Below are 288,358 nucleotides of genomic sequence, written 5' to 3'. Positions count from 1 at the left end.
ATACCTATCTGGCACCAGCAGTTAATCAAATTCGGGTCCTGTTCTATCCAGATGTTAGTGTACACAAGGGACCGTGAGCCAGTTAGCGTATCGGCCGGTCTAGGACTGTGAGTCGGTTTAGCATATCGGCCGGTCAGTGACCGTAGAAGGTGGCCACCTTCTCGGCACACAGTTATCATTGCAGATATGGTAGAGTACAAAAGAACATAGTCTGATCAGACGAACTTTAATACAAGTAAATGACTAGTGGGTGCAAATTTTTTACTAAAACCTCTGTACGCCATGAGAAAAGGCATGATAATTTACAGCTTTAGTATGCATGTACGTATCTTTGGCTTGTGTCCACTGAGTATTTTATACTCAGCCCTGTATGTATTTATAAACGTGCAGGTTGAGCAGAGACGATGATGAGATGGTGTCGAGCGGTCTTTTGTTTTGTTTGAATGTATATTTCGAGACGCATGTCTTCAACATGCCTCTCCAGTCAGTCTTCCGCTACGAACACTTATTTTGTGTAAAGATCACAATAGGTCTTCTCTATTGTGATTCTCATATGTAAATTACATCTTTGGCTTGTGAAATCCTTTCGAGTTTAGAAAGAGTGACTTCTTTATACATTAAAATTTTCTTTCGGTTCAGTGTAAACTTTCGATCCGCTTCTACAAATTAATCCCTTTTTTTATTCCCGCTTCTTAATTCCCTCCCTTGGTCATGATTCCCCGGATTAACTATCCTTAGTTAAGCCCGGTCGTGACAAATATAACATAATAGTATTGTTACCCGTTCATGGAAATACTATTAGTAAAATTAAATCACAGAGAAATTTTAATTAGATAAATATATAAAAGTTGCACATGCATCAATGTATAAAGGATAATTGTCATTTAAAATGATTGATCTAATTACTTTGAAAATTTGACTAAGTATTAATGAATTCTTGAATTATTTTATACTGATTTTCTACGGTTTTAATTTAAGTTCTAATTCTTTTAATTTCTTACTAAAATTTTATCTATCATCTACTATTAGATATTATTTGTATGTTATACATTAATATATATTAAAAGTGTCGAATATAGATCACATTAAATTAGTACACAAAAAGAAAATATAATTTACCCATCAAAATAAAGATTTGAATAAGTTAACAAAAGTATAAGCTAATTATCATCGTAATATCATTCCAAACTCAGATAAAATAATACAGTATATATAATGAATTGAATCTTGAATATTAGCACTTTGATATTGTTTTAATATCATATTTTATTTTAATTTATATACTATAGATAATAGATGTTATGATCACCGCTTGCAGTATATCCAATTATTCTAAAAATAAGAAATGGGTCAAATTTGTATTTAAAAATATTTTAGAATTTGGATTAATTTTTTATTTCAATTAATTATCTCAATATTATTTATTGTGTTCCGAATTTTTTTTTAAATTTATGTTGGGAATAAGCTAACCATATAGTTCTTATTATAAAAAAAAATACCATTATCTTTTATACATTAAGAACAAAGGATTAACATCTACATGCATGTCATCCAATCTACTAACTACCATTAAGATATATGAAAATGTGTACGATTTGTATATTTCACTTTGTTAATATTTTGCATCACTAAATTAAGTAATTAAATTTAGATAAAGCTTAATTTCACAAACTTTATTTAATTAGTTAGCTTGATGATTTCATTGAATATTGGGAATAACCTTAAGTTATATCAAAATATTTCAATTCATTCTGATGCCTATGAGATGAACTAAAAAATAAGTATATATGGATTACTATTATGATATACTCAAAACTCAATCGATGATGGCTTTAACTAATAATTGTACATTTCTTATGTAATCATGTATTTTGGTCCTATCTCAAGTCCATTAATATTTTTTTAACTTTCAATTTCCTAAATTAATTCATTGGTTTGAGAAAATCTTTTGTGTGGAGTTATACATTCATTTTTAGCCTTCATACTTCAATATTTCTGAATAATTATAAGCTCTTGGATGATTCGTTTTGAAGATTTATTAATAAATCAATCAACTATTTACAAATCATAGAATCAAAAACATAACTATAATTTATTAAAAAAAAAGTATGATTAAGAACATTATAATTAATTTATGTTTTATAGAAACTTATTATTAAAATAATAGATGTAGTAGTAGGATACTCACACCCATTGTTGGGACACTTGTCACGACCGGACCTAAATAAGGATAATTAAGCCGGGGAAACCGTGACTAATGGAGGGAGATTAGAAGCGGGGTAGAAAGGGGAATAATCAAACAAGAAAGGATCGCATTACCATTTTTTTACAACAGGGATATTTATAAATATAACAGAGCTTTAGTCGTATAGACTTAAATAACTAATAAGTTCGGATAACTCCGACTTATCCAAAATAACATAAAACTTCTGAGTACGCAGCGGAATAAGGTTCTGATTACATGTATGAAGACATGTAACCCTAAAGTTTTTCATAGCATATAATATTGCGACAAAAGAGGATTCCACTCGTCACTTCATCACCATCGTCTACTGCTCAACCTGCACATTTAGAAATACATGCAGGGCTGAGTACAAAGGTACTCAGTGGGCACATATGCCTACTATGAAATATAATATGCTTCGTAAAGATTTAAATTGTCATGCCATCATAAACAGTACAGCAAGGGGTTTTTCGCTAAAAAGGCCCAAGCTTACTAAATTCAGTTGTGATTCTTAAAGTTCGACTGCAGTCTAAGTTCTCTTGTAATCTATCATATCTGGAACTTTGTGCCGGAGAGGTGGCCACCTCTCACGGACACTTGACCGGCCAACCCGCTAGATGACTCACGGTCACTGGTGTACACTAGCCCTGGCAGGATAGCTATCAACTGCTCAGGACCCGAATTCGATTGCATAATAACTGGCAAAGCCACATCAGATAGATATCATACCAAACATTGAAACATTTATGGCAAGACAACAGTTGAAAAAATTTTCAGTTCAATGATTTTGCAATGAAATAACTGTTCAAACATAACATTAAACTCATTTGATATATATGAAAGTAACCCACCTGATAGCAAAGCTTTGCTACAGATTAGTGACTCCTTGACGAGCTCTTATTCTTGCGCTCGACCTTTAATCCGAGAAAATAACATAAGACTTTAAATCGAGGGAAATTCTTAATTAAATGAGAATGTGTAATTTAATTATGCATGAATCTCGTATGCATGAACTATTATTCTGAGATAATAATCAGGGAATTTTTTTATTGCTAATCCAGATTATCGGATTTAAACAAAAGCTAAGTCTCGTCTCATGAAGCCGGATAATTAACAAAAATTAATCCGTTCTCTTCGGGTGTTCTAATCCGTCAATTAAATAAACCCCGTTCCTCGTAGTCAATAGAAAATAAATAAATACTTCAACTTATTCGCTTTATAACCTCATAATTAATCGGGCTTAATAAATAGGAACAAGTAATGTTATAAGATTAAATAATTAAAAGGCTCAACATAAGGTAGCCTAATAATTAATTAAGTAGAAGTGGGCTTGAATAATTAACATGAGAGGCCCAATTGAAATAACTCATCGGCTCAAGTAATTAAATAAATCTTGGCCCAATGAATTAAACTAAAGCCCAATTTGAATAGAATGCAGTTGGGCTTTTATTAGTAAACTCGGCCCAAAGAGAAATAATAAAGGCCCATATAAATAAAATCAGAGGCCCAATCAATAATTAAAATCGGCCCAATCTTACAATAAATACAACAAGGCCCAAAAATAAATAGGAGGTCCAAATTTTCGGCCCAACTCAATTAAATTAGGGAAGGCCCAAATTACAACTAAAAGAAAAAGCCCAAATCAAATAAAAGAGGAAGCCCAACTCATTTCTTTCACATTCTCGGCTGAAAGCCCTTCTCTCTACCTCACGTTTCCTCCCCATCTCTCCCCTCTCTCGTTTACCTCAATCACAGCCGCCCACCTCCCTCACTCCACCGAACCCAGCGAAAACAGTATACAGTCGCCGCACCCTTCTCCGTGAAGAGCCGACGATCGGCCCCTCTCCCTTGCTCCATTTTCTTCTCCCTCGTTTCCCTACAACATAAGTCAGCGGCCGCAGCAGCAAAACCGACCACTGCCGCTCATCCTCCTTCTTCTCTCTTTCGCTGAAAATCCAATCGAGCTCTCTCTCTCGATTCACGGCTCCGACGAGGTTGCCGGCGTCGCCGCCGCGCCTAAGCCCGGCGTTCTCCTCCCTCGATCTGTCCTCCGCCGAGGAGCCTGCCACCGCCGCTCTGGAATTCGGCGAGCGATCGCCTCTTGGGAGCGGTGCCGTTCATCTTCCCTCGTTTCAAACATGGAATCGGGCGGTGCCGGCCGCTCTCTCTCTTTCTCGGCCAAGATCTGATCTTGCCGGCGTCGGCTGTCCCTGCGCCTAGTTCCGACGCCAACGGAAGCTCCTTCGTCGTCGTGTAAGTTCTGCTCCGGTCCCTGAAACCGGTTGGTCTTCTCCCTCAGCCATTCCGCTTCCGCTTTGATGTTCCTGAGTTTCCGGCGGCTAGAGTAAGAAGGCCTACGCCTCTCACCGCGCCGCTGCTGCCCTTGGACCGTTGCTGCTGTTCCTCCTGGCGGCAGGTGAAGGCCCGCCGATCTGCTGCTGTTGTCGGAGTTCGATGGAGCAGCAAGTGTTTGCCGTCGCCATCGTCATCTCAGCTTCGACCGAACGGAGTAGCCGCCCTTCTAAAAGCTAAGTCTTTGTTCTATCTTCCTCTTCTTCTTTGTATAAGTCTTTATATAAACAATGGTGTGTGGTTTGAAGTTAAAGGGGTCTGTTCTGTGTTCCTATTTTGATAAAGTTAGAGATTAAACTAGGAACTGTGGTTTGCTAATGTCATAAGAATTCTCATCGTCTAACTCATGTGAAGAAATGTAATTACATATGAACTGATTTCTGTGTTTGTGACTTTGCTAAGTCCATGACCCATACTCATCTATACATTCAATATTTCTACTTAATCATGCTTGTTGGATGAAATGCAAATGAGATTCGAATGAAGGGAGCTTAGTATATACCTGTAATTGCTTGTTGGTTGGATGCTGTGGTGTTAAATGAATGCAGATGATGGGGACTCTTCAAGTTGGCAGAGCAATAGCTGAATGAATTCTCCTCCCTTTGGTGCTTGAAGGAATTAATAGCCTTAAAGAATTGAAGATGATGGGGAGCAATGAGTGGTGGGAAGTTTGGTGGATTGGATGGTGCTGTCGTAGGGAAAAGTGGGGAACAAAATTAATGGAAAGAAAAAGAAAGAAAAGAAAAGAAAAAAAATGTAGAGAAGAATTTATGATGTATTTTCTATGTCTCGGTGATTCTGTAACTGTAATAAAATACTGGCTTCGATTCTGCTTGATACTGTATTTACATAAATCTGGTTTTCGATATGTGATATCTCTCTAAAATCGATAAGTTATAAAATGAATCTAAATTAAATCCGTAGATTTAATTCGTTCGTTATTCTGATATCTAAATTAAATCCGCAGATTTAATTAACTTCTTGAGTCGGAAATAATTCACGACCTGAGTAAAAATAAAATCAAATTCCATCTCGCTTAAATAAATAACGTGACTTTGCTAAGTCAGTTATAACTCTGAAATAATATCATTGACTGCTTTAACAATATAAATTCAGGATCATAAACTTAATTCATATCAGGACAATAACCGTTTTCATTCACTGATGAACAAAAATAAACACTCATTACTGGATTTAAAATATATAAAAGAGCGGGTCACTACATACTACCCCTCTTAACAAAAATTTCGTCCCGAAATTTGCATATTTATTCTAAAACAGTTCGGGGTATTTCTCCTTCATTTTGTCTTCAAGCTCCCACGTGGTTTCCTCTTATCCGTGGTGTCTCCATAAGACTTTCACTGATGTGATTGCCTTATTCCTGAGTTGTTGTACTTTTCGATCTAGAATGGCCTCTGGTCTCTCTTCATAGCTCAAGTCTGGGCAAATGATCATCTCTTCTTGGTGGATTATGTGCTTTGGATCGAAAACGTATTTTCTGAGTTGTGATACGTGGAAAACATTGTGAACGTTTCCAAAACTTGGCGGTAATGCCAACCTATAGGCTACTGGGCCTATTCTCTCCAAAATCTCATAAGGTCCTACGAATCAGGGCCTAAGTTTTCCCTTGACACCAAACCTAGTTATCCCCTTGGTAGGAGATACCTTTAGGAAGACCTTGTCTCCTATTTCAAAACTCAGTTCGACGTGCATCAGCGTAAGATTTCTGTCTATCTTGTGCCTCTTTTATTTGCCCTCTGATCTGGCGGACTATCTCAACCATCTCATTGACCATGTCTGGTCCTAAAACTTTTCTCTCACCCACTTCATCCCAATAAAGCGGTGATCTACATTTTCTTCCATATAATGCCTTATATGATGCCATATCGATAGTTGCCTGGTAACTGTTATTATAGGCAAATTCAATCAACGACAGCACTGCTTCCTAACTTCCACCTCTGTCTAAGATCACTGTTCTCAACATATCTTCGAGGGTCTAAATTGTCCTTTCAGACTGCCCGTCTGTCTGCGGGTGGAAGGCGGTGCTAAAATTTAGTCTCGTGCCTAACTTTTTCTGTAAGCTCATTCAAAATCTAGATGTGAACTTCGAATCTCGATCTGATGTGATTGACACGGGTACACCGTGTAAGCGTACAATCTCTCGAACATACAACTGAGCTAGCTTGTCTGACCCGTGTGTGATCGGTATTGGTATAAAATGAGCACATTTTGTGAGTCGATCCACTATTACCCAAATGGCAGTGTTTCCTCTCTTTGTTTTGGGCAAACTGTCACAAAATCCATTGCGATGTGCTCCCACTTCCATTCTGGGATTTCCAATGGTTGTAGCTTTCCATATGGCCTTTGGTGTAGGGCCGTCACTTGTTGGCAAGCTAGGCATCTCTCTACAAAGGATGCTATGTCTCTTTTCATGCCTTCCCACCAAAAATGCTTCTTTAGATCTTGATACATCTTAGTGCTCCCCGGGTGGGCAGTATAAGGGGTATCGTGAGCTTCACTCATGATTTTATCCTTAAGTTCATTATCGTGGGGGATGCATATCCTTCCCTCAAAGAGGATAGCATTATCTGATGCTTCTTGATAATCTTTGACGCCTCCTTTCCTTACTGCTTCTCGTAGTTTTTCCATCTTCCCGTCTTTTCTTTGTGCTTCTACGATCGTCTTCCTCAAGTTAGGTACCGTTGCCACAACGCTTGCTATCGTCCCTGGTGGTTTAACCACTTCTATGCTCATTTTGCTAAATTCCCTTATGAACACCGTCTCTCGAGTGATGAGAGCTCCCAATTTAGATTGGGTCTTACGACTCAATGCATCAGCCACTACGTTGGCCTTGCCTGGGTGGTAGTTAATACCACAGTCATAGTCTTTCACTAGTTCGAGCCATCTCCTCTGTCTCATGTTGAGGTCCTTTTGCTCGAAAAATATATTTCAAGCTTTTGTGGTCTGTGAATATCTTGCACCTAACTCCATATAGGTGATGTCTCCAAATCTTTAGTGCATGCACCACTGCAGCTAACTCCAGATCATGAGTCGGGTAATTCAGTTCATGTGGCCTAAGCTGTCGTGACGCATATGCTATCACTATTCCTTCTTGCATCAGCACGCAGCCAAGTCCATTTTTGGACGCGTCTGTGTAGATCACGTATTCCTTATCAGCTGTTGGGTCGGCTAACACTGGTGCCGTAGTCAACTTTTCCTTGAGTTCTTGGAAGCTCTTCTCGCACTCCTCTGTCCAAGAAAATTTTATTCCCTTCCTGAGTAGTTGCGTCATTGGCCTTGCAATTTTAGAAAATCCTTCCATAAACCTCCGATAGTAACCTGCCTATCCTAAGAAACTTCTTATCTCATTAGGGTTAGTAGGCGATCTCCATTCGCGCACTGCTTGCACTTTTTCAGGGTCCACTTTAATCCCTTCTGATGACACAATATGTCCTAAAAACGTGACTTCGCTGAGCCAAAACTCACACTTGCTGAATTTGGCATAAAGGCGCTCCGTTCTCAACGTTTCTAGGACAATTCTCAGATGTTCCTCATGGTCTTTCTCGTTCTTCGAGTAAATCAGGATGTCATCTATAAACACCAAGACAAATTTGTCTAAGTACGGATGAAATACTCGATTCATGAGGTCCATGAACACGGCTGGCGCATTAGTTAGCCCGAATGGCACAACTACAAATTCGTAGTGGCCATACCTAGTTCGAAACGCCGTCTTAGGTACGTCTTCTGGTCGAATCTTCAGCTGGTGATAACCAGATCGCAAATCAATCTTCGAGAACACACTTGCTCCCTTGAGCTGGTCGAAGAGGTCATCTATCCTTGGTAAAGGATATTTGTTTTTGAGTGTCACTTTGTTCAGTTCTCTATAGTCTATACACATTCGCAATGTGCCATCCTTTTTCTTCACAAAAAGTACGGGTGCACCCCAAGGTGATACACTTGGCCTAATGAATCCAAGTTCCAAAAGTTCTTGTAGTTGTATCTTGAGTTCTTCCAACTCTTTAGGAGCCATCCGGTATGGTGCCTTCGAAATGGGAGCTGCCCCGGGCTCCAAATCAATGGTAAACTCAATTGGTCTGTCCGGTGGTGGCCCTGGCAGAATCTCTGGAAATACATCTGAAAAGTCCCGTACAATTGCTACATCTTCTATACTCCTTTCAGTTCCTCGTTCTCCGTGCAAGTATACAAGGTAAGCTGGGTATCCCTTATTCATCATTTTCGTTGCTTGTAGGGCGGAGATGATCATCTTTCTTCTCCCCATACTAATTATGTGGAAATGTGACGGCTCCCTTCCTGGGGGTCGGAATGATATCCGTCTTTCATTACAGAGGATGGTGGCATAGTTCTCGGCTAGCCAGTCCATTCCTAGGATTATGTCCACATCTCCCATCGGTATAACATACGAGTTGTTCACTACAATCTTGTGTGTCCCTATGTTTAGTTCTAGGTTCAAGCACACATGATCTACTGTCGTCATCCCTCCTATAGGTGATGATATACTCAACTCCTGGTCAGCTCTTTCCATTTTAAGTTTTAATGTATCAACACATGTACTTGAAATGAAAGTATGCGATGCGCCCGTATCAAATAGAAGTACAACAGGAGTATTGAGTAGCATGCCCATACCTGCCAGGTTTCCCTGGTTGTTCTCGGGCTGCTTCTGCCTCATAGCATAGGCTCTAGCATGACGAGGTTTTTCATGTTGTTTTTGTTGTCGCTGCTGTTGTTGACGGGCCTGTTGCTGATACGGTTGTTGAGGTTGTGGTTGGTACTGTAACTGTTGGTGCTGCTGTGGCTGCTGATATTGTGGTTGCTGCCTTGGGTATGGTTGGGGCAAAGCTTGGATTGCTCGCAGATGCGGAGCCTGAATAGGTGGGTTTGGTCTTGAACCCGTTCCGTGTTGCTTATTCGGGCACCGGTTTGCATAGTGCCCCTTCTGGTTGCAGATATAGCAACTATCACTGCCGGCCTTACAAATTCCCATATGACTTTTGTTACATTTGGGACAATGTGGGGCCCTCTGTTGGTTATTTCCCATCTGTTTCGGTGCGCCCTGGCTTCCATAACCCTGTGACTGGAAAACCCGTCCCTGCCATGGCCTCTTCTCGCCTTGGTTCGGGTTGCTGTTGTCCCATCTCCTCTTTCCTTTGAAATTCTGATTATGATTTTGATCATGTGGAAGTGCTGGCGCAGGTACAATTGCAAGTCTTTCTCCTGGCATGGCTGCCTCAATGTCTAACGCTCGGCTGAGCGACTCAGTGTAAGATAATCCTCCGTGGCTTGCCAAAGCCATCCTAATCTCGTGCCTCAGACCGGCACAAAACTTTTCAGCCATCTTCTCATCTGTGTCAACTTGTTCCGGCGCATATCTAGACATATCGCAGAACATCCTGTCGTATTGAGTTACCGACATCTTCCCTTGCTTTAGATTATAAAATTCAGCTGCCTTTTTCTTGCGGTAGCTCTTGGGTATATACTTGTCATATATACCGGCGTTGAATTGTTCCCAAGTCAGGTTTTCTATCTGCTCTGCTGTCATCGTTTTCATCCGTGCTTCCCACCAGAAATCAGCTGACCCAGTCAACTGAAAGGACATACAAGTCAGGCGTTCTTGGTCGGCGCAACGCAGGAAATTGAAAATGCGCTCAATAGCACGAACCCAAGTTTCAGCTTCTGCCGGGTCTCCTGTTCCGTTGAAGGTAGGTGGGTTCTGTCGCAAGAATAATTCTTCAATCCGTCGTTCTGGCTGAACAGGTGGTTGAACTAATTCAGGTTCTGGCCCTGCTTCTGGGCCTCTCTCATCATTCCGGGGAATCCTTCCCCCTCCTCTCGGACGCCCTCGTCTTGGTGGCATTCTAATGAGTAAAAACACAAATTATCAGCGCATTAAAATGCAATAAGGACATACTATCATTTCTATAGTTACTCCTTAACTCATCGAGTTCTGTTCCTGCTAAAACTTAAGCGATCATATAATTAAAACATAGCGGGACGACTTGTCGTGAAAGACCAATAAGGTCACTATATATAACATAGGGAAAATTGCCTCAATGAGGACTTTACATCATCATAAAAGTCTAGATTCAAAGGTCTATCTAAGTACCACACATGATGAACTGGCTACCTTGCAAAGTCATCATGAAAAGTACTCAGTCACAGAACGCCCCAAGGTTTCGTGTCTCCGTACTAATACTAGTCAAAATAACTAAGCCAACATAGGGGCATACAAAAGCATCGAAATGATCATCGTTTTCGAAATACACAAATAACGTCCTACTAAATGCACAAGAGATTGTCTGTATGCATTACGTGCTTGACCCTTGGGTTGAAGCATACGTGTTTGACTGATTTAATCTGATGAGTATCTGTTTATCCTTGGGTCACAGAAAATCTACCAACAGCTAGTAGATCGCAATGATTCAAATCACAAATGGCAATTAGGCAAAGTGTTTCAATAATTTGCCAAACAATTGAAAATGAATAACCATAGGGTAGAAATGAATTGACTGAAAGGTCGAAACGAAATGACCTAATAGTCTGAACCCGTTTGGCTTTTCAGATGAAGGTTTAAAATATATAGGTTTAAAGACCCATATATGACGACTACTGAGATTTTGGCCATGTGGACTGGCCAGGTCCGACACAACTACTTCTCAATCACTCGGAAATACTTTTCCGAACTTGGTAACTCTTGTTCATTGGCTGCAAAAGGTATATTTGGTCTAAAATCACCACTTTCTTCTTAACATCTTGAACATGTCCTTGAGAATATTCTAGAGCTTCTCAAACTTGGAGTCTGCCTCCTAATTTAATGCAATCCTTAAACATCTTTTATAGGCGAAATAAGATAGGTTCAACCTTACTCAACAATCTTCCTCTACATGCTCTTAATGTAGTACTTCTAGTACTTAGTGTTCATTCACATAGCGCTTAAAATGCAACCATATAATTCGAAGCACTCTCACGCCTTTACAGGAAATAGATTTTGCATCTCTGAGCATCTTTGCAAGGTATGTGTCACCACACAAAATACTAAGTCATGGAATGACCTTAGTCAATGCTTGCATTTTGGCTACTAAACCGAATGTTTAATCTAAAATGTTCTAACTGGGGAATGTCTCTGATCGACTAAAGTATGCATACTTTACCTGCTTAGTCTCTCATCATAATCTCAATCTCTTAACTTTAACATCGAACCGTTGTCGATATTTTTAGCTCTTGTTAAACTCCAAACGATCTTTAGGAACTCCTCCCGTCTTACGCACTTGTATATATTTTTCTAGTCAATCATAATGGTTGGTAACTTCTAGTTACCCATGGCACCTATCCTCCTTTCGATTTGTAGCAGGTGATCGTAATCAATAGGGATTCTAAATCATGCTCACGTGTAATATAATAGGTAATTGTAATCATAAAGGTTCTGAATATCTGAAACTGTAAGCTGGCAGTTCTAATCGCGATGCTATAACATCATACACAAAGTGTTATAACTGCATGTGAGTCTGACTCTGAAGTTCGAACATAAATCATGAAGGTTCTCTTCATGCCATAACTGGTGATAATCGAGAGTTAGTAATGAGTCTTAGCTCATTATGCGATAGCTAACTGATTACATAAGTCACACCCGTCGCTACGAGCAATGACTCACGTGATCTATCATCAAATAAGGCAATAGTCGATTCGGTGTTCTGTCACGCGTGAACAACCTGAATGAAGAACTATGCATGCTTCAGTGATTCGTGAGTGGCACTCTGCTTGCACTGCTTTCATTGGATTCTCTTCCTCTTTCTTAGCTCTTCACCATGGCTATAGTGAAATATAACTGAGTTTCTAGCTTCTATTGTTCTTCTCGTAATAGTGATCATGCATTCTTAACGCATCTAAGTTCATTGAGATATCTAATCAATCAATAATGCATAAACTTGAATGTAAGCATCAGTACATTCATATAAAACGTGAACTTCTCAATGTTTTAAAATCATTACCACCTTCTTTCTTGCTGAGCATGACGATGTGATGAAGTGATGAGCTTTGGTTGACTGACTCATATATACTAGTGATCATACTAGAAAAATGGGCTAACTCTAGGGTTCAGAGCAAATCATTTGCTCTGATACCACTCTGTCACGACCGGACCTAAATAAGGATAATTAAGCCGGGGAAACCGTGACTAATGGAGGGAGATTAGAAGCGGGGTAGAAAGGGGAATAATCAAACAAGAAAGGATCGCATTACCATTTTTTTACAACAGGGATATTTATAAATATAACAGAGCTTTAGTCGTATAGACTTAAATAACTAATAAGTTCGGATAACTCCGACTTATCCAAAATAACATAAAACTTCTGAGTACGCAGCGGAATAAGGTTCTGATTACATGTATGAAGACATGTAACCCTAAAGTTTTTCATAGCATATAATATTGCGACAAAAGAGGATTCCACTCGTCACTTCATCACCATCGTCTACTGCTCAACCTGCACATTTAGAAATACATGCAGGGCTGAGTACAAAGGTACTCAGTGGGCACATATGCCTACTATGAAATATAATATGCTTCGTAAAGATTTAAATTGTCATGCCATCATAAACAGTACAGCAAGGGGTTTTTCGCTAAAAAGGCCCAAGCTTACTAAATTCAGTTGTGATTCTTAAAGTTCGACTGCAGTCTAAGTTCTCTTGTAATCTATCATATCTGGAACTTTGTGCCGGAGAGGTGGCCACCTCTCACGGACACTTGACCGGCCAACCCGCTAGATGACTCACGGTCACTGGTGTACACTAGCCCTGGCAGGATAGCTATCAACTGCTCAGGACCCGAATTCGATTGCATAATAACTGGCAAAGCCACATCAGATAGATATCATACCAAACATTGAAACATTTATGGCAAGACAACAGTTGAAAAAATTTTCAGTTCAATGATTTTGCAATGAAATAACTGTTCAAACATAACATTAAACTCATTTGATATATATGAAAGTAACCCACCTGATAGCAAAGCTTTGCTACAGATTAGTGACTCCTTGACGAGCTCTTATTCTTGCGCTCGACCTTTAATCCGAGAAAATAACATAAGACTTTAAATCGAGGGAAATTCTTAATTAAATGAGAATGTGTAATTTAATTATGCATGAATCTCGTATGCATGAACTATTATTCTGAGATAATAATCAGGGAATTTTTTTATTGCTAATCCAGATTATCGGATTTAAACAAAAGCTAAGTCTCGTCTCATGAAGCCGGATAATTAACAAAAATTAATCCGTTCTCTTCGGGTGTTCTAATCCGTCAATTAAATAAACCCCGTTCCTCGTAGTCAATAGAAAATAAATAAATACTTCAACTTATTCGCTTTATAACCTCATAATTAATCGGGCTTAATAAATAGGAACAAGTAATGTTATAAGATTAAATAATTAAAAGGCTCAACATAAGGTAGCCTAATAATTAATTAAGTAGAAGTGGGCTTGAATAATTAACATGAGAGGCCCAATTGAAATAACTCATCGGCTCAAGTAATTAAATAAATCTTGGCCCAATGAATTAAACTAAAGCCCAATTTGAATAGAATGCAGTTGGGCTTTTATTAGTAAACTCGGCCCAAAGAGAAATAATAAAGGCCCATATAAATAAAATCAGAGGCCCAATCAATAATTAAAATCGGCCCAATCTTACAATAAATACAACAAGGCCCAAAAATAAATAGGAGGTCCAAATTTTCGGCCCAACTCAATTAAATTAGGGAAGGCCCAAATTACAACTAAAAGAAAAAGCCCAAATCAAATAAAAGAGGAAGCCCAACTCATTTCTTTCACATTCTCGGCTGAAAGCCCTTCTCTCTACCTCACGTTTCCTCCCCATCTCTCCCCTCTCTCGTTTACCTCAATCACAGCCGCCCACCTCCCTCACTCCACCGAACCCAGCGAAAACAGTATACAGTCGCCGCACCCTTCTCCGTGAAGAGCCGACGATCGGCCCCTCTCCCTTGCTCCATTTTCTTCTCCCTCGTTTCCCTACAACATAAGTCAGCGGCCGCAGCAGCAAAACCGACCACTGCCGCTCATCCTCCTTCTTCTCTCTTTCGCTGAAAATCCAATCGAGCTCTCTCTCTCGATTCACGGCTCCGACGAGGTTGCCGGCGTCGCCGCCGCGCCTAAGCCCGGCGTTCTCCTCCCTCGATCTGTCCTCCGCCGAGGAGCCTGCCACCGCCGCTCTGGAATTCGGCGAGCGATCGCCTCTTGGGAGCGGTGCCGTTCATCTTCCCTCGTTTCAAACATGGAATCGGGCGGTGCCGGCCGCTCTCTCTCTTTCTCGGCCAAGATCTGATCTTGCCGGCGTCGGCTGTCCCTGCGCCTAGTTCCGACGCCAACGGAAGCTCCTTCGTCGTCGTGTAAGTTCTGCTCCGGTCCCTGAAACCGGTTGGTCTTCTCCCTCAGCCATTCCGCTTCCGCTTTGATGTTCCTGAGTTTCCGGCGGCTAGAGTAAGAAGGCCTACGCCTCTCACCGCGCCGCTGCTGCCCTTGGACCGTTGCTGCTGTTCCTCCTGGCGGCAGGTGAAGGCCCGCCGATCTGCTGCTGTTGTCGGAGTTCGATGGAGCAGCAAGTGTTTGCCGTCGCCATCGTCATCTCAGCTTCGACCGAACGGAGTAGCCGCCCTTCTAAAAGCTAAGTCTTTGTTCTATCTTCCTCTTCTTCTTTGTATAAGTCTTTATATAAACAATGGTGTGTGGTTTGAAGTTAAAGGGGTCTGTTCTGTGTTCCTATTTTGATAAAGTTAGAGATTAAACTAGGAACTGTGGTTTGCTAATGTCATAAGAATTCTCATCGTCTAACTCATGTGAAGAAATGTAATTACATATGAACTGATTTCTGTGTTTGTGACTTTGCTAAGTCCATGACCCATACTCATCTATACATTCAATATTTCTACTTAATCATGCTTGTTGGATGAAATGCAAATGAGATTCGAATGAAGGGAGCTTAGTATATACCTGTAATTGCTTGTTGGTTGGATGCTGTGGTGTTAAATGAATGCAGATGATGGGGACTCTTCAAGTTGGCAGAGCAATAGCTGAATGAATTCTCCTCCCTTTGGTGCTTGAAGGAATTAATAGCCTTAAAGAATTGAAGATGATGGGGAGCAATGAGTGGTGGGAAGTTTGGTGGATTGGATGGTGCTGTCGTAGGGAAAAGTGGGGAACAAAATTAATGGAAAGAAAAAGAAAGAAAAGAAAAGAAAAAAAATGTAGAGAAGAATTTATGATGTATTTTCTATGTCTCGGTGATTCTGTAACTGTAATAAAATACTGGCTTCGATTCTGCTTGATACTGTATTTACATAAATCTGGTTTTCGATATGTGATATCTCTCTAAAATCGATAAGTTATAAAATGAATCTAAATTAAATCCGTAGATTTAATTCGTTCGTTATTCTGATATCTAAATTAAATCCGCAGATTTAATTAACTTCTTGAGTCGGAAATAATTCACGACCTGAGTAAAAATAAAATCAAATTCCATCTCGCTTAAATAAATAACGTGACTTTGCTAAGTCAGTTATAACTCTGAAATAATATCATTGACTGCTTTAACAATATAAATTCAGGATCATAAACTTAATTCATATCAGGACAATAACCGTTTTCATTCACTGATGAACAAAAATAAACACTCATTACTGGATTTAAAATATATAAAAGAGCGGGTCACTACAACACTGGATCTTATTCGATTCGACATGGAAACATATGCTTCACTGGAAAAAAAAAAAATCAAGATGCATAAACTAACCATTCAGGTAAGATGTCAAATAAAAGAAGAAAAGGGAATGTAGTATTCATTATTTGGAATATGTCCATAAATTTTCATTTCCGTATAAGTTCGTGCAAAAACTATATTTTTTTCTTGTTCAATAAATTTGAAGCGTTTTTGTACAACATAAATAAAGAAAACGTTTATAAATATAATGAATCAAATGTATCTTGGAAATCAGACAAGATCTTTATTCACCATACTTGATTAAATAATTCTATATGCCAATATGAAGATTATAGAATGTAAATTTAACTATAATATATAATTAATGGAATATTAGGATTTCGTATTTGAAACACTATATAAATATGTAGAAAATACTATTCAATATACAATTTCAGTGTAAGCATTCATTCATCATCAAAATATTTAACATGGCTTCTCAAAAGTCGATTTTTGTCACACCCCAATTCTTGAACGAATAAAATATAATCGAGGTGCGACTAAAATCATAGAAATAAATAAGGAAAGAACCTTGTGGGATTCAAATAATGGGATAAAAGTCGGGGAACAACCTTTGAGTGAAGAAAGACAAAAATCAAGTGATATTAATCAATCAACAACATTCTAAGCCTTAGGATCACAAGTTCGGTTTCATGCTTCCGATAACCAATGTTAATAACATAGAGCTAGAAGTTGAGAGTTTAAGCTCGATAAGAAACATAATTCAGAATTTAACATAAAAGTCTTAAGTTGGAGAAACAAAAGACAAATAAGAGCTAGTGCAACAGCGGAAGACAAAATACGGAGTTGAACTCTAGCCTCAGCTCTGCCCCGTCAGCACCGACCAATCAACCTGAAAACATTTGAAAGTAATTTTGGGCTAAGTACTAATGTACTTAGTGGGCTAGCATTTTTATAAACATTTCATAATCATAAGAGCAGTTTATCCAATTATACTTGACATGACTTAGAAGGTTTTAAATTGAAATAACTTCTAAGCATGTTAAAACATTTTATTATATTGCGCGCAATTGTCACACTCCCTTTCCGTTACTCGCTGTGATCCCGGACCTTTTAGCCACCAACGGATCTATTACTCCTGCTTTACTTGAACTGAGGGCGTAACCCAGTCAAGTTCCCATTTGGGACCCAATGCTCCGGAACACATCCCGTCGAGCATCCTTATAACGCCTCATACATGATTAGTGCCCGAATGGAGATCAACCCACCGAGTCAGCTAATAGGTGTACACAATTCTCAAATAACGTGTTAGGTCAAGAGAGAACCTCGATCGATTCATAGTTGCGAGCCTTAAACAGAGCAGAGTGCACAAAATATTTTATCGGATAAACAGTTTTCATTTCATTGAAACATTTAAGCTCAATAGCTAAATCATATATTTAGAAAATAAGCCCACCTGATTAGGCAATGCCTGTCGTTTAATCTTAACTCTGAATCGGTATAGCAGTGCTAATCCTCACGATCCACAAAGCCTACAAGAAATCTATAATCTTAATAGGTCTCATGAATCTAATCTTAAAGTCTTAGTGGGTGCACTTAACTACTATGATTCATCACGCCGGGTTTTCAAAATTTAATAGATTATAATTGAAAACTAAATTGCTGAGCTAAGGACACCAACAATATCCTTACTCAATTTTCTTGGGTAATTGGATTTAATGAAAATCAATTTAAATCATGAGTACTTTTATTTGCAAAAATGCATATGCAAATTTATTTCAGGCTTAATCATATAATAAGTAATCACACTTAACATATGCACATAATAATAATGTAATATTATTATGCAAATTATTCTTTAAAATAATTAATCAAACTAATGATAGTCAAATTAATTAAATTAGTATAGCTCAAATAAATTAATAGAAGGCAGCCCAAAATTTTAAATAAATAAGGGCCCAGCTAAAATTTGAAAATGGCCCAACATTCAAATTAAAATCGGCCCAAGCAAATAAAAAAAATGCAGCCCAAAACTAATTAACACTCGGCCCAAACACTCGGCCCAACCCTAGCCCAGCCCAAATTAAGCAAACCCCTCTTCTTCTTAAACACAACTCACGCACACACACCTCACACACACACGCACGGCGCAGCAGCAGCTGCTGCGCTTCCCTCTTCTTCTCCGGCTTCCATAGCCGCCGCCGGCCACGCCGCTCCCTGACTCCCTTCTCCCTCGTCTCCTACCAACGCCGCACCACCCTCTCACCTTTCTCTCGTCCCTCTCCCACGTAGCACACACACATCCGGAGACGCCTACACACGACGCACCACCTCCGGCCGCCGCCTCCCTCTGAAATCCGACGGCCGCAGCGGCTAGCAAAGCCAACCACCACCGCACGCCCAAAGCCGCCAATTGCCTCCCCCTTTCTCCTAACCTTCCAGCGAACAACCGCGAGAAGCCGTTGCTGCTCTCCCCTCTACTCTCGACCCCTGCCGACTCCACACACTCACCACCCTCTCGCTCCCTCTTCCTCTCTAGCTTCGACGGACAGCAGCTGCCAGGCCGCCGCTGCCGTCGCCGAACTCCGACCCAGCCAACAGAACACACGCACCCTCGGCTTCACTCTCTCTCTCTCTCTCTCTACGCGCTCCGGCCAGACAGCAGCTCGGAGCCACCGCTGACCGCCGCCTGCCCTCTCTCCCCTTACTCGACTCTCCCCACAGCAAGCACACACTCAACATCAAGTCAACACAGCAACACACAAGTCCAGTTCATATAAATTCTTCATTTCTGTATCTTTTAATCTTTTCATCTATGTTACCAAATGTAAGAACAATATTCAGTATCTCTTTGTTTTATCTACAGTTGGTTTTATTCGTACTATGATGTTGAGCATGAATGAATAAGTAGAGGAATTGAAAGGTGAAACCTTTTTGTATGAATTCTGTTCGGTGGTTTCTGTAAAAATGGCAGATATTTGATGGTTTTCTCTGCATATGAAAGAAATCTGCTGATATTAGAAAATGAATGAGAAGATTGAGGCTTGAATAAACAAGAAGAATTCTTTACCGTAGAAGTTGTGTTGTTGTGGTAAGAAGAGAAGATGAATGAGGAGGATATTTTATAGGAGAAATGAAGCATGCGTGAAGGATTGAAGGATTGAAAAGAGGGAGGTGAGCATTGAAAAATTTACCCAAAATCCCTGAGATTAGGGGATTTTGTATGACTTGTAGGAGTGGGCGCATGGGTGAATAGTGTAGCAATTGTAGAGGCATGGTGAAACATACTGTTTATGGCTGTGGTACAAATGAGGAGGTTGGTGTGGGCTTTTGGGCTTTGGTATTTATAGAATATCATTTCAATAAACAAAAAAACTAAGGCCCAAATAAATATTTGTCAAAGCCCAACACATTTAAATAATTAAAGCCTGACATAAATTAAATCATGTAGTATTAAAAATAATATTAGCATATAGAATTAATCACATTCATATAATTCAATTTATGCAATGCACAAAAATTCAAAAGACTAAATTTTATAAAAGCTTTTGAAAATAATTTTGTTGGAATAAACTCATTTTCATTTCTCCGGCATAAATCATCTTAATCTAAGTTCAAAATAATTCTAAATTTAATATAAATAGGCGGGGTGTTACATTCCTCCCTCCTTATAAAAATTTCGTCCTCGAAATTGCATATCTGGGTCATCTAGTTTGGATACTAGACTTTCATTCCACTCAACTCTTGTGCGGCACTAAATCATATACGTACTTAATTCCCTAACAGTGCGATATCGTTTAGTAAACTAGAAAATTTTCCTCAAACTCTGGTACGTCGTTATGTCGTGGAAACTTGTCTCGTCCTCTCCTGAAGATCGAAGAGGGATCTTTCTCTTGTTTAAAAGTATCGTGGCTCTGACTTGAGTAAGTCAACCAATTCGAGGATTGCATCAAATTCTATCATAGGAATAACATGTAAGTATGTCTAAATGTTTCCGCGCCTATATCGAGCTCTGAGTTCGCGGTGACGTCCTTAGTAGCAGTCTTTCATCGTCAGTTGTACTAATTTCTAACGTTGTTATGGACGATTGTGGCGTCAATTCTAATATCTTACAAGCAGCATATGAAATGAAAGAATAGGATACTCCAGTATTGAATAGAGCTATAATTGACATGTCGACAACATTAATCGTACCTGCCACGTTTCCGTGATCTCCTGCTGCTTGGTGTTGGTTAATGGCATAGGCCCTAGCGTATTGTGGTTGCCCCTGATTTCCTCTAGGACCTTGGTTTTGTCGCTGTTGGTTCCCGGGATTTTGTTGTTGGGGTGCTCCACCTCCCTTCTTTGGGAAATTCGAGACATAATGCCCGGCCTCTCCGCAGTTATAGCAGACGTTCATTCCTTTCAGACATTCTCCCGGATGGAGTTTTTGACATTTTGGGCAAGGAGTTTGAACCATTGCTTGAGGTTGTGGATTCTGATGTTGGTTCCGATTTTGATTCGCCACCCATGGTTTCTTCCCATTTCCAATGTTTCCACCAGTCCCTTCATTCCATTTTCTCTTTCCCTTACTACCATCTTGAGATGGTACGAATCCAAACTGTTCGGGGGATTTTCCTTTCTTCCTTGGCAACAATGACTCAATAGTGAGGGCTCTGCTCAATGTTTGCGCGTAGGTGAGACCTCCTTGACTTGCTAGGGAAATCGCTATCTCGTGACGCAGTCCGTTTCTGAACTTCTCTGCGCGTTTCTCATCACTGTCCACCAACGTCGGAGCATATCTTGATAGCTGATTGAAGGCCCTGTCGTACTCAGTCACAGTTCCCGTTTTCTGTCTCAGATTCCAAAACTCGTTCTGTTTCTTTTGTCGGTAACATCCCGGTATATACTTCTCATACAATTCAGCCTTAAATTCTTCCCATGTGAAATTCTCCCACTGTTCGTCAGTCATTGTCCGCCTAACTGACTCCCACCAAAAGTCAGCTTCGTCCACCAACTGATAAGTTGCGCATGCCACTTTATCCTCATCATCACAACGGATGTAGTTGAAGATCCGTTCTATTGCCCTAACCCATTTCTCGGCATCCGCAGGTTCGCCCAATCCATCAAACGTTGGAGGTTTTTCCTTGCGAAACTTTTCCTCGGCTGTGCGATTTGGTGCTACTTGTGGAATAGGCTCTTCGGGTACAAATTCCCTACCGCGCCCACGGCCACGTCCGCGCCCTCTACCACGTCCTCTTGGTGCACCTTCCATTCTGATTGACGGACGAGAATCAGCAGACGAAGAGACTCATTCGGCATACATACATACATACATATATAGATATACACGAGATATATCGCTTCTATAGTGTAACCATGTGAAAGACTAGTTCTATGTGGAAACTAATCTTAACTTAAGTGGAATAACTTAAGTGAAACCTTAATCTCATGACATTTCTTCTACGTTGTAACATATCTATGTTAAACGTTGCTATCTTATCATTCCTTACTTAAATCGATCAAGCGGAGCTTTCACGACTAACATTTCTAAAGTATCCTTGGGTAGTACTCAAACGGTTTGTAAGAGACTCATCATTCATATTGTACAGGCAGTGGACCTAACACGATAACAGAAAACTTTTCATTCATTTAATCATTTGTTTCTTTTGAAACTTTTAAACATATGGACAATAAATGCCCCTTTCATAAAATTTTTTCTTAAGCCGGAAAGATTAATGGAATCTGACTCGACCATAAATTCATTGATTCGTTAAGGGCTCGGGTAGTCCCAAACACGACATACATACATACATTGGTTATATGAGTTAAAGGTTCAAAATAACAATATGAAAGCGATAAGCAATTCATATAACATCATACATTGAAAGCGCGCACTTCTTAAAAACTTTGAAAGCATTTAAAATCATTGAAATTTTTTTTTAAGTCGTACCTTTTGTTGCGGCAGTGTGACGGCGAGCTGAGGGTCAACAAATTTTCTTAGAAGCCTAGAGGAACTATTCTAGACTCGACATTAGAAGCTTACGGTTATCAGAGACATGAAAGAAAACTTATGCTCTGATACCATTCTGTCACACCCCAATTCTTGAACGAATAAAATATAATCGAGGTGCGACTAAAATCATAGAAATAAATAAGGAAAGAACCTTGTGGGATTCAAATAATGGGATAAAAGTCGGGGAACAGCCTTTGAGTGAAGAAAGACAAAAATCAAGTGATCTTAATCAATCAACAACATTCTAAGCCTTAGGATCACAAGTTCGGTTTCATGCTTCCGATAACCAATGTTAATAACATAGAGCTAGAAGTTGAGAGTTTAAGCTCGATAAGAAACATAATTCAGAATTTAACATAAAAGTCTTAAGTTGGAGAAACAAAAGACAAATAAGAGCTAGTGCAACAGCGGAAGACAAAATACGGAGTTGAACTCTAGCCTCAGCTCTGCCCCGTCAGCACCGACCAATCAACCTGAAAATATTTGAAAGTAATTTTGGGCTAAGTACTAATGTACTTAGTGGGCTAGCATTTTTATAAACATTTCATAATCATAAGAGCAGTTTATCCAATTATACTTGACATGACTTAGAAGGTTTTAAATTGAAATAACTTCTAAGCATGTTAAAACATTTTATTATATTGCGCGCAATTGTCACACTCCCTTTCCGTTACTCGCTGTGATCCCGGACCTTTTAGCCACCAACGGATCTATTACTCCTGCTTTACTTGAACTGAGGGCGTAACCCAGTCAAGTTCCCATTTGGGACCCAATGCTCCGGAACACATCCCGTCGAGCATCCTTATAACGCCTCATACATGATTAGTGCCCGAATGGAGATCAACCCACCGAGTCAGCTAATAGGTGTACACAATTCTCAAATAACGTGTTAGGTCAAGAGAGAACCTCGATCGATTCATAGTTGCGAGCCTTAAACAGAGCAGAGTGCACAAAATATTTTATCGGATAAACAGTTTTCATTTCATTGAAACATTTAAGCTCAATAGCTAAATCATATATTTAGAAAATAAGCCCACCTGATTAGGCAATGCCTGTCGTTTAATCTTAACTCTGAATCGGTATAGCAGTGCTAATCCTCACGATCCACAAAGCCTACAAGAAATCTATAATCTTAATAGGTCTCATGAATCTAATCTTAAAGTCTTAGTGGGTGCACTTAACTACTATGATTCATCACGCCGGGTTTTCAAAATTTAATAGATTATAATTGAAAACTAAATTGCTGAGCTAAGGACACCAACAATATCCTTACTCAATTTTCTTGGGTAATTGGATTTAATGAAAATCAATTTAAATCATGAGTACTTTTATTTGCAAAAATGCATATGCAAATTTATTTCAGGCTTAATCATATAATAAGTAATCACACTTAACATATGCACATAATAATAATGTAATATTATTATGCAAATTATTCTTTAAAATAATTAATCAAACTAATGATAGTCAAATTAATTAAATTAGTATAGCTCAAATAAATTAATAGAAGGCAGCCCAAAATTTTAAATAAATAAGGGCCCAGCTAAAATTTGAAAATGGCCCAACATTCAAATTAAAATCGGCCCAAGCAAATAAAAAAAATGCAGCCCAAAACTAATTAACACTCGGCCCAAACACTCGGCCCAACCCTAGCCCAGCCCAAATTAAGCAAACCCCTCTTCTTCTTAAACACAACTCACGCACACACACCTCACACACACACGCACGGCGCAGCAGCAGCTGCTGCGCTTCCCTCTTCTTCTCCGGCTTCCATAGCCGCCGCCGGCCACGCCGCTCCCTGACTCCCTTCTCCCTCGTCTCCTACCAACGCCGCACCACCCTCTCACCTTTCTCTCGTCCCTCTCCCACGTAGCACACACACATCCGGAGACGCCTACACACGACGCACCACCTCCGGCCGCCGCCTCCCTCTGAAATCCGACGGCCGCAGCGGCTAGCAAAGCCAACCACCACCGCACGCCCAAAGCCGCCAATTGCCTCCCCCTTTCTCCTAACCTTCCGGCGAACAACCGCGAGAAGCCGTTGCTGCTCTCCCCTCTACTCTCGACCCCTGCCGACTCCACACACTCACCACCCTCTCGCTCCCTCTTCCTCTCTAGCTTCGACGGACAACAGCTGCCAGGCCGCCGCTGCCGTCGCCGAACTCCGACCCAGCCAACAGAACACACGCACCCTCGGCTTCACTCTCTCTCTCTCTCTACGCGCTCCGGCCAGACAGCAGCTCGGAGCCACCGCTGACCGCCGCCTGCCCTCTCTCCCCTTACTCGACTCTCCCCACAGCAAGCACACACTCAACATCAAGTCAACACAGCAACACACAAGTCCAGTTCATATAAATTCTTCATTTCTGTATCTTTTAATCTTTTCATCTATGTTACCAAATGTAAGAACAATATTCAGTATCTCTTTGTTTTATCTACAGTTGGTTTTATTCGTACTATGATGTTGAGCATGAATGAATAAGTAGAGGAATTGAAAGGTGAAACCTTTTTGTATGAATTCTGTTCGGTGGTTTCTGTAAAAATGGCAGATATTTGATGGTTTTCTCTGCATATGAAAGAAATCTGCTGATATTAGAAAATGAATGAGAAGATTGAGGCTTGAATAAACAAGAAGAATTCTTTACCGTAGAAGTTGTGTTGTTGTGGTAAGAAGAGAAGATGAATGAGGAGGATATTTTATAGGAGAAATGAAGCATGCGTGAAGGATTGAAGGATTGAAAAGAGGGAGGTGAGCATTGAAAAATTTACCCAAAATCCCTGAGATTAGGGGATTTTGTATGACTTGTAGGAGTGGGCGCATGGGTGAATAGTGTAGCAATTGTAGAGGCATGGTGAAACATACTGTTTATGGCTGTGGTACAAATGAGGAGGTTGGTGTGGGCTTTTGGGCTTTGGTATTTATAGAATATCATTTCAATAAAAAAAAAAAACTAAGGCCCAAATAAATATTTGTCAAAGCCCAACACATTTAAATAATTAAAGCCTGACATAAATTAAATCATGTAGTATTAAAAATAATATTAGCATATAGAATTAATCACATTCATATAATTCAATTTATGCAATGCACAAAAATTCAAAAGACTAAATTTTATAAAAGCTTTTGAAAATAATTTTGTTGGAATAAACTCATTTTCATTTCTCCGGCATAAATCATCTTAATCTAAGTTCAAAACAATTCTAAATTTAATATAAATAGGCGGGGTGTTACAATTTTTACGATCATCTTTTTGTTAATGATAGTTGATGGTCAGCATCTCTTCCTCTAGTGTGTTCTAAGCTTGCTTTTTATTCAAGTAAAAAAATTTATTAGACTTTTAAATATAATTGTTTTTATAGATTATTCAAATAACATTTTAGGCTTTAAAGATAAATTTTATATCATTTGTTTTCTATTTTATAATTCTAAACGACTTGAAAGCATGAAGTCATGTATTTATTTCAACTAAAAGTATTGGCTAATTTACCAATTAGTACTCTTATGTGTTTGTTCATGATTCTTTGTTCTCACGAAAAGATGTGATTCTCATAGAGTTATTCCCCATTGATCCTAACCCTATATATATATATATATATATATATATATATATATATATATATATAGGGTGTGGTTCTAGAGAAAACTACATTATTGGTAAGAACGGGAGAACCATCAAATCTAATGCATCCACTGTAAAAATTAATGCATTCGCTGTTAAAATTAATGCACTAAAAAAATTAAAAAAAAATGCTCCCTTCAGGATTCGAACCCAGGATCTGCATTCATCCAACAAGATGATGCATCCACCGTAGATCTTGATGATCGAATGGCTGAAAATGGTTCTCCGGTCTTCTTTTATTTATGGTTCTTTCTTGAACCTCTCCCTATATATATATATATATATATATATAGGGTGTGGTTATAATGAGAACCACACTTATCGTGAGAACATAAGAACCATTAAAATCAATGCATCTGCTATATAAATTAATGCATTCGCTATTAAATTTAATGCATCCGAAAATAATAAAAATTTTGCTCCCTTCAGGATTCGAACCCAGGATCTGCATTCATCCACCAAGATGATGCATCCACCGTAGATCTTGATGATCGAATGGCTTAAAATGGTTCTCCGTTCTAATTTTATTTAGTGGTTCTTATTTGAACCTCTCCCTATATATATATATATATATATATATATATATATATATATATAGGGTTAGGTTCAATGAAAAAGGCCTAAATGTATATAAGAAGAGAGAAGTAATCTCATCCGTTGATCTTATCTAATCTAACGGACATGATTTATTCACGCCATGATCAACGGATTTTTTCGTTGAACATTCGTGAACATATACAATATTTTTGGGGGTTCTGGGTTTCGACCCCCCATATGTTCAACGAAAAAATCCGTTGAACATGGCGTGAATAAATCATGTCCGTTAGATTAGATAAGATCAACGGATTAGATTACTTATCTCTTATCTCTTACATTTAGGCCTTCTTCATTGAACTTTAGCCTATATATATATATATATATATATATAGGAAGGGGTTCTAATAAAAACCTCTTTTAACATGAGAACTAGGAACCACATCTTAGCCTTTAAAAGTTAATATCTAACGGTGAGGATTAATTTCATTAATATCCGCCTAAAATGGGTTTGACTAGCATTAGTGTTCCGTTTTTTTTACTTTTTAATTAGGCTAAGGTTAAAGTTGTCTTTTAGTAATTATTTAATTAAACCTAGATTGCATAGTTAGTCGTGTGTCGCCTAAAATGTTTCTTCTCTTCGTTTTTTATCTTTTATTTTGTGTTATTAATTTTCTCTTTTTCTTTCCCCAAGTCTTCTTTATTCTTTCATACTATTAATATCCTATAATCTTAATATCAATTATTATTGAAGACAGTTGTAGTGTAATTTTTCACGATGAGCACTCAAGGTATTTATTAATTTAGTTTTATTCTAAGTTTTAGTTGATTAATTTCATTGATTTATTTTCGAATTTAAAAAAAAAATGATTTAAATGTTGATTTGATTAAAATGCATAGATTTTTATGCTTAGATGTTTGATTTGGTTTTACTTGATTTGAAATTGAGATATGCCGATTGTGTTATTTTTTGTAAAATTTAGTAGATGAATGATACATGTTGATTTGCATAGATGAAAGATGGTGATGCATTGATTTATTTTCGATTTTTTTGAAAAAAATGATTTAAATGTTGATTTGATTAAAATGCATAGATTTTTATGCTTAGATGTTTGATTTGGTTTTACTTGATTTGAAATTGAGATATGACGATTGTGTTATTTTTTGTAAAATTTAGTAGATGAATGATAAATGTTGATTTGCATAGATGAAAGATGGTGATGCATTGATTTATTTTCGAATTTTTTGAAAAAAATGATTTAAATGTTGATTAGATTAAAATGCATAGATTTTTATGCTTAGATGTTTGATTTGGTTTTACTTGATGTGAAATTGAGATATGCCGATTGTGTTATTTTTTGTAAAATTTAGTAGATGAATGATAAATGTTGATTTGCATAGATGAAAGATGGTGATGCATAGATTTATTTTCGAATTTTTTGCAAAAAATTATTTAAATGTTGATTTGATTAAAATGCATAGATTTTTATGCTTAGATGTTTGATTTGGTTTTAATTGATGTGAAATTGAGATATGCCGATTGTTTTTATTTACGAAAATTTAGTAGTTGAATGATACATGTTGATTTGCATAGATGAAAGATGGTGATGCATAGATGTTGAATTGTGTTTCATAGTTATCATTTTGTTTGATTTGCATAGGTGGTATTGATTATGATGCATAGATTTTTTCACCGTTTTAAACTCTTAATATTATGTATATGCATAGATTGTCATGCATAGATATTTGATTTGCATAGGTGTAAATAAGTATTAATTTTAATTGCATATTTTTTTATTTTAAATGCTCCAATTCGAATTAATAACAAAAATGCCAGGATTTATTTACGAATATTTGATTATTTTATTCAGATTCTGTTCATCTTGATTTGGAGACTACGAATGTTGAATATTTTTATGTGCCTCAATGCGATGATACATTGAAACCTACAATTGGGCAGAAATTTGATACTCTTGAAGATGGTGTGAGTTTTTACCGTGCATACGCAAGTGCATGTGGATTCACTATCCGTAAGAGTATGCAAAAAAAAGCAAAAGATGGTAGTGGTGTTATTGTTTTACGATATATGGTGTGTACGCATGAAGGTTCAAAAGAAGATGTTAAAGTGAAACATGTTGACCAAGGTGCAAAGAAACAAAAGAGAAAGCGTGCGTCTTGTAGGGTGCATTGTATGGCTCGTGTTGGTTATCGATTCGTAGCTGGGATTGGCTATGAGATTTATAAATTCATTGAAGGTCACACGCATAAGTTGGCTTCTGAAGGGTATCAGCATTTATTGAAAGTTCATAGGAATATTGATTATGGGCATCAATTTTTTATGGCTAAATGTTTTAAGGCTAATATAGGTGCAGTTCGTTCCTTCAAGATTTATTCTGAGTTAGTAGGTGGTGTGGATGATGCTGGGTGCAGGAAGATTGACTTTAAAAATCATTCGCGTGATGTGAAGTCATGGGCCAATGGAGTTGATGTCCAAATATTAATTGAAAAGTTTAAGCGAAAGCGTTCTGCAAATAGTGGTTTTTTTTTTTAGTATGATGTTGATGAGTCAAACAAGTTGACTAGACTATTTTGGGCAGATGTTGTATCAATTGAGAACTATAAAATTTTTGGACATGCAATATCATTTGATGCAACGTATAACACGATCAGGTATTATTTTATTTTATTTTTAAAATATATACATTCCATATTAAATTTCATACTATGTTCATTATAGTTTCATTTAAATGTTTCGCAGGTATATTTTGATCTTCACTCCCTTCACAGGTAAAGACGATCACGGAAGGTGTGTTACTTTTGGAGCTGGATTGATTTCACGTGAGGATGAAGAATCATATTCTTGGATTCTGTCAACTTTTGTGAAGTGCATGGGATCGCAGCCTACTATGATAATTACGGATCAAGATCTTGGTATGAGAGCAGCTATTGCGAAGGTTCTTACTTCTTCTCGTCATCGTTTCTGTATGTGGCATATAACTATGAAAATGGTGGAAAAGTTGTCTGTGCCTTTAAGGGATGATCCTGATTTTAAATTGAGATTTGATGAAGTTGTTTGGAGTGATGCATATGAGCCTTGTGAGTTTGAAGATAAATGGAATGCTCTCATTGAGGAATTCAATTTGGTGGGTCATAAGTGGTTTGATGAAATGTTTCGTTTAAGAAGCTTTTGGATTCCTGCATTCTTTCGTGATTTGCACATGAGTGCTTTGTTCAGAACAACATCGTTGTCTGAAAGTGAGAATAGCTTTTTCAAACGTCACTTAAATAAGCATGCAAGTTTAAGTGAGCTGTATGTGTTGTTTGAGACGGCTATTGAAACTCAACGTCATGATCATGATGCATTAACTTTGGCGGATGAGACATGTTTCCCTGAGTTACGTACAATATTGGATATTGAGAAGCATGCTGCTCCTGTGTATACTAATACTATTTTCCTAGAGGTTAAAAAAGAAATCCAATATGCATCTGCATTTTGTACTATACCTAAATGCATAGATGGCACTGAGGGACACATATATGATGTGGATGAAGATGCAAGGTATTTTTAAGGTACATCACAATATTGAGGATGATTACTTGTCGTGCTCATGCAAGTACTTTGTTAGAAATGGCTTGTTGTGTAAACATATGTTTGCAGTTGCACGCAATTTGAAGTTGAAAGAAATACCGGAAAAATACATTGTTTACAGATGGACAAGGAATGCATCGTCAATTTTCAAACAGGTAGGCCAAAATCGGTTTGGTTCAGCAACTAATAATTGTGAAGCAAATACGGATGGTTTGGTTTCTTTGGCTTTGAATTGCATTGGACTTGTGGATGGTAATGTTGAAGCGATTCAATCTTTGAGGAAGATGTTGCAAGATTTTTTAGATGAACAATCCAAAAAATCATGTAATGCATCGTCATCTTCTTTTAAAGAAAGATTGATTGAGAATTTCTATGGTTCATCATTGCCGTCTGTTGTTACTGTGTTCCCTCCGGATGTTGCAAAAACTAAAGGAAGTTGTAGTAGGAAGAAATCACGCTTAGAAGCAGAAGCGAAGCGTGCACAGAAGCCTAAGAGACTATGCAAGAAGTGCAATACATTGGGGTATCATGATTCAAGGAATTGTGATAAAGTTAATGCGAAGAACAAAAATGTCAGTGACAGTGATGCTTGAAATGGTTTTTTAATTAGATTAGATTCATGTTTTGCGTTTAATTTGTTTTGGAGTTTTTGTTTGAATTGTGACTACTAAGATTTTTATTATTCATTTTTTTGAATTGGTTTTTTTTCAATATGCATATCAATTGATTCATGAATATGCACAGATATATGATTGTATTGCATAGATGTTTATTATTTGATGCTTCAAAGCCAAAATTATTACGTTTTTTTGTTTTGGTTTTATTTTGCATCTTATGAGATAATTGGTGCATGGATGTTCAATGTTGATGCATATTTGTTTAAATTATTCATTGTAATTTATAAAGGTAATTATTTAGTTATTGCTGATGCATATTTGTTAAAATTATTCACGTTTTCTGTTATTTTTATTATATTGCATGGATGATGGTGGTCGTTGTATAGATGTTATATAGTACTTTGGTTCTAATAAATTGATGAATATAAAAAATGAAATAAATGAATATGCACTAGATGTTTATTATTTGATGATTCAAAGCCAAAATTATTATGATTTTTTTTTTTGGTATTATTTTGCATCTTAGGTTATAATTGGTGTATGGATGTTGAATGTTGATTCATATTTGTCAAAATTATTCATTTTATATGTTATTTTTATTATATTGCATGGATGATGGTGCTTGTTGCATAGATATTATATAGTACTTTGCTTCTAATAAATTGATGAGTAGAAAGAATGAAATAAATGAATATGCACAAATATATGCGTTTATTGCATAGATGTTTATTATTTGATGATTCAAAGCCAAAATTATTATGATTTTTTTTTTGGTATTATTTTGCATCTTAGGTGATAATTTGTGCATAGATGTTGAATGTTGATGCATATGTGTCAAAATTATTCATTTTATATGTTATTTTTATTATATTGCATGGATGATGGTGATTGTTGCATAGATATTATATAGTACTTTGATTCTAATAAATTAATGAGTAGAAAGAATGAAATAAATGAATGAAACTAGTATTGGACGCTTTGGAAAATGTGCAATTATTAATACTATTTCTAATAAGTGCATACTATTAGTCAATCACTTTGAGTAGGAAAATATAGTGTGTCGATAATGAATTAAAGTACCATTAATTATTTAATCTCTTAGGCTAAAATTCTCCTTGATCTTCTATTCATCATATGCGAATTAATAAATATTTATTGTATGAAATTAAAACCAACAATGCACTACAAACGTCAGAACAATAAGTAAAACAAGTTGTGCTTCATAAACAAATTCAAAAATAGATCTAAATGATAATAAAATTGTTTAACCCCTTGTACATCATATGTAATCATATGATGAAAGAAAATTTGTTTCAACATAGTGTATTATTCAAACCTTAACTCAACCAAATATCTTTTCCATCTTCTCATCTGGAACGGACAAGAAATTTTGATAATATGTACATGCACCCCTCATTACATCATCTTTGACGTAGTTATTTGTCCATCCAATCATAGTTGCACAGTATCTTGTACGAAGCCTAATCAAATGCCTTTCTGGATTTGTGGGAAGTCCACATACCCAATTGCACGGTGTCTCTCCCATATAAGTTTCAATGTGGCGCATGAGATATATACCGTTGGCTTCCATGCAACTTTTGTTACCTCACTTTATATGGACAACAAATTTCTTTGCCTTCAACATCTTCATTTTTTTCATTGGATCTCCATGTAGGTGCAAGTATTCTCCAAGTACATTTGCCTACATAATTAAACAATCAAAATTATATACCATACCAGGTCACCAATAAGTAAATAATTACCTTTATCAATTAAAATTATATAACATACCAGGTGATCGACAATAACGCCATATTTTTCTAGACGACATTCTTCCTTTGACACATTTGTGCTATCAAAAACAAATATTCGCCCTCTCTTCACATCGAATGTTAATGCATAGAATTTCATTCCATCGTACACAGGGAATACAAACTGTATTTACATATTTAAACAAAAACAACCACAACTGTTAATAAAACTTATATATAACATCTACTAAATAGTGATAATGAGTTGATGAAACGTATAAGATCTATTCTCGATATTGAAGTATGGTCATATTGTGACAGCTCCGATGACATTGTCTCAAAGAAAAATTCTGACCTCTTATTTTGTGGATGTGCATGAACAAACAGGGTTTCCTACAATATTATATAAATACATATTTAAATTTGTATTTAATAAGATTCATACTATAAGAAATTTTAAAATCAACTTACATAGAGTTTGGTCGTAGCAAAAAAACGTGCATCAGAGTCAGTTGCACGGAATATCTCCAATTTGTTGAGCATGTAAGTCCATGCATTAACAATACTTGTTGACACCATCTTTCCTTTGCTCAAAGTCATCATGTCAGAACGCGTGAGTTCATGTCCATCACATGCAAACAACACTTCATTACTGTAAACAAAAGCAATACTACATATTAACAAATATTGTTAACAAATATTTAATACCATAAGTAAATACCAAATCATTCAGTCAAATTTATATATGATCATAGTGGGTGCAATTGTATACTAATATGTTATAGGAATCTTATTTATAAATAACTTATTTCATACCCGATGTCTTTGGTGTTATAAAGTGCAAACAACCCTAAACGAATCTCCTCTTTTGAAAGCTTCTTAGTTGTATTCACTTGTCTAATCATGTACGGTGACTTTATAATGCTTGTTGATTTCATGTAACACCCCGCCTATTTATATTAAATTTAGAATTATTTTGAATTTAGATTAAGATGATTCACGCCGGATATAAAGAAAATGAATTTATTTTAATTCCAACAAAAGTGATTTAAAAAAAAAAAACATTTGTAAATTTAGTTATTAAATTTATGTGCGTCGCATATTTATTTAATTTAGCATTCAAAACATTTTCACGTGTTTTTAGTCAGCAAACCCTGAAGAATTATTACAGTTTTCATAGTACAACCCGGAAGATTTTTATTTTATTTTATTTTACTTCCACTACTCCCACCCATTTTTTTTTTTAAGCTTTCATCTTCCATCTTTTCCACCTCCATGATTAACATCACCATCAAAAGCCTTCCTTTACACATCCTTTTCCACCTCCATAATTAACATCACTACACCCACACCCACCTAACATCCCACTCACACTTCACACGATACTTTGCCCCCCACCAAAATAAACTTTAGCCATAATACTCATTCCCTTCCACTCACTATTTCTCCTACATACCAAGGAACTAAGTGCAGAGCTACACCCACAGAAGTTCAGCTATACCACACGGACATCCCTATCACTTCACTCATTCTGAAAATTTTCATTTGCTCACCAAGATCATTTCGACAGAATCCAGCACACAAGTAAGATTTTAAATCAGTTTCTTTACATTCGTCCCTATGAATAAGAGCCTTCATTTAAATGGTATTCATATCTATGAACCTTCTTTTCCAGCAAACAAACAGGATCAACACTCACTGAAATTTCTCACAAGGTAGCCATTTGATTTCTTTTACCTCTGCTCATAAATCGAACTTCAAGCTGCAAGCTTGTTCAAAGCTATATACAATTTGATATACACACAGCAACACATTCAAGCATTTCAATAGTATGACTTTCATTATTACATATACATACATGAAAGCATGATTTATTGAAAAGAAAAGAAAGACAAAGATTTTATTTTCAAGCTTTAACCGTGTGTGTGTGTGTTGGGTTGAGTTGAGCGGTGCCGGGATGGCGGCGTGCTCGCTGTCGGTCATCCGGCCGTGTAAGAGGAAGAGGACGCTGGTGAGAACAGAGGGAGGCCGCGGCACGGCGGTTTTGCCCGCTGCTGTCGGGCCGTCGATCCAGAGAGAGTCGGAGTCGGCGGCGGTAGTGGCTTCTCGCTGCTATTGCCGGAGTTCCAGAGGGAGGATCGGAGTTCGAGAGGGAGGAGCGGTGGTGGCTGGGGCTGCTATCGCCGGAGGTGGAACCGCGGGGGTTGAGCTTTCAGAGGGAGGCTAGAGCTCGGCGGCCTTGGCTGCTGTCGCTCAGCCACTGTCAGAGAAAGAGAGCTGGTGGCGGCAGCTCGTCGCTGCTGCTCCTCCGGCGAGTCTCCGCGGCGGCGGACTTCCGATGTGAAGAGAGAAAGAGAGAGGTCGGTGGGGAGTGAGAGATGAAGGTAGAAGGCGAGAGATGGGAGAGAGGGGAGTCAAGGGACGGCGGAGGCGGCGTTGCTACCGCCGCCGGAAAAGATGGAGAGGAGGGGAGAGGGTGCTGTTACATGTGTGTGTGAGTGTGACCGAGAGAGAGAGAGTGAGATTAGTTGTTTGTGTGTGTGTATTATGCGGCTGGGGGGGAGAAGAAGGGGGGGAGGGAGTGTGGGCTAGGGCTTGGTGAGGGTTGGGCTTTGGGGTTGGGTTTGAGTGATGGGCTTGGTAGTGGGCCGATTTTAATTAGAGTGGGCTCGAGTTGTGGGCCGATTTTAATTAGAGTGGGCTCGAGTCATGGGCCGATTTTTATGAGTATTTGGACCGAGATTTTATTTATTTTTGTTTCAGTTGGGCTATTAATTAATAAATTTGTTGGGCCTTATTTTATTTAAGGATTTTGAATTGCCTTCAATTAATTAAATTGGGCTTTCTTATTTTTAATTAATTGAACTATTATTAGTTTGATTAATTTATTTAAAGGATAATTTTCATAATAATATTATATTATTATTATGTGCATATTTTAAGTAATTACTTATTATATGTTAAGCATGACATGATTTGCATTATATTTTGCAATAAGAATATTTATGATTTAATTGGTTTTATTATAATTTCAATTATTAAAGAAAGATGAGTAAGAATATTGTTGGTGTTCTTAACTCAAGAGAAATATTTTCAATTATTTATTCATTAAATTTTGAAAACCCGGCTAAGTGAATCATAGAATATTAAGCACTTCACTATGACTTAAGATTAGATTCAGGAGACCTATTAAGATTATAGATTTCTTGTAGGCTTTGTGGATCGTGAGGACTAGCACTGCTATACCAATTCAGAGTTAAGAATAAACGACAGGCTTTGCCTATTCAGGTGGGCTTATTTTCCAAATGTATGATTTAGCTATTGAGCTTAAATATTTCAATGAAATGAAAACTGTTTATCCAATAAATATTTTTGTGCACTCTGCTCTGTTTAAGGCTCGCATAAGTTAATCGATCGAGGTTCTCTTATGACCTAACACGTTGTTTGAGAATTGTGTACACCTATTAGCTGACTCGGTGGGTTGATCTCCATCGGGCACTAATCATGTATGAGGCGTTATAAGGGTGCTCGACGGGATGTGTTCCGGAGCATTGGGTCCCAAATGGGAGCTTGGCTGGGTTACGCCCTCAGTCCAAGTAAAGCAGGAGTAATGGATCCGTCGGTGGCTAAAAGGTCCGGGATCACAGCGAGTAACGGAAAGGGAGTGTGACAATTGCGCGCAATATAATAAAATGTTTTAACATGCTTAGAAGTTATTTTTGTTTTAAAACCTTCTAAGTCATGTAAAGTATAATTGGATAAACTGCTCTTATGATTATGAAATATTTATAAAAATGCTAGCCCACTAAGTACATTAGTACTTAGCCCAAAATTTCTTTCAAATGTTTTCAGGTTGATTGGTCGGTGCTGACGGGGCAGAGCTGAGGCTAGGGTTCAACTCCGTATTTTGTCTTCCGCTGTTGCACTAGCTCTTATTTGTCTTTTATTTCTCCAACTTAAGACTTTTATGTTAAATTCTGAATTATGTTTCTTATCGAGCTTAAACTCTCAACTTCTAGCTCTATGTTATTAACGTTGGTTATCGGAAGCATGAAACCGAACTTGTGATCCTAAGGCTTAGAATGTTGTTGATTGACTAATATCACTTGATTTTTGTCTTTCTTCACTCAAAGGGCGTTCCCCGACTTTTTATCCTATTATTTGAATCCCACAAGGTTCTTTCCTTGTTTATTTCTATGATTTTAGTCGCATCTCGATTATAGTTTATTCCTTCAAGAATTGGGGTGTGACAGAATGGTATCAGAGCCTAAGTTTTCTTTCATGTCTCTGATAACCGTAAGCTTCTAATGTCGAGTCTAGAATAGTACCTCTAGGCTTCTAAGAAAATTTGTTGACCCTCAGCTCGCCGTCACACTGCCGCAACAAAAGGTACGACTTAAAAATTTCAATGATTTTAAATGCTTTCAAAGTTTTTAAGAAGTGCGCGTTTTCAATGTATGATGTTATATGAATTGCTTATCGCTTTCATATTGTTATTTTGAGCCTTTAACTCATATAACCAATGTATGTATGTATGTCGTGTTTGGGACTATCCGAGCCCTTAACGAATCAATGAATTTATGGTCGAGTTAGATTTCATTAATGTTTCCGGATTAAGAAAATTTTTATGAAAGGGGCATTTATTGTCCATATGTTTAAAGGTTTCAAAAGAAACAAATGATTAAATGAATGAAAAGTTTTATGTTATCGTGTTAGGTCCACTGCCTGTACGATATGAATGATGAGTCTCTTACAAATCGTTTGAGTACTACCCAAGGATACTTTAGAAATGTTAGTCGTGAAAGCTCCGCTTGATCGATTTAAGTAAGGAATGATAAGATAGCAACGTTTAACATAGATATGTTACAACGTAGAAGAAATGTCATGAGATTAAGGTTTCACTTAAGTTATTCCACTTAAGTTTAGATTAGTTTCCACGTAGAACTAGTCTTTCACATGGTTACACTATAGAAGCGATATATCTCGTGTATATCTATATATGTATGTATGTATGTATGTATGCCGAATGAGTCTCTTCGTCTACTGATTCTCGTCCGTCAATCAGAATGGAAGGTGCACCAAGAGGACGTGGTAGAGGGCGCGGACGTGGCCGTGGGCGCGGTAGGGGATTTGTACCCGAAGAGCCTATTCCACAAGTAGCACCAAATCGCACAGCCGAGGAAAAGTTTCGCAAGGAAAAACCTCCAACGTTTGATGGATTGGGCGAACCTGCGGATGCCGAGAAATGGGTTAGGGCAATAGAACGGATCTTCAACTACATCCGTTGTGACGATGAGGATAAAGTGGCATGCGCAACTTATCAGTTGGTGGACGAAGCTGACTTTTGGTGGGAGTCAGTGAGGCGGACTATGACTGACGAACAGTGGGAGAATTTCACATGGGAAGAATTCAAGGCTGAATTGTATGAGAAGTATATACCAGGATGTTACCGACAAAAGAAACAGAACGAGTTTTGGAATTTGAGACAGAAAACGGGAACTGTGACCGAGTATGATAGAGCCTTCAATCAGCTATCAAGATATGCTCCGACGTTGGTGGACAGCGATGAGAAACGCGCAGAGAAGTTCAGAAACGGACTGCATCACGAGATAGCGATTTCCCTAGCAAGTCAAGGGGGTCTCACCTACGCGCAGACATTGAGTAGAGCCCTCACTATTGAGTCATTGTTGCCAAGGGAGAAAGGAAAATCCCCCGAACAGTTTGGATTTGTACCATCTCAAGATGGTAGTAAGGGAAAGAGAAAATGGAATGAAGGGACTGGTGGAAACATTGGAAATGGGAAGAAACCATGGACGGCAAATCAAAATCAGAATCAACATCAGAACCCACAACCTCAAGCAATAGTTCAAACTCCTTGCCCAAAATGTCAAAAACTCCATCCGGGAGAATGTCTGAAAGGAATGAACGTCTGCTATAACTGCGGAGAGGCCGGGCATTATGTCTCGACATGCCCAAAGAAGGGAGGAGGAGCACCCCAACAACAAAATCCTGGAAACCAACAACGACAAAACCAAGGTCCTAGAGGAAATCAGAACCAACCACGATACGCTAGGGCCTATGCCCTTAACCAACACCGAGCAGCAGGAGATCACGGAAACCTGGCAGGTACGATTAATGTTTTCGACATGTCGATTATAGCTCTATTCAATATTGGAGTATCCTATTCTTCCATTTCATATGTTGCTTGTAAGAAATTAGAATTTACGTTATAATCGTCCGTAACAACGTTAGAAGTTAGTACAACTGACGATGAAAGACTGCTACTAAGGACGTCACCGCGAACTCAGAGCTCGATATAGGCGCCGAAACATTTTGACATACTTACATGTTATTCTTATGATAGAAATTGACGCAATCCTCGAATTGGTTGACTTACTCAAGTCAGCGCCACGATACTTTTAACAAGAGAAAGATCCCTCTTCAATCTTCAGGAGAGGACGAGACAAGTTTCCACGACATAACGACGTACCAGAGTTTGAGGAAAATTTTCTAGTTTGCTAAACGATGTCGCGCTGTTAGGGAATTAAGTACGTATATGATTTAGTGCCGCACAAGAGTTGAGTGGAATGAAAGTCTAGTATCCAAACTAGATGACCCAGATATGCCATTTCGAGGACGAAATTTTTATAAGGAGGGAGGAATGTAACACCCCGCCTATTTATATTAAATTTAGAATTATTTTGAATTTAGATTAAGATGATTCACGCCGGATATAAAGAAAATGAATTTATTTTAATTCCAACAAAAGTGATTTAAAAAAAAAAACATTTGTAAATTTAGTTATTAAATTTATGTGCGTCGCATATTTATTTAATTTAGCATTCAAAACATTTTCACGTGTTTTTAGTCAGCAAACCCTGAAGAATTATTACAGTTTTCATAGTACAACCCGGAAGATTTTTATTTTATTTTATTTTACTTCCACTACTCCCACCCATTTTTTTTTTTAAGCTTTCATCTTCCATCTTTTCCACCTCCATGATTAACATCACCATCAAAAGCCTTCCTTTACACATCCTTTTCCACCTCCATAATTAACATCACTACACCCACACCCACCTAACATCCCACTCACACTTCACACGATACTTTGCCCCCCACCAAAATAAACTTTAGCCATAATACTCATTCCCTTCCACTCACTATTTCTCCTACATACCAAGGAACTAAGTGCAGAGCTACACCCACAGAAGTTCAGCTATACCACACGGACATCCCTATCACTTCACTCATTCTGAAAATTTTCATTTGCTCACCAAGATCATTTCGACAGAATCCAGCACACAAGTAAGATTTTAAATCAGTTTCTTTACATTCGTCCCTATGAATAAGAGCCTTCATTTAAATGGTATTCATATCTATGAACCTTCTTTTCCAGCAAACAAACAGGATCAACACTCACTGAAATTTCTCACAAGGTAGCCATTTGATTTCTTTTACCTCTGCTCATAAATCGAACTTCAAGCTGCAAGCTTGTTCAAAGCTATATACAATTTGATATACACACAACAACACATTCAAGCATTTCAATAGTATGACTTTCATTATTACATATACATACATGAAAGCATGATTTATTGAAAAGAAAAGAAAGACAAAGATTTTATTTTCAAGCTTTAACCGTGTGTGTGTGTGTTGGGTTGAGTTGAGCGGTGCCGGGATGGCGGCGTGCTCGCTGTCGGTCATCCGGCCGTGTAAGAGGAAGAGGACGCTGGTGAGAACAGAGGGAGGCCGCGGCACGGCGGTTTTGCCCGCTGCTGTCGGGCCGTCGATCCAGAGAGAGTCGGAGTCGGCGGCGGTAGTGGCTTCTCGCTGCTATTGCCGGAGTTCCAGAGGGAGGATCGGAGTTCGAGAGGGAGGAGCGGTGGTGGCTGGGGCTGCTATCGCCGGAGGTGGAACCGCGGGGGTTGAGCTTTCAGAGGGAGGCTAGAGCTCGGCGGCCTTGGTTGCTGTCGCTCAGCCACTGTCAGAGAAAGAGAGCTGGTGGCGGCAGCTCGTCGCTGCTGCTCCTCCGGCGAGTCTCCGCGGCGGCGGACTTCCGATGTGAAGAGAGAAAGAGAGAGGTCGGTGGGGAGTGAGAGATGAAGGTAGAAGGCGAGAGATGGGAGAGAGGGGAGTCAAGGGACGGCGGAGGCGGCGTTGCTACCGCCGCCGGAAAAGATGGAGATGAGGGGAGAGGGTGCTGTTACATGTGTGTGTGAGTGTGACCGAGAGAGAGAGAGTGAGATTAGTTGTTTGTGTGTGTGTATTATGCGGCTGGGGGGGGAGAAGAAGGGGGGGAGGGAGTGTGGGCTAGGGCTTGGTGAGGGTTGGGCTTTGGGGTTGGGTTTGAGTGATGGGCTTGGTAGTGGGCCGATTTTAATTAGAGTGGGCTCGAGTTGTGGGCCGATTTTAATTAGAGTGGGCTCGAGTCATGGGCCGATTTTTATGAGTATTTGGACCGAGATTTTATTTATTTTTGTTTCAGTTGGGCTATTAATTAATAAATTTGTTGGGCCTTATTTTATTTAAGGATTTTGAATTGCCTTCAATTAATTAAATTGGGCTTTCTTATTTTTAATTAATTGAACTATTATTAGTTTGATTAATTTATTTAAAGGATAATTTTCATAATAATATTATATTATTATTATGTGCATATTTTAAGTAATTACTTATTATATGTTAAGCATGACATGATTTGCATTATATTTTGCAATAAGAATATTTATGATTTAATTGGTTTTATTATAATTTCAATTATTAAAGAAAGATGAGTAAGAATATTGTTGGTGTTCTTAACTCAAGAGAAATATTTTCAATTATTTATTCATTAAATTTTGAAAACCCGGCTAAGTGAATCATAGAATATTAAGCACTTCACTATGACTTAAGATTAGATTCAGGAGACCTATTAAGATTATAGATTTCTTGTAGGCTTTGTGGATCGTGAGGACTAGCACTGCTATACCAATTCAGAGTTAAGAATAAACGACAGGCTTTGCCTATTCAGGTGGGCTTATTTTCCAAATGTATGATTTAGCTATTGAGCTTAAATATTTCAATGAAATGAAAACTGTTTATCCAATAAATATTTTTGTGCACTCTGCTCTGTTTAAGGCTCGCATAAGTTAATCGATCGAGGTTCTCTTATGACCTAACACGTTGTTTGAGAATTGTGTACACCTATTAGCTGACTCGGTGGGTTGATCTCCATCGGGCACTAATCATGTATGAGGCGTTATAAGGGTGCTCGACGGGATGTGTTCCGGAGCATTGGGTCCCAAATGGGAGCTTGGCTGGGTTACGCCCTCAGTCCAAGTAAAGCAGGAGTAATGGATCCGTCGGTGGCTAAAAGGTCCGGGATCACAGCGAGTAACGGAAAGGGAGTGTGACAATTGCGCGCAATATAATAAAATGTTTTAACATGCTTAGAAGTTATTTTTGTTTTAAAACCTTCTAAGTCATGTAAAGTATAATTGGATAAACTGCTCTTATGATTATGAAATATTTATAAAAATGCTAGCCCACTAAGTACATTAGTACTTAGCCCAAAATTTCTTTCAAATGTTTTCAGGTTGATTGGTCGGTGCTGACGGGGCAGAGCTGAGGCTAGGGTTCAACTCCGTATTTTGTCTTCCGCTGTTGCACTAGCTCTTATTTGTCTTTTATTTCTCCAACTTAAGACTTTTATGTTAAATTCTGAATTATGTTTCTTATCGAGCTTAAACTCTCAACTTCTAGCTCTATGTTATTAACGTTGGTTATCGGAAGCATGAAACCGAACTTGTGATCCTAAGGCTTAGAATGTTGTTGATTGACTAATATCACTTGATTTTTGTCTTTCTTCACTCAAAGGGCGTTCCCCGACTTTTTATCCTATTATTTGAATCCCACAAGGTTCTTTCCTTGTTTATTTCTATGATTTTAGTCGCATCTCGATTATAGTTTATTCCTTCACGAATTGGGGTGTGACATTTCAACACTTCTGTGGGTCTACATTGTGGTTTTCCATACGCCACCAATTGTGTTGAGACCTGCATAAAATAAATATATTGTTCCAAAATTATGCCAATAATAAAAATATGCATCTACAAAACAAATATGTATAATAATTTTAATAAATTGTTTTAATTACCAATTCTTTTGTGTTTGCATCGCAATTCTCTTTATCAGTCAGCAACAACGTCGCAGGTGTATTTGGAACCTTCTTTTTTTATCTTTCAAAAGTTGTTGCCGTCTGTAATTGTGAAATAATTATACAACACATTATTATTTCATTGAAAATTCCAAAAAAATTCCAATTACAAACATAATGTTGAATTTTTAAAAATTGAAATCAATAATGTAAATTAATGAGATGAATAGCATTTTATGCATCTATGCAACCTAAACTATTAACATGCAAAAATTACAATTTATTTAAATTTAGTTTTTAAATCGTAAATAAACAAAAAATTTTAAAAATGCATTTATGCATCTATGAAACCACATTAAATAAGTATACAACACATTATGATGTTATTGAAATTGAAACCAACAATGTAAATCCATTTAATAAATTGAATTTAGGAATCTAATAAACTAGAAATATTTACATGTAAAATTTAAAAAAGATTTACTAACCTAAATGATCAAACTTTATTAAATTGCATTTATGCATCTATCAATCTAGACGTATTTACACATAAAATCTTAGAATTAATTAAATGTAGTTTTCCTAAACCAAATTAATTATGTGTTTGATATATAATACCACAAAATGTAAATTACAAGGAGCAAATTATTATAGTTTTTTAAATGGATGCCAACAACAAGTTTCATATCCACATCCAAATTCAAAAATATATAACAATCTCAACACATATATTGATTCTTTTATACAACCATATCGAATATAATAAAATTTGTCATCACTTTTTTTTACCATCTTTCTTTTGCTTCTCCGTGGCAATGCACCAACAACGTTATCTTTTGTTTGAACATGGTCAGAAATCTCAATTTGTCCATCATCTGAATGTCCAACACATTTGTCCTTCTCTATGCCAACCTACAATCACATTAACATAAATTATAAATCATGCGTGAACAAACATATTATGCCGTGCAACAACAATATTTTAATGTGCATATAGGTAAATATGTATTCTATTGAATCAAAAGTACGCCCACTAAAAAAACCAAATACGTCTAATGCAACAAAAAGTAAATAAATGATTAATTCCCAAGTCTATGCATTTATGCACACCAAATATTATAGTAACAGAACAAATGTAATGCATTATTTACTTGCCTCTTCAGTTTGCATCTCCCCATGCTGATCGCCTGTGTCCATGCCCATTTGTGAAATCCCAAGATCAAAAGTTGGACCAGCTGACAAGTCAACCATTCTTTCCCTACGCTTTTCATAAGTGGATTCTACTTCAATGCTGGCATCAATCACTTCATTCCAAAACTGTGTGTTGTCCATTGCATTCGTTGGAGGACTACTCATATCTTGGAGTCCCAATTCCATCATAGCCTCAGTTATTGCTTTCTTCAAGCCATCGTCGACAACATCAACAGTTTTCGTGAGTTCAATCATTGCTTCCATTTCCCGAATCAAAACTAACTTATGTAGTTTCCTCATAAGTTGTTTCCTAAAGTTCTCTTGATCCACTGCTATATCTACAAGCTGTAACAAAAAATGCATTACACACAAACAGAATATCCAACATCTATGCATCACAATGTTTCATCTATGCAAATCAAATAAACATTATCAAAAGAATCTCAATGAATTATATCTATGCAACCCAATCCAACATCTATGCACAAACAGCTTCAAAAAATGCATCCCCAGTAACAAAAACATAACAAAAAACCTTTTCAATCCGTCTATCTATGCATCACGCTCCAACATCTATGCAGCACAGCCATAGAATATCTAACTCCAACAAAAAAAAATGAAAAAACAAACTAATGTTTCCCATTTATGCACACATATTCAACATCTATGCATCATAAACATTCACCTATGCAAATCAAACAAAACCTATCAACTAATCGCAAAAACTGATAACTATGAAACACAATCCAACGTCTATGCATCAAATAATGCATTAAATGCATAAATAAATGATACTTGCCTCCTCAGTATCAACATTTGTTGTATTTTCTGCTTCAACATCATTCATCTTATCACCAAAGTGAAACTCAATGGGCTCTAACAACTCCCCATATCCAAATCCTCTTTCACATTTGCCTTCTACATCTTCTCTAGCTTTCATCGACTTGTAATCCCAATTGGCAATGGATGGTAGCTGTCTGCCATGCATGATGTTTCCAACTTTAGTCCGATCCAAGTAAAGTACCTACAAAATTTGTGCATTGTTACCAATACAAGTTACTATATAAAATGTTTATTAAATAAGTTTAATAAATGATAATATACTTACCAATGGAAATAGCACTGGTCCAACAAACATTTTTAGATGATTAGCATCCCATTTGTCGCGCGCATCTACAAGACTTCTTATAACATACTCGCACCAATTCCATTGACGCAGAGTCAATAAATCTTCTACGCATTTGATAATCAAAGGAACCACATATCCATGGCCTCTATACTCCACTAGTGTGTGTGCAACCAAAATCAAGAAATGCCTCTTGAACCAGTCCCCTCCATCAACGCATTCACGTGCAACTCTTTCTAGGTCACTCGCTGTGATTTGCCCCTTTTTGCAGTTAGGAAAAAATGAAACCCATTGATCTTTTAAAGTATGCTTCTGTTTGGCCTCAACAGACTCGATCAAATTTGGGCCTCGGGGGAAACCAAAAACCCTCTGCACATCCTCTTCCGTCACTTTGATAAATTTGCCATTGCAAAGTTGAATCATCAGCTCTTTTCTGTCAAAACTCTTTATAACCCAGTAGGCTAACTTTGAAGGTAGTTCATTGATTTGTAGATGCAATAAACCCCCAAACCCAATATGTTTTACAGCTTCCTTTTGGGTGTCGTTGAGTGATGATATCAACTTATGCAAGTGTGATGGGCTGTCACGTGAACGAAGCATAGGATGATTATTACCTTCCTTGTGAACAGTATCTTTTGCCCCAACATTTTCAGTATTCTTCTCATTTAAACCTTCTTCAACAAAGTCATCATCATAAGTGCACAACGCTTCATTGATCTTACGAACAACCCCTTTTCTCGCATTTATGACTCGTGCCTCATTAACTGCATATTATAAAGTTTTCACACATAAGTATAAATGAACAATATTATTTACTACTACATGATTTCTCTTTGTGTTTAAGATCTTACGAAGTGTATCTTCAAAAGAAGCGTTTGCCTTTTCCTTTCCTTTCTTTTTGGCCCGTGTAGCTTCCATACACTCAGCAATAATTGTAGATGCATTAACTGAAACACATGAAACATTTATAATAAAATGCACAAAAAAATTAAATACCACATTAAAAATATTTGAAACTTGTATTATACCTTCAGCATCATCAGTTCCATTTTGCTCATTACTTGGACCATCATTTTCTTTACGGCTTGAGTTACTAACATCTGCTGTGCAACCCAATTTGAATGCATATTTTGCTAAGAATAAAATAAAATAATAGAGGTGTACATTATTTAACATTGTTAACATTTTACCTTTCCGCCGATTTTTGATAATACAATCAGCAACTTTATCAACTAAAATATTGTAGAATTCCTCTAGACGTTCACCAGTGTCATCTTGCAAAAATAATAAAAGTAATTAACATATTTCTACATAAGAATATATATAAAATCAAAATATACCATTTGGACGCTCTTTATTAACCATTCTAGCCAATGATTTCTTCCCACGAGGCATATTTAACTGTCAAAAAAATCAACATTGCAACATATTACTTTCACGGATGCAATTAAAAACTCATCTATGCAATTAAACAATTATCTAAAACACAAAAAAAAGGATTTACCTTTAATTATTTGCCTACATGCATATTAATAATTTAATTGCCTAAACGTATTATACTTATTGCATACATGCATATCCAACATTTATGCATCACAATGCTTCATCACAATACATATCAAACTGTAACACCCCGCTTTTTCCTAGCTAAATTTAGAGTAATTTTGAACTTAGAAGTCATGATGATTCACGCCGGATATAAAGAAAATGAATTTATTTTAATTCCAACAAAAATGTTTTAAAAAAAAAAACATTTGTAAATTTAGTTATTAAATTTATATGCATTTCATATTTATTTATATTAAGCATTTAGCATCTACACGAGATATTTATTTAAGCAAACATTGAACGATTATAGTACAACCCGGAAGATATTTTTTATTTTTTTATTTTATATACTCCCACTACACCCACAACATACCTAATTGATCCAACTCAATCACAAGTGGCTCCACGGATCAATTAATCACAAGTGGCTCCACACCAAGCCTCTTAAACAAAGATTCCACCTCAGAAGAGTACCTTTACACCACAACATTCAATAAACACACTTGAAAGCAAAAAGAAAAATTCCACTCGAAATAAACAAATGCAAGTCGATCATTAAAAAGCAGGAGTCGATTTACTCCCTTCTCATCCCCATTCTCGGCCTCCCCTCTCTCTCTCTATACTCTCTTTTCCTCCATTGATGTCCATTGAAGAAAGCTTAGAGAAGCTTCATCAAACACTACTATGAGATAATCCACCATCCAATCCAATCAAATACTATCATATCTCATCAAATTCAAGAAGCTAGAGCTAAGATCAAAGTTGGAGCAAAGTCTTGATCACCTTTTAAATCCTTGAGTAAGTGATCTTAGATTATTTATTTGATCATATTAATGATATGTGAGTGAGTATATGATCATGATTGAGCAAGAAAATCACCCAATTTATTTTTATGAAACTTTCGAAAATTAGGAGCTTGAAACCTTACGAATTTTGTTGTTTATTTTCTTGACTTGGCTTGAGTTATATGATGATGGATTTGAGTTTATGAGATGATCTAGATGATTAATGATGGATGAGATTGAAGCTTGAGGTTGAGAAGTGAAAAATGAAAAATGTTAGTTTGAGGAAGAAGATGATATATATGAGTTTCTATATGTGATTTTGTTATATGATGTTGATTTGAAGATTTGAGTGGGTATATGAGTTCTTGAGCATGCTATGATGTTAAGTGATGGTTTAGATTGATGATTAGAAGTGATGAAATGAGTTTTGGGATGAGTTGTTGTTGAGAATTATGATGTTATATTCAAGTTAGAGATATTATTAAGATATATAAGTTTTAAATACAAATTGGAGAATTTCGTAGGCCTACTGACCTACTGTGATCGATGGTTTGTCGATGTCTAATAGCTTTGAACATTTTATAGAAAGTTTCTACATGAGTCTTGAGTACCCTGGTAAAATTTCAAGCTATTTCAATTTCGTTTGATATTTCTTTAAAATGCAAAACCTAAACTGCACATTACCACCGAGAATTTCAGAGAACAGGGGAAAGAGTTATTCATTTAAGTAGCTTCCTATGTGATCTAGCTTTCCAACTTTTTATGGTATCAACCTTATTGTGTTAGCTAGATATCCACCAAAGTTGAGCCCAGTTTGACAACGTTTACTATTTTTCAAAAATTGTAACCTTCGGTTGCACAAAACTGCCAGAAATGGCAGATCGTGGTAAAAACGTCATATCTCTCAAACCACTTGGAGCTTTCGACTCTATTTTTTTTTAAATGAAACTAGACTCGAAGAAATTTCTTTCAGTATGAGTCTCGAGTCCAGGAGATGTCGGAGTCAGAACAGTTTAAATTTTGAAGTTGAGTCAGTGTGAAAACAGAGCATATTTTAATGATGTTTGATTGTGATTCTTATGTGCCTTATGTGATTGTGTTGCCTATGTGTTTGAATTTTCACTAAATTATTTTAGTGAATTTAAATCTCTTGATTTAAATTTTAATATTTAAGGTTGGGACTATTTATTTTAAATGAGGTCCGTTATTTTATTTAATTTATTGATGGACTTTAAAAATGAAAACAAATTTTGGGATTAAACCCTCATTTTTATAATATTTCAAGGCTTTTTGAGTATGTATTTTAAATGGTTAAAATGTTTTATTTCATCTCAATGGATTTTAAAATGTTTTATTATTTATAAATGAATAATGGAATTTCTTATTTATTTACATGAAAAAAAAAATGAAATGTATAGAATGTTATAAAAATGGTGCATGATTTCTTTTATGTTCATATGAACTTGTGATTTTAATGATACTAAACTTAAGGATTTTATTTCTTTCTGTTTATTGTTTACGTGATTACGTGATATTATGTGGTTAGTCACGAGGTTATGTTGGTTTTCGATTGTCTTTAATGGAACGAATTATGGATGCTAGAACCCTAAAACACTAAAAGAAAATCGAGTAAGGATATTGTTGGTGTCCTTAACTCAAGAAATTTAGTTTTCAAGTATTTATTCATTAAATTTGAAAACCCGGCGTGATGAATCAAGTATGTTTAGTACATCCATAAATACATTAAGATTAGTTTCATGAGACCTATTAAGAATAGAATTTCTTGTAGGCTTTGTGACCAGGGGAATTAGCGCTGCTTTCCCAAGACAGGTTTATATGTGATTATGATCTTCAGGCTTTGCCTAACCAGGTGGGCTTACTTTCCAAATGTACAAAGTATGATTGAGTTATTAAGCTCTAAATGTTTCAATGAAATGCAAACTGTTTATTTAATGTAATGAAAACTGTTTATCCAATAAAATGTTTATGTGCACTCTGCTCTGTTTAAGGCTCGCAATTCATGGATCGATCGAGGTTCTCTTATGGCCTAACACGCTATTTGAGAATTGTGTACACTTGTTAGTTGTTTCGGTGGGTTGATCTCCATCGGGCACTAATTCATGTAAGAGGCGTTATAAGGGTGCTTGGCTGGATGTGTTCCGGAGCATGTATCATGTAAGGCCTGCCTGGGTAGCGTCCCGAGGTCAATTCAACTTGTCTGAGTTACGTCCTCAGGGCAAGTGCAATGGGAGAAATGGATCCGTCGGTGGCTAGAGGTCCGGGATCACAGCGAGTAACAGAAAGGGAGTGTGACATGTGCGCACAAATGAAAGAAAATGTTTTAACATGCTTAGAAGTACTTCTTTCAATTTAAAACCTTCTAAGTCATGTCAAGTATGATTGGATAAACTGCTCTTTACGAAAATATGAAATGTTTCAGAAAATGCATGCCCACTAAGTACATTAGTACTTAGCCCAAAATTACTTTCAAATGTTTTCAGGTTGGCTGGCTGGTGCTGACGGGACGGAGCTGAGGCTAGAGTTAAAATTTCTATGTTAGACTTCCGCTGTAGCAATTACTCATATCAGTCTTTTGTTTTTACAACTTAAGATCTTCATGTTAAATTTCAAATGATATACATGACCGAGCTTAGACTCTTCACTACTAAATTTATGCTAATGAATGTCGGTTGTCAGAAGCATGAAACAAAACTTGTGATCCAAAGGGGCATAGCCCGAATTTCAAATCCTATTTCGGTTTTAACAAGGTTGTTCCTTGTTTATTTCTATGAATTATTCACACCTCGATCATATTTATTCCTTCAAGAATTGGGGTGTGACAGAATGGTATCAGAGCATGAGTTTTCTTTCATGTTTCTGATAACCATAAGCTTTTGATGTCGAGTCTAGAATAGTATCTCTAGACTTCTAAGAATGTCAGTAGCCCTCAGCTCGCCGTCACACTGCCGCAACTAAGGTACGATAATAGTTTAAAAAAAAAATATATGTATATGTATTTCAGATGTTATGAATGTTTCCAAAAAAAAAAAAAAAAAATGTGCGCTTCAATGAATGATGCTATGTGAATTACTTATCGCTTTCCATATGTTATAAGTTATGAATTGCTAATCGCTTTCATATTGTTATCTTGGGTCTCCGACTCATATAACCAAGCTCAGTATCGTGTTTGGGACAACCCGAGCCCTTAACGATAAGATAAGTAAGTATCGTGTTTGGGACAACCCGAGCCCTTAACGATAAGATAAGTAAGTATCGTGTTTGGGACTACCCGAGCCCTTAACGATAAGATGAGTTAAAGTCGTGTTTAGGACTATTGAGCCTTTCACGAATACCAGATGTATGGTCGAGTTAGATTCTTTGAATCTTTCCGGCAATAGAAAAGTTTCATGTGGCATTTAATGTCAACATGTTTCAAGTTTCAAAGAGAATGAACGAATAAGAAAGCTTTATGTTGTCGTTTTAGGCTAGCTGCCTATACGATTAGAATGGTGGATCCTCTTGCAAACTGTTTGAGTACCACCCAAGAATGTTTTGAGAATGTTAATCGTGATAGCACCGCTTGATCGATTTAAGTAAAGACTGGTAAGATAGAAATGTTTAACATAGAGATGTTACAACATAGAGGCACTGCCTTAAGACTAAGGATTCACTTGAGCTATTTCAATAGCGGTGAGATTAAGTTTTTCACATAAGAACTTATGTTGCTTATGATTATGATGTCAGTCGTGATAGCTTTGCTAGAACGGCATAGAATGGACTTTCATGGTATCAATGACTTATGATGAAGTACTTACTAGTAAGTTTTAAATTAGAAGTTTGACCAGAGACTTACATGAATAAGAAGTTGACATGATTGGGGGCGAAGCTCCCATTTGACTGAGTGATTTGTTTTGTTGGGTCTGGCCAGCCCACATGACTAAGATCTCGGTGATTGTCAATTAAGATTTTTGATCTCGAGGTAGAGCATCATCACAATATATAGAGACTCGTACTATATAGTTGTCCCAATAAGATTTTCTTTGATCACGATAAGCATAATATGATTAGAATGAGTTCGTTTGTCACCAGTTCTCGAGACTATAGACATGGTGTTCTCACAATTAGAAAGATGCGATAACAATCAAGCTATGTAGCCGCAATGATAGTGAAGTCTAGTATCCCAAACTAGATTATCCAGATATGCAATTTCGAGGACGAAATTTTTATAAGGAGGGAGGGATGTAACACCCCGCTTTTTCCTAGCTAAATTTAGAGTAATTTTGAACTTAGAAGTCATGATGATTCACGCCGGATATAAAGAAAATGAATTTATTTTAATTCCAACAAAAATGTTTAAAAAAAAAAAACATTTGTAAATTTAGTTATTAAATTTATATGCATTTCATATTTATTTATATTAAGCATTTAGCATCTACACGAGATATTTATTTAAGCAAACATTGAACGATTATAGTACAACCCGGAAGATATTTTTTTATTTTTTTATTTTATATACTCCCACTACACCCACAACATACCTAATTGATCCAACTCAATCACAAGTGGCTCCACGGATCAATTAATCACAAGTGGCTCCACACCAAGCCTCTTAAACAAAGATTCCACCTCAGAAGAGTACCTTTACACCACAACATTCAATAAACACACTTGAAAGCAAAAAGAAAAATTCCACTCGAAATAAACAAATGCAAGTCGATCATTAAAAAGCAGGAGTCGATTTACTCCCTTCTCATCCCCATTCTCGGCCTCCCCTCTCTCTCTCTATACTCTCTTTTCCTCCATTGATGTCCATTGAAGAAAGCTTAGAGAAGCTTCATCAAACACTACTATGAGATAATCCACCATCCAATCCAATCAAATACTATCATATCTCATCAAATTCAAGAAGCTAGAGCTAAGATCAAAGTTGGAGCAAAGTCTTGATCACCTTTTAAATCCTTGAGTAAGTGATCTTAGATTATTTATTTGATCATATTAATGATATGTGAGTGAGTATATGATCATGATTGAGCAAGAAAATCACCCAATTTATTTTTATGAAACTTTCGAAAATTAGGAGCTTGAAACCTTACGAATTTTGTTGTTTATTTTCTTGACTTGGCTTGAGTTATATGATGATGGATTTGAGTTTATGAGATGATCTAGATGATTAATGATGGATGAGATTGAAGCTTGAGGTTGAGAAGTGAAAAATGAAAAATGTTAGTTTGAGGAAGAAGATGATATATATGAGTTTCTATATGTGATTTTGTTATATGATGTTGATTTGAAGATTTGAGTGGGTATATGAGTTCTTGAGCATGCTATGATGTTAAGTGATGGTTTAGATTGATGATTAGAAGTGATGAAATGAGTTTTGGGATGAGTTGTTGTTGAGAATTATGATGTTATATTCAAGTTAGAGATATTATTAAGATATATAAGTTTTAAATACAAATTGGAGAATTTCGTAGGCCTACTGACCTACTGTGATCGATGGTTTGTCGATGTCTAATAGCTTTGAACATTTTATAGAAAGTTTCTACATGAGTCTTGAGTACCCTGGTAAAATTTCAAGCTATTTCAATTTCGTTTGATATTTCTTTAAAATGCAAAACCTAAACTGCACATTACCACCGAGAATTTCAGAGAACAGGGGAAAGAGTTATTCATTTAAGTAGCTTCCTATGTGATCTAGCTTTCCAACTTTTTATGGTATCAACCTTATTGTGTTAGCTAGATATCCACCAAAGTTGAGCCCAGTTTGACAACGTTTACTATTTTTCAAAAATTGTAACCTTCGGTTGCACAAAACTGCCAGAAATGGCAGATCGTGGTAAAAACGTCATATCTCTCAAACCACTTGGAGCTTTCGACTCTATTTTTTTTTAAATGAAACTAGACTCGAAGAAATTTCTTTCAGTATGAGTCTCGAGTCCAGGAGATGTCGGAGTCAGAACAGTTTAAATTTTGAAGTTGAGTCAGTGTGAAAACAGAGCATATTTTAATGATGTTTGATTGTGATTCTTATGTGCCTTATGTGATTGTGTTGCCTATGTGTTTGAATTTTCACTAAATTATTTTAGTGAATTTAAATCTCTTGATTTAAATTTTAATATTTAAGGTTGGGACTATTTATTTTAAATGAGGTCCGTTATTTTATTTAATTTATTGATGGACTTTAAAAATGAAAACAAATTTTGGGATTAAACCCTCATTTTTATAATATTTCAAGGCTTTTTGAGTATGTATTTTAAATGGTTAAAATGTTTTATTTCATCTCAATGGATTTTAAAATGTTTTATTATTTATAAATGAATAATGGAATTTCTTATTTATTTACATGAAAAAAAAAATGAAATGTATAGAATGTTATAAAAATGGTGCATGATTTCTTTTATGTTCATATGAACTTGTGATTTTAATGATACTAAACTTAAGGATTTTATTTCTTTCTGTTTATTGTTTACGTGATTACGTGATATTATGTGGTTAGTCACGAGGTTATGTTGGTTTTCGATTGTCTTTAATGGAACGAATTATGGATGCTAGAACCCTAAAACACTAAAAGAAAATCGAGTAAGGATATTGTTGGTGTCCTTAACTCAAGAAATTTAGTTTTCAAGTATTTATTCATTAAATTTGAAAACCCGGCGTGATGAATCAAGTATGTTTAGTACATCCATAAATACATTAAGATTAGTTTCATGAGACCTATTAAGAATAGAATTTCTTGTAGGCTTTGTGACCAGGGGAATTAGCGCTGCTTTCCCAAGACAGGTTTATATGTGATTATGATCTTCAGGCTTTGCCTAACCAGGTGGGCTTACTTTCCAAATGTACAAAGTATGATTGAGTTATTAAGCTCTAAATGTTTCAATGAAATGCAAACTGTTTATTTAATGTAATGAAAACTGTTTATCCAATAAAATGTTTATGTGCACTCTGCTCTGTTTAAGGCTCGCAATTCATGGATCGATCGAGGTTCTCTTATGGCCTAACACGCTATTTGAGAATTGTGTACACTTGTTAGTTGTTTCGGTGGGTTGATCTCCATCGGGCACTAATTCATGTAAGAGGCGTTATAAGGGTGCTTGGCTGGATGTGTTCCGGAGCATGTATCATGTAAGGCCTGCCTGGGTAGCGTCCCGAGGTCAATTCAACTTGTCTGAGTTACGTCCTCAGGGCAAGTGCAATGGGAGAAATGGATCCGTCGGTGGCTAGAGGTCCGGGATCACAGCGAGTAACAGAAAGGGAGTGTGACATGTGCGCACAAATGAAAGAAAATGTTTTAACATGCTTAGAAGTACTTCTTTCAATTTAAAACCTTCTAAGTCATGTCAAGTATGATTGGATAAACTGCTCTTTACGAAAATATGAAATGTTTCAGAAAATGCATGCCCACTAAGTACATTAGTACTTAGCCCAAAATTACTTTCAAATGTTTTCAGGTTGGCTGGCTGGTGCTGACGGGACGGAGCTGAGGCTAGAGTTAAAATTTCTATGTTAGACTTCCGCTGTAGCAATTACTCATATCAGTCTTTTGTTTTTACAACTTAAGATCTTCATGTTAAATTTCAAATGATATACATGACCGAGCTTAGACTCTTCACTACTAAATTTATGCTAATGAATGTCGGTTGTCAGAAGCATGAAACAAAACTTGTGATCCAAAGGGGCATAGCCCGAATTTCAAATCCTATTTCGGTTTTAACAAGGTTGTTCCTTGTTTATTTCTATGAATTATTCACACCTCGATCATATTTATTCCTTCAAGAATTGGGGTGTGACAGAATGGTATCAGAGCATGAGTTTTCTTTCATGTTTCTGATAACCATAAGCTTTTGATGTCGAGTCTAGAATAGTATCTCTAGACTTCTAAGAATGTCAGTAGCCCTCAGCTCGCCGTCACACTGCCGCAACTAAGGTACGATAATAGTTTAAAAAAAAAATATATGTATATGTATTTCAGATGTTATGAATGTTTCCAAAAAAAAAAAAAAAAATGTGCGCTTCAATGAATGATGCTATGTGAATTACTTATCGCTTTCCATATGTTATAAGTTATGAATTGCTAATCGCTTTCATATTGTTATCTTGGGTCTCCGACTCATATAACCAAGCTCAGTATCGTGTTTGGGACGACCCGAGCCCTTAACGATAAGATAAGTAAGTATCGTGTTTGGGACAACCCGAGCCCTTAACGATAAGATAAGTAAGTATCGTGTTTGGGACTACCCGAGCCCTTAACGATAAGATGAGTTAAAGTCGTGTTTAGGACTATTGAGCCTTTCACGAATACCAGATGTATGGTCGAGTTAGATTCTTTGAATCTTTCCGGCAATAGAAAAGTTTCATGTGGCATTTAATGTCAACATGTTTCAAGTTTCAAAGAGAATGAACGAATAAGAAAGCTTTATGTTGTCGTTTTAGGCTAGCTGCCTATACGATTAGAATGGTGGATCCTCTTGCAAACTGTTTGAGTACCACCCAAGAATGTTTTGAGAATGTTAATCGTGATAGCACCGCTTGATCGATTTAAGTAAAGACTGGTAAGATAGAAATGTTTAACATAGAGATGTTACAACATAGAGGCACTGCCTTAAGACTAAGGATTCACTTGAGCTATTTCAATAGCGGTGAGATTAAGTTTTTCACATAAGAACTTATGTTGCTTATGATTATGATGTCAGTCGTGATAGCTTTGCTAGAACGGCATAGAATGGACTTTCATGGTATCAATGACTTATGATGAAGTACTTACTAGTAAGTTTTAAATTAGAAGTTTGACCAGAGACTTACATGAATAAGAAGTTGACATGATTGGGGGCGAAGCTCCCATTTGACTGAGTGATTTGTTTTGTTGGGTCTGGCCAGCCCACATGACTAAGATCTCGGTGATTGTCAATTAAGATTTTTGATCTCGAGGTAGAGCATCATCACAATATATAGAGACTCGTACTATATAGTTGTCCCAATAAGATTTTCTTTGATCACGATAAGCATAATATGATTAGAATGAGTTCGTTTGTCACCAGTTCTCGAGACTATAGACATGGTGTTCTCACAATTAGAAAGATGCGATAACAATCAAGCTATGTAGCCGCAATGATAGTGAAGTCTAGTATCCCAAACTAGATTATCCAGATATGCAATTTCGAGGACGAAATTTTTATAAGGAGGGAGGGATGTAACACCCCGCTTTTTCCTAGCTAAATTTAGAGTAATTTTGAACTTAGAAGTCATGATGATTCACGCCGGATATAAAGAAAATGAATTTATTTTAATTCCAACAAAAATGTTTAAAAAAAAAAAACATTTGTAAATTTAGTTATTAAATTTATATGCATTTCATATTTATTTATATTAAGCATTTAGCATCTACACGAGATATTTATTTAAGCAAACATTGAACGATTATAGTACAACCCGGAAGATATTTTTTTATTTTTTTATTTTATATACTCCCACTACACCCACAACATACCTAATTGATCCAACTCAATCACAAGTGGCTCCACGGATCAATTAATCACAAGTGGCTCCACACCAAGCCTCTTAAACAAAGATTCCACCTCAGAAGAGTACCTTTACACCACAACATTCAATAAACACACTTGAAAGCAAAAAGAAAAATTCCACTCGAAATAAACAAATGCAAGTCGATCATTAAAAAGCAGGAGTCGATTTACTCCCTTCTCATCCCCATTCTCGGCCTCCCCTCTCTCTCTCTATACTCTCTTTTCCTCCATTGATGTCCATTGAAGAAAGCTTAGAGAAGCTTCATCAAACACTACTATGAGATAATCCACCATCCAATCCAATCAAATACTATCATATCTCATCAAATTCAAGAAGCTAGAGCTAAGATCAAAGTTGGAGCAAAGTCTTGATCACCTTTTAAATCCTTGAGTAAGTGATCTTAGATTATTTATTTGATCATATTAATGATATGTGAGTGAGTATATGATCATGATTGAGCAAGAAAATCACCCAATTTATTTTTATGAAACTTTCGAAAATTAGGAGCTTGAAACCTTACGAATTTTGTTGTTTATTTTCTTGACTTGGCTTGAGTTATATGATGATGGATTTGAGTTTATGAGATGATCTAGATGATTAATGATGGATGAGATTGAAGCTTGAGGTTGAGAAGTGAAAAATGAAAAATGTTAGTTTGAGGAAGAAGATGATATATATGAGTTTCTATATGTGATTTTGTTATATGATGTTGATTTGAAGATTTGAGTGGGTATATGAGTTCTTGAGCATGCTATGATGTTAAGTGATGGTTTAGATTGATGATTAGAAGTGATGAAATGAGTTTTGGGATGAGTTGTTGTTGAGAATTATGATGTTATATTCAAGTTAGAGATATTATTAAGATATATAAGTTTTAAATACAAATTGGAGAATTTCGTAGGCCTACTGACCTACTGTGATCGATGGTTTGTCGATGTCTAATAGCTTTGAACATTTTATAGAAAGTTTCTACATGAGTCTTGAGTACCCTGGTAAAATTTCAAGCTATTTCAATTTCGTTTGATATTTCTTTAAAATGCAAAACCTAAACTGCACATTACCACCGAGAATTTCAGAGAACAGGGGAAAGAGTTATTCATTTAAGTAGCTTCCTATGTGATCTAGCTTTCCAACTTTTTATGGTATCAACCTTATTGTGTTAGCTAGATATCCACCAAAGTTGAGCCCAGTTTGACAACGTTTACTATTTTTCAAAAATTGTAACCTTCGGTTGCACAAAACTGCCAGAAATGGCAGATCGTGGTAAAAACGTCATATCTCTCAAACCACTTGGAGCTTTCGACTCTATTTTTTTTTAAATGAAACTAGACTCGAAGAAATTTCTTTCAGTATGAGTCTCGAGTCCAGGAGATGTCGGAGTCAGAACAGTTTAAATTTTGAAGTTGAGTCAGTGTGAAAACAGAGCATATTTTAATGATGTTTGATTGTGATTCTTATGTGCCTTATGTGATTGTGTTGCCTATGTGTTTGAATTTTCACTAAATTATTTTAGTGAATTTAAATCTCTTGATTTAAATTTTAATATTTAAGGTTGGGACTATTTATTTTAAATGAGGTCCGTTATTTTATTTAATTTATTGATGGACTTTAAAAATGAAAACAAATTTTGGGATTAAACCCTCATTTTTATAATATTTCAAGGCTTTTTGAGTATGTATTTTAAATGGTTAAAATGTTTTATTTCATCTCAATGGATTTTAAAATGTTTTATTATTTATAAATGAATAATGGAATTTCTTATTTATTTACATGAAAAAAAAAATGAAATGTATAGAATGTTATAAAAATGGTGCATGATTTCTTTTATGTTCATATGAACTTGTGATTTTAATGATACTAAACTTAAGGATTTTATTTCTTTCTGTTTATTGTTTACGTGATTACGTGATATTATGTGGTTAGTCACGAGGTTATGTTGGTTTTCGATTGTCTTTAATGGAACGAATTATGGATGCTAGAACCCTAAAACACTAAAAGAAAATCGAGTAAGGATATTGTTGGTGTCCTTAACTCAAGAAATTTAGTTTTCAAGTATTTATTCATTAAATTTGAAAACCCGGCGTGATGAATCAAGTATGTTTAGTACATCCATAAATACATTAAGATTAGTTTCATGAGACCTATTAAGAATAGAATTTCTTGTAGGCTTTGTGACCAGGGGAATTAGCGCTGCTTTCCCAAGACAGGTTTATATGTGATTATGATCTTCAGGCTTTGCCTAACCAGGTGGGCTTACTTTCCAAATGTACAAAGTATGATTGAGTTATTAAGCTCTAAATGTTTCAATGAAATGCAAACTGTTTATTTAATGTAATGAAAACTGTTTATCCAATAAAATGTTTATGTGCACTCTGCTCTGTTTAAGGCTCGCAATTCATGGATCGATCGAGGTTCTCTTATGGCCTAACACGCTATTTGAGAATTGTGTACACTTGTTAGTTGTTTCGGTGGGTTGATCTCCATCGGGCACTAATTCATGTAAGAGGCGTTATAAGGGTGCTTGGCTGGATGTGTTCCGGAGCATGTATCATGTAAGGCCTGCCTGGGTAGCGTCCCGAGGTCAATTCAACTTGTCTGAGTTACGTCCTCAGGGCAAGTGCAATGGGAGAAATGGATCCGTCGGTGGCTAGAGGTCCGGGATCACAGCGAGTAACAGAAAGGGAGTGTGACATGTGCGCACAAATGAAAGAAAATGTTTTAACATGCTTAGAAGTACTTCTTTCAATTTAAAACCTTCTAAGTCATGTCAAGTATGATTGGATAAACTGCTCTTTACGAAAATATGAAATGTTTCAGAAAATGCATGCCCACTAAGTACATTAGTACTTAGCCCAAAATTACTTTCAAATGTTTTCAGGTTGGCTGGCTGGTGCTGACGGGACGGAGCTGAGGCTAGAGTTAAAATTTCTATGTTAGACTTCCGCTGTAGCAATTACTCATATCAGTCTTTTGTTTTTACAACTTAAGATCTTCATGTTAAATTTCAAATGATATACATGACCGAGCTTAGACTCTTCACTACTAAATTTATGCTAATGAATGTCGGTTGTCAGAAGCATGAAACAAAACTTGTGATCCAAAGGGGCATAGCCCGAATTTCAAATCCTATTTCGGTTTTAACAAGGTTGTTCCTTGTTTATTTCTATGAATTATTCACACCTCGATCATATTTATTCCTTCAAGAATTGGGGTGTGACACAAACACAACCTATCAAAGAAGCGTTTCAATTGTCAATCTATGCATCACGCACCAACATCTATGCATCACAACCATATCCAATATCAATGGGATACTAATCATCCACCTATGCAAATCAAACAAAACCTAACAACTAATCGCCAAAAATAATAAATATGAAACACACCAAATATCTCTGCATCACCATCATTCATCTATGCAAATCAAAAACACCCATCATCTACTAAATTCTACAAAAATTAACAATATCGGACAGAATCGATTGAATCCAAATCGTGCATAGCTCAATTTCAAATCAAATAAAACGAAATCAAACAAACATCTATGCAATTACATAAAATATCTATGCACTTAATGGAATGCTAATTGATTCGAATTTATATCCAAGTTGAGATACGAAAAAAGTCTTATACATATGCAATAGTATTCAATGTTAACTTTTTGATATCTAATTAATACTAAATATCTAATTGATACGAAAATAGTGATATGCACTATTCTGACAAACCATTATAATTGATAGCAATTAAATTGACATATCTATGCATCATAATCATTCACCTATGCAAATAAAAAAAAAAAAACCTAACAATTAATCGACAAAAATAATAAATATGAAACACACCAAATATCTATGCATCACCAACTATCATCTATGCAAATCAACAACACCCATCATCTACTAAATTCTACAAACATTAACAAAATCGGACAGAATCGCTTGAAGCGAAATCGTGCATATCTCAATTTCAAATCAAATAAAATGAAATCAAACAAACATCTATGCAATTACATAAAATATCTATGCATGTGAAATACCTAAATTTCTAAACGCCCAAAGGTTCGGCCGCCTCCTCCTTGGAATACTCGGACGCCTCAACCGCCGCCGCCTCCTCAACGCCGCCGCCTCGTGGATTAATCGGAATTCCTCGTGGATTAATCGGAATTTCGAACCTTGCACAGCCCTTGCACAGATCGATGAAACCGCCGTCGGATAACACAGATCGGCGCCGGTGTGCAGATCGTTCCTTCGTCGCCGGCGTGCAGATCGGCTTGAGTTAAGAAAATTTCGCACCTTGCACAGCCCTTGCACAGATCGATGAAACCGCGACCGGAGAACACAGATCGGTGCCGGTGTGCAGATCGGTCCTTCGTCGCCGGCGTGCAGAACGGTCCTTCGCCGGCGTGCAGATTGCTCGTTGGTGGAATGGAGAGATGCCTGCGTTTTTTTTTAATTCTCAAGCCCTAGATGAAAGTGAAAGTGAAAGTGAAAAAATGTAAATCACGATGGGTGTAATTTTTGATTTCATTGTTTACGTTTCTACCCTTTTAATTAAAAATACATTTACAGTATATATTTTAATGTGCATCTCTAATTTAATCTGAACCCTTTATTTTATTAAAATCAGTGGTTCAGATGTGGTTCCTAGTTCTCATCTTAAGGGGGGTTTCTATTATAACCCCACCCTATATATATATATATATATATATATATATATATATATATATATATATATATGGAAGAGTTCAATGGAGACCACTCCCCTATATAGAGAATGAAGACCAAATCAGAGCCATTGATCTCACCAAAATCAATTAATCGGATTCATTCGAATTCTTCAAGTTTAGGAAATCCCGTAAATTCATCATTTTCCAATTCTGGGAACCAACGAACAATATTATGAACTTACAAACATAAGTATGTTTATTTGTATGTTCATTTGTTTTTATACGAACATATCGACAAACATTAGTATGTTCATTTGTTTTTTATACGAACACATCGACGAACATTAGTATGTTCGTAAGTTCATAATAATGTTCGTTGGTTCCCAGAATTGGAAAATGAGGAATTTACGGGATTTCCTAAACTTGAAGAATTCGAATTAATCTGATTCATTGATTTTGGTGAGATCAATGACTCTGATTTGGTTTCTATTATCTATATATATAGGGAAGTGGTCTCCATTGAAGCTGACCCTATATATATATATATATGTATGTAGGGTTGCATTCTACAGAAACAGATCTTATACAAGAACATCAGAAACATCGAACATGCATTGAACATGACAATAAATGTTGTTGAACGTACAAATAATTTGTTGAACTTTTGGGGGCTGAGGGATTCGAACCCTGTTCATGTTCAACACAATTCTGTGTTGAACGTTGAACGAACGAACGCTGACCGTTAGATTAGATAAGATCAACAGCTGAGATTAAGACTCTATACTCTGCCTATATTTGCGTTTCTATTGAACTCTCCCCTATGTATATATATATATATATATATATATATATATATATATATATATTCTATGAAATAGACTTTAATCTTGAAAATATATTCTTCAACTTGTTGTTCTAAGTTTTGTATTATTGATGTTTTTCTTCTTCGGATAAATGCAGTAAAAATGTCATTAGCAAAATGTGTGTTACATGAGGACTGTAAAATTAGATGCAATAAAGGTCGTCCATTATGCTTGGATGGTGTTTGCATTTGTCTCGATGAGCAAAGATATATGTCCAGCGAATATGGTAATTTTAATAAAAAAAAATTGATGTTGTATTTAACTATTTATATACTAATTTTTTATTATTATGAACTATTGTTGAAGGACCTGCGTGTCGGAGCGATGCAGAGTGTGCCTCGCAAAAATGTATCGGTAAAGTGGTGTTGACAGATATTGTGTCATGCGAATGCTACTTCCAATCAGGATCAGAAACTAGTGATAAAGGACGCACAAACGAATGTGTGCCCCACTGTTATGGAAATTGTGTTTGTGAATAAAAAAAAGGGAAAATTGCACCTAAATACATAAACTTTGTCGAAAATCCATATTTGAAATCATCTTAAAATGTTTTTCAACAATATGAATAAACTGAAATCTTGATGGAGATGAAGCGTTACTAATTTTTTGCAATTTTTTTGCACCAATTTTCGAAAATCGGCCATAACCTTTCATTTTTGTCTCAAATTTGTCCAGTGTTCGGTTTTTATCTACATGGACGTCGAAAATTGACACGTGTCATTTCCGGCGGCCACCCTGTCATTTTCGGCCACCTCCGTGTGAATTTCCAAGTCCACATAGATAAAAACAGATCAATGTACAAATTTGAGATGAAAATGAAAGGTTATGGATTGTGGGGTCGATTTTAAAAAATATAGATACGAATCAGTTGTTTATAATTATAAATCAGCCCATGTGTCAGTTTACATTTAAATATAAGCTCAGCCCAACTTTAAAAAGGGGCCTAATTAATAAATACAGCCCATCCCCATCTCTCTAATCTCTCTTTGTCTTGGCTGAAAACTGGTCACACATACAGACCAATTCTCTCTCACATCTCGCCAATCCTTCCCTCTCTCACACCGACGCCAGAACTCACTTACAACCTAAGCTGAGCCCATGCTCATTCGTTTGTATCAACATGGGTCTACACATTCTTGTATTTAAACTAAAATTAAACTAACCATGACAGAATAGATATCAGATTAATTAATACAATAAGGCAAAGGCGGAAGATTATTACAAATGTAGTGGAGACGACAAGACAAGAGTAGATCAATCTCTGTGTAATGAATTCAATCCCAGCATACTGCGACCCCTCCGAGCACATAAAAACTTGAAGATATGGTCACGAAAATTGAAAAGCTTGTCAAAAAGCTTGCATAAAACTAATGATTCTTGAAACATGATACGGAAATAGAGGCGTGAAGCATTTACTGACTTGTCATTTGTTCAAACAAATTGGACATCATTCTTTGTGAGTATATTGTGTATAAGTTTTGTGACAGTTTTGATAAACATAAGCAAAATTCACCGAATATTTTGATAATTGAACATTAACTTTTGGCAGCAATTTTGCGGATTTTCATCACTTTGGTCATCTGATATTTTGATAAACATAAGCAAAATATTTTGAATATTTTGTTAATTGATTGATTAATAAATATAAATGTTAACAGTGATATGTCATTTATAATTATATTTAAGAATTAAGAGAATATAAAATGAAGAATAATTGCAGATAAAAAAAATTTGTGAAAAATTCAAATGGTTAAGTTTTAGATCCCATGTAGTAGAGATAATATTTTCCAAGAGGTGCGCACAAAGCTTGGGATGAATGGCATGAATGACCAATTCGTCTCAAGTCATGGTGTGCCAACGCTTGGGACGAATGGGGCGAATGGACCAATTTGTACCCTTTGTTCCAAGATTGGCACACAACACTTAGAGTGGTAGCAACAATAAACCTAAAAAAATAGTAACTTTTACAGTGCCACATTAAAAGTTTAAATCCACCGCCTTTCATAAATTTATCTATGCAATAATGAATCTAAATAAAGCAACTTCTAAATAAAAAAGGAAAAACAAATGAAATTAAAAATAGAAGAGTGAGGAGAGTGAATTTTTTTGAATTTTAAACTTTAAATTATTATATCTATTACATTTAATTTAAATCCATTTTTTTACTCTCTATGTCCCCAATATTTATGCATAACTTTATTTTTTGGTACGTCCCCCAAATTTATGCATACTCTATTTTTGGACATTATCCACACATAATTTTTATAATTTTACCCTTTGAACTTACATTTTTACCCAAAATCTACTTAACAATACCATCAATATGCGACTCTTTTTCCACTATCAATACTCAAAATAACTTTTTATTAAAACTCGTGCCGTGATCAGCCATGCATATTTATAGGGGACGATGATAAACACTCATTTTGCATAGTTTTTATGGTTTATATTCTGTGGTTTAAGTCGATTTTACACCCGTTTCATTATGGTTTAGAATTTATTGCCTATTATTTCGTGATTTCACGTTTGGGTGTAGTTTTGACTGTTTGGATGCAGAATTGAGTGATTTGGAAGCATGGAGTATAAGGAACATGTTGAAGAGAAGAGTTATGAGAGAATCGAGCCCAAAAATCAAGAAAAGACGAAGATTCTGGAGGCGGGACGGAAAAGGGGCGATCGGCGGTCAAAGGAGCGTTGACCGCCGAATTTTGGAGATTTAAAGGGTGTAAACGGCGACCCAGACGGCGACCGCCGGCCAGGTCGCCGAATTCCCTGTTTCAATTTTGGCCTGGAGCTGCATACTCGGCGATCGCCGAATCCATGAGTAAAACGGCCATTTTTCGGCGACCCATTCGGCGACCGCCGAACGGGCCGCCGAGTGCGGCGCGTGTTTCGTTTCTTCCGCGTTTTTTACGTTTTTCGAGGTGTTTTAGGTTTTGACCTTGGTTTTTCACCCTAAGACTATAAATAGGTCCTCTTTTGACCTATCTAGGGTTCCCAGCTTTAGTTTTTCAGTTTCCAACATTCATAGTTCAGTTTTATAGCTTTAGAATACTTTTGCTTTCCAGTTGTTAAGGCTTGGATCAAGATTGAAGATTCAAGTCGCTACTTTCGTTTTAATTCGGTTTTTATATATTTTGTTTTTAAAATTGTGTTTAATTTAATTATGTTTATGTTTTATTTTATGATGTTTGGCTAGTTCTTTTAATCTGAACCTAGGGTTTGTACATAGCTGATTAATTATGTGTTTTTGATTTATTGATATCAATTTGCCCTCCAACTTGTGATTCATGATTCCTGGTGCTTATTTATCTTGTGAATTATCTGATCAATAGTTTGCTTGTTTAGCTGTTCAGTTTGAGTCTTGAATGCGATAATTGTTCAGCCGATTCAGGAATGCATGATATAGTGTTAGCCTTGAGTCTTGAATGCGATAGGTGAAGCTATAGGAAGCTATTCTTTATGTGCTATTGGGAGTTAGTTTATTCCTTGGAGTCTTGAATGCGAAAAGGGGTAGATTAATCTACGTTTATAGGTGGTCGTTAGAGACGCTTGTGAACAATATAGTGATCTTTCATCAGGGTTGGATTAAAATTGGTAATTGAATCAATAGGTTGAATACATATAGTTGATTAGTGAAAGTACATCCCTAGGGTCAGAGTTTTTCTATTATTTGATTTAGTAATTGTTTTTATATGCTCTTTAGTTTAAGTTGATTTATTTTAGTTTGTGTTTCATCCTTGGTTTTGTTTACCTGTTTACTGTTAGAGTCTGTTTAGTGAATAGCTAGAGTAATTTCGCTATAATAGTCTATGTGGATACGATACTCGGTTACTTTTTACTTGCTACAATTGCCTGTGTTAGTTGCAGTATTTGTTGCTAAGAAATTAGTGATCAACTTTTTGGCGCCGTTGCCGGGGACTATTTAGATTTTACTTTAATATTTGCGATAGGACTTTATAGTATTACAGGCTTTATTTTGTTTTTATTTTTCTTTTCTGATTTTAATAGTTGTGTTTCTGCAGGTTGCATATGAACACACGATCTCAAGGAAATCCTCTATTTGAGTACGACCCTGAAATCGACAGGACTTTGCGCAATCTTAAGAAGCAGAACAACCCAAGTTCGAGCAATTCAGCTGAGTCAGATACGATGGCTACTCCAGAGCAGATTCAAATTCGAGCTTTGCAAGAGCAGTTGAAGAAGCTGCTTGATGCACAGGAGACAAGAGAGAATCAGAAGCAACCAGCCATCAATGAAGCATTCATTCCGCAGTATGTGTACCAGGAGCCTCCACGAGTGAATGTAAACAATTTTGAGCTGAAAACGGGTTTGATCACGATGGTCCAACAGAGCCAATATGGTGGACAAGCGATCGAAGACCCTAATGCGCACCTGGCGCATTTCCTGGAGCTGTGTAGCACGGTGAAGATGAATGGTGTCCCTGATGACATTATCCGTCTTCGTCTTTTTCCCTTCTCACTGCGGGATAAGGCGAAGTCGTGGTATCATACGCTGCAGCTGGGATAGAACATTATGTGGGAGGACTTAGCTCATGCATTCCTGCGAAAATTTCATCCGCCTGGCCTAACGTTGAAATTGAAGATGGACATCGTGCAATTTCAACAGTACGAGGGAGAGAAGCTAGCGGAGACGTGGGAGCGATATCAGGAGAAGCTCAGAAAGTGCCCAGGTCATGGATTTGATGAAGGCACGCTAGTGATAATGTTCTACAATGCCTGCGGGGAGCGTACAAGGATGCACATGGATACAGCTGCAGGTGGCTCTCTACTTCAGAAAAGCAGTTCTGAAGCTTGGAACATTATTGATAGTATGGCTTCTACGAGCTACCAATGGCCATCTGAACGAATACAATTGAAGAAGATTGCAGCTGCGTCCACTTCTGATCCTATGGCAGCAATGGTTACTCAACAGGCAGCGATGGCTACACAGCTGGCAGAGCTGACTGCAAAAATTGGTGAATTGAATGTTGGACGTCATGAGCAAGCCGTGATAGACCCATCAGGCTTGGGAAACGTCAATTATATCAATGACAGAAATTATGGGAATTTTCAGCAAGGACAGCCAGGGATGTATAACAGAGGTCAGCCATATCAGCAGGGTCATCAGCAGTTTCAGCCAGGAGCACGTCCGCACCCAAATCTTTCCTATGGAAACCCAAACAATGCTGTGCAACCTCCACCAGGATTTTCTGTTTCTAGTGGGGGAGTCATCAATGAGCTAAAGAAGGATTCGATGGAGGACATGATGAAGCAGATGCTCATGAAGATGACTGGGATGGAGGTGAATGTTGGAAATAAAATCTCTAACATGGAGAATAATTTCTCAGCATTATCTAAGCAGGTGCAGATGTTAGAGAATCAAGTTGGTCAAATTGCCAACCAAGCGGCTGCGCAGCACCAGCCGGGCCAATTCCCAAGCAACACTACTGTCAATCCGAAGGGCCAATGCAATGCTATTTTCGATGGCACTCTGTCTACAAAAGAGATGAGGATGAGCAAGGAGCATGAATCTCTGATGGAGGAACCATACAATGCTCATATTCCACTTAGGGAATACATCCCAAAGGCTCCATTCCCTCGTAGGCTGATGAAGAGAGAGGTGCTCGAAGAGCAATGTGCTGTGAAGCCGAGTAAAAAGGTGGATGCCAAGGAAATCAAGCTGGAGGTCTCCCATTGCAAGGATGAGAAAAAGATTGCCAATCCCGATGAGATAGAGCATAGATGTATAGTGGATGAGCTAGAGAGACTACTTGAAGAATCAGACCGGCGTGCACAGCCTCAAACTCTCTCAAAATTGCAGGATCCCGAGGATAAAGAAGAAAAGGCAGTTGTTCACACTAAGAACATGGGTGATGAGGATAGGAAAATCTCGCAGGCGAAAGCTGTGAGCACTGAGCTGCCAATGAAGCTACTTTTGAAGAAGAAAGATCTGGGTAGCTTCACCATTGAGTGCGAGATTGGAGGAGAGCTCTTTCCCGAGGCCCTTTGTGATTTAGGGGCTAGTGTCAATGTGATGCCCATCTCTGTTTTCAAGCGGTTGGGAATTGGAGATCTCAAGCCGACCTCGATGGAGATACAGATGGCGGATAGATCAAGAGTGAAGCCGAGAGGAAAGCTTGAAGACATCTTTGTGAAGGTTGACAAGCTCGTCTTCCCTACGGATTTCTTGGTCCTCGATATTCCTGAAGATGCAAATCCGCCATTGATTCTTGGTCGATCATTCTTAGCTACGGGGCGAGCTATGATAGATGTGCCCAATGGAAGCGTCGTTTTTCACGCAGCTGATGCGCATGAGTCTTCTACCTCTGTTCGTGTTAGGTGGTCGGTCACGCCTGCTGCGTTTGATGTTCATTGAGGCTATGAGGTATCGTCGAACTCTAGACGTTAAATTAAGCACTTGTTGGGAGGTAACCCAACTGTTTTTCTTTGTTTTGTTTTTCGTTCTTTTAGTTTTATTTTGTTTCTTTTTGTTTCGTTGTTTTGTTTTGGGGTTTTAGTTCAGCGTTGAGCTTGGAAGATGCGGGAACTCGCGCCTTGTTCATACCACCACCATGGAGCATGTGTTTCTGTGAGTAGTGACACACATATCATCATCCCTCCAAACTTATTTTCAAACTTATGTTCTGTAATAAGTTTGGGGGAGGGGGGTGAGAGTAGATATGTGTATCACTTTTATTTTTTTGTTGGCTTTATTGTTTTATCCTGCTTGGTTGGTGGTGTGTGATTGTTTTTTAGATGATTATTACTCCATTTAGTTGTTTGGTAAGGTGCCTGTGAAGATTTCTGCGAAAAAGAAGGTAATTCTCAATTTTTCTTGATATGGTGACATGATTTGAACCGATGAGTGTGATTGATGAGTAGATTTTGCCTTGACTTTTGACGTTGAACAAGCTAGTGAGGAATTGAGCCTTAACTGCCCATATTTGCAGTTTGTTCTTTGATTTTGAGTGTTGTTATGCATGTAGTGCGCTTCTAGAACTTGCCATGAGTCTTGGTCGAGGTTGCTCGTTGTGTTTAAGAGTTTGAGATGATCTTAGGCCATCTTTTGTAAGCCACGTTATATCCCAAACACTGCCCTTGAAAACATTAATCCCTTGTTAACCGTGTTTGAGCCTTTCTAAGCTTTGATTCATTAACCGGACGATAGGGGGTAATGGAGTTTATGGGGATCGTTGTGTGGTATTTATATGGGTTGATTGAAAATAGGGGGTGAAAGGAAAAAAAGATTCTAGTCATTCTTATAAGCTCTAGAAAAAAAAAAGAAAAAAAAAGGAAGTTTTTGATGAAAGTTGTTTGAGAAAGTCGAGTGATAATTGAAAAATTCATGGAAAATCGACTTTGTTGTTATTAGAAAAGTGAGAGCATAAAGGAATGCCTAGCATGATTTGTGATGACTATAGCCCTTGATTTGTGATGATTATGGAGATGTTGTTAGGTGGAAGATGGAATTTATTCCATGCTTGAATGGTGAAGGCATAAGGTTGGTGCAATCAATTTATTTTGAGTCACTTAGCCAAATTTCCCTACCTAATCCAATGTCCCTACATTAGAACCCAAAATAAAGACCTATTTGATCTTACTCTTGGCACACTTTTAGCGATGGAGATTTTGAGACGAGTGGCAAGCATATGGTAAGTAATCTGCATTGCATGAGTTTCGATGAGTGATACACGTCCTTTATCCATCAATTGAGAGTTGAGTGAAACACTTTTATCTTAAGAGTCAATTGTTGGAATGTCAAGGTTGAATTTGCCATTGATTATGCTTGTTAGTGATTATTGTGTTCCTGTGTTGAGGATTTGAGGGAATTCGAAAAGTTTTATTTTTCTGAGGCATCGATGATCCAATCATCTTACCCATTCGTGTTTATTGTTTTGTTCTTCTCGTTGTTCGAGGACGAGCAACATCTTAAGTTTGGGGGAGTTGATAAACACTCATTTTGCATAGTTTTTATGGTTTATATTATGTGGTTTAAGTCGATTTTACACCCGTTTCATTATGGTTTAGAGTTTATTGCCTATTATTTCGTGATTTCACGTTTGGGTGTAGTTTTGACTGTTTGGATGCAGAATTGAGTGATTTGGAAGCATGGAGTATAAGGAACATGTTGAAGAGAAGAGTTATGAGAGAATCGAGCCCAAAAATCAAGAAAAGACGAAGATTCTGGAGGCGGGACGGAAAAGGGGCGATCGGCGGTCAAAGGAGCGTTGACCGCCGAATTTTGGAGATTTAAAGGGTGTAAACGGCGACCCAGACGGCGACCGCCGGCCAGGTCGCCGAATTCCCTGTTTCAATTTTGGCCTGGAGCTGCATACTCGGCGATCGCCGAATCCATGAGTAAAACGGCCATTTTTCGGCGACCCATTCGGCGACCGCCGAACGGGCCGCCGAGTGCGGCGCGTGTTTCGTTTCTTCCGCGTTTTTTACGTTTTTCGAGGTGTTTTAGGTTTTGACCTTGGTTTTTCACCCTAAGACTATAAATAGGTCCTCTTTTGACCTATCTAGGGTTCCCAGCTTTAGTTTTTCAGTTTCCAACATTCATAGTTCAGTTTTATAGCTTTAGAATACTTTTGATTTCCAGTTGTTAAGGCTTGGATCAAGATTGAAGATTCAAGTCGCTACTTTCGTTTTAATTCGGTTTTTATATATTTTGTTTTTAAAATTGTGTTTAATTTAATTATGTTTATGTTTTATTTTATGATGTTTGGCTAGTTCTTTTAATCTGAACCTAGGGTTTGTACATAGCTGATTAATTATGTGTTTTTGATTTATTGATATCAATTTGCCCTCCAACTTGTGATTCATGATTCCTGGTGCTTATTTATCTTGTGAATTATCTAATCAATAGTTTGCTTGTTTAGCTGTTCAGTTTGAGTCTTGAATGCGATAATTGTTCAGCCGATTCAGGAATGCATGATATAGTGTTAGCCTTGAGTCTTGAATGCGATAGGTGAAGCTATAGGAAGCTATTCTTTATGTGCTATTGGGAGTTAGTTTATTCCTTGGAGTCTTGAATGCGAAAAGGGGTAGATTAATCTACGTTTATAGGTGGTCGTTAGAGACGCTTGTGAACAATATAGTGATCTTTCATCAGGGTTGGATTAAAATTGGTAATTGAATCAATAGGTTGAATACATATAGTTGATTAGTGAAAGTACATCCCTAGGGTCAGAGTTTTTCTATTATTTGATTTAGTAATTGTTTTTATATGCTCTTTAGTTTAAGTTGATTTATTTTAGTTTGTGTTTCATCCTTGGTTTTGTTTACCTGTTTACTGTTAGAGTCTGTTTAGTGAATAGCTAGAGTAATTTCGCTATAATAGTCTCTGTGGATACGATACTCGGTTACTTTTTACTTGCTACAATTGCCTGTGTTAGTTGCAGTATTTGTTGCTAAGAAATTAGTGATCAGACGAAGAGAGTATAATATATATCAAATTAAAGATCTAATCATGATGTTTAATATGATATCCATATCATATATTTTATCATTACAAAATTTTATATGTTTAAGAAAGAATAATAACAGAAATATAAAAAAGCTTGAAACATGAAAACAAAGAAAAAGAAAGCTTAAAAGCTGGCTTCTATTTTTGAGAGATAAGTTAGTGTTTTTCTGCTACATCATCATGACCATGCATTGGTTTAAAGTTAGGGGAGTGAACTTTTTTGTGGGCAAAAAAGTTAGCGTTGCTAGCACCCTTGGTACGAGTCATGACACGCAGTGTTCATAAGTATCTCTTTAATAATTTTAAAGAGTTAAAACTTATTAAAAAGTTAGCGTTGCTAGCACCCAATGCTCTGAAACACATCCCGTCGAGCACCCTTATAACGCCTTATACATTATTAGTGCCCGATGGAGATCAACCCACCAGGTCAGCTAATAGGTGTACACAATTCTCAAATAACGTGTTAGGTGAAGAGAGAACCTCGATCGATTAACTTATGCGAGCCTTAAACGGAGCAGTGTGCACAAAATGTTTTATTGGATAAACAGTTTGCATTTTATTGAATAAACGATTTGCATTTCATTGAAACATTTAGAGCTTAATAACTTAATCATACTTTATACATTTGGAAAGTAAGCCCATCTGAATAGGCAAAGCCTGAAGATCATACACATATAAACCTGTCTTGGGAAAGCAGCGCTAATCCCCTTGGTCACAAAGCCTACAAGAAATTCTATTCTTAATAGGTCTCGTGAAGTTAACTTAATGTCATAGTGAAAGTGTTTAACATTCTATGATTCACTTAGCCGGATTTTCAAAATTTAATGAATAAATAATTGAAAAATAAATTTTTGAGCTAAAGTTACCGACAATATCGTTGCTCGACTTTCTTTGATAATTGGATTTAATGAAAACCAATTTTAAATTATAAATACTTTCATTTGCAAAAATGCTTAACAAATCATTTCATGCTCAACTCATATAACAAGTAATTACACTTAAAATATAATAATAATAATAATAATAATAATAATAATAATAATAATAATAATAATAATAATAATAATAATAATAATAATAATAATAATAATAATAATAATAATCTTATGCAATCAGTTTTTTTTCTCTTTAAAATAATAAATAATCAAACTTAAATATAAAGTCTAATTAATTTAAATAAAATCTGCAATCCAAAAATTTTGAACAATATGTAGAAGCCCAAACTTAAATTAAATCAACCCAAGACATATATAAAATTCGCAGCCCATGCTTTAAAATAAATAATAATGCAGCCCAACAGGATTATAAAAAAATCGGCCCACAACTAAAAGCCCAAATCTATTTCCATTTTTTTAAAACAAACCCACCCCCTTCTTCTTCAACATTTCTCACGCATACACACACTCACAGGTACTGATTGAAGAAAAATAAGCACACACACAAAAGCAAGAGAGATATTAATGGTGGTAAAACCTAACTAGAGCTATTACATATAACTTCGAAGTTGGGGCCTGCCAAGCTCTGCACTGCTTCGTTCTTACGCGAAAGCCCAACTTGAACATGAAATGGAAGATCTTCCCCTTGTAATTCCACTTGTTCCTCTACGATCTCCTTTGCGCACATCACAGCAGATTCGCCACAATCGCTCATCGTTATCTTTTGCAGCGTCGGTATGTCTCCAATTTGAGTCGGGATCTCCTTCAACTCTTTCATATCATAAAGATGAAGCGTCTCAAGGCGTGGAAAGATGGAGTTCGATTCCGCAGTCCAATGCTCCAAACTACGACACGAACCCAATCCCAAGTATTTGAGGGAAGGGAATTGGCCTTCAACCATTTCCCACTTGCCTGTTCCAAAGCATCCCATTTCCAACTTGAACTTCTCGAGAAGGGGCATTGAACCTATCTTTTCCAATATTTTTTCCCATTCAAAGCCACGATTCATGTCAAGAGTCAACTTCTTGAGGCTTTGGGGGAATGTGAGCGCATACAGAGAAGCTCCAAAATTATACCAGCACCATATGTAGAGGGATTCCAATTTACACAGACGTTTGATATTGTTCAGACAATAATAATCATCTTGCTCGACTCCCCCTCTCCCAAGATACTCTATCACCAATTTTTTTATATTTGGAATTCTCTTAACCACCTCTTCACTGCACTTGAAATCTGTTATTGTCTCTAACACCAGTAGATTCTCCATGACGACGACATCATCACTCAAAGGTTCTGGAAGATAAAATCTTCCTGTCATTTCAATATGCCTAAGTTGTGGCATTCTCCAAATCTCAGCAGGTGCAGTGAACTCCTTCCCAGTACAAGAAACAATCAAAATGTGCAGATTCCAGAAGCAAGTAAACGAGGTAAAGATCGAGGACATGCTACCAACTGTAACAACAAGGTGGCGCAAGTTAACATACTGAGACGCAAAGTACTTGATCACGTGGCGATCATCTTCAAAATAAGGAAACTTGTATGCATGTAATGTTCTAAGCAACCCCGAATTCTTAATACGCGGGACTTTCCGATATTCACTGATTATGGAACGAGCACGTGGCATAGACTGCAAGTTGTCAAGAACTTTCTTCTTTGGCGTGTTCCTGGGTATAACAACGCGGCGCTGGCTACTCATGCATCGAGGACTAGATTGCCCTATCACATGATAGAACCCATCTTTCTTGCTCTGGTTCAAGCATAAATCCCTCAACAAATCATGAATTTTGACAAATTTTATGTTTCCTGTAGACTCCACTTTATCAACTAGAATGAGATTTCTATCAACCAAGTCCTTTAAGAACTCTATGGAAATAGTTTCCAAACTTTTGTCATTCATGGGTTTTAAAAATCCTTCAGAAACCCATAGCTTCACGAGTGTTGAGACTCTAACCGAATCATCCTCCTCAAACACTCCCATATACAAAAAACATGGCTTTAAATAAACTGGCAAATGATTATAGCTCATTTTCAAAAGTTCCATGCAAAACTTATCATTATCCAAATTCACTTCTGAAGCTAAGTTCTGACTAATTGATTCCCAAACTCCTAGAGTGTGTTCCCTATTTCTCAAAATACCCCCCACTACAACAATTGATAAAGGAAGTCCTCTGCAATTCTCTACTATTTTCTTTCCAATTTTCTCTAACTCATGAGGGCAACTTCCAACCCCAAACACAATTTTTGAGAACAGTTCCCAGCTTCTAACCTCATCTAAAAATTCCATTTGAAGGCTATAATTGTTGTTCAATTGGGAACTCAAGTGGGAAAGCCTAGTCGTCACTAATATCCGACTACAATTCTCATTTTCGGGAAAGAAACGTTGTATCCTATCCCAAGCATCGATGCTCCACATATCATCCATCACAATTAGAAACCTTCTACCTGACAAATACTGGTGGAGCTCTAATCCTAGTCCATCTTCACTCTTTTCACTAAGTTGTTCCTTGGTTTTTTTAGTGGCTTGAGAAACAAGTTCACAAAGAATTTCCCTTGTGTTGTATTGTTGAGAAATAGTAGCCCAAGCACGAACATCAAAACGCTGCTCAATAATTTTCTTCGAATAAACAGTTTTGGCAAGAGTGGTCTTACCTATCCCGCCCATTCCTGTGATCGGGATGACTTGGCGTTCGCGTTGGTCCGAAACGACCCTTTCCAAGATTCCATTGACGACAACGTCGGACCATACCACCATGCCACTACTGTTGTTCCCAGTGGAAGAAGAAGCAGAGACGAAGCTACGCCTCGTATCATGGAGCACCACCTTCTCTGTATTCCTCTGCATCGCCAAACTCTTGATCTGATCCATTTCTTGTATCATATTTTGCACATCTTGAAACAAGTTCATCTCTTCATCATCATCATGATTTGATGAGACAGTTTTCGGATCCTTTGGAGCTCGAAAGCAGCTGAGGAAGCGGCTGCGAATGGTTTCTCTGGATCTGCTCAGCTGAATCTTGGCCACGATATGAGATTCGATGGCGTCTTCAGCTGCATAAGCTGCATCTGCAATACGCATCTCCAAGGGATCTGCGTCGTCGGAAACAGGAGAGATATAAGCTTCGAGAAACTCCTGCAAGAACGTGACATTTTCAGTGAGGGATTGAACTTGGTGTTTGTTTAGAGAAATTGGAGGGGAATGGTGGCGCTCGAGGTCGTCTATGATATGCATTAGAGAAACCAAGGCTGCGTAGGCCGCCATGATCGATATCAGTAGAAGGGAAACAGAGTATAATTATGAGAATTTTGAACAAGAATTTGATAGAATCTTAATTTAGCATAATGGCTATTGGCTAGCGATTCAATCTTAATTGGTCATCTTTTTGGTGCCAAACTTGCTGGTTTTTGACTCGGTTCAAAACTGTGGGTAGTAAAGTGTAGGGCCAACCGACATATCTTATCTTAGCGTTGGCAATAATGTTAAAGCGAATGTTTGTGATAATAATTGAGGAGAGATATATAAGCATTGACTTGTGACTTACAGATTCTCCTTATTTAAATGGGATGCTCCAATTAAACTCCTAACTGCGAAAATAGTTAGAATTATTTCGTTGAATCTATAAATCAATTCTACTGAAATTATAAATTAATTCTATCGAAATCTATAAATTATTCACGATACTTGTTTAGTGTACAATTCAATGATTAATAAAATTTTGGAGTGAGAAATAAATTACACAACAACTCCACCTTTTTAACTTTTATATCAAAATATCTTAACGAATTTGTTCTTTTATAATGATAAAACATACGCATCACACATTCTCACGCTCTCGCCTATAATGGTATTAGAGTGAGTTTTTATGGATGAATTATATTATATTTAATTTATTTAATTTTATCTTATGTATTTAGTAGAAAGCTACCTAATGAGTAGCTAAACAAGTTTGTCTCCTCCCTAAAGGAGATATTACTTAAATGTATTACATATTATACAATTCCTCAATAAACACTTTGATTTGCTCAACTTTCCAATTGAGTAACTATTTTCTTTTGTTTACCAACTAAGTCTTATATGTCGAGACTGAGAATTCTCAGAGAAAATCATCGCTTAAACATCTTATGCGTTTGCGTGGTTGGATTTTTTTTTTCGTAAAATAAGAGTGATAGACTCTGGGCAATTCATAGTTGCTTCTAAAGGAGGAGTGTTGCATCCATCTCTTGCGAGTGTGTGGTTGGACGTACCCCACAAGGGCGAAGAGTCAGTAAAACGCAACGAAGCAGATCCTAGAAATAGTTCGACTAAAGATATAAAGTTGGTTTATGTTAAAGTTAATATTGAATTGATACGGAAGCATGTTGGGTCTTATTTTATGATTTTATTATAGCTTTATAATTATAGAAAACTCATAAGGTAATTTTGTCTGAATAATATCATGTTGGGGTTTTTTTTATATAATTTTGAACAAATATTGTACAGATGTGGGGCTCCTTCTATAATTTTGTATGAATGTGGTGTAGGTTTGTAATTATCATAAAAGTTGACGTGGGAAGTTGTAATACCCCGCTCATTTCTATTAAGTTTAGAAATTATTTCGAACTTGGATTAAGATGATTTACGCCGGAGTATTTGAAATGAATTGAATTTTAATTCCAACAAAAATGAATTACAAAAACTTTTGTAAATTTGAGTCATTTAAATTCGTGTGCATCTCATATTTATATAAATTGAGTATTTAAATAGTTGCACTAGTATTTCAATTAGCAAACTTTAAAGGATTTTTTACATATCCAAAATTTTCAATATCATAGAGATTTTAATTGAAGTCTTGAGTTATTTATGTGTGCTTGATTTAATTATTCACATTTTGAGCCTTATTCTATGAGCACATGCCACGATCACCACGCTTCCTCCCTCACCCTTACATACACCACCTACTCCTCAAAATAAGCCTCAATTTCAGTCAAGGTACAAGTAGGGATCAATCAGCCTATAAGAAACATCAAGCCATATTGTTAGTACAATTATAGTGAACTCCTACCAACTCCATGCTTCCATCCCATCCAAGTTTTGCCTACCTATATTCATCTCCTCACAATACAGCAAACACATACACAATAACACATCTTGACAACTTCCTCAATGCTCAATCGATGCTGCCATCTAAAAGATACACCAACTCAAAGCCCTTCCTCAAACTAGTAGAACACTCAGGCATAACATCAAGAAAAAGCTCAGCCTTTCCTATCAAGGTTTTTCTTCAATTCATAGCAGTAAACACACACATATACAGCTTTATGTTTGTTCATATGTCCATCTATAACTGAGTTTACATAACAATAAAGACAACGAGATGTAAATGTTTCATACAATGAGAATACAGATAATGAGATATAAGAACTGATAGTTTTGTTGCCTATGTTTTGTTTATTTGTGTACCAATCACTGCTCCATAAGAACATAAGATATGTGCATGAAATGAAAATGCTGATAACTAAAACAAGAATAGAACTCGTGGGGTATCTCTGCTTGGAGAGTGTCTGTCGAGGAAGGGATGTGAGAGTCGGGAGTCAGGGCGGCAATGGCGGTGGCTATTAGCTACTGTCGGACCGAACAAAGGGAAGAGGGAGGCAGTAGCTAGGGCACGGCGGTGGTGGCGTGAAGCTGCTGACCGTCGTCGCCGGATTTTAGAAAGGGAAGGTCGGAATTGGGAACCTTTGGTTCCAGGTGGCTTGTAGCGTTTGTCATCGGCGGCAGCCATGGCTACTGCTATGGTCGCCGAGAATTGGAGCGAGAGGAGACCGGATTTGGGAGCCTAGGGTTCGGCGGCGGCGGCTCTGCCGTCGTTCTGTCCGGAGCAGGGGAGAGGAGAAACGAGGGGAGATGAGGGAGAGACTCGATGGCCTTGTCGATGTCGGAGTTTACAGGGGGAGCGTAGGAGAGGCGGCGCTTCGCCGGGGAAGACGAGAGATCGAGGGAGGCGGCGGCGCCTCGCCGTCGCCAAGGAGGAAGGCGGAGGCGGAATCGCCGCTGCTTCGCTGTTTCTTTCGTGGGTATTGGTGAGCCGAATGGTGTGGTGCGACGAGGGAGATGAAGGCGGGGTGATCGGCGGCGGTCGCCGCCGGAGGAGATTCGAGGGAGAGAGAGAGGCGGATCTGGGTGGTGAGCAGAGAGAGAGAGAGAGAGAAAGCTGAGAGTGTGAGTGTGTGTGCGTGTTTGATTCTGAAAAAAAAAAAGGGAAAAAGAGAGTTTGAGCCGATTTTAATAAGTGTTTGGGCTTGTTTTTATATTTTAATAGGCCACGTCTTATTTATTTGAGGTGGGCTGCGAATTTTTTTACAAAAGGGCTTCTCATTTCAATTGTGGGCTGATTTATATTATTAAGTTGGACCGATTCTTTGATTTAAGCTTGGGCCTGTTCTAATTATTTATAATGGGCTAATATGTTTTTAATTAACTAGACTTTTAATAGTTGATTAATTATTATTTTAATGAATAATTTGCATAATAATATTATATTATTATTATGTGCATATTTTAAGTTATTACTTATCATATGTTTAAAGCATGACATGTATTGCATTTGCGTTTTGCAATAAAAGCATTTGTGATTTAATTGGTTTTATTTATAATTCCAATTATTAAACAAAAATCAAGAAAGGATATTGTTGGTGTCCTTAGCTCAAGAATTTGTTTTCGATCTTCATTAAATTTTGAAAACCCGGCGTGATGAATCATAAAATGTTAAGCACTTCACTATGACTTAAGATTAGATTCGGGAGACCTATTAAGATAATAGATTTCTTGTAGGCTTTGTGGACCAAGGGAATTAGCGCTGCTTTCCCAAGACAGGTTTCCATGTTTATGATCTTCAGGCTTTGCCTAATCAGGTGGGCTTACTTTCCAAATGTATAAAGTATGATTGAGTTATTAAGCTCTAAATGTTTCAATGAATTGCAAACTGTTTATTTAATGAAATGCAAACTGTTTATCCAATAAAATGTTTATGTGCACTCTGCTCTGTTTAAGGCTCGCAAAGTTAATCAATTGAGGTTCTCTTATGACCTAACACGTTGTCTGAGAATCGTGTACACATGCTAGCTGACCTGGTGGGTTGATCTCCATCGGGCACTGGCCAGATGCGTTATAAGGGTGCTCGACGGGATGTGTTCCGGAGCATGTATCATGTAAAGCCTGCTTGGGTAGCGTCCCGATGTCAATTCAACTTGTCTGAGTTACGTCCTCAGGGCAAGTGCAATGGGAGAAATGGATCCGTCGGTAGCTAAAAGGTCTGGGATCACAGCGAGTAACGGAAAGGGAGTGTGACATGTGCGCACAAATGAAAGAAATTATTTGGGTTAATAGCCGGAAAATACACGAACTATTTTCAAATTTGCATATTGCACATCACCTTTAAAATTAGCTCTAGAATACATCACCTTTTAATTTAGTTGTAAATTGCACACGGCGAAAATTTCGGCAACTCTTAAGTTTGACCGACGATGACATGGACAGCCACGTGGCTTTTTTTACAAGCTGGCAAGCCACGTTATCAAAACGACATAGTTTTGATATTTTGAAGAATTAAAAAAAAAAATTCCGACAGGTAGTCCGGCGAGCCATTCCAAAATCCGGCGAGCCATCACCATTTCCAGAATCCGGCGAAATACAACCACAACCACCATTTTCCCTCACCTCCACCATAACCACCACCACAAAAATCTCCAGAATCCGGCGAGCAATCACTGGCCTCCCCTTCCGAAAGGGTTGTCCAGTTGCCGCCTCTGTCAGCAACCCACAACCACCGCCTGGATCTACCGCCTCCCCAGAAACCTCTATTTCACTACGGATCAGCGGCGCCTCCACCGGCGACCGCAGCGTACCACCTCCCGCCGCCTCACCTACTCCGCCTTCCTCGAAGCCCATCGAAGTTGCTGTAGAAATCCATCAAAACATAGATTTGCGCCGCCCCCGGTCCAAAGTCGAAACACATCACATAAAACCAAAAAATAAAGCTCATCGATTTGCGCCGCCTCCTCGTCTACAACAAAAATCAAGCTCATCGAAACCCATCAAAACACAGATTTGCGCCGCCTCCTCTTGGATGAAGGGGGTGAGCAATTGTTTTTGCTTGACCTTGAAAATTGGTGTAGGGACGAGAGATTTGCAGATTTGGGGATTTCCCCTTATGCAAGATGATCTAGGGTTTAATTTGGGGGTGGCGTTGATGTTGTGGTGGCTGGCAACGGCCAGGCGGAGATTCAAGGAAAAGAGCGGAGATGGAAGTTGGAGGATGGCAGGTGAGACAGCGGATGGATCTCGGCGAGTCGGAGATGGAAGATGGAGATTCAGGGAAAAGGGCAGAGAGGGAGGATGGAGGATGGCGGTGAGGCGGTGGATGGATCTCAGCGAGTCGGGGATGGAAGATGGAAGGGAAAGGGGCGGAGATGGAAGATGGAGGATAGCAGGTGAGGCGGCGGTTGGATCTCGATTGGATTCAGAGAAAGTGGCGAAGATGGAGGATGGAGGATGATGTTGAGGCGGCGAAGATCTCTCTGTGCTCGAGCGGAGAAGAAGACCGAGATGTCTCATTTTTTTTTTTTAATTATACTCACTCAAAAAACGACATCGTTTTGGGTGTTGTAATGTAACAACAAAACGACGTCGTATTCCTATATCGGAAAATCGTCCACGTCAACAAAATCCGACAGCCACGTCACCACCGATCAAGGTGGTAGTCAACGCGGGTGCAATTTGCAATTAAATTAAAAGGTGGTGTATTCTGGGGCTATTTTTGAAGGTGATGTGCAATATGCAAATTTGAAAATAGTTCGTGTATTTTCCGGCTATTAACCCAAATTATTTTAACATGCTTTGAAGTTATTTCACTTTAAAACCTTCTAAGTTATGTCAAGTATGATTGGATAAACTGTCTTTACGAAAATATGAAATGTTTATGAAAATGCATGCCCACTGAGTACATTAGTACTTAGCCCAAAAATACTTTCAAATGTTTTCAGGTTGGCTGGCCGATGCTGACGGGACTGAGCTGAGGCTAGGGTTCAATTTCTATATAGACTTCCGCTGTAGTAACAACTCTTATACATCTTTTGTTTTCTCAACTTAAGATGACTTCATGTTGAGCTTCAATTTAAAATTTCTAGTTTTATGTTAATGAACGCCGGTTGTCAGAAATATGAAACAAAACTTGTGATCCAAAGGGGCCTAGCCCGACTCGTTATCTTATTATTCGGGTTTTAACAAGGTTGTTCCTTGTTTATTTCTATGAATTAGTTGCACCTCGATTATATTTATTCATTCAAGAATCGGGGTGTGACAGAATGTGAGTGAGAGATAATGGGGTTAATGAATGGATCATTTAATTTCTAACCTTCATATTAAAGATATTTTCAAAATTGCCATTGAAATTGAGAGCCCCTTTTTTAATATAGTATAGATATGAGTATATATAAACGAAGTTCATAATCTGCAAAATTATACAATTATCAAATTTATACTTAAAATTATTAACAAAACCTATATATAATAAGTAATTTTCGTTGAATTTCGACGGGTAGCGAACTAGTAAGTAATAATAATAGTATACATAAGAGGATGTAAATTTTTTTAGGCCCCCGATAATTATGGGCCCTGGGCAGTCACCCATACTCGTCCGCTCTCAGAGACTATAATATAAGAAAATGTTGTTTGTTATTACTATTATTGTACTTGTCTTTTAATAAAGAATGCCTAAAATGCACGGAATGCTCCAAACAAAATTGTAATGTATTGAAATTGTATAATCTATGAAAATGTTGTTCTTTATTATTATTCTTATGTTTGTCTTTTAAGAAAAAAATGTCTCTAATGTATGGAATGCCCCCCCGCCCCCTCCCCCCCAAAAAAAAAATCGAGCTCCGTCAAAGTTCAGCCCCCCAGAACTAAATTCCTGGCTTCGCCACTGGATATACCTCTCCGTGGGGAATTAGTTAGTAATGCTTAGTTGTTTATATTCTGGCCAACAGAACAATATTTGCATTGACCAAAAGCTCACACTTGAATTGATAAGGTATGCTATATCTGGAATAATTGTGTCTCTGTTTCTTATATGCTTATATCAAGTAGTATTCTATCTTTTCAAGAGCTTTTTTCTTGTGTTTTACTTTCTAGTTATTCCAGAGGCATGTGCAGGTCATATGCTCACTTTGTCACACTGAACATGAGGTTGGTTGGTTTTACTCATTTTACTCTATATATACTCATGCATCTTCATGAACAAGAATTTGGAAACCTCCACACTACCTGCAATGAAGCATGGCTGCTAGAAGTCTCCAACTGTTGTGTCTCAGTTAAGCTGAATATAGTTATTAATGTCAAACATGTATATATATAGAAGTTCAAAACATAATACTAGAAAATGGGGAAGGGAAGTTCAAATATGTCTTGGCCTGCTAACCATTTCTCTATCTTGCGAGCTGTCCAAAGTTTTTAAGCACTACAATTTAAACTTACAACAGGAAGTTTACTATCATAGTGCAAGAAAAGAGGTTAATTCATCAACAAATCAATTGATAGAGAAAATTAATCGAGATCACGTATGTTGTAACAAGCAAGGATTCTTTGTAGATTAAAGCAACAAACGAAATGCAACTCAGAGTTTACGTGGTTCGGGAAGAATTCCCTACGTCCACGGGCCAAGAATCAGAGCTCGATTTTATTCACAACTCACAAACTGAGAATGTACAACAGCAACAATCAACACTCAAACAACCTCACAAACTTTGAAGTGAGAAACCCAGAGATCTAGATTGCTACCCAATACAATTTCACACACCCAAAGAAAAAACTCACGCTGAAGATGACTCTCTGCAAAAAACCCCTTAACTCGATGAAGAAGATGACTGAATTAGTTATAACTAATTCACAGCTCATCTAATCTCAACCATTGAACAGAATCAACGGACAAGATCTAACCACAAAGGAACTAATAAGTATTGCAACTTAGTCCCTCCGTGTTTCTGACTTTTGCAGCTTAGTCCTTCCACAGCAGCGTGTTTCTCCTTACTCAAAGATGAAATGCGATTTAATGAATCACACACAACAATTCTCCACCTTGATTCATAAAATCACTAGCCATCTTTCCTTGAAGAAAAAACCAGCTCAAATTCCTCCTCCGAAAACAGACTTTGACAGACACTAACCACACTCCACCATACAAAAACAAAACTAATCAGAGCAACTCAGGAATCAGCCTGAGCCACCACCTTGATTAACTCCATACAATGAACAAACTTTGAAACAGGAACTGCTTTAGTCAACATATCTGTTGCATTCTCATCAGTAGATACTTTCTTCATAAGAACTATACCTTTCTCAACGATATCTCTGACAAAATGTAACCTTGTATCAATATGCTTTGACCTTTCATGGAATGTCTGATGTTTTACCAGACATAGTGCACTCTGACTATCACAATTTATTTCTACACCATCTTGCTGGATATCAAAGTCTGAAAGCAAACCTTTAAGCCATATGGCCTCCTTCACAGCCTCAGTAATAGCCATATATTCAGCCTCTGTTATAGACAAAGCTACAACATGTTGAAGAGAAGATTTCCAGCTGATAGCTGAACCAAATAGAGTAAACACATAGCCTGACTGAGACCTTCGATTGTCTTCATTTGCTGCATAATCAGAGTCACAATATCCTACTAGAACAGACTTAGAACTTTCTGAGCTTCTTTGGAATAGAATACCCTTATCAGCACTTCCTTTTAGGTATCTTAGAACTTTCTTAAGAGCTTCCCAATGCTCTCTTCCTGGTTTTGACATATATCTACTTGTAACACTAATAGCATGAGAGATATCTGGTCTAGAGCATACCATAGTGTACATTAGACTGCCAACTAAATTTGAGTAAGGCATATCTCTCATATCTCTCAACTCTTCTGCACTTTTAGGGCACTGTTTATTAGACAACTTATCATGAGGAGCTAAAGGAGTAGACAGAACCTTAGCTTCATGTAAGTTGAACTTTCTTAAGACCTTATGGATATAATCTTCCTGACCTAGCCAAATGACCCCAGCTGCTCTGTCTCTTATTATATCCATACCCAGAATTCTCTTAGCAGCCCCCAAATCTTTCATATCAAAACACTTCTTTAAATCAGATTTAACTTCCATAACATCAGATCTCTTCTTTTCAGCAATTAGCATATCATCAACATATAAGAGAAGATAAACTATTGCAACTCCATTCCTTCTTTTCACATACACACAATTGTCATGTTCAGATTTTACAAATCCTATTCTTTTCATATGCTCATCAAACTTAATATGCCACTGCCTAGGACTTTGCTTCAAACCATACAAGGATTTTTGAAGTAGACATACCTTGTTTCTTGCATCTAGTTGAATAAATCCTTCAGGTTGGCACATATGTATTTTTTCTTCCAATTCTCCATGCAAAAATGTTGTCTTAACATCCATTTGCTCTAGCTCCAAATCAAAATGAGCAGTTATAGCCAACAGAACTCTTATAGAAGTATGCTTCACTACAGGTGAGAACACCTCATTGTAGTCAATACCCTCTTTCTGAGTAAACCCTCGAGCTACAAGTCTTGCCTTGTATCTCACCTGCTCCTTCTCAAAACACTCCACCTTCCTCTTGTAAATCCACTTACAAGTGACTAACTTCCTGCCTGTTAGTTTGGTTACCAAGATCCATGTACCATTCATTTCAAGAGATTACATCTCTTCTTTCATAGCTAACAACCACTTCTCCCTTTCAGGTGAATTCATGGCTTCTGCATAGCTTCTAGGCTCCTGATACTCGAGCTCTTCTGCTACACTTAAAGCATAATAAACCATTTCCGCATGAGCATATCTTGCTGGAGGAATTATCTGTCTTCTTTCTCTGTCCCTTGCTAACATATAGTCTCTCAAAGGACTTTCAGAATCAACAGTTTCTTCAACTCTTTGACTACTGATTTCTCCTTCAGTGTAGTTATGCTCTTCATCATCTCCTGTGTGTAATTCCATCTGAAAGACATCAAGACTGTTGGTGTCAGTTGCCTGTTCTCCTGTGCTTTCTTTCTGACTTTGCAAGTAAGGCATGTTTGTTTCATCAAAAGTAACATCTCTACTTTACTTTATTGTTTCCAGTTTCTGTGCACCAAAGCTTATAACCCTTCACTCCCTTAGGATATCCCAACATAATGCATTTTAGAGCTCTAGGCTCTAACTTATCTTGCTTTATGTGGGCATAAGCTCTGCACCCAAACACTCTTAAAGCAGAATAACTGGGTGTCTTCTTGTACCAAACCTCATCTTGTATCTTAAAATCTATAGCAGAAGAAGGAGAACAGTTTATAAGGTGACTAGCTGTAGCAACTGCTTCTGCCCAGAATCTCTTAGGTAAACCAGCTTCACAAAGCATGCACCTCACCTTCTCCAATATAGATCTGTTCATCCTCTCAATCACCCCATTCTATTGAGGATTCCCTGGAACAGTTAGATGTCTTTTAATTCCTTTGCTAGCACAGAAACTTGTAAAATCAGAGGATATGAACTCTAATCCATTGTCAGTCCTCAGACATTTCACCTTAACTCCCTTTTCATTTTCAACCTCATTACACCATATCTTGAATTTTTCAAGAGCCTCAGTTTTGTCCTTAAAGATATAAATCCAAAGTTTTCTAGAGAAGTCATCCATAATTGACATGAAATACTTCCCTTTTCCCAAACTTTCAGTCCTAGATGGTCCCCATAAATCTGAATAAGCATAATCTAAAGGAGCAGTAGATGTATGTTTACCAGTTTGATAGGGTAGCTTTTTGCTCTTTCCCAGAACACACTGCTCACACACTTTTTCTTTGAAAGACTTTGTGCTGTGAATTACAGACTTCTTGATAAGCTCATTTAAACCTCGTTCTCCAATGTGCCCAAGCCTCTTATGCCAAAGTGAGGAGCTATCAGTTCTGACAATTCCTGATTCACCAATCACAGTATCAGCTACAAGGTAGTACAGCCCATTGTCTCTTATTCCTTTCATCACTACTGTAGAGTCTTTAAGAATTTCCATCCCAGCCTTTGATGACTTCCACTCATACCCCTTTTTCTCAAGTAATCCAAGAGATATAAGATTTCTCTTTAGAGATGGAATGTACCTTACTCCTTGTAGAACTCTGACTGTCCCATCATGTAACTTCAGTTTGATGCTCCCCAAGCCCTTTACAGCACAGGCTTGATCATTTCCAAGTAACACAGTACCTCCACTTTCATGCTCCAATTCATTAAACCATGTCTCATGAGGACACATATGGAATGAGCACCCAGAATCCACTACCCATCTTTCCTCAATGGATTTCTCCACCACATTTAGAGCTTCTGCAACATCACACTGTTCAGGAGCTTCTTTTGCTTGAGGTTTTGCCTGATGTTGATTATTCTTCTTCTTCCAACTCGGGCAATCCCTTTTCCAGTGCCCTGGCTTCTTACAGTGGTAGCATTTCTGAGAATCATCATCCTCAGACTTCTTTTCCTCTTTCTGCCATGGTTTCTTTGTATCCTTCTTGGCCTTCTTGTTCTTATTCTTTTGAGAATTTTGCCAAGGTTTCTTCTGTTTTACAGTCAAACCTTCTCCAGTAGGCTCACTTTTAGAAGTGGAGGCCTTATGCAGCTCCTTAGCCTTGAGCGCAGATTGTACTTCTTTTACAGAAATACTCATTTCCCTGCCATAAAGCATGGCTTCCCTCAGATTGTCATGAGAGCTGGGTAAGGCATTCAACAGGATGATTGCCTGGTCTTCATCTTCCACTTTAACACCAACGTTTTCAAGATCATCAATAATCTTGTTGAAGGCTTCAAGTTGATCTTCCATTGATTTTTCATTCATAAGCTTAAATGAATAGAGCTTTTGCTTTATGTACAGCCGATTGGCTAAGGATTTCTCTAGATAGAGCTCCTCCAGTTTGCTCCAAACCTCAGCTGCAGTTCTTTCCTTTGAAACCTCTCTCAAGACTTTATCACTGAGACAAAGGATGATAAGGCAGAGTGCCTGCTTTTGAATTTCAGCCTTCTTTGACTCAATCTCCACATCCCTTTTATCATATTTGACTCCGAACGATGTGGATCCATCAGCCTCCAGTGCAGAGTCGAGTCCTTCTCGAGTTAGCATGGCTTTCATTTTAATCCGCCATAGCCCGAAATCGTTCTTGCTTGTGAACTTCTCGAGATCCATCTTGGTAGTCACCATTGCTTCAATTTCCTTTAGCTTTCTCCTCCAAAGATCCAAGAAATCCAAGAAAGGATCAGAATATCCGATTGTGAGACGATTCCCATAGACGGCGCCACTTGTTGTAACAAGCAAGGATTCTTTGTAGATTAAAGCAACAAACGAAATGCAACTCAGAGTTTACGTGGTTCGGGAAGAATTCCCTACGTCCACGGGCCAAGAATCAGAGCTCGATTTTATTCACAACTCACAAACTGAGAATGTACAACAGCAACAATCAACACTCAAACAACCTCACAAACTTTGAAGAGAGAAACCCAGAGATCTAGATTGCTACCCAATACAATTTCACACACCCAAAGAAAAAACTCACGCTGAAGATGACTCTCTGCAAAAAACCCCTTAGCTCGATGAAGAAGATGACTGAATTAGTTATAACTAATTCACAGCTCATCTAATCTCAACCATTGAACAGAATCAACGGACAAGATCTAACCACAAAGGAACTAATAAGTATTGCAACTTAGTCCCTCCGTGTTTCTGACTTTTGCAGCTTAGTCCTTCCGCAGCAGCGTGTTTCTCCTTACTCAAAGATGAAATGCGATTTAATGAATCACACACAACAACATAAAGCTCAAAGATCAATTCATGAATAATAAAGCTCAAAAAATGAGTCTTATCAAACTTAATTTCTTGAAGAGCTCAATTAAGTGCTTCTCGAAGAGGAGAGGATATCTTCGATAACACGGGTTCATCCGGCAACAAGCCGGAAACTGTGCAATCACTGATTTATGCCTTATTGTTATGATTTTCGGGGATTTATAGTTATATAATGGAATCATATTTTATTGATTTTATTAGTAGTTTGTGATGGTGATGTAATGTTTTGCAGGGAGGTTTTAAAAAGGAAAAAATGTTAAACTCAGACGAATCTGGAGCAAAAAGGTGTCGAGGCGTGCTCACACCCGTCGTTGGGCTGCCCAAGACTCTCGCCCGAGTGCGCATGGCCCGCGCGCCCATCGCCGGGCGCCTGATCCCCCATCGCCAAGGCCATGCACCCAAACGCCTAACACCCCTCGGCAAGGCCTCGCCGAGGCCCTTGCCCCACATCGCCGAGGCAGCCCCCTGGCCTCGCCCAACTGCTCGCCGAGGAACAGCCTCCTCGCCCAACTGCTCGCCGAGGAGCAGCCCCCTCGCCGCACACCCTCGCCCAGCCAGCGCCGAGGAGCTCCAGCCTCGCCCAACTGCTCGCCGAGGAGCAGCCTTCCATCGCCGAGCCGTGCGCTCGAGCGTCATCTCCTCCTCGCCGAGGCCTCCCTTGGCCCTCGCCCAGCCAGCGCCGAGGAGCTGCCCCCCATCGCCGAGCTTCATCTCCTCGCCATCTTCACTCCGCGCCGAGCTGCAGCCTCCCATCGCCGAGCTGCAGCCTCCCCTCGCCGATCCAGCCTCTCAGCGCCGAGGCTTGGCCCTGCCTCGCCGAGGCACCTCATTCCCTCGCCCAAGCGAGCCCTCGCCGCGTGCCAAGGCTCTCGCCCGTGTGTAACCCAAGCTTCACCCTATTTTAGTCTCTTTTGCTCCAGTTAGAGATTGCCACGTGTCCCGGATGCAGTGTTAAAGAAGCTATTGGCGTGTTTTATTTTTGGATATAAAAGGGCGAGACTTCTCAATGCTAGGGTTATCAATCATTCATTCTTCCGCTCTCCAAAAAGCGGCAGTTCCATTTCTAGACGCAGTTCATAGTTAGGGTTTCCTGTTTTCTTAGTTAGGGTTATTTTGCGTTGAGAATTTATCCTTACGCCTAGATAATTAGTAGCTAGAGATTTATTTTCAGGATCGGCTTTACTGTAAGTGATTTTATTCTTGCCTAGATAATTTCTCGCTTATTGATTTCACAGTATTAATTATTTTCATTCACGCTCTAGATAAATTTATTGTGCTTAATCATTTAATTCATTGCCTAGATAATTAATGTTTACTGAAATGGTTTATGTTTGAATTAATGCTCTTAGTTTAAAACCTTAGATAATCTTACGCCGTTTAATCTGTGCCTAGATAATTTACATGCCTTCTATAAATTCTGCATTAGATAATTTTACATGCTTTATTTATTTCATGCCTAGGTAAATTTACAGAGCTTATTTAATTTCTGTTTTAGTTTAAGAGTGTGCCAGCGTGAAACCGATTAGAGTGTTTAGGATTTATTGCTTTTTGTGTGCGACACGATTAGGTGCCCTGTTGAATCTTCCTTGAGAGACGACTTGGGTTAGCTTGCTCACTGCAATTGACCTCGTACGATTGCGAGTCAATTCACTAGTGTTTGAGTTGAGTCAAATTTTGGCGCCGTTGCCGGGGAAGATTTTAGGCGTTTTTAATTGTGTCACTTTGTTTTCTGTGTTTCTTTTCCTTTTAATTGCGTTTTTATTTTTGACTCTGCATTTCTCCCTCCGGTGCGTTTGATCCGTTTGTTAGTGTTGTGGATGCAGGGTCGCCGAAGTCTGAAAAGAAAGTTGGAGCCCTATAACGACAACATTGATCGAACCAGTAACGTGTTCAGAAGTTGCAGTGAAGAGCTGTTTGGAGATCGTTGGGATAAATTAGAGTCCGGTTCTAGAAGTTCTGTGGAAGAAGATCGCGAACAAGCAAACAATTCATTTATCAGTCTGGAGGACACGGAGAATCACTCTTTTCATTCTGAAGAGTCTGAAAGTGAGCGTGAAGAAGAAATGGCAGACAATCCCCAAGTTCTTGGAGATTTCGCCCGGCCTGTTATTGGGGCTACGCGATCGGCTATAGTTCTCCCTACTGCAGTGAGGAACTATAGTTTGAAGCCCCATGATGCAAATCTGCTTCCTAATTTCTACGGGTTGCCAAATGAAGACGCATTACAATTCATTCGGGATTTCTGTACTCAAGTACAGACTTTCCCACTGCTGGAAATAACTGAAGATCAACTGAAGCTCAAGTGCTTCCCCTATGCCCTTAAGGATAGGGCAAGGACATGGCTGTTGTCCTTGCCTCCAAATTCCATCAACACTTGGGGGGAAGCATGTGAGAAGTTTATGATAAAATTCTACCCCAACCATAAGACGCAGGAAATCCGCACACAGATCATGACTTTCATCCAAGGAGCTGACGAGCCTTTTCATGAGGCATGGGAAAGATTCCAAGAATTACTCCGGCAGTGTCCGCAGCATCAGCTGGCTCCTGCAATGCTGAGCCAATTTTTCTATGATGGGTTGATCCACACCTCCCAATTTATGGTGGACAGCACTGCAGGAGGGAACATCGCCAGAAAAACCGCAGCTGAACTTAATCAGATTTTTCAGACACTGGCGGAGAGTTCACAGCAGAAGACCACCCGGGGACGACGGGTGGAGGCAAATGCAGTAGGACCAAATTGCGAGCTGCAAAAGCAGATGGCCACTATGATGAGAGAGTTACAACAGCTCAAGATGAGCAAGGTGGAAAATCCACCCGTCCGAGTGCAGAATGCAGAAGGCTGTGGAATCTGTGGTGATTTTGGCCATGGAGCCAATAATTGTCACAGAATGGGAGAATTTCCACCAGAAGGACAAGCTGAGACTTATGCAGTCCAAGGACACTACAATTCTGGTTGGCGGAATCAAGCTCCTAGCGGGTCAGGGTCAAGCCAAGGAAATCAGTTTCGCAGACCACCGCAGCAGATGGGATATCAGAATCAGCCGCAGTATTTTCCACCTCAACAAAATTTTTCTATGCCATTGCAGCAGCCGTCTCAACCCATGGGACCTTCATTGGAGGACACGATGCAGTCATTTATGCAAGCTAGCAAGCAAGCAATGGAGGCTCAGAATGCTACCATAAAGCGCCTTGAGATTACAGTCGGGCAACTCACAGGAGCTTTGAATCAGTTGCAGCAATCGCAGCAAACTGAAAACCCACAGCTGCATCAAGCTCATGCTATTGAGCTTGTCGAGGAAGATGCCCAAAGAACCGCGGGGAAGTGGAGGAGTAAAACGATGGAAGCTATGAAGATCAATCAACAGCTCAGTCCACCTCTGCCGCAGGTTCAGTCCACCCAACCTTTACCGAAGCAAGGAGATCCCGGTGGCTTCATTTTTGACATAGGCTTGGGACGAGCTGGGGAGGTCTCAGGTATGCTTGATTTGGGTGCGGCAGTCAACTTGATGCCGTTCGATTTCTTCGAGAAGCTGGGAAGAAGAGAAAGTGAGCTGAAGTGCACCAACATGAAGATTCAGCTGGCCGATGGCTCGATTAGCAGTCCTCGTGGACTCTTGGAGGATGTAGAAGTCACGGTGAGAGGACTTAAAGTTCTCACAGATTTTGTGGTGCTGGATGCAGGAAAAGGAATAAAAGGAGAAAATGGTCGTCTTGTTCTGCTTGGCCGACCTTTTATGGCTACTACGCAAACTCGCATTAATGTGGGTTCTGGAACTTTGAGTATGGCCGGGGCAGGTGGATCGGTAACATTTTCTGTCTATGATAAAAAGACTGCTATTTCTTCTCCTTATTTGCATAACTGTTCCTTCGTTGAGATTTGTGATTCTGTAGAAAAAACAGATTCTGTGCAGGAAAATTTTGATAATCTGCAGGAGCAAGAATGTTTAATGCAGAAGGATGAGGAAAAGCTGCAGGAGCCTCCCACTATCTTGCAAGTTGAGGAGGCCCGTGAAGAAGAGGAATTGGATAGACAGCACTGCAACGATGGAGTTGTGCAAGGATTGCAGTGCTTATTGCCTTTGGAAAAGAAAGAAGTGGGGAGCACGCGATTTGGCTCCCCAATAAGAATCTTGAAGAGGAGAAATGTGATGAGTTCGGTAAACTCATTAGGAGAACCCGCAGCTGCAATCAAGGAAGGATTGTGTTCTCAAGGATTAAGGCAGCTGGCTCGTAAATGTGATTTTGGTTAACGGGTTTTTCCAAGTCGGGCTGGCGACTTTAAAACTAGCGCTGCATGGGAGGCAACCCATGTTTTATTGCTTTCTGTTTGCTTTTGGTTTTCTTTCTGTTTAATGTTTTGTTTTGGGTTCTGTGGTCTGATGCAGGAATTGTTCTTTTGAGAGTGATTTTGCGCGGATGAGAAGAAGTGGATCTCGTGCAGAAGTCAGAAGTTTCTCCTCCCCTATTCTTCCAGGGAAGTGTTTCTACACTTATACGCTTTATTTTTAAGTGTGGGGGGAAGAGTTTCTGGTAACTGCGGGAAGTTTTATTTATGAGCTTAATTTTGGGGCAAATGGTCCCCTTGCATAAAGTTAATTGTTTGAAATTGAGCTGGTCAGTTTAAAAATTGTGAAGTGATGGTTTCTAATGTGATTTTCGGGTTTGTGACTGATTGGTGGAATTTTGGTTTTTCCGGTTGACATGTTCTGTGTGATGCAAATGATTTATGAGTTTTCTGTTGTAACACTTTTGCAAACTTTTGAGGCGTGATTTGTCCGGTAGATGATAGAAGGAGTGTTGTCATTGTGGTTGCCTACGATCGTATCTATTTGTGTGAAGTTTGTTTTAATTCTGAAAATATTTGACAGCTCTGAGTCTCTGCTCCTCTAGAAAATCTATGAGCATGGGAAACCACGTGAAACAACTTTGGAAGTGCACCCAAAGGGTTTATTTCACGAATACTGGCTTAACTGTTGAATTTAAAGGAATAACTTCGGTTGAAAACACAAAAGTTATAAAAAGTGAAATGCGCTTAATTGAGATATGGATTATAAAGGCGATCACATTAGGGAATTCACTTCTATCGGAGAACTGGGTCTGATCGAATCTTTTGTTTACATTTGTGTTGCTTCTTCTACTCTGAGTTTTTGCATCATCTAGAATCGTGTGTTGTTGTGAAAAAAAAAACCTTGAATTATCTGTGAAAGTCTAGTTGGAATTGAGCATCGAGATACCATCTTTTCATTAGTTTTATACTGATTTTTGCTTGAGGACAAGCAAAAGGCTAAGTGTGGGGGGGTGATTTATGCCTTATTGTTATGATTTTCGGGGATTTATAGTTATATAATGGAATCATATTTTATTGATTTTATTAGTAGTTTGTGATGGTGATGTAATGTTTTGCAGGGAGGTTTTAAAAAGGAAAAAATGTTAAACTCAGACGAATCTGGAGCAAAAAGGTGTCGAGGCGTGCTCACACCCGTCGTTGGGCTGCCCAAGACTCTCGCCCGAGTGCGCATGGCCCGCGCGCCCATCGCCGGGCGCCTGATCCCCCATCGCCAAGGCCATGCACCCAAACGCCTAACACCCCTCGGCAAGGCCTCGCCGAGGCCCTTGCCCCACATCGCCGAGGCAGCCCCCTGGCCTCGCCCAACTGCTCGCCGAGGAGCAGCCTCCTCGCCCAACTGCTCGCCGAGGAGCAGCCCCCTCGCCGCACACCCTCGCCCAGCCAGCGCCGAGGAGCTCCAGCCTCGCCCAACTGCTCGCCGAGGAGCAGCCTTCCATCGCCGAGCCGTGCGCTCGAGCGTCATCTCCTCCTCGCCGAGGCCTCCCTTGGCCCTCGCCCAGCCAGCGCCGAGGAGCTGCCCCCCATCGCCGAGCTTCATCTCCTCGCCATCTTCACTCCGCGCCGAGCTGCAGCCTCCCATCGCCGAGCTGCAGCCTCCCCTCGCCGATCCAGCCTCTCAGCGCCGAGGCTTGGCCCTGCCTCGCCGAGGCACCTCATTCCCTCGCCCAAGCGAGCCCTCGCCGCGTGCCAAGGCTCTCGCCCGTGTGTAACCCAAGCTTCACCCTATTTTAGTCTCTTTTGCTCCAGTTAGAGATTGCCACGTGTCCCGGATGCAGTGTTAAAGAAGCTATTGGCGTGTTTTATTTTTGGATATAAAAGGGCGAGACTTCTCAATGCTAGGGTTATCAATCATTCATTCTTCCGCTCTCCAAAAAGCGGCAGTTCCATTTCTAGACGCAGTTCATAGTTAGGGTTTCCTGTTTTCTTAGTTAGGGTTATTTTGCGTTGAGAATTTATCCTTACGCCTAGATAATTAGTAGCTAGAGATTTATTTTCAGGATCGGCTTTACTGTAAGTGATTTTATTCTTGCCTAGATAATTTCTCGCTTATTGATTTCACAGTATTAATTATTTTCATTCACGCTCTAGATAAATTTATTGTGCTTAATCATTTAATTCATTGCCTAGATAATTAATGTTTACTGAAATGGTTTATGTTTGAATTAATGCTCTTAGTTTAAAACCTTAGATAATCTTACGTCGTTTAATCTGTGCCTAGATAATTTACATGCCTTCTATAAATTCTGCATTAGATAATTTTACATGCTTTATTTATTTCATGCCTAGGTAAATTTACAGAGCTTATTTAATTTCTGTTTTAGTTTAAGAGTGTGCCAGCGTGAAACCGATTAGAGTGTTTAGGATTTATTGCTTTTTGTGTGTGACACGATTAGGTGCCCTGTTGAATCTTCCTTGAGAGACGACTTGGGTTAGCTTGCTCACTGCAATTGACCTCGTACGATTGCGAGTCAATTCACTAGTGTTTGAGTTGAGTCAATCACCGAAGAATATAAGAGATCGGATGAGCTCAAACTCGCACTCAGATAAAATATGTATATATATAAAATACTGATCACAAGTAAGGAATAAAACAAGTGGAAATTTTTATGACTGAGTTTTGGTGAAATTTTATCTATTATTCATAGTATGGCATTCAAAAATTTACATGGATTTTAAATATAGATGGATGCACAAAAACGAAGGAAGCACTTGCGAAATTGAAGAATTTCATAACAGGAATTGAAGAAATACTTTTGCGAAATTGACGAATTCCAGAGGAAACACTTGCAAAATTGAAGAAATAGATGGATTTTACATAGAATTCCAGAACAACAATAACAGAGGAACAATTGCGGAATTAATACACAGGGGAATGGCGGAATCTGGTGTTGTCTGGGAAGATCGAAGATGACGACTGGTGTTCAAGGGGAATGGCGGAGCGTCCAAGGTCGTTTTTCTCTCTCAATCAGTGACTGATGTTCTATTGGAAAGGTTGAAGACGACGGCTGTGCTGCACTTGCAGTAAGGGGCGGAGCCGGGGGGCTGAAGCCCCCTCCCAAATTTTGAGATTTTTAAAAAATATATATATAGATTTCTCGGGGACGGTGCAAGTTCAGCCCCCTCCCAAATTAATTGCTGGCTGCTTGCAGTGCTCAACCTCAAACTCCCGCCCATCCCAGCAGATAAGATTAGCGCCATGTGGCGCTTCGGTCATGGTGCCAAGAGATACGGCACTGATCCATCCATATGTGGTCGCAAAATGGAAATATAACGGAATATGACATCCAACGGCCCAGATTCAGCGTCCGATGCAAACGGAAAAACAAAAACCGGAAAAACGGAGAAACAAAAAAGATTGGGGCACCTCTCCTTCCTCGTCCGTCTCTGTCTTTGTCTCAACCTCAAGTCTTCGTCTTCGTCTCAGTCTCTATAAGTGATTGGGGCCGACATCTAAGGAGGACTTGACTCAAACGGAGCTAGACAGTCAGCGTACCCTTCTTTGCCATCCATCTTCTTCATCAGCCAAACAAAGCCAACTTACTCATCCAAGACAAAGACAAACGATTTCAAGAGGAACTCAAATGCATATTCTCAAAACAACAACCTTAGCTCATCAACTCATACCAAGCCATCAAGACACTCATCCTCAAGTCTTCGTCTGCGTCTTCGTCTCCGTCTCTGTCTTTGTCTCAACCTCAAGTCTTCCTCTTCGTCTTCGTCTCAGTCTCTATAAGTGATAGGGGCCTACATTTGTATGGACCACGAGAGAGTAGGTGTGGAAATAACATCTAAGGAGGACTTGACTCAAACGCAAAAAACAAAAAAGACATCAAAAGCCACACCCATCAAGACTCTCAAGTCTTGTAATATTTGTGTATATAGCTTGCAGTTATTAGCGACTTAATTATCATAATACAATCACAATCACAGTTATTAGCGACTTATTTTATTTTCTTAATTTTATTTTGGCTTTTTCATAATATGGGTTTTTATTATTGTGAATTTGTCTTTATGTCTTTTTTTTTGTTCTACATTCAACTCAAATATATGCTGTTAAAATTATATGTTTATTATATTTACAAATATGATAATTGAGTTTATATATATATAGGGGTACGTTCCAGTGAGATTGCTATTTTTCGTGAGACCCTGAGTATAATGAATAATACAGTATATAGTGTTGAATAATGCAATATATAGTGTTGAATAACAATATTCAAAAAATTTGTAAAATTTTCGCTCCCTCCAGGATTCGAATCTAGGTAAAAAACTTTCCTCTCAAAATATCATGCTCTAAAATACATTCAATCAACACATATAAATCAATCTAAGATCTTACCATATATGATGGATCTCATTGAAACGCTCCTTATATATATAAATATTTTTCCGTGCATTGCACGAATATAAATACTAGTTAATATGAAATTCAAAATAAATAAATTCATTAACGATTATTGCCACGTTACATGTTTAGCAATTCTCAAGGATTGCATAAATGTTCTAAAGTTTTAATCCCATACTCAGTGTTACAATATTCAGAATTATTTTCTGCAATGGCTTCATCTCGAAATGCATCAAAACTATCTGAACTAAGAGCTTTATATATATGAAATACAACAACCACTTGGCAATGAATCAGCGAGTGGTGGGTCGTTTTACACCAAAAATATCCGGTATGCCCACACTGCGCAGACAGTAGTAAGCAAGATCGTCTCCCAAGGGACTGGCGAGAATTTCTCTAATTAAAGCCTGCAAGTAACCTACGAAATTTTGAGAAGAAAATATAGTAAATACTAAACTTAAAATTAAATAAATAAAAATTCAAATAACCAATTTTTCTAATCAACCAAAAGATGAATAAAAATTCCAACAATTAATAAAAGAATTCCAGCAATCAATTAAGTCCACCCTAGCTCAATTATTCCGATCATGGATGCAAAAATAACTTTAAATCATGCAAACAAATCAGTTATAACCACCGAAGACGCTTCTGACGTGATCTTATTTCTCCTTAATTATTCGGTAACCAGGAAGACGCTTCACTAATTACTACCCTAATCGACTGACAACCGTAAGAGACGCTCTATAGGTTTAATGAGCCGACAGCATTAATATCTAGAGAAACCCGATTCAAAACCAATAAACTCTGACGCAGGATTATTGAATTAAGACTGCTTTTCCCTTGACCCTGATGTGTCAATTTACCACTAATCAAACCTAAACCACAATTACGGATGGCCGGTTCAATTGGCTATATAATTAATTCTAACCCAATAAATATTTGCAACTATCTAATGGATTAAAACAATTAATATCATTAAACATGGAGAATCGCAGATGCAAGCATAAAATAAAGTATAAAAACAATTAGATCTCACAGAATAATTTCGCTAGTGCTTTCTTAATCGTTGCCGGAATAAACGAATTTAGCTAGAAAACATAATTAAATAACACAAGAAATAAATAAATAAATTGCAAGGAAAAGATGAAAGAAATAAAACTTGAATTGAAAACGCCAAGGTTGCGCAAGGTTCTGCTCCAAAGCTCTGCCTCAAAATTGTCGTCTGATATGTGTGATATCTCTCCCTAAAAACTTAACCAATACTAATATATATATATATATATAAGTTGAAAAAGTCTAAACCTAATTCTAATCAATTAAAGTGGCGCAGACCCACTTATTAATAACAAAACTAACCTAATCTGCTAAAGTGGCGTGAAAGGCCAAGGAAATTAACTAAAAGCAAAACTAATCTAACATAGTGGGCCCAAACTAACAAAATAAAGAAACAATAAGTGGCGCATGGCCCATTTAGCAATAAGCTAACAAAATCAAAGTGCAGCCCACTTCAATAATTCCAATCAGTTCGAATTTCAGCTTGTATTCTTCACAGCTCCGAGCTTCAAAATTCTTCTCAAAATCATGTCTTTTCTTCAAAACCTATTAAATACCATCAAAATTCATATAAGGCCAGAATCATATCCTAAAGATGATATTTAACACGAATTAAGCACAAGAATCATACTAAAATCCCCCAAATAAATGCGTATAAATATGCCCAATCAAATCCCCCCACACTTAAACAAAGCTCGCCCTCGAGCACCAAAAAGAACAAAATGACAGGGAAGGAACAAAAGAAGACTCAAAAGAGCAAAAACAAAACTTTGGCAACAATATGATAGATAATACTCAAAGTCTTGATCAAGATACAATCATCCACAAACCACTAACTATGCTCTTGCTCAGAAAATTATGCCATGTTCTTCATTCAAGTCAAAATTGTGCAAATTCAATCCTGCCTCACCAAGTTCACTCAATTTCTCTCAAAAGACAAATATGGACAGAATAGATTCACACAATTCACAACTTCATGCCTTCAAACACAACTTGCCCTTATGTCACTATCTCCACCAAAATATGGAACCAATGCACAAATCAAAAGGTCTTGCATTTTGGTTGTAATGGGGCTTGGGTACGTATAGGTGGGATAAACAAGGAAAAGGGATAAAAAAGGCTCAATATATGACTGAAAACATGCAACACACCAGACCTTCCATCAATAAAACTCTAGAGTAGCTCCTCAAAATATCCACAATCCTCAAAACGGTGTGCTCAACTCCAACATATAACATATAGGGCATAAGCATGAATGAATGTATACACAATAAACCCTTTCTTTTCTTTGAACTTTTTTTTTTTTAATTAATTTTTTTTTATTTTTCTTTTTTTTTTTAATTTTTTTTTTTCAACAGCATATATATCCCCAATAACTCAATGAATCATCACTCAACACACTAAAATGATAGAAATACTCATTTCTCATCTTGTCATAACCTAGTGCATTCACATGTTTTCAAAGGACAAAAGCAGGCTAAAATAGGCTAAGGCTCAATATATGTGAGTTTTAATCAAACAAAACATGAGCAAATTAGGCACAAACGGGCTCACTAAGGGAATCGTGAAGGTTCGGATAATATGTTCAGGCCAAACAATGGTTATTCCTAAATGCCTTAATCATTTTCATGCATTAAGTTCTCAAACTCAGCCTTGATTATGGCAACAGGGCAAACCAGAAATTCAGCATAGAAGTTCGAATCAATCACTCATCAAAGAAACAATTGGAGCTAGTCATGTGTGCTCATTAAGGCTCAATCCTCACAATTTAGTAGGCTTCAAGTATTTTTGATCAAATTTTGCACGTTTTTCTCATACAAGAACACCTACGAACATATGCACAATTCCATCACAAGAGCAACAGTCTATCATACCAAATCCAATATCATAATCTCAACTCTTCACATCATCATCATAACATTGCCAAAGAACTCGAAACTGACAAGAAAACCAACATAGCAACAAAGCAAAGACACACAAAACAAAGACACCCCCCCACACTTGGACAACACAATGTCCTCATTGTGTGAGAGTATGACAGACCAAAACAGAAACAACAGCAGACAACTAAAAGAAATCAAAAGCTTCAAAAACGAAAAGCAAAAAGAAAGAAACTTCCCTGAAATGGAATCATGTAGGTGGATGAGGGGCTGAAGCTTCCGGCGATGAGGAATGGTGGTTGGGCGGTTCGCTGGTGGTCGGGGCAGGGGTGGACGGACGGAGCAGCGGCGGAATGGAGGGGGTGGCGTTGGGGGAAACCAAATTGAGGGAATTTTGACTTTAGTCAAAAACCCTAGTTCTAGAATTTGAACCTTGGCCCCCAACTTTTCAGAAACTGGAGGGCAACCCCCAAACCTGCGAAATTGACCAAAACACACCCCAAGATTTTTTTTTTTTTTTTTTTTGAGAAAAAACGAAAATAAACAAAACAAGGGCAAGAAAAATCGGGTTGCCTCCCGATGAGCGCCTTTATTTAACGTCCTTGGCTGGACAGAAAAGAAGTTCAAAATCCTTAGACAATGGTTGGAGACGTCAGGCTGAGCGCATTGAACGACTCCATCTCGACTCCAGCATAGTATGGCTTGAGTAATTGTCCATTAACCTTAAAACACTTTCGTGTTTCGAGGCTTTGGATTTCCACAGCTCCATGAGGACTTACACTAACAACTTCAAACGGGCCCAACCAACGAGATTTCAATTTTCCTGGCATAATCCTTAAGCGTGCGTTAAACAAGAGAACCTTCTGCCCAACTTCAAAGGATTTCCTTCGAATGTATTTGTCATGTAGAAATTTAGTTCGTTCCTTGTAACGACTTGCATGATCATACGCCTCCAATCGAATCTCCTCTAATTCTTGCAGTTGAAATTTCCGCTCTTTGCCAACAACTTTCTCATCTAAACAGAATTCCTTCACGGCCCAAAAAGCTTTATGCTCCATCTCAACAGGTAGATGACATTGCTTCCCAAAAATCAGCCTGTACGGAGACATACCAATCGGTGACTTGAATGCAGTGCGGTATGCCCATACCGCATCGTCCAGTCTCAAACTCCAATCCTTTCATCTCGGGTTGACTGTTTTCTCAAGGATGCTCTTGATTTCTCGGTTAGAAACTTCAGCCTGACCGTTGGATTGTGGATGATATGCTGTGGCAACTCGATGATGGACTCCATATTTCTTGAAAAGTGCTTCCAAAGTGCGGTTGCAAAAATGAGTTCCTTGATCGCTAATGATGGCACGGGGCACTCCAAATCTGTTAAAAATATTAGCTTTAAGGAACCCTGCAACAACTTTAGAGTCATTAGTGCGGGTGGCCTTCACTTCCACCCACTTCGAAACATAATCAACAGCCAAAAGAATGTAAGAATTTCCAAAAGAACTAGGAAACGGTCCCATAAAATCCATTCCCCAAACGTCAAAGATTTCACAAACCAAAATAGGGACTTGAGGCATTTCATTGCGAGAAGAGATATTACCTGTTCTTTGGCACTTGTCACAATTTTTGCAGAAATTGTAAGAATCCTTAAAAATAGTTTCCCAATAAAAACCACAATCAAGAATCTTACGTGCTGTTCGTTTGGGACCAAAGTGACCTCCACAAGCATGAGCATGGCAAAAATTCAAAATGGAATGAATCTCCTCATCAGGGATGCAACGTCGTATCACTTGATCCGCACAGGTCTTCCACAAATAAGGATCATCCCATATGAAGTATTTTGCTTGGCTCCTCAACTTATTCTTACGGGCTGTCTCCATTCCCTTAGGAAAAACTCCAGCAGTAAGAAAATTAAGCAAATCAGCATACCAAGGAGTGTTACCATCGATGTGCAGCAGCTGTTCGTCTGGAAAGTCGTCTGGTATGGGCATACCATCCGACACAGTCTGCAGTCTGCTTAAATGGTCAGCTACCAAGTTCTCGGCTCCCTTTTTATCTTTAATCTCCAAGTCAAATTCCTGCAAAAGCAGAATCCAACAGATCAAGCGAGGCTTAGATTCTTTTTTAGAGAGCAAATACTTAAGAGCTGCATGGTCAGAATAAACAAAAACTTTAGAGCCAATCAAATAAGATCTAAATTTTTCACAAGCAAAAACGATGGCTAAAAGCTCCTTCTCCGTGGTTGTGTAATTGCATTGAGCCGGGTTGAGAGTTTTGGAAGCATAGTAAATCACATGGCTCTCTTTCCCAACTTTCTGCCCTAGCACTGCTCCAACGGCAAAGTCACTTGCATCGCACATGATTTCAAAAGGCTCTCCCCAAATTGGTGGTTGAATGATGGGGGCAGAAGTGAGTCTATTCTTCAATAAATCAAAGGCCTCATTGCACTTGTCATCGAACACAAAAGACACATCTTGATGAAGCAACCTAGTGAGAGGTTGAGCAGTCTTTGCAAAGTCTTTTATGAAGCGCCTATAAAAACCTGCATGGCCTAAGAAAGCACGAATCTCTTTCACATTAGAAGGATAAGGTAACTTAACAATCAAATCAATTTTCGCCTTATCAACTTCTACTCCTCTTGCAGAAATCACATGCCCAAGAACAATCCCCTCTCTCACCATGAAATGACATTTCTCAAAGTTCAACACCAAATTAGTGTCGACACATCTTTGCAAAACGTGTTCAAGATTAGTCAAACAATGGTCAAAAGAGTCTCCATGCACAGTAAAATCATCCATGAAAATTTCTATGCAACTCTCAATCATGTCAGAAAATAGACTCATCATACAACGCTGAAAAGTACCAGGAGCATTACATAATCCAAACGGCATACGACGCCATGCAAAAGTGCCAAAAGGACAAGTAAAAGTGGTTTTCTCTTGATCTTCCTGAGCTACAAAAATTTGAAAATATCCAGAGTAGCCATCAAGAAAACAAAAGAATTCCTTACCAGCCAATCGCTCAAGCATCTCATCAATGAAAGGTAATGGAAATGATCTTTCCTAGTAGCATCATTCAACTTCCTAAAATCAATGCACATACGCCAACCAGTTTGCAGCCTCATGGGAATCAACTCATTCTTCTCATTCTTAACCAATTGAAAACCAGACTTCTTAGGAACCACATGAACAGAACTGACCCATGTACTATCAGAAATCGGATAAATAATCCCCAGATCAAGCAATTTAAGAATTTCTTTAAGCACAACTTCTTTCATGACAGGGTTCAATTTTCTTTGAGGATCCCTAGACGGCTTACTATTAGGCTCAAGTAAGATTCTATGCATGCAAGTAGAGGGACTAATACCTTTGATATCGGCTATAGTCCATCCAATGGCAGATTTATGCATCTTAAGAAGACTTACCAACCTTACCTCTTGTTCTGCACTGAGTTCATTGTTGATGATCACTGGCAGCGTGTCATCCTCTCCTAAAAACACATATTTCAGATGCTGGGGCAGTACCTTCAAGTCCAGCTTCGGTGGCTTCACAACAGAGGGCAAAATCGGTTCTGTGCTGGTCGGTATGGGCATCCTGCTCGACAGGTGCCGAACTGGAATTTCCTCCGTTGAGTACAGCTGCATGATAATCTCTCTAATGGCTTCATTCTCCTCAGTTTTGGAGTTCTCTTCAGTTAGGGAACTGAAAATAACATGCTCAAGCTCATCCTCCCTGAAATTCTCAACAAATTCCTCAACCAAATGGTCAATAACATCAATCATGAACACAGATTCAGGATCCTCAACATGCTTCATAGCCTCAAAAATATTAAATGTGACAACATCTCCATCAAATTCAAGGCTAAGCATTCCACTATCCACATCAATTTTTGCTTTAGCAGTTTTCATGAATGGTCTCCCTAAAAGAATCAAGGATTGCTTAGCAGAATCATCCATATCAACAATATAAAAATCCACAGGAAAAATCAAATCATTGACCTTGACAAGGACATCCTCAACAACACCTTCGGGATATGCAGTAGACCTATCAGCTAACTGAATGATAACACGAGTGTCTTTCAAAGGTCCTAATTGCAAATCCTTATACACAGAATAAGGCATGACATTTATGGATGCTCCTAAATCTAGCATGGCTCTCTCAACAGTCTTATTACCTATAATGCATGGAATAGTGAACATACCAGGATCTCGACACTTTTGGGGCAATTTTCTTTGCAGAACAGCAGAAACATTCTCACTCACTCGAATTCTCGCATCATTCCCAAACTTCATTTTCTTAGAGCATAACTCTTTTAAAAACTTTGCGTACCTGGGAACTTGCTTAATTGCATCAAGCAAGGGCAAGTTTATTTCTACCTTCTTGAAGATTTCCAGAATATCCTTCTCTTCTTCAATTCTCTTGTTCTGAGCCAACCTAGAAGGAAAAGGTGGTGCAGTCAGTGATTGAGGAATTGAAACCTTAGGTTTTCCACTTACCTTAGAAGAGCTAGGCTCGGTGGATTCTGGTGACTTTTCACTATTTGCATCGTCCTTGGCTTCATCGGGCTTATCTTTGTTCTGCTGCTTAGGTTGTGGCTCAGCTAGAATTCTCCCACTTCTTGTAGTTACTGCACTTGCATTTTCCTTGGGATTCATCTCCGTGACAGAGGGAAGTCGGCCTTGATTCGCCTGCAGCTTGTTCACCTGAGTGGCTAACTGCGTGATTTGTGTGCCCATATTACTCAACGCTGCCTGAGTTTCATGCTGGAACGCCTGCTGACTTTGCACCAAATTCTTCACAATTTCACTGCTCTGGGCGAGGCTCTTCATGATATCGTTCATATTGGGTGCAGAACTCGGTGCAGAACGTGCGGTATGGGCATACTGTCCAGCCTGTGGCGGATTCGTACATCCCTGGTTCCTGCTGTCTCCACCTAAAATTTGGGTGATTTCTCCACCCTGGATTGTAGGTGTTGGAAAAAGGGTCATTTCGCCTTTGCCTTTGTGCGTTCATCTCTTGCTCATCAGCGGATCCCATGCACGCTTGCTCAGTATTATTATCCTGCAGAGATGGACATGCATCAGTAGGATGATTATTTTCAAAGCAAATTCCACATTGAACGTGTTGAGTTTTAGATACAGCAAGTCCTCTAACTAAAGAGGTGAGAGCATCAATTCTCTCGTTCATATTGGAATTTTCTACTTTCTGCACTGGCCTATAACGATCATCATCCTCATCCTCATATTGTTGGCCATTTGAAACCATGTCAACGATGAGTTGCTTTGCTTCGTCCAAAGTTTTATTGGTCAAGCTTCCACCACAAGCAGCGTCAACAATTTTCCTATCAAAAGAAGACATACCACGATAAAAATAGTTAGTAAGCAATTGGTAGTCAGAAAATCCATGATCAGGACACTTGCGACACAGCTGTTGGAATCTCTCCCAATAATCGGCTAAACTCTCCGCCTTCTTCTGTTTAATGCTGCTAATGGCCATTCTCAAATTTGCAGCTCTGGACTCAGGAAAGAATTTTCGCAAGAATTGTTCTTCTAAATCTCCCCAAGTTCTAATCGAACCAGGAGGAAGATCAAAAAGCCAATCTCTCGCTCTACCCTGCAAAGTATGAGAAAAAGTCAATAGCCTCAAATTATTTTCAGTAAAACCATGAGGGCGTAGAGTTGAGCAAACTAGATCAAATTCAGCCAGATGCTTGTGTGCACTCTCTCCAGGTAAATCACCGAATTTGGGTAGCACTTGAATGAAACCAGGCCGTATTTCAGCGTTGCCATTAATGGCAGGAAGGACAATGCACAAAGGGCGATTGCTTCTATGACGGCCTAACTCTCTGATCAGTTGAGGTGGTTCCTGTCGAGGATCAACGATCTCTCTATCGTTCTCCTCATCCCTATTATTACGGTCACCCATTGGATCTTCAATTTCTTCTTGATCCTCAAGACTCGGTGGAGCAGAATTGGATCTCTTTTTCCACTCCTTAGCTTGCTTCTTCAACTTTCGTGCGGTTTTCTCGATTTCTGGATCAAAAACTAATACGCTTGTACGAGAAGAACGGGGCATAAACTAAAAATAAAATAACTAAAAATAAAAGACAGACTGAAATCAGCAAGATCCTGCTTAAAACCAATCCCCGGCAACGGCGCCAAAATTTGGTGGGTCGTTTTACACCAAAAATATCCGGTATGCCCACACTGCGCAGACAGTAGTAAGCAAGATCGTCTCCCAAGGGACTGGCGAGAATTTCTCTAATTAAAGCCTGCAAGTAACCTACGAAATTTTGAGAAGAAAATATAGTAAATACTAAACTTAAAATTAAATAAATAAAAATTCAAATAACCAATTTTTCTAATCAACCAAAAGATGAATAAAAATTCCAACAATTAATAAAAGAATTCCAACAATCAATTAAGTCCACCCTAGCTCAATTATTCCGATCATGGATGCAAAAATAACTTTAAATCATGCAAACAAATCAGTTATAACCACCGAAGACGCTTCTGACGTGATCTTATTTCTCCTTAATTATTCGGTAACCAGGAAGACGCTTCACTAATTACTACCCTAATCGACTGACAACCGTAAGAGACGCTCTATAGGTTTAATGAGCCGACAGCATTAATATCTAGAGAAACCCGATTCAAAACCAATAAACTCTGACGCAGGATTATTGAATTAAGACTGCTTTTCCCTTGACCCTGATGTGTCAATTTACCACTAATCAAACCTAAACCACAATTACGGATGGCCGGTTCAATTGGCTATATAATTAATTCTAACCCAATAAATATTTGCAACTATCTAATGGATTAAAACAATTAATATCATTAAACATGGAGAATCGCAGATGCAAGCATAAAATAAAGTATAAAAACAATTAGATCTCACAGAATAATTTCGCTAGTGCTTTCTTAATCGTTGCCGGAATAAACGAATTTAGCTAGAAAACATAATTAAATAACACAAGAAATAAATAAATAAATTGCAAGGAAAAGATGAAAGAAATAAAACTTGAATTGAAAACGCCAAGGTTGCGCAAGGTTCTGCTCCAAAGCTCTGCCTCAAAATTGTCGTCTGATATGTGTGATATCTCTCCCTAAAAACTTAACCAATACTAATATATATATATATATATATAAGTTGAAAAAGTCTAAACCTAATTCTAATCAATTAAAGTGGCGCAGACCCACTTATTAATAACAAAACTAACCTAATCTGCTAAAGTGGCGTGAAAGGCCAAGGAAATTAACTAAAAGCAAAACTAATCTAACATAGTGGGCCCAAACTAACAAAATAAAGAAACAATAAGTGGCGCATGGCCCATTTAGCAATAAGCTAACAAAATCAAAGTGCAGCCCACTTCAATAATTCCAATCAGTTCGAATTTCAGCTTGTATTCTTCACAGCTCCGAGCTTCAAAATTCTTCTCAAAATCATGTCTTTTCTTCAAAACCTATTAAATACCATCAAAATTCATATAAGGCCAGAATCATATCCTAAAGATGATATTTAACACGAATTAAGCACAAGAATCATACTAAAATCCCCCAAATAAATGCGTATAAATACGCCCAATCAGCGAGATTGCAAAAGCACTTAAGAATTGCTTGACAACAAGCTACAGACTTTATTTCGTTATTGTCGCAAAAATCGGTTTTATTATTTGTTGTAACAATTGTTGAATCGATCGATTCGATTTGACGATGCGCTTGAGATTCATTCACCATTACTCCACTAATAACGAGGAAAAATAGGATTTGAATCATGATATTTAACTTTAGATCGAATTGAAGTATTTGAATGTTGAATGTTGTAAGTATTTATAATAACTAGCAGAAAGAACGTACGTTGTACGTGTAAGTAATGTTATTTTATTTAATAATCTATTATTTTAGAAAATCTATTAATTTATTACTTTCATTAGATAATTTATTGGATGAATATATTTATTTATAAGCCTTATCAGTAGCTATAGATATATATCACATAGATTTAGTGTAATATCTAATGAATAATAATATATTCTTATAAATATATAATACTGTAAAATAACCTTAAAATAAAATATGTAATAAATTAAATAGAATTCTAATGCGATAAGATTTTGGAATCCCCTTGATCGTTGGTTTAATTGATGAACTTCTTTTAGGGAAAAACGAATTGTGATGTATAAATGAGTTGGAGATAGAAGACAATGTCTAGGAGATCAAAGGAAAAGACTTCATTAAATTTTCAAGGTTCTCGAATATATGGAGAATCGAGATTTATAGTCAATATTAAGTTGTTGGTTTAGATTAATTGATTCAAAATGGTAGCAAATAACTTTAGGGATTAATTGATTCAAGATTTGATTGCAAATAACTTTAATATTTTTCAACTGTTTACTTTATTGAAAAAATGAGTGGATACTGGAAAGGATCATAAGACCCATAATAATGCTTTATTCTATGTCTATCACCTGAATAAGCATGAGTCATGATATCTCGCTCAAATGGTATTGTTGTCATTTTTACTTACAATTTGATTTGCATGTGGAGATCGAATTATATACTCGTTGATCTAAGTCCACATATTTGGGTATATGAAGTTCAACGTTATCCATTGACAAGCCTCCCTTTTTTCTTTTTATTATAATTTCTGGATTATTATACTTATGATGTTTTTTGAGCTTTCAATATATAGAAGAATAATCTTTCAATCTTCAAAAAACTTTTACATATGGATTGACCTCCGAAAATTTTGTGGCATTCTTCACTACTATTTAGGATATAATTTGTTCATTGTGTTCTCTACCTCGCTTCATGTTTCATAAACATAATTGAAATAAGCCAGGAGTTGAATCTTGTGGGATCAATTCCGAAAGATCATGATAAACCGTTCCTTGTGCTAAAAAATAGTAAATTCCTTCTCTTGCAAATGGAATAGACAATTGTATGAGCGGATATTTCTTCAAAAATCCATAGATTCTTGTGAACAATTCTTCAGGAATATCAAAAAAAAAGGAAGTATAACTTTTTCATTATCACAACAAAAAGTAGCCTCATATTGATATTTCGCAGCACCGCAATAAGTGCAATCGGAGCACAGCAATAAGTGCAATCGGACATACCTTTTTTAATTTATGTAGCACCGAACCTACAACTATAAACAATAGATTTAAATATAATAAATATTATTTAATGTATATCTATAAATAAATATTATTCTCAAAACATTGTATTACTTACTATTTTAGGTTAGAATGTTTTCTTTTCATTTCTTCGTGGGTATATCTATGCGGCTGTAATATCACGTATAATATTAAAAAACGATTAAGAAAAAAATTTCAACTCGTGTATAGGCAGATGGTTTGGCTATGCCTAAATTAACCTACTATAAAAAATAATATTCACGTATCATGCTATGTTGACATTATATTTTTTTTGGTGTTGTTGAAGAAAAATTTTTAGCTAAGGGTGAGCTTGATGTGAATGAAGAATTGCGAGTATTAGAATCAAGAAGAAAAATAATACAAAACTTGTAGAAATATATATGCTTAAATTAATAATAATTCAAAATTAATCAGAATTATATAGTTTGAAATAAGTTTGAATCAAAATATTGATAGGTTTTTCAAATTTTGAGACACAAAACGGTCATAATATATACAAAATAACCATGTAATTTTATTAATAATTATATGAATTGAGATTTTTTACATTAATTAGGTAACGACTCTATTGCATGCATGTGATTAGCATACAAACTTATATATCCGAAAAGAGTAAATTAGTATTTCACTAACTTACTTATGATGAAAGGGTAAATGGAAGAGGGAAGAAAGAAGAAAGTAGCAGTAATTTTGAAGAATTTGAACTTATTTAGAATTGTGATTAGTGTAGGATTCTTGTATGTTTATAATAATAATAATAATAATAATAATAATAATAATAATAATAATAATAATAATAATAATAATAATAATAATAATAATATGATATTACACCATTGCCCTTAAAATTGATTTAAAAATAGGGGCATAATAGGCAAATCAAATTTTGTAAAACAAGGCTCTTTTATAATAGGTATAGATATAGATTTGTCGAAATTAGATGGTTGGATGCGTTTCAGTTCAAATTAATTCTCTTAGTTGAAACCCACAAAACATATATACATTGTTTTAATATCATATGAGCAAGCACCACATTTATATGTAACCCTAAATTGATAATTAAATTGGTCTGCTTAATTTAATGATCTATTAGTGTGGAAATATAATTAGTTTAATAATAACTATAATTAAATGGTAAATTAATGAAATTAATAAACTGTTTATTTAAGGTTAATTAATATTGACTTTTCGCTCTATTGTATATTTTAAATTAAATTGAACTATACATATTACTTTAAACCATTTATTGTTAGGAAAATCAAGAGGGTACATGGATCATGGTACAAGAAGCTCTGAAAAACAAAAAATTATAAAGGCCATCCATTATGATATAGTTTGACTTTTTTTTTTCTCATAACATTAAAACAATAATATACAAATATATGTGATGCTCACAATTGTGAATCCGATTTATATGTTAAAATAATGCTCACAACCGCTCACTTAGTTAATTAACATCTCATTCCCAAATTAATCAGCAACCGGAATCATAATTAAGTCCATTAATCACAATTCTTCTTCGTCTTCGTCTCTGTCTTTGTCTTCATCTTCGTCTTCGTCTTCGTCTTCGTCTTTGTATGGACCACGAGAGAGTAGGGATGGAAATAACATCTAACCACGACTTGACTCAAAACCCACACCAATCAACACTCTCATGTCAAGCAAGTCTTGTACGTTATATTTGTGTATATATATATTTGTGTGTATATATATGATGATTATTGGATGCAGTTATTTTCATTATCATAATACAATCACAATTTGCAGCCATGGAGAAAAAGCTTCATTGCATTTTGCTGTATGCATTCCTAATTACCATAACCTTCCCAATGCTTTCTTCTGAAGCCAAAGCCAAACAACCTCTGAGCCTTGCAACTGATCAAACTGCCCTTCTTTCACTCAAACAACACATTACCTCCGACCCTTCTCTTTTACTTGCAACTAATTGGACCAACTCGACCTCCGTCTGCACCTGGATTGGCGTCACTTGCAGCTTGCGCCACCACAGAGTATCTGCCTTGAATCTCTCCAACATGGCTCTCTCCGGCACCATTCCACCGCAGCTCGGAAACCTCTCCTTCCTCGTCTCCCTCGACCTCACCAACAACCTTTTCTATGGAGATTTGCCACAGGAACTGTCTCTCCTTCGCCGTTCGAAGTTCATATCTTTCCGACTCAACAACTTCACCGGAGACATCCCTCCGATGTTGGGTCAGTTACCAAAATTAGAGTACTTGAATTTACGCAGCAACAACTTCATAGGTTCCATCCCAAAATCGCTCTCAAACCTCACAAACCTACAATTTCTTTCCTTATCTAACAATTCTCTAAGTGGTGAAATTCCAAAAGAGTTGGGAAGACTTCAAAGTCTACAAACTCTGTATGTTCAATTCAATCATTTGTCGGGTGCTATACCATCAGCCATAATCAACATCTCGACCCTTGTAGCTATAGCATTGAGTAACAATGAATTGAGTGGAAGTCTTCCAACAGACATGTGCAGTAATCTTCCATATCTTGCTGGGATTTATGTTTCTTCCAATCAGCTGAGTGGCGCGATTCCCTCAAATTTATCCCAATGTTCACGGCTTGAGGTGTTGAGCCTCTCTTATAACTCTTTTAGTACTGGGGAGATACCTTCAGAAATCGGCTACTTAACATCTCTTCAGTATTTAGCTCTTGGTGGTAACAATTTGAATGGTAGGGTTCAAGTTCTTATCACATAAATTTGTGTAAATGAGATTTTATTATTTTCATGACACTTTTTTTGCCAGGAATACTACCACATGAGATTGGCCATCTTCAGAGTCTGGTTACTTTTGCTGCTGAAGATAATGAGATTGCGGGCTCAATTGATTTCAATATTTTCATGAATATGTCTTCTCTGCAAAACATATATCTAAGGCGCAACAAATTCACGGGGAACCTTTCAAGGGATGTCGGGAATATTACAATGCTCACATTTTTAGACCTCTCGGAAAACCATTTTACAGGTACAACAGAGTAATTTTCATGTAAATTGGTCTGTTTAGCTACAATCATGTGTTTTTAGCTACAGTTTTGAAATCTCATGTTTTGCAGGGCTTATTCCCACTGAAATTAGCTACCATTTGGAAACATTAGTATTAGACTTGAACCCCTTGAGTGGTTCGATTCCACATGAGCTCTTTAACATTTCAACCCTTCGGTTTCTTTCACTTGTCGGCAATGCTCTGTCAGGGGTTCTTCCAACCCATTTATGCCATTCCTCTCCCTTTCTTGAAGGATTGTATCTTGGCAATAATTCCATCAGTGGAGCAATACCCAACTCCATCTCTAACTGTTCTCAACTCACAATTCTCTCACTTGCTAAAAACAAATTCAGTGGTTATATACCTACTCATCTCGGCAACCTAAGACTTCTTCAAAGTCTTCAACTGTCCAGCAACAATCTTACCCAGGCACCATCTTCTTCCTTCATTACTTCATTGACAAATTGCAGGTCTCTAACTCGTTTGTCAATTGGTGATAATCCTCTATACGGCATCATTCCTGCTTCTGTCGGGAACTTATCGTCCTCACTTCGAACATTCACTGCCGAGAACTGCAAATTCAGTGGTAGCATTCCTGTTGAAATAGGCAATCTAAGCAATTTGATGAAATTGGTGTTGTCAGCAAATGAGTTATCTGGTAATATTCCACTAACTATAAGTTATTTCCATGAACTTCAAGGATTATATGTGCATAAGATGTATTTCTTCATTGCCATGTTTTGTTTATGTATCCAGATTGTCTCTAAAGCAATATCTATGTTGACTTCTCAAACTTCCAGGTCCAATACCATCCACCATCGGAAATTTACCAAATTTATATTCATTACAACTCTCTTCCAATAAATTAAATGGTGAGCTTCCATTCTCCATCTGCAACTCGACATCCCTTGGTATTCTTCTACTCTCAAATAACAGTTTGGAAGGGTCAATTCCGCAATGCTTTCGAAACTTGAGCAAATCTTTGGTCATATTTCATTTAAATGCAAATCACTTTAGTGGCCCCATTCCATCAATATTTATGAGAGGGTGTATTCTTGAGTCCATCAATTTGAGTGGTAATAAATTGCAAGGAAATTTGCCTAAATCCTTAATCAATTGCAAAAGTCTTAAGGGCCTGGATGTTGGAAATAATAGAATACAAGACAAATTTCCGTTTTGGATGGAAGCTCTTCTTGAGCTTCGAGTGCTCGTCTTGAAGTCTAACAAGTTTGATGGTAACATGTCGCTGCCTTCACGAAGCAACCTTCCATTTCCTAAGTTGCAAGTTTTAGATATATCAGAGAACGAATTTGTGGGGTCTCTACCTCAAAAATATTTCAAGAATTTCAGAGCAATGATGGATGTGAAAGAAAATCAAACAAATCTAACACCAAGTGATGATGATGATGATGATCACACCTTTCGATATTATTTGGAGATGAGAAAAACAAATCTAACACCAAGTGATGATGATGATGGCACCTTTCAAAATTATTTGGAGATGAGAATCACCTTGAAAGGTATGAATCAAGTATTGAAGAAGAGACTGTTGAAAACCTTTACAACCATTGACTTTTCCTCCAATAAATTCTCTGGGAGTATTCCAGATTCCATGGGTAATCTGAATTCTCTGAGATACTTGAATTTGTCCCACAATAATCTCATGGGACACATACCTGCATCTCTTGGAAATATAAGTGTGCTTGAATCATTGGACGTATCATGGAACAAATTGGACGGAGGAATTCCAAGTGAATTGACGAGGTTGACATTTCTTGCGAAATTAAACCTTTCAATGAATGATCTCGTGGGGCAAATACCACAATCTACTCAGTTTTCCACATTTGAGAATGATTCATATGTCGGAAACTTGAGATTGTGTGGATTTCCGTTGACGAGAAAATGCAACGAGGAGAATGGGCAGCGGATGCAGCCAGAAGAACAAGATGATGAAGAAGATGAGTATGGATTTATCGATGGATTTGGGTGGAGAAGTGTGGTGATGGGATATGGAAGTGGAATCATAGTTGGAATTGGAATTGGTTGTTGGATTATTCGATTTGGAAGGCCAAGATGGTTGGTGGAATTCTTTTTTGGTGTTGGATATACATACAAGAAGAACAAGAAGAAGAAGAAGAAGACAAGGAAGAGAGCTACTCCAACACACAGGAGAAGTTGATTCAAGACAAATATATATTATGAGCTTTTCTTTCTTGCTTTTTTGTTCTTTTCCAGACTTCATATTGTTGTTTTATGATTGCTACTTGTGAGTTTGTGCTTTTGAGTTTATACAATGTTGTTTATGTTCAAAGTTTGCTAAGTTTTAATAATTGATTTATATATATATATGGTAATATGAAATAAGAGATGTTTCTACACTATATAATTTTCAATTAGTAGCAGTTTTAAATTTGATAATTACCTGGATGACGTCTCAAAAACTTCTTCATTGCATTTTTTGCATATTGCACTCTCATCAATTTTGGAGAAGGATGTGTTGCAATTTTTACAATAATCATACCATATTGTTACTTTATTTTCAACTTTGTCAATAATTCCCGTAAAGCAATACGAAACACCCTAATATATGATCAAAAAAAATATATTATAGAAATAGTCGATTATGTACTTTTGAAATGCATCATTAATTTATTTAAATGCCGTACTTCTGATAATAAATGTTGATTGTCTCTGAGATCTTTAAGAGTAACCACCTTTGCTTGTTCTATTTTTTTGTGTCATTGCTAATTTAGCAATTGCTAATGGATCATCAACATCAGAACACCTTCATATAATATTAAATGATATGTTAAAATGATTTGTTTCAAATATATAATTTATTTGTTTTTTGATACGTACGATTGCATCAGCTGAATCTCTTCGCATGTTGGTGTAATTTGCAAGATAGATCTCATTGTATTTTGTAAGAGTATACCACCTAAATAATATATATATATATATATATATATATATATATATATATTAAGTATATAGTAATTTACAAGTAAAAAAAGTAAGTACTCCCTCTGTCCGCCAAAAGTAGACCATTTTTACTATATTGGGCGTCCGCAAAGAGTAGACCACTTTCCTTTTTTGGAAATGGTCCCACCACCCACTTTAATCTTTTATCCTTACACTCTTTATTTACAAAAAAACCCACCTCAAATTCAATCTCAACCACACATCTCATAAAGTGGTGGGACCCTTTCTCCACTACATCAAAATCATCACCAATTTTATTAATTCTCGTGCCCAACCAAAGTGGTCTACTATTGGCGGACGGAGGGAGTATTATTTTAAGAAAATATATATTATTTGTTCGTTACCAAATTTCCTTTTCGCTACGACATTAGAAATCGCAATAGTTGGCTTCTGTCCAATTATTTGTTGAAGATCATCTCCTTCATTTTTCGCCATATCTTCCCATAAAGATGTTTCTACAATTTCATATCTGTGAGAAATGTTGAGTCAATTCAATTATAGTTGTTTTAGTAAGGTTATGAACAAATTACATTACATGAAACATCAAATAAAAATAACATATGCCTAAAATATAATATAGATGTGAATGATAAATAAAGAACTTACGTTTTGTTCATGATAGTTATGTTTCTCACAGCCTTGATCACTCCTTTGATAGGAATCTGTTGAGTTTTTTGTACTTGTACTAAAATTCCAGAAATATCTGTAACATTTTTATTTTGTTTTATCCATATAATTATATATTTATAGTTTAGTATGTTTATGTCAAAACCGGCCTTAATTAAGGATAATTAATCCGGGAAAACCATGACTGGGGAAGGGAAAATAAGAAGCGGGTTTAGAAAGGGGCGTATGAAAGAATACTCAAAGAACTTGAATACACGTGAAATATTCCTTAAAAAGGAAAAAGGCATAGTTCGCATAAAAAGGGTACTCAAAGAACTTGTATACGCGTTATATTCCTTAAAAGGAAAAAGGCATCGTTGGGGGCTTGGCTAAAACATTATCAGAGTTTGCAACGGAAGGCGTAACTGAAATAATCAGTGTTTACAGCGGAATGCATAACTGAGATACATGTATGAAGACATGTATCCTTTCTGAGCCTACTTTAAGTTCGACAAAAACTCCACTCAGCAACAACACTTCATCGCCCATCACAACTCAACCTGCACAAACATAAACATCGAAGGGCTAAGTACAAGAGTACTTAGTGGGCAGTTGCCAAGCATATAACATAACATCATTAACAATTTCACAATATCGCATAAGAGGCATGAGTTTCTTTCATATCCTTTGCTCATTAAACCTTTCCAAATTCATAAATAACATGAGCGCATTCTTCATCATCAACAATCATAAACAAGCATCGTGTCGTGGAGAAGGCCTTCCCCAACGAACACGGGCATCGCGCCGTGAAGGGGGCCTCCCTCAGCGGTCACGGCATCGTACTATAGAGGGAGGCCTCCCCCAATAGACGTTGTAACACTGGCATACTGGCATACTGGCATCGCGCCGCGAGAGAGGCCTCTCTCAGCGGACACGGGCATCGCGCCGTGAGGAAGGCCCTCCTCAGCGGACACGGCATCGTACTGTTGAGGGAGGCCTCCCCCAACAGACGCAAGCATCAAACATAAGCATAAACTTATCAGCGTAAAGCATTCAAGCGTAAATAAGCGTAATCAAGCGTAAATCACATAAGGCGTAAGTAGCATAAACAGCATAGCGTAAATCATTTAGCGTGAAGCATAATAAAGCTTAACTCAATTAGGCGTAATAAAGCATAACACACTTGAAGATCCAATTTGCATTTTTAAAGCATAACACTTGCATAGCATTTTATTTACGCGTAAGAAATTGCCCACCTGATAGCAAAGTTTTGCTAAGGTACTCTAACTCCTTGTGTAGTTCTTACTCTCGCGCTTGACCTTAATCACGAGAATATAAAATAAGACATTGCCTCGAGGAAAATTCTTAATTAATGAGAAAGCGTAATTTAACTATGCATGAATCTGGTATGCATGAACTAATACTCTGAGCGATAATCGGGAATTCTACTATTAATCCTCGTTAATAGATTTAGCTAATTCTCGTCTAGCGCGGTCGAATAAAACTGTGATTCTTCCTTCCTCATCGGAATATATTCTAGTCGTGAAATAAACCTCGCATTTGTACTTGATTGAAAAAGGACTAACTCGGCTTTAAACGAGGTGTGACCTTGTAGAAATTATCGGGCTTTTCGATAGAAACATCATTACTAGCGTAACCTCAAATAATTAATAGGCTCAAAAGAGAGTAGCTAATTAATTAAATAAACCAGTGGCTTTAAAGAAATAAATGATAATAGTTCGCTTTAAAGTCTGAAATCCAAAACAATAATTAATAAAGTGGGCGGCTCATTCACTGATAAATAATTGGGCTCCATCAAAATAATTACTGCAAGGCTTAACTTAAGAAGTAGCTTCAGCCCAAGTGATGATAGAAATTAATGTGGGCTGGAAAGAATAAATCTCAGTCCAATAGGCAATTTAATCGGCCCAAATGATGAATTAAACTGGCCCAACGAAATATAAATGGGATTAGAATAATAGCCCATCGTAAAATAAGCATCAGTCCAATCTTTAAAATAATTCAAGCCCAATAGAAATAATGGGAATGGCCATTTAAATTAAAGACTGGCCCATTTCGAATTTATTTGTGAAAGCCCAAGCAATTAAAATAAAATCAAGCCCAGCTTAAAATAATTCGGCCCACAATAAATTAAAAGGAAAAGCCCAATTACCTTAAAACAAGCTAAAAATTCGGCCCAACTTAAATAAAAAGAAGCCCAAATCTACACAAGCTCAAAATTTTCGGCCCAACTTAAAAAAATAAATTAGGCCCAAATTAAATTAAAATCAGAGGCCCATACAGTAATTAAAATCGGCCCAAAATTTATATAACTGAAGGCTGAACTATTAATTAAAATTGAGTCCATGTTAAATAAAAAGAGCAGTCCAGACTAATTAAAATCATTTAAACGAGCCCAACAAAAATAGCCCCAAAACTCAAGCCCAAACTGACTTAAGCCCATTCACTTTCCTTCTACATTTTCGGCCCAACAGAACAACTCAAGCCCAACATAAAATGCATCGGCCCAAATAACATAAGAAAATAGGCCCAACAATTAAATAAAAGAAAGCCCAAATGATTAAAAAAAAATAGGGTAAGCCCAAAACATAGCCCAATCTCTCTCTCTTTCTAAACTCTCGATCTCTCTCTCATTCTCAAGGGGGCCGCTCTTCCTTCTTCTTCAAAGCCGATCTCTCTCTCTCTCTGCCAAATTCTGGTCGGCTGCGCCTACTCCGGCCGTTCAGCCGTCATCTGCTCCGATCAGCTTCGATCGGCGACGCGTCAAACACCGGCGTTGCTCTCTCTCTTCATCGCAGAACCTAGCCGAGCCCTAACTCTGGAAATCATCGCCGCTGTCGCACCTCCGTCTGGAATCCGGCGAGCGGTCGTCGTCTGGGAGTGGCGCCGTCCAACTCCCGTCCTCCTATCCCTCTCCGACGTCGAGCCCTAGATTTCAGAAAAGGGAAGGACGCCGCTGTCGAGCGTCCGCGGTTGCTGCACTCGAGCCCCTGCTCGGCTCTGATCTGATCGGCGTCAGCTGCCTCCGGCGATTCTCTCCTCCGTCGACTGGAGTAAGAAGGCCTACGCCTCTTACCGCGTCGCTGCTGCCCCTGGACGCTGCTGCTGCGCACAAGTCTCAGCTCGTCGCCGGGCAGCTGCTGTTCGGGGCCCTGATGAGGTTGGGCGAGTTCGCCCTGTCCCGACCGTCGTCGTCGTCCCCGTCGGGCTGTCAGCCCTTCTTTCCGATGCAGGCAAGACGACGAGAGTTCGCCGTTTTCCTTCTTCGTTCCAGCAGTTGAGGTTCGGCCCTAACTCTTAGTATTTTTAAATGCAAAAGCAGCAAGATATGGTTTTTTTTTTTTTCTAGTTCAGTGCAGTCCGTAAATTAAACCTTTGGCTCCTATTGTCGTTTATGCTATAGATTGAAACTAGGCATCATGGTTTTGCTATGTGTCGTCAGAAATTCTCATTGTATTTGCCTTGTGTGAAAGTCATGGGTTGTTGATTCTATATGGATAAAAGATTATACCATTCGTCTCCTACTATGCTTTTCAAATAAACTGATCATATGCTTCATGGGAAATGAGGCGTGTAACAAAGAAGAAAGCATACCGATGTAAAAATACCTTGAATGTTCTTGTGTTTTTGGTTGGTTGCTCTGGAGTTCAATGGATAGAAACTGAAATAAATTGCTTATTTGCTTAACAATTGCAGGCTGAACTTATGAAGGAAATGGAGGGATTTAAGCCTAGGCTTACCTCTGGCAGCACAATGAATCTCCCTTTTCGTTTGATTGCCGATGCGCCAATGAAGAAAATGAGAGGAATGCTAGCTTAAAAAGAGATTATATGAGAAGGAGTTGTTGGTTGATGGGAGTTGATATTAAAAGAGGGCGGCTGAAGAGATGGGGAACAAGGGTGGTGGGCAGCACACTCATTTTCTTTCTCTCAACTTTAATGATTTTTATGGTAGTGGTGGGGAGGTAAGAGTGAGTGGAAATTGAAGGGGATTGGAGGCTGCTGCAGATTTTGCACAGCCCCACACATTTCATATCTCTCTATCTTCTTTTCTTTTATTGACTTTTCTTCCTTTGATTGTTAATACTTTAGTGAGTGGCAGTAAGTGGCCACGTAGAGTACAAAATCTTTGTGATATACTAGACGATTTTCCCCAAGCTGAGAACTAGCCTGTAATCTGTGAACTGTAAATAAAATACTGGCTTCTATTCTCTATCATCCGTTATTGTATCTGTTTGATATCTTTTTCCTTGCCTGCTAACTTGATAAACTATAATATAACTTAAATTAAATCCGTAGATTTAATCTGCTTTGCTGTCGGAATAAATCCTCGACTTCTAGTAGCACTAATAAAATATAACTGCTTCCGTTTCTCGATTAATAAATAACTTGACTTCGTTAAGTCAATTAAAAATAATAATTATTGAATAGCTCAATAATTCTCGTCGCGTTTTTCTCATGCATACAAAAGCATACGGCTAAAATAATACTCCATCTCTGATAAAAAAAAATCAGGACTATAAACTGAATTCATATATAACTGGTAACTGGGTTTCATTTACTGAAAGATGCGATATTAATTATCGCGATATCATATTAAATAAAAATAAAAATGCGGGTCATTACAGTTTATTAGAAGTAATATTTTGAAACTAATTTCACTTACCAAACTCTTCTTCCTTGTGAAGCTTTTGTTCCACATCGTTGAACTCCACAAAATTATATGGTATTTTATGCTCTATCTCGTCGAATGCTTCCTTATATCAGAGTACCTGTTGAGTATGAGCTCTTTTTCTCTATGGATGCTTGCATACATAGTATTAACGTTTCTAACCTCTCCATTAGAGATTAAATACGGTTTGTTGGATTCAAACTTTTTTCCAAATTTGCTTTTTTCATTATTGAACATTGTCACTCCAATTTGGACACCCTGCAAATTGTGTGATAAATATATAAATTGTAAAAATTAACATATATGTATTTAATATGTTATATGCGTAAATAATATGTATCATGGTAAAATAGAATCAAGTTTATAAGTTTGAACTAAATTTCTGACTTACCTCGTTGTCAACCATGATCAATTTTCATACTTTTGTGCTTAAATTAGGCCCACAATTAGGATTTATAGATTATGATTAAGTAGAGATTTTATTAAGACATATGCATAATGAGAGAAGTAAATAGCCTTAAGCTAAGGTGGAGCATAAATATTTGCAATTTGTAATTGTAAAATTCTGAAAATCAATTTATAGTATTATTTATATGATTAGTATGCTAAAGTTAATGGGTGGGAATGAAAAGAATGTTCTCTACTCATAGCGAATTATAATGTCATGATTGGAATAATATAACTTTAGAAGAATAAAATTATCCAAAAGTTTAATACTACAATTTATCAAATTAGTAAAATCAATTATAAACATTATAAAAATATAAAATATAAACATATTGATATGGCAACAAAACAATTACTATATCATTATATTTTATCAAAGCCTAACTTTCACAATTAAATTAATAAAGGCCATTCTACAAACCCAAAAATTTGCATAACTGATACATGTGTCCTGCAAATATAGGTATTTGGCTCAAATTTAATATTTATCATTGAAGCTTCTTGATGACATCTTAGTTTCAACTTTCAAGTGCAAAGTCACAGAGCTACTTTTTATTTAAGATTTAATTTAATTTATTTCCTTGTACTTAAGTTCGAAACCTACTCTTCATCCTTATTCTTCTATATATTAGCTCTTACTTTCTTCCTAGCACCACTTTAGAATTTTAAATTTTAATAGCACAACATATCCTCTAATAACAGAGAGCAAAGAAGAGGGAATCTCAATTTGAGCATGCTTCTGGAAACGCTCTTTCGAGAACTTGTGCCTCAATCAATGAGATCAAGAATTAGGCCAATATTTACGACAACACAAAACTTGAAAAATTTTACACTAAACTTCGAATGGAGAGAAATACATGCAGAAAGAAGCTAATGTTAAGGATTGCATGTCGACCTTTTTTCATATGCAAATTATTGTTTTTGTATCTATTTCTACTTTGTCCATGTATCGAACTGTCAAATGAACTATTCAAATTCTGAAGGACAAAACATGAAAATTTTTACACTAAACATTGAAGGCATTAAATGTGATCACAGATAATTCTATGCCACTAACATACTAAATGTATTAACCTTTCGACTTTAACAATGGAAACAAAATCCATTGCGTCTTTTGTGTAAATATCAATTAACTTTTGAGTTCATGTCCATCGCTTTGTTAGGCTCATAATAACTGATCGTGTGTAACTCATCTATCTCATATCACAAACTCCAATAAACAACATGGAATTTGTTAGGCTCATAATAACTGATCGTGTATAACTCATCTATCTCATATCACAAACTCCAATAAACAACATGGAATTAATGAGTAGCTAACCTGAATCTTTGACGGTGGTTGTAGTATGTTTTGCAGAATGAAGAAGCTGGATGTTTTGACTCATCTTCTCCGTTATGTCCTTGTGATCATTACGCAACTCTGTAATAGGAAAAACAAAGTGAGTAAAGAGAGAGCTTCTCCCTGCACTTCACATCAATTTGTTAACACTTAATAACACGTAACAAACAATAAAGCAAAGCACGAAAATCTCAAAATATATACTATTATATATATTCTATTTGGTATGTTATCTTGTCAACGTCGGTCCTGCGTGACCAGAAAAAGACTAAGAGCACAGGCGAAGCACGAATATCTGCTGAATTTGAGCGGCACTACTTTGTCGAAAGAGAAAAGCAATGAGAAATCAAGTAAATCAACTATGCAAAATAAAATTAACACATACCTTATTTCATGTTTCAAGAGAAACGAAACGCCACCAGAAGGCAAAAGAGGAGCTTTCCGTTGTTGTACCTGCCAACTACAACTACTCCGTTGGGATTCTAAGGCCTTTTCCGCCGGCAGTTATGCCACTTCGTATCGGACGGCGCATCGCGGTTTGATTAGATTAATGCGGTGGACGATCGGCTTTGGAAAATCAATGTAAGAGAAACTAAAAGTGAAGGTAGCTATGGGTTAGGGTTTGGCGATAAAGTTTTTATTTGTATAAGGAATTCATCTTCTCATTGATTAGATATTGATACTAATATTAATATTACTGTTACGATGTACAAAGAGGTTTGAATCAGATATATATCTATATATATATAGCAAACATAAAATTGTGACACCCAATTATTATCACATGGATATTTGCTGTTGGAGTATATATAGGAAATCATCTTCCCCTACTAAAGTGTAAGTAATACTCAATAATAATATTTCCTAATGCTACGAAACAATTAACTAATATTTATGTATGAATCCTTTTTTTTAAGGGAATACGGTGAAGGATAGGATTTCAAACAATAAAAAAACTACGAAACAATTAACTAATAGACCAATCAAAATAATAATATCTTCTTCTGTTAATCATCTCCTATGATAAGTGACTTGCTTTTCTGCCCAAAAGTCATTCGGATAATAACCTGGCTGAATTGGAAAGTGAAGGTGGTCTTGCTAAATCTGCATCTTCAAAATCATCTAGTCCGTCACTTAAGAATAACATAATAAGGTCGGTTATCTACTTGAACAAACATATAATTAGATCTGTTATTTTTTTTAAAATATTTTTATAATTTGAATGATTCATTCAGTCTTACCATCTGTGTGTTATGTAGCACCTTTTACGTATGTATACATTATAGAACCATTTAAATATAATGAATTGTTGCATCTATATATCTTGTATACTCATGAAACTTACATTCAACTATTCAAGGCTTCAAGCGAAAGTGCAACCTATCTATAACAGCGGTAAATCTCTCCTGAATTTTTCTCCGGCAAACACGAGCAAAATATGCGTACTGTTGTTGGAGGGGCTCTCGGTCGGAGGATTCCGGCAGGGGCTTGCGGCTGAGGATGGCAAAGATGCGTTCTTCGGTGGTCTTGGATGGTGAGAGAAACAATTAATGTGGGATTTTTCTTGAGTGTAGGCATGCGAAGAGAAACAAATAGGATTAGGAAAAAAGAGTGATCCAATCATATTTAGAGTTCAATTAGTATACAATATGTATTATAATAATAATATATATCGCTTGATTAATGTAGGATTCTTCTTCTTCTAATACAAAGAATTGTGACTAATATATATCGCTTAAGAATACAATTAAAGAATAATACAAAGAATTGTGACTAATATATATCGCTTAAGAATACAATTACAGAATTGTGAACCTTAAAGAATTCCGAGAAAAGCACAAACTGGAAGCGCACATAATTTCTTATATGACGGCACATTCATATGTAACCCCTCGACAAACATTCGAGTTTTTGATGACCAAAAATCATGCGAAATATACGGAAACCATGCACATCGTTTTTTACGACTTGCCGTCGGACTCTAGCATAATCGCCATGCTTATTTTCAACACTACAAAGAACCGGACATACCAATAATTGCCGGCAACGGAGAATGGAGGGCAGGCACGACTCGATACACTCATAGATTCAATTATTACCGGCAACGGAGGATGACAAACATCAGAACGCGGCGAGGATAGAGACATCCGTAGCTATTTTATTTATAAACACTCTTTAAATATATTTATTAGTATCGCTTAAGAATACAAAGAATTGTGATTAGTGTGGGCTTCTTCTATAATAATAATAATAATAATAACAATAATCACAATAAAATGATATTATATTATTGCCCTTAAAATAAATTAAAAAATAGGGACATAATAGGCAAATCAAATTTTGTAAAACAAGGCTCTTTTATAATAGGTATAGATAATTAGTAATGAGAATATTATAATTAGAACCAGCGAATCACAAATTATAATCACATTTTCCACTGAAAATGTTGCGGAACTTGAAGCTTAGCTTAGCTGCAGTAATGGAATCGATCACCATGAGACTATCCTTTATCGCCTTCGCCAATTCCTGTGGTGTCTTAGGCCTCGACTACTTGAAGAACGAGAACGATGTTATGATGATTCATGAAATCACGAAATAGTACTTCGATAATCGAAGAGAAAACGACATTGTGATGATTCAGTCGTTGGCGATGGCGACGACATCTATAATATCTGACGAGGCTCTGCATGTGAAGAGAGAAAGAGATAGAGATAGAGACAAAGGGGCTATACAAATTTGAGTTGGGCTATATAAATAAATTAAGAAATATTTGGAATGAGGCTATATGAATTTGAGATTGAACATATGTTTTTTTAATTTAACTTTTATGACTTATGATTCATTATAAATTCTAAACGGTGGCTATAAGGGTATAATAGTATAATCATACTTATTTTTATTATTATTTTAATTAAGGGGCTATAGTGATAAAATTGGGAGCTATGTTTATTATCTTCAAAGTTCCTATAGTCTATTGACCCGAGTGCCGGTCGGCTATGAAATATTAGAAGATAAAATTATTATCTTCAAAGTTCGTATAGTCCATTAATACAATTAATATTATTGACCCTAGTGCCGGTCGAAAATGTTCGTGGAAAATTTGCATTCCAGTTGACTCTGCTACAATTACTTTAGATTTGAATATAAATGTCAATTGGTAGGCTTTTTGTTTTCTCACACAATTAGCACTCACAATATGGATACATTTCCCACATTTTTCCTTCTTTCGCTACTCTTATTGTTTTCATGTCTTAGCCTTTCTGCTGCACAGAACATAACTCAAATCAAAAGTGATGAATCCATACTTCTTGCTTTGAAATCCCACATCACTTCAGATCCTCACAATATTTTGAAAAATAATTGGAGCAGTGGAACCTTGTTTTGCACGTGGATAGGAGTTACTTGTGATTCACGTCGTAGCAGGGTGACTAAATTAAATATCTCGGCTATGGAACTCGAAGGAAGCATCCCACAGGAAATTGGAAATTTGTCTTCACTCGTGTATCTAGATTTGAGTTATAACTCTTTTCATGGTACTATTCCTCTATCCATTTTTTAATTTGTTGTTAGTAGAATCTATTTTATTTATATGGTAATTCTATCAGATCGGCTACCAAATGACATTTGCATGCACAACAATCTTCAAAGACTCAAACTACTTGACTTGTCGTTTAACAAATTGGAAGGAGATATACCATCGAATTTGTACCAATGTCCACAACTTGAGAGTATTAACTTGTCAAAGAACAACTTTGGTGGACATGTGCCTGCACAAATTTGGAATATCACACTGCTTAAGGAATTAGACCTTTATTGGAACAATTTGAGAGGTATATATATTCTTATCTCTATACTGAGAATTTAACTAGTTTGATGCCTTACTCTTTCACTTCTATTGATAATCTAGAAATTGGTTGATAATGTCATTCGGTTTAAACGTAGATTTTGGGGTAAATGGCAAAGCTACGGCTCTTGCGTCTAATGATATTCTGCAGTTCCTCACTAACATGATGAATACATAGCTAAGCAATTTATTTATTTTTTTCTCATTTTACTTTCAACTTTATTAATACTAATTCTTTATTCTGATGCTCAATCTAACAATAAAATCGGGCATACACCTAAATCTAGATTTGATATATTATAGTCTCCAAATATAAAAAACTAGTGAGTATTTTGACGTGGAATTATTTTAAATTGTAATTTAAATTAAGTTATAGTATTATTTTCCGTAATGATATTATCTAAGCTGATTTGTGAGATTATATCGTCTGGAGTTTGTAAAATTTGGTCACAATACACTTAACAAAAACTTAGCAAAATTCTTAAAATTTGTGCCGAAGCTATTTAAGGTATTTATATTTTTTGCATACGGAGGGTGTATTTTATGCCATAATACTTTATCAGGCCGCCTACCAAAAGACATTTGCTCGCATAACAACCTTCAAAGACTCAAACTACTTAGCCTGTGGGAGAACGAATTGGAGGGAGATATACCATTGAGTTTGGGTCAATGTACACAACTTGAGATTATTTACTTGTCAGACAACAACTTTGGTGGAAATGTCCCTCGAGAAATTGGGAACATCACACAGCTTAAGGAATTACGCCTTAGTTGGAACAATTTGAAAGGTATGCTCTTGTCTTTATACTAATAATTTAACTTAAATAGAAAAAATATTAATTTATTTTACTTATTTTTTAAAATAAAAATAAATTTAGTTATTTTATTATATTCTCTACATTGTAGTTTTTTATAATTTTTTGTAACTTTTTTAGTTTTATTAAAAAAATCAATTAAAAATAAAAGATGCAAAAAAAATAACTACAATATAGATAATACAATAAAACGAAATTCTATTATAAATTAATTGAAATTTTTTCTATTCAACTAAATTGTGGGTGACCAAAATGTGGCTGCATAGATTTATTGAATCTAATAACCATTATAGGTTCAATAAGTTTTGAAAGATCACGTTAAGTACTCAAAATATCACAAGAGATACATACATACATTCATTTAATTTCATATAGTTGGATAATGTTAATTTACATTTCATAATTGATAAGATGTATGGATATTTTTATTTTCATTATTTGAATTTTTTTAGTCCCACCCTTGTAATGGGATATTAGCTCACGTAATAGTATTTATGAAGGTCTTGAGATATCCTAAAATCTTACTTATGTTATTTTTATTTATCTAAGATAATCGTAAACAATAATTATCAACACACCTTTTGTTTATATCCACAACTTCCCCCATTGACGTTCACATTTTATTTCTTCGAGTTTATTTCTCTTCGGCGACCGTCACCAAATTTTCTTTGGATTAAAATATTGGCCAACAATCACTTTAGTTCGTGTATCGCGATGCACGAGAAGGCGTACTAATTATATAATATTTATCCTCACTTTCATATAATTAGAAAAAGCACATCACTAACTATTTTTCTAATACTTATGATTTTGGAGTTCATACTATTTGTAACATATCATTATACCTGATTCAAATCGAGTTATCATGACTTAACACAATTTCACAGGTGGTATACCGAAAGAGATTGGTAATCTTAATAATCTAGAGATATTAGACATGAGTGGCAACAATCTTAGTGGACCGATTCCAAGACAAATTTTGAACATCACAAGTGTCCGTCAACTAGACCTCAGCAACACCTCTTTAAATGGTATGTCTGCACTACTCTTTAAGCCAAAACTTTAGTGAAAGAGTTTGGTATATCGTAACTAACCATGAGAATTGGAAAAAATATGTGATACACATTTAGTCTTATGCTTAAGTCAAAGTCTATTGCCCGTCGGGTAAGAGATTATTATATTTCCTTCTCAATCGATTTTTGAAAATTATTGCATCCAAGAAAAATAATTGAAACCAATTTTCAACAAAACTTAATTGATATTGCTCATGATTACTTTGGTAGACTCTAAACCGAATTATTGACCACTACTTAGCCCACATCACAAGATATATTGCTCATGATTACTACGGTGGGCTCTTATTATTATTATTATTATTATTATTATTATTATTATTATTATTATTATTATTATTATTATTTCTCTCTCTTTTTCTATTAAATTGAATTTTATTAAAAACAAAAAACCTAAAACCCCTTGAGAGCACAGAAAAGCTGACTAAAGGGCCGGACTTCATTAAAACCTTGCTAAGGAAAACCCGGTGGGAAAAACCAAAAGCAAGGAAAAAGAGTATGCGTCAAAAACAGTAAAAAAACAAATCAACAAAGCAAACAACCGGCTGACATTGAGTGGACGCATCTTCAAGAGCTCCGGCCTGACCATCGCCCCTAAGAGCGACCGGAACCCAATGTCGCCTACCACAAAACCAGAAAAAAGAAACCGGGTTACATAACCCACCCACCATCAATTCTACAATGACAGATCAAAAGATGGCTAAAAAAATCAAGGCCGAAGGCATGAACTAACGCCAAGCAACCAACGGGGATCAACTTACCCGACCCCAAGCTCAAGCTCACCCGGAACCTGAAAAAAAGGCCGAGTGTTGCCCCAATGCAAACTCCCATCTCCTCCCCTGCTTCAGACGCAATCACGCAGCCGTCGAACGCCAAACCAGAATCAGCGCCAGTCCTCGAATCATTCCCCCTCCACGCACACCAACTGTTTGGAATAAAATCAGCACGAAAATCACTCTCCTCCCACCAAGTGTTTGAAAAAACGCCGGCAGCCGCCGGCATCTCATGCCGCCCGCCATGAAACCAAAGAACGACAATTGTAACAGGGTAATATAACCCACCATCAATTCTACAATGACAGTTCAATTGATGGCTAAAAAACTCAAGGCCGAAGGCATGAGCCAGCGCCGAGCAACCAACGGGGATCAACTTACCCGACCCCAGGCTCGAGCACACCCGAAGTCTGAAAAAAAGGCCAAGCGTCGCCCCAAAAACCTCACCCATCTCCTCCTCAGTCAGCGCCGGACGCAAACCAGTAGCACCCACCTGAGCTTTATCCCCCCATAACGCACGCAAGGTGTTTGAAAGAAGGCTGACAACCAAGCCAAACCCATCCCTTGCACACCAGGTGTTTGAAAAAACACCGAAAGCAACCAAGCCCATAACAACCATTACCGCACCATCCGAAGATGGCTATGACAGTTCATGTCCACCCTCACCGCCTGCTTTATAGGCTCAATCTCCATCGGCCACCATCCTTCCTGCATATTGTTCGCCGCTAAAATGTCAGCCACTTTGTTTCCCTCACGAAAAATGTGCGTAACATGGAGGTTAAAATTTGTTAGAATTGCCAAAACCCCCTTCCAACGTGCTGCAAACCGCCAAGGTACATCAAGCGACCGAGCTTGAAGCAAATTCACAATGTATGTAGAATCCGACTCAATCCACAGATACTTCCAATTCCTGTGAAAAGCAATTTGAATTGCCGAAATAACAGCTAATAATTCCGCTTCAAAAGCGAAGCCAATGCCGCCTTTGATGTGGAAACATCCCCGAACCCAGCTGAACTTATCCCTGAAGACACCCTCGGCCGCAATCTTCCCCGGAGCTCCAAGAGCCGAGCCGTCAGTGTTAACTTTGATCCACTGATTAGGCGGAGGCCACCAGTAGACGTTAATAAAAGAAGGAGGAGGAGCAGATCGCGGTCTAACCCCCAGATTTCTCAACACTTTCAGATCGTGACAAGTATTAGGCATGCAACCGATTTTCTTAAAATTCTGCTCAATGTCAAGAAACGCCACTTTGATGAAATGGATGACTTGTTTACCAACAAACTTAGTATCTTCGAAAACGCACCCATTTCTCTGCGTCCAAAGACACCAGACAGGGTTATAATACCAGCTTTCCAATAGCAAGCCACTTGAGAACTAAGCTCACGTTCCAAGCAACCACCAAAAAACTGTGAATATCTTCGACCTCCAAAAAGCTCCCAAGATTAAACCAGCTGAGAAACTCTGCCCAAATAGTCTTAACCTGAGGACATTTCCAGAAAATATGATCCATGGTCTCGGCATCGGCCATGCAGAGAACACAACGATTTGGCGTGATGAGACTATGCTGGATAAGACGATCCAAAGTTGGCATTCTTCCGTGAAGAATCCGCCAGCAGACCAGAGATCTCCGAACAGGAATATGCCGTTCCCAAATCCAAGCTCCCCATTTGACCTTCGGAAATCTATGACAATGGTGTGCAAAAGCCAAGGCGGAAGTAACCTCACCGTGAAGAGAAGGTTTCCAAAATCTAGTATCTCTATCTTCACCGACCGGGAGAACCAGAATGGCACAAACAATATCCGGGTAGGCATCAATGAAATTCTGTGTAAAATGCCATATTCCATCATAGAAATACTCCGCCACATACTGATTGAGAAAGTCGCGAACAAAATGAGGTACACCACATTTATCCGCAATCCTGAAGCCAAGCCAATCATCGTTCCAGAAGCTAGTTAACTCCCCAGTACCAATATAGCAGTACGAGTCGCTGACAAGTTGAGGAATCTCACTGCGCACACCTAACCAAATCGAAGAAGGGGCAGCCACGCCTTTCACCTGGCCGAAGGTCTTGAGATACCTATCTCTCATCAAATCATATCCGAAGCCCCTCCCTTTAATGATATTCCACGCACGTTTCATAAGGAAACACTTGTTCATCATGGAGAAAGAACGTATGCCCAGTCCACCTTCCTCTTTGATCGCACAAACTCTCGCCCAAGCAACCGTATGAGAAGGCCGCTTACTTGCATCTCCAGTCCAGATGAAGTTCCTGCATTTAGCATCCAGGTCTTTAAGCAAAGATCTCGGCCACCGGTAGATCATCATAGAGTGCGTCAAAGAACTCTGGATCACCGACTTGACTAAACAGACCCTCCCCGCCATGGAAAGTTTCATGCCTTTCCAGCGTGAAAATTTATTCACAATTTTATCATGGATAGGCCTCAAAACATTAGCATGAACCCTCCCAACAAAAAGAGGGACGCCTAAATATGTAAACGGCAGCGCCCCCTTCTTGAAATCCATAATCCGTCCCACCGCGCGCCGAAGATGATTAGGAACTTTATCTGAGAAATAAACATACGACTTGGCAGCGTTGTAACTTTGCCCAGACAGAGAACCATAAAAGGACAAAATATTCTGAATGGTAGTAGCATTGCCAGTGGAAGCCTTGCAGAACACTAAGATGTCATCCGCATAAAGTAAGTGAGTAGGAAAGATGCTGCCACGTTTCATTGTCATAGGAACCAAGTGCCTTGAAGCAACACAATTACTAAAGAGAGCACCAAGTACCTCTTCCGCAATGGCAAACAGAATGGGCGAAAGAGGGTCTCCTTGTCTAACGCCTCTAGAGCAGGGGAAATAGCCATGGGACTGTCCATTATACAAAATAGAAAGCCTAGCCGAGTGGAGAAGCACACCAATCCAACAAATAAATTTCTCGTCATAACCACTCACTTTTAAAACTTTGAACAGGAAATCCCAACGAAGGGTATCGAAAGTCTTGGAAATATCAATTTTACAAGCCATATTTCTGCCTCCCCCAATTCGCCGCATACAATTGACTCCTTCAAACCCGAGCATAATACAGTCATGTATATTCCTTCCGCTGATAAAACCAAATTGGTTACCAGAAACAAAAGTAGCAGCAACCACACTCAGCCGTGAAGCCAGGATTTTCGGGATGATTTTATAAAAGAAGTTTGATAACACAATAGGTCTCAAATCTCCAACAGAATCCACCATGTCTTTCTTAGGAAGGAGCACCATAATGCTGGAATTACAACCATGAGGAAGATACGTTTTCTCAAAGAAAGTGCGCACCGCTTTACAAACATCGTTTCTAATTAACGCCCAGCAAGACTGAAAAAACTTGCCAGTGAAACCATCAGGCCCAGGAGAACTCGAAGCATCCATACTGAAAATTGCCGCAGTGATTTCCTCCTCGTCCGGGATCTTGGTCAGGAGCGCATTATGAGAATCATCAATCATAGGATCAATAGAAGCCTCAATAGTAGTGATATCGACCTCATCCTGGCTATTCTCATGAAAGAGCTGCGAAAAATAATTCACAATATGGTTGCTAATAATAGTTTGGTCGTATTCAACCGAGCCATCAATAGTCAAGTGTGAAATCAAATGCGGCTTCCTTTTATATTGCATCATCCTGTGGAAAAAAGACGCTATTTCGATCTCCATCCTGCAGCCAGGAAACCCGACTCTTTTGCTGCAGCAAGCTGTGCTTTCTGGAAAGCGTAGAATTAATCCTTGCTTGGGCAGTAACTTCTTTATCAAAGAGATCTTCCGAATACCCATAATCTGCGATCAGCTGTTGAACTTCCAAGAGCTCTTTGTTAGACTCGGCCTAAGCGTTATCCACATGACCAAAAATGTGTTTGTTCCAAACTTTCAGCGCACTCCGGAGACGTTTCAGTTTAGCCATGATAACATAAATAGGGCAGCTGCAATCCACCTGTTGTTGCCACGATTGCGCCACCATATGCTGGAAACCATCATGCAGAGTCCACATATGTAAAAATTTAAAGAACCTGCTATTACTCCTCACATTCTTGTCACAATGAAGCACCAGAGGCGAATGATCAGAAGTATTCCGAGGCAGAGCTTGTGTATAAACCGCATCCCACCTGTCCGCAAAAGCCTCAGAAAAAAGAGCACGATCAATAGTGGATTCAACATGAGAAGGCATGAATCTGCGACCCGACCACGTGAATTTCAAACCAACAGAAGAAGGCTCGATGAAACTCGTGGCTTCAATGAAATCCCTGAAATCCCTGCAAGAAATGGCACAAGGCAAACAATCGCTACTCCTCTCATGAGCGCCCTTTACCGCATTAAAATCTCCCATGAAAACCGAAGGACCAGAGATGTGATTCAGGAGGTCCAGCCACAACTGTCGCCTATCCAAGTAATTATTAGCGCCGTGAATAATGGCCATCTTGAAAGAATCATTCTTCCACAAACAATGTAAAATCACCGCCTGCTCAGAAGAAAGGAGAACAGTAACAACCATGTCAGGATGCGCAAAGCACCAAATGTTGGAACGTTTGGAGATTCTCGCATTTTGGTGACACGGGACCACATTTAAAGAATTCCAATAAGAAAAAGGAATTTTAGAAAACTTAGTTTTGGGCTCAAGAAGACCAATAACCAGCGGAGAAAAAGAGCGACAATGCTCTTTGAGGATCAGTTTAGACTCGTCCGTGAGCCCCCGGACGTTCCAAACTAAAAAGTTCATCGGAATTAGAAAAGAGTCGTGGATTGGGCCTCCGCCCTTTCCACTTCCGAAGCCCAACTCTTATCCACCACATTTTCCATCACTTGAGCACTCGATGAAGTAGCAGTTACAATCTGATAGTCTCTCGGACTATGTCCAGCAGCATAAGCCTCAGCTAACTTTCTGTTAATCATATCTGAGGAAGAGGACTTCGATTTCGTCTCCATCCTGTGATCATTCTTCCGTAATCTGGTTTTAATACTATCATCCGTTGGGGTAGTTTTCCTAATCAAAGGTCCAGGAGGTCGTCCCCGTTTCTTGACAGTGGCTTCAGGATTTTTTTGTCCCAAGTTTCCCTGAACTTTATTCTGTTGAGCCTCCGTCATTGTATTAACCGTGTTCATCTGATGTTGTCCAGACTTTTCCGTCCCCGTCACCGAATTGTTCGCCTGAATCTGTTCGGGTTTCTCAGACCCCTCGCCGGTCTGGAGACTTTTTCCTTTCCCCGCTCCGGTGTCCCCCATGATGCCCCGTTCCTCCTCAAGCTCCTCCACACCTTTTCCGTCCTCCACGGCCGCATCCGTACCATCCATGATGCCACATTCCTCTTCAGGCCCCTCTTCTTCATCACTAATATCCTCCACAATCCCTTCAAGAGCCTCGAAAACATTTTGATGCTCCACAATGTTCATGCCCGTCGATAAGGTTCCGTCATTTTCCTTATCAATAATGACCATCTCAGCCTCTTTTACTTTCCAATTATTTTGGTTATTTGAAGGACCTGTTGCCGTTTTCTCTTTGCTTTGGTGTGGTTACTGGTTCACTTCATTCACATTCCGCGTTTTACTGTCCCTTTGCTCTGCTTTTTTGCACTTGTCTATCGAATGTCCCGTTATCTTGCACCGAGTACAATAATGAGGCAGCTGATCATAAACAAATTCAACGTAAAACGATCCTTCATTGCAGTTAACCAGTAAGGATTCTTGCAGCGGCAGAGCAAGGTCAATCTCCAGCAAAATCCTCGCAAAGTGACCAAATTGTCCTACCACGGAGGCATTATCAATTTTGATAGGTAGCCCCAGTGTCGACTGATCCCGATAATCACCTCCGGATGCCAACATTCAACTGGAAGATAATAAATACGCACCCACGTGTGACAAAGAGAAGACACTTCCCGGTAAGGGTCAATAACCTTCACCCACTCACGAAGTCTGATCGATCCTGCTGAAAGTTCCCAAAGCAATTGTTTCTTTGCCCTACATTTATCTTCGGCTATGGAGAATTTGCATGTGTAATATCCTTTGCCCATAGGAATCAGATTCCAGGGGCCTTGAATGTTCCATAATTCCTGAAGTTCCTTCTTAATGTCCCCATAAGGTCGTGGCTTGTCTCCCTTCCTCAAGAGAATGCGTCCGATTAACGCAAACTGAAATTCTTCCACCTGTTTTTGGTATAGGGCCGAGGGTATGTTAAAAGCAAAGGTGTCTCCGTGTTTTTGTGGTTTGAGCGCCGTAAACTTGTGAGCCGGTATATCCGGCTTCCGTTGAACTCTAGTCGAAGAAACTTCCGCGTAAGATTTCGCCACCGGATTCAACGTGTCATTCCCTGCAGCCTGATTAGGGTTTGGGTGCGTCCCCGTCTTGACAGTCAGTGTTTCTTCAACCCTAGCAGGCGAAACCCTAGCAAGCGAAACCCTAGTTGGTGTACCTTTATCATCACCCAAAGGAACCGCAGCCTTACCACTGTTTGGAGGATCAAAGTTGGAGGATATTTTCGGAGTCTGAGGCCGGTTCTGGCCGGTGAGAAGGCCCGGATAAGCCATCGAAAACACAAGCGGCAGAACTAGGTTAAAGTCCCTCTCTCTTTTTCTATACTACTTGACTCGGTTTACATCGATCTAATTAAATGGAATTGTTTACAAATTAGCCCATATGACAATATATATTCGCTTTCATATAATTAGAAAAAGCACACCACTAACTAATTTTCTAATAGTAATTATGATTTTAGATTGGTTAGATTAACTATATATGACTCTGCATTGAATAGGTTAGATATAAATTCTTGTACATTAATCTTTTAGCAATAAACCGTATGATTTGATAAAAAACAATGATTTTTTAATTTTATTTTAACAACTGAAAACCAATTTGAAAATATCAGAGGCCCCACTTAATTGAACCATTGCCAAGACTAAATTGAACCGAGTCAAAATTATTTGGATTGAACAATTACCATTTAATATTCACCTAATAATGTTTTCAAATTGACAAAAACAAACCATTAAATATAGTGTTCTAATTATACTTATTATTTTTGTGGTCGTGTTATAATAATCAAATCAATTTTTTTACGACTTGGCAATCAAAGAGATTGATTATGTATATCTTGGGAATAAGAAATTCCACAATGCTATGAAAACTTTAGGCCATCTTTAGTTCAATTATAAATCAGTTTAGTGGTAAAAAATGAGATATATGGAACATTACATAAATTATCTGTCGTCCATTTCCTAATTTGTTGGTTTTAGATACATTTGTTGAAAAGATATTTCAAATTATCTGCCAAAGTAAATGGTGAGCTTCCACTCCATTTACAACTTGACATCCCTTGACTTGTCAGAAACGCTTGCAAAACTTGATCAGATCTTTAGCTTATTTTGTTTTCTTCTCATATAACTAATTTATGCTTAGTTAGATAAATACTCTAACAACAATTGGATTTTCTGTTTCCAGCCATATTGGATCTTCTATTTTCTCAATGGTAACAGATGAATTGTTAAATTATGATGTCATCAAGTATACTTGGTGTGCATGTCTTCGTGATACAGGGAAATATAAGATTTGTAACAAAACATCTTGTGTGCATTGCTAATTGATTTATACTTTAGAGGCATTTAGCAAATAATAAAGTTTCAGCGTATGTTTTCAAGAACAAAACAAAATGTCTCTTACTATGCTCCATCTTTAAAGCGATTGAAATGAAGGGTTCTTCAATTTTTAGGTCCAATACCATTCACCATTGGAAATCTATCCAATTTGCGGTCGCTACGGCTCTCTTCCAACAAATTAAATGGTGAGCTTCCATTCTCCATGTGCAACATGACATCCCTTCAAATTCTTATTTTCTCAAATAACAGTTTGGAAATCTTTGGACATATTTCATCTAAATGCAAATCACTTTAGTGGCCCCATTCCATCAATATTTATGAGAGAGTGTATTTTTGAGTCTAACAATTTGAGTGCTAATAAATTGCAAGAAAATTTGTCTATACGTGTGTTCATATAAGATATGCGATTTGTCTAATTCCTTTGTCACTCCATGTGCAATATGAAATAGATTTATATAAAAAAAAGTTGATAGAATATACTCCCTCCGTCCCTGAAATAAGTTCATCTTTTTCCATTTTGGGACGTCCCCCAAATAAGTTACTCTTTCTTTCTTTCCATTTTTGGCTAACTACCCCACCACTAATAATACTTTATTTATTCTTACTTTTCACTTTTTCACCACTCCCAATACTAATTATATCACTTTTTCACCTTTTCATCACTTCCAATACTAATTATAATATATTTTTCTCCACTATCAATACATTTTACCACTTTTCCTTAAAACTCGTGCCGTCCCCAAAGAGGAACTTATTTTGGGGACGGAGGGAGTATTTATTTACTTAGTTTGTGTGATATCCCGACTTTTCTATAAGAAAAATATAGAAGATCTTTACTTAGTTTATTAATGATACACATTCATTTTTAATAATATTATATTATTCCAAAGAAATTTTATAACTTTGACGTTCATGATTTTTTTTTTTTTTAGAAATTAGTTGATAATGTCATTCAATTTATGCTTTCACTACCTTGTTATGCCATTTTTTTAATTATGCTTTATTGACTTGATTGGAATAATAATTTAGTTTTTGAAATAATTCAAAAATATGGAAAAGAATTTTGGGTTGTCTAAATTTTTTATAAAAACTAAATTTGATTGAATGATATTTTTATCTAAGAATCAATAGAATACATGTTTTTATTAAAGAAGACCCTTTCATAAAAAACTTAAGAAAGTGGGCATTTTTATCTATTAACACTTACTTTTATCCATCTAAACTAATCCTCAAAAATAAGTTTTTATAATATTTTTGATGAATTAATAGTTATTTGAGTAGAAGTCAAAATTTGTGGCTCAATGATTTGACTTCCACGCGGCATTGTCACATAAGTCAAATAATGACTTGCAAATTGAGTTGTCTTGTAAATTAATACTTTATCCGTTCCATGAAAGTGTGCATCATTTTTTGTAGCACGAGTTTTAATAAAATGTTAAATAAGTGTATTTGGAGTTGAAAAAGTGATTGACTTTATTAAAAAGTAAGAGTAAGAAATAAAAAATTAGTGGTGTAGTAGTGTCCAAAAATGACAATGCACACTCTTATGGGCCGGAGTAAGTAGTCTCTAAAAATTCTAGGCTCACAAGAACAGTTTTAGATTTGAATATAAAGGGCATTTGTAGGTTTCTAGTCTCCAAAATTCTAGGCATATTTTAAATCAACTATTACTCTTTTTTTTATTAAAAAAAGATTAATAACGATTTTTCATTTTCCCAATAGTGATTCAAATCCCTAATCTATTGATTGGAAGTGGAGAACTTTACCAATTGAGTCACGCTTCGTTATGAAATTTACTATATACTTATAACTTTGCATGACTATATATGACTTTGAATTGATTAGATATATATAAATTCTTGCACATTAATCTTTTTGCAATAAACCGTATGCTTTGACTGAAAAAATGACATTTTAATTTTATTTTAACAATTTAATACCAATTTCTAAATTATCTGTCGTCCATTTCCTAATTTGTTGATTTAGATACATTTGTTGAAAAGATATTTCAAATTATCTGCCAAAGTAAATGGTGAGCTTCCACTCCATCTACAACTTGGCATCCCTTGCTATCAGCAACTTGGCAGAAGAGCTTGCAAAACTTGATCAGATCTTTAGCTTATTTTGTTTTCTTAGCTTGCTGGCTTCTTCTCATATAACTAATTTATGCTAATTAGTTAGATAAATACTCTAACAGCAGTTGGATTTTCTGTTTCCAACCATATTGGATCTTCTATTTTCTCAATGTTAACAGATGATTTGTTAAATTATGATGTCATCAAGTATACTTGGTGTGCATGTCTTCGTGATACAGGGAAATATAAGATTTGTAACAAAATATCTTGTGTGCATTGCTAATTGATTTATACTTTAGAGGCATTTAGCAAATAATAAAGTTTCAGTGTATGTTTTCAAGTACAAAACACAATGTCTTTCTTACTATGCTCTATCTTTAAAGTAATTGAAATGAAGGGTTCTTCAATTTTCAGGTCCAATACCATCCACCATTGGGAATCTATCAAATCTATCATACCTAGACCTCTCTTCCAACAAATTAAATGGTGAGCTTTCATTCTTTATATGCAACTTGACATCCCTTCAAATTCTTATTTTCTCAAATAACAGTTTGGAAATCTTTAGACATATTTCATCAATAAATTGCAAGAAAATTTGCATGTACGTGTGTTCATACAAGATATGATATTTGTCTAATTCCTTTGTCACTCCATGTGCAATATGAAATAGAAAAGGATGACTTATCTAATTTTGAATCTTTGATTTCTCAACTTGCTAGGTTGTTCTCATTTAATTAACTCGTGCTTATAAATACTTTAACAATAGTTGGATTTGTTGTTTCCAACCATATTGTAACTCTATTAATTTTAAGGATCAATGTTAACAAATGCTATATTAAATTAAGATGCCATTGAATATATGAGACATGCATGGGTGATATAAGGATAGAAGAGCTAATATTTAATTTCTATCAAAATACTTCACGTGCATAAAATGTATTTCTTCATTGCGATGTTTCTTTATGTATCCAGATTGTCTCTAAAGCAATATATATCTATGCTGACTTCTCAAACTTTCAGGTCCAATACCATCCATTATTGGGAATTTACATTTAATTTTATTACAACTTTCTTCCAACAAGTTAAATGGTGAGCTTCCATTCTCACTATGCAACTTGACATCCCTTGAATATCTTCTTCTCTCAAATAACAGTTTGGAAGGGACAGTTCCACAATGCTTTCGAAACTTGAGCAAATCATTGTCCATATTTCATTTAAATGCAAATAACTTTAGTGGCCCCATTCCATCAATATTTATCAAAGGGTGTAGTCTTCAGTCCATCAATTTGAGTGGTAATAAATTGCAAGGAAGATTACCTAAATCCTTAATCAATTGCAAAAGTCTCAAGGGCTTTGACCTAGGAAATAATAGAATACAAGACGAATTTCCCTTTTGGATGGAAGCTCTTCCTGAGCTTCGAGTGCTCGTCTTGAAGTCTAACAAGTTTGATGGTAACATGTCGTTGGCTTCACGAAGCAACCTTCCATTTCCGAAGTTGCAAGTTTTAGATATATCAGAGAACGAATTTGTGGGGTCTCTACCTCGAAAATATTTCAAAAATTTCAGAGCAATGATGGATGTGAAGGAAAATCAAAAAGAAAGATACAATAATAATGATTCGCAATTTCAAGCTTTCGTGGAGATGACAATCACCTTGAAAGGCTTAGATCAGTTATTGAAGAGATTGTTGCAAACCTTTACAATAATTGATTTATCCTCCAACAATTTCTCTGGGAGAATTCCAGATTCCATAGGTAATCTGAATTCTTTGAGATACTTGAATTTGTCGCACAATAATCTCACGGGACACATACCTGCATCTCTTGGAAATATAAGTGTGCTTGAATCATTGGACTTGTCATCGAACAAATTGGAGGGTGGAATTCCAAGTGAACTGACAAGCTTGACATTTCTTGCGAAATTAAACCTTTCAATGAATGATCTCGTGGGGCAAATACCACAATCTTCTCAGTTTTCCACATTTGAGAATGATTCATATGTGGGAAACTTGAGATTGTGTGGAGTTCCGTTGACGAGAAAATGCAACGAGGAGAATGAGCAGCGGATGCAGCCAGAAGAAGAAGAAGATGAAGAGTATGGATTTATAGATGGATTTGGATGGAGAAGTGTGGTGATGGGATATGGAAGTGGAATGATAGTTGGAATTGGAATTGGTTGTTACATTATTCGATTTGGAAGGCCAAGATGGTTGGTGGAATTCTTTTTTGGTTGTTACATTACATGAAGAATAAGAAGAAGAAGAAGAAGACAAGGAAGAGAGCTACTCCAACACAGAGGAGAAGTTGATTCAAGACAAATATATATAATGAGCTTTTCTTTCTTGCATTTTTGTTCTTTTCCAAACATCAGATGGTTGTTTTATGATTGCTACTTGTGAGTTTGTGCTTTTGAGTTTATACAATATTGTTGATGTTCAAAGTTTGCTAAGTTTTAAATTTATCTTCAAACAATTTTTTCAGTATGTGAAACTCTGTAGAAATGACTTTTTTAATACTTCATAAATTAAGACGATGTCGTTTTGATCCAAGATAAGTTGGAAGAGTTTTACAGTTAATATTTAGTACTATTCTTTCTCCCAATTCGATGATTATTTATTAGGCACGAAGGCAGGACGTCTACCCACATAAAGTTGAGAAAAATTGGAAAACTATCTGCACGCAGGCGGGATTGAACCCAATACCTCTCATAAAGGAGAGTCATTGAGTACCCCAGTTTTGCCACTTGAGCTAATTCTCATTGGCGATGCAACTAGTATATGCTCATTCGTGTGATGCGCGATCGATATCGAAATTAAACGATAAATTTAAATAAAATAAATACATATAAAAATTATAAAATAAAATATAAACAAATAAACCTAACTTGGCCACTTCCTTTTGCCTGGGGTTTATTTTTTAAAATTCAACTAACCTAGAAAAAGTTTCTAGAAATATGTGAATGAGGACAATAGAGATTAGAGGAGTTAGCTAGTTCGATAAAGGATAGCATTGTTAAGTTGGATGATTATTTTAATTTTAAGCACAAGAAAATTAATCCTATGTTATTCGATGAGATTTATGGATTTTTAATGATAAATTTGCAACTAAAATAAATTGAATGCAAATTTGAAGAAATACACTATTAAAAATTAAAAATTTGAGCATAAAGTGTTGTCCAAAACGAGTTGACCCATTTTCTTAACTGGACTGGGCCATAGAACTTTGGGCGTGTGAAAAATTTGGAAAAATTTAATATAAAAGTGATTATTTTTTTGGTGGGATTGGGTTGGTGGACTTGCTTTTCGTAATATTGGAAAAATATGTTTCTACATATATTTTCATGATAAATTTGCATAGTCTTTATTTTTATTTTATATATATGTATAGTTTGAGCATTAAATGTCGAAGTCGAAATATGTGTTTGATGATAAATTTACATACACTGTGTTCGATTCGTGTCTCTATTTTCTAAAATTATTTATTATGCACGAAGGCAGGACGTCTACCCACATAAAGTTGAGAAAAACTGAAAAACTATCCGCATGCACAGAGTCATTGAGTACCTCAGTTTTGCCACTTGAGCTAAGCCTCATTGGCGATGCAACTAGTATATGCTCATTCGTGTGATGGACGATCGATATCGAAATTAAACGATAAATTTAAATAAAATAAATACATATAAAAACAAAAAAAAAACAAATACAAAATATGTTTTAGTAAAATGTAATAATTCACATCAATTACTCAATAAAATCCTGAATTTAAAAATGTAAATATTCAATTTCAAAATTAGGGGTCGGGGTTGGTGTTCAAGTTTCAACATTGTCGGTTACTACTAGTTTGTTTCAGAAGCTCCTCCCACTTCCTACCTCTCAAAACTCAGCAGCACCTTGTTCCAGATTTGCCTCCCAGCCAGCGACCCTCGCCATTTCATCGTTCCCCTCGGCCTCCCACCCCGTCAGCCGTCCCATTCCCGTCGAATCGCCCCCACCGCGCCGCGCCTCCTACTCCTGGACTTCCAAATTTCCAGTTCGAGAATCCCTCCGCGCCTCCCACTTCTATCGGCGACCCCGTCGCCGTTCCCGTCCCGCCTCCTGTTCGATTCGCCCCTCTGCGCCCATCGAGAGCCACCACCAGAATCAACCCCCAGTGTTCCGCTGCCCTCCCTTCCACCGCAACGCCGTCGAGAGGTTGTCATGCCGCCGTCCCCTCCGGCATGTTCTTTTCGTCCTCTGCCTCTTCTCCCACAGCAGCAGCGTCGCGCCGCCTCCGAGCTCCGACCACCGGCATCTCTAGACAAGCATTTTGGGCATCTATATTGGACAAGCATTTTCGGGTACTTGATTTTTCGGGTAATTCGGGAAAGCTATTAGCTTGAATACTCGATTAATCTGGCAGTTGAATTCCAATTTAAATCAGCTCGGGTAATTTAGGGTACCCGAATACCCAATTCGGGTACCCGAGTCGGGTATTAGGGAACCCGATTTAGTAATCGGGTTCGGGATCAGGTACTATTTTTTTTTATCGATTTTCGGGTTCGGGTACACGATTTTTTCGGATAGGGTACCCGAACCCGACCCGATTCCCACCCATAGGGGCTATACAAACAATTAAATTTTAATTTAACTGCAAAATAAATTATATTTAATTTGAGACTATATAAATTAAGGACAAAATTGTAAACTTATAATTATTCTTTATTATTATTTTATATGAGTGGCTATATGGAGTAAAGTGGAGGCTGTAAATAGAATCACCCAATATAAAATTGTCAAAAATGAATAGACTGAGCTAGATTGGGCCATGGAGCTTCAAGCCCAAAAAGATTTCAAAGCAAAAAATCATATAGCCCATTTTAGCCTGATACTATTTTTTTTTGTACTATTGGGCCGCGCTGTATTGGTAGACTTACTTTTTAAGTTGGGTTGACCCTTTTGATGCCTTTACTTATGTACTCCCTACCCCGGTACCCCCAATGAAATATGAGTCGTATTCCTTTCTAGGCTGTCCTACGATACTTGTTACGTTTCTATTTATAGTAAATATGTAACCGACCGAAAATCGATCGGTTCGATTAATTTTTTGCCGATTTTTCGGTCGGTTCGATTTCTGCAAACCCCTACTCTTCGAGCGTTGTAAACCCTAATCGGAAACAAATTAAAAATTAAATTTAAATTAATGTATTCAATTAATTACAAATTATTTTGAAAAATAAAATAAAAAAGGATTAAAAAACAAAGATTGCATATATAAGCACTTTTTTACTTTATTACCTACCTACTTAAAACACTATAATCATTATTTCCTTAATTTTCGTACTCAAAAGAAACGAGTCATGTTTAACGGGAGAGAGTAATATTTAAAAATCGCAAATTCTTGGGTCAAGCGGGTCTGACGGTCAGACCGGGTCTGACCCGCCGCCTGACCCGCGCCCGAACCCAGAAACCCTGACCCGCGCCTCCCTCCCCACCTAAATCCTAAAAAGTAACTATTGTTATTATATAAAGTAATTATTATTATGAAGAAATGTAATGTTTTTAAATTATTACATTTGTTCACGATAATTGTTACTTTTATTCATTAGAATTTGTACTTTTCGTTATTTGATCAAATAAATGTATATTTAGGGTTTAATATTCAAGGTTTAGGGTTTAGTATTCATTATTTAGGGTTTAATATTCCCATTAGGGTTTAGTATTAATTATTTAGGGTTTAATATTCCCATTAGGGTTTAATATTCATTATTTAGGGTTTAATATTCAAGGTTTAGGATTTAGTATTCAGTGTTTAGGGTTTAATATTGATTATTTAGGGTTTAGTATTCAGGATTTAGGTTATAGAAAAATATTGAATGACATGAAATATTTATATTGACATAAGTATACATTTGTGCATACAAATGTATATCTTAGGATAAATAAAAGTAAATATTTCTATTAAGGTTTAGTATTCATTATTTAATTAGAGAAAAATAATCATTTATATGAATAAATGTAATATTTAAAAAAACAGAAATAAATGAAAAAAATAAATAAAAAAGTAATTATTCATATGAAGAATGTAATGTTTTGAAACATTATATTTGTTCAGATTGATTACTACTTTTCTTCATAATAATAATTACTTTATATATGCGCCCAGCCCAGCCCATGCCCAAGCCCGTAAGCCCGCGCCCGACCCGGTCTGATGGTCAGACCTGCCTGACCCAAGACTAACTCTTTAAAAATATCTACGATCATATTTTTCATGTTAAATTCACGATGATCTTACTCAGCTTTCACAATTGTATTTAATATTGTTTCTTCGAGTTCTCTCCTTGGCCGCGTTTCTCCGCCGCCTTCTTCTCTTCCATTTGAGGTACTTCCCTTTCTTCATCTAAATTAGGGCGATTTATATGCTGCCACTTTCTCAATCAAATTAAGTTGCTAATTTGCTGTAAATTAATGTAATTTGTTCCATAAGACTTCTTCCATAGCTGTCAAAGCGATTAGAATTCGGTAGAATTTTCTGAAGAAAGGGCTGAATTTTTACTGAAATTGATTTGGTTGTGTTAGGTTTATTGAATAGAATTACAGTTCTGAAGGTTAGGTAAAATTATAATGTTAAATTTAATTTAAACTGATCAAGGAAATAGAAATGAGGGATTTTGGAAGGGTGAATTGGGAGAGTGAGTTGAGAAGATGGAAAACAGAGGTGATCCTGAGCAGCAGAAACAGAATAATGCATCATTTGTTGTGAAAATCCCTTCATGTGAAGAGGTGGTTGAATAGAGAGACTTTGTGAGCTCAATAATAATGGGATTTGGAAGAGTGAGGTGTGAAGACCATTAATATGTGAAGAAACATACTATTTCCTATTGTAGAAAATAGGAGATTCACATTTACTAATTTAGTCTATTCTATGCTAGTGCCGGTCATTTATAGGCAATTAATATTATTGACCATCACACAATTTTACACTTTGAAATGTTATAAAAAAATATATATTTCCCTTTCAATCCATTTCAGAAAATTGTCACTTTCTAGAAAATAATAATACAGGGCAATTTTTCATGAGGAAAATGTAAAGTTGTTTTGTCATTATCATGATCAAACCATTAAAGTTGTTAAAATGTCCCACATTGGTTGGAGAAAGAGGCATGAACCAATTTATAATGGCGAGGTATCCCTCCACCTATAAGCTAGTTTTATAATCATTTCAAGCTTTCAGAATTTCATATGAAACGTAGATTATGTTGACAAAATAATGTCTTTCTCAACTAAAGAAAGTTCAAATTTATTAGAGAAGCTTCCCTCATTTTTCCACAAAAAATGTGGAAATTAAATTTGCATTCCAGTTGACTTAGACTTGACTTGTAAAATGTCTCTGCCACAATTGTTTTAGGTTTGAGTATAAATGGCATTTGGTAGGATTCTTGTTTTCTCACTCACAAGTCACAATATGGATACATTTTCCCCATTTTTCCTTCTTTGGCTACTCATATTGTTCACTTGTCTTAGCCTTTATGCTGCACAGAACACAACTGATCAAATCAAAAGTGATGAATCCATACTTCTTGCCTTAAAATCCCACATCACTTTAGATCCTTACAATTACTTGAAAAATAATTGGACCAATGGGACCTCTATCTGCACATGGAAAGGAGTTACTTGTGATTCACGTCGTAGCAGAGTGACTAAATTAGATATCTCATACATAGGGGTGTCTAATCGGGGCGGGGCGGGTACCCTACCCGAAAATTGCGGGTACCCGACCCCGACTTTTCGCCAAATCCCCCACCCGATACCCGTCCCGCTGCGACCGTCGGGTACCCTAATACCCGACGCGGGTATTAGGGTACCCGCATACCCGCCTTTTCTGTGATTTTTTTTTTTTTGGGTTTTTTCGATTAATTTAAGGCTATTACTTTTCTCTTTATTGTATATCATCTTATAACTACTATTACTTATTTATTTACTTAATTACGTTAATGCTTCTTAGTTCTTATAGTATTTAGTAATTTTTTATTATAATCATAAAATATACAATAATACAAACATTAAAGTAGTTTCTAATTAATAATTAATAAACATAATGCGGGTATTCCGTATTCGGGTTTCAATTTTCACGTCTGCAGCAAAGCAGCAGTTAGGGTAGAAAGTTTATTTTTTTTTACTAATTACTAATTTACTATTTAGTATTTACTATTATTAAAAATTAATAAAAATATAAAATTTATATTATATTAATAACAAATGCGGGTATTCGGGTATACCCGTTACCCGACGGGTATACCCGATACCCGCGGAATTTTGTATTCTGCTACCCGCTCCCGACCCGGTTCCCGTTTCTTGCGGGTATCGGGTACCCGATACCCGATCGGGTATCGGGTTCGGGACGGGTAACCCAATACCCGCATCCCGTTTGGACACCCCTACTCATACATGTTTCTCGAAGGAAGCATTCCACAGGAAATTGGAAATCTTTCTTCACTTGAGAGCATTATATTTTCAAACAACAACTTTAGTGGACATGTGCCAAGACAAATTGGGAATATCACACTGCTCAAGGAATTAGACCTTAGTTGGAACAATTTGGGAGGTATGTTCTTATATCTCTACTCAAAATTTAACTAGTTTCTATTGATAATCTAGAGATTAGTTGATAATGTCATTCAATTTCATCATTTATCTCTTGTATGCATGTTAATTTCATCATTCATCATTCACGTCTGGATACGAGTGACTAAATTAGATATCTCTGATGTGAGACTCGCAGGGAGCATCCCCCAGGAAATCGGAAATCTTTCTTATCTTGTTTATCTAGATTTGAGTTGGAACTCTTTTCATGGTACTATACCTCTATCCATTTTTTTAATTTGTTGTTAGTAGAATCTGTTTATTTATATGCTAATCCTATCAGGTCGACTACCAATGGACATTTGCACTCACAATAACCTTCAAAGACTTAAACTACTGAACCTATCCTTTAACAATTTGGAAGGAGATATACCATCGAGTTTGTACCAATGTCAACAACTTGAGAGTATTCGCTTGTCAGACAACAACTTTGGCGGATATGTGCCTACACAAATTTGGAATATCACACTGTTGAAGGAATTAGACCTTGGTTCGAACCATTTGAGGGGTATGTTCTTATCTCTATACTGAGAATTTAACTACTTTGATCCCTTACTAATCTCGTTTCTATTGATATTCTTGAAATTAGTTGTTAATGTCATTTCAATTTTATCATTTATCTCTTGTATGCATGCACATCATTAATTTTAATTTCAGATTTTTGAACACAAGTTGATTTTGTGTGAATGCTAACCTAGATGTTGGAAGAATCAAACCAAAACCGCCGAAAGATGATTGAGCCCGGTTGGCTATGCATTACCTTTTGCATGAAATTTCATGAGTTTTTCTCTCTCAAAAAAGAAGAAAAAAATTCAGTTGTTTTCTTCTTTGCCCAAATAAGTGTCATTTGTATGCATTAAAAGTGTCATTTGTAATATAACATTTATTTTTATACAAAGTATCATTTACTTTTATATTAAAATATCATTTGCGAAGTATTATTTGCATTGAAAAAGTATCAGTTGTTATTAAGAAAAATATCATTTTTACCTCATGTTTTGTATGCATAATTTCATTTGTTTTTTTATAAAAGTGTCATTTGTTGTTAGTAAAAATATCATTTACGCAATAACTGGAAAGAGTAGGATCACGTATAATATATCGATAGTAGAATCTATTTATTTATGATGTAATTCTATCATGTCGACTACCAAAGGACATTTGCACGCACAATAACCTTCAAAGACTCAAACTACTTCACCTGTCGTGGAACAAATTGGAAGGAGATATACCATCGAGTTTGTACCAATGTCCACAACTTGAGAGTATTCACTTGTCAGGCAACAACTTTGGTGGACATGTGCCTTCACAAATTGGGAATATCACACTGCTTAAGGAATTGGATCTTGGTTTGAACAATTTGAGAGGTATCTTCTTATTTCTACACTGAGAATTTAACTAGTTTGATCCTTTACTAATCTCGTTTCTATTGATATTCTAGAAATTAGTTGATAATGTCATTCAGTTTCATCATTTACTTCTTGTATGCACGCACATCATCAATTTTAATTTCAGATTTTTAATTAAGAACTGAGTTGATTTTGTGTGAATGCTAACCCCACCACCCAAACCTGGCCAGGACTTGGAAGAATCGTACTGAAACCACCAAAATGATTTGCACGCATTTTTATTTTTCGGCGGGAAATAAATTTTATTGTAGAAAATCATACTCTCTCCATCCCAACTAACATAGATCAATATTCCTTTTTGGGTCGTCCCAATTAAGTTGATCAATTTCCTTATATGGAATGACTTTTTCACTTTATTCACTCTATTCAATTTATGACCAAACACATTTTAAACACTGAACATTAATTTCTTAAATTTCGTGCTGAAAAGGAGTTGATCATGTTAGCCGGGACATTTTGACATATATCATTTTGACATTTTAAATTACTATATCATTTTGACATTTTAGTAAATGGCCGAATACATTATTTAAAAATTAATCAAAATTAAAAAAAAATATCATTGATCTAGCAATACAATAATTGTGTTGTAATTACACCTTTTCTTACATTTTTCTTACGCGAGTACAATTGTACAATAGTGTAAGCAAGTGTTTATTAGTTCCTCAAAGGGTATATTTAGTTCATTCACCTCAATTTTGGCACAGAATACATGTTTTTATAACAGTGGACATTTTCATATAGAACTTAAGAAAATGACCATTTTACCCCATTAACACTTATTTTTACTCTAAATTATTCCTCAAAAGTAAGTGTTTATAATATGATGATGAATTAATAGTAATTCGAGTATAAATCAAATTTAGTGGCTCAACAATTTCACTTTCATGCTCATGTGGCATATATTAACTCGTGCCCATGGTGGCTCTGGTTTGCTCTTATTTTCTTTTACTACTTCAACTATTTTTTTTATACTCATTATTTTACAGGTTATATTCCGAAAGAGATTAGTTATCTTAATTATTTAGAGGTCTTAGACATGAGGAGCAACAAATTTAGCGGATGATTACCCAGACAACTTTGGAACGTCACAACTCTTCGTGAATTATACATTGCCAACATCTCTTTAATTGGTATGTCATTCCTCTTTCAGCTAATTCTTTTTTTTTTTTAATAAACAAATAATTTTAAAGATTGCTTGGACTCGAACTTGAGACATTTGTCTAGGTATCAACTGCCTTTATTGTTATTTCTAATAAGCCAAGTGTTAATGATATTAATCTTCTGGTTTCTATCCTTTATTTTGTTCTTTGAACATTGTGTGTAGATGAGGGATTGGGATGTAGCCCATGTTTGGTTGGGTGTTTTTAAAGGTTGAAAAGGGACTCAATTAATTGAATCCATTACTTGTTTGATTTGGGTTACCCTCAAATAAAAGTAACCCAATCACCCAATTTGTTACCCCTCAAAATAGAGGGGAAATAAAAGAAAGGAAATCCCTTACTAATGATTCATTTCCATTGTTAAACCAAATACTTAATAAAAGTAATGGTTATTGTTACCATTCCGCCCCTTTATTTGATTATATTCCATTTCCATTCCTCTACTTGAACCAAACGAGCACGTAGTCAAAATAGATGCGAGGTAAAAGAAATATATTAGATTTTGGGTAACTAATATTTTTTTTCATTATAACAGATATATATAGAGGAATGTTTGGGTGTTCAGTGAAAATGTTAGAAAAAATGTGATCTTGTGAATTAGCACTTTTATATATAGTTCGTTTGAATTTGAGCAACGAAAATTCAGTATTGTAGTATTAATCTTAAATTCGTTTGAAAAGGTTTTATATGTTTCCTCAATTTTGCTCCCTAATTAACTTTCTTGATTAGGATTTTGGATTGTATATAATCGCTTTGACTGTAAAATGAATTGTTTATAGCTCAGCCCATTTACTTGCAGATTTGTATGTCACAAGTATGTTCCCTTTCATATAATTAGGGAAAGCACGTCACTAACTAGTTTTTTAATACTTATGATTTCGGAGCTCATACTATTTGTAAAATATATTATTCAAATTGAGTTGTCATGATTTAACACAATTTCACAGGTGGTATTCCAAAAGAGATTGATAATCGATCTTAATAATTTGGAGATATTAGACATGAGTTACAACAATCTTAGTGAACCATTTCCAAGACAAATTTGGAACATCACAACTCTCCATGAACTACACCTTCGTGATGCCTCTTTAAATGGTATGTCCCTTTCACAACTTGATGCCTCTTAAATTTACAAGCAAGAGTTTGTTCATCGTCCAACATTGGTCAAATGATATGTGCAAGCTATTTTTTCTATAAAGGAAGTAGATTGGTATTCTTATATATCCAAATTATCTGTCAAGTAATTCCTGTGAAGGTTTGGTACCAACTTTTAGGTATAATACCATCCACCATTGAGAATCTATCAAATCTGCAGTGGCTAGAGCTCTCTTCCAACCAATTAAATGGTGATTTATTAAACATTATTTTCCCTTTTTTGCTTTCAAGTGCGAGTTCAGATAATAGATAAATTTTGCTATTTCCTTCGTCATTGCATGTACTGTATGAAATAGAACATGATTGATATAAACTTTTAGAAGCTATCATATATTTCTAATTTAGATTTTTTAGCTTGCTGGCTTCTTCTCATATAATTAATTTGTGTGTAATTATTTAAAAACTCTAAACAATTGTTGAATTTTCTATTTCCAGCCATACTGGATCTTCTATTTTCTCAACGTTACCAAATGATTTATTAAATTATGATGTTGTGGAGTATACGTGGTGTGTATAGGTGCTATAGGAATAGAAGATGTAATAAGATTTGTAACAAAAGATCCTCTAATAATACTTCACTGTATGTTTTCAAGTAATTGCTCTTAAATTTATTATGCTCTATCTTGATTTGTGTGAAGGGTTCTCCAATTTTCAGGTCCAATACCGTCTACCATTGGAAATCTATCAAATTTGATTATTTTATCGCTCTCTTCCAACAAATTAAACGGTGAGCTTCCATAATCCGTCTGCAAGTTTCAATGTTTGATTTCAAGCACATCTGCTCCATCTTTAAATTTTTTTAAAAATGTCTTTCTTCTGCTCCATCTTTAAAGTGATTTGTATGGGCTCTCTAATTTTCAGGTCCAATACCATCCACCATTGGCAATCTAACAAATCTGATTACTTTATCGCTCTCTTCCAACAAATTAAATGGTGAGCTTCCATCCTCCATCTGCAACTTGACATCCCTTGATGTTCTTCTTCTCTCAAATAACAGTTTGGAAGGGACAATTCCACAGTGCTTTCAAAACTTCCAATCTTTGCTCATCTTTCATTTAAATGCAAATCACTTTAGCGGCCTCATTCCATCAATATTCATAAAAGGGTGTAGTCTTATCTCCATCAATTTGAGTGGTAATAAATTGCAAGGAAGCTTACCTAAATCCTTAATCAATTGCAAAAGTCTTAAGGGCCTCGATGTCGGAAATAATAGAATACTAGACAAATTTCCATTTTGGATGGAAGCTCTTCCTCAGCTTCGAGTGCTAGTTTTGAAGTCTAACAAATTTGATGGTAACATGTCGTTGCCTTCACAAAGCTACCTTTCGTTTCCCAAGTTGCAAGTTTTAGATATATCGAGGAATGCATCTGGGGGATCTCTACCTCAAAGATATTTCAAGAATTTTAAAGCAATGATGGATGTGAAGGCCAATTATGAGGATATGAACTTTGTAGCTCACGTGGAGATGACAATGACCTTGAGTTATATAATACTTGAAGCAGAGTTATTATTTTATTTCACGGTGAGAAACCGCGATGAGGATTTTTTTTTTAGCAGTCAATAATTATTATTTATTATTTCAGATTATAATTGACTTAGCAAAGTCATGTTATTTAATTTTTACAATATATAGTAATATTATTAGTTATTACTATTATTCTTGCTTATGTCGTGAATTTATTCTTACTTGGAAATATGGGTTGACATTTTTTACGAAATTAGATCTTTTGATTTTTGAATTTTTCCTATATCTCATTCTATCATATATTCATGCCAAATAGAAATCAAGGAAATTTCATCCCATTATGAAATTACTTAAAAATACCAAGAAGCCCACTAAGCTATGTTTCTGCATATCGCACACACCTGCCTAAAATCATGACATCCCTAGACAATAGATATTTTTTTTAAAAAAGGTTAATTGGGTGTAAAATACATCACTTTCATCACATTTTAGTTTTGCATACAAACTTTCAAAGATAGAGTGATAATTATCGAACCAAGTTGAATTTTTTTACAAAATTAAATCTTTCGATGTTTGAATTTTTCCCAAAAATATATTCATGGTCTTTCCAAAAATATTTCGTACTGATGGTCATTATGTCAAATAAGACATTTCATCCCAATGGGTAATTAAAGTCTATAATTTGTGCTCCTCATCCACAAAAAATAGTCCTAGAATTTGTGCTCTGCATCATTTTTAACTTGAAAGAGTTTCTATCCAAATATCTATAGATTTTTTGTTTCAAAATTCAACTAACCTAGAAAAAGTTTCTAGAAATATGCGAATGAGGACAATAGAAATTAGATGATTATTTTTTAAGCACAAGAAAATTAATCATTTGTTATTCAATGAGAATTATGGATTTTTTAATGATAAATTTACAACTAAAATAAATTGAATGCAAAAGTTTAAGCCTTTTTAATTAGGTTTAATGTACGAGGTGGTCATGGGTACACCCGGGTTGACCCGTACCCAAATCATGACCTGTATATTGATCCAAACCCGCATCCTGACTCAAATCGTATAAATGACATTACTTGTAATTATCACTATTATGTTATACAAATGACACTACGTATAAATGACACTGTGTATAATTGACACTATTTAGAAATATTAATGACACTTCCTATAATTGATACTATAAAATTGGGTATGATACTATAATATTTTAAATAACACTATAAGATTGAAAATGACATTATAACATTTTAAAAGGTTACAATGTCATTTATATAATTGAATAGTCTCAATTATACCGTATGTACGAGTCATCCCGTGTGTACTATTTATTATACAATTTACGGCTCCATCTTTAAAATGATATGTATCAAGGGTTCTCTAATTTTCAGGTCCAATAACATCCACTATTGGGAATCTATCAAATTTGTGGTGCCTAGACCTCTCTTCTAACAAATTGAATGGTGAGCTTCCATCATCCATCTGCAAGTATCAATTCTTGTTTTCAAGTACATTTGCTCCATCTTTAATTTTTTTTTTAAAATGCATTTGTTCTCTACATCTTTAAAGTGATTTGTATGAAGAGTTTTTCAATTTTCAGGTTTAATACCATCCACCATTGGGAATCTAACAAATTTGGTTACTTTATCGCTCTCTTCCAACAAATTAAATGGTGAGCTTCCATCCTCCATGTGCAACTTGACATCCCTTGATATTCTTCTTCTCTCAAATAACAGTTTGGAAGGGACAATTCCACAGTGCTTTCAAAACTTCCAATCTTTGCTCATCTTTCATTTAAATGCAAATCACTTTAGTGGCCTCATTCCATCAATATTCATAAAAGGGTGTAGTCTTATCTCCATCAATTTGAGTGGTAATAAATTGCAAGGAAGCTTACCTAAATCCTTAATCAATTGCAAAAGTCTTAAGGGCCTCGATGTCGGAAATAATAGAATACTAGACAAATTTCCATTTTGGATGGAAGCTCTTCCTCAGCTTCGAGTGCTAGTTTTGAAGTCTAACAAATTTGATGGTAACATGTCGTTGCCTTCACAAAGCTACCTTTCGTTTCCCAAGTTGCAAGTTTTAGATATATCGAGGAATGCATTTGGGGGATCTCTACCTCAAAGATATTTCAAGAATTTTAAAGCAATGATGGATGTGAAGGAAAATCAAACTGAAACAGACAATTATGAGGATTTGAACTTTGTAGCGGAGTTATTATTTTATTTCACGGTGAGAAACCGCGATGAGGATTTTTTTTTAGCAGTCAATAATTATTATTTCAGATTATAATTGACCTAGCAAAGTCATGTTATTTAATTTTTACAATAGTAATATTATATATATTATTAGTTATTACTATTATTCTTGCTTATGTCGTGAATTTATTCCGGCTTGTGAGGAAGATTAAATCTACGGATTTAATTTAGATTATTCTAGCAAAGCAAGAAATAGATATCGTGCAGAAGATTAAATCTACGGATTTAATATAGATTATTCTAGCAAAGCAAGAAATAGATATCGAGCAGATACACAAACACGTGTACAATATTACAGATTTAGAATTACCAAGATAGAGGGATTTCATTTAGTCACACCACAATCTTTCCAAACGTTACAACTTTCTATTCACTACATCCCTATTTCATTACAATTCCTACTTGTATTACCTAGCTAGTCAAGCAAAAGTATTGGGAAGGGAAAAAGGAGACGTGTGCAGATGCAATAGAACAATCCCCTTCTCCCTACAACTTCAGCCAAAACACTCCCTTATTCACTCATTATTCACCTGCAATTACAAAGGGCAACAACACAAATTTGTTCCAGCCATTCCAGTGCAGATAATACCCAAAGATCCAAGAGTAAGAAAGAACATTGATTCGCTGCCAGAAGCTTTAAGGTAAACCTTGGCATTTATCCCTCATCTTCTTTCCATTTGCAACCTGCATTTATTGAAAGGAACAAGTATGATTTATTTCAGAATCCTTCCATTTAATCCACCCACAGCAGCCAACCAACACCTATACCTCAATATCTCAGTTCACTATCTTCATATACGTTTCACCCCATGCTTCACGTATTAGAAGTTTAGAAATATAGGATGAAGTGTATTACAGAGGGACATAGCAAATCACATATGCGTGCATGATTAGCATTCAACAGAAATAGTTTGATTCATACATTGAGATATTACCACTGTACATAGAACCAAAATCATGAGAACCCCCACCCTTAACAACTAGAAATTGAAGTAGAAGAAGAATGAGAGTAGATAACTTAGCTTATAGAAGAAGGCCTAGGAATCGGTGAGGACGAACTCTTGCTGCCCGATCGGAGCCAAAACGGCAGCAGCGGCGGCGTGGCGCAACTCGAACCCCATCGACCCCGGAGAACAACGAAGGCGGACCTTTCCCTGGTCGCCGGAGGAACGCGAAGGAGATGGCGGCGATTCGTGGAGGAGAACGAAACCGGCAGTCAGCCATTCGCCGGGAGTTACAGCGGCGGCGGCGATTTCGATTTCAGGGAGAATTAGGGCTCGCCCTTTTCGCCTCGAACACACCATCAGCAAGTGAGAGGAGACACGAGAAGAAAGGCAGGCACGGCCTCGCCGGATTTAGGCTCGGCGGCAGCCGACGCCGGCCAGAAGCAGGTCGAGAGAGAGAGGAGCGCCGTGCGTAAGATTGAGAGAGAGAGAGAGAGAGTGTGTGAGAAGACCGATTGTGAGGGAAGAGGGGAAGCTATGGGCTTTTTTTTTTCTTCTTTTTTTTAGTTGGGCCTTCCTGATTTCAATTCTAAGTGGGCCTCTTCCTTTTATTTTCACTTGATCTGTAATATAATTATTAATCCAGATTGGGCCTGTATTTAACTTATGTTTGGGCCTCCTATCTCTAATTCCCTTGGGCTTTAGTTTAATTCCGTGGGCTGTTGTTTTATTTCCTTGGGGCCACTTTTATTTAACTAAGCCCATCATAACTTTTTCTTAAGTGGGCCTAGCATGATTTATTTAATTGAGCCCAACCATTTATTTACTTATTTATTTGGACCAAAGTTATTCAATTACTTGGGCCAATAAATAATTTAGTCTTTCATTTTAATTATTCAGGCCCACTCCACTTATGTAATTACTAAGCTGCCTTATGTTTGGGCCTTTTAATTATTGGGCAAAAATTATTATAATTCTTTCTTTATATATTTTATTAAGTCCGACTAATTCCTATGAGGTTATATAGCGAATAAGCCGAGTTAGTCGTTTCCTTCCTATCAACCACTACGAGCGAGGTTTGCTTAATTGGCGGGTGAGACCACCCTAAGATGAGCGGATTAATTGTAGTTCCTTTTCAGCTTCATGAAGCGAGACTTAGTTTTAAATCCGATAGCCTGGATTAATAGTAGAATTTTCCCGATTATTATCTCAGAATAAGAATTCATGCATAAGAGAAGCATGCATCGTTAATTTCGCATTCTCATTAGGATTTTGCTCGAACAACAACTCATTTATATTCTTGTAATAAAGGTCAACGGTGAGATTAATAATCAGTCGATGAGCTATTGTGCTACAGAAAATTTCTATCAGGTGGGCATTACTTTCATATATATCAAATGAGTTTCATATTACAGTTGAACAAGTTATTTCATGACAAAATCTTTGAATTGAAGTTATTTCAAGTATTGTCTTACCATAAAATGTTTCAATTTCAGTACATGATATCTATCTGATGTGGCTTTGCCAAGTTATGTAATCGAATTCGGGTCCTGAGCAGTTGATAGCTATCCTGTCAGGGCTAGTGTACACCCAGGGCCATGAATCATCGAACGGGTTGGCCGGTCAAGTGTCTGTGAGAGATGGCCACCTCTCCGGCACACAGCTTCAGATATGATAGATTACAAGAGAACTTAGACTGATCAGTCAAACTTTAAGAATCACAAAAGAATTTAGTAAGCTTGGGCCTATTTCACGAAAACTTCCTTGTTGTACTGTTTATGATGGCATGACAATTTACAGTTTTGAAGCATGTATTTTTATACTTAGGCATACGTGCCCACTGAGTACTTTTGTACTCAGCCCTGCATATATTAATTTCTAAATGTGCAGGTTGAGCAGCTGCCGGTGGTGATGAAGTGACGAGTGGAACCCTTTTGTCTTATCCTTATGTATTAATGAACTCTGGTGATACATGTCTTCATACATGTAATCAGAATCTTATTCCACTGTGTACTCAGAAGTTTTATGTTATTTTGGCTAATTCTCCGAACTTACTAGTTTATTTGAGTCAATATGAATAAACCTCCGTTATAATATAAATATTCCTTTGATAACAATGATTAAATACGATCCTTCCTTGTTTAATTATTCCCCTTTCTACCCCGCTTCTAATCTCCCCCCTTAGTCACGGTTCCCCGACTGAATTATCCTTAATTAGGTCCGGTCGTGACATATATTGTAATTGCAATTCCGTAATAATTCATGTAGTCAAGGCTGAATTTAATTTGGTTGTATTAATCCACACGTGATTGATGAGATAGAATCTTTTGGTGCATCAGTTTTGCTGCTTGAACTAGGCCTCTTAGCATAAATTATTCTGGTTGTGTCACATTGATTGAAACATATACTATCGAATACATTTTTAGAAATGATGCTTAATTTAATGCATTTCATGATTGATATAATTATAGTTCTGAAGGTTCGATAAGTTATAATGTTAACTTCAAATTAAACTGATAGGTGAAATAGAGAGATTTTGTGAGCTCAACAATAATGGAAGTTGAATAGAAAGGAGGAGGCTGAATTAGGTGAGTGGGGTGTGAAGATGGAAAAAATAAATTTGTTCTAAATAATGAAAAAAAAAAGAAAAAAAAAGAAGAAGAATTAAAAATGATACAAAATTGGAAAACAGTTCGTCTAATTTATATGTTCAAAAATCAAATATATTTAATAAATTATTGTCGAAATTGTCTCGATAATAAATGAATTTCACGCACATTTTCTATTGACTCTAGTGCCGGTCGCCTCTGAAATATTGAAATGGGCATGTGGAGACCATTAATACAATTAATATTATTGACTATATCACGCAATCATACACTTTAAAAAGTAATAAAAATATATATATTTCCCTTTCAGGGAATTATCTCATTCAAGAAAATAATACAAGGCGCAATTTTTCATAAGGAAAATATACAGTTGTTTTGCCATTATAATGATCAAAACGTCCATTAAATTAAAATTCAAGAGATTTGATGTGTTAAATTGTGAACCCATTTCAATTAAGCTAACATTATCTTCAACTTGAATAATATTGATTCTCCATTCAAACTAGTACGTACATTGAAATTAAACGATATATTTAAATAAATAAATATTTTTATATACAAATTTCTTTTAATGAAAAGAGCGAAAACAAAATATTTTAAATTTTAAATTTTTCATAACCGATTTGTTTTAAATTTCTTTTTGATGATTTTTATACCATATTAAAAAACTTGTAACGAACTTAAATTTAATTAAGATGCACATTGAATTTTTATCATGAAAGAATAAAAAACAAATAGAGAAAAATATTGAAAAATTTGGTGGAGAAGAAAGAGAAAAAGGGAGGAAAAAATGTAGGGAAAATACGTACTCACTTTTTATATATTGTATCAAACCTATCATACACCTAAATCTAGATTTGATGCACTATGGTATCTAAATACAAAAAATTCGTTTCAAGGTTTGAGAATTTAATATGAGACGTAGACGATGTTGACAAATAACGTATTTCTCAAGAAAATAAAGTTAAAATTGATTAGAGAAGCTTCCCTCATATTTCCACAAAAATGTGCGTGGAAAATTTGCATTCCAGTTGACTTAGACTTGACTTGTAAATAGACTCTGCTACAATTATTTTAGATTTGAATATAAATGTCAATTGGTAGCCTTTTTGTTTTCTCACACAATTAGCACTCACAATATGGATACATTTTCCACATTTTTCCTTCTTTCGCTACTCTTATTGTTTTCATGTCTTAGCCTCTCAGCTGCACAGAACATAACTCAAATCAAAAGTGATGAATCCATACTTCTTGCTTTAAAATCCCACATCACTTCAGATCCTCACAATATTTTGAAAAATAATTGGAGCAGTGGAACCTCTTTTTGCACGTGGAGAGGAGTTACTTGTGATTCACGTCGTAGCAGGGTGACTGAATTAGATATCTCTGATATGGGACTCGAAGGAAGCATTCCACAGGAAATCGGAAATCTTTCTTCACTCGTTTATCTTGATATGAGTAGAAACTCTTTTCATGGTTGTATTCTTCTCTATCCATATTTAAATTTGTAGTTAGTAGAATCTATTTTATTTATATGGTAATTCTATCAGGTCGGCTACCAAAAGACATTTGCATGCACAATAACCTTCAAAGACTCAAACTACTTAACCTATCGAGGAACGAAATGGAAGGAGATATACCGTCAAGTTTGTACCAATGTTCACAACTCGAGAGTATTGACTTGTCACGCAACAGCTTTGGTGGATATGTGCCTGCACAAATTTGGAATATCACACTGCTTAAGGTATTAGACCTTGGTTTGAACAATTTGATAGGTATGTTCTTATCTCTATACTGATAATTTAACAAGTTTGATACCTTACTATTTCATTTCTATTGATAATCCAGAAATTGGTTGATAATGTCATTCGGTTTAAACGTAGATTTTGGGGTAAATGGCAAAGCTACGGCTCTTGCGTCTAATGATGTTCTGCAATTCCTCAGTAACATGATGTATATATAGCTAAGCAATTTATTTATTCTTTTCTCATTTTGCTTTCAACTTTATTAATACTAATTCTTTATTCAGATTCTCAATCTAACAATAAAATCAGGCATACACCTAAATCTAGATTTGATATATTATAGTCTCCAAATATAAAAAACTAGTGAGTATTTTGATGTGGAATTATTTTAAATTATAATTTAAATTAAGTTATTGTCACACCCCAATTCTTGAATGAATAAATACAATCGAGGTGCAACTAAATCATGGAAATAACACAAGGGAAAATCCTTGTTGAAACCGAATAGAAGGTAACAAGTCGGGCTAGGCCCCTTTGGATCACAAGTTTTGTTTCATGCTTCTGATAACCAGTATTCATTAGCATAAAACTAGGAGTTAAGTGTTTAGGCTCAATCAGAGATATCATTCTAAATCTGATGTGAAAGTCTTACGTTGAGAAAACAAAAGACAAGATTTTATTTACTGCTACAGCGGAAGTCTTAAAAGGAAGTTGAACCCTAGCCTCAGCTCAGTCCCGTCAGCACCAGCCAGTCAACCTGAAAATATTTGAAAGTATTTTTGGGCTTAGTACTAATGTACTCAGTGGGCATGCATTTTCTGAAACATTTCATATTTTCGTAAAGACAGCTTATCCAATTATACTTGACATGACTTAGAAGGTTTTAAATTGAAAGAACTTCTAAGCATGTTAAAACATTTCTTTCATTTGTGTGCACATGTCACACTCTCTTTCTGTTACTCGCTGTGATCCCGGACCTTTTAGCCACCGACGGATCTCTGTCTCTCGCTGACTTGAACTGAGGGCGTAACCCAGCCAAGTATAATAAACCTCGGAAATTAATCCAGACAGGCCTATCATTACTATGCTCCGGAACACATCCCGTCGAGCACCCTTATAACGCCTCTGGTTAGAGCCCGATGGAGATCAACCCACCGAGTCAACTAACAAGTGTACACAATTCTCAAACAACGTATTAGGTCATAAGAGAACCTCAATTGATTAACTGCGCGAGCCTTAAACAGAGCAGAGTGCACATAAATATTTTATTGGATAAACAGTTTGCATTTCATTGAATAATAATCTGCATTTCATTTAAATATTTAGAGCTTAATAACTCAATCATACTTTATACATTTGGAAAGTAAGCCCACCTGGATAGGCAAAGCCTGAAGATCATAATCACATAAACTCGTCTTGGGAAAGCAGCGCTAATCCCCTTGGTTCATAAAGCCTACAAGAAATTCTATTCTTAATAGATCTCGTGAAGCTAACTTAAAGTTTTAGTGGATGTACTAAACATACTTGATTCATCACGCCGGGTTTTCAAAATTTAGTAAATAAATAATTGAAAACATTTTTCTTTGAGTTAAGAACACCAACAATATTCTTACTCGACTTTTTTTAATAATTAGAATTATAAATAAAACCAATTAAATCATAATGCTCTTATTGCAAAATAAAATGCAATATCATGTCATGCTTATCATATAATAAGTAATTTACTTAAAATATGCACATAATAATAATTTAATATTATTATAAAAATTAAAATAATTAATCAAACTTAATAAGTCTAATTAATTAAAATAGTGCAGTCCATTTAAAGAAGAAGCTGCACAGCCCAGCTGAATAAATACTTGGGCAGCTCATGATTTAAAATAATCAGAGGCCCAGCTGATAAAAGAAAAATCGGCCCACTGACTCGGCCCAAAACTCAAACCCAACTCTCAAGCCCAACACCCCCCCCATCAGTCACGCCTTCTTCGGTCTCTCCCCTTCCCTCACGACTGCTTGCCTCTCTTTCTCAACTGCTCGCCCCTCTCCCTCTCAACTGCTCGACTTATCTCCCCTTCTCACCAAAATCGCCCTCACCATCAAAATTCCGACCGCCGCGGAGCTCACCGGAGCGAGCAGCGACAGGCTCCACCTCCCTCTCTATCGGTCTCCGGCGAACGCGCCTCCAGTCGATGAAGGACACCGCCTTCATTCTTACCCAAACCCGGCTCAGAGCGGCGACAAAGCCCTTGCCTCGCCGCCTCTCCCTCAGATCTCCGGCCGACAGCAGCAGATGAAGCAAGCTGCCGCCAATTCTCCCTCGGCTCTCTCTCAAAATCGACACCCACAACTCCCTTCGTCCGAGTCGCCTTCCTCCTTGGAAACGGCGAGATCGCCGCTCCCTCCCTCTCTACTCTGCTCTTCCTCCGTCCGTGGCCGGACGACAGCGGCAGAGCCGCCGCGCCCTGGCCTCCCTCTCGGAAAACTCAACCACCGCCCCAACCCATCTCTCTCTCTCTCCGTGACAGTGGCGAACCACCTGCACCACCACCGGACGGACAACAGCGACGAGCTGCCGTCGCCCTCCCCTTCCCCACTCTTCACCGACAAGCAGCAGCAAGAGCCGCCCGCCGGAGCCCTAGGCTCAGCCTCCTCTCCTCTCGGCTCTCCCCTCAAGCCCTCGCCGGAGCAACGGCGATGAGCCGCCTCACAGCTTTCGATTCTCTATCTTTTCCAGCCAGACTGACAGTGGCGCCGAGCCACCGCCGTCGACCTTCCAGCCCAAAATCGACATACATAAACAAAGCTCAAAACCTTTCTTTCTTCTTTTATAAATCATGCTCTGATGTATGTAGAAACACAGATTGTATGCTCATGTATGTGACTGTCATTTTATTGAAATGCTTGAAATGTGTTGCTGGGAATGCGTAGTGTGTGATTATTGAATGGCTGGAAATCTTAACATGATATCAATTTGGGTTGCTCGATTGAAATGTGAAATAAAGCAACAAGGAAGTTAAAGTTTGAACCTTTAGAAGTTCACTTCAAATTCTGAAATGGTTGGCTGCTGAGTTTGCTTGGTTGCTCTGCTCTTGAACTTTGTTTGGGGTGATGGAACGAGGGGAGTGAGTGAAATGAGAGAAGGGAACTTGGCTGTTGTGTAGTTGGATTGCAGATGAGGGATTTGATTGCCTGCAAAGGCATTAGCTAAAAAGTTGGATAGCATAGTGTAGGGAGGCTGATGGGATGCATGCTTTTAGCTAACTTTTGGGGCTGATTGGACAAATAAAATTCCTCAGGATAAAATTGTCGAAACTGTAAAAATTCTTCAGGGTTTGCTAATTAAAGCTCGTGAAAAATGCTTGAATGCTAAATCAAATAAATATGCAATGCATAAAAATTTAATAACTAAATTTACAAATGCTTTTGTAAATCATTTTTGTTGGAATTAAAATAAATTCTTTTTCTCAATCCGGCATGGATCATCTTAAATCTAAGTTCAAAATTATTCTAAACTTAGCTCGATGAAACGGGGTGTTACAGTTATAGTATTATTTTCCGTAATGTCTATTATCTAAGCTGATTTGTGAGATTATATCGTCTGGAGTTTGTAAAATTTGGTCACAATACACTTAACAAAATTCTTAAAATTTGTGCCCAAGCTATTTAGGTATATTTTTTTTTAGTGTAAGAAGGATGTATTTTATACCATAATACTTTATCAGGCCGCCTACCAAAAGACATTTGCTCACATAATAACCTTCAACGACTCAAACTACTTAGCCTGAGGTGGAACAAATTGGAGGGGGATATACCATTGAGTTTGGGTCAATGTACACAACTTGAGATTATTTACTTGTCAAACAACAACTTTGGTGGAAATATCCCTCGAGAAATTGGGAACATCACACAGCTTAAGGAATTAAGCCTTAGTAGGAACAATTTGAAAGGTATGCTCTTGTCTTTATACTAATAATTTAACTTAAATAGAAAAAATATTAATTTATTTGACTTATTTTTTAAAATAAAAATAAAATTTATTTATTTTATTGTATTATCTACATTGTAGTTTTTTATAATTTTTTGTAACTTTTTTAACTTTATTAAAAAATAAATTAAAAATAAAAGATGCAAAAAAATAACTACAATATAGATAATACAATAAAATGAGTAAATTCTATTAAATTAATTGAAATTTTTTCTATTCAACTAAATTGTGGGTGACCAAAATATGGATACATAGATTTATTGAATCTAATAACCATTATAGGTTCAACAAGTTTTGAAAGATCACGTTAAGTACTCAAAATATCACAAGAGATACATACATACATTCATTTAATTTCATATAGTTGGACAATATATGTTAATTTACATTTCATAATTGATAAGATGTATGGATATTTTTATTTTCATTATTTGAATTTTTTTAGTCCCACCCTTGTATTGGGATATTAGCTCACGTAATAGTATTTATGAAGGTCTTGAGATATCCTAAAATCTTACTTATGTTACTTTTATTTATCTAAGATAATTGTAAAAAATAATTATCAACACACCTTTTGTTTATATCCACAACTTCCCCCATTGACGTTCACATTTTATTTCTTTGAGTTTATTTCTCTTCGCCGACCATCACCAAATTTTCTTTGGATTAAAATATTGGCCAACAATCACTTTAGTTCGTGTATCGCGATGCACGACAAGGCGTACTAATTATATAATATTTATCCTCACTTTCATATAATTAGGAAAAGCACACCACTAACTAATTTTCTCCAATATTTATGATTTTGGAGTTCATACTATTTGTAACATATCTTTATGCCTGATTGAGATCCAGCTTTCATGATTTAACACAATTTCACAGGTGGTATTCCGAAAGAGATTGGTAATCCTAATAATCTAGAGGTATTAGACATGAGTTTCAATTACAATCTTAGTGGGCCGATTCCAAGACAAATTTTGAACATCACAAGTCTCCGTGAACTAGACCTCAGCTACGCCTCTTTAAATGGTATGTCTGCACTACTCTTTAAGCCAAAACTTTAGTGAAAGAGTTTGGTATATCGTAACTAACCATGAGAATTGGAAATAATATGTGATACACATTTAGTCTTATGCTTAAGTCAAAGTCTATTGCCCGTCGTGTAAGAGATGATTATATTTCCCTCTCAATCGATTTTTGAAAATTATTGCATCCAAGAAAAATAATTGAAAGCAATTTTCCATATAGAGATGCCATTACTTTTTTTATAGTTAAGAAATTTAATTATTCATTTGTCATTCCATGAGCCTAAGAGATCTGATTATGTCACGACCGGTCCTAATTAATGATAATTAAACCGGGAAACCATGACTAAGGGAGGGAGATAAGAAGCGGGAGTAAAAAAAAAGGGAAATAAATAAATAGAGAAGGATCGTACTTTTCATTAATAACGAAGGAAACATCTAATATATATAACGAAGGTTTAGTTGCAATGATTCGATTGAACTAGTAAGTTCGGATATTTCCGACTTAGCCAAAATAACATAAGACTTCTTTGAGTACGCAGCGGAAGTAATAAGGTTTCTGATTACATGTATGAAGACATGTACCCAAGAGTTTTTCAAAATATATATATAATGTCAAGACAAAAGAAGTTCCTGCTCGTCACTTCATCACCATCGGCTACAGCTCAACCTGCACATTTAGAAATACATGCAGGGCTGAGTACAAAAGTACTCAGTGGGCACATATGCCTACTATGAAATATAACATGCTTCGTAAAGTTGTAAATTGTCATGCCATCATAAACAGTACAGCAAGGGAGTTTTTCGCTAAAGGCCCAAGCTTACTAAATTCATTTGTGATTCTTAAAGTTCGTCTGATCAGACTAAGTTCTCTTGTATTTTATCATATCTGAAGCTTGTGTGCCGGAGAGGTGGCCACCTCTCACGGTCACTTGACCGGCCAACCCGCTAGATGACTCACGGTCACTGGTGTACACTAGTCCTGGCAGGATAGCTATCAACTGCTCAGGACCCGAATTCGATTACTTTAACTGGCATTGCCTCATCAGATAGATATCATACTAAATGAAATATTTTATGGCAAGACAATAACTGAGATATCTGGAATAACTTTCTGTTCATAAATTCTGTAATGAAATAACTTGCTTGAAAGTAACATTAAACTGATTTGATATATCTGAAAATAAACCCACCTGATAGCAACTTTATGTGGTACAGTAGCTCCTTGACTGATTATTAATCTCGCGCTTGACCTTTATTACGAGAATATAAATAAGACTTTAAATCGAGGGAAAATTCTCCATTAAATGAGAATGCGGAATTTAATTATGCATGAATCTTGTATGCATGAACTATAATTCTGAAATAATAATCAGGGAATTTCTATTGCTAATCCAGGTTATCGGATTTAAACAAAAGCTAAGTCTCGTCTTATGATTCCGGATAATTAACTAAAATTAATTCGTTTTCTTCAGGGTGTTCTAATCCGTCGATTAAATAAACCCTACTCCACGTAGAAAATAAATAAATACTTAGGCTTATTCGCTTTATAACCTCATAATTAATCGGGCTTAATAAATGAGGAAAAGTAATGTTATAAGATCGAATAATTAAAAGGCTCAACATAAGGTAGCCCAATAATTAATTAAGTAGAAGTGAGCTTGAATAATTAATATGAAATGGCCAATTGAAATAATTTATTGGCTCAAGTAGTTAAATAAATCTTGGCCAAATGAATAAATAATTGATTAGTTGGGCTCAAGTAAATAATTCAAACGAGGCCCAATTAATAAAATAGAAACTCCAGCCCACAATAAAATAACAAGCCCAAGATATAAAATGAAAATTAATTTGGCTGAATTAAATAAGATGTAGAGGCCCAAATAATTAAAATAAATAAAAGCCCAAATGAAATAAATCATCCAGCCCATTCTACTGAATTAAAATCGGATCCATTAAAGAAATAATCAAAGTCCAAAACAATTAAAATCTGCAGATCACAACAATAAAAAAAGAAGGCCCAACTTTCGGCCCAATGGAAATATAAATCAAGCCCAAGGCAATTAAAAGGGGAAGCCCAAAATCAATTAAAAGTAGGAGCCCATTCCTTGGTCAACACTCGGTTCTCTCTCTTTCTCCCCAAAATCCAATTTCGCATTTCTCTCTCTGAAGGAGCCGCTGCCCCCTTCTCCTCAAACTCGACGAGCGATCTTCTTTTTCTTCTCCGGCTGAAATCTGACCGGCTTTGCTTCTCCGGCTGTTCAGCCGTTGTCTGCCGACGCGTCGAATCCCGGCGACGTCCTCCTTCTCCCTTTCTCACGCAAAACCCAGCCGAGTCCTAACTTTGGAATTCCTCGTCGCGGCCACACCTCTGTCAGGAATCCGGCGAGCGGCTGTCGTCTGGGAGCGGCGCCGTCCAACTCCTGTCCCTCTCCGGCGTCGAGCTCTAGATCTCAGAGAAGGGAAAAACACCGTGGTCGAGCGTCCGCTGCTGCTGCGCGATTTCCGCCGAACAGAGGAGGGTCCGTCGTTGTTGCTATCTCCGGGGTCGAAGGTTTGAGCCACGCCATGCCGCCGCTGCTTCGATCCGCCACCACCGCGGAACCGGTGAGCGGCGCTGCTGCTCTTGCGTCCCTCCGACGCTAACGCTCCTCCTCCCTGGTGAAAGCTCCGACGAGAGCTTCTCCTTTTTCGGATGTAAGGTTTCCGACGAGCAGTGGAAAGTCTTCCATCTCTGGGAAGCTCGTGAATGGCCGCTGCCCTCGTTGAAGAACCAGTGAGATGTCGCTACTTGATCTAAAATTGGCGAGGCTCGTCGTTCGTCTTTCGGTTCGACGGAACAGACCGAATGTCGGGTGCCTTTTAAAAGCTAAGTCTTTATTCGATCTCCCTCTTCTTCTTTTATATAAGTCTATTATGCAAACAATGGTGTGTGGTTTGAAGTTAAAGGGGTCTCTTTTGTGTGCCTATTTTGATATAGCTAGAGATTAAACTAGGAACTGTGGTTTGCTAATGTCATAAGAACTCTCATCGTCTGACTCATGTGAAGAAATGTAAATATGTAAATTGATTTCTGTATACTGAATGTGTGACTTGCTGGCTCCATGAGCATATATACCCGTTTAAACCTCTATATTCCTACTCAAACATGTGATTGATGGTATGATGTATGCACTGGATTTGAATAAGTTGAGCTTAGTATTTACCTGCAAATATTTGGTGTTGGTGGCTGCTATTATCGATATTGAATGCAGATGATAGGGACTCTTCAAGTTGGCAGAGCATCAGCTTATTGAATTCTCCTTACTTTGGTGGCTGAAGGATCAGAGAATGAAGGCAAGGAGTGTTGGCTAGTAGTCTTAAAGAATCGAAAATAGTGGAGGTGGTGGGTGATTGAAGAGATGGCTGTCATAGAGTGGCTGTCACTGTCATAGGGTGGTTGTGGTGGCTGTCACTGTCATAGGGTGGCTGTCATTGACACCTATGTGTGCCTTGGCATGGTTAAAGGAATAAGAGAGTGGCTTAAAGGCTGTTGTTGCAGCTATTCTGCACACACATAGCACACGTCCCCTTTCTTTCCCTTTCTCTGGTTTGCTTTCTTGATGTAGTAGTTAGGAAATAGGAATGCAGAGAATAATAAGTTGTAAAGTTGTGATGTGATGAATAAAATCCTCATTTTGTATTTGTAATACTAATTGCGTGCTCGTATCTGCTTGATACTGTTTATTTAAATAAATCTCGGATCTCGATATTCTTGTCTTTCTAATGTCGATATACTGTATAATAATCTAAATTAAATCAGTAGATTTAATTCATCTGCTCATCTAATATCTAAATTAAATCCGAAGATTTAATTTTCCTCACAAGTCGGTATAATCCACGACTTAAGTAAAATAATGATAATAATAATAACAATAATATTTTTATTGTTACAATTAAATAACATGACTTTGCTAAGTCAGTTATAATCTGAAATAATAATTATTGACTGCTCAATAATCCTTATCGTAGTTTCTCACATGAAATAAAATAATGACTCTGCTTCAAGTACTATATAACTCAAAGTCATAAGTCGAAATTAATCAAAAATCAACACTGAAAGATGCAATAATTAATTATTGCATTACTGATTTTTATAATTTAAAAGAGCGGGTTACTACATACTACCCCTCTTAATAAAAATTTCGTCCCGAAATTTGCATATCTCTGCTAAAACAGCTCGGGTATTTCTCCTTCATCTTGTCTTCAAGCTCCCACGTGGCTTCCTCTTGTCCGTGGTGTCTCCATAAGACTTTCACTGATGTGATTGCCTTATTTCTGAGTTGTTGCACTTTTCGATCCAGAATGGCTTCGGGTCTTTCTTCATAGCTCAAATCTGGGCTAAGAATCATCTATTCTTGATGGATTACATGCTTTGGATCGAAAACGTATTTTCTGAGTTGTGACACATGGAAGACATTGTGAATGTTTCCAAGGCTTGGCGGTAACGCCAACCTGTAGGTTACTGGATCTATCATCTCGAGGATTTCATATGGTCCTAAAAATCGGGGCTTAAGCTTTCCCTTGACACCAAACCTAGTTATCCCTTTGGAGGGGGATACTTTTAGGAAGACCTTGTCTCCTATTTCAAACTGTAACTCGGTTCGGCGTGCATCGGCGTAAAATTTCTGTCTATCTTGCGCTTCCTTTATTCGTCCCCTTATCCGACAGACTATCTCAATCATCTTGCTAACCGCGTCCGGTCCTAAGATTTTCCTTTAACCCACTTCATCCCAATAAAGCGGTGATCTACATTTTCTTCTATACAATGCCTCATATGGTGTCATATTGATGGTCGTCTGGTAATTGTTATTATAGGCAAATTCAATCAACGGCAGCACTGATTCCCAACTTCCACCCATGTCTAACACCATTGTTCTCAACATATCTTCGAGGGTCTGAATTATTCTTTCAGACTGCCCGTCTGTCTGCGGGTGGAAGGCGGTGCTAAAATTCAGTCTCGTGCCTAACTCCTTCTGTAAGCTCTTCCAAAATCTAGATGTGAACTTCGAGTCTCGATCTGATGTGATCGACACGGGTATACCGTGTAAGCGTACAATCTCCTTGACATACAACTAGGCTAGCTTATCTGATCCGTATGTGATCGGTATCGGCATAAAATGGGCACACTTCGTGAGTCAATCCACTATTACCCAAATTGCAGTGTTTCATTTCTTTGTTCTGAGCAAACTAATCACAAAATCCATTGCAATGTTTTCCCACTTCCATTCCGGAATTTCTAAAGGTTGCAACTTTCCATATGGCCTTTGGTGTAAAGCCTTCACTTGCTTGCAAGCTAGGCACCTCTCTACAAATGATGTTATGTCTCGTTTCATACCTTCCCACCAAAAATACTTCTTCAAATCTTGGTACATCTTAGTGCTGCCTGGGTGGGCAATATAAGGGGTATCGTGAGCTTCACTCATGATTTTATCTTTAAGCTCCTCGCCGTGGGGAATACATATTCTTTCCTCAAAGAAGATAACATTATCAGATGCTTCCCTATAGTTCTTGAGGTCTCATTTCCTTATTGCTTCTCGAAGCTTTTCCATTTTCTCGTTCTTTCTTTGTGCTTCTATTATCATTTTCCTCAAGTTGGGTATCGTTGCAACAACGCTTGCTATCGTTCCTGGTGATTTAACCACTTATATGCTCATTTTTCCAAACTCCTTGATGAGCTCATTCTTTTGGGTGACGAGATATCCCAACCTAGATTGAGTCTTACGGCTCAATACATCAGCTACTACATTGGCCTTACCCGGGTGGTAGTTAATGCCACAGTCATAATCCTTTACTAGTTCGAGCCATCTCCTATGTCTCATGTTGAGATCCTTCTGCTCGAAAAAGTATTTCAGACTTTTGTGGTCTGTGAATATCTCACACCTAACTCCATATAGGTGGTGTCTCCAAATCTTCAGTGCATGCACCACTGCGGCTAATTCCAGATCATGGGTTGGGTAATTAAGTTCATGTGGCCTTAACTGTCGGGATGCGTATGCTATTACCTTTCCTTCTTGCATTAGCACGCAACCAAGTCCATTCTTGAACGCACGTCGGTGCAGATCACGTATTCCTTGTCAGCTGTTGGAACGGCTAACACTGGTGCGGTAGTAAACTTTTCCTTGAGTTCTTGGAAGCTTTTCTCGCACTCCTCTGTCCAAGAATACTTTATCTCTTTTCTGAGTAATTGCGTTATTGGTCTTGCGATTTTGGAAAATCCTTCTATGAACCTCCGATAATATCCTGCTAATCCCAAGAACTCCTTATCTCATTAGGGTTAGTCGGCGATCTCCATTCTCGCACTGCTTGTACTTTCTCAGGGTTCACTTTGATCCCTTCCGATGACACAATATGCCCTAAAAACGTGGCTTCGCTGAGGCAAAACTCGCACTTGCTGAATTTGGCATAAAGGCGCTCCGTCCTCAATGTTTCTAGGACAATCCTCATATGTTCCTCATGGTCCTTTTCGTTCTTCGAGTATATCAAGATGTCATCTATGAATACTAAGACAAATTTGTCTAAGTATGGATGGAAAACTCGATTCATGAGGTCCATGAATACGGCTGGTGCGTTGATTAGCCCGAATGGCACAACCACAAACTCATAGTGGCCATATCTAGTTCGAAAGGCCTTTTTAGGTACGTCTTCTGGACGAATCTTCAACTGGTGATAACCAAATCGCAAATCAATCTTCGAGAACACGCTTGCTCCCTTGAGCTGGTCGAAGAGGTCATCTATCCTTGGCAAAGGATATTTGTTCTTGAGTGTTACTTTGTTCAGTTCTCTATAGTCTATGCACATTCGCAATGTGCCATCCTTTTTCTTCACCAAAAGTACGGGTGCACCCCAAGGTGATACACTTGGCCTAATGAATCTAAGATCCAAAAGTTCTTGAAGTTGTATCTTGAGTTCTTCCAACTCTTTAGGAGCCATCCGATACTGTGCCTTTGAAATGGGAGCTGCCCTGGCTCCAAATCAATGGTAAACTTAATTGGTCTGTCCGGTGGCGGCCCTGGCAGAATTTCTGGAAATACATCTGAAAAGTCCCGTACAATTGCTACATCTTCTATGCTTCTTTCAGTTCCCGGTTCTCCGTGTAAATATACGAGGTAGGCTGGGTGTCCTTTCTTCATCATTCTCGTTGCTTGCAGAACGGAGATGGTTATTTTTCTTCTCCCCATGCTAATTCCGTGGAAATGTGACGGCTCCCTTCTTAGGGTCGGAATGATATCCGCCTTTCATTACATAGGATGGTGGCATAATTCTCAGCCAGCCAGTCCATTCCTAGAATTATGTCCACGTCTCCCATCGGTATAACATATGAGTTGTTCACTAAAACCCTGAATGGTCCTATGTTCAGTTCTAGGTTCAAGCACACATGTTCTACTATCGTCATCCCTCCTATTGGTGATGATATACTCAACTCTTGATCAGCTCTCTCCGTTTTTAATCTTAAGGCATCAACGCATGCACTTGCAATGAAAGTATGCGATGCGCCCGTATCAAATAGGAGTACAATAGGAGTATTGAGTAGCATGCCCATACCTGCCAGATTTTCCTGGTTGTTCTCGGCTGCTTCTGCCTCATAGCATAAGCTCTAGCATGATGAGGCCCTTCCTGTGGTTTCTGCTGGCGTTGCTGTTGTTGACGTGGTTGTGGCTGAAACGGTTGTTGCTGTTGAGGCTGATACTGTTGTGATTGCCCAAGGTGTGGTTGGGGTTGAGCTTGGATTGCTCGCATGTGTGGAGCCTGAATAGGTATGTTCGGCTTTGAACTTGTTCCGTACTTCTTGTTCGGGCACTGCTTTGCGTAGTGTCCCTTCTGGTGGTAAATATAGCAGCCATCACTGCCAGCCTTACAAACTCCCCCATGATTCTTGTTACACTTGGGACAGGGTGGAGTTCCATACTTGTTATCCCCCATCTGTTTAGATGTGTCATAGCCACATTGTTGGGACGTCTGCCCCTGCTATGGCCCCTTTTTTTTTTTTTTTTTTTTTTTTGTTTGGCCAGGGTTATTATATCCCATTCTCTTTTTCTTTCTCAAAAGTTTTGAGCCTGAGTCTGTGGAGGTGCAGACGTAGGCGCAGTTGCTAGTCTCTCTCCCAGCATTGCTGCCTCAATGCCTAACGCTTTGCTAAGCGACTCCACGTAAGACGATCCACCATGGCTTGCCAAAGCCATTCTAATCTCGTGCCTCAGTCCGATACAGAATTCTTTTAACCATCTTTTCATATGTGTCTACTTGCTCTAGCGCATATCTTGACGTATATCAGAACATCATGTTGTATGGAGTAATTGTTATTCTTCCCTGCTTCGGATTGTAAAATTCCATTTCTTTTCTTTTTGCGATAGCTTTTGGGTGTATACTTGTCATATATTCCAGTCTTAAACTATTCCCACGTTAAATTCCCTAACTGCTCAGGTGTCATTGTCTTTCTCCTTGCCTCCCACTATAAGTCAGTTGAAAGGATACGCGAGACGTTCCTGCGTAAGAAATTGAGGATGCGCTCACTAGCTTCTCAGCCTTCGTAGGATCTCCTATCTTATCGAAGACAAGTGGGTTTTCTCGTAGAAATAGTTATTCTATTCTACATTTTTGTTGTATGGTTAGTGGGGCTTGTTCTGGCCCCGGTACTGGGCCTTTTCCATTATCTCGGGAAATTTTTCCCTTCCTCTCGGACACCCTCATTTGGTGGCATACTAATGAGTTGACATATAGTCATTGACGCATTATAAAACATACAGATGCATATCATCACTTCTGTAAATTGTTTCTTGATTCTCAAATCTTGTTCGAACTCTTTCTCATGCAAGCATATAAGTAACACGTGGCAGAAGTGACTTGTCGCAAAAGACCAAATAGGTTGCTGAATAGACATAGGAAATTTACATCAATAAAGACTATTTCATTAACATTTGGATATAGATCTACTCATCTGTCCAAGTATTACACGTGGTGGACTGGTTGTCTAGCAGTTATCACAAAAGAACTTAGTCACATTACGCCCTGTGGACCAGCGTTTCAGTACTAGTACTAGTCAAACAACTAAGCCAGCATAAAGGCATAAAAAGCATCAGAACAATCAACGTTTCTGAAAAACACAAATAACGTTCTACTAAATACATAAGAGATGGTCTAGTTGGATCACGTGCTTGACCTTTCGGTCGAGGCATACGTGCCAGATGGATTTAATCTGGTGAATACTTGTTTGTCTTTAGGTCACCGGAAATCTACTAACAACTAATAAACCACAATGATTGAAATCACAAAAGACAATTTGGCAAAGTGTTTCAACAATTTTGTCAAACAATTGAAAAGGAATGACCTTAGGGTAGAAATGAATTGACTAAAAGGTCGAAACGAAATGACCTAATAATCTGAACCCGCTTGGCTTTTCAGATGAAAGTTTAAATATATAGGTTTAGAGACCCATATATGACGACTACTGAGATTTTGGTAATGTGGACTGGCCAGGTCCAACACAATTATTTCTCAGTCACACGGAATTACTTTTCCGAACTTGGTAACTCTTTGTTTATTGGGCTGAAAAAGGTACTTCTGATCTGAGAGCTCTATTTTTTTTTTTTTTTTTTTTTCACATCTAAAATTTATTCTAGAAAATACGCTGAAGCTTCCCAAGCTTGGGGTCTTCTTCCTAAAATCAACAATTTCTTAAAATCTTCTTTACACGAAACAAGATCATTCAAACACCTTCGACCTTATTCAATATTCCTCCTTTGAACGATCTTAATATCGTACTTCTTGTATATAGCGTTCATTCTCATAATGCTTGTAATGCATTTATGTAATTCGAAGCACTCTCTCACACCTTTACAGAAAATGGATTTTGCATCTCTGAGCATCTTTGCAAGGTATGTGTCACCACACACAATACTAAATCATGGAACGGCTTTAGTTATTGCTTTCATTCTGATTACTAGACTGAATGATTCACTCGAGACGTTCTAGTCGGGGAAATGTCCCTGATCAGCTAAGCTATGTATACTTAACTTGAATATACCCTCAGGGTCTCATTAAAATCTCAATATATTGACTTTAGCATCGAACCGTTGTCGATACTTCTAGCTCTTGTTAACTCCAAACCATCTTCGGAAACTCCTATCGTCTTACGCACTTGTGTAGATTTCTCTGGTCAATTATAATGGTCGGTAACTTTTAGTTACCCACGTCACATCTCGTCTTTTCGATTCGTAGTAAGCAATCATAATCAATAGGGGTTCTAAATCATGCTCGTGTGTAATGTAATTGGTAACACTATAACATCTTTACACAAAGCTTTATGACTCTATGTGAGTCTAATTCTGAAGTTCAATCATAAATCATGAATGTTCTCTTCACGCCATAACTGGTGATAATTGAGGGGTTTGAGATAAGGCTTAGCTCATTACGCAACTGCTAGCTACTCATCACCATGAGCAATGTCTCAAGTAAATTCTTGTCGGGTCAAGCAATAGTTGGTTAGGTATTTTATCACGGCGAAAAGTCTGAATAAGGAACTATGCCCGTACCACAGACTCATGCGTGACACTCTTCTTTTCGTCTCATTGCATTTTTCTCATTGAATTCTCGTGTCTCTTTAAGTGACATTTGATGTTCCTCCTCTTGCTTAGTTCTTTACTATGGCTATAGTGGAAGATAACTGAATTTCTACCTTATACTGTTCTTTCGTAACAGTGATAATGCATTCTTAATATTTCTAAGTTTATTGAGATATCTAATCAATCAATAAGACATAAAACATAAATATAAGAATCTGTACATTCGCATGAAACGTGAACTTTCCAACGTTTGATAAAAGAAATCATTACCTCTTTCTTTCTTGTTGAGCGTGACGATGTGATGAAATGATGAGCTTTTGTTGACTGACTCTTTTATACTAATATCAAATTTAGGACTAATTGGGTAACTCTTGGGTTCAGAGCAAACGAACTGCTCTGATACCACTCTGTCACGACCGGTCCTAATTAATGATAATTAAACCGGGAAACCATGACTAAGGGAGGGAGATAAGAAGCGGGAGTAAAAAAAAAGGGAAATAAATAAATAGAGAAGGATCGTACTTTTCATTAATAACGAAGGAAACATCTAATATATATAACGAAGGTTTAGTTGCAATGATTCGATTGAACTAGTAAGTTCGGATATTTCCGACTTAGCCAAAATAACATAAGACTTCTTTGAGTACGCAGCGGAAGTAATAAGGTTTCTGATTACATGTATGAAGACATGTACCCAAGAGTTTTTCAAAATATATATATAATGTCAAGACAAAAGAAGTTCCTGCTCGTCACTTCATCACCATCGGCTACAGCTCAACCTGCACATTTAGAAATACATGCAGGGCTGAGTACAAAAGTACTCAGTGGGCACATATGCCTACTATGAAATATAACATGCTTCGTAAAGTTGTAAATTGTCATGCCATCATAAACAGTACAGCAAGGGAGTTTTTCGCTAAAGGCCCAAGCTTACTAAATTCATTTGTGATTCTTAAAGTTCGTCTGATCAGACTAAGTTCTCTTGTATTTTATCATATCTGAAGCTTGTGTGCCGGAGAGGTGGCCACCTCTCACGGTCACTTGACCGGCCAACCCGCTAGATGACTCACGGTCACTGGTGTACACTAGTCCTGGCAGGATAGCTATCAACTGCTCAGGACCCGAATTCGATTACTTTAACTGGCATTGCCTCATCAGATAGATATCATACTAAATGAAATATTTTATGGCAAGACAATAACTGAGATATCTGGAATAACTTTCTGTTCATAAATTCTGTAATGAAATAACTTGCTTGAAAGTAACATTAAACTGATTTGATATATCTGAAAATAAACCCACCTGATAGCAACTTTATGTGGTACAGTAGCTCCTTGACTGATTATTAATCTCGCGCTTGACCTTTATTACGAGAATATAAATAAGACTTTAAATCGAGGGAAAATTCTCCATTAAATGAGAATGCGGAATTTAATTATGCATGAATCTTGTATGCATGAACTATAATTCTGAAATAATAATCAGGGAATTTCTATTGCTAATCCAGGTTATCGGATTTAAACAAAAGCTAAGTCTCGTCTTATGATTCCGGATAATTAACTAAAATTAATTCGTTTTCTTCAGGGTGTTCTAATCCGTCGATTAAATAAACCCTACTCCACGTAGAAAATAAATAAATACTTAGGCTTATTCGCTTTATAACCTCATAATTAATCGGGCTTAATAAATGAGGAAAAGTAATGTTATAAGATCGAATAATTAAAAGGCTCAACATAAGGTAGCCCAATAATTAATTAAGTAGAAGTGAGCTTGAATAATTAATATGAAATGGCCAATTGAAATAATTTATTGGCTCAAGTAGTTAAATAAATCTTGGCCAAATGAATAAATAATTGATTAGTTGGGCTCAAGTAAATAATTCAAACGAGGCCCAATTAATAAAATAGAAACTCCAGCCCACAATAAAATAACAAGCCCAAGATATAAAATGAAAATTAATTTGGCTGAATTAAATAAGATGTAGAGGCCCAAATAATTAAAATAAATAAAAGCCCAAATGAAATAAATCATCCAGCCCATTCTACTGAATTAAAATCGGATCCATTAAAGAAATAATCAAAGTCCAAAACAATTAAAATCTGCAGATCACAACAATAAAAAAAGAAGGCCCAACTTTCGGCCCAATGGAAACATAAATCAAGCCCAAGGCAATTAAAAGGGGAAGCCCAAAATCAATTAAAAGTAGGAGCCCATTCCTTGGTCAACACTCGGTTCTCTCTCTTTCTCCCCAAAATCCAATTTCGCATTTCTCTCTCTGAAGGAGCCGCTGCCCCCTTCTCCTCAAACTCGACGAGCGATCTTCTTTTTCTTCTCCGGCTGAAATCTGACCGGCTTTGCTTCTCCGGCTGTTCAGCCGTTGTCTGCCGACGCGTCGAATCCCGGCGACGTCCTCCTTCTCCCTTTCTCACGCAAAACCCAGCCGAGTCCTAACTTTGGAATTCCTCGTCGCGGCCACACCTCTGTCAGGAATCCGGCGAGCGGCTGTCGTCTGGGAGCGGCGCCGTCCAACTCCTGTCCCTCTCCGGCGTCGAGCTCTAGATCTCAGAGAAGGGAAAAACACCGTGGTCGAGCGTCCGCTGCTGCTGCGCGATTTCCGCCGAACAGAGGAGGGTCCGTCGTTGTTGCTATCTCCGGGGTCGAAGGTTTGAGCCACGCCATGCCGCCGCTGCTTCGATCCGCCACCACCGCGGAACCGGTGAGCGGCGCTGCTGCTCTTGCGTCCCTCCGACGCTAACGCTCCTCCTCCCTGGTGAAAGCTCCGACGAGAGCTTCTCCTTTTTCGGATGTAAGGTTTCCGACGAGCAGTGGAAAGTCTTCCATCTCTGGGAAGCTCGTGAATGGCCGCTGCCCTCGTTGAAGAACCAGTGAGATGTCGCTACTTGATCTAAAATTGGCGAGGCTCGTCGTTCGTCTTTCGGTTCGACGGAACAGACCGAATGTCGGGTGCCTTTTAAAAGCTAAGTCTTTATTCGATCTCCCTCTTCTTCTTTTATATAAGTCTATTATGCAAACAATGGTGTGTGGTTTGAAGTTAAAGGGGTCTCTTTTGTGTGCCTATTTTGATATAGCTAGAGATTAAACTAGGAACTGTGGTTTGCTAATGTCATAAGAACTCTCATCGTCTGACTCATGTGAAGAAATGTAAATATGTAAATTGATTTCTGTATACTGAATGTGTGACTTGCTGGCTCCATGAGCATATATACCCGTTTAAACCTCTATATTCCTACTCAAACATGTGATTGATGGTATGATGTATGCACTGGATTTGAATAAGTTGAGCTTAGTATTTACCTGCAAATATTTGGTGTTGGTGGCTGCTATTATCGATATTGAATGCAGATGATAGGGACTCTTCAAGTTGGCAGAGCATCAGCTTATTGAATTCTCCTTACTTTGGTGGCTGAAGGATCAGAGAATGAAGGCAAGGAGTGTTGGCTAGTAGTCTTAAAGAATCGAAAATAGTGGAGGTGGTGGGTGATTGAAGAGATGGCTGTCATAGAGTGGCTGTCACTGTCATAGGGTGGTTGTGGTGGCTGTCACTGTCATAGGGTGGCTGTCATTGACACCTATGTGTGCCTTGGCATGGTTAAAGGAATAAGAGAGTGGCTTAAAGGCTGTTGTTGCAGCTATTCTGCACACACATAGCACACGTCCCCTTTCTTTCCCTTTCTCTGGTTTGCTTTCTTGATGTAGTAGTTAGGAAATAGGAATGCAGAGAATAATAAGTTGTAAAGTTGTGATGTGATGAATAAAATCCTCATTTTGTATTTGTAATACTAATTGCGTGCTCGTATCTGCTTGATACTGTTTATTTAAATAAATCTCGGATCTCGATATTCTTGTCTTTCTAATGTCGATATACTGTATAATAATCTAAATTAAATCAGTAGATTTAATTCATCTGCTCATCTAATATCTAAATTAAATCCGAAGATTTAATTTTCCTCACAAGTCGGTATAATCCACGACTTAAGTAAAATAATGATAATAATAATAACAATAATATTTTTATTGTTACAATTAAATAACATGACTTTGCTAAGTCAGTTATAATCTGAAATAATAATTATTGACTGCTCAATAATCCTTATCGTAGTTTCTCACATGAAATAAAATAATGACTCTGCTTCAAGTACTATATAACTCAAAGTCATAAGTCGAAATTAATCAAAAATCAACACTGAAAGATGCAATAATTAATTATTGCATTACTGATTTTTATAATTTAAAAGAGCGGGTTACTACAGATTACTTATTGCAAGATATAGCACCGGAAATCGAACATACCAGCTTCAAAAGAGGTGAAATAATAATAATTTTTTGGGGAATTTATACTAAGAGGTATATATGTTCTTATCTCTATACTGAAAATTTAACTACTTTGATACCTTACTATTTCATTTCTATTGATAATCCATAAATTGGTTGATAATGTCATTCGGTTCAAACGTAGATTTTTGGGAAAATGGCAAAACTACGGCTCTTGCCTCTAATGATATTTTTCAGTTCCTCAGTTACGTGATGTATATATAGCTAAGCAATTTAATTATTCTTTTCTCATTTTACTTTCAACTTTATTAATACTGATTCTTTATTCAGATGTTCAATCTAACAATAAAACCGGGCATGCACCTAAATCTAGATTTGATGTATTATAGTCTCCAAATATAAAAAGCTAGTGAGTATTTCGACGGGGAATTATTTTAAATTGTAATTTAAATTAAATTATAGCAAGATGTATTTTTATCGATAATACTTTATCAGGCTGCTTACCAAAAGACATTTGCTCGCATAACAACCTTGAAAGACTCAAACGACTTATTTTGAGGTCGAACAAATTGGAGGGAGATATACCATTGAGTTTGGGTCAATGTACACAACTTGAGAGTATTGACTTGTCAGACAACAACTTTGGTGGAAATGTCCCTCGAGAAATTGGGAACATCACACAGCTTAAGGAATTATACCTTCGCCATAACAATTTGAAAGGTATGGTCTTATCTTTATACTAATAATTTAACTGATTATCTCGAAATCAATTGATGATATATAACGTCATTCAATTTCATGCTTTGTTTTCAAGCTTTGCATTGTTTTACAGTTCAATAAATCTATGCAACCACATTGTGGTCATCCACAATTTAGTTTAATAAGGAAAATTTCAATTTGTTTAATTTATTTTTTAAAATAAAAATAGGATTTAGTTATTTAATTTATTGTATTCTCTACATTATAGTTATTTTTTTGTAATTTTTTTGCAACTTTTATTTTAATTTATTTTTTTAATAAAAATAAAAAGTAACAAAAAAATTATAAAAAAATAACTACAATGTAGAGAATACAATTTGGCTATTTAGCATTACTCTTTACAGTTATATCCATCATATGAAAAAAGATGATTAGAATTTACCATTTTGTCATAATTATTACTCATTTTTATCGTTTTGGGGTTTGAGAAGAAACGGATTTTGATGCCAAATCTAATAACCATTATAGGTTCAACAAGTTTTGAAAGATCACGTTAAGTACTCAAAATATCACAAGAGATACATATATTCACTTAATTTCATATAGTTGGACAACGCTAATTTACATTTCATAATTGATAAGATGTATGCATATTTTTATTTTCATTATTTGAATTTTTTCAGTCCCACCCTTGTAATGGGATATTAGCTCACATAATAGTATTTATCAAGGTCTTGAGATATCCTAAAATTTTATTTATATTCTTTTTCTTTTCGTATATCTATGTATGGAATTCGGATTATAGTCCACCCAACTCCTTTTTCTGCATTTGCAAGATAGGGGAGCAGTTTGAAGTGGTATACCACTAATATACTTTATAATCAAACATAATTTTTTAACTTGACATTATTTCACAGGTGATATTCCGAAAGAGATTGGTTATCTTAATTATTTAGAGGTATTGAGCATGAGCAACAACAAATTCAGTGGACGATTACCAAGACAACTTTGGAATGTCACGACTCTTCGTGAATTATACATTGCCAACATCTCTTTAACTGGTACGTTGTTACTTTTTTGCTAAATTTTTTTATTGAGATATTTGGTCTGAGGCATTAACCACCTTTATTGTTATTTCTAATAAGCCAATTGTTAATCATATTTATCGTCACTTTTCTGTCCTATTTTCTGTTCTTTGAACATTGTATATTACTGCTTTGACTTGGTTTACAATTTACAGTTTAACATTAATATGATTGTCAGTGAACAAAGGATTAACCTTAGCAATAAATTAACCGTATGCTTTGATTAAATAAATGACTTTTTAATTTTATTTTAACAACTTATAACCAATTCGTAAATATCAGAGAGACCACTTAACTTAATTAATACTATTGCTCATGATGTAGTGACCCGCTCTTTTATATATTTTAAATCCAGTAATGAGTGTTTATTTTTGTTCATCAGTGAATGAAAACGGTTTTTATCCTAATATGAATTCAGCTTATGATCCTGAATTTATATTGTTAAAGCAGTTAATGATATTATTTCAGAGTTATAACTGACTTAGCAAAGTCACGTTATTTATTTAAGCGAGATGAAATTTGATTTTATTTTTACTCAGATCGTGAATTATTTCCGACTCAGGAAGTTAATTAAATCTGCGGATTTAATTTAGATATCAGAACAACGAACGAATTAAATCTACGGATTTAATTTAGATTCATTTTATAATTTATCGGTTTTAGTGAGAAATCACATGTCGAAATACGAGATTTATTTAAATAAACAGTATCAAGCATATACGAGCACACGATCCATCTTACAGTTACAGAATCACCGAGACAGAGAAAATACATCAATAATTCTCCTCTACATTTTTTTTCCTTTCTTTTTCTTCTCTTTTTCTTTCCATTAATTTTGTTCCCCACTCCATCAACTCCACTACCCTATGCTCCCCACCATCTCCACTACCTTTGCTCCCCATCAACTCCAACACTTCACCCATTCCTTCCATTTCGCACCAGCAATCACAAAGAGAAGGAAGACTTGGCTTAACTACTTTGCCAAGATTTCAAGCTGCTCCAGTCCAGTAGTACCCCAACACTCGAAGCTAGAGTTTATTGGGTGAAAAACCGTGCATGAGGTAAGGCAGCGAATCTGCCATAAGCACACTGCTCCGGCAGTGTTTTGCAAGGCGATTCCAGCCATCCAAACGGTTCCCAAAAATTCCCAAATTAATTGTGTATCATCTTTCATACATTTTCTATATTTTGGTAAAATTTCAGAATATTTAGAGCTCGCATGATTTATTTATGAATTTGTAAACATCACTGCCCATCTGGAATACATTTTTGGTAAACAATCTTTGGGAGATCATAAGTAAAGTTTCACTCGGTGAAAACCTTTGAAACTTGAATATGTCACTCTAGACTCCCGTATCTTTCTTTTGACATCGGCCTCACCATTTTTGAGTAAGGGAAACAACCGGTATAAATTCTTGAAATCTAGTTCTTATTCCATGTACCATCCAGTAGATTTTACAAACCTACGACTTTGAGGTGGAAAAGGCCAACTTAAATATTTGATTCTCAAGCCTATCTTTCTACTGAATATTCACTGACATGTTGGGAACTTACTTGTTCAGTTTTAGAATTTTTGGTGAAGCTTAAAGTGGATTTTCCGATTTATGTTCTGAATCTGCCAAACTTGAACTCTTTTTGTGCACTGAACTTTAGATAGTCATATCTTCTAAACCATGAAGGTTCTTAGAGTAAATCCAACTGGAGAGTGTTATGATCTCTCCCTAGTTTCCAGATTGACCTTTGGGGTTCCCAGTGGAGTTTTGTAAAGGGAGATATGAATTTTTAAAGAAAGCCCACTGACTTGGTTGTAATCTGGAAATATGAAATTTACAGATTTTTGCTTGTTAAATAACCATCTTTGAGAGGGCATATCTTGCTCGTTTGAATTGTTTTTCATTCGATTCAAATTGGAGAATGATCCTTGAAATGTCTAGTTTCCAGAATGTCTTTTGGAGCCTCATTTGGAGATCCGAGGTAGATTTGGTGTCTGTTGTAAAAAAAAACCCCTTAAGAGCTCAAGTTGTTGAATTATTTTCTATGTATCAAAGTTTATTTTAAAGGATGTTTCGTGAAAGATTTAGTATATGTGCGTAACAAGTTTGGGACTATTTATTTTAAATGAGGTCCGTTCTTTATTTAAATTAGGATGGACTTTTAATGAATATTTTTGGGATTAAACTATTATTTCTTGATTTATATAAATTATTTTTAAGGACTTATAAATATGAATTTCGTAGGCCTACTGACCTACTGTGATCGACGGTTTGTCGATGTCTAACAGCTTTGAAAATTTTATAGAAAGTCCCTACATGAGTCTTGAGTACCCTGGTAAAATTTCAAGCCATTCCAACTTCGTATGATACTTCTTTAAAATGTAAAACCTAAACTGCACATTACTACTGAGAATTTCAGAGAACAGAGAAAAGAGTCATTTATTTCAGTAGCTTCCTGGGTGATCTAGCTTTCCAAATTTTTATGGTATTAACCTTATTGTGTTATTTAGATATCCACCAAAGTTGAGCCCAGTTTGGCAACGTTTACTATTTTTCAAAAATACAAGTTTTCGATTGTTCAAAACTGCCGAACATGGTAGATCGTGGTAAAAACGTCATATCTCTCAAACCACTTGGAGTTTTCGACTCTATTTTTTTTTATATGAAACTAGACTCGAAGATCTTTCTTTCGGTATGAGTCTCGAGTCCAGGAGATGTCGGAGTCAGAACAGATTAAATTTTGAAGTTGAGTCAGTGTAAAAGCAGAGCATGTTTTGATGATGTTTGATTGTGATTATTAGGCTGCCTTATGTTGAGCCTTTTAATTATTTAATCTTATAACATTACTTATTCCTATTTATTAAGCCGATTAATTATGAGGTTATAAAGCGAATAAGCTGAAGTATTTATTTATTTTCTATTGACTACGAGGAGCGGGGTTTATTTAATTGACGGATTAGAACACCCCGAAGAGAACGGATTAATTTTTGTTAATTATCCGGCTTCATGAGACGAGACTTAGCTTTTGTTTAAATCCGATAGCCTGGATTAACAATAGAAATTCCCTGATTATTATCTCAGAATAATAGTTCATGCATACGAGATTCATGCATAGTTTAATTACGCATTCTCATTTAATTGAGAATTTTCCCTCGATTTAAAGTCTTACGTTATTTTCTCGGATTAAAGGTCGAGCGCAAGAATAAGAGCTCGTCAAGGAGTCACTAATCTGTAGCAAAGCTTTGCTATCAGGTGGGTTACTTTCATATATATCAAATGAGTTTAATGTTATGTTTGAACAGTTATTTCATTGCAAAATCTTTGAACTGAAAATTATTTCAAATGTTGTCTTGCCATAAATGTTTCAATGTTTGGTATGATATCTATCTGATGTGGCTTTGCCAGTTATTATGCAATCGAATTCGGGTCCTGAGCAGTTGATAGCTATCCTGCCAGGGCTAGTGTACACCAGTGACCGTGAGTCATCTAGCGGGTTGGCCGGTCAAGTGTCCGTGAGAGGTGGCCACCTCTCCGGCACACAGTTCCAGATATGATAGATTACAAGAGAACTTAGTCTGCAGACGAACTTTAAGAATCACAAATGAATTTAGTAAGCTTGGGCCTTTTTAGCGAAAAACTCCCTTGCTGTACTGTTTATGATGGCATGACAATTTACAACTTTACGAAGCATGTTATATTTCATAGTAGGCATATGTGCCCACTGAGTACTTTTGTACTCAGCCCTGCATATATTTCTAAATGTGCTGGTTGAGCAGCTGCCGATGGTGATGAAGTGACGAGCGGGACTCTTTTGTCTTATTATGTATTAATGAACTCTAGGGTTACATGTCTTCATACATGTAATCAGAACCTTATTCCGCTGCGTACTCAGAAGTTTTATGTTATTTTGGATAAGTCGGAGTTATCCGAACTTGTTAGTTATTTGAGTCTATACGACAAAAACTCTGTTATATTATAGATATCCATGTTGTTAACAATGATGAAATACGATCCTTTCTTGTTTGATTATTCCCCTTTCTACCCCGCTTCTAATCTCCCTCCATTAGCCACGATTTCCCGGCTTAATTATCCTTAATTAGGACCGGTCGTGACAGAGTGGTATCAGAGCAGTTCATTTGCTCTGAACCCTAGAGTTAGCCCATTTTTCTAGTATGATCACTAGTATATATGAGTCAGTCAGCCAAAGCTCATCACTTCATCACATCGTCATGCTCAGCAAGAAAGAAGGTGGTAATGATTTTAAAACATTGAGAAGTTCACGTTTTATATGAATGTACTGATGCTTACATTCAAGTTTTATGCTTTATTGATTGATTAGATATCTCAATGAACTTAGATGCGTTAAGAATGCATGATCACTGTTACGAGAAGAACGATAGAAGCTAGAAACTCAGTTATATTTCACTATAGCCATGGTGAAGAGCTAAGAAAGAAAAAGAGAATCCCATGAAAGCAGTGCAAGCGGAGTGCCACGCACGAATCACTGAAGCAGGCATAGTTCTTCATTCAGGTTGTTCACGAGTGACAGAACACCGAATCGACTATTGCCTTATTTGATGATAGATCACGTGAGTCATTGCTCGTAGCAACGAGTGTGACTTATGTAATCAGCTAGCTATCGCATAATGAGCTAAGACTCATTACTAACTCTCAATTATCACCAGTTATGGCATGAAGAGAACCTTCATGATTTATGTTTGAACTTCAGAGTCGGACTCATATGCAGTTATAACACTTTGTGTATGATGTTATAGCATCGCGATTAGAACTGCCAGCTTACAGTTTCAGATATTCAGAACCTTTATGATTACAATTACCTATTATATTACACGTGAGCATGATTTAGAATCCCTATTGATTACGATCACCTGCTACAAATCGAAAGGAGGATAGGTGCCATGGGTAACTAGAAGTTACCAACCATTATGATTGACTAGAAAAATCTATACAAGTGCGTAAGACGGGAGGAGTTCCTGAAGATGGTTTGGAGTTTAACAAGAGCTAGAAATATCGACAATGGTTCGATGTTAAAGTTAAGAGATTGAGATTATGATGAGAGACTAAGCAGGTTAAGTATGCATACCTTAGTCGATCAGAGACATTCCCCAGTTAGAACATTTTAGACCAAACATTCAGTTTAGTAGCCAGAATGCAAGCATTGACTAAGGTCATTCCATGACTTAGAATTACACATGGGGACACATACCCTATAAAGGTACTCAGATGAGCAAAAGCTATTTCCTTATTGAATGCGTGATGATTCAGAAGGTCTTTCGCAATAACACGGAAGAGTGCTTCAAATTATATGGTTGCATTTCAAGAGTTATGTGAAGAAACACTAAGTACTAGAAGTACTACAGTAAGATCATATAGAGGAACATTGTTGAGTAAGGTCGAGCCTACCTTATTTCACCTATAGAAAATGTTTAAGGATTGCATTAAACTAGGAGGCAGACTCCAAGTTTGAGAAGCTCTAGAATATTCTCAAGGACATGTTCAAGATATTAAGAAGAAAGTGGTGATTTTAGACCAAATATACCTTTTGCAGCCAAGGAACAAGAATTGCCAAGTTCGGAAAAGTATTTCCGAATGACTGAGAAGTAGTTGTGTCGGACCTGGCCAGTCCACATGGCCAAAATCTCAGTAGTCGTCATATATGGGTCTTTAAACCTATATATTTTAAACCTTCATCTGAAAAGCCAAACGGGTTCAGACTATTAGGTCATTTCGTTTCGACCTTTCAGTCAATTCATTTCTACCCTATGGTTATTCATTTTCAATTGTTTGGCAAATTATTGAAACACTTTGCCTAATTGCCATTTGTTATTTGAATCATTGCGATCTACTAGTTGTTGGTAGATTTTCTGTGACCCAAGGATAAACAGATACTTATCTGATTAAATCAGTCAAACACATATGCTTTAACCCAAGGGTCAAGCACGTAATGCATACAGACAATCTCTTGTGCATTTAGTAGGACCTTATTTGTGTATTTCAAAAACGATGATCATTTCGATGCTTTTGTATGCCCCTATGTTGGCTTAGTTATTTTGACTAGTATTAGTACGAAAATGCTGGTTCATAGGGCATTTCGGAACTGAGCTCTTTCATGATGACCTTGCTAGATAGCTAGTTCATCGTATAATGCTTGGATAGATCACCAGATCTATATTCAATTGTTGATGAAATAGTCCTCATTGATACTAATTTCCCATGTCTATGTAGCGACCCTATCAGTCTTTTGCGGCAAGTTACTTCCGCTATGTTATTTATATACTTTCATGAGGAAGAGTATGAGCGAGATTTGAGAATCAAGAAAATAATTTACAGAATCGATGATATGCATCTGTGTATTACATTGGTGACTATATGTCGACTCATCGGAATGCCAACAAAGCAAAGGCGTCCGAGAGAAGTTGGATAGAACAATAGTATGCCTTGTGATGTTGCATTAACAACTTGTGTTTTGACCTAATAGAATGCCGTCAAAACGAGGACGACCAAGAGGAGGGGGCAGGATTCCCCGAAATGAAGGAAGAGGCCCAGAAACAGGGCCAGAACCAGAAATAGTTCAACCACCTGTTCAGCCAGAACGGCGGATTGAGGAATTATTCTTGCGACAGAACCCACCTACCTTCAACGGGACAGGAGACCCGGCAGAAGCTGAGACTTGGGTTCGCGCTATTGAACGCATTTTCAACTTCCTGCGTTGCACCGACCAAGAACGCCTGACTTGTATGTCCTTTCAGTTGACTGGGTCAGCTGATTTCTGGTGGGAAGCAAGGATGAAAACGATGACAGCAGAGCAGTTAGAAAACCTGACTTGGGAACAATTCAAAGCCGGTATATATGACAAGTATATACCCAAGAGCTACCGCAAGAAAAAGGAGGCTGAATTTTACAATCTGAAACAAGGAAAGATGTCGGTAACTCAATACGACAGGATGTTCTGCGATATGTCTAGATATGCGCCGGAACAAGTTGACACAGATGAGAAGATGGCTGAAAAGTTTTGTGCCGGTCTGAGGCACGAGATTAGGATGGCTTTGGCAAGCCACGGAGGATTGTCTTACACTGAGTCGCTCAGCCGAGCGTTAGACATTGAGGCAGCCATGCCAGGAGAAAGACTTGCAATTATACCTGCGCCAGCACCTCCACATGATCAAAATCATAATCAGAATTTCAAAGGAAAGAGGAGATGGGACAACAGTAACCCGAACCAAGGCGAGAAGAGGCCATGGCAGGGACGGGTCTTCCAGTCACAAGGCTATGGAGGCCAGAGTGCACCGAAACAGATGGGAAATAACCAACAGAGGGCCCCACATTGTCCCAAATGTAACAAAAGTCATATGGGAATTTGTAAGGCCGGCAGTGATAGTTGCTATATCTGCAACCAGAAGGGGCACTATGCAAATCGGTGCCCGAATAAGCAACATGGAACGAGTTTAAGGCCAAACCCACCTATCCAGGCTCCGCATCTGCGAGCAATCCAAGCTCTGCCCCAACCATACCCAAGGCAGCAACCACAGTATCAGCAGCCACAGCAGCACCAACAGCTACAGTACCAACCACAACCTCAACAACCGTATCAGCAACAGGCCCGCCAACAACAGCAGCGACAACAGAAACAACATGAAAAGCCTCGTCATGCTAGAGTCTATGCTATGAGGCAGAAACAGCCCGAGAACAACCAGGGAAACCTGGCAGGTATGGGCATGCTACTCAATACTCCTGTTGTACTTCTATTTGATACGGGCGCATCGCATACTTTCATTTCAAGTACATGTGTTGATACATTAAAACTTAAAATGGAAAGAACTGACCAGGAGTTGAGTATATCATCACCTATAGGAGGGATGACGACAGTAGATCATGTGTGCTTGAACCTAGAACTGAACATAGGGTCACTCAAGATTGTAGTGAACAACTCCTATGTTATACCGATGGGAGATGTGGACATAATCCTAGGAATGGACTGGCTAGCCGAGAACTATGCCACCATCCTTTGTAACGAAAGACGGATATCGTTTCGACCCCCAGGAAGGGAGCCGTCACATTTCCACGGAATTAGTATGGGAAGAAGAAAGATGATCATCTCCGCCCTGCAAGCAACGAAAATGATGAAGAAGGGATACTCAGCTTACCTCGTATACTTGCATGGAGAACTGGGTACTGAAAAGAGTATAGAAGATGTAGCAATTGTACGGGACTTTTCAGATGTATTTCCAGAGATTCTGCCAGGGCCACCACCGGACAGACCAATTGAGTTTACCATTGATTTGGAGCCCGGGGCAGCTCCCATTTCGAAGGCACCATACCGAATGGCTCCTAAAGAGTTGGAAGAACTCAAGATACAACTGCAAGAACTTTTGGAACTTGGATTCATTAGGCCAAGTGTATTACCTTGGGGTGCACCCGTACTTTTTGTGAAGAAAAAAGATGGCACATTGCGAATGTGCATAGACTATAGAGAACTGAACAAAGTGACACTGAAGAACAAATATCCTTTACCAAGGATAGATGACCTTTTCGACCAGCTCAAGGGAGCAAACGTGTTCTCGAAGATTGATTTGCGGTCTGGTTATCACCAGCTGAAGATTCGACCAGAAGACGTACCTAAGACGGCATTTCGAACTAGATATGGCCACTACGAATTTGTAGTTGTGCCATTCGGGCTAACCAACGCGCCAACCATATTCATGGACCTCATGAATCGAGTTTTCCATCCATACTTAGACAAATTTGTCTTAGTATTCATAGATGACATCTTGATATACTCGAAGAACGAGAAGGACCAGGAGGAACATCTGAGAATTGTCCTAAAGACGTTGAGGACGAAGCACCTTTATGCCAAATTTAGCAAGTGCGAGTTTTGGCTCAGCGAAGTCACGTTTTTAGGGCATATTGTGTCATCGGAAGGGATCAAAGTGGACCCTGAAAAAGTACAAGCAGTGCGAGAGTGGAGATCACCAACTAACCCCAATGAGATAAGGAGTTTCTTGGGATTAACAGGATATTATCGAAGATTTATAGAAGGATTTTCAAAAAAAAAATCGCAAGACCAATAACGCAATTACTCAGAAAATAGATAAAGTATTCTTGGACAGAGGAGTGCGAGAAAAGCTTCCAAGAACTCAAGGAAAAGTTGACTACCGCACCAGTGTTAGCCGTCCCAACAGCGGACAAGGAATATGTGATCTACACAGACGCGTCCAAAAATGGACTTGGTTGTGTGCTGATGCAAGATGGAAGAGTGATAGCATATGCGTCACGACAGCTTAGGCCACATGAACTGAATTACCCGACTCATGATCTGGAGTTAGCTGCAGTGGTGCATGCGCTGAAGATTTGGAGACACCACCTATATGGAGTTAGGTGTGAGATATTCACAGACCACAAAAGTCTGAAATACTTTTTCGAGCAAAAGGACCTTAATATGAGACAAAGGAGATGGCTCGAACTAGTGAAAGATTATGACTGTGGTATTAACTACCACCCAGGCAAGGCCAACGTAGTGGCTGATGCATTGAGTCGTAAGACTCAATCTAAATTGGGAGCTCTCATCACTCGAGAGACGGTGCTCATAAGGAAATTTAGCAAAATGAGCATAGAAGTGGTTAAACCACCAGGGACGATAGCAAGCGTTGTGGCAACGGTACCTAACTTGAGGAAGACGATCGTAGAAGCACAAAGAAAAGACGGGAAGATGGAAAAACTACGGGAAACAGTAAGGAAATGAGGCGTCAAGAATTATCAAGAAGCATCAGATAATGCTATCCTCTTTGAGGGAAGGATATGCATCCCCCACGATGATGAGCTTAAGGATAAAATCATGAGTGAGGCTCACGATACCCTTATACTGCCCACCCAGGGAGTACTAAGATGTATCAGGACCTAAAGAAACACTTTTAGTGGGAAGGCATGAAGAGAGACATAGCGTCATTTGTGGAGAAATGCCTGGCATGCCAACAGGTGAAGGCCTTACACCAAAGGCCATATGGAAAACTACAATCGTTGGAAATTCCAGAATGGAAGTGGGAGCACATCGCAATGGATTTTGTGACCAGTTTGCCCAAAACAAAGAGAGGAAACACTGCCATTTGGGTAATAGTGGATCGACTCACAAAATGTGCTCATTTTATACCAATACCGATCACACACGGGTCAGACAAGCTAGCTCAGTTGTATGTTCGAGAGATTGTACGCTTACACGGTGTACCCGTGTCAATCACATCAGATCGAGACTCGAAGTTCACATCTAGATTTTGGATGAGCTTACAGAAGGAGTTAGGCACGAGGCTAAATTTCAGCACCGCCTTCCACCCGCAGACAGATGGGCAGTCTGAAAGGACAATTCAGACCCTTGAAGATATGTTGAGAACAGTGGTGTTAGACAGAGGTGGAAGTTGGGAAGCAGTGCTGCCGTTGATTGAATTTGCCTATAATAACAGTTACCAGGCAACTATCGATATGGCACCATATGAGGCATTATATGGAAGAAAATGTAGATCACCGCTTTATTGGGATGAAGTGGGTGAGAGAAAAGTTTTAGGACCAGACATGGTCAATGAGATGGTTGAGATAGTCCGCCAGATCAGAGGGCGAATAAAAGAGGCACAAGATAGACAGAAATCTTACGCTGATGCACGTCGAACTGAGTTATGTTTTGAAATAGGAGACAAGGTCTTCCTAAAGGTATCTCCTACCAAGGGGATAACTAGGTTGGTGTCAAGGGAAAACTTAGGCCCCGATTCGTAGGACCTTATGAGATTTTGGAGAGAATAGGCCCAGTAGCCTATAGGTTGGCGTTACCGCCAAGCTTTGGAAACGTTCACAATGTTTTCCACGTATCACAACTCAGAAAATACATTTTCGATCCAAAGCACATAATCCACCAAGAAGAGATCATCATTTGCCCAGACTTGAGCTATGAAGAGAGACCAGAGGTCATTCTAGATCGAAAAGTACAACAACTCAGGAATAAGGCAATCACATCAGTGAAAGTCTTATGGAGACACCACGGACAAGAGGAAGCCACGTGGGAGCTTGAAGACAAAATGAAGGAGAAATACCCCGAACTGTTTTAGAAGAAATATGCAAATTTCGGGACGAAATTTTTGTTAAGAGGGGTAGTATGTAGTGACCCGCTCTTTTATATATTTTAAATCCAGTAATGAGTGTTTATTTTTGTTCATCAGTGAATGAAAACGGTTTTTATCCTAATATGAATTCAGCTTATGATCCTGAATTTATATTGTTAAAGCAGTTAATGATATTATTTCAGAGTTATAACTGACTTAGCAAAGTCACGTTATTTATTTAAGCGAGATGAAATTTGATTTTATTTTTACTCAGATCGTGAATTATTTCCGACTCAGGAAGTTAATTAAATCTGCGGATTTAATTTAGATATCAGAACAACGAACGAATTAAATCTACGGATTTAATTTAGATTCATTTTATAATTTATCGGTTTTAGTGAGAAATCACATGTCGAAATACGAGATTTATTTAAATAAACAGTATCAAGCATATACGAGCACACGATCCATCTTACAGTTACAGAATCACCGAGACAGAGAAAATACATCAATAATTCTCCTCTACATTTTTTTTCCTTTCTTTTTCTTCTCTTTTTCTTTCCATTAATTTTGTTCCCCACTCCATCAACTCCACTACCCTATGCTCCCCACCATCTCCACTACCTTTGCTCCCCATCAACTCCAACACTTCACCCATTCCTTCCATTTCGCACCAGCAATCACAAAGAGAAGGAAGACTTGGCTTAACTACTTTGCCAAGATTTCAAGCTGCTCCAGTCCAGTAGTACCCCAACACTCGAAGCTAGAGTTTATTGGGTGAAAAACCGTGCATGAGGTAAGGCAGCGAATCTGCCATAAGCACACTGCTCCGGCAGTGTTTTGCAAGGCGATTCCAGCCATCCAAACGGTTCCCAAAAATTCCCAAATTAATTGTGTATCATCTTTCATACATTTTCTATATTTTGGTAAAATTTCAGAATATTTAGAGCTCGCATGATTTATTTATGAATTTGTAAACATCACTGCCCATCTGGAATACATTTTTGGTAAACAATCTTTGGGAGATCATAAGTAAAGTTTCACTCGGTGAAAACCTTTGAAACTTGAATATGTCACTCTAGACTCCCGTATCTTTCTTTTGACATTGGCCTCACCATTTTTGAGTAAGGGAAACAACCGGTATAAATTCTTGAAATCTAGTTCTTATTCCATGTACCATCCAGTAGATTTTACAAACCTACGACTTTGAGGTGGAAAAGGCCAACTTAAATATTTGATTCTCAAGCCTATCTTTCTACTGAATATTCACTGACATGTTGGGAACTTACTTGTTCAGTTTTAGAATTTTTGGTGAAGCTTAAAGTGGATTTTCCGATTTATGTTCTGAATCTGCCAAACTTGAACTCTTTTTGTGCACTGAACTTTAGATAGTCATATCTTCTAAACCATGAAGGTTCTTAGAGTAAATCCAACTGGAGAGTGTTATGATCTCTCCCTAGTTTCCAGATTGACCTTTGGGGTTCCCAGTGGAGTTTTGTAAAGGGAGATATGAATTTTTAAAGAAAGCCCACTGACTTGGTTGTAATCTGGAAATATGAAATTTACAGATTTTTGCTTGTTAAATAACCATCTTTGAGAGGGCATATCTTGCTCGTTTGAATTGTTTTTCATTCGATTCAAATTGGAGAATGATCCTTGAAATGTCTAGTTTCCAGAATGTCTTTTGGAGCCTCATTTGGAGATCCGAGGTAGATTTGGTGTCTGTTGTAAAAAAAAACCCCTTAAGAGCTCAAGTTGTTGAATTATTTTCTATGTATCAAAGTTTATTTTAAAGGATGTTTCGTGAAAGATTTAGTATATGTGCGTAACAAGTTTGGGACTATTTATTTTAAATGAGGTCCGTTCTTTATTTAAATTAGGATGGACTTTTAATGAATATTTTTGGGATTAAACTATTATTTCTTGATTTATATAAATTATTTTTAAGGACTTATAAATATGAATTTCGTAGGCCTACTGACCTACTGTGATCGACGGTTTGTCGATGTCTAACAGCTTTGAAAATTTTATAGCAAGTCCCTACATGAGTCTTGAGTACCCTGGTAAAATTTCAAGCCATTCCAACTTCGTATGATACTTCTTTAAAATGTAAAACCTAAACTGCACATTACTACTGAGAATTTCAGAGAACAGAGAAAAGAGTCATTTATTTCAGTAGCTTCCTGGGTGATCTAGCTTTCCAAATTTTTATGGTATTAACCTTATTGTGTTATTTAGATATCCACCAAAGTTGAGCCCAGTTTGGCAACGTTTACTATTTTTCAAAAATACAAGTTTTCGATTGTTCAAAACTGCCGAACATGGTAGATCGTGGTAAAAACGTCATATCTCTCAAACCACTTGGAGTTTTCGACTCTATTTTTTTTATATGAAACTAGACTCGAAGATCTTTCTTTCGGTATGAGTCTCGAGTCCAGGAGATGTCGGAGTCAGAACAGATTAAATTTTGAAGTTGAGTCAGTGTAAAAGCAGAGCATGTTTTGATGATGTTTGATTGTGATTATTAGGCTGCCTTATGTTGAGCCTTTTAATTATTTAATCTTATAACATTACTTATTCCTATTTATTAAGCCGATTAATTATGAGGTTATAAAGCGAATAAGCTGAAGTATTTATTTATTTTCTATTGACTACGAGGAGCGGGGTTTATTTAATTGACGGATTAGAACACCCCGAAGAGAACGGATTAATTTTTGTTAATTATCCGGCTTCATGAGACGAGACTTAGCTTTTGTTTAAATCCGATAGCCTGGATTAACAATAGAAATTCCCTGATTATTATCTCAGAATAATAGTTCATGCATACGAGATTCATGCATAGTTTAATTACGCATTCTCATTTAATTGAGAATTTTCCCTCGATTTAAAGTCTTACGTTATTTTCTCGGATTAAAGGTCGAGCGCAAGAATAAGAGCTCGTCAAGGAGTCACTAATCTGTAGCAAAGCTTTGCTATCAGGTGGGTTACTTTCATATATATCAAATGAGTTTAATGTTATGTTTGAACAGTTATTTCATTGCAAAATCTTTGAACTGAAAATTATTTCAAATGTTGTCTTGCCATAAATGTTTCAATGTTTGGTATGATATCTATCTGATGTGGCTTTGCCAGTTATTATGCAATCGAATTCGGGTCCTGAGCAGTTGATAGCTATCCTGCCAGGGCTAGTGTACACCAGTGACCGTGAGTCATCTAGCGGGTTGGCCGGTCAAGTGTCCGTGAGAGGTGGCCACCTCTCCGGCACACAGTTCCAGATATGATAGATTACAAGAGAACTTAGTCTGCAGACGAACTTTAAGAATCACAAATGAATTTAGTAAGCTTGGGCCTTTTTAGCGAAAAACTCCCTTGCTGTACTGTTTATGATGGCATGACAATTTACAACTTTACGAAGCATGTTATATTTCATAGTAGGCATATGTGCCCACTGAGTACTTTTGTACTCAGCCCTGCATATATTTCTAAATGTGCAGGTTGAGCAGCTGCCGATGGTGATGAAGTGACGAGCGGGACTCTTTTGTCTTATTATGTATTAATGAACTCTAGGGTTACATGTCTTCATACATGTAATCAGAACCTTATTCCGCTGCGTACTCAGAAGTTTTATGTTATTTTGGATAAGTCGGAGTTATCCGAACTTGTTAGTTATTTGAGTCTATACGACAAAAACTCTGTTATATTATAGATATCCATGTTGTTAACAATGATGAAATACGATCCTTTCTTGTTTGATTATTCCCCTTTCTACCCCGCTTCTAATCTCCCTCCATTAGCCACGATTTCCCGGCTTAATTATCCTTAATTAGGACCGGTCGTGACACATGATTACTTTAGTAGACTCTAAACCGAATTGTTTACAACTTAGCCCATATCACAAGATATATTGCTCATGCATTACTGTTGGTCGGCTCTTATTTATTATTATTATTATTATTATTATTATTATTATTATTATTATTATTATTATTATTATTATTATTATTATTTCTCTCTCTCTCTCTCTATTCTTGACACAGTTTGCATCGATCTAAATGGAATTGTTTACAATTTATCCCATATGATATATTCACTTTCATATAATTAGGAAAAACACATCACTAACTATTTTTCTAATACTTATGATTTAATTTGCAGTTCATACTATTTGTAACATATTATTACACCCGATTCAAATCGAGTTATCATGATTTGACACAATTTCACAGGTGGTATTCCGAAAGAGATTGGTAATCTTAATAATCTAGAGATGTTATTCATGAGTTTCAACAATCTTAGTGGACCATTTCCAAGACAAATTTTGAACATCACAAGTCTCCGTCATCTAGATCTCAGCAGCGCCTCTTTAAATGGTATGTCTGCACTACTCTTTAAGTCAAAACTTTAGTGAAAGAGTTTAGTATATCATAACTAACCATGAGAATTGGAAATAATATGTGATAAACATTTAGTCTTATGCTTAAGTCAAAGTCTATTGCCCGTCATGTAAGAGATGATTATATTTCCCTCTCAATCGATTTTTGAAAATTATTGCATCCAAGAAAAATAATTGAAAGCAATTTTCCATATAGAAGATGCATGTAATTGGCTTCCCAATAATTTGTTTATAGTTAAGAAATTTAATTATTCTTTTTTCATTCCATGAGCATGAGAGATCCGATTACTTATTGCAAGATATAGCACCGAAAATCGAACATACCAGCTTCAAAAGAGGTGAAATAATAATAATTATTTTGGGAATTTATACTGAGAGGTATATATGTTCTTATCTCTATACTGAGAATTTAAATAGATTGATACCTTACTATTTCATTTCTACTGATAATCCAGAAATTGGTTGATAATGTCATTCAGTTTAAACGTAGATTTTTGTGAAAATGGCAAAACTTCGGCTCTTGCCTCTAATGATATTTTTCTGTTCCTCAGTAACATGATGTATATATAGCTAAGCAATTTAATTATTCTTGTCTCATTTAACTTTCAACTTTATTAATACTGATTCTTTATTCAGATGCTCACAAGAACAGTTTTAGATTTGAATATAAAGGGCATTTGTAGGCTTCTAGTCTCCAAAATTCTAGGCATATTTTAAATCAACTATTACTCTCTTTTTTATTAAAAAAAGATTAATAATGATTTTTCATTTTCCCAATAGTGTTTCAAATCCCTAATCTATTAATTGGAAGTGGAGAACTTTACCAATTGAGTCACGCTTCGTTATGAAATTAACTATATACTTATAACTTTGCATGACTATATATGACTTTGAATTGATTAGATATAAATTCTTGCACATTAATCTTTTTGCAATAAACCGTATGCTTAGATTAAAAAAAATGACATTTTAATTTTATTTTAACAATTTAATACCAATTTGTAAATATCAGAGGGCCCACAAAACTTAACTGATATTGCTCAATTCATAACTATATATAACTTTGCATGACTATATATGACTTTGAATAGATTAGATATAAATTCTTGCACATTAATCTTTTTGCAATAAACCATATGCTTTGATTAAAAAAAATGACATTTTAATTTTATTTTAACAACTTAATACCAATTTGTAAATATCAGAGGGCCCACAAAACTTAATTGATATTACTTTGGGGTAATTCTATTTATAGCCCCCAATTTACTCACTATAGCCTCTTATTTTATAAAATATTAAAAATATTTATATGTAGACTATTTTATCCTTTAGTCTCGTATTTTTTTTCTTAATTGAAAAATGGTATGCTTTTCAACTGTTAGACCTCTTGTTTTCTCCTTTTCTACTCTTATCTTTTTGCTTGATCCTGCTCTTCATTTTGATTATCACATTTATCAAAAAACTAAAGACAAATTCTCGATTGATTCATACACGATGGTAGTTGAACAATGGAGCACAAATCATCCATATAACATACAATATCAATCAATGGAACAAGACAAATTTTTTAGATTTTTCAACTCAACTCCACCGCACCATCGACAAAGTTTCTTTCTATTTTCTTCCAAATGAAAATTCATTCACACCCACCACCTGTTTGACCAAATTACTCAACCAATTTCGATATAATATCATGATACATATTCGAATTCTGATCCGAACATAGCGTTAGTAGTTGCAACATTTTGCTCGTCAATCTCCCTACATCTAATTTGCGCTCTCGCTTATTCTAGATCCACTCCTTATTCTTTGAATGACTTCACCATCACAGCTATTATAACGAGAATGCGAGAATGTTTTCTTCATTTTCTTCATAGTTTTTATTCATTAATATCCCGTGACTTCAATCCACTAAACATAGTTTTTTTTTTCATAATTGAAAATTTTAGAAAGCTGATAATTATATCTATAGAAAGTTCGAATCCAGAAAGAACTCGGCATGGCCAAGCTTGATATGCAGATCGATTCACGTTGCCTAGGAATGAAACTGGTTTCAGTGAGTAATTTGCAGAGGTTCTATGACTGTAGGACAAAATTGTAAATTTATAATTATTTTATGTTAATATTTTAAAATAGAGGCGATAGAGAGTAAAATGGGGGTTATGAATAGAATCACCCTTACTTTGGTAGACTCTAAACCGAATTATTGACCACTACTTAGCCCATATCACAAGATATATTGCTCATGATTACTACGGTGGGCTCTTATTTATTATTATTATTATTATTATTATTATTATTATTATTATTATTATTATTATTATTATTTCTCTCTCTTTTTCTATACTTGACTCGGTTTACATCGATCTAATTAAATGGAATTGTTTACAAATTAGCCCATATGACAATATATATTCACTTTCATATAATTAGAAAAAGCACACCACTAACTAATTTTCTAATAGTAATTATGATTTTAGATTGGTTAGATTAACTATATATGACTCTGCATTGAATAGGTTAGATATAAATTTTTGTACATTAATCTTTTAGCAATAAACCGTATGATTTGATAAAAAAAATGACTTTTTAATTTTATTTTAACAACTGAAAACCAATTTGTAAATATCAGAGGCCCCATTTAATTGAACCATTGCCAAGACTAAATTGAACCGAGTCAAAATTATTTGGATTGAACAATTACCATTTAATATTCACCTAATAATGTATTCAAATTGACAAAAATGAACCATTAAATATAGTGTTCTAATTATACTTATTATTTTTGTGGTCGTGTTATAATAATCAAATCAATTCTTTTATGACTTGGCAATCAAAGAGATTGATTATGTATATCTTGGGAATAAGAAATTCCACAATGCTATGAAAACTTTAGCAAATCTTTGGCCATCTTTCGTTCAATTATAAATCAGTTTAGTGGTAAAAAATGAGATATATGGAACATTACATAAATTATCTGTCGTCCATTTCCTAATTTGTTGGTTTTAGATACATTTGTTGAAAAGATATTTCAAATTATCTGCCAAAGTAAATGGTGAGCTTCCACTCCATTTACAACTCGACATCCCTTGCTATCTGCAATTTGGCAGAAACGCTTGCAAAACTTGATCAGATCTTTAGCTTATTTTGTTTACTTAGCTTGCTGGCTTCTTCTCATATAACTAATTTATGCTTAGTTAGATAAATACTCTAACAGCAGTTGGATTTTCTGTTTCCAGCCATATTGGATCTTCAATTTTCTCAATGTTAGATGATTTGTTAAATTATGATGTCATCAAGTATACTTGGTGTGTCATCGTGATACAGGGAAATATAAGATTTGTAACAAAATATCTTGTGTGCATTGCTAATTGATTTATACTTTAAAGGCATTTAGCAAATAATAAAGTTTGAGCGTATGTTTTCAAGTACAAAAAAAAATGTCTTTCTTACTATCCTCCATCTTTAAAGTGATTGAAATGAAGGGTTCTTCAATTTTTAGGTCCAATACCATCCACCATTGGAAATCTAACAAATTTGTACTGGCTAGAACTCTCTTCCAACAAATTAAATGGTGAGCTTCCATTCTTTATCTGCAACTTGACATAATAACTTTTTTACAAACTTCGTCGGATCTTTCGCCATTTTTGTTTGAACTAGTCTTTTTAAAATTTTACATTTGGTAAGATAAGATATGCGATTTGTCTAATTCCGTTGGCAATGCATGCACAATATGAAATAAAACACGAATGATATTAATAATAAAAGAAAAACATAGAAAACACTTTTTTTTCGAATTGTATGACTTAGCTAATTTGTGTCAAAAGATCCGAGTGCTTTACATCTCGATCTTTAAAGTGATTTATATGAAGGGTTATCCAATTTTCAGGTCCAATACCATCCACCATTTGGAATCTATCAAATTTGGAGTATTTATTCATCTCTTCCAACAAATTAAATGGTGAGCTTCCATTCTCCATGTGCAACATGACATCCCTTCAAATTCTTATTTTCTCAAATGACAGTTTGGAAATCTTTGGACATATTTCATCTAAATGCAAATCACTTTAATGGCCCCATTCCATCAAATATTTATGAGAGGGTGTCTTTTTTAGTCTAACAATTTGAGTGTTAATAAATTGCAAGGAAATTTGCCTATACGATTTGTCTAATTCCTTTGTCACTCCATGTGCAATATGAAATAGAAAAGGACGACTTATCTAATTTTGAATCTTTGATTTCTCAACTTGCTAGGTTGTTCTCATTTAATTAGCTCGTGCTTAATTAACTAAATACTTTAACAATAGTTGGATTTGTTGTTTCCAGCCATATTGTAACTCTATTAATTTTAAGGATCAATGTTAACAATGCTATATTAAATTAAGATGCCATTGAATATATGAGACATGCATGGGTGATATAAGAATAGAAGGTAATTTAATTTCTATCAAAATACTTCACGTGCATAAAATGTATTTATTCATTGCCATGTTTCTTTATGTATCCAGATTGTTGACTTCTCAAACTTTCAGGTCCAATACCATCCACCATTGGGAATCTATCAAATTTATATGTATTACAACTCTCTTCCAACAAATTAAATGGTGAGCTTCCATTCCATTTGCAACTTGACATCCCTTCAAATTTTTAGTTTCTCAAATAACAATTTGGAAATCTTTGGACATATTTCATCTAAATGCAAATCACTTTAGTGGCCCCATTCCATCAAATATTTATGTGAGGGTGTATTTTTTAGTCTAACAATTTGAGTGTTAATAAATTGCACGGAAATTTGCCTAACGATTTGTCTAATTCCTTTGTCACTCCATGTGCAATATGAAATAGAAAAGGATGACTTATCTAATTTTGAATCTTTGATTTCTCAACTTGCTAGGTTGTTCTCATTTAATTAACTCGTGCTTAATTAACTAAATACTTTAACAATAGTTGGATTTGTTGTTTCCAGCCATATTGTAACTCTATTAATTTTAAGGATCAATGTTAACCAATGCTATATTAAATTAAGATGCCATTGAATATATGAGACATGCATGGGTGATATAAGAATAGAAGGTAATTTAATTTCTATCAAAATACTTCAGGTGCATAAAATGTATTTCTTCATGAGTGAAAATTTAAAATGCCCACTTCCTTATCATTATTTGTAAAAATGCCCTCTCTTATCATACAAAGCATTTCATGCCCTATTCTTTAAGTACCCCTTGATTTGATGGGTTTGCTTGGTTTTTTGTGAAAGTCTTACACATTTGACCGATTTGACAGTCATCGGTCATAAAAGTCAACGATTTGACAGCTATCGGTCAAGAGTATATGTGTCCGGCCGGTGGCTAGATCATGTGTCCGACCGGGCGGACACATGTTTTCACCGGCCGGACACTTGATTTTATCGGTCGGACACATGTCTGACCGATAAAATCATGTGTCCGACCGGCTAGATCATGTGTCCGCCCGGCCGGACACATGTTTTCACCGGCCGGACACATGATCTAGCCGGTCGGACACATGATTTTATCGGTCAGACATGAGTCCGACCTATAAAATCAAGTGTCCGGCCGGTGAAAACATGTGTCCGCCCGGTCGGACACATGATCTAGCCACCGGCCGGACACATATACTCTTAACCGATAGCTGTCAAATCGTTGACTTTTATGACCGATGACTGTCAAATCGGTCAAATGTGTAAGACTTTCACAAAAAACCAAGCAAACCCATCAACATCAAAGGGTAAATTAGGCACTTCACATATTTAGGGCATAGAATGCTTTGTATGATAAGAGAGGGCATTTTTCAAAAAAACACATAAGGGATAGGGCATTTTTGCCCATTAACACTTTCTTCATTGCCATGTTTCTTTATGTATCCAGATTGTTGACTTCTCAAACTTTCAGGTCCAATACCATCCACCATTGGGAATCTATCAAATTTGGGGTATTTAAGGCTCTCTTCCAACAAATTAAATGGTGAGCTTCCATTCTCCATCTGTAACTTGACATCCCTTGAGGTTCTTCTTCTCCCAAATAACAGTTTGGAAGGGTCAATTCCGCAATGCTTTCGAAACTTGAGCAAATAACTTTAGTGGCCCCATTCCATCAATATTTATCAAAGGGTGTAGTCTTTGGTCCATCAATTTGAGTGGTAATAAATTGCAAGGAAGATTACCTAAATCCTTAATCAATTGCAAAAGTCTGAAGGGTCTCGACGTTGGAAATAATAAAATACAAGATGAATTTCCGTTTTGGATGGAAGGTCTTCCTAACCTTCAAGTACTCATATTGAAGTCCAACAAGTTTGATGGTAACATGTCGCTGCCTTCACGAAGCAACCTTCCATTTCAAAAGTTGCAAGTTTTAGATATATCCGACAATGAATTTGTGGGGTCTCTCCCTCAAACATATTTCAAGAACTTTAGAGCAATGATGGATGTGAAGGAAAATAAGACAGATCTAATTACAAGTAGTGATGATGACTCTTTTCTAAGGTATGTGGAGATGAGAATCACCTTGAAAGGTTTGGATCTGTTATTGAAGAGACTGTTGAAAACCTTTACAATAGTTGATTTATCCTCCAATAATTTCTCTGGTAGTATTCCAGATTCCATAGGTAATCTGAATTCTCTGAGATACTTGAATTTTGTCACACCCCAATTCTTGAAACAATAACTATAACTGGGGTACGACTAATCATCTAAATGAACAAAGGAAAATCCTTGTGAAATCCGAATAAAAGGGATAACAATCGGGCTTAGCCCCTTTGGATGAGGAAAGACAGGTATTCAAGTGATACGAATCAATCAACAAACATAATAACTTCAGGATCACAAGTTTAGTGTCATGCTTCAGATAACCAACATTCACTGATCGAAATACTTGCGAGTCAATAGTCTAGGCTCAACAAAAGATATTGTTAAGAATTTCAACATAGTAGGTCTTAAGTTAAGGAACAAAAGACAGATACTGGCTAGTTCTGCAGCGGAAATCAAAATAAGGAGTTGAACTCTAGCCTCAGCTTTGCCCCGTCATCACCAGCCATTAACCTGAAAACATTTGAAAATATTTTTGGGCTAAGTACTAGTGTACTTAGTGGGCTGCAACTTTTAAAGCATTTCATAATCTGAAGAACAGTTTATCTAATCTTACTGACATGACATAGAAGGTTTTTAAAGAGAAATAACTTCTATGCATGTTAAAACATTTCATAAATATATATATATACTTAATTATTTTGCGCGCGTTTGCACACTCCATTCTGTTACTCGCTGTGATCCCGGACCATTTAGCCACCGACGGATCTCTGTCTCCCGCTGACTTGAACTGAGGGCGTAACCCAGCCAAGTATAATAAACCTCAGAAATTAATCCAGACAGGCCTATCATTACTATGCTCCGGAACACATCCCGTCGAGCACCCTTATAACACATCCCGACAGCGGCAGGGCCGCCGCGCTCTGGCCTCCCTCTGTCTGACTCCCGCCGGCGACAACGCCACCCACGTGACACCGCTCCCTTCCCCCATCCGGCAGACACATCAGCCGACAAGCTAACCGCCGCCGCTGACCTCCCTCGCAATCTCTCTCTCTCTCTCTCGGTCAGTGGCAGACCACCACCACCGCCGGACGGACAGCAGCGATGAGCCGCCGCCGCCTCCCTTTTCTCCTTCACCCTCCTCAGTCAGCCTCCATCCCCCGACTCGATAGACAAAAACCAAGTTCAAGACTCCATTTTCGACATGTTTCAAAACATTTCTACTCTTCTTTTCTTCTTTACAGACATGCTTGAATGTAAATATATATGACAGTGTATGAATATGCACCGAAATGATGAGATGAGAGTACGTGTGTGATTCTTGCTTGCAGTGAAGATCTTTATACAAAATGAAGTGGGTTTCTTAATCAAACTGTGAAATGAAAATAAGCAAGAATTAAAAGATGAAACCTTTGAATGTTTAGTGGGGAAAGTCCTCAAGCTGAAAGCTTCGTGTGATCTTCAAGAGTTTTTGATTTGAGTTTGCTCTCTCTGTTTCAGTTTTCCTTCACGAAATGAGTTGTGTGGAGTGGTGAAGGAAAGGTCTTGATTGAATTGGGAGAAGTAGTTGAATTGGCAGAGAAGTTTGGGGCATTTGATTGCCTCTGCCAAGCATGGCATAAAGCCTGAATTTGGGCTGCTTGAATAGGTGTAGGGCGGCTGATGGGAGGGATGAGTGTAAGTGTTGATTGGACTAATAAAATCCCTCAGGATAAAATATCGAGACTGTAATAATACTTCAGGGTTTGCTAATTAAAAGCTCATGAAAATGCTTGAATGCTAAATTAAATAAATATGCAATGCATATAAACTTAATAACTAAATTTACAAAAGCTTTTGTAAATCATTTTTGTTGGAATTAAAATAAATTCTTTTTCTCAAATCCGGCGTGAATCATCTTAAAACTAAGTTCAAAATTACTCTAAACTTAGCTCGAGGAAACGGGGTATTACAAATTTGTCGCACAATAATCTCATGGGACACATACCTGCATCTCTTGGAAATATAAGCGTGATTGAATCATTGGACTTGTCATCGAACAAATTGGAGGGAGGAATTCCAAGTGAACTGACAAGCTTGACATTTCTTGCGAAATTAAACCTTTCAATGAATGATCTCGTGGGAAACTTGAGAATGTGTGGATTTCCGTTGACGAGAAAATGCAACGAGAAGAATGAGCAGCAGATGCAGCCAGAAGAAGAAGATGAGTATGGATTTATAGATGGATTTGGATGGAGAAGTGTGGTGATGGGATATGGAAGTGGAATCATAGTTGGAATTGGAATTGGTTGTTATATATTTATTTATAAGATTTATCAATAGTTATAGATATATAACATATAGATTTAGTGTAATATCTAATGAATAATATATTCTTATAAATATATAATTAATATACCTTAAAATAAAATATGTAATAGGGGTAAAATAGGCAATCCATATGTTGTGCATAAGGCTCTTTTTGTAGGTCCTCAATTCATAAATTCAAAATTAAATAGAATTCTAATGCAATTAAAAATCTACTCTTATCATATTTATAATTTGATGTAAATACGTTTTAGTTTGAATTATTAAAATATCTATGTTTTAGTTTGGATCATTATAAAGTATTATATCTGATACATGTAAAATTAAATAGAATTCTAATGCGATAAGAAATCTACTCTTATCAAGTTTGAATTATTAAAATGCCTATGTTTTAGTTTGGATTATTATAAAGTATTAGATTTATTTTATAAAATATATAATAGCGGTAAAATAGGCAATCCACAAGTGGTCTCATAGAATGCTTAGACTCTTTTTCTATTAGTATAGATTTATATAAAGGGTTCTCCAATTTTCAGGTCCAATACCATTCACCATTGGAAATCTATCAAATTTGTGGGATCTAGACCTCTCTTCCAACAAATTAAATGGTGAGCTTCCATTCTCCATATGCAACATGACATCCCTTCAAATTCTTATTTTCTCAAATAACAGTTTGGAAATCTTTGGACATATTTCATCTAAAATACTTCAGGTGCATAAAATGTATTTCTTCATTGCCATGTTTCTTTATGTATCCAGATTGTCTCTAAAGCAATATATATCTACATTGACTTCTCAAACTTACAGGTCCAATACCATCCACCATTGGGAATCTATCAAATTTGGAGTATTTATTGCTCTCTTCCAACAAATTAAATGGTGAGCTTCCATTCTGCATATGCAACTTGTCATCCCTTCAGTTTCTTCTACTCTCAAATAACAGTTTGGAAGGGACAGTTCCACAATGCTTTCGAAACTTGAGCAAATCGTTGTCCATATTTCATTTAAATGCAAATAATTTTAGTGGCCCCATTCCATCAATATTTATCAAAGGGTGTAGTCTTCGGTCCATCAATTTGAGTGGTAATAAATTGCAAGGAAGATTACCTAAATCCTTAAGCAATTGCAAAAGTCTGAGGGGCCTCGATGTTGGAAATAATAGAATACGAGACAAATTTCCGTTTTGGATGGAAGCTCTTCCTGAGCTTCAAGTGCTCGTCTTGAAGTCTAACAAGTTTGATGGTAACATGTCGCTGGCTTCACGAAGCAACCTACCATTTTCTAAGTTGCAAGTTTTAGATATATCGGGGAATGCATTTGCGGGATCTCTACCTCAAAGATATTTCAAAAATTTTAGAGCAATGATGGATGTGAACAAGGAAAATCAAACAGATGGTTATGACTATTTTTCATATTACGTGGAGATGACAATCACCTTGAAAGGTCAAGATCAGTTATTGACGAGACTGTTGGAAGCCTTTACCACCATTGACTTATCCTCCAACAATTTCTCTGGGAGTATTCCACTTTTCATAGGTAATCTTAATTCTTTGAGATACTTGAATTTGTCGCACAATAATCTCATGGGGCACATACCTGCATCTCTTGGAAATATAAGTGTACTTGAATCATTGGACTTGTCATCGAATAAATTGGATGGAGGAATTCCAAGTGAATTGACGAGGTTGACATTTCTTGCCAAATTAAACCTTTCGATGAATGATCTCGTGGGGCAAATACCACAAGCGAATCAGTTTTCCACATTTGACAACGATTCATACGTGGGAAACTTGGGACTGTGTGGAACTCCGTTGACGAGAAAATGCAACGACGAGAATGGGCATCGGATGCAGCCAAAAGAAGAAGAAGAAGAAGAAGAAGATGAGTATGGATTTATAGATGGATTTGGATGGAGAAGTGTGGTGATGGGATATGGAAGTGGAATCATAGTTGGGATTGGAATTGGTTGTTGCATTATTCGATTTGGAAGGCCAAGATGGTTGGTGGAATTCTTTTTTGGTGTTGGATATACATACATGAAGAATAAGAAGAAGACAAGGAAGAGAGCTAGAGCTACTCCAACACACAGGAGAACTTGATTCAAGACAAATATATATTATGAGCTTTTCTTTCTTGCTTTTTTGTTCTTTTCCGGATTTCCGGATTTCAAATATATATTGTTATAAAAATTATTCAAATAATTATTTAAATTTTTATTTTTTTCAAAATGATGTCGTTTTGATTACGAGTTCAACTTAAAAAATATCATGTCACTCATGAATAATTATCGTCTGTCATTAATTAAATCAATTAAGCTAGCTAGCCAAAGTTCATGTACTTTTTTTTTGACAATTCTCAAAGTTCATAAAAAAAATGAGTGGAAAATCCAAAATAAGCTCAAAGTTCGTGTATTTAGTTTAGGCGTTAATAACTCTTTATCTTTTTGTATTTATTGCTACTTATGTGGTTGTTCTGGATTATTGACAAAGGATATATAATTACAATAAATCTATGCAGCCACATTGTGGCCACCCACATTCTAGTTTAATAGAGAAAATTTGAATTTATTTAATTTATTTTTAAAAATAAAAATAGGATTTATTTATTTTATTGTATTATCTATATTGTAGTTATTTTTTGTAATTTTTTTTGCATCTTTTATTTTTAATTTATTTTTTAATAAAAATAAAAAAAGTTACAAAAAATTATTAAAAAATAACTAAAATGTAGACAATACAATAAAATAACTAAATCCTAATTTTATTTTTAAAAATAAATTAAATGATATATAATTATATACTCCCTCTGTCCACTAATTCATGACCTAAGTAGCAAAACACGGGTTTTAAGAAAAAGTGTATTTTTATTAGTTGAGTGGAGAAAGGGACCCACAATTAATGTATTGTTTATTAGTTGAGTGGAGAAAAAGTGTATTGTTTTGGGACCCACCAATTAAATATAAATAAAAACTTACTAAAAATGGATAGGCCTTGAGTTGGTGGACGTCCAAAAAGGAAAGAAGGCCTTGAATTAGTGGACGGAGGGAGTATGTTTTAATTATTAAAGTTGAAGTTAATTAATATGTTCAATAATACCCTAAATTGTAACACTTTTTTCAAGTTGATGGTAAATTATATATCGACTTTGACTAATTACTCTATCCAAACCACAAGAAACACTGCAAATATATCTTCAAACAATTTTTTCAGTATGTGAAACTCTGTAGAAATGCCTTTTTTAATACTTCATAAATTAAGACAATGTCGTTTTGATCCAAGATAAGTTGGAATAGTTTTACCGTTAATATTTAATATTTAATACTCTCTCCGTCCTAATATTGTTGGCCACATTTCATTTTTAGTTTGTCCCATTATTGTTGGCTACTTTCTAAAAAAGGAAAAATTAGTTAAATTCACTTAATTAAAATCAGGCTATCTAATTAAAATCCCTACACACACACAAAACACACACAAACACAACCACTCAGCCGGGCTCCCCCCTCCAAAACACAGTCTCTCCCCTTCTCTCTTCTTCTCCGGCAGACGACACCAGCGCCGGCCGCCGTCCCGCCCCGCCGCCTCTCGCCCCTTCACCTCTCCCTTATCTCTCTTTTCTCCGGTCCCCGATTTATCTCCCCTCTCTCTTTTTCTCTGGTTTGCGTTCATTGAGTTTGGAGATGGCTTTGGAGAACACGATTGTTCTGTGTTTTCCTCGAATCGGAGGGCCGCGAGGGCGGCGCGGGTTTGCTCTTCGCCGTAGGCTTTTGATGGGCACCGAAGCTCGCCTGTGTGTGCCGATTTGGGGGCTAGGGCTTTTGATAGTGCCGATTTATCTCCCCTTCTTCCCCTCTCTGTACATATTTTATGTCAGATTCATGGTGGCCGGAAATCGAAAGAGTCGGTGGTTAGAGTTTGGGGAGGAAGCTAGGGTTCAGGTGGGCGACTCATTTCCCCTCACTGCAGCGGCGACCCTTTTCCCCTCACTGCGGCGGCGACTCCTTTCCCCTCTCGCCGTCGTCGTTGTTTCCAGGCTGTGGTTTGGCGGCGGCCCTGGATTGGGGTTTGAGGGTGGTGGTGCTCCTGAATTTGGTCATTTGGATCATGTTTTTGATTATCACAATTTCCTTTTTCTTTTCGTTTTCTTGTTTTGGTTTGGGAAAGTACAAAAGGGATGTGGATTCCATTCAAAGAGAGGGGAAGAATTTGGGGGTGGTTCGTCGGTCGCCGGTCACTGGCCGCCGGAGAGTTGCTGGCTGATTTGTGGTGTGTTGTTGGGTGATTTGTTAATTAAGATAAACAAAAAGTCATTTAAAAATATAAATCACTCAATTAAAACATAACACTCAATTTCTTAATCTCCGTGTCGAAAAGAATGTGGCCAACAATATTGGGACGGAGGGAGTAAGCCGCGTTTATGCGCCACCGTCTGGAGCATCGGTAAGCAAGCCGCCGCCGCAGTGCGCATCATCCGTTCCGGCTAAATTGTTCCGCTATCACTTCTGCTCTTCCATTCGAGGTACTTCTCCTTCTTCATCTAAATTAGGTCGATTTATATGCGACCACTATCTGAAACAAATTATGTTGTTAATTTGCTGTAATTCATGGATGTAATTTGTCCCTGCAAATCGGAATGCCATCATCGTTAGCCATAGACAGGTGAGTTACTTTTTTTGTGCACTATAACCAATATGTTGAATCAATAATAATGCTTTGATACATAGGTGAAATAGCATGTGAAACTCATCGTTAATGTTTAATTTGTTATGTGGGCTCAACATGACTAAACGTAACCTGGGGAGCCACTTAAAAAGTGTAGATTAGCCACCAAAATTAAAAATTAAAAATTAAAAATTTGATTAGAAATGTCAAAAATGAATTGACCGAGCTAGATTGGGCCATTGAGCTCCAGGCCCAAAAAAGTTTGTGGAAATACTTAATATTACACAACTTTGTGAAAATTGATACCACCAATATCCACTTTTTAAAATTCCTACACCACATACCCATATGCATTAAAATATAATTTTCATTGTACTCGAGATTTGATTTGTCAGATGAAAGTACAACACCCCTAATACTGCCCTCTCTCTACCGAAAACATTGAAGAGGAAAAATTTAATTGGCGAAACTAAAAATGAGCGATCGGAAAGTTTAAAAGTAGCGAGCGGAAACTTAATTAATATTGAGCGGAAACTTAAAATAAACGAGCAGAAACTACAATTAATTAAGTAACAGTAAAGGAAAATCCGGAAACTTTGATATGCTAGAGAACAAATAGGCGGAAACGGAAACTTTAATTATTGAAATAGGCGGAAACTTCATTTAATCGGAAACTTTACAACCGGAAACTTCATATATAAAGAAGAGAATCATTGTACCAATCATCACTTCTCACAATGATTATTTAAATTTGTGTCACTATCAATTCACTTTTTTCAACAAACAGATATTAAAAAAATCAAGTGGATATAGAGTGTAGCAAAATAAAATAGTGGGTATGGAGTGTAGCAAGTATTAGAAACTTGTGTATTAAAGAAAATCCCCCAAAAAGTTTTGTATGCAAAAGTGATTATTGGGCTGGGCTGGGTTGGTGGACTTACTTTTCGAGTTGGGTCGACCTTTCGTCCATGCTGTCGTTTTGTCATTTTTCTCTTTCCACAATAAATGTGATTTTTTCATGGACATATAATTTTTTACTTTTATCTCAATATTTACAAAAAAAAGTCATCTCGCACACTATTTATTAACAATTCAATTTTGATGGGATCTTTCTCTATTTCATACACATTTTTTAAAATTTTCTTTAAATCCATGTTCTTCTCTCTACACCATACTTATTGTGAACGGACGAAATAATATTAATAAAAATAAAATTATACACACATTTTTCATGTTAAATTCATGAAGATGTTACTCAATTTTTACGTTTTGATTTTTTTTTTCATAAAAAAATTTACCTAGTTTTTTGTTATATGAGCATTAATTGGTCAAAATCGGTAACTAAGAACAGAATTGAAACATAAATAATTGTTTGAGTTATATTTGAGTATGTGGTCAAATAATTATAATTGGATTTAAATTGAAAGAAAATTATACATAGTGCCAACTAAGTTGAGAGTTTTACAGTTAATATTTAGCGTGTTAATTATTTCGAAAAGTTTTCATCTTTGGCGTGTTAATAATTTCGACGTCTGAACATATTTTTTGCTTTCTTCAAACTTTTGATCATGAAAAGAGCTTTCTCTCAAATTGTTAAATTAATTATAGCTGTCTTCAAATTCTTCGATTGAATAACTCTATTATGACCTGTGTGTAATTTTTTTTACCACATTTGTAAATTTTATTGATTTATTTATTCTCATTGGATTCCAATCTTATAGAAATAATATTGATCTTAACTTTAATACCTCAACAAAAATTCAACAAAAATTCAACACTCATTCCGTCCACGAAAAAATTTCCTATCTTTTTTTTTTGGGACGTCCACAAAAAAACTTTCTACCTATTTTTTTACTAAACCCCACCACTTATAATTATTTACTTTTCACTTTTTCACAATTCTCAATATTAAATATAACACTTTTCACCACTCTCAATACATTCAACAATTTTTTTTCTACTCTCAATATACTCAACAACCTTTTTCTTAAAACCTGTGCCACTCTCTCCTATGAAGTTCTTTCATAAACGGAGGGAGTAATATTTTCTCATCTTTTTTTTATCTATAATTTTCCGCTGAAAATTTTACAAATAAAGTAAACACATCCTTATTATATAGGAAATGTTAGAATTGATTATTGTCTTTTATACTCCCTCCGTCCCATTTAACATGGCCCCTTTAGTCTTAGTGCCGTGTCCATGTTAAATGGGACGGAATGAGTAATATTATAATCATTCTTTATTAGAGAATTGCCAGAGTTTGCTGCACTTCTCAAGTTCTCATAGACTTAGTTCAACTACAAAATTGATCCTAAAATCAATTTCTTTAGTTTAGCCTTCTGCTTTATTAAATTAAAATCTATTTTATGCTAGTGCCTGTCGTCTCCATTAATATATAATACTCCCTCCGTCCCATTAATAAAGACATAGGTCTTTTGGGCACGGAGATTAAGGAGAGGTAGATTTGTTGTTAAAGTGTTGTGGCCCACCATTATTAGTGTAGTTGATTAATTTTAATTTAGTGTATTTATTTATTTCTATTTAATGTTTTAGTTGAATTTTAAACCACCATCACCTCCGACAACCACCACCGCCGCCTCCGACAACCACCGCCGCGTCCGACTACCACCACCGCCTCAGAAATTCAACCCCCAATTCATACCCAAAATCAACACCACCGCCTCCGCCTCCGACAACCACCACCGCCTCAGAAATTCAACCCCCAATTCATACCCAAAATCAACACTACCGCCGCCACCTACGACAACCACCACCACCTCAGAAATTCAACCCCCAAATCAAACCCAGAAATCAAACCCAAAATCAAACCCAAAAATCGAATCGCGGCAAACCCTAGCCCCTAACCCAAAAATCGAATTGCGGCAGACACAGAGTCTAGGGAGAGAGAGATGAGCGAAAGAGATGAGGGAGAACCGAGAGGGGAAGAGAACGGAGTCGGAAAGGAGTCTCACCGTGTTCTCTCGCCCTCTCCCTCTCTTGAAGCCAAACTAAATTTTGAAATCTAAGCTTGTGATGTTGACTTGGGAATCTGGAGAAGAGGTCGGATCTAAGCGGAAAAGAGACGAGGGCGATGAGTCGGGCAAGGTGGTGGTTCGCCGTCGTCTGAAATAAGGCGATGAGTTGCCAGAAATCAAATAGGGCAGAGGCTGGAAATTGGGGCATGGGTTTTTCAGGCGGCCCCTCTGCCGCCGTTACCTTTCCAAAGCGGGGAAGATGAGATGAAGGTAGAGAGAGAGGCGAAGGTTGCGGCCTTGCTGCGGTCGCCGGAGACGAGAGAGGGGCGGTGGAGGAAATATGAGAGGGCGGTGCAAGATTGACGGCGGAAAGAGGGAAAAGGGAAGAGGGAAGAGATGGTTCGAGAGGCGGAAATGAGAGAGACATATTAGAGTTTCCCAAGAGAGATTAAGGGGGGTGTATTAGTTGTGGAGTTTAATAGATTTCCCTGGATTTTAAAAGTCTGGGTGTATTCGTTCCAGACTTTTAAAAGTCTGCAGAAATCTGGGTGTATTCGTTCCAGACTTTTAAAAGTCCATATAAATCTGGGTGTATTCGTTTCAGACTTTTTAAAATCCATACAAATCTAGGTGTATTCGTTATTCCATTGACTTCAAATCCGGAATGACTTTCATGGATTTCATCAAAAAAATACACACGACGAAATCCGGCCAAGAACCACGAGAATTGAAATCCATGGAGTTTTGAGCGATCGCTGAGTTCCAGCGCCCGCGGCCAAGAAGCCAGCGAGCGCCGGAACTCAGCACACGTTGAGAAAGACCAGCGCTCGCTGGGTTTGAGCGTGCGCTGGGTTCCCAGCGGCCGCTGGGTTGCAGCGGTCGCTGGGCCCAGGCAGCCCAGCCCAGCAACGCCTTTAAATACCCGTCTTCGATTTTTTTTCCCCACAATCTGACAGACGCCTACTGCCTTCAAAAAAGAGTTCAGGGTTCTACTTTACCTTTTAGCCAGGTATTTTTTTCATAAATTTTATATCTTCATAGTATTTTAATTATGCAATTTTTCTATAGCATGAATATTGTACCTTTATAAATTATTAGCAACTGTATGTTGTGTTTCTATTGCATGTGAGTTGATTTTTGTTTTTTGTTGATGTTTTTTATTTTTTATTTTTATTCATTCATATAGTACTGTTCGGTGTCTAGTAATATTATTATGGGAGACTCTCAACCACAAGAATCCAAAAAAAGGGCAGTGTATGAAGCATGGACACAGGAACAAAGTGATGCCTTGTTACGAATTCTGGTTGAATCTGCAATTAGGGGATGGCGCGATAATAGTGGTATATTTAGCAAAGCAACAGTAGAGGAAAGAATATTGCCTGTTCTGAATGACAAACTTAGGTGCAATAAAAATTATAATCACTACCAAAGTCGTATCAAATGGTTTAAGAGCCGTTGGACTGCGTATTCAAACCTCATGAAGTCTAACTCTGGTTTTGGTTATGACAACGACACCAAAAAATTCACGGCCCCAGATGAAGTATGGGATGCGTATATAGAGGTAAATTTGTTATCAATTATTTTTTAAACACAATTTAATTTAAATAATATAGTTAATTAATAATTTTCTTATTTCTGTTTTTAGGCTCACCCAAAAGATGCATACTTACGCACTGGGAGTTTTTCGGATTATGATGACTTGAGACTTGCTGTTGGAAACGGTGTGGCTGTAGGAAGAAACGCAATTGGAGTTGGCAGTGTTACTGATGCTAGGACAATAGGAGTTGATGAAAGTAGAGGTCCAACCATAGAGGAGTTGAATTACGATACTGCTACTGAGGCGTTTGTAGTACTGGGTGAAGATGATCCACCGTTATCCGGCTCCAAATCACCTTTGGAGCCCACTGAAGTGCCTGTGGAGTCCACTTAGAGAAGAGCTCCCGCCAAGAGAAGCAGAGGCCAGTTTGAGACAAATTCAGGCCACTCTGAAAATAGTTCGCATCAGGAGCTCCTGGTAGAAATTAAAAAAGTCACTAGCACAATGGATCGAGTTGAAAGCCTCTTTGTTAAACGAGATACTATGATGGAGAAAAGAGAAGAGGAAAAAAGTTTTACAACTTGGGATGCTATCTTAGAAATTCCTGATTTGAGTGAAGATGACCGCTACACAGCATTTGACTTGCTTGTTACAAAGTCACAAAAAGATGGATTTATGAAAATGACTGTTCCTCAACGCATAAGATGGATAGAATTCAAGACTAGGAAATAGAGGATAGTTTAGTCATGTTTTTTGAACTATGTTTTTATGTTTGTTTCACCATCTTTTTATGAGTACATTGTTTTGTTGGTTTTATGTTTTAATACTTTATTTTGTTGATTAATGAATGGTTTTTTATTAGTATTTTTTAAAGGCTATCTTTTGTGTTTCCCTTTTATTCTTATTTCAATTATTATTTCATTGTTTTAAATGGCAGCATGAATTATGAAGATAAAATTGAAATTGCAATTGAAGAAGACATAGATGAAGAACTTGAGGATGAAATCGAAACAGAGATGGAGATTGAACTTTCTGTTCATGCTAGGCAACTGATGGAAGCAGCTAAGGTAGTTATCACTCTATTGGGGAATATGATGACGCATCATCCGACTGCTGACAACGCTCTGATGCGACGACCAAAGACTAGGAAAGGATTCCGTTTTATTATGGACACGATGGATGGAGATCCGAGCCAATTTCGACAGTTGTATAGAATGTATCCTGACGTCTTCATCAAATTATGCCAGATCATTAGGGAGAAAGCCCATGTGGATGATACACGATACACAACTGTTGAAGAAATGTTGGCAACATTCCTCATCATTGTAGGGCACAACGATCGTTATTGTAACGTTCGTGAAAGGTTTGGTCGTTCGCATTTTGCTACTAGTCAGAATTTCAACAAAATCTTGAGAGCATTGAACACCATAGCACCGGACATGATGTTTAAGCCGACTGGCGCAATACCCGCTAAAATCCGGGAAAGTACAAGATTTTATCCTTACTTCAAGGTATAATATTTATGCTCTTGTATTATATTAAACATTTATGATTTTTGTATAACACATTCACCTATTATTTTAGGATTGTATCGGGGCTATAGACGGCACTCATATCCCGGCCACGATAATAGGAAAAGACGTGAGCTGTTATCGTAACCGTCATGGGGTGAATTCGCAAAATGTTTTGGCAGCTTGCAACTTTGATTTGCAGTTCATCTATGTGCTTAGTGGATGGGAAGGCTCAGCCCATGATTCCAAAATTTTAAGTGATGCATATTCTAGACCCAATGGACTCCACGTGCCTCAAGGTAAATATTTTCTAGTAGATTGTGGATTTGCCAATCGTCGACAGTTTTTGGCTCCGTTACGTGGCGTTCGTTATCATCTCAAAGATTTCGGTGGTGAAGGGCGTAATCCAAGAAATGCAGATGAGTTGTTCAATCTTCGACACGCATCATTGCGAAACGTGATTGAACGCATTTTTGGAATCTTCAAATCACGTTTCACAATTTTCAAAACAGCTCCTCCGTTCCCTTTTCAAACACAAGCAGAGTTAGTTTTGGCTTGTGCTGGATTGCATAACTTTCTCCGAAAGGAGTGTCGTTCTGATGAATTTCCAGTCGAAGTTGAAGAAGGAAATGTTGCAACAGATGTTGAAAACGATGCGGACATTTTGGATTATCTTTCTCAAAGCCAGCTGTCACAGAGGAATGAAGCTAATACATGGAGAGCAAGTATTGCTAATGCTATGTGGGAAAATAGACATATAACTGAAACCGATCAAGACACACAGGCGGAGACCGAAGATAATAGTTAGGGAGGTGTTTTGATGGATGTCGTTGAATCAACGTTTTTTTTTCAATGTTGGAATTTTTATGAATGTTGACGTTATTTTGTTTTTTTTTAAATGGATATTGGTTGATTTTATGAAGCATGAATTATATAATTATGGGTATATAGTTGGAGATTTGATGAATTCCACGGAATTGAGCATGAATTAGGGGGTATTTGTTTGGGATTTGATTAAAATCGACAGAATTGGAGCATTCTGAATTAGGGGTCCAGCGGCCGCTGGAAGGCAGAGTTCGCTGGGTTCCCAGCGCTCGCTGGGTTTCCAGCGCTCGCTGGGTTTCCAGCGAGTTCTGCCTTCCAGCGGCCGCTGGACCCCTAATTCAGAATGCTCCAATTCTGTCGATTTTAATCAAATCCCAAACAAATACCCCCTAATTCATGCTCAATTCCGTAGAATTCATATTTTTTGGGGTGCTTATGTTAAGAATTTTTGTATATTTTTTTATTTTCAGTTCATCATACATTATATTCATGTAAAATTGTATGATCATACTATAATTCTTTGACATGATTAAAATGTAATGAAAACATGAAAATCATGAATAAAATGCAAACATAATTCATGAAAACAAACATTAATCATTGTTCAAAAGATAAAATTATCCAAACTCATAAAACAATGTCAACATTAATATAAAAACTCAAAAACGTGGTCTCCAAGAATCCCACTGGCGCTGCAGCTCGGCAATCTGCTGGTCTTGTGCATCAAAGCGAGCATTCATATCATTCCTCATTGATGTCATCGATGAGTCAAAATGAGCTCGGAATGCTCCCATGGATGAATCAAAGTGTGCACGGAATGATGTGAGATCATTCTGAACCTGCTGATGGTAGTCTCTCGGGATTGAACCACCAGCTGCTCGCTCTCCATTCCCCTCGTCTTCTTCGTCTGCCTCTTCGGCTTCCTCTTCAGCTTCTTCTTCGTTCTCCTCTTCTTCATCATCACCGGCGGTCCCAGATGGACCGGCACCAGGATCAATGCGGGGACGACGGCCTGCTGCAATCTCGGAGTGTATGTAGTTAACTACACAAGTCCTCTTCTCATGAGGAACCAGCGTGTATTGGTCAGAAATCAATTGAGCTGCTCTGAGCTCAGTATAATCAATGTACTCAGCATCCAGCTCATCCTGACCATGGATAGGCCTTTCTGTCGCAGCAAGAACTCCATACTTGTGTGCCAAACCAGTGATAATAGCAGCGAAAGAAGCATGGGCAGTAGGGCGCTTCTTCGCCCGAATCATAGCAGCCCAAATAAACTTTGAGATGCACACTTTTGTGCCATCTAAAGCACACTCCAGCAAAAATACCTCAACTGCATTAACCTTATTCGCCTGCTCCTTTCCAGACACATTATATGCAAGAAATTTATGAACAATAGCTAATGCCGGATCCTTAATGTACCCACTAGGCATACCCGAACTATCCCAATTATCACAGTCAGTCAATCGATTCCACGCTTGATTAACATTCCATCCCCGAGTTTTATCAGATAATCCACCAATACTGAAACCAAAAACAACTTTCATTCTAGCCAAACTAATGCGATACTCTCGCTCATACATCCTAGCTTTAATCCATTTCATATCACCAGCCATTTCCACAGTAGTCATGAACTCATAACATAAAGGATCATACCCAGAAAAATCAATAGTTTTAGCATATTTTTTCATCCCTAGATTTTGCAAATACAACTCAACTTGCTCCTCAAGATTCAAATCAGTAATCAACTCCCAATCCAAGTAATGCGGAGGAGTAATATAGTTCTCGTTAAATTTCTTAAATATTTCTCCCTCTAATTCGCTTTGCAATTCAAATGGACATTCATACCTTTGGCTCAAAGTAAGCTCCCCTCTACCGACGTTTACGTTCTTCGTTCGGACCATTATATCGTTGAAGGTGATTTTAGAGGGTAGTGGTATGGAAAAATTGTAGTTGAAGGTGATTTTTTGGGGGGGATGTGCTGGAGCGGCGCTGGAGAGGGGAAGAGTGAAATTAGGGCACCAGCGCTCGCTGGCCCTTTATATAGTGTTTATTTGGTTCCAGCGAGCGCTCGCTGGGTTTCCAGCGCTCGCTGGATTCCCAGCGCTCGCTGGGTTTCCAGCGGTGCTGGGTTTCAGCGTGCGTTAGCATCATGGATTTCAATTCAAGAATTATCCCCCAAATTCTTCGAAAATCAGTAAAAATCGGGTCAAATCCAACCACGAATTCTTTGAAAGTCATCTGGAAATCGTCTGGAATCTATGTGAATTCCATGGAATTTAAAATCCATGGACTTTTTAAAGTCTGTGGAAATCTACAACGAATACACCCCCCTAAGCTATGTTAATTACCAATTAAATTGCCTAATTCTTTCCTTATTTGGAAGTGGGTGTCACAACCCGACCTAAGCTAGTGAATAGTTAAGTCGGGAAAAAGGTGTGACTGAAAACAAAATAAGAAAATGAAAACGAAAATAGATCTCAATAAAATTCACTAACCTGCTTAAACAATAATTTACCAAAATATTTGGTAATCATAAACAACACATCAGTAAAGTAAAACGCACTAAGCGTTGCAGCGGAATAGCTTAAGTGGATTACATGTATGAAGACATGGAATCCTGAGCCTAATTTAGTACTTATATATCAAAAGCTTTGCTCTGCTGACATCCATCTACATCACAGCTTAACCTGCACATTTAGAAAACATATGCAGGGCTGAGTACTAAAAAGGTACTCAATGGTCACATGCCGAAATAACTTGAAAGATTGCTCTTAGAGCTATAAATTGAACTTGCCATCTCAAGCATCACACAGGAGTTTTACTTAAATAACCTGTGCACGCAAAACTGTAAAACTTTCATGTAATTATCATAAACTTCACATGCGTCTGCAGACATACTTCTTTGTACTCTACCATATCCGCAATGATAACTGTGTGCCGAGAAGGTGGCCACCTTCTACGGTCACTGACCGGCCGATACGCTAAACCGGCTCACGGTCTTAGACCGGCCGATACGCTAAACCAGCTCACGGACCTAGACCGGCCGATACGCTAAACCGGCTCGCGGTCCTAGGCCGGCCGATATGCTTGATCGGCTCACGGTCCCTTGTGTACACTAATCCTGTCTAACATCTGGATAGAACAGGATCCGAATTCGATTACTTCTGGTGCCAGATAGGTATCATACAAGCTCATAAAAGTTTTGGCAAGTCAATAACTTTAATATAACTTTATTCATGTAAACATCATGAAATAGTGTGTACTTCAGATTTTGAGTTTAGAAAGCCCACCTGATCGTGGTCTGACGACACAAGTAACTCTGAACTAATGCTTTACTTCTTTGCCCTTGTATTTGACCTTCAGTATAAATACTGACTAATAAATAATGAGAACATGATGTGAAATTTATTTAGAGAATATTTATGTTGGTTTTAAGGTGATGGTTCTACTGAAAATCTTGGCATGAAGACAAGTTGCTATTTTGCAAACTTATCAACAAATCTCAATATAGACTTAAACTGCGATGATCATAATCCTGGCATTAATCATAACTTTACTTACACTAATGAAATAAATAATTATTTACTTAGGGACAATATAAATCCCTTCTTTTCCTCTTCTTTAAAGAATATAATTTCGAAATAATCTAATGTCTAATTTATGCATAATTAGACTGGATAATAGCATAAATTAATCAATCAAACTAAATTTTAGTTAATAGCTAATAATCCCTCGTATAAGATTATTAAGCTCAAACTAATAAACTACTACTCAGTTCAATTAAAACAATCCTATTACCTAATTAATCAAAAGCCCAACAGATAGTCACTTAACTTAGCCCATTAGAGAATTAATAGGCTCCTCAAAATTAACCTGAGCCCAATTAAACAAATTAACTATTTTCTGATTTAATAAGCAATTTAGAATTTTAGAAAACATTTTAATTCTTCTTCCTTAACTCATTCAATTCTCTTTTATTCTGAACAGAACTCTTTTCTCTCTCTCTCTCTGCTCTCTACCGCCCCTCTCTGTCCCTCTCTTTCCCGGCGAGCGTCGCCGGCCTTTACGGCCTCCGGCGCGGCGAGGTCGGCCTCTTCTCTTCCCCCTTTTTTTCCTTCCATTTCTTCTCCTCTTTCTCCTGAATTTAGAATAGATCTAGGGTTTCTAAATTTCCTGAAGTTTGTTCCTCCGGTGAACTCCGCCACTGCCGCCGCCGTGCTCGTCGCGCCGCCACCCCCTCTGATTCAGGTAAGCCTCCCCATCTCTCTTTCTCCTTTTCTTTCTTCCTTTCTCTGCTCCTCTATCTCGATCTCTCTCTCTTTTCTGGTCAGGCCGCGGCGGCCGCTGCGAGCCGCGACAGCGCATGCAGCGCCGGTGGTCGCCGCCGCCCTGCACTCCCCTCTCTTCCTCCAACTCGTTCTATCCGTCTCTTTCTATTTCACTCTCTATCTCCCTGGTTTAATCTCCCTCTCTATTTCTCTCTCTGCTGTCAGTAGCCACCACGGCCGCCGTGGCGCCGGCGACCACCGCTGCCAGCCGTGCCTCCGCTGCGGTGGCTCGCGGCTGCTGCTGCTACTGCTATTTCCCCCCTTCTCCTTCTTCCTTCCATCTTCTCTATTTCCCAATTCAAAATCTCATTCCAGCAAACTTCCAATCTAATTTCTATTTCAGTTTTAACATCACAAACTAATAAATCTCAAACTATTTTCTGTTCCAGGAATCGGTGATTCAAGATGGTTTGAGATGGTTTCATCGGCAGTTCATCTTGTCACGACCGGCCTTAATTAAGGATAATTAATCCGGGAAAACCATGACTGGGGAAGGGAAATTAAGAAGCGGGTTGAGAAAGGGGCGCATAAAAGAATACTCAAAGGACTTGAATACGCGTGAAATATTCCTTAAAAAGGAAAAAGGCATAGGTCGCATAAAAAGGGTACTCAAAGAACTTGTATACGCGTTATATTCCTTAAAAGGAAAAAGGCATCGTTAGGGGCTTGGCTAAAACATTATCAGAGTTTGCAACGGAAGGTGTAACTGAAATAATCAGTGTTTACAGCGGAATGCATAACTGAGATACATGTATGAAGACATATATCCTTTCTGAGCCTACTTTAAGTTCAACAAAAACTCCACTCAGCAACACTTCATCGCCCATCACAACTCAACCTGCACAAACATAAACATACGAAGGGCTGAGTACAAGAGTACTCAGTGGGCAGTGCCAAGCATATAACATAACATCATTAACAATTTCACAATATCGCATAAGAGGCATGAGTTTCTTTCATATCCTTTGCTCATTAAACATTTCCAAATTCATAAATAGCATAAGGGCATTCTTCATCATTAACAATCATAAACACGCATCGTGTCGTGGAGAAGGCCTTCCCCAACGAACACGGGCATCGCGCCGTGAAGGGGGCCTCCCTCAGCGGTCACGGCATCGTACTATTGAGGGAGGCCTCCCCCAATAGACGCTGTAACACTGGCATACTGGCATACTGGCATCGCGCCGCGAGAGAGGCCTCTCTCAGCGGACACGGGCATCGCGCCGTGAGGAAGGCCCTCCTCAGCGAACACGGCATCGTACTGTTGAGGGAGGCCTCCCCCAACAGACGCAAGCATCAAATATAAGCATAAACTTATCAGCGTAAAACATTCAAGCGTAAATAAGCGTAATAAAGCATATCACACTTGAAGATCCAATTTGCATTTTAAAGCATAACACTTGCATAGCATTTTATTTACACGTAAGAAATTGCCCACCTGATAGCAAAGTTTTGCTAAGGTACTGTGACTTCTTGAATAGTTCTTACTCTCGCGCTTGACCTTAATCATGAGAATGTAAAATAAGACATTGCCTCGAGGAAAATTCTCAATTAATGAGAAAGCGTAATTAACTATGCATGAATCTGGTATGCATGAACTAATCTTTTGAGCGATAATTGGGAATTCTACTATTAATCCTCATTAATAGATTTAGCTAATTCTCGTCTAGCGCGGTCGAATAAAACTGTGATTCTTCCTTCCTCATCGGAATATTCTAGTCGTGAAATAAACCTCGCATTTGTACTTGATTGAAAAAAATGACTAACTCGGCTTTAAACGAAGTGTGACCTTGTAGAAATTATCGGGCTTTTCGATAGAAACATAATTACTAATATAATCTCAAATAATTAATAGGCTCAAAAGAGATTAGCCAATTAATTAAATAAAAAGAGTAGCTTAACTCAAATAAATAATGGCAGCTCAAAATAATAATTTGACCTTAAGGAAACAATAATATAAGCTCAATAATTAAGAGGCTCAACAAGGCAGCCTGATAATTAATTAAGTAGAAGTGGGCCTGAATAAATAGTACGAAAGCCCAATCGAAATAATTCATTGGCTTAAGTAATTAAATAAATCTTGGCCCAATGAATAAATAATGAATAGCTGGGCTAAGTTAAATAAGTACGCAAGGCCCAGCTGCAATTAAATAAGCCTCGGCCCAAAGAAATAAAATAATAAGGCCGATATTAAAATAAGGTCTGTTGGGCTCAAATAAATAAATCATGTAAAGCCCAACTAAATAAAATTTCAGTCCATAATTTAAAATTAGCCCAAGAATAGAATGAATTATTCTGAGCTTAAAATTAAATAAAACTCGGCCCAAGTGATGAATTAAACTGGCCCAATAAAATATAAATGGGATTAGAATAATAACCCATCATAAATATATGCATCAGCCCAACTCCTTAAATTAATTCAAGCCCAATAGAAATAATGAGAAGGGCCAATTAAATAAAAGACTGGCCCAACAACTTAAGCCCATTCACTCTTTCCTTCTACATTTTCGGCCCAATAGCCAAATAAAATGGCAAGCCCAAACAAATTTAGCCCAACACTTCCTTATTTCCTCCATTCGGTCCTTCTCTCTGGCACGCCTCTCTCTTTTCTAAAGGAGCCGCTTGCTCTCTCTTTTCTCAAAGAAACACACACACAGACGCACATCTCCCATCTCACGCGATCTGCCGCCGCCGCCTAAGACCCGCGAAGGATCCGGCGAGCCAGTCGGTCGTCGCCACAGTTCTTGTCACGACCGGTCATAATTAAGGATAATTAAGCCGGGAAACCGTGACTAATGGAGGGAGATTAGAAGCGGGGTAGAAAGGGGAATAATCAAACAAGAAAGGATCGTATTTCATCATTATTAACAACATGGATATTTATAATATAACAGAGTTTTAGTCGTATAGACTCAAATAACTAGTAAGTTCGGATAACTCCGACTTATCCAAAGTAGCATAAAACTTCTGAGTACGCAGCGGAATAAGGTTCTGATTACATGTATGAAGACATGTAACCCTAGAGTTCATTAATACATAATAAGACAAAAGAATCCCGTTCGTCACTTCATCACCATCGGCAGCTGCTCAACCTGCACATTTAGAAATATATGCAGGGCTTGAGTACAAAAGTACTCAGTGGGCACGTATGCCTAAGTATAAAATACATGCTTCAAAACTGTAAATTGTCATGCCATCATAACCAGTACAGCAAGGGAGTTTTTCGCTAAAAGGCCCAAGCTTACTAAATTCATTTGTGATTCTTAAAGTTCGACTGCAGTCTAAGTTCTCTTGTAATCTATCATATCTGGAACTTTGTGCCGGAGAGGTGGCCACCTCTCACGGTCACTTGACCGGCCAACCCGCTAGATGACTCACGGTCACTGGTGTACACTAGCCCTGGCAGGATAGCTATCAACTGCTCAAGACCCGAATTCGATTACATGATAAAAGCCACATCAGATAGATATCATACTGAAATTGAAACATTTTATGGCAAGACAATATTTGAAATAACTTCAATTAATTTAGTCATGAAATAACTTGCTTGAACGTAACATTTAAACTCATTTGATATATATGAAAGTAATGCCCACCTGATAGCAACTCTTGCTGTGGTGTAGTGGCTCTTAATCGCTTGTTATTCCCGACCTTGACCTTTATTACGAGAATGTACTTAAGATATTGCTCGATGAAAATCCTCAAATGAGAATACGGAATTAATGATGCATGATCCTTATGCATGAATTATTATTCTGAAATAATAATTAGGGAATTTCTATTGTTAATCCAGGCTATCGGATTTAACAAAAGCTAAGTCTCGTCTCATGAAGCCGTATAATTAACTAAAATTAATCTATTCTCTTCAGGATGTTATACTCCACTGATTAAATAATCCCGCTCTATGTGGTAGATAGAAAATAATTAAATACTTCAGCTTATTCGCTTTATAAACTCATAATTAATCGGGCTTAATAATGAAAATTTGAAGTGTTATGAGTTCGAATAATTAAAAGGCTCAACATAAGGTAGCCCAATAATTAATTAAGCAGAAATGGGCCTGGATAGCTAAATTGAAAGGTCCAATTGAAATAATTCATTGGGCTTAGTAATTAAATAATTCTTGGCCCAAATGATTAAATAATGAATAGTTGGGCTCAAATAAATAAATCATGTAAGGCCCAACTAAATAAAATTCCAGTCCATAATTTAAAATTAGCCCAAGAATAGAATGAATTATTCTGAGCTTAAAATTTAATAAAACTCAGCCCAGCTGATATGGTACAGCAGCCCAAAGAATTAAAAGACAAAGCCCAATTCCTGAAATGAACTCGGCCCAACTAAATAAAAGATACTCTGGCTTAGATCAATAAAAGTGGCCCAAATAAAACAACATCCCATAGAATTAAACTAAAGCCCAAGATATAAAATGAAAATTTATCTGGGCTAAATTAAATAATATGTAGAGGCCCAAATAATTAAATGAAGAGGCCCAAAATGAATTAAACTGGCCCAACGAAATAATAATGGGATTAGAATAATAGCCCATCATAAAATATGCATCAGCCCAAATCCTTAAATTAATCGAGCCCAACTTAAAATAATTCAGCCCACAATAAATTAAAAGGGAAAGCCCAATATATGCTAGCCCATGTGAAATTAAGGGATATGGTTCTGGGCCCAAATTAATGGGATAACAAACAGCCCATCAAAAAAAATACTCCAAAATCGGCCCATAAAGAAAAAGAAGCAAGCCCATTCCAAAATAAAAGAATGGCCCAAGCAAAGGAAATAAACTTAAGTAAAATTTGAGAGCCCAACTCTCTCTCTTTCTCCACAAACTATCGGACTCTCTCTCTAATCTCCACTCACAGAAATCGCTCCTCTTCCTTCTTCTCTCTCTCGCTGAAAATCCAATCGAGCTCTCTCTCTCGATTCACGGCTCCGACGAGGTTGCCGGCGTCGCAGCTCCTGATAATCCGGCCAAGTTCAACGGCCCTGCCCTCTCTTTACTCAAATCAAACTCAAGCATGCCCAATCGAAATTAGGAACCGAGCCCTAACTTCTTCCTTTCTCAAATCGCCGCTGTCGCACCTCCATCTGGAATCCGGCGAAACAATCGGCGCCGGTCGTGGCCTTTTCTATCTTCGTCTCTACCGTGAAAGGAAAACAAAGAAAGCCCTAACTCATCCCCTGAAGTTTCAAGCTCCGACCTTCATCTCAACAAAAATCCGACTGGCCTTTTCCTCTCCACTCCGATCGGCTGCTCTTTCCCTAGCCGTTCAGCTTCCGCCAGCTCCGTCCGGCGTCGGCGTCAACTACCGCTGCTGTTTCGCCGTCCGTCTTCTTTTCTCGTTCAGCAGTAGGTGGTTCGCTGTCCCTTTCTCGCTGTTTCAGGGCCATCGGAGGAAGGCTCCTCCACCTTGACGAACAGAGCAGCCTGCCTCCGCCTGATCTCCTTGCAGTCGAAGGTCTGCCACCGCTGCGACTGAAATCAACGAAGTTCGCCGTCAACCTACTGACTTGATGGTAACAGGGCAGTCGACCCTTCCCTCCTAAAAAGCTAAGTTCTCATGAATGCTATTCTAGAGTGCAGTGAAAGTGAAGCATATAATTCCTTCTTGTAAAGTAATTCTCTATTGTACATCATATCTTGACTATATCGTGTAGATGAACTGTGATTATGCTAAGCATGGATGTGAACTGAATTGAATATTCAAGATAGTAGAATACCTTGAATGTTTTCGAGCTGATGGGTGGCTGTTGAAGTTCGAATAGCTTGTGAAATGACTGAAATGAATTGGTCTTCTGTTAATGCAGGTGAACTTGATGAAAAGAGATGAATATTGAGGCCAAGCCTTACCTTGAGATCTTAGCAGAATGAATTGGGGCTGCTCTTCGATATTTTTCGGTGAAATGAAGTGAGATTGAGAGCTGTTTGTTGGCTGGGGTTGATACTAATAATTCATTGGTGAAGACTTGAGTGTAGTGGTGGGGGAGGTAGGAGTGTAGTGGTGGGGAAGGTAGGAGTAAGTGGAATTGGAGGGGATTGGAGACTGCTGGTGTGCCACACATTTCATATCTCTATCTTTTCCTCCCTTGTTAGCAGGTAGTGAGTAGGAAATAGGAAGTGAGTGATGATTGCACTAGCTATGTAGTAAGAGTAAAAGTTGTATTGTAACTAGGAACAAATCCTTATGACTTGTATTCTTTATGCATCTGTAATATGAATCGTGTGCTCGTATATGCTTGATACTGTTTATTTACATAAATCTCGTACTTCGACATGTGATTTCTCGCTAAAATAGATAGGTTATAAAATGAATCTTAATTAAATCCGTAGATTTAATTCGTTCGTCGTTCTGATATCTAAATTAAATCCGCAGATTTAATTAACTTCTTGAGTCGGAAATAAGTCACGACCTGAGTAAAAATAAAATCAAATTCCATCTCGCTTAAATAAATAACGTGACTTTGCTAAGTCAGTTATAACTCTGAAATAATATCATTGACTGCTTTAACAATATAAATTCAGGATCATAAGCTGAATTCATATCAGGATAATAACCGTTTTCGTTCACTGATGAACAAAAATAAACACTCATTACTGGATTTAAAATATATAAAAGAGCGGGTCACTACATACTACCCCTCTTAACAAAAATTTCGTCCCGAAATTTGCATATTTCTTCTAAAACAGTTCGGGGTATTTCTCCTTCATTTTGTCTTCAAGCTCCCACGTGGCTTCCTCTTGTCCGTGGTGTCTCCATAAGACTTTCACTGATGTGATTGCCTTATTCCTGAGTTGTTGTACTTTTCGATCTAGAATGGCCTCTGGTCTTTCTTCATAGCTCAAATCTGGGCTAAGAATCATCTATTCTTGGTGGATTACGTGCTTTGGATCGAAAATGTATTTTCTGAGTTGTGACACATGGAAGACATTGTGAACGTTTCCAAGGCTTGGCGGTAACGCCAACCTGTAGGCTACTGGATCTATCCTCTCGAGGATTTCATATGGTCCTAAAAATCGGGGCCTAAGCTTTCCCTTGACACCAAACCTAGTTATCCCCTTGGAGGGGATACTTTTAGGAAGACCTTGTCTCATATTTCAAATTGTAACTCGGTTCGGCGTAAGATTTCTGTCTATCTTGCGCTTTCTTTATTCAGCCTCTAATCTGGCGGACTATCTCAATCATCTCACTGACCGCGTCTGGTCCTAAAATTTTCCTTTCACCCACTTCATCCCAATAAAGCGGTGATCTACATTTTTTTTTCATACAATGCCTCATAGGATGCCATATTGATGGTTGTCTGGTAACTGTTGTTATATGCAACTTCGATCAATGGCAACACTGCTTCCCAACTTCCACCCCTGTCTAACACCACTGTTCTTAACATATCTTCGAAGGTCAGAATTGTCCTTTCAGACTGCCCGTCTGTCTGTGGGTAGAAGGCGGTGCTAAAATTCAGTCTCGTGCCTAACTCTTTCTGTAAGCTCATCCAAAATCTAGATGTGAACTTTGAGTCTCGATCAGATGTGATCGACACGGGTACACCGTGTAAGCGTACAATCTCCCTGACATACAACTGGGCTAGCTTATCTGCTCCGTATGTGATCGGTATCGGTATAAAATGGGCACACTTCGTGAGTCGATCCACTATTACCCAAATGACAGTGTTTCATTTCTTTGTTCTGAGCAAACTAGTCACAAAATCCATTGCAATGTTTTTCCCACTTCCATTCCGAAATTTCCAACGGTTGTAGTTTTCCATATGGCCTTTGGTGTAAGGCCTTCACCTGTTGGCATGCCAGGCATTTCTCCACAAATGACGCTATGTCTCTCTTCATACCTTCCCACCAAAAGTGTTTCTTTAGGTCTTGATACATCTTAGTACTCCCTGGGTGGGCAGTATAAGGGGTATCGTGAGCCTCACTCATGATTTGATCCTTAAGCTCATCATCGTGGGGAATGCATATTCTTCCCTCAAAGAGGATAGCATTATCTGCTGCTTCTTGATAATTCTTGACTCCTCCTTTCCTTACTGCTTCCCGTAGTTTCTCCATTTTCTCGTCTTTTCTTTGTGCTTCTACAATCATCTTTCTCAAGCTAGGTATTGTTGCAACAACGCTTGCTATCGTCCCTGGTGGTTTAACCACTTCTATGCTCATTTTTCCAAACTCTTTGATGAGCTCATCCTTTTGAGTGACGAGACATCCTAACCTAGATTGAGTTTTACGGCTCAATGCATCAACTACTACATTGGCCTTACCCGGGTGGTAGTTAATACCGCAGTCATAATCCTTCACTAGTTCAAGCCACCTCCTTTGTCTCATGTTAAGGTCCTTTTTCTCAAAAAAAATACTTCAGGCTTTTGTGGTCTGTGAATATCTCACACCTAACTCCATATAGGTGGTGTTTCCAAATCTTCAGCGCATGCACCACTGCAGCTAACTCCAGATCATGAGTCGGGTAATTCAGTTCATGTGACCTAAGTTGTCGTGACGCATATGCTATCACTCTTCCTTCTTGCATCAGCACGCAGCCAAGTCCATTTTTGGACGCATCTGTGTAGACCACGTATTCCTTGTCAGCTGTTGGGACTGCTAACACTGGTGCCGTAGTTAACTTTTTCTTGAGTTCTTGAAAACTCTTCTCGCACTCCTCTGTCCAAGAAAATTTTATTCCCTTCCTGAGTAGTTGCGTCATTGGCCTTGCAATTTTGGAAAATCCTTCCATAAACCTCCGATAGTAACCTGCCAATCCTAAGAAACTTCTTATCTCATTAGGGTTAGTAGGCGATCTCCATTCGCGCACCGCTTGCACTTTCTCAGGGTCCACTTTAATCCCTTCTGATGACACAATATGTCCTAAAAACGTGACTTCGCTGAGCCAAAACTCACACTTGCTGAATTTGGCATAAAGGCGCTCTGTCCTCAACGTTTCTAGGACAATTCTCAGATGTTCCTCATGGTCTTTCTCGTTCTTCGAGTAGATCAGGATGTCATCTAAGAATACCAAGACAAATTTGTCTAAGTACGGATGGAATACTCGATTCATGAGGTCCATGAACACGGCTGGCGCATTAGTTAGCCCGAATGGCACAACTACAAATTCGTAGTGGCCATACCTAGTTCGAAATGCCGTCTTAGGTACGTCTTCTGGTCGAATCTTCAGCTGGTGATAACCAGACCGCAAATCAATCTTCGAGAACACGCTTGCTCCCTTGAGCTGGTCGAAGAGGTCATCTATCCTTGGTAAAGGATATTTGTTCTTCAGTGTCACTTTGTTCAGTTCCCTATAGTCTATGCACATTCGCAATGTGCCATCCTTTTTCTTCACGAAAAGTACGGGTGCACCCCAAGGTGATACACTTGGTCTAATAAATCCAAGTTCCAAAAGTTCTTGCAGTTGTATCTTGAGTTCTTCCAACTCTTTAGGAGCCATCCGGTATGGTGCATTCGAAATGGGAGCTGCCCCGGCTCCAAATCAATGGTAAACTCAATTGGTCTGTCCGGTGGTGGCCCTGACAGAATCTCTGGAAATACATCTGAAAAGTCCCGTACAATTGCTACATCTTCTATGCTTCTTTCAGTTTCCAGTTCTCCGTGCAAGTATACAAGATAAGCTGGGTATCCCTTATTCATCATTTTCGTTGCTTGTAGGGCGGAGATGATCATCTTTCTTCTCCCCATACTAATTCCGTGGAAATGTGAAGGCTCTCTTCCTGGGGTCGAAACGATATCCGTCTTTCATTACATAGGATGGTGGCGTAATTCTCAGCCAGCCAGTCCATTCCTAGAATTATGTCCACGCCTCCCATCGGTATAACATATGAGTTGTGCACCATCATCTTGAGTGATCCTATGTTCAATTCTAAGTTCAAGCACACATGTTTGACTATCGTCATCCCTCCTATAGGTGATGATATACTCAACTCCTGGTCAGCTCTTTCCATCTTAAGTTTTAAGGTGTCGACACATGTACTTGAAATGAAAGTATGCGATGCGCCCGTATCAAATAAAAGTACAACAGGAGTATTGAGTAGCATGCCCATACCTGTCAGGTTTCCCTGGTTGTTCTCGGGCTGCTTCTGCCTCATAGCATAGGCTCTAGCATGACGAGGCTTTTCATGTTGTTTCTGTTGTCGCTGATACGGTTGTTGAGGTTGTGGTTGGTACGGTAGCTGTTGGTGCTGCTGTGGCTGCTGATACTATGGTTGCTGCCTTGGGTATGGTTGGGGCAGAGCTTGGATTGCTCGCAGATGCGGAGCCTGGTTAGGTGGGTTTGGCCTTGAACCCGTTCCGTGTTGCTTATTCGGGCACCGATTTGCATAGTGCCCCTTCTGGTTGCAGATATAGCAACTATCACTACCGGCCTTACAGATTCCCACATGACTTTTGTTACATTTGGGGCAAGATGGGGCCCTCTGTTGGTTAGTTTCCATCTGTTTCGGTGCGCCCTGGCTTCCATAGCCCTGTGACTGGAAGACCCGTCCTTGCCATGGCCTCTTCTCGCCTTGGTTCGGGTTACTGTTGTCCCATCTCCTCTTTCCCTTGAAATTCTGATTATAACTTTGATCATGTGGAGATGCTGGCGCAGGTACAATTGCAAGTCTTTCTCCTGGCATAGCTGCCTCAATGTCTAACGCTCGGCTGAGCGACTCAGTGTAGGACAATCCTCCGTGGCTTGCCAAAGCCATCCTAATCTCGTGTCTCAGACCGGCACAAAACTCTTCAGCCATCTTCTCATCTGTGTCAACTTGTTCCGGCGCATATCTAGACATATCGCAGAACATCCTGTCGTATTGAGTTACCGACATCTTTCCTTGTTTCAGATTGTAAAATTCAGCCTCATTTTTCTTGCGGTAGCTCTTGGGTATATACTTGTCATATATACCGGCTTTGAATTGTTCTCAAGTTAGGTTTTCTAACTGCTCTGCTGACATCGTTTTCATCCTTGCTTCCCACCAGAAATCAGCTGACCCAGTCAGCTAAAAAGGGCACGCAAGTTAGGCGCTCTTGGTCATTGCAGCGAAAAAGCTGAAAATGCGCTCCATCTTTCGTACACATGTCTCAGCTTGTCCGGATCTCTTGTCCCACTGAAGACAAGTGGACTTTGTCATAGGAATAGTTCTTCTATTCTATGTTCTAGTTGTATGGGTGGTGAGGCCATGTTTTGTTTTAGCCCTGGTACTGGGCCTTTTCCACCATCTCAGGGAATTTATTTCCCCTTCTCTCGGACGCATTTGCTTTGTTGGCATTCCGATGAGTCGACATATAGTCACCAATGTAATACACAGATGCATATCATCAATTCTGTAAATTGCTTTCTTAATTCCCGAATTTCGCTCGTACTTTTTCTCATAAAGGTATATAAATAACATAGCGGAAGTGACTTGTCACAAAAGGCTGATAGGGTCACTACATAGACATGGGAAATTAGTATCAATGAGGACTATTTCATCAACATTTGAATATAGATATGGTGATCTATCCAAGCATTATACATGATGAACTGACTATCTTGCAAATTCATCATGAAAGAGCTCAGTTCCAAAATGCCCTATTAACCAGCGTTTCCGTACTAATACTAGTCAAAATAACTAAGCCAACATAGGGGCATACAAAAGTATCGAAATGATCATCGTTTTCGAAATACACAAATAAGGTCCTACTAAATGCACAAGAGATTGTCTGTATGCATTACGTGCTTGACCCTTGGGTTGAAGCATACGTGTTTGACTGATTTAATCTGATGAGTATCTGTTTGTCCTTGGGTCACAGAAAATCTACCAACAGCTAGTAGATCGCAATGATTCAAATCACAAATGGCAATTAGGCAAAGTGTTTCAATAATTTGCCAAACAATTGAAAATGAATAACCATAGGATAGAAATGAATTGACTGAAAGGTCGAAACGAAATGACCTAATAGTCTGAACCCGTTTGGCTTTTCAGATGAAGGTTTAAAATATATAGGTTTAAAGACCCATATATGACGACTACTGAGATTTTGGCCATGTGGACTGGCCAGGTCCGACACAACTACTTCTCAGTCACTCGGAAATACTTTTCCGAACTTGGTAATTCTTGATCACTAGCTGCAAAAGGTACCTCTGTTATAAAATCTCCATTTTTTTTAATATCTAAAATCTATCATTGAGAATGTTCTAGAGATTCTCAAGATTGAAGTCTATTTTCTATAATCAACATCATTTCCTAAAATCTTCTATGAGCGAAGTAAGACCTTTCAACAGTATTCAAACTTACTCAACAATCTAAACGATCTTAATATGTTACTTCTAGCATTGAGCGTTCATTCTCATAACACTTGAAATGTGACCATGTAAATTGAAACACTAACGTGCCCTTGCGAAGGACCTTCTGAATCATGACATCTTTCATAATGAAATAGATTTTGCTTCTCTGAGCATCTTATTTAGTATGGATCGCTACACATAATACTAAGTCATGGAACGACTTTAGTCAACGCCTTCATTCTGGTCACTATGTTGATCGTCTAATCCGAGATGTTGTAATTGGGGCGATGTCTTTGATAGAGTAAGGTATGTATACTTAACTTGAGTATACTCTTAGGGTCTCGTTAGAATCTCAATCCTTTAACCCCATCGTCGAACCGTTGCCGACATTTCAAGCTCTTATTAAACTTGCAACCATCCTTGGGAATTTATCCCATTTTATGCATTTGCATAGATTTTTCTTTTGTCAATCATAATGGTTGGTAACTGCTAGTATCCATGTCACATCTCGTCTTTCGGATTCGTAGCACGTGATCATAATCAATAAGGGTTCTCAACCATGTCCCGTGTAATGTAATAGGTAGTGTAAAAGGTTCCGTATATCAGGAATTGCAAGCTGAAAGTTCTAGTCGCAATACTATGTCATCATTAAACAAAGCGTTATGACCCGATGCGAGTCTAACTCTAAAGGTTGAACATAAATCATAAAGGTTCTCTTCATGCCATAACTAGTGATAATCGAGGCTAGAAGTGATTCTCAACTTATTAGGGATTAGCTAACTGATTACATAAGTCACACTCATCGCTATAAGCAATATCATACTTAAATTATCATTGAATAAGGCAATAGTCGATTAGGTGTTCCGTCTCGCGTGAACAACCTGAATGAAGAACTATGCCTGCTTCAGTGATTCGTGCGTGGCACTCTGCTTGCACTGCTTTCATTGGATTCTCTTCCTCTTTCTCAGCTCTTCACCATGGCTATAGTGAAATATAACTGAGTTTCTAGCTTCTATTGTTCTTCTCGTAACAGTGATCATGCATTCTTAACGCATCTAAGTTCATTGAGATATCTAATCAATCAATAATGCATAAACTTGAATGTAAGCATCAGTACATTCATATAAAACGTGAACTTCTCAATGTTTTAAAATCATTACCACCTTCTTTCTTGCTGAGCATGACGATGTGATGAAGTGCTGAGCTTTTGTCGACTGACTATTTCATACTAGTTATCATACTAGAAAAATTGGTTAACTCTAGGGTTCAGAGCAAATGAACTGCTCTGATACCACTCTGTCACGACCGGTCATAATTAAGGATAATTAAGCCGGGAAACCGTGACTAATGGAGGGAGATTAGAAGCGGGGTAGAAAGGGGAATAATCAAACAAGAAAGGATCGTATTTCATCATTATTAACAACATGGATATTTATAATATAACAGAGTTTTAGTCGTATAGACTCAAATAACTAGTAAGTTCGGATAACTCCGACTTATCCAAAGTAGCATAAAACTTCTGAGTACGCAGCGGAATAAGGTTCTGATTACATGTATGAAGACATGTAACCCTAGAGTTCATTAATACATAATAAGACAAAAGAATCCCGTTCGTCACTTCATCACCATCGGCAGCTGCTCAACCTGCACATTTAGAAATATATGCAGGGCTTGAGTACAAAAGTACTCAGTGGGCACGTATGCCTAAGTATAAAATACATGCTTCAAAACTGTAAATTGTCATGCCATCATAACCAGTACAGCAAGGGAGTTTTTCGCTAAAAGGCCCAAGCTTACTAAATTCATTTGTGATTCTTAAAGTTCGACTGCAGTCTAAGTTCTCTTGTAATCTATCATATCTGGAACTTTGTGCCGGAGAGGTGGCCACCTCTCACGGTCACTTGACCGGCCAACCCGCTAGATGACTCACGGTCACTGGTGTACACTAGCCCTGGCAGGATAGCTATCAACTGCTCAAGACCCGAATTCGATTACATGATAAAAGCCACATCAGATAGATATCATACTGAAATTGAAACATTTTATGGCAAGACAATATTTGAAATAACTTCAATTAATTTAGTCATGAAATAACTTGCTTGAACGTAACATTTAAACTCATTTGATATATATGAAAGTAATGCCCACCTGATAGCAACTCTTGCTGTGGTGTAGTGGCTCTTAATCGCTTGTTATTCCCGACCTTGACCTTTATTACGAGAATGTACTTAAGATATTGCTCGATGAAAATCCTCAAATGAGAATACGGAATTAATGATGCATGATCCTTATGCATGAATTATTATTCTGAAATAATAATTAGGGAATTTCTATTGTTAATCCAGGCTATCGGATTTAACAAAAAGCTAAGTCTCGTCTCATGAAGCCGTATAATTAACTAAAATTAATCTATTCTCTTCAGGATGTTATACTCCACTGATTAAATAATCCCGCTCTATGTGGTAGATAGAAAATAATTAAATACTTCAGCTTATTCGCTTTATAAACTCATAATTAATCGGGCTTAATAATGAAAATTTGAAGTGTTATGAGTTCGAATAATTAAAAGGCTCAACATAAGGTAGCCCAATAATTAATTAAGCAGAAAGTGGGCCTGGATAGCTAAATTGAAAGGTCCAATTGAAATAATTCATTGGGCTTAGTAATTAAATAATTCTTGGCCCAAATGATTAAATAATGAATAGTTGGGCTCAAATAAATAAATCATGTAAGGCCCAACTAAATAAAATTCCAGTCCATAATTTAAAATTAGCCCAAGAATAGAATGAATTATTCTGAGCTTAAAATTTAATAAAACTCAGCCCAGCTGATATGGTACAGCAGCCCAAAGAATTAAAAGACAAAGCCCAATTCCTGAAATGAACTCGGCCCAACTAAATAAAAGATACTCTGGCTTAGATCAATAAAAGTGGCCCAAATAAAACAACATCCCATAGAATTAAACTAAAGCCCAAGATATAAAATGAAAATTTATCTGGGCTAAATTAAATAATATGTAGAGGCCCAAATAATTAAATGAAGAGGCCCAAAATGAATTAAACTGGCCCAACGAAATAATAATGGGATTAGAATAATAGCCCATCATAAAATATGCATCAGCCCAAATCCTTAAATTAATCGAGCCCAACTTAAAATAATTCAGCCCACAATAAATTAAAAGGGAAAGCCCAATATATGCTAGCCCATGTGAAATTAAGGGATATGGTTCTGGGCCCAAATTAATGGGATAACAAACAGCCCATCAAAAAAAATACTCCAAAATCGGCCCATAAAGAAAAAGAAGCAGCCCATTCCAAAATAAAAGAATGGCCCAAGCAAAGGAAATAAACTTAAGTAAAATTTGAGAGCCCAACTCTCTCTCTTTCTCCACAAACTATCGGACTCTCTCTCTAATCTCCACTCACAGAAATCGCTCCTCTTCCTTCTTCTCTCTCTCGCTGAAAATCCAATCGAGCTCTCTCTCTCGATTCACGGCTCCGACGAGGTTGCCGGCGTCGCAGCTCCTGATAATCCGGCCAAGTTCAACGGCCCTGCCCTCTCTTTACTCAAATCAAACTCAAGCATGCCCAATTGAAATTAGGAACCGAGCCCTAACTTCTTCCTTTCTCAAATCGCCGCTGTCGCACCTCCATCTGGAATCCGGCGAAACAATCGGCGCCGGTCGTGGCCTTTTCTATCTTCGTCTCTACCGTGAAAGGAAAACAAAGAAAGCCCTAACTCATCCCCTGAAGTTTCAAGCTCCGACCTTCATCTCAACAAAAATCCGACTGGCCTTTTCCTCTCCACTCCGATCGGCTGCTCTTTCCCTAGCCGTTCAGCTTCCGCCAGCTCCGTCCGGCGTCGGCGTCAACTACCGCTGCTGTTTCGCCGTCCGTCTTCTTTTCTCGTTCAGCAGTAGGTGGTTCGCTGTCCCTTTCTCGCTGTTTCAGGGCCATCGGAGGAAGGCTCCTCCACCTTGACGAACAGAGCAGCCTGCCTCCGCCTGATCTCCTTGCAGTCGAAGGTCTGCCACCGCTGCGACTGAAATCAACGAAGTTCGCCGTCAACCTACTGACTTGATGGTAACAGGGCAGTCGACCCTTCCCTCCTAAAAAGCTAAGTTCTCATGAATGCTATTCTAGAGTGCAGTGAAAGTGAAGCATATAATTCCTTCTTGTAAAGTAATTCTCTATTGTACATCATATCTTGACTATATCGTGTAGATGAACTGTGATTATGCTAAGCATGGATGTGAACTGAATTGAATATTCAAGATAGTAGAATACCTTGAATGTTTTCGAGCTGATGGGTGGCTGTTGAAGTTCGAATAGCTTGTGAAATGACTGAAATGAATTGGTCTTCTGTTAATGCAGGTGAACTTGATGAAAAGAGATGAATATTGAGGCCAAGCCTTACCTTGAGATCTTAGCAGAATGAATTGGGGCTGCTCTTCGATATTTTTCGGTGAAATGAAGTGAGATTGAGAGCTGTTTGTTGGCTGGGGTTGATACTAATAATTCATTGGTGAAGACTTGAGTGTAGTGGTGGGGGAGGTAGGAGTGTAGTGGTGGGGAAGGTAGGAGTAAGTGGAATTGGAGGGGATTGGAGACTGCTGGTGTGCCACACATTTCATATCTCTATCTTTTCCTCCCTTGTTAGCAGGTAGTGAGTAGGAAATAGGAAGTGAGTGATGATTGCACTAGCTATGTAGTAAGAGTAAAAGTTGTATTGTAACTAGGAACAAATCCTTATGACTTGTATTCTTTATGCATCTGTAATATGAATCGTGTGCTCGTATATGCTTGATACTGTTTATTTTCATAAATCTCGTACTTTGACATGTGATTTCTCGCTAAAATAGATAGGTTATAAAATGAATCTTAATTAAATCCGTAGATTTAATTCGTTCGTCGTTCTGATATCTAAATTAAATCCGCAGATTTAATTAACTTCTTGAGTCGGAAATAAGTCACGACCTGAGTAAAAATAAAATCAAATTCCATCTCGCTTAAATAAATAACGTGACTTTGCTAAGTCAGTTATAACTCTGAAATAATATCATTGACTGCTTTAACAATATAAATTCAGGATCATAAGCTGAATTCATATCAGGATAATAACCGTTTTCATTCACTGATGAACAAAAATAAACACTCATTACTGGATTTAAAATATATAAAAGAGCGGGTCACTACAGTTCTTCCCGACGCCTCTCATCTTCTCTCAATTTAGATACTCTCTTCGGTCCTCTCCCTATCTCTCCCTCTCGATCCGGCCTCAGCCGAGGCGGGTGCCACCGCTGTCACGCCCTTGTCTCGAATCCGGCGAGTCAGCCGGCGATGGTCGTACACGCCTCTCCTCTCGTCTCAACCATGAAAGGGAAGCAAAGCCCTAACTCTTTCCCTGAAGTTCAAACTGATTTTCTCCCTTAATAATCGATCGATTTCTGCTGCTCAAAACCGGTCTGCGTCGTTGCTGCTACGTTCCTCCCGGCGGCAGGTGAATGCCCGCTGATCCGCTGCTGTCCTTGGATCGTTGCTGCTGTTTGGGGTCCCGATGAGGTTGGGCGAGTTCGCCCTGTTCCGACCATCGTCGTCGTCATCGGGCAGTCGGCCCTTTCTCTCAAAGCTAAGTCTTTTTCTTACTCAATTATCTCGGTTCATGTTCAGTTGGTAATGGTCTGGGAAAAACTCTCATAGTTTGTTGTTCTAGAGTGCAGCCTGTTTGTGAAGTTTATACTTTCTATTGTACGAAATATCTAGGCTATTTGATGTAGATGAACTGTGATATGCTAGATATGGATGCAAACTGAATTGAATATTTGGGATATCAAATTACCTTGAGTATTTTGTGTTGGTAGCTGCTGTTGTTGATAATGAATTCAATGGGGAAGGAACTCTCGATACTTGGCAGTTGGCAGCAGGAATTAACTTCTCTTCATCTCCCTTTCTGGTGCTTAGTGTATGAGAGAAGGAATGAATGGAGGTGAATGGAGGAAGGTTGCTGCTGAATTGTTTGCTTGAAGAAGTGTTGGCTAGTAGCCTTCAAGAATCGAAGATGGTGGGGAGAATGTAGTGGAGGAAAGCAAAAGGTGGTGGGCAAAGGATTGTAGTGCACACTTTTCCTTTTCTTTTATCTTGCTTTGCAACATTTTGTTTTTTTAAAACTCTCTCTTTCGTGGTGGAACGTTTGTGCCAATTGAGTGGAGTTGGTGGTGATTATATAATTAGATAGTGGAGTTGGCCCAATCTAGAGATGATTTGAGAGTTGAATGTATGATCTTCTGGTGCAATCAATGACTAAAGTCGTTCCACAATAAAATAAAATTCTAGCAAATGTGAAAATCAAAAGGCTACTCTTCCAAGTAGCGGAAATGGCTGATGGAAAACGGCGGTGGTAATAATGCGTGTATAGTGTGATGTCCTAATTGTAAATAATAATAAATCTTCGTGTCTTGGTTACTCAGTGCATCTGCTATTTAATCGCGTGTTTGCAATCAAATACTGGCTTCTGCTCATTATTCGTGTATAAATTAAATACGTAGATTTAATTCACTTCACAAGCCATTTAATATCCAGATTAAATCCGTAGATTTAATCTGCGTTGCAGTCGGAATAATTCTCGACTTCAAGTAGCACTAATAAAATATAACTGCTTCTGTTTTCGATTAATAAATAACATGACTTTGCTAAGTCAGTTATAACTTGGAAATAATAATTATTGAATAGCTCAATAATCCTCATCGTGTTTTTCTCATGCGTTACAAAAGTATAAAGCTAAAATAATAACTCCGTCTCTGATAAAAAAAATCAGGACCATAAACTGGATTCATTTATAAAAATTGCATTTACTAGTTTTAATCATAATTAAAAGAGCGGGCTACTACATACTACCCCTCTTAACAAAAATTTCGTCCCGAAATTTGCATATCTCTGCTAAAACAGTTCGGGGTATTTTTCCTTCATCTTGTCTTCAAGTTCCCACGTAGCTTCTCTTGTCTGCGGTGTCTCCATAAGATTTTCACTGATGTGATTGAGGCTGATTTCGCAAGTGTCTACGTATTGTTGGCAAGGGGTGCGGGTGTTCTCAATTGCTGAACCTCGTTATCTGTTGGGGCATTGCGTGGAGTAGTGACCTTTTCGGCCACAATTGTAACAACCGTTAGTTCCAGCCCGACAGACACTCCTATGCATCTTACCGCAATTTGGGCAAGGTGAAATTCCTCTCTGACTTTGGCTACCCCCAGTTGACTCGAGTTTAGTCTGTGCCTCGTGCCTTGGTTGAATAAACTGTTCGGCCCGTTCATATTCTTGCCATACTCGCTTATTAATCGGATTGATATTGTCTTCATTGTTGTCCCACTTGCGCTTCCCTTTGAGGGTATGCGAAGCTGTTGGTGGATCCTTTGACGTTGAGATCAACAGTGGGGCTGACTTGTCTGACGGCATTGCAGCTTCAATGTCAAGTGCCCTGTTTAGAGACTCCGTGTATGAGAGTCCTCCGTGGCTTGCTAGGGCCATCCTGATTTCGTACCGCAGTCCGGCACAAAATTTCTCTGCCATCTTCTCCTCTGTGTCCACTTGTTGTGGAGCAAACCTCGACAGGTTGCAGAATTCCTTGTCGTATTCAACCACAGATTTCTTTTCTTGCTTCAACTCGTAGAACTCAGCTTCTTTCTTCTTCCTATAGCTTTTCGGAATATATTTATCATATAATCCTGTCTTAAAATCTTCCCAAGTATAACTTGCCCATTGTTCAGGTGTCAGAACTTTTCGTCGTGCTTCCCACCAGAAGTCAGCCGATCCTGTTAGTTGGAAAGAGACGCAAGATAGGCGCTCCTCATCAGTACAACGTAGGAAGTTGAAAATGCGTTCCATTGCACGCACCCAAATCTCAGCTTCAGCCGGTTCACTCGTTCCGTCAAACGTAGGTGGGTTCTGCCTTAAAAAGAGTTATTCGACTCTCCTAGTTGGGGGCGGAGGGGATGGGTTATGTCCTTGAGCATCTTGTGGTTCTTCTGGTACATCGTTACGGTTTCTGCGATTGTTATTGTTTCTCGCAGGGCGTCCTCTCTTAGGCGGCATTCTGATAGCAGGGATATGTCAATTAGTACACTCTAGCATAATCTAATACAAACCTCAAAAGAATTCTTGTAAAGGTCAACTTATTCTAACTTGTAAACAAGTCATAACTCCAATGACAACATTGATGTAGTAAGCTTTAAGGGTCCTTAGCATCTCAAATCCATGAGTCATAACAATTCTTAAGCATATAATATCACATCATCTAAACTGGATACTTAGGCATAAGTCATGGAGATTTATAGCGGCTATAAAATCATGAGCTTAAGAATTATTCTATACGTATCACTTATCTTGCTGCCTTCACTATAGCCACCAAAAGATACAATCTAATTTCTTCTATGTTTGCTTCTATGTTCTGTATTAGTGGTGATCTCATATCTTAATAGCTCTATGTTCATAGGGATTCATTCCATAGGCATACTTAATCGCACTTGCGTAAATCATTTCATTCAATAACAACATAACAAAGCTATTGCCAGTTACTAACTTTGCTATTACGATAATTCTCACTTTTTGTGAACATTAACTCAAGCTTGGAAGAGCATACCATTCTGCTTCGTTGAGTGTGATGCGATGAAGTGCTGAGCTTTGTCGATTGAACTCTAGACACTTTAGTGATCCATTCTAAGTTTGGCTTAAATAAACTCTTAGGCTCAGAGCAAACGAACTGCTCTGATACCACTCTGTCACGACCGGCCTTAATTAAGGATAATTAATCCGGGAAAACCATGACTGGGGAAGGGAAATTAAGAAGCGGGTTGAGAAAGGGGCGCATAAAAGAATACTCAAAGGACTTGAATACGCGTGAAATATTCCTTAAAAAGGAAAAAGGCATAGGTCGCATAAAAAGGGTACTCAAAGAACTTGTATACGCGTTATATTCCTTAAAAGGAAAAAGGCATCGTTAGGGGCTTGGCTAAAACATTATCAGAGTTTGCAACGGAAGGTGTAACTGAAATAATCAGTGTTTACAGCGGAATGCATAACTGAGATACATGTATGAAGACATATATCCTTTCTGAGCCTACTTTAAGTTCAACAAAAACTCCACTCAGCAACACTTCATCGCCCATCACAACTCAACCTGCACAAACATAAACATACGAAGGGCTGAGTACAAGAGTACTCAGTGGGCAGTGCCAAGCATATAACATAACATCATTAACAATTTCACAATATCGCATAAGAGGCATGAGTTTCTTTCATATCCTTTGCTCATTAAACATTTCCAAATTCATAAATAGCATAAGGGCATTCTTCATCATTAACAATCATAAACACGCATCGTGTCGTGGAGAAGGCCTTCCCCAACGAACACGGGCATCGCGCCGTGAAGGGGGCCTCCCTCAGCGGTCACGGCATCGTACTATTGAGGGAGGCCTCCCCCAATAGACGCTGTAACACTGGCATACTGGCATACTGGCATCGCGCCGCGAGAGAGGCCTCTCTCAGCGGACACGGGCATCGCGCCGTGAGGAAGGCCCTCCTCAGCGGACACGGCATCGTACTGTTGAGGGAGGCCTCCCCCAACAGACGCAAGCATCAAATATAAGCATAAACTTATCAGCGTAAAACATTCAAGCGTAAATAAGCGTAATAAAGCATATCACACTTGAAGATCCAATTTGCATTTTAAAGCATAACACTTGCATAGCATTTTATTTACGCGTAAGAAATTGCCCACCTGATAGCAAAGTTTTGCTAAGGTACTGTGACTTCTTGAATAGTTCTTACTCTCGCGCTTGACCTTAATCATGAGAATGTAAAATAAGACATTGCCTCGAGGAAAATTCTCAATTAATGAGAAAGCGTAATTAACTATGCATGAATCTGGTATGCATGAACTAATCTTTTGAGCGATAATTGGGAATTCTACTATTAATCCTCATTAATAGATTTAGCTAATTCTCGTCTAGCGCGGTCGAATAAAACTGTGATTCTTCCTTCCTCATCGGAATATTCTAGTCGTGAAATAAACCTCGCATTTGTACTTGATTGAAAAAAATGACTAACTCGGCTTTAAACGAAGTGTGACCTTGTAGAAATTATCGGGCTTTTCGATAGAAACATAATTACTAATATAATCTCAAATAATTAATAGGCTCAAAAGAGATTAGCCAATTAATTAAATAAAAAGAGTAGCTTAACTCAAATAAATAATGGCAGCTCAAAATAATAATTTGACCTTAAGGAAACAATAATATAAGCTCAATAATTAAGAGGCTCAACAAGGCAGCCTGATAATTAATTAAGTAGAAGTGGGCCTGAATAAATAGTACGAAAGCCCAATCGAAATAATTCATTGGCTTAAGTAATTAAATAAATCTTGGCCCAATGAATAAATAATGAATAGCTGGGCTAAGTTAAATAAGTACGCAAGGCCCAGCTGCAATTAAATAAGCCTCGGCCCAAAGAAATAAAATAATAAGGCCGATATTAAAATAAGGTCTGTTGGGCTCAAATAAATAAATCATGTAAAGCCCAACTAAATAAAATTTCAGTCCATAATTTAAAATTAGCCCAAGAATAGAATGAATTATTCTGAGCTTAAAATTAAATAAAACTCGGCCCAAGTGATGAATTAAACTGGCCCAATAAAATATAAATGGGATTAGAATAATAACCCATCATAAATATATGCATCAGCCCAACTCCTTAAATTAATTCAAGCCCAATAGAAATAATGAGAAGGGCCAATTAAATAAAAGACTGGCCCAACAACTTAAGCCCATTCACTCTTTCCTTCTACATTTTCGGCCCAATAGCCAAATAAAATGGCAAGCCCAAACAAATTTAGCCCAACACTTCCTTATTTCCTCCATTCGGTCCTTCTCTCTGGCACGCCTCTCTCTTTTCTAAAGGAGCCGCTTGCTCTCTCTTTTCTCAAAGAAACACACACACAGACGCACATCTCCCATCTCACGCGATCTGCCGCCGCCGCCTAAGACCCGCGAAGGATCCGGCGAGCCAGTCGGTCGTCGCCACAGTTCTTCCCGACGCCTCTCATCTTCTCTCAATTTAGATACTCTCTTCGGTCCTCTCCCTATCTCTCCCTCTCGATCCGGCCTCAGCCGAGGCGGGTGCCACCGCTGTCACGCCCTTGTCTCGAATCCGGCGAGTCAGCCGGCGATGGTCGTACACGCCTCTCCTCTCGTCTCAACCATGAAAGGGAAGCAAAGCCCTAACTCTTTCCCTGAAGTTCAAACTGATTTTCTCCCTTAATAATCGATCGATTTCTGCTGCTCAAAACCGGTCTGCGTCGTTGCTGCTACGTTCCTCCCGGCGGCAGGTGAATGCCCGCTGATCCGCTGCTGTCCTTGGATCGTTGCTGCTGTTTGGGGTCCCGATGAGGTTGGGCGAGTTCGCCCTGTTCCGACCATCGTCGTCGTCATCGGGCAGTCGGCCCTTTCTCTCAAAGCTAAGTCTTTTTCTTACTCAATTATCTCGGTTCATGTTCAGTTGGTAATGGTCTGGGAAAAACTCTCATAGTTTGTTGTTCTAGAGTGCAGCCTGTTTGTGAAGTTTATACTTTCTATTGTACGAAATATCTAGGCTATTTGATGTAGATGAACTGTGATATGCTAGATATGGATGCAAACTGAATTGAATATTTGGGATATCAAATTACCTTGAGTATTTTGTGTTGGTAGCTGCTGTTGTTGATAATGAATTCAATGGGGAAGGAACTCTCGATACTTGGCAGTTGGCAGCAGGAATTAACTTCTCTTCATCTCCCTTTCTGGTGCTTAGTGTATGAGAGAAGGAATGAATGGAGGTGAATGGAGGAAGGTTGCTGCTGAATTGTTTGCTTGAAGAAGTGTTGGCTAGTAGCCTTCAAGAATCGAAGATGGTGGGGAGAATGTAGTGGAGGAAAGCAAAAGGTGGTGGGCAAAGGATTGTAGTGCACACTTTTCCTTTTCTTTTATCTTGCTTTGCAACATTTTGTTTTTTTAAAACTCTCTCTTTCGTGGTGGAACGTTTGTGCCAATTGAGTGGAGTTGGTGGTGATTATATAATTAGATAGTGGAGTTGGCCCAATCTAGAGATGATTTGAGAGTTGAATGTATGATCTTCTGGTGCAATCAATGACTAAAGTCGTTCCACAATAAAATAAAATTCTAGCAAATGTGAAAATCAAAAGGCTACTCTTCCAAGTAGCGGAAATGGCTGATGGAAAACGGCGGTGGTAATAATGCGTGTATAGTGTGATGTCCTAATTGTAAATAATAATAAATCTTCGTGTCTTGGTTACTCAGTGCATCTGCTATTTAATCGCGTGTTTGCAATCAAATACTGGCTTCTGCTCATTATTCGTGTATAAATTAAATACGTAGATTTAATTCACTTCACAAGCCATTTAATATCCAGATTAAATCCGTAGATTTAATCTGCGTTGCAGTCGGAATAATTCTCGACTTCAAATAGCACTAATAAAATATAACTGCTTCTGTTTTTCGATTAATAAATAACATGACTTTGCTAAGTCAGTTATAACTTGGAAATAATAATTATTGAATAGCTCAATAATCCTCATCGTGTTTTTCTCATGCGTTACAAAAGTATAAAGCTAAAATAATAACTCCGTCTCTGATAAAAAAAATCAGGACCATAAACTGGATTCATTTATAAAAATTGCATTTACTAGTTTTAATCATAATTAAAAGAGCGGGCTACTACATACTACCCCTCTTAACAAAAATTTCGTCCCGAAATTTGCATATCTCTGCTAAAACAGTTCGGGGTATTTTTCCTTCATCTTGTCTTCAAGTTCCCACGTAGCTTCTCTTGTCTGCGGTGTCTCCATAAGATTTTCACTGATGTGATTGAGGCTGATTTCGCAAGTGTCTACGTATTGTTGGCAAGGGGTGCGGGTGTTCTCAATTGCTGAACCTCGTTATCTGTTGGGGCATTGCGTGGAGTAGTGACCTTTTCGGCCACAATTGTAACAACCGTTAGTTCCAGCCCGACAGACACTCCTATGCATCTTACCGCAATTTGGGCAAGGTGAAATTCCTCTCTGACTTTGGCTACCCCCAGTTGACTCGAGTTTAGTCTGTGCCTCGTGCCTTGGTTGAATAAACTGTTCGGCCCGTTCATATTCTTGCCATACTCGCTTATTAATCGGATTGATATTGTCTTCATTGTTGTCCCACTTGCGCTTCCCTTTGAGGGTATGCGAAGCTGTTGGTGGATCCTTTGACGTTGAGATCAACAGTGGGGCTGACTTGTCTGACGGCATTGCAGCTTCAATGTCAAGTGCCCTGTTTAGAGACTCCGTGTATGAGAGTCCTCCGTGGCTTGCTAGGGCCATCCTGATTTCGTACCGCAGTCCGGCACAAAATTTCTCTGCCATCTTCTCCTCTGTGTCCACTTGTTGTGGAGCAAACCTCGACAGGTTGCAGAATTCCTTGTCGTATTCAACCACAGATTTCTTTTCTTGCTTCAACTCGTAGAACTCAGCTTCTTTCTTCTTCCTATAGCTTTTCGGAATATATTTATCATATAATCCTGTCTTAAAATCTTCCCAAGTATAACTTGCCCATTGTTCAGGTGTCAGAACTTTTCGTCGTGCTTCCCACCAGAAGTCAGCCGATCCTGTTAGTTGGAAAGAGACGCAAGATAGGCGCTCCTCATCAGTACAACGTAGGAAGTTGAAAATGCGTTCCATTGCACGCACCCAAATCTCAGCTTCAGCCGGTTCACTCGTTCCGTCAAACGTAGGTGGGTTCTGCCTTAAAAAGAGTTATTCGACTCTCCTAGTTGGGGGCGGAGGGGATGGGTTATGTCCTTGAGCATCTTGTGGTTCTTCTGGTACATCGTTACGGTTTCTGCGATTGTTATTGTTTCTCGCAGGGCGTCCTCTCTTAGGCGGCATTCTGATAGCAGGGATATGTCAATTAGTACACTCTAGCATAATCTAATACAAACCTCAAAAGAATTCTTGTAAAGGTCAACTTATTCTAACTTGTAAACAAGTCATAACTCCAATGACAACATTGATGTAGTAAGCTTTAAGGGTCCTTAGCATCTCAAATCCATGAGTCATAACAATTCTTAAGCATATAATATCACATCATCTAAACTGGATACTTAGGCATAAGTCATGGAGATTTATAGCGGCTATAAAATCATGAGCTTAAGAATTATTCTATACGTATCACTTATCTTGCTGCCTTCACTATAGCCACCAAAAGATACAATCTAATTTCTTCTATGTTTGCTTCTATGTTCTGTATTAGTGGTGATCTCATATCTTAATAGCTCTATGTTCATAGGGATTCATTCCATAGGCATACTTAATCGCACTTGCGTAAATCATTTCATTCAATAACAACATAACAAAGCTATTGCCAGTTACTAACTTTGCTATTACGATAATTCTCACTTTTTGTGAACATTAACTCAAGCTTGGAAGAGCATACCATTCTGCTTCGTTGAGTGTGATGCGATGAAGTGCTGAGCTTTGTCGATTGAACTCTAGACACTTTAGTGATCCATTCTAAGTTTGGCTTAAATAAACTCTTAGGCTCAGAGCAAACGAACTGCTCTGATACCACTCTGTCACGACCGGCCTTAATTAAGGATAATTAATCCGGGAAAACCATGACTGGGGAAGGGAAATTAAGAAGCGGGTTGAGAAAGGGGCGCATAAAAGAATACTCAAAGGACTTGAATACGCGTGAAATATTCCTTAAAAAGGAAAAAGGCATAGGTCGCATAAAAAGGGTACTCAAAGAACTTGTATACGCGTTATATTCCTTAAAAGGAAAAAGGCATCGTTAGGGGCTTGGCTAAAACATTATCAGAGTTTGCAACGGAAGGTGTAACTGAAATAATCAGTGTTTACAGCGGAATGCATAACTGAGATACATGTATGAAGACATATATCCTTTCTGAGCCTACTTTAAGTTCAACAAAAACTCCACTCAGCAACACTTCATCGCCCATCACAACTCAACCTGCACAAACATAAACATACGAAGGGCTGAGTACAAGAGTACTCAGTGGGCAGTGCCAAGCATATAACATAACATCATTAACAATTTCACAATATCGCATAAGAGGCATGAGTTTCTTTCATATCCTTTGCTCATTAAACATTTCCAAATTCATAAATAGCATAAGGGCATTCTTCATCATTAACAATCATAAACACGCATCGTGTCGTGGAGAAGGCCTTCCCCAACGAACACGGGCATCGCGCCGTGAAGGGGGCCTCCCTCAGCGGTCACGGCATCGTACTATTGAGGGAGGCCTCCCCCAATAGACGCTGTAACACTGGCATACTGGCATACTGGCATCGCGCCGCGAGAGAGGCCTCTCTCAGCGGACACGGGCATCGCGCCGTGAGGAAGGCCCTCCTCAGCGGACACGGCATCGTACTGTTGAGGGAGGCCTCCCCCAACAGACGCAAGCATCAAATATAAGCATAAACTTATCAGCGTAAAACATTCAAGCGTAAATAAGCGTAATAAAGCATATCACACTTGAAGATCCAATTTGCATTTTAAAGCATAACACTTGCATAGCATTTTATTTACGCGTAAGAAATTGCCCACCTGATAGCAAAGTTTTGCTAAGGTACTGTGACTTCTTGAATAGTTCTTACTCTCGCGCTTGACCTTAATCATGAGAATGTAAAATAAGACATTGCCTCGAGGAAAATTCTCAATTAATGAGAAAGCGTAATTAACTATGCATGAATCTGGTATGCATGAACTAATCTTTTGAGCGATAATTGGGAATTCTACTATTAATCCTCATTAATAGATTTAGCTAATTCTCGTCTAGCGCGGTCGAATAAAACTGTGATTCTTCCTTCCTCATCGGAATATTCTAGTCGTGAAATAAACCTCGCATTTGTACTTGATTGAAAAAAATGACTAACTCGGCTTTAAAAGAAAGTGTGACCTTGTAGAAATTATCGGGCTTTTCGATAGAAACATAATTACTAATATAATCTCAAATAATTAATAGGCTCAAAAGAGATTAGCCAATTAATTAAATAAAAAGAGTAGCTTAACTCAAATAAATAATGGCAGCTCAAAATAATAATTTGACCTTAAGGAAACAATAATATAAGCTCAATAATTAAGAGGCTCAACAAGGCAGCCTGATAATTAATTAAGTAGAAGTGGGCCTGAATAAATAGTACGAAAGCCCAATCGAAATAATTCATTGGCTTAAGTAATTAAATAAATCTTGGCCCAATGAATAAATAATGAATAGCTGGGCTAAGTTAAATAAGTACGCAAGGCCCAGCTGCAATTAAATAAGCCTCGGCCCAAAGAAATAAAATAATAAGGCCGATATTAAAATAAGGTCTGTTGGGCTCAAATAAATAAATCATGTAAAGCCCAACTAAATAAAATTTCAGTCCATAATTTAAAATTAGCCCAAGAATAGAATGAATTATTCTGAGCTTAAAATTAAATAAAACTCGGCCCAAGTGATGAATTAAACTGGCCCAATAAAATATAAATGGGATTAGAATAATAACCCATCATAAATATATGCATCAGCCCAACTCCTTAAATTAATTCAAGCCCAATAGAAATAATGAGAAGGGCCAATTAAATAAAAGACTGGCCCAACAACTTAAGCCCATTCACTCTTTCCTTCTACATTTTCGGCCCAATAGCCAAATAAAATGGCAAGCCCAAACAAATTTAGCCCAACACTTCCTTATTTCCTCCATTCGGTCCTTCTCTCTGGCACGCCTCTCTCTTTTCTAAAGGAGCCGCTTGCTCTCTCTTTTCTCAAAGAAACACACACACAGACGCACATCTCCCATCTCACGCGATCTGCCGCCGCCGCCTAAGACCCGCGAAGGATCCGGCGAGCCAGTCGGTCGTCGCCACAGTTCTTCCCGACGCCTCTCATCTTCTCTCAATTTAGATACTCTCTTCGGTCCTCTCCCTATCTCTCCCTCTCGATCCGGCCTCAGCCGAGGCGGGTGCCACCGCTGTCACGCCCTTGTCTCGAATCCGGCGAGTCAGCCGGCGATGGTCGTACACGCCTCTCCTCTCGTCTCAACCATGAAAGGGAAGCAAAGCCCTAACTCTTTCCCTGAAGTTCAAACTGATTTTCTCCCTTAATAATCGATCGATTTCTGCTGCTCAAAACCGGTCTGCGTCGTTGCTGCTACGTTCCTCCCGGCGGCAGGTGAATGCCCGCTGATCCGCTGCTGTCCTTGGATCGTTGCTGCTGTTTGGGGTCCCGATGAGGTTGGGCGAGTTCGCCCTGTTCCGACCATCGTCGTCGTCATCGGGCAGTCGGCCCTTTCTCTCAAAGCTAAGTCTTTTTCTTACTCAATTATCTCGGTTCATGTTCAGTTGGTAATGGTCTGGGAAAAACTCTCATAGTTTGTTGTTCTAGAGTGCAGCCTGTTTGTGAAGTTTATACTTTCTATTGTACGAAATATCTAGGCTATTTGATGTAGATGAACTGTGATATGCTAGATATGGATGCAAACTGAATTGAATATTTGGGATATCAAATTACCTTGAGTATTTTGTGTTGGTAGCTGCTGTTGTTGATAATGAATTCAATGGGGAAGGAACTCTCGATACTTGGCAGTTGGCAGCAGGAATTAACTTCTCTTCATCTCCCTTTCTGGTGCTTAGTGTATGAGAGAAGGAATGAATGGAGGTGAATGGAGGAAGGTTGCTGCTGAATTGTTTGCTTGAAGAAGTGTTGGCTAGTAGCCTTCAAGAATCGAAGATGGTGGGGAGAATGTAGTGGAGGAAAGCAAAAGGTGGTGGGCAAAGGATTGTAGTGCACACTTTTCCTTTTCTTTTATCTTGCTTTGCAACATTTTGTTTTTTTAAAACTCTCTCTTTCGTGGTGGAACGTTTGTGCCAATTGAGTGGAGTTGGTGGTGATTATATAATTAGATAGTGGAGTTGGCCCAATCTAGAGATGATTTGAGAGTTGAATGTATGATCTTCTGGTGCAATCAATGACTAAAGTCGTTCCACAATAAAATAAAATTCTAGCAAATGTGAAAATCAAAAGGCTACTCTTCCAAGTAGCGGAAATGGCTGATGGAAAACGGCGGTGGTAATAATGCGTGTATAGTGTGATGTCCTAATTGTAAATAATAATAAATCTTCGTGTCTTGGTTACTCAGTGCATCTGCTATTTAATCGCGTGTTTGCAATCAAATACTGGCTTCTGCTCATTATTCGTGTATAAATTAAATACGTAGATTTAATTCACTTCACAAGCCATTTAATATCCAGATTAAATCCGTAGATTTAATCTGCGTTGCAGTCGGAATAATTCTCGACTTCAAGTAGCACTAATAAAATATAACTGCTTCTGTTTTTCGATTAATAAATAACATGACTTTGCTAAGTCAGTTATAACTTGGAAATAATAATTATTGAATAGCTCAATAATCCTCATCGTGTTTTTCTCATGCGTTACAAAAGTATAAAGCTAAAATAATAACTCCGTCTCTGATAAAAAAAATCAGGACCATAAACTGGATTCATTTATAAAAATTGCATTTACTAGTTTTAATCATAATTAAAAGAGCGGGCTACTACACATCTACAGCCCAAGACTTTGTTTTTATAAGACTCAGCCTTCTGTTTGGATTATTATTGATTTATAAACTGTTGTAACTAGATGTATTCTGTAGATGTTAAAGAAAATTGATGTTATCTCTGCTATTCTTGATTACCATCTATGAGTGATTACTGAGTTGAAGGAAGAATACTACCTGCTTGTTTGCTGTGATGACTGCTGGGGATGATTTATGCTTTTGGGATGGATATTTACTTTACTGTTTGGAGTTTGCAGAATGGGGAAAAATAAGATTTATGGTAACTCATCGTATTTATACTCGTTTGAGTCGGTTTGAGGGATTTGGCTGAGTGTAAAATTGAGAGCTGAGTGTAAAGTTGGAAGATACGTGTAGTATCAAGCTCTACGTGTTCATTCAAGGAGCTAATTTGTTCTAATGAATTTTAACTGCTAACTAAAGCTCATTAGAAAAATAACTGATTCTCTAATATAACTATGAGGCATTGGGCTTTATATTATTACATCAGCCTCTTGGCCCAAGTGATAACCATTGGCCCATCTGAACTGAATTCATATATATAACATTGGGCTTTGGTTATAAAACAAAATTACTAGCCCAAACAATAATATTATTGGGCGTCTTTTTATAATAAAACTCTTAGCCCAGTTAAAAGGCTTATTGGGATTCATCTTAAAACTGAATTCATATATAATAACTTGGGCTCGACTACTCCAGCCCAAAATAACTATTGGGCTTTCTACTCTTACACAACTTTTGGCCCATTTATCCATAATTGTTGGGCTTTTTGCATAAAATCCTATCAACCTTAAAATCATGAAATACTCGGGCTTCTATGATTTTAAAAAAAATCTCGATATAATCTGCTCGTTAAATAACTAAGTTCAGGTTTTGCATAAAAATTGAGACTTCTCTTTCTTCTTTAAAATCATAGAAAACAATATTAATAATATATATACTGTGGTGAAAATGCTGGGTGTTACATCCTCTCCCCCTTAAAAAAAATTTCGTCCTCGAAATTTGCGTACCTAGTTGAACAACTTTAGGTGTTTCTTGTCTTCAAGCTCTCATGTTGCTTTATGTTGCCCGTAATATCTCCACAAGAAACACATCAATGCGATTGACTGATTCCTTAAATCCTATGTCTTTCAATTCAAGATAATTTCTGTTCTCTTTTCATAGATCTAGTCTGGCTAAGTATTATCTCATCCTGATGAATTACGTGTTTGAGGTTGAACACGTATTTTCTTAGTTGTGTTACATGGAATACATAATGAGCACTACTGAAACTCGGGGGTAGAGCTACTTTATATGCAACAAGACCTATCTTTTCTAAAGTGTTACATGGTTCTTTAGATGTGGGCTTCAATCTTCCTTTCTTATCGAATCTGTGCATTCTTTTAGAATGTAGAGCTTTAAGGAAATCTCTGTCCCCCAGTTTCAAAAATTTAACTCAAATCGACGAGTGTCTGCATAAAATTTCTATCGATCTTGATCCTTCTTGAACAGTTGTTGAATTTGTTGGATAAGTGTAACCGTTTCTTCAACTGCATCAGATCCCAGCACCTTTTCTTCCACCTATCTCATCTCAATATAGTGAGGACTGACATTTCCTTACATAAAGTGCTCTATAGGTGTCAACAACTGTTGCCCGAAACTAGTATTCTAGGAAAACTCAATGGGTAGCAAAGCTTATTCCCAATTTGTTCCTCGATCCAATACAATAGTTCATATCACATTTTCCAGGGTCTAAATAGTTCTCTCAAAGTGACCATCTATTGTTTGTGAATGAAATATTGTTTCAAAATTTAGCTGAGTTATGAAAACGGAAAGATCATATGAAATCTGGGTTGAGGTGTCAAAAAGGGTTATGAAACTTAGGCTGCAAGAACTGGATTATCCAACACACAAGTTGGAACTAGCAGCAATGATATTATGGAACAAAGTGTAAAATTTAGACAAATCACAAAAGTTTAAAATGCTTATTCGAGCAAAAGATCTAGATATGAGGCAAAAGATAGCTCGAATTAATAAAAGATTATGATTGTGAATAAATTATCATCCATGAAAAGCTAATAAAGTGTGGATGCTTTGAGTAGAAAAATTTAAGTTAACTAAGGAATTCTCCTTACCCATAAAGAAAAATTCTCATCAAGGATTTTAAAAGGTTGTAATTAGAAGTGGTTCTACCACTGCAAACTATAGAAGCTGTAATTGCAATGTTAACAACTCATGATTTGAGAATCAAAATTCTTACGGTAACAAGAGAAAATGACAGGTACAAAATTATGGGTAAGGAATAGAAGGGATTGATAATTCCCAAGAAGTTCGGGGTAAAGCTATCTTGTTTGAGAAAAGATTATGTATACTCAACAAAGAATAGTTGAGAAATGAAATCAAAAGTTAAGCTCATGTATGCTAGATATTGCATACCCAGGAAACACTAAAATATATCAAGATCTCAAACAAAACTTTGGTGGAAAGAAATAGAAATGAAATATAGCTTTGGTTCTAGAAACATGTTTGGCTTGCCAACAAGTAAGGCACTACCTCGAAAACCTTATGAGAAATTCTAACCATTATCTATGTCAATCTTATAAGGTGCATATCGAGATATGTCACGAAACTCATGATCATATTTAGCTACGGTCTTCTTTCCTTGCTTTAAATTGCTAAATTTCGTCTCCTTTTTACCGACGATAGTTTCTGGAAACAAATTCTTCAAAAATACTTCTATGAACTAACCCCAAATAAGATTCTCTAATCGCTCGAGGGTAGATATCTTCTGCTTCGTCTCCCACTCATAGTCAGTTGATCCTTGTAGTTGAAATAACATACAAGAAGGCACTCTTGATCATTGCATCTAAGAAAGCGAAACTCGCGAAACTCTACTATAAACAGGGGAATTTTGACGATAAAAAACTTCCGAAATTCGTCTTTCAAGTTGATGGAGATGAGTAGGTCTCTAAATTATTCGCATGGCAGATGGCAGATTTCCATTGCTTCTTTGAGACATCATGCCGAGTAAATACACAAATTCCCAAAATTAAGCTTTCATCCCATCAATAAGGTCAAACTACTACTTAACTATAAATCAGCTAAGTTATAAAACTCATATACTAAAATTAAACCATCTAAGCAATTAAAGCTCAACAGCCTAGTAAATGACCACTTTGATCATTTCATATCATGGGAAAAATTTGCCTCAACGAGTTCTCATACAAAAGATGAGAATATACGTTGCAAAAAGGCTCTTAGTACTAATTGCGATGTCCTAACTGCATAACATCACTACTAGTACTAGGTTACAGTGCCACTGACATAACTCGCTACTGTATCATCTAACTGTCTATATCTGCATCCATACAATGTATAGATATACGTACACACCATCATCTAAAAGATTTTCATTGCTAAACAACAAATGAAAATCCCCCACATATCAAGATACAAGTATTAAAATATGAACAACACTTTATCCGTTCAAGAAGTTCATACTAGTAGAGGATACTCATAAATAACCATGTTATTCATATTCACTCACTTGTAAACATGTAAACTTCTCCGAATACTAGTTTCTTCCAAAATTGCAATATTAATAACTTTCTTGCAAAATTGCAATATTAATAACTCAAACTCTTTCAAAACTGTAAATTGATACTTTAAAACGCTGAAAATCCATACCTGGCTAAGCTGGATGAGATGGAGAGCAGAGCTTTTACTATATTACTCATACTAGTCCAAAGATTCAAATTTAGACTAGACTCAAAGGAATATTTAGGCTCAGAGCAAACGATCTGCTCTGATACCACTTTGTCACAACCCGACCTAAGCTAGTGAATAGTTAAGTCGGGAAAAAGGTGTGACTGAAAACAAAATAAGAAAATGAAAACGAAAATAGATCTCAATAAAAATCACTAACCTGCTTAAACAATAATTTACCAAAATATTTGGTAATCATAAACAACACATCAGTAAAGTAAAACGCACTAAGCGTTGCAGCGGAATAGCTTAAGTGGATTACATGTATGAAGACATGGAATCCTGAGCCTAATTTAGTACTTATATATCAAAAGCTTTGCTCTGCTGACATCCATCTACATCACAGCTTAACCTGCACATTTAGAAAACATATGCAGGGCTGAGTACTAAAAAGGTACTCAATGGTCACATGCCGAAATAACTTGAAAGATTGCTCTTAGAGCTATAAATTGAACTTGCCATCTCAAGCATCACACAGGAGTTTTACTTAAATAACCTGTGCACGCAAAACTGTAAAACTTTCATGTAATTATCATAAACTTCACATGCGTCTGCAGACATACTTCTTTGTACTCTACCATATCCGCAATGATAACTGTGTGCCGAGAAGGTGGCCACCTTCTACGGTCACTGACCGGCCGATACGCTAAACCGGCTCACGGTCTTAGACCGGCCGATACGCTAAACCAGCTCACGGACCTAGACCGGCCGATACGCTAAACCGGCTCGCGGTCCTAGGCCGGCCGATATGCTTGATCGGCTCACGGTCCCTTGTGTACACTAATCCTGTCTAACATCTGGATAGAACAGGATCCGAATTCGATTACTTCTGGTGCCAGATAGGTATCATACAAGCTCATAAAAGTTTTGGCAAGTCAATAACTTTAATATAACTTTATTCATGTAAACATCATGAAATAGTGTGTACTTCAGATTTTGAGTTTAGAAAGCCCACCTGATCGTGGTCTGACGACACAAGTAACTCTGAACTAATGCTTTACTTCTTTGCCCTTGTATTTGACCTTCAGTATAAATACTGACTAATAAATAATGAGAACATGATGTGAAATTTATTTAGAGAATATTTATGTTGGTTTTAAGGTGATGGTTCTACTTAAAATCTTGGCATGAAGACAAGTTGCTATTTTGCAAACTTATCAACAAATCTCAATATAGACTTAAACTGCGATGATCATAATCCTGGCATTAATCATAACTTTACTTACACTAATGAAATAAATAATTATTTACTTAGGGACAATATAAATCCCTTCTTTTCCTCTTCTTTAAAGAATATAATTTCGAAATAATCTAATGTCTAATTTATGCATAATTAGACTGGATAATAGCATAAATTAATCAATCAAACTAAATTTTAGTTAATAGCTAATAATCCCTCGTATAAGATTATTAAGCTCAAACTAATAAACTACTACTCAGTTCAATTAAAACAATCCTATTACCTAATTAATCAAAAGCCCAACAGATAGTCACTTAACTTAGCCCATTAGAGAATTAATAGGCTCCTCAAAATTAACCTGAGCCCAATTAAACAAATTAACTATTTTCTGATTTAATAAGCAATTTAGAATTTTAGAAAACATTTTAATTCTTCTTCCTTAACTCATTCAATTCTCTTTTATTCTGAACAGAACTCTTTTCTCTCTCTCTCTCTGCTCTCTACCGCCCCTCTCTGTCCCTCTCTTTCCCGGCGAGCGTCGCCGGCCTTTACGGCCTCCGGCGCGGCGAGGTCGGCCTCTTCTCTTCCCCCTTTTTTTCCTTCCATTTCTTCTCCTCTTTCTCCTGAATTTAGAATAGATCTAGGGTTTCTAAATTTCCTGAAGTTTGTTCCTCCGGTGAACTCCGCCACTGCCGCCGCCGTGCTCGTCGCGCCGCCACCCCCTCTGATTCAGGTAAGCCTCCCCATCTCTCTTTCTCCTTTTCTTTCTTCCTTTCTCTGCTCCTCTATCTCGATCTCTCTCTCTTTTCTGGTCAGGCCGCGGCGGCCGCTGCGAGCCGCGACAGCGCATGCAGCGCCGGTGGTCGCCGCCGCCCTGCACTCCCCTCTCTCCCTCCAACTCGTTCTATCCGTCTCTTTCTATTTCACTCTCTATCTCCCTGGTTTAATCTCCCTCTCTATTTCTCTCTCTGCTGTCAGTAGCCACCACGGCCGCCGTGGCGCCGGCGACCACCGCTGCCAGCCGTGCCTCCGCTGCGGTGGCTCGCGGCTGCTGCTGCTACTGCTATTTCCCCCCTTCTCCTTCTTCCTTCCATCTTCTCTATTTCCCAATTCAAAATCTCATTCCAGCAAACTTCCAATCTAATTTCTATTTCAGTTTTAACATCACAAACTAATAAATCTCAAACTATTTTCTGTTCCAGGAATCGGTGATTCAAGATGGTTTGAGATGGTTTCATCGGCAGTTCATCTACAGCCCAAGACTTTGTTTTTATAAGACTCAGCCTTCTGTTTGGATTATTATTGATTTATAAACTGTTGTAACTAGATGTATTCTGTAGATGTTAAAGAAAATTGATGTTATCTCTGCTATTCTTGATTACCATCTATGAGTGATTACTGAGTTGAAGGAAGAATACTACCTGCTTGTTTGCTGTGATGACTGCTGGGGATGATTTATGCTTTTGGGATGGATATTTACTTTACTGTTTGGAGTTTGCAGAATGGGGAAAAATAAGATTTATGGTAACTCATCGTATTTATACTCGTTTGAGTCGGTTTGAGGGATTTGGCTGAGTGTAAAATTGAGAGCTGAGTGTAAAGTTGGAAGATACGTGTAGTATCAAGCTCTACGTGTTCATTCAAGGAGCTAATTTGTTCTAATGAATTTTAACTGCTAACTAAAGCTCATTAGAAAAATAACTGATTCTCTAATATAACTATGAGGCATTGGGCTTTATATTATTACATCAGCCTCTTGGCCCAAGTGATAACCATTGGCCCATCTGAACTGAATTCATATATATAACATTGGGCTTTGGTTATAAAACAAAATTACTAGCCCAAACAATAATATTATTGGGCGTCTTTTTATAATAAAACTCTTAGCCCAGTTAAAAGGCTTATTGGGATTCATCTTAAAACTGAATTCATATATAATAACTTGGGCTCGACTACTCCAGCCCAAAATAACTATTGGGCTTTCTACTCTTACACAACTTTTGGCCCATTTATCCATAATTGTTGGGCTTTTTGCATAAAATCCTATCAACCTTAAAATCATGAAATACTCGGGCTTCTATGATTTTAAAAAAAATCTCGATATAATCTGCTCGTTAAATAACTAAGTTCAGGTTTTGCATAAAAATTGAGACTTCTCTTTCTTCTTTAAAATCATAGAAAACAATATTAATAATATATATACTGTGGTGAAAATGCTGGGTGTTACATCCTCTCCCCCTTAAAAAAAATTTCGTCCTCGAAATTTGCGTACCTAGTTGAACAACTTTAGGTGTTTCTTGTCTTCAAGCTCTCATGTTGCTTTATGTTGCCCGTAATATCTCCACAAGAAACACATCAATGCGATTGACTGATTCCTTAAATCCTATGTCTTTCAATTCAAGATAATTTCTGTTCTCTTTTCATAGATCTAGTCTGGCTAAGTATTATCTCATCCTGATGAATTACGTGTTTGAGGTTGAACACGTATTTTCTTAGTTGTGTTACATGGAATACATAATGAGCACTACTGAAACTCGGGGGTAGAGCTACTTTATATGCAACAAGACCTATCTTTTCTAAAGTGTTACATGGTTCTTTAGATGTGGGCTTCAATCTTCCTTTCTTATCGAATCTGTGCATTCTTTTAGAATGTAGAGCTTTAAGGAAATCTCTGTCCCCCAGTTTCAAAAATTTAACTCAAATCGACGAGTGTCTGCATAAAATTTCTATCGATCTTGATCCTTCTTGAACAGTTGTTGAATTTGTTGGATAAGTGTAACCGTTTCTTCAACTGCATCAGATCCCAGCACCTTTTCTTCCACCTATCTCATCTCAATATAGTGAGGACTGACATTTCCTTACATAAAGTGCTCTATAGGTGTCAACAACTGTTGCCCGAAACTAGTATTCTAGGAAAACTCAATGGGTAGCAAAGCTTATTCCCAATTTGTTCCTCGATCTAATACAATAGTTCATATCACATTTTCCAGGGTCTAAATAGTTCTCTCAAAGTGACCATCTATTGTTTGTGAATGAAATATTGTTTCAAAATTTAGCTGAGTTATGAAAACGGAAAGATCATATGAAATCTGGGTTGAGGTGTCAAAAAGGGTTATGAAACTTAGGCTGCAAGAACTGGATTATCCAACACACAAGTTGGAACTAGCAGCAATGATATTATGGAACAAAGTGTAAAATTTAGACAAATCACAAAAGTTTAAAATGCTTATTCGAGCAAAAGATCTAGATATGAGGCAAAAGATAGCTCGAATTAATAAAAGATTATGATTGTGAATAAATTATCATCCATGAAAAGCTAATAAAGTGTGGATGCTTTGAGTAGAAAAATTTAAGTTAACTAAGGAATTCTCCTTACCCATAAAGAAAAATTCTCATCAAGGATTTTAAAAGGTTGTAATTAGAAGTGGTTCTACCACTGCAAACTATAGAAGCTGTAATTGCAATGTTAACAACAACTCATGATTTGAGAATCAAAATTCTTACGGTAACAAGAGAAAATGACAGGTACAAAATTATGGGTAAGGAATAGAAGGGATTGATAATTCCCAAGAAGTTCGGGGTAAAGCTATCTTGTTTGAGAAAAGATTATGTATACTCAACAAAGAATAGTTGAGAAATGAAATCAAAAGTTAAGCTCATGTATGCTAGATATTGCATACCCAGGAAACACTAAAATATATCAAGATCTCAAACAAAACTTTGGTGGAAAGAAATAGAAATGAAATATAGCTTTGGTTCTAGAAACATGTTTGGCTTGCCAACAAGTAAGGCACTACCTCGAAAACCTTATGAGAAATTCTAACCATTATCTATGTCAATCTTATAAGGTGCATATCGAGATATGTCACGAAACTCATGATCATATTTAGCTACGGTCTTCTTTCCTTGCTTTAAATTGCTAAATTTCGTCTCCTTTTTACCGACGATAGTTTCTGGAAACAAATTCTTCAAAAATACTTCTGTGAACTAACCCCAAATAAGATTCTCTAATCGCTCGAGGGTAGATATCTTCTGCTTCGTCTCCCACTCATAGTCAGTTGATCCTTGTAGTTGAAATAACATACAAGAAGGCACTCTTGATCATTGCATCTAAGAAAGCGAAACTCGCGAAACTCTACTATAAACAGGGGAATTTTGACGATAAAAAACTTCCGAAATTCGTCTTTCAAGTTGATGGAGATGAGTAGGTCTCTAAATTATTCGCATGGCAGATGGCAGATTTCCATTGCTTCTTTGAGACATCATGCCGAGTAAATACACAAATTCCCAAAATTAAGCTTTCATCCCATCAATAAGGTCAAACTACTACTTAACTATAAATCAGCTAAGTTATAAAACTCATATACTAAAATTAAACCATCTAAGCAATTAAAGCTCAACAGCCTAGTAAATGACCACTTTGATCATTTCATATCATGGGAAAAATTTGCCTCAACGAGTTCTCATACAAAAGATGAGAATATACGTTGCAAAAAGGCTCTTAGTACTAATTGCGATGTCCTAACTGCATAACATCACTACTAGTACTAGGTTACAGTGCCACTGACATAACTCGCTACTGTATCATCTAACTGTCTATATCTGCATCCATACAATGTATAGATATACGTACACACCATCATCTAAAAGATTTTCATTGCTAAACAACAAATGAAAATCCCCCACATATCAAGATACAAGTATTAAAATATGAACAACACTTTATCCGTTCAAGAAGTTCATACTAGTAGAGGATACTCATAAATAACCATGTTATTCATATTCACTCACTTGTAAACATGTAAACTTCTCCGAATACTAGTTTCTTGCAAAATTGCAATATTAATAACTTTCTTGCAAAATTGCAATATTAATAACTCAAACTCTTTCAAAACTGTAAATTGATACTTTAAAACGCTGAAAATCCATACCTGGCTAAGCTGGATGAGATGGAGAGCAGAGCTTTTACTATATTACTCATACTAGTCCAAAGATTCAAATTTAGACTAGACTCAAAGGAATATTTAGGCTCAGAGCAAACGATCTGCTCTGATACCACTTTGTCACAACCCGACCTAAGCTAGTGAATAGTTAAGTCGGGAAAAAGGTGTGACTGAAAACAAAATAAGAAAATGAAAACGAAAATAGATCTCAATAAAAATCACTAACCTGCTTAAACAATAATTTACCAAAATATTTGGTAATCATAAACAACACATCAGTAAAGTAAAACGCACTAAGCGTTGCAGCGGAATAGCTTAAGTGGATTACATGTATGAAGACATGGAATCCTGAGCCTAATTTAGTACTTATATATCAAAAGCTTTGCTCTGCTGACATCCATCTACATCACAGCTTAACCTGCACATTTAGAAAACATATGCAGGGCTGAGTACTAAAAAGGTACTCAATGGTCACATGCCGAAATAACTTGAAAGATTGCTCTTAGAGCTATAAATTGAACTTGCCATCTCAAGCATCACACAGGAGTTTTACTTAAATAACCTGTGCACGCAAAACTGTAAAACTTTCATGTAATTATCATAAACTTCACATGCGTCTGCAGACATACTTCTTTGTACTCTACCATATCCGCAATGATAACTGTGTGCCGAGAAGGTGGCCACCTTCTACGGTCACTGACCGGCCGATACGCTAAACCGGCTCACGGTCTTAGACCGGCCGATACGCTAAACCAGCTCACGAACCTAGACCGGCCGATACGCTAAACCGGCTCGCGGTCCTAGGCCGGCCGATATGCTTAATCGGCTCACGGTCCCTTGTGTACACTAATCCTGTCTAACATCTGGATAGAACAGGATCCGAATTCGATTACTTCTGGTGCCAGATAGGTATCATACAAGCTCATAAAAGTTTTGGCAAGTCAATAACTTTAATATAACTTTATTCATGTAAACATCATGAAATAGTGTGTACTTCAGATTTTGAGTTTAGAAAGCCCACCTGATCGTGGTCTGACGACACAAGTAACTCTGAACTAATGCTTTACTTCTTTGCCCTTGTATTTGACCTTCAGTATAAATACTGACTAATAAATAATGAGAACATGATGTGAAATTTATTTAGAGAATATTTATGTTGGTTTTAAGGTGATGGTTCTACTGAAAATCTTGGCATGAAGACAAGTTGCTATTTTGCAAACTTATCAACAAATCTCAATATAGACTTAAACTGCGATGATCATAATCCTGGCATTAATCATAACTTTACTTACACTAATGAAATAAATAATTATTTACTTAGGGACAATATAAATCCCTTCTTTTCCTCTTCTTTAAAGAATATAATTTCGAAATAATCTAATGTCTAATTTATGCATAATTAGACTGGATAATAGCATAAATTAATCAATCAAACTAAATTTTAGTTAATAGCTAATAATCCCTCGTATAAGATTATTAAGCTCAAACTAATAAACTACTACTCAGTTCAATTAAAACAATCCTATTACCTAATTAATCAAAAGCCCAACAGATAGTCACTTAACTTAGCCCATTAGAGAATTAATAGGCTCCTCAAAATTAACCTGAGCCCAATTAAACAAATTAACTATTTTCTGATTTAATAAGCAATTTAGAATTTTAGAAAACATTTTAATTCTTCTTCCTTAACTCATTCAATTCTCTTTTATTCTGAACAGAACTCTTTTCTCTCTCTCTCTCTGCTCTCTACCGCCCCTCTCTGTCCCTCTCTTTCCCGGCGAGCGTCGCCGGCCTTTACGGCCTCCGGCGCGGCGAGGTCGGCCTCTTCTCTTCCCCCTTTTTTTCCTTCCATTTCTTCTCCTCTTTCTCCTGAATTTAGAATAGATCTAGGGTTTCTAAATTTCCTGAAGTTTGTTCCTCCGGTGAACTCCGCCACTGCCGCCGCCGTGCTCGTCGCGCCGCCACCCCCTCTGATTCAGGTAAGCCTCCCCATCTCTCTTTCTCCTTTTCTTTCTTCCTTTCTCTGCTCCTCTATCTCGATCTCTCTCTCTTTTCTGGTCAGGCCGCGGCGGCCGCTGCGAGCCGCGGCAGCGTATGCAGCGCCGGTGGTCGCCGCCGCCCTGCACTCCCCTCTCTCCCTCCAACTCGTTCTATCCGTCTCTTTCTATTTCACTCTCTATCTCCCTGGTTTAATCTCCCTCTCTATTTCTCTCTCTGCTGTCAGTAGCCACCACGGCCGCCGTGGCGCCGGCGACCACCGCTGCCAGCCGTGCCTCCGCTGCGGTGGCTCGCGGCTGCTGCTGCTACTGCTATTTCCCCCCTTCTCCTTCTTCCTTCCATCTTCTCTATTTCCCAATTCAAAATCTCATTCCAGCAAACTTCCAATCTAATTTCTATTTCAGTTTTAACATCACAAACTAATAAATCTCAAACTATTTTCTGTTCCAGGAATCGGTGATTCAAGATGGTTTGAGATGGTTTCATCGGCAGTTCATCTACAGCCCAAGACTTTGTTTTTATAAGACTCAGCCTTCTGTTTGGATTATTATTGATTTATAAACTGTTGTAACTAGATGTATTCTGTAGATGTTAAAGAAAATTGATGTTAACTCTGCTATTCTTGATTACCATCTATGAGTGATTACTGAGTTGAAGGAAGAATACTACCTGCTTGTTTGCTGTGATGACTGCTGGGGATGATTTATGCTTTTGGGATGGATATTTACTTTACTGTTTGGAGTTTGCAGAATGGGGAAAAATAAGATTTATGGTAACTCATCGTATTTATACTCGTTTGAGTCGGTTTGAGGGATTTGGCTGAGTGTAAAATTGAGAGCTGAGTGTAAAGTTGGAAGATACGTGTAGTATCAAGCTCTACGTGTTCATTCAAGGAGCTAATTTGTTCTAATGAATTTTAACTGCTAACTAAAGCTCATTAGAAAAATAACTGATTCTCTAATATAACTATGAGGCATTGGGCTTTATATTATTACATCAGCCTCTTGGCCCAAGTGATAACCATTGGCCCATCTGAACTGAATTCATATATATAACATTGGGCTTTGGTTATAAAACAAAATTACTAGCCCAAACAATAATATTATTGGGCGTCTTTTTATAATAAAACTCTTAGCCCAGTTAAAAGGCTTATTGGGATTCATCTTAAAACTGAATTCATATATAATAACTTGGGCTCGACTACTCCAGCCCAAAATAACTATTGGGCTTTCTACTCTTACACAACTTTTGGCCCATTTATCCATAATTGTTGGGCTTTTTGCATAAAATCCTATCAACCTTAAAATCATGAAATACTCGGGCTTCTATGATTTTAAAAAAAATCTCGATATAATCTGCTCGTTAAATAACTAAGTTCAGGTTTTGCATAAAAATTGAGACTTCTCTTTCTTCTTTAAAATCATAGAAAACAATATTAATAATATATATACTGTGGTGAAAATGATGGGTGTTACAGTGGGTCTTTATTATTGGGACACCCCAATAAGGAAAGTGTGTCTTCAATAATGGGACGGAGGGAGTAGTATCATTCAAAATCTTGGGGCTTGAGACAGATTAATGAGTCTCTATCCATTTACACTACCTATCATCCCTTCAACTTTCAATTTACTACTTCATTACAACTGTACTTAATCATAAAGTGAACTGAATTTATTCTTTCTTTTTGTAATTATTGCATGAAAAAAGATAGTAATGACAAGGATAAATTGAGAAGAAGTTTGACATAAAATAGGACACTTATTTTAAAATGAATGGTGACATTATTACTAATTCAAGAATGGAACAAGTATATTACACTAACTCCAAAAATTATATAGAAGCTTTTTAGCCAAGGTATTATCAAATAGCATAAGCAACTTAAATATTCATGGAAAACAAGCACAAGTTATTGATGTAATACCATTTTATACCTTGTAAAATAGTTAATTAAAATTCATAAATATCAATTATTGCAGACAAATACTAGTACAAAAGTATAGTTGGCAGAAGAAATAATTTTTTCTCCAAAAGTATAGCGCGGTCGTCTTAATTTCCACAAGTCTACCTTTCCTTTGCATATAGTCACACACCACTCACTATTCACACGTCTACTTTTGCACTCCACCTCCACTTTACTAAAGACCCAGTCATGTGTGGTTAATTCAGTCCGTAACTCGTGAATTGACCCAATTAACTCGTTGATTCAACAGGGTTAGGGATGAAATTTTTTAACTCGATTGGCCTGTAACCGAATAGTCCGGCACCCGATAGGATCGACCCGAAATTAACCCAAAACCCTATAGGGCTGACCCGAAAAAATGTGTTTGCTTGATTATATGAAAATTTTCTCATTATTTGATTTTCAACTTCATTACTTTGCTTATGAAAATTAGTATAATAAGATATTTAAAAAAACAAATTGTGAAATGTATTTTAATTCAATATTAGAAAGTAATACTCATCATCAGTATTTTTAATCCAATATTTAACATAAAATATTTAGTTGTAAAAATTAAAAAATGTTACGTATTTGATAACAACATTGCATTTTATATCTCTAAGACTTGCATATTATATCTCTAAACTTGCATTTATATCTCGATGTTGAAATATTATTTATTTATGCGTTTATTTATTACAAATGTAATATTATCAAAAGAAATATGTTAGTTAATTTTTTTAAAATAAAATTTTGAGCCAGATTAACCCGATGGGATAGCCCGAAACAAGAACATTTAGGGTTAAGGTTGAAAATTTCTAAAAATCTTCAATCTGATTAGCCCGCACCCGAATAACCCATAATCCGATAGGGCTAGCCCGAAACCCGGTGAGTTGGCTCGATTGACATTCCTAATCTTAATAATTCATCAAGTTAAAATTCTCAACAAAAATAAAACTAGTTTTTGACCATCAAATTTTGGTACAAATCAACAATACTAATTGAAATTGACATTGGAAGTTCATTAACAATTGCAAATTCAAGTTCGATTGGTGGAATAATAATTTTTTAAAAAAATGTTGCGTAATATTTTCTCAAGAAAAGAAAAACGAAAACAGATTCTAATATTTCCATTACATGAAATTTCATCAGTTTTCTTCTTTGCCCAAATCACACTCCAATATTGAGAGCATAAAGAAGACTAGGCCAATTAATTTAATTCCTAAATTGAAAACTTACATTTTGGGGCGAGACAAAATAGTGACTTACGCTGACTTCAAAAAATGTGGAAAATTTACATTTTTGGGGATATGAGCAGTAACAATATCATTAGACTTTTTGGGGACAACTTTAATCATACGGGGCGTTTACTTTGTATGATTAGATATTTTATATCTTTAAAAGTAGGATTGCTCCAATTCCACTCATATAATGAGATAAAAATAAAACAAAACTAGCTTAAATGGTAAAAATAAAGATATATAGCTATGATTACTGTGGTGGACTCTTATTAATTTATTTATTTTTAATTATTATTATTTCTCTCATACTCTCACTCTTTCTATTCTTGACTAAGTTTGCATCGATCTAAATAGAATTGTTTACAATTTTGTTATATATTCACTTTCATATAATTAGGAAAAGAACATCACTAAATATTTTTCTAATATACTTATGATTTTGGAGTTCATACTAATTGTAAGAGACAATTATATTTCCCTTTCAATCGATTTTTGAAAATTATCACGTCCAAAAAAATACTAATTGAAAGCAATTTTCCATATAGAAAATGTCATTGTGGGCTCCCCAATAATTTGTTTATAATTAAGAAATTTAATTATTTATTTATCATTCCATAGGTGTGAGAGAATCCGATTACGAATCACAATTCCCCCAACTCAAAGAAGAGAGAGATATTGCACCACAAATCTAACATCTCAGCTTCAAAAGAGGTGGACTAATATTTTTTTTAAATGAAGTGTAATATTTTCTCAAGAAAAGAAAAAAGAAAACAGACTATTATTTCCGTTACATGAAATTTCATGAGTTTTCTTCTTTGCCCCCAAATCACACTCCAATAGTGAGAGCATAAAGAAGACTAGGTCAATTAATTTTGGGTCGAGACAAAATAATGACTTGCATTGACTTCCAAAAAATGTGGAAAATTTACATTCTGCAATTCTCAGTCTCACAAGAAGTGTTTTAGATTTGAATATAAATGGCATTTGTAGGCTTCTTGTTTTCTCACACAATTAGCACTCACAATATGGATACATTTTCCACCCTTCTTTTGCTTCTCATATTGTTTTCTTGTGTTATCCTCTCTGCTGCACACAACATAACTCAAATCAAAAGTGATGAATATATACTTCTTGCCTTCAAATCCCACATCACTTCAGATCCTTCCAATATTTTGAAAAATAATTGGACCAGTGGAACCTCATTTTGCACATGGATAGGAGTTACTTGTGATTCGCGTCGTAGCAGGGTGACTAAATTAGATCTCTCTGATATGGAACTCGAAGGAAGCATCCCACAGGAAATTGGAAATCTTTCTTCACTCGTTTATCTAGATTTGAGTCATAACTTTTTTCATGGTTGTATTCCTCAATCCATTTTTGAATTTGTTATTAGTAGAATGTATTTTATTTATACGGTAATTCTATCAGGTCGGCTACCAAAGGACATTTGCATGCACAATAACCTTCAAAGCCTCAAACTACTTAACCTATCGAGGAATGAAATGGAAGGAGATATACCGTCAAGTTTGTACCAATGTCCACAACTCGAGAGTATTGACTTGTCACGCAACAGCTTTGGTGGATATGTGCCTACACAAATTTGGAATATCACACTGCTTAAGGTATTAGACCTTAGTTCCAACAATTTGAGAGGTATGTTCTTATCTCTATACTAAGAATTTAACAAGTTTGATATCTTACTATTTCATTTCTATTGATAATCCAGAAATTGGTTGATAATGTCATTCGGTTTAAACGTAGATTTTGGGGTAAATGGCAAAGCTACGGCTCATGCGTCTAATGATATTATGCAGTTCCTCAGTAACATGATGTTTATATAGCTAAGCAATTTATTTATTCTTTTCTCATTTTACTTTCAACTTTATTAATACTATTTCTTTATTCAGATGCTCAATCTAACAATAAAATCGGGCATACACCTAAATCTAGATTTGATATATTATAGTCTCCAAATATAAAAAACTAGTGAGTATTTCGACATGGAGTTTGTGAGATTATATTGTATAATGCTATTATCTAAGCTGATTTATGAGATTATATTGTCTGGTGTTTGTAAAATTTGGTCACAATACACTTAAACAAAAACTTAACAAAATTCTTAAAATTTGTACCGAAGCAATTTAGGTTTTTCTTTTCTTTTTTTTTGCGTACGGAGGGTGTATTTTATACCATAATATACTTTATCAGGCCGGCTACCAAAAGACATTTGCTCGCATAACAATCTTCAAAGACTCAAACTACTTAGCCTGAGGTGGAACAAATTGGAGGGAGATATACCGTTGAGTTTGGGTCAATGTACACAACTTGAGAGTATTGACTTGTCATCCAACAACTTTGGTGGAAATGTCCCTCGAGAATTTGGGAACATCACACAGCTTAAGCAATTATACCTTAGTTGGAACAATTTGAAAGGTATTCTCTTATCTTTATACTAATAATTTAACTGATAATCTCGAAATCAATTGATGATATATAACGTCATTCAATTTCATGCTTTGTTTTCAAGCTTTGCATTGTTTTACAGTTCAATAAATCAATGCAACCACATTGTGGCCATCCACAATTTAGTTTAATAGGGAAAATTTCAATTTGTTTAATTTATTTTTTTTAAATAAAAATAGGATTTAGTTATTTAATTTATTGTATTCTCTACATTATAGTTATTTTTTTGTAATTTTTTTGCAACTTTTATTTTTAATTTGTTTTTTAATAAAAATTTACAAAAAAAGTTATAAAAAAATAACTACAATGTAGAGAATACAATAAAATAACTAAATTTTATTTTTATTTTAAAAAATAAGTTAAATAAATTATTTTTTTTTTCTATTTAAGTGAATTGTGGGTGGCCACAATTTGGCTATTTATCATTACTCTTTACAGTTATATCCATCATATGAAAAAAGATGATTGGAATTTACCATTTTGTCATAATTATTACTCATTTTTCTCGTTTTGGGGTTTGAGAAGAAACGGATTTTGATGTCAAATCTAATAACCATTATAGGTTCAACAAGTTTTGAAAGATCACGTTAAGTACTCAAAATATCACAAGAGATACTTATATTCAATTAATTTCATATAGTTGGACAACGTTAATCTACATTTCATAATTGATAGATGTATGAATATTTTTATTTTCATTATTTGAATTTTTTCAGTCCCACCCTTGTAATGGGATATTAGCTCACATAATAGTGTTTATCAAGGTCTTGAGACATTAATAACTGCTTTGACTCGGTTTACAATTTACAGTTTAGAGTTTAGCATTGATGTGATTGTCAGTACACATGATAATACGAGACAAAATTAATGTTATGGGAAAGTATAAAAAGAAATCTAACATTGTGAGAGATGATGTAGTCAATGCAGATGAGCAGTAACAATATATTGGACTTTTTGGGGACAACTTTTATCCATGTAGGGCGTTTTTATTTTGCATAATTGATAAAATGTATGATTGAGTATTTTTTATCTTTAAAAGTAGGATTGCTCCAATCCCACTCTTTTAATGGGGTAAGAATAAAGCAAAACTAGCTTAAATGATAAGAATAATCTAAAGATGTTAAACATGAGTTTTATTATTATTAGTGGCCAAGACAAATTTTGTACATCACAAGTCTCCGTCAACTACACCTCAGCATCACCTCTTTAAATGGTATGTCTGCACTACTCTTCAAACCAAAACTTTAGTGAAAGAGTTTGGTATATCGTAACTAACCATGAGAATTGAAAAAAAATATGTGATACACATTTAGTCTTATGCTTAAGTCAAAGTCTATTGCCCGTCGTGTAAGAGATGATTATATTTCCCTCTCAATCGATTTTTGGGAATTTATACTGAGAGGTATATATGTTCTTATCTCTATACTGAGAATTTAAATAGATTGATACCTTACTATTTCATTTCTATTGATAATCCAGAAATTGGTTGATAATGTCATTCAGTTTAAACGTAGATTTTTGGGAAAATGGCAAAACTTCTGCTCTTGCCTCTAATGATATTTTTATGTTCCTCAGTAACGTGATGTATATATAGCTAAGCAATTTAATTATTCTTTTCTCATTTTACTTTCAACTTTATTAATACTGATTCTTTATTCAGATGCTCAATCTAACAATAAAACCGGGGATGCACCTAAATCTAGATTTGATGTATTATAGTCTCCAAAGTTCCAATCCATCAAAGTAAACAAAGGATTAGCCTTACTATTTTTTTTTATCTATCAAGGTCAATCCTTCAAAATGAACTCCCCCTAAATATCTTCTTCTCTCAAAGAAGAGTTTGGAAGAAGCAATTCCACAATATGCTTTGAAAACTTTAGCAAATCTGTGGCCATCTTTCATTTAAATACAAATTAGTTTAGTGGCCTAAGCAATTCCATCAACATTTAGCAAGGGATGTAGACTTCACGAACCAAAAGTTATGAATCTATATATACTTTTTGCCTTAAAATCCCATATCACAAGATATATTGCTCATGCAGTACTGTGGCGGGCTATTATTATTATTATTATTATTTTATTATTATTATTATTATTATTATTATTATTTTATTATTATTATATTTATTATATTATTATTATTATTATTATTATTATTATATATTATTATTATTATTCATTATTATTATTATTTATCATTATAGGATATTTATTATTATATTCTTTATTATATTATTTTTATATTATTCTTATTTATTATTTTATTATTATTACTTATTATTATTCTATTATTCATATTATTCTTCTTTTATTCTTCTTGTATTCTTCTTCTTATTCTTATTATTCTTATTATTCTTTATTATTATTCTTCTTCTTCTTCTTCTTATTCTTATTTCTTCTTCTTCTTCTTCTTCTTCTTCTTCTTATCTTCTTCTTTCTTCTTCTTCATTCTTCTTCTTCTTCTTCTTCTTCTTCTTCTTCTTCTTCTTCTTCTTCTTCTTCTTCTTCTTCTTCTTCTTCTTCTTCTTCTTCTTCTTCTTACTTCTTCTTCGTCTTCTTCTTCTTCTTCTTCTTCTTCTTCTTCTTCTTCTTCTTCTTCTTCTTCTTCTTCTTCTTCTTCTTCTTCTTCTTCTTCTTCTTTCTTCTTCTTCTTCTTCTTCTTCTTCTTCTTCTTCTTCTTCTTCTTCTTCTTCTTCTTCTTCTTCTTCTTCTTCTTCTTCTTCTTCTTCTTCTTCCTTCTTCTTCTTCTTCTTCTTCTTCTTCTCTTCTTCTTCTTCTTCTTCTTCTTCTTCTTCTTCTTCTTCTTCTTCTTCTTCTTCTTCTTCTTCTTCTTCTTCTTCTTCTTCTGCATCAGTTTGGCATCGATCTAAATGGAATTGTTTACAATTTAGCCCATATGATATATTGACTTTCATATAATTAGGAATTGTATAATATCTTTATGCCTGATTCGGATCGAGCTTTCATGATTTAACACAATTTCACAGGTGGTATTCCAAAAGAGATTGTTTATCTTAATAATTTAGAGATATTAGACATGAGTGGCAACAATCTTAGTGGACCATTTCCAAGACAAATTTTGAACATCACAAGTCTCCGTGAACTACAGCTCAGCTTCGCCTCTTTAAATGGTATGTCTGCACTACTCTTTAAGCCAAAACTTTAGTGAAAGAGTTTGGTATATCGTAACTAACCATGAGAATTGGAAATAATTCTCCCACTAGACCTCACAATCAATGTGCACCCTTTCTCCACTCACATTATACTTTACAAGATTTCTTAAAACTCGTGTCATCCCAAATCTAATAACCATTATAGATTCAACAAGTTTTGAAAGATCACGCTGAGTACTCAAAATATCACAAGAGCTTGATGTGCTCCCTTTCTCCACTCACATTATACTTTACAGGATTTCTTAAAATTCGTGTCATCCCAAATCTAATAATCATCGATATTGCTCATGATTACTGTGGTGGGCTCTTATTTATTTATTTTTAATTATTAAATGGAATTGTTTACAGATTAGCCCATATGACATTATATATTCACTTTCATATAATTAGAAAAAGCACACCAGTAACTAATTTTCTAATAGTATTTATGATTTTAGATTGGTTAGATTAACTATATATGACTCTGCATTGAATAGGTTAGATATAAATTTTTGTACATTAATCTTTTAGCAATAAACCGTATGCTTGGATAAAAAATAATGACTTTTTAATTTAATTTTAACAATTGAAAACCAATTTGTAAATATCAGAGGACCCACTTAATTGAACCATTGCCAAGACTAAATTGAACAGAGTCAAGATTATTTGGATTGAACAATTACCATTTAATATTCACCTAATAATGTATTCAAATTAACAAAAACGAACCATAAAATATAGTGTTCTAATACTTATTATTTTTGTGGTCATGTTATAATAATCAAATCAATTTATTTTACGACTTGGCAATTTTGGAGGTGATATTCCAAAAGAGATTGATTATGTATATCTTTGGGAATAAGAAATTCCACAATGCTATGAAAACTTTAGCAAATCTTTGGCCATCTATCGTTCACTTATAAATCAGTTTAGTGGTAAAAAAAATTAGACGGAACATTACATAAATTATTTGTCATCCATTTCCTAATTTGTTGGTTTTAGATGCATTTGTTGAAAAGATATTTCAAATTATCTGTCAAAGTAAGATATGCGATTTATCTAATTCCTTTGCCAATGCATGCACAATATGAAATAGAACACGAATGATATTTTTTTTAAAAAAAAAGAAAAAAATAGAAAACACTTTTTTTCGAATTGTATGACTTAGCTAATTTGTGTCAAAAGATCTGAGTGCTTTACATCTCTATCTTTAAAGTGATTTATATGAAGGGTTCTCCAATTTTCAGGTCCAATACCATCCACCATTGGAAATCTATCAAACTTGACGGAGCTAGACCTCTCTTCCAACAAATTAAATGGTGAGCTTCCATTCTCCATGTGCAACATGACATCCCTTCAAATTCTTATTTTCTCAAATAACAGTTTGGAAATCTTTGGACATATTTCATCTAAATGCAAATCACTTTAGTGGCCCCATTCCATCAATATTTATGAGAGGGTGTATTTTTTAGTCTAACAATTTGAGTGTTAATAAATTGCAAGGAAATTTGCCTATACGTGTGTTCATATAAGATATGCGATTTGTCTAATTCCTTTGTCACTCCATCTGCAATATGAAATAGATTTATATAAAAAAAAGTTGCGAAAAAGGAAAACATACTCTAATATTTTGAAAAATAATTGGAGCAGTGTAATCTCTTTTTCACATGAATAATAGGTGACTTAATTAGAACTCTAGACGGGGTATGACTTGTGAGACTCGAAGGATAATGGGGCCACTAGAAATTGGAAATCTATCTTCACTTGTTTATCTTGATATGAGTAGAAACTCTTTTCATGGTACTACTTCCTCTATCTATTTTTAATTTGTTGTTAATAGAATATATTTATTTATATGGTAATCCTATCAGCTCGTGTGATATCCCGACTTTTCTATAAGAAATATAGAAGATCTTTACTTAGTTTATTATTGATACACGTCCATTTTTAATAAATTATATTATTCCAAAGAAATTTTACAACTTTGACGTTCATGATTTTTTTTTAGAAATTAGTTGATAATGTCATTCAATTTCATGCTTTCACTACCTTGTTATGCCATTTTTTTTAATTATACTTTATTAACTTGATTGGAATAATAATTTAGTTTTTGAAATAATTCAAAAATATGGAAAAGAATTTAGGGTTGTCTAAATTTTTTATAAAAACTATTTTTGATTGACTGATAGTTTTATCTAAGAATCAATAGAATACATGTTTTTATTAAAGAAGACCTTTTCATAAAAAATTTAAGAAAGTGGACATTTTTATCTATTAACACTTACTTTTATCCATCTAAACTAATCCTCAAAAATAAGTTTTTATAATATTTTTGATGAATTAATAGTTATTTGAGTAGAAGTCAAAATTTGTGGCTTAATGATTTGACTTCCACGCGGCATTGTCACATAAGTCAAATAATGACTTGCAAATTGAGTTGTCTTGTAAATTAATACTTTATCCGTTCCATAAAAGTGTGCATCATTTTTGTAGCACGAGTTTTAATAAAATGTTAAATAAGTGTATTGGGAGTTGAAAAAGTGATTGACTTTATTAAAAAATAAGAGTAAGAAATAAAAAATAATAAAGTTTCAGTGTATGTTTTCAAGTACAAAACAAAATGTCTTTCTTACTATGCTCCATCTTTAAAGCGATTGAAACGAAGGGTTCTTCAATGTTTAGGTCTAATACCATCCACCATTGGGAATCTATCCAATTTGCGGTTGCTACTGCTCTCTTCCAACAAATTAAATGGTGAGCTTCCATTCTCCATGTGCAACATGACATCCCTTCAAATTCTTATTTTCTCAAATAACAGTTTGGAAATCTTTGGACATATTTCATCTAAATGCAAATCACTTTAGTGGCCCCATTCCATCAATATTTATGAGAGGGTGTATTTTTGAGTCTAACAATTTGAGTGTTAATAAATTGCAAGGAAATTTGCCTATACGTGTGTTCATATAAGATATGCGATTTGTCTAATTCCTTTGTGACTCCATCTGCAATATGAAATAGATTTATATATAAAAAAAGTTGCGAAAAATGAAAACATACTCTAATATTTTGAAAAATAATTGGAGCAGTGTAATCTCTTTTTCACATGAATAATAGAGTGACTTAATTAGAACTCTAGATGGGGTATGACTTGTGAGACTCGAAGGATAATGGGCCCATTAGAAATTGGAAATCTGTCTTCACTTGTTTATCTTAATATGAGTGGAAACTCTTTTCATGGTACTATTTCCTCTATCTATTTTTAATTTGTTGTAAATAGAATATATTTATTTATATGGTAATCCTATCAGCTCGTGTGATATCCCCACTTTTCTATAAGAAATATAGAAGATCTTTACTTAGTTTATTATTGATACACGTCCATTTTTAATAAATTATATTATTCCAAAGAAATTTTACAACTTTGACGTTCATGATTTTTTTTAGAAATTAGTTGATAATGTTATTCAATTTCATGCTTTCACTACCTTGTTATGCCATTTTTTTTTAATGAGTGGATTTTTAAAATGACCACTTTCATATTGTAAAATTAAAAATTGGCCACTGTTACCAAAATACCCTTCCACATTAAAAATAAAAAAAGGTCCACTTTACATCACCCATTTAAAAAATCCCGCAATTCACAACCAGTGCGAATTCACAACCAAAATTTTTTGGTTGTGAATTCACACTGGTTGTGAATTGAGAATTCACAACCAGTCGAATTCACAACCAGAATTTTTTGTTTGTGAATTCACAACTAGTCGAATTCACGACCAAAATTTAATTCGCAATCAGTCGAATTCACAACTAGAATTTTTTGGTTGTGAATTCACAACCAAACGAATTCACGACCAAAATTTAATTCACAACCAGATTTTTGTTGGTTGTGAATTCACAACCAGTCGAATTCACAATTAAAATTTAATTCACAATCAGAATTTATTTTGGTTGTAAATTCAAGTAGTTGTGAATTTGGAGTTTTTAAAGTTTGAATTCACAATTAAAACTAGAATTTATTTTGGTTGTGAATTTATAAATTTGGTTGTAAATTCAAAAATATTAAGTTGTGAATTCATCGAGCTAGTTGTGAATTCAAGAACATTAAGTTGTGAATTTATCGAGCTGATTGTGAATTCATGAATCTAATTGTGAATTTAAAAACATTAAGTTGTGAATTCATTAATCTAATTGTGAATTCAAGAAAATTACGTTGTGAATTCATAAATATAATTGTGAATTCAAGAAAATTACGTTGTGAATTCAAAAACATTAAATCTTCAACGAAGCTCCTAACAGCCAATTCAAGATCTTCTAGCATCACAACTGAATATTAACAAATCTCTCTAGTGGCACTCAATATTCTCATTATATATCATACTGCTACAAACCAAGAAATGATTTTACCGGCATGAAAGCCATTTTTCTTCGATCAATTTATACTCCAATCTACCTACTAAAATTAACCTTTGCAATTGCTAAAATAAACAGCCAACTCTGAACATTAACAATGGAAGCAAATTTTGTAGTAGCACTACATTTTCTCATTACATATCACACTACAACAAACCAAGAAATTATTTCATCTTAAAACTATTTTCCATCAACATATACTCCCATCTACATACCAAATTTACCTCTACAATTGCAAAAACACACAGCCATTATATTCATTCTCTCAAGATAACCAACATCGTCTAGCTCTATCATTTCAACTTCTCCGCCACTCAGCCCTAGATAGAAAATTGCCGCCTCCAATTTCGATTCCCGGCGTCGGCAGTCACAGACAGCCACCGCCGTTGCTCCCCTCCACCTCTGAACCCCAGCGGTGGCACGGCCACAAGCCGACCTGCCGGATTTGAACCAGCGACGCTGGAGGGGAGGTCGAAGGTGATGTTGACATTGCTAGAGTTGGCGGCGGCACTGCCGGTGGTCTGGAAGAGAGTGGTGACGAGCTTGCCGGAGAGAGGGATGCGCCGGAGGTCGGAGAGGGAGAAGCACATGGAGGAGCTGATAGCGCAGGTGGCCGAGCTCCGCCGCCAGAACCACCAGATCCTCACCAGCCTCCGCGCCACCACGCAGCACCACATCGCCGTCGAATCCGAGAACACCGCTTCAGATCTAGGGTTTCCGCAGCAAAACCCCTTAGCTCCGCCGCCGGAACCACCGGATCCTCACCAGCCTCCGTGCCACCCACCGCCGTCCGACCCCATCCTCTATTGCCCACGCCAGATCTGCCGTTCAGTGGGCAGCTCACGGCCGTGACCGTCTTGCGGCAGGCGATGAAGCATCAAAGCAGCTCCAAACTATCAATTTCTTCAGTTTGTGGATGCAAATTTTCAGATCTAGAGCCGTTGTTGGTGCCGGAGGTTGAGAGAGCAGAGGGAGACCAGGGCGACCAGGGTGCGGCGGCCCTGCCGCTGCCTTTCGGCCACAGACGGAGAGAGATAAGGGTAGGGGTGAGGGCGACTGGATTCTTTCTCCTCGTGCAATTCAATCGATTTCATTGGGCGATCATCATCAACAATGTTAGGCTTAACTCAGATCTTGAGTGCAGAGTCGAAGACGAACAAAGCTACGGCGACGGCGCAGCTGGCGGCGTTCGACAGCAACGCCACTCCAGCTGAAGACACCGGTGCAGGACCTTCCTGCGCGGCTGTGCGAACGGCGATTGAGTGGGGGCGAAGCGGCGCGGCGGACGGGCGGCGAGGACGAGAGAGAGAGAGCGTAGAGAGGGAGAGAACAGAGAGAGAGAGAAAACGTAGAGAGAGAGTGAGGAGAGAGAGAGTAAAAAATTACTACTGTGAATTTGTGGGGAATGAATTTGTGGCTAATTTTTTAATTTTTATTGTTAGGGGCAATTTTGTACTTTTACACAAAAAATGGCCGAATTTTAAAGTTTTTATTTTTTATTTTTTTTTGATCAGAAATAAGGTGTATATAAAAAAGAATAGGTACCAGAAGTACCGTGAAACAGTCAAGAGAACAAGAGTAACCATAGCATCTGTTCCAGTTCACCAGACACCCAAAACTAGCACAAAAATCTTACGAGAATGCAGCCAAAAACCAGTTCCTAAAATCGGAGGTAGAACTCGACATCTTGTACGTCATCTTCCATCCCCAAAGTCTCGATTTTATCTCTGCTAACAACTTCTCTACATTCCACTTGCCTTGATTGAATTTGCATTCATTTCTCTCTTTCCACAAAACCCAAGATGTGCAATGTAACACCCCAATTTTCATAAACTTTTCAAATTAAAAACTTTGAAGAACTAATATAGTGAAAATAAAATTTATTGGTTTATAAAGAAAATTTAAACTAATTTCAAAGTCAACTTGCCAAAACTAAAGTAGTAACATGAAAATAAAATAAAACTTAATAAGTTCAACTAAAATGTCCAATGTAAAAGAAATCCTTATCCCTAGTCATTCTCCACTTCCATGGCCACTTCGACTCTGAAACTGCAAAACTGAAACGATAAGGGGTGAGCATATTGAAAATATACTCAGTGAGGAACATAACAAATATCCACATACGTCACATATATAATCAAATCACATTATCATACTTGCAAACATACGCCAAGAGACCGGAGCCCCTTGACAAACATAATCATAGTTTGAGTCGATGGCTTAAGTCCCATGACCAAACACATACATAGATCAATGACTTAGGTCCCATGATCGCACATAACATAGATCAATGGCTTAGGTCCCATGATTGCACATAACATAGATCAATGGCTTAGGTCCCATGATCGCACATAACATAAATCAATGGCTTAGGTCCCATGATCGATCAATGGCTTAGGTCCCATGATCACACATAACAATAAATCAATGGCTTAGGTCCCATGATCGATCAATGGCTTAGGTCCCATGATCACACATAACAATAAATCAATGGCTTAGGTCCCATGATCGATCAATGGCTTAGGTCCCATGATCACACATAACATAGATCAATGGCTTAGGTCCCATGATCACACATAACAACATAGACATAAGATGCACGTAAACAAGTAATCAAACGCGATAATAAAAACATATATAACCATATGAATAAGCGTAAAATCCCTCACCTAATTCTTGAAATTGATAACTCCCTTTGATGATTTCTACCAACGCATCCCTATATGAACTCTTGAAATTTCTAAAGTTTTCGTCAAACTCGCAGCTGAACAGATCAGTCAGCTTCAAGCCTTCGTTTGAAGCCTCAAACGTCCTCAAATCGTATTTCGCCCAGAAATACGACTTCTTTGTCTTCGAGAGAGCTTTCCGTGGCCGCCTGTTTCGCCTGAATCGGAGTTTTGTGGAGGAAGTTATGGCCGTTCTCCCGAAACTGCCAGAACTTGATTTCCTGCGAAAAACTGACTCCAGCTCCTCACGTTTCCTGCGCCCCACAGCTCTCCAAAACCCGACTAAAATTTACTGTTGGCTTCGAGTTTCTATGTCTAGGGTTTGTAAATTGATTTCATATTTATACTAGTCTTTAAAGAGTTCTAGTTCTAATAATAATAATAATAATAATAATAATAATAATAATAATAATAATAATAATAATAATAATAATAATAATAATAATAATAATAGTCTAGATAAAATTAATGGTGCATATCTATATGTATCATGTAATTATTTAAAAATAATAAGCTATACACGAAAAATACTAATAATTAAACTTATATAATAAATCTAAATATTTGGGGTGTTACATGCAAATCCAAACTCCACGTAGAAATCGCTGATCTACCTTTTTCCCCAGATTAGTGAAAGCATTGTAGTGATCTTTCACCTTACGGTGCAGCACCGTCTGCTGACCAAGCCAAAGGATGATCTTTTTCCAGAGGTCATCCGAATTTTGACAAGCAAAGAAAGTGTGTTCGATCGATTCTTCTTTTAACTTACACCACACACACAGAGCCTCGGAGTTTTGAATTTGAACCTGTCGTTTCAGCAGATTATCACATGTAGGAAGTCTTCCTTTGAATAATTTCCATGCTGTGGTAATAGCCTTAAGGGGAGCTGGGGCTTTCCAGATAGTCAGCATCTCATTCTCCATCCTTCCGGTGCTTGTGGGATTCGCCATCAAACAAATAGTCTTATAGGCCGACTTAACTGAGAAGGTGAAATCCGAAGTATCTTTCCACTTCCAAACGTCCGATTTCCCAGCTGTAAGACAAAATTTGCTGAGCAGGTCGGATAATCGGTGCACCTGTTCTTGTTCACTATCCCTCAAAACTCTACTCCAGCTGAGCTTCCACCTCCAATCTCCCCCGATCCACTCTCCCATGCTTTTAACAGAACCTCCCTGATTAATATTGAGGCGGAAAAGTCTAGGGAAAAGGTCCGAAAGTCTCTCATTTCCGGCCCAACCATGATGCCAAAAAAGGACCGAATCCCCTTCCCCCAACTGAATTTCCAAATTCCTCCTAAGCCACTTTCCTTCCTCTCCCCAGCTCAATTTCAAAATGTTTTTCCACCAACCTGTTCTCAACCTCCCATTCCCCTCCACCCGAAAGCCCCCTTCATCCCAATTGAGATTACCATGGCGCGTCCTAATAACCCGAGTCCACAGCGTCTCTTTTTCCACCAGAAAACGCCAAAGCCATTTGGCTAAAAGTGACGCATTGAACCATTCAAGGTTTTTAAGACCGAGACCCCCACAACTATAATCCACGCACATCTCCTCCCACTTGACCCAGTGGATTTTCCTCTCCTCCAAACCTCCACCCCAAAGAAACTTACTCAAAGAAGCGCGAATTTCAGCGAGGATGCATTTCGGAATCTTGGAAAAAGAAAGTTGGTAGATAGGGATTGAAAACAAAACTGATTTCAGCAAGGTTAATCTACCGGCGAAAGAAATCTTCTTGTTCTTCCAGCTGCTGATCTTCTTCTTCACTTTATCAACCACATACTTCCAATCCACCGCCCGGGAGAGATTAATCCCAAGCTTGATGCCCAGGTAAGAGATTGGGAAGTCTCCCACTAAACACTTGAGTTGAGCAGCCATGTCTCTCTTTGATCCATCCTCAATGTTGACAGTCAAGAGTCTGCTTTTGTCGAAATTAACAGTAAGTCCCGACAACGCTTCAAAAAGTCTGAGAATACTCTTGAGCGCCCAAATGTTTTCTCTCTTGTCCGACACAGCGAACATTGTGTCATCGGCATATTGCAAGTGAGAAACACAGCAGTCTCCTCCCCCAACTTTGAAAGGTTCCAACAAACCCTTTTCCACGGCCCTTTTGGTGAGGAGGTTCATTCCTTCCGCTGCAATGAGAAAAAGAAAAGGGGATAACGGATCTCCTTGTCTAAGACCCCTCTCCAGCTGGAATTCACCCGACGGACTACCATTTACAAGGACATTTGTGGTCGCCGATCGAAGACATCCAGATATCCATCCTCTCCATTTGACACTGAAGTTCATTCTCTCCAACATTTGGTCTAGAAATTCCCAATCAACCGTGTCATACGCTTTAGCGAAGTCCACTTTGAAAAGAATGAGACCTTTCTTCTTCTTCTTAGCTTCCTCAATCAGTTCATTCAGCACTACGACACCATCCAAAATAAATCTACCTTCAACAAAAGCGCTTTGACATTCAGAGATAATATCATTCATCACTTGTTTCATTCTAGCAGCCAAGACTTTAGCAATCACCTTATAGAGGCAGTTAATCAAGGAAATAGGTCGAAAATCTTTCAACTCGGACGCCGCTTCTTTCTTTGGGATGAGGACAACAAAAGCAGGGTTACACCCTCTGACCAGCCTGCCGGTTGCGTGAAACTCCTGCAAAGCTTTGAAAAGATCACCTTTTATAATTTCCCAGCAATTCTTCAGAAAATGGAAATTAAATCCGTCGGGCCCGGGGCTCTTACAGCTCTCACAATTCCAAACAGCCGACTTGATTTCCACTTCAGAAAACGGTGTGTCGAGCCACTCTCTATTGGCGTCTGAGATCTTACTGCGTATGAAGTCCTCCGGCAGACAAAGATTAGACCGTTGCCCGTTTCTGAATTGTGATTGGAAATGGTCTTTGATCAAACTTTTAACTTCTTGAGGTTCCTCGACCCACCCCCCTTCAGCGGATAGACCTGAAATCTCATTTTTGATTCTCCGACCTTTAATCGACTGATGAAAAAATCTACTGTTCACATCTCCTTCTTTCAGCCATCGGTTCCTAGATTTTTGCACGAGAATGCTATCTCTATTCTTTAGATGAAGAAGCAAATTCGCCTCCGCTTCACTCCTCTTAGCTGCCTCTTCCTCCTCAAGCCCCAAAACATCATCAATCACATCCCATTTGTAAATTTCTTCTTTCGTTTTTGAAATATTGTCATTCACCATCCCGAACACCGATTTGTTCCAAGACTTGAGATCCTCCTTCAGACGTTTCAGTTTTTCTTTGAAGATAAAACAGTCTCTCCCTGTGATCCCACTTCTTTGCCAAGATTCTTTGACCAGAGCTTCGAAACTCGGATTGCTTGTCCAGGCATTGATGAAACGGAAGGGTTTCGGGCCCCAATCCACGTATTTGGTGTCTAAGAGAATCGGGCAGTGATCTGAGACCGACCTCTGTAAACCCCTTGCCTTTGTGTGAGCCCAAAAAGAAAGCCACTTCTCATTTACCAGAAACCTATCCAATTTCGACTTGCATTGTCCTTGTGGTTGATACCACGTGAATCTTCTATCTTGCAATTTAATCTCCACCAATTCCTTTTCTCTCACAAACTTATCGAAAGCCAGAATATCTCTAGTATCAGAGTATGTTCCCCTACCAACTCTTTCAGAAAGATGTCTGATCGAGTTAAAATCCCCCGCACAACATACACATGTATCCACATTTTGCTCCACAACACGACCAATAATATCCCAGAGAATTTCCTTGTCACTCAGATTTTGAGGAGCATAAATATTTATCAAACAACAAGATGAGTTACCTGGGATCCAAAAACCGTTTACAATGAGCGCTCCTTTGATATCCCACTGGCTTGAGCAGGAGAATTTTGCAGCATTCCACATGGTTAAGATGCCCCCAGATCTTCCTTCCGCTTTACGGATTGCGAATCCGAAGTCCTCCGAGCCCCAAATGAGTTTAAGGTCAAGAGCGCTCAAATTCTCCGCCTTCGTTTCTTGGATGAAACAGACATCAATTTCCAGTTTCTGAATCTGCTCCCTCACTTCCCTTTTTTTTATCTTACTGCCCAGGCCCCGAATATTGAAAGAAAGCATCTTCATTAAGCAACAATTTCCCCGTACTCCTCTGCCCTCTTCACCCCGCTTTTTTCCGTCAGTTGCTTGGCCATTTCAAGGTCACCAAGATTACTACTCAAACCAATAGCCTTCCCAAATTCCCAAATTTTTGAGCCTTCATCGAGATTTGTTTGATTGAACAGAACTCGATTCCCTTCCTCTTTATCAGCCGATCCATTCCTACCTGGTCTACCATCACAAAAACCCTCTTTTTCTGAGGATTGGGTCCCGAGCGTCGATCCTCCATCCTTGTTCCTACCTTGTATCTTGGAAGGAAATTTCTTATTCTTTCTCTGAATTTTCTGCAGGAACCGATTGGAACCCATTTTTAACGAGAGCTCTCCCCCAGTTCTTTTCCTTCTCTGATGTTGGTACCTTTGCAATTTTTTACCCACGAATTGGGCCTCTGGGCTTTCGATAACCTCTACCTCAACAAGATGGGGCTCGGTTCGGTTACTACTAATACCAGCAATCCCAGGAAAAGAAGGCCCATCTGAAGCGGAGCCTCTGGCGTCAAGTTTCTCCAGTGACTGCTCCAGACCGATGCACTCTTCGGGCCCCCTGTTGCTGCTCAAAACGCTGGGCCTAAAACCGGGCTGGCCCACAAAATCAGAATTAAAAGAAGAGGGCCCAAGAGGAGTGGGAGAACCCTGATCTTTTTGACTTCCGTCCACCTCAGCATTTTTCCCCAACCGAATCTGAGATGGGTCCCTCTGGAGCAGCCGAACCTGAGAGTCATTACCTTGGGGCTGACACCCTAATAATAGAAAGTTGCTAGCGTGCATGCAATCCTTGTTGGGAAGCGAAAAGTCGGCTCCCGCCGGATCGGATAACGAAGAGGCGTTGGTTTGGACCGGTTTTGAACCGAATTCACCGCTGTTGTTGGATATTGCCGGAATCCTTCCGATCTGAGCCTCTGCCGGTAGCACCGACTCTGCCAAAACCTCCTCATCATCAAATAAACCTTCCTCTTCTGACGTCGAGAAGCTTTCCTGAGCTTGTGAGTTTTCCACCGGAATCTGTTCAACCACTTCCTCCACCCTGATCTTAAACTGGGCGCCATCAATTTTACACACAAAGGTTTTGTTGATCGGTGCCAAACCAGTTGAAATCTGAATCATCGCGTAATCCAATCGGTCCTTGGATTTTGTAAGGTCGTGAGTCTTCAAAACCATCCCAATTTTCGCCCCCAGGGTCTCGAAGAACCTAGAATTCCAAGCTTGCAATGGTACTCCAAACCACTTGGTCCAAACCGTTCTTTGAGTGTTAACATCGATGTAAGACCATGGTCTCATCCAATCGAACCAGAAGGTTGTCCATTCGTTAAGCTCCGTCAGAAGATCTTTCACCGGCCTATTGTTCGTGCTTTGAATCAAGACCAAATTTCCCCCAAGGGAAGATATCTTTAGAAGAGTTGCACATTCACTATTGATTTCTTCGCCAAACTCCTCCCAGGTGTATTCCATTTTCACGAAACCAGTATACGAATGAGAAAGCCATGCAGTCTCTTCTTCTGTCGGTTGAAAACCAATGACCTCATCCGCCGGCGGATCGGTGGATATACCTGTTCCTCCAAGCGCCTCCCTGAAAGTCTTCCCACTTACTCTCTTCATTGAAAGGATATTTTGGGCAATCCTATTTGGTGCCGGCCTGTCTTTACGACCTTTTGTTCCCACTGTTGCCGGAACTTTCTCATCCACAGAGACGACCTCCGGTGAAGATCTGTCGAACCTAGGGAAATAGGCTCTAAGTTTGTAGCTACCGAACCAGGTATTGTTCAACTCACCCAGGATCCTTGTTTTGTCGGAGCCCTCCTCGAACCTAACAAACCCGAAAGGCTTGCCCTTAATGTCTCTCTTCCTTGGGCAGAAAATATCTGTAACCTTTCCGATTTTATTGAAGCTTTTCTCCAACGTATCTTGACTGGCCAATTTTTAAGTTTATTATATAAAAGTGGCCAATTTCATATATTAACTCTTTTTTTTACCATTTTTTTTAATTATGCTTTATTGACTTGATTGGAATAATAATTTAGTTTTTGAAATAATTCAAAAATATGGAAAAGAATTTAGGGTTGTCTAAATTTTTTATAAAAACTACTCCCTCCGTCCCTAAAATAACTTCCTCCTTTTCCATTTTGGGACGTCCCTCAAATAACTTCCTCTTTCTTTCTTTCCATTTTTGGAAACCTACACCACCACTAATAATACTTTATTTATTCTTACTTTTCACTTTTCACCACTCTCAATACTAATTATAACACTTTTCAAAACTTTCAATAATAATTATATCACTTTTTCTCCACTATCAATACACTTTACAACTTTTTATTAAAACCCGTGCCGTCCCCAAAGAGGAAGCCATTTCAGGGACGGATGGAGTATTTTTGATTGACTGATAGTTTTATCTAATAATCAATAGAATACATGTTTTAATTAAAGAAGACCCTTTCATAAAAAATTTAGGAAAGTGGACATTTTTATCTATTAACACTTACTTTTATCCATCTAAACTTTTTTTTTTTTTTGATCAGGCAAAGTCATGTTAGATGTTAGTAATTAGTTCTCATCCACTCCAAGAACCACCTTATATCTCCATTCACCAAGATCCACCTTATATCTCCAACCTCCAATTCGCTCCCACGAGGGATCGAACCCGGGTCACTTCACTTAAGTGAGGACCCGGTGGCCAGTGGGCTAAGCCCCCTGGTTTTTTATCCATCTAAACTAATCCTCAAAAATAAGTTTTTATAATATTTTTGATGAATTAATAGTTATTTGAGTAGAAGTCAAAATTTGTGGCTCAATGATTTGACTTCCACGCGGCATTGTCACATAAGTCAAATAATGACTTGCAAATTTGAGTTGTCTTGTAAATTAATACTTTATCCGTTCCATAAAAGTGTGCATCATTTTTGTAGCACGAGTTTTAATAAAATGTTAAATAAGTGTATTTGGAGTTGAAAAAGTGATTGACTTTATTAAAAAATAAAAGTAATGGTGGACGTCGTATACCACCAAATAATTCCTGCGGAATTACCAAAATAAATTAGTATAATGGTAAGCAGGGTCGATCCCACAAAGAGCAGTTAAAAATCATTCAAATCCCTAAATCTATAAAAACGGTGATGCCACCACGCCTTAAATCTAAGAGGAGTTTATTAAACTAAGAATGCAGAATTAAATCAAATAAAATACGCTTGAAGTAAATCAATAAAAAGAGTAATTCGGCTCAAATAAATCCACTCTAATTCAAACTCTGATCCTCGACGCAATAATTAATCAATCCCTATCAACCAACCAGTTATAGGATACCGTGAAACGCAACGGACGTACCCCAATTCCTACTTACTGTGTCGATAAACAGCTGGAGACGCCAGACCTGCTTATTTCACTTATTAAAATATAACCTAGCTGGAGACGCCAGACCTAAATTTAATATTCTAATAGCATTAAGATGAAGGAACCCAATTTATATCAATTATCCTAGAGACGCTAGTAATAATTACTATACCAATTAATTCCTACTACGAACATGGTAGTTGTATCACTAATTAGTCCAATTCCAACAATTACGGATTGGCAGGAACTAATTGACTGTAATCTAATTAAACTTAAGTTGATCAGGCTTAAATAAAAATCAGAATTATCTTGGAACCTAGGAATTAATCGGAATCAATAAGA

The 288,358-nt window shown here is 37.4% G+C and overlaps 13 protein-coding genes and 13 long non-coding RNA genes across 36 annotated transcripts; 13 read left to right on the top strand and 13 right to left on the bottom strand.

Annotated features, from left to right (window-relative positions):
• Positions 1 to 7,913: 7,913 nt before the first annotated feature.
• LOC131016838 (uncharacterized) lies at positions 7,914 to 14,139 on the bottom strand. The gene has a single exon (XM_057945607.1). It carries the CDS (start codon positions 10,446 to 10,448, stop codon positions 7,920 to 7,922), a length of 2,529 nt encoding a protein of 842 aa, XP_057801590.1. The 5' UTR covers positions 10,449 to 14,139; the 3' UTR covers positions 7,914 to 7,919.
• Positions 14,140 to 28,552: 14,413 nt separating this feature from the next.
• On the top strand, positions 28,553 to 30,648 carry LOC131015762 (protein FAR1-RELATED SEQUENCE 5-like). The gene is made up of 5 exons (XM_057944188.1): positions 28,553 to 29,003; positions 29,064 to 29,136; positions 29,225 to 30,025; positions 30,125 to 30,210; positions 30,320 to 30,648. Exons 1-5 carry the CDS (start codon positions 28,553 to 28,555, stop codon positions 30,646 to 30,648), a joined length of 1,740 nt encoding a protein of 579 aa, XP_057800171.1.
• Positions 30,649 to 35,192: 4,544 nt separating this feature from the next.
• Positions 35,193 to 42,239, top strand: LOC131015761 (uncharacterized). The gene is made up of 3 exons (XM_057944187.1): positions 35,193 to 35,711; positions 37,489 to 38,549; positions 42,001 to 42,239. Exons 2-3 carry the CDS (start codon positions 37,490 to 37,492, stop codon positions 42,003 to 42,005), a joined length of 1,065 nt encoding a protein of 354 aa, XP_057800170.1. The 5' UTR covers positions 35,193 to 35,711; position 37,489; the 3' UTR covers positions 42,006 to 42,239.
• An 828-nt stretch (positions 42,240 to 43,067) lies between these two features.
• On the bottom strand, positions 43,068 to 46,275 carry LOC131015760 (uncharacterized). Its single transcript, XM_057944186.1, has 9 exons — positions 46,219 to 46,275; positions 46,069 to 46,152; positions 45,907 to 45,981; positions 45,730 to 45,825; positions 44,861 to 45,642; positions 44,552 to 44,776; positions 43,717 to 44,097; positions 43,351 to 43,473; positions 43,068 to 43,094 (listed from the first exon to the last, which is right to left on the bottom strand). Exons 1-9 carry the CDS (start codon positions 46,271 to 46,273, stop codon positions 43,068 to 43,070), a joined length of 1,848 nt encoding a protein of 615 aa, XP_057800169.1. The 5' UTR covers positions 46,274 to 46,275.
• Positions 46,276 to 46,552: 277 nt separating this feature from the next.
• Positions 46,553 to 59,897, top strand: LOC131017002 (uncharacterized). Of its 4 annotated transcripts, none has more exons than XR_009099308.1 (7): positions 46,553 to 47,224; positions 49,001 to 49,081; positions 49,713 to 52,174; positions 53,951 to 54,031; positions 54,171 to 57,123; positions 58,900 to 58,980; positions 59,612 to 59,897. It is a non-coding gene; the product is annotated as an uncharacterized LOC131017002 (long non-coding RNA). The 4 variants fall into 4 exon arrangements; XR_009099309.1 differs by having other exon boundaries at positions 49,221 to 52,174; positions 54,663 to 57,123; XR_009099310.1 differs by having other exon boundaries at positions 46,555 to 47,224; positions 54,663 to 57,123; positions 59,120 to 59,897.
• A 13,312-nt stretch (positions 59,898 to 73,209) lies between these two features.
• LOC131015759 (putative late blight resistance protein homolog R1A-10) lies at positions 73,210 to 75,930 on the bottom strand. The gene has a single exon (XM_057944185.1). The coding sequence runs from the start codon at positions 75,928 to 75,930 to the stop codon at positions 73,210 to 73,212; it is 2,721 nt and encodes a 906-aa protein (XP_057800168.1).
• Positions 75,931 to 100,821: 24,891 nt separating this feature from the next.
• Positions 100,822 to 101,298, bottom strand: LOC131015758 (uncharacterized). The gene has a single exon (XM_057944183.1). The coding sequence runs from the start codon at positions 101,296 to 101,298 to the stop codon at positions 100,822 to 100,824; it is 477 nt and encodes a 158-aa protein (XP_057800166.1).
• A 9,816-nt stretch (positions 101,299 to 111,114) lies between these two features.
• Positions 111,115 to 114,655, top strand: LOC131015757 (receptor-like protein 43). The gene is made up of 4 exons (XM_057944182.1): positions 111,115 to 112,045; positions 112,120 to 112,338; positions 112,427 to 113,014; positions 113,157 to 114,655. The coding sequence occupies exons 1-4, from the start codon at positions 111,115 to 111,117 to the stop codon at positions 114,533 to 114,535; spliced, it is 3,117 nt and encodes a 1,038-aa protein (XP_057800165.1). The 3' UTR covers positions 114,536 to 114,655.
• Positions 114,656 to 118,316: 3,661 nt separating this feature from the next.
• LOC131017016 (uncharacterized) lies at positions 118,317 to 119,845 on the bottom strand. The gene is made up of 2 exons (XR_009099325.1): positions 119,706 to 119,845; positions 118,317 to 119,626 (listed from the first exon to the last, which is right to left on the bottom strand). It is a non-coding gene; the product is annotated as an uncharacterized LOC131017016 (long non-coding RNA).
• On the top strand, positions 119,108 to 120,200 carry LOC131017050 (uncharacterized). Its single transcript, XR_009099366.1, has 2 exons — positions 119,108 to 119,247; positions 119,662 to 120,200. It is a non-coding gene; the product is annotated as an uncharacterized LOC131017050 (long non-coding RNA).
• Positions 120,201 to 122,254: 2,054 nt separating this feature from the next.
• Positions 122,255 to 124,597, bottom strand: LOC131017060 (uncharacterized). Its single transcript, XR_009099377.1, has 3 exons — positions 124,454 to 124,597; positions 122,808 to 123,985; positions 122,255 to 122,503 (listed from the first exon to the last, which is right to left on the bottom strand). It is a non-coding gene; the product is annotated as an uncharacterized LOC131017060 (long non-coding RNA).
• A 4,948-nt stretch (positions 124,598 to 129,545) lies between these two features.
• On the bottom strand, positions 129,546 to 133,456 carry LOC131015756 (uncharacterized). Its single transcript, XM_057944181.1, has 4 exons — positions 132,899 to 133,456; positions 132,641 to 132,790; positions 130,312 to 132,480; positions 129,546 to 130,238 (listed from the first exon to the last, which is right to left on the bottom strand). Exons 1-4 carry the CDS (start codon positions 133,454 to 133,456, stop codon positions 129,546 to 129,548), a joined length of 3,570 nt encoding a protein of 1,189 aa, XP_057800164.1.
• A 6,566-nt stretch (positions 133,457 to 140,022) lies between these two features.
• On the top strand, positions 140,023 to 140,871 carry LOC131015755 (receptor-like protein 9DC3). Its single transcript, XM_057944180.1, has one exon. The coding sequence runs from the start codon at positions 140,023 to 140,025 to the stop codon at positions 140,869 to 140,871; it is 849 nt and encodes a 282-aa protein (XP_057800163.1).
• A 4,117-nt stretch (positions 140,872 to 144,988) lies between these two features.
• Positions 144,989 to 208,240, top strand: LOC131016791 (receptor-like protein 52). The gene is made up of 14 exons (XM_057945522.1): positions 144,989 to 147,205; positions 147,383 to 147,454; positions 159,801 to 160,025; positions 163,718 to 163,942; positions 164,863 to 165,009; positions 180,395 to 180,619; positions 181,516 to 181,659; positions 197,005 to 197,148; positions 200,674 to 200,745; positions 201,061 to 201,132; positions 201,704 to 201,775; positions 203,081 to 203,152; positions 206,556 to 206,627; positions 206,827 to 208,240. Exons 1-14 carry the CDS (start codon positions 147,049 to 147,051, stop codon positions 208,116 to 208,118), a joined length of 2,991 nt encoding a protein of 996 aa, XP_057801505.1. The 5' UTR covers positions 144,989 to 147,048; the 3' UTR covers positions 208,119 to 208,240.
• LOC131016928 (receptor-like protein 9DC3) lies at positions 147,612 to 152,628 on the top strand. Of its 4 annotated transcripts, none has more exons than XR_009099263.1 (7): positions 147,612 to 147,751; positions 148,400 to 148,610; positions 149,642 to 149,785; positions 150,763 to 150,910; positions 151,626 to 151,697; positions 151,832 to 151,903; positions 152,308 to 152,628. XR_009099263.1 is itself a non-coding variant. In XM_057945732.1 (7 exons), the coding sequence occupies exons 4-7, from the start codon at positions 150,817 to 150,819 to the stop codon at positions 152,533 to 152,535; spliced, it is 942 nt and encodes a 313-aa protein (XP_057801715.1). In that variant the 5' UTR covers positions 147,612 to 147,751; positions 148,400 to 148,610; positions 149,642 to 149,785; positions 150,763 to 150,816; the 3' UTR covers positions 152,536 to 152,628. The 4 variants fall into 4 exon arrangements, 2 of the variants coding, with proteins under 2 accessions (XP_057801715.1, XP_057801716.1); XM_057945732.1 differs by adding an exon at positions 151,090 to 151,161 and having other exon boundaries at positions 151,832 to 152,628; XR_009099262.1 differs by having other exon boundaries at positions 151,609 to 151,697; positions 151,832 to 152,628.
• LOC131017068 (uncharacterized) lies at positions 165,452 to 168,348 on the bottom strand. Its single transcript, XR_009099384.1, has 3 exons — positions 168,212 to 168,348; positions 166,199 to 166,258; positions 165,452 to 165,675 (listed from the first exon to the last, which is right to left on the bottom strand). It is a non-coding gene; the product is annotated as an uncharacterized LOC131017068 (long non-coding RNA).
• On the bottom strand, positions 176,162 to 179,058 carry LOC131017069 (uncharacterized). The gene is made up of 3 exons (XR_009099385.1): positions 178,922 to 179,058; positions 176,909 to 176,968; positions 176,162 to 176,385 (listed from the first exon to the last, which is right to left on the bottom strand). It is a non-coding gene; the product is annotated as an uncharacterized LOC131017069 (long non-coding RNA).
• LOC131017059 (uncharacterized) lies at positions 182,021 to 185,705 on the top strand. The gene is made up of 2 exons (XR_009099376.1): positions 182,021 to 182,744; positions 184,866 to 185,705. It is a non-coding gene; the product is annotated as an uncharacterized LOC131017059 (long non-coding RNA).
• A 1,244-nt stretch (positions 208,241 to 209,484) lies between the features above and the next one.
• On the top strand, positions 209,485 to 217,663 carry LOC131016885 (uncharacterized protein At2g29880-like). 4 transcript variants are annotated; one of them, XM_057945669.1, is made up of 3 exons: positions 209,485 to 210,534; positions 216,127 to 216,700; positions 216,774 to 217,663. In XM_057945669.1, exons 2-3 carry the CDS (start codon positions 216,128 to 216,130, stop codon positions 217,506 to 217,508), a joined length of 1,308 nt encoding a protein of 435 aa, XP_057801652.1. In that variant the 5' UTR covers positions 209,485 to 210,534; position 216,127; the 3' UTR covers positions 217,509 to 217,663. The 4 variants fall into 4 exon arrangements, with proteins under 4 accessions (XP_057801652.1, XP_057801655.1, XP_057801654.1 ...); XM_057945672.1 differs by lacking the exons at positions 216,127 to 216,700; positions 216,774 to 217,663 and adding exons at positions 214,856 to 215,213; positions 215,298 to 216,057 and having other exon boundaries at positions 209,491 to 210,534; XM_057945671.1 differs by lacking the exons at positions 216,127 to 216,700; positions 216,774 to 217,663 and adding exons at positions 214,856 to 215,213; positions 215,298 to 216,057 and having other exon boundaries at positions 209,491 to 214,661.
• Positions 217,664 to 222,459: 4,796 nt separating this feature from the next.
• Positions 222,460 to 223,685, bottom strand: LOC131017108 (uncharacterized). The gene is made up of 2 exons (XR_009099426.1): positions 223,292 to 223,685; positions 222,460 to 222,691 (listed from the first exon to the last, which is right to left on the bottom strand). It is a non-coding gene; the product is annotated as an uncharacterized LOC131017108 (long non-coding RNA).
• A 19,364-nt stretch (positions 223,686 to 243,049) lies between these two features.
• LOC131017106 (uncharacterized) lies at positions 243,050 to 244,275 on the bottom strand. The gene is made up of 2 exons (XR_009099423.1): positions 243,882 to 244,275; positions 243,050 to 243,281 (listed from the first exon to the last, which is right to left on the bottom strand). It is a non-coding gene; the product is annotated as an uncharacterized LOC131017106 (long non-coding RNA).
• Positions 244,276 to 248,924: 4,649 nt separating this feature from the next.
• Positions 248,925 to 250,044, bottom strand: LOC131017105 (uncharacterized). The gene is made up of 2 exons (XR_009099422.1): positions 249,757 to 250,044; positions 248,925 to 249,156 (listed from the first exon to the last, which is right to left on the bottom strand). It is a non-coding gene; the product is annotated as an uncharacterized LOC131017105 (long non-coding RNA).
• An 8,069-nt stretch (positions 250,045 to 258,113) lies between these two features.
• Positions 258,114 to 259,103, top strand: LOC131017019 (uncharacterized). The gene is made up of 2 exons (XR_009099330.1): positions 258,114 to 258,424; positions 258,894 to 259,103. It is a non-coding gene; the product is annotated as an uncharacterized LOC131017019 (long non-coding RNA).
• Positions 259,104 to 264,302: 5,199 nt separating this feature from the next.
• LOC131017022 (uncharacterized) lies at positions 264,303 to 265,295 on the top strand. Its single transcript, XR_009099333.1, has 2 exons — positions 264,303 to 264,613; positions 265,083 to 265,295. It is a non-coding gene; the product is annotated as an uncharacterized LOC131017022 (long non-coding RNA).
• A 3,410-nt stretch (positions 265,296 to 268,705) lies between these two features.
• On the top strand, positions 268,706 to 276,360 carry LOC131016886 (probable LRR receptor-like serine/threonine-protein kinase At3g47570). 2 transcript variants are annotated; one of them, XM_057945675.1, is made up of 6 exons: positions 268,706 to 269,168; positions 269,241 to 269,465; positions 270,021 to 270,245; positions 273,263 to 273,406; positions 274,675 to 274,746; positions 276,110 to 276,360. In XM_057945675.1, exons 1-6 carry the CDS (start codon positions 268,790 to 268,792, stop codon positions 276,289 to 276,291), a joined length of 1,227 nt encoding a protein of 408 aa, XP_057801658.1. In that variant the 5' UTR covers positions 268,706 to 268,789; the 3' UTR covers positions 276,292 to 276,360. The 2 variants fall into 2 exon arrangements, with proteins under 2 accessions (XP_057801658.1, XP_057801657.1); XM_057945674.1 differs by having other exon boundaries at positions 268,706 to 269,465.
• A 3,342-nt stretch (positions 276,361 to 279,702) lies between these two features.
• LOC131017086 (uncharacterized) lies at positions 279,703 to 280,931 on the bottom strand. The gene is made up of 2 exons (XR_009099404.1): positions 280,507 to 280,931; positions 279,703 to 279,894 (listed from the first exon to the last, which is right to left on the bottom strand). It is a non-coding gene; the product is annotated as an uncharacterized LOC131017086 (long non-coding RNA).
• Between the last annotated feature and the right edge of the window lie 7,427 nt (positions 280,932 to 288,358).

The sequence above is a fragment of the Salvia miltiorrhiza genome, chromosome 3, assembly GCF_028751815.1.
Source record: "Salvia miltiorrhiza cultivar Shanhuang (shh) chromosome 3, IMPLAD_Smil_shh, whole genome shotgun sequence".
In the NCBI taxonomy this organism is placed as follows: domain Eukaryota; kingdom Viridiplantae; phylum Streptophyta; class Magnoliopsida; order Lamiales; family Lamiaceae; genus Salvia; species Salvia miltiorrhiza.
This window is presented reverse-complemented; position numbering and strand designations above follow the sequence as displayed.

Coding starts and splice junctions, on each gene's coding strand:
- LOC131015755 (XM_057944180.1), top strand. CDS start 140,023: ATGGAAGCTCTTCCTGAGCTTCGAGTGCTCGTCTTGAAGTCTAACAAG.
- LOC131015756 (XM_057944181.1), bottom strand. CDS start 133,456: ATGGTTGTTACTGTTCTCCTTTCTTCTGAGCAGGCGGTGATTTTACAT. Junction 132,791..132,898: donor CGCAATCGTGGCAACAACAG/GTGGATTGCAGC, acceptor GATAACGCTTAG/GCCGAGTCTAACAAAGAGCT. Junction 130,239..130,311: donor TTTTGGTGGTTGCTTGGAAC/GTGAGCTTAGTT, acceptor CTTTGGACGCAG/AGAAATGGGTGCGTTTTCGA.
- LOC131015761 (XM_057944187.1), top strand. CDS start 37,490: ATGGAAGGTGCACCAAGAGGACGTGGTAGAGGGCGCGGACGTGGCCGT.
- LOC131015757 (XM_057944182.1), top strand. CDS start 111,115: ATGGAGAAAAAGCTTCATTGCATTTTGCTGTATGCATTCCTAATTACC. Junction 112,046..112,119: donor TGGTGGTAACAATTTGAATG/GTAGGGTTCAAG, acceptor TTTTTTTGCCAG/GAATACTACCACATGAGATT. Junction 112,339..112,426: donor CTCGGAAAACCATTTTACAG/GTACAACAGAGT, acceptor CATGTTTTGCAG/GGCTTATTCCCACTGAAATT.
- LOC131016886 (XM_057945674.1), top strand. CDS start 268,790: ATGGCATTTGTAGGCTTCTTGTTTTCTCACACAATTAGCACTCACAAT. Junction 273,407..274,674: donor CAGCTTCGCCTCTTTAAATG/GTATGTCTGCAC, acceptor TCCAATTTTCAG/GTCCAATACCATCCACCATT. Junction 274,747..276,109: donor CTCTTCCAACAAATTAAATG/GTGAGCTTCCAT, acceptor TTCAATGTTTAG/GTCTAATACCATCCACCATT.
- LOC131016838 (XM_057945607.1), bottom strand. CDS start 10,448: ATGCCACCAAGACGAGGGCGTCCGAGAGGAGGGGGAAGGATTCCCCGG.
- LOC131016928 (XM_057945732.1), top strand. CDS start 150,817: ATGAGTTACAACAATCTTAGTGAACCATTTCCAAGACAAATTTGGAAC. Junction 150,911..151,089: donor TCGTGATGCCTCTTTAAATG/GTATGTCCCTTT, acceptor ACCAACTTTTAG/GTATAATACCATCCACCATT. Junction 151,162..151,625: donor CTCTTCCAACCAATTAAATG/GTGATTTATTAA, acceptor TCCAATTTTCAG/GTCCAATACCGTCTACCATT.
- LOC131015759 (XM_057944185.1), bottom strand. CDS start 75,930: ATGGCGGCCTACGCAGCCTTGGTTTCTCTAATGCATATCATAGACGAC.
- LOC131016791 (XM_057945522.1), top strand. CDS start 147,049: ATGTTTCTCGAAGGAAGCATTCCACAGGAAATTGGAAATCTTTCTTCA. Junction 147,455..159,800: donor GAGTTGGAACTCTTTTCATG/GTACTATACCTC, acceptor TAATTCTATCAG/GTCGGCTACCAAAAGACATT. Junction 165,010..180,394: donor CAGCTACGCCTCTTTAAATG/GTATGTCTGCAC, acceptor ATACTTTATCAG/GCTGCTTACCAAAAGACATT.
- LOC131015758 (XM_057944183.1), bottom strand. CDS start 101,298: ATGTCTCCGTACAGGCTGATTTTTGGGAAGCAATGTCATCTACCTGTT.
- LOC131015760 (XM_057944186.1), bottom strand. CDS start 46,273: ATGCCTCGTGGGAAGAAATCATTGGCTAGAATGGTTAATAAAGAGCGT. Junction 45,826..45,906: donor TGGAACTGATGATGCTGAAG/GTATAATACAAG, acceptor CATGTGTTTCAG/TTAATGCATCTACAATTATT. Junction 45,643..45,729: donor TTCTTTTGAAGATACACTTC/GTAAGATCTTAA, acceptor TATAATATGCAG/TTAATGAGGCACGAGTCATA.
- LOC131016885 (XM_057945669.1), top strand. CDS start 216,128: ATGAATTATGAAGATAAAATTGAAATTGCAATTGAAGAAGACATAGAT. Junction 216,701..216,773: donor GATTTTATCCTTACTTCAAG/GTATAATATTTA, acceptor CTATTATTTTAG/GATTGTATCGGGGCTATAGA.
- LOC131015762 (XM_057944188.1), top strand. CDS start 28,553: ATGGTGTGTACGCATGAAGGTTCAAAAGAAGATGTTAAAGTGAAACAT. Junction 29,137..29,224: donor GCAACGTATAACACGATCAG/GTATTATTTTAT, acceptor AATGTTTCGCAG/GTATATTTTGATCTTCACTC. Junction 30,026..30,124: donor GATGTGGATGAAGATGCAAG/GTATTTTTAAGG, acceptor ATATGTTTGCAG/TTGCACGCAATTTGAAGTTG.